At 38.4% G+C, this 243793-nt stretch overlaps 7 protein-coding genes across 8 annotated transcripts; 2 read left to right on the top strand and 5 right to left on the bottom strand.

The window, feature by feature from the left end:
* Positions 1-4563: 4563 nt before the first annotated feature.
* LOC134804809 (proton-coupled amino acid transporter-like protein CG1139) lies at positions 4564-46860 on the bottom strand. Its single transcript, XM_063778061.1, has 9 exons — positions 46757-46860; positions 24775-24853; positions 14968-15087; positions 13422-13572; positions 12786-12995; positions 6455-6727; positions 6108-6286; positions 5365-5534; positions 4564-4832 (listed from the first exon to the last, which is right to left on the bottom strand). Exons 2-9 carry the CDS (start codon positions 24843-24845, stop codon positions 4585-4587), a joined length of 1422 nt encoding a protein of 473 aa, XP_063634131.1. The 5' UTR covers positions 24846-24853; positions 46757-46860; the 3' UTR covers positions 4564-4584.
* Positions 17962-19387, bottom strand: LOC134804558 (uncharacterized). Its single transcript, XM_063777659.1, has 2 exons — positions 19115-19387; positions 17962-19034 (listed from the first exon to the last, which is right to left on the bottom strand). The coding sequence occupies exons 1-2, from the start codon at positions 19115-19117 to the stop codon at positions 18405-18407; spliced, it is 633 nt and encodes a 210-aa protein (XP_063633729.1). The 5' UTR covers positions 19118-19387; the 3' UTR covers positions 17962-18404.
* Positions 46861-48436: 1576 nt separating the features above from the next.
* Positions 48437-54673, bottom strand: LOC134804863 (uncharacterized). The gene is made up of 7 exons (XM_063778163.1): positions 54519-54673; positions 54202-54294; positions 51755-51842; positions 51507-51626; positions 50956-51071; positions 50368-50503; positions 48437-48622 (listed from the first exon to the last, which is right to left on the bottom strand). The coding sequence occupies exons 1-7, from the start codon at positions 54591-54593 to the stop codon at positions 48462-48464; spliced, it is 789 nt and encodes a 262-aa protein (XP_063634233.1). The 5' UTR covers positions 54594-54673; the 3' UTR covers positions 48437-48461.
* Positions 54674-59586: 4913 nt separating this feature from the next.
* Positions 59587-78890, top strand: LOC134804751 (E3 ubiquitin-protein ligase UHRF1-like). Its single transcript, XM_063777961.1, has 16 exons — positions 59587-59814; positions 60407-60569; positions 66700-67084; positions 67407-67547; positions 67665-67867; positions 67986-68086; positions 68319-68523; positions 69252-69340; positions 70554-70638; positions 71239-71365; positions 71741-71890; positions 72135-72273; positions 72814-73018; positions 73754-73923; positions 77939-78037; positions 78514-78890. Exons 1-16 carry the CDS (start codon positions 59665-59667, stop codon positions 78658-78660), a joined length of 2559 nt encoding a protein of 852 aa, XP_063634031.1. The 5' UTR covers positions 59587-59664; the 3' UTR covers positions 78661-78890.
* A 2060-nt stretch (positions 78891-80950) lies between these two features.
* On the bottom strand, positions 80951-135111 carry LOC134804179 (proton-coupled amino acid transporter-like protein CG1139). Its single transcript, XM_063777108.1, has 8 exons — positions 134916-135111; positions 103167-103246; positions 90528-90665; positions 85180-85452; positions 84009-84369; positions 83750-83931; positions 82639-82814; positions 80951-82202 (listed from the first exon to the last, which is right to left on the bottom strand). Exons 1-8 carry the CDS (start codon positions 134982-134984, stop codon positions 81874-81876), a joined length of 1608 nt encoding a protein of 535 aa, XP_063633178.1. The 5' UTR covers positions 134985-135111; the 3' UTR covers positions 80951-81873.
* A 16193-nt stretch (positions 135112-151304) lies between these two features.
* On the bottom strand, positions 151305-242866 carry LOC134805094 (uncharacterized). Its single transcript, XM_063778384.1, has 85 exons — positions 242768-242866; positions 242202-242327; positions 241400-241577; positions 240592-240655; positions 239789-239973; positions 239096-239234; positions 238613-238816; positions 238051-238225; positions 229118-229300; positions 228647-228802; positions 228125-228270; positions 227718-227848; positions 227204-227417; positions 226609-226841; positions 225886-226017; positions 221422-221541; positions 221046-221103; positions 218556-218716; positions 218383-218450; positions 216246-216371; positions 215003-215208; positions 213868-213965; positions 207810-208087; positions 207180-207253; positions 206499-206523; positions 205860-205985; positions 204268-204395; positions 204088-204191; positions 203650-203830; positions 203150-203263; positions 202792-202855; positions 202564-202709; positions 201987-202098; positions 200872-200918; positions 200351-200483; positions 200115-200215; positions 199601-199771; positions 199074-199195; positions 194336-194498; positions 193686-193821; positions 193067-193195; positions 192191-192313; positions 191904-192051; positions 191463-191581; positions 185535-185634; positions 185111-185324; positions 184686-184863; positions 184184-184326; positions 183294-183432; positions 182884-183007; positions 182237-182346; positions 180939-181120; positions 180334-180480; positions 178908-179115; positions 178381-178583; positions 178148-178218; positions 177214-177383; positions 176850-176965; positions 176485-176573; positions 175893-176023; positions 175325-175470; positions 174186-174311; positions 173576-173687; positions 172959-173135; positions 171980-172135; positions 171647-171748; positions 171488-171579; positions 170675-170879; positions 169615-169758; positions 169170-169329; positions 167982-168124; positions 167236-167304; positions 167113-167152; positions 166640-166798; positions 166026-166139; positions 164704-164852; positions 163866-164103; positions 160915-161135; positions 159907-160042; positions 159444-159722; positions 158766-158953; positions 156474-156626; positions 156065-156160; positions 155895-155966; positions 151305-154263 (listed from the first exon to the last, which is right to left on the bottom strand). The coding sequence occupies exons 2-85, from the start codon at positions 242286-242288 to the stop codon at positions 154081-154083; spliced, it is 11793 nt and encodes a 3930-aa protein (XP_063634454.1). The 5' UTR covers positions 242289-242327; positions 242768-242866; the 3' UTR covers positions 151305-154080.
* On the top strand, positions 208492-213544 carry LOC134805096 (uncharacterized). 2 transcript variants are annotated; one of them, XM_063778394.1, is made up of 3 exons: positions 208492-208861; positions 209174-210122; positions 211932-213544. In XM_063778394.1, the coding sequence occupies exons 1-2, from the start codon at positions 208783-208785 to the stop codon at positions 210118-210120; spliced, it is 1026 nt and encodes a 341-aa protein (XP_063634464.1). In that variant the 5' UTR covers positions 208492-208782; the 3' UTR covers positions 210121-210122; positions 211932-213544. The 2 variants fall into 2 exon arrangements, with proteins under 2 accessions (XP_063634464.1, XP_063634463.1); XM_063778393.1 differs by having other exon boundaries at positions 209174-213544.
* Positions 242867-243793: the final 927 nt, after the last annotated feature.

Below are 243793 nucleotides of genomic sequence, written 5' to 3' on the forward strand. Positions count from 1 at the left end.
AGGCTTGCTGCATGTAGGCCCTTGTGTTATTTGACCTATTTGTTGATGAGTCACCAGTGAATTTGCCAGTATTATTTACGAGTATAGGTTGTTAAGATACGTGTAAACGAGAACTCGTTTGATCGCCGCGACACTGGTTACGTGCGTACGTCGTATTAAGAGGCCGTACATAATTTAGGTGCTAATTTGTGTCCTTGTTCCATAAAGTTAAGTAACAAGGGTAGAAAACTAATTGGGGTTATTACCCACGAATTTGATATGTTTTTGTGGCCTAATATTAATTACATTCAAAACTTTGGCTCCAGTGTCCTTTAAGTTTTGGGAAGTGTAAGATAACTTGTTTTATCAGTATTTTTATGACACATGTTCATTAATTTGTGTAATTGTATCCCGGTAATGGAAAATGGGATACAAACTGCGTGATGTTCCGTAACCCATGTTGTTCCTTCGAATCGGTTGCGGGCCGCGATTTTCTTTGCCCTATTGTAGTTTGTATATTTTCATCATGACATCGTATTATCTCACGCAAGAAACGAACAATGAATTAATAAATTGTACATGCAAATAAGAAAACGTTCAATGTTTATGTTTACACCCGCCGTATCGTTGTGGTGTCGCTTTAATATATAGATACCATACTGGGTTATATTATAATTATGATGCAAATCGCAACTACTGTAGTTTACTTCGCAGTGATATCTCGTTATTGTTTAAATAATGCTGTTGTCGAAGGATTGATTATTATTTCGGTGCTGTTCGCTGTTTGTATCGTTTCGCCGAGGTATTGGGCGTTAACGATGGAAGTCGGCGACTCGGCGTCTGACATGCATTAGCAACTATGTTTAACTAAATAACTTTAATACTTATTGTATCTTGTTAACTATAAAATATCTGTCAAACTTAATAAATATTCTGTCTGTGGCCGCGCATTTTTTTTTAAAACACGATTCCTGTCATGTCTAATGTCGCGTGAGTGACTAATAATACGTGAGTTAACTCTTCGTATGCCTTTGTCAAAAAAATCTGGAATTAATAACCTTTGTATAGACTTATGTTTGGATTGTATATGTAGAGTTAGACCAAGAAAAGACTGCAGCGATTTTGATAGGCCACGCAGTGCAAGTGTTATTTATACGTCATAATTTCATAGACGTTTGACGTTTAAAATAACACTTGCACTGCGTGGGCTATCAAAATCGCTGCAGTATTTTCTTGGTCTAACTCTAGGTACAGTCAACAGGTGGTTACAGTCCAAATTGTGTGGTACGTATACGGGATAAGGCATACGAAAGGTTAAACCGTAAAATTAGCCTTAGTACGAGTATATATAGGGTTGCCATAACTATAGGGACGGAAGAAAGTACAAGAACACAAGCCATACCTCAAAAGAATGTTCTATGACTATCACACGGGGACTTATTGGACGGGACACCGAGCTTTTAACTGGGACATGTCCCGGCGTACGGGGACGTATGACAACCCTACCTTAGTATTACTCACGACAGTTTAAATTCGAACATGATTCCAGTCTTTTGTTGGTTTCCCAATACAAGTGGGGCGCACAATAGAATGCGTGTAGCTAAATTTTATTTCCAGGGTTTTATTGTTATGTATTCCATTTTACAAGGATTTAATGGGTTAAAGGTCTTTCAACTACGATTAGGTACATTATCTATCTAGATGTTACAGTACCTACATGCACTACCAGCCTAGCTTACTTTGGGACTATGTCGAGCTGTGTGAGATTAAGCCCAATATTTATAATGCATATTTGTGGGTAATATTATCATTGAAAACACCCGTGTCCGCGCCAAGGTATGCGCTTTTTAACAGCATTATTTAAAAAGAGGCTTAAAATGTAGGTTATATGCATTTATAAACTTTTTCCGCCGATACCCCGGTCCTATCGATCCAGGTGTGTAATCATACAACACGTAATATGTATTATATAGAATTGCTCTTTACTATATTGAAATTACACGAGAATAGGTACTTACCGATTTTCACCATTTTTTTTATTCAGGTAGGTATGTAATAAATTCTTCATAACAATGAATATCTGTATTTCATATTGTGTCATTATTGTTTAGTCAATTGGAAAATTACAGTTATAAACTTGTGACTATGACTAATAATGTTACCCATAATGTCTTAGAAAATAATAAATACAGTTTTCATAATCGATCACATTAGTTTCACTCTCACTGTATCACAGACTTATCGTTACTAAAGCTACATCGTATCAGGTATGATTACAATAAAAAATATATTGAATTATTAATATAGGTACCTATCATTCCATCTAAGTTATAATTATAATGCGGTAAATAAACGAATGATTTGCAATTTTACTCATAGTTACTTCGTAAAGCAATTGGTTCACAAAATACCAAGAAGATTGGCAACAGTGAGGTTTTAAAGTGCCTGTGGCATAGTTACTTATAATACTTATGTAGTACTTACCTAATTAGTGAGGGCTAAATATATTAAAGCACAGTGAAATGTAGCTAAGTAATTAGGTAGGTCAATAATCATGATTAGATAGTGAAATGCCAAAGCGTTGGCTATAGAGGTAAGTACGCTACACGTTTTATCGATAATAGCTATTGCTCTAATCTAATAAATATAAACTCAAAAACTATACAGTGCCTACCTACACTAATTCTTGGTATTAGTTGCCAAGCAGACCCCAGGATCCCACGAGCCGTGGCAATAAGCCGTGACAAACGCTAGGAAAAAGAAGAATAAATCTAAATTTCAGACAATGTTAGAAAAAACAAAGTCAAAACAGACCTTAGAATTTCGATTTGAAACAAATATATCGACTTTGAATAAATATATTCACTGTGCTATTAAAGATAAAATGGCATCCCACATAATTATGTATAATGTATACAGGGTGGAACATTTCTAGAGATTGAGCTGAAAGGATAGTGTTATCTTTTAAGTGATTTATATTGATTTATTATAATCGTAAAGTTGGATTAAATTGTAAAATAAAATCATTAAAATTAAATATTTTTATATCAGTGATAACGCAACAAAGCTATTTACATTATAAATTTAAAATTGACACATGTCATGTCATTTATGGGAGATCCCACTAGTAGTAGTAGTAGTAGTATGGGAGATCCCAAGTAGATACTTGCTAGGATTGAAACATACAGATTTTTGCACTAATGATTAACAAACTGTATCTCAAACACGGTTAGAAATATTTACGTGATTAATAAGTCAAAAGTCCTTCGTTCTGTTCCACCCGATATAGTACCTACGTTTACGTAATCAGGTATATTGGAATTACGATGCTACTTTTACTAAAACACTTTCGTGCTCAAATTATGCCGAGCATTAAATGAATCAATTCCATTGTGTTCACAATCATAATTTCTTAACTTATAATATGACTGAGCAAACGACTATGTGGAAAGTAGAGTTCAGTCGACCATGCAGGGGCAGATGCTCTTGTTAAATTATGCCGCAGACCGAACAGATTTATATTGGAAGATAGGTATATAATATATTATTTTATGTAAGTTTTAACAGAAGTAATACATCTACTATTAATTTCTCTTATTTAGCCTACTATAGAACTATAAAAACCTTTTTTGCAACGTGGACGAATCATCGCTCACTGTTGTAGGTAAATCACTGCGCATGTGTAAGGTGGCATGCACTTGTGCATGCGAGTCCCAGATACAAAGTACCTAGGCATGTTCTTTAGATGCCCGTCGTGACCGGATAGGCGCTTGATGTGTTATTACTTATTATTAAAAATCTGTCTTTTGTATTACATGTTTGCTCTATCACACAGTCTGCTTTAGTACTTTAAATACTATAACATTTTATTTCATTACTCTTACATTAGATATCTGCAATACTATTACTGCAGATGTAGGTAAATAACTACCTATTCTAAATGTACTGAATGTGTATGATGTAGTATTGAAGGAAAGTTACCTATATATATAAACTAAAGGACAGGTAGGATCTATGGAATAATTTAGTTGAACAAACGTTACGTTACGTCACAAACCTCGTTAATTAATTATGTACAGCTACCTATTTTGTCACACAAATATGTATTTGGTTGCTTTTAAAATGTCTGTTTTGATCTACAAAGTTAAGGCCATTGGTGAAACGTTGGGAGTGATTTTGACCGATATACCTAATTCACAACCATAAATTATCAAGCAAACATTCTTACTTTCGGAATAGAAGGTGCAAATTCTGAATTTCTTTGTCTTGCTAATTAAAACTCGTTATAAAAGTAATGAATGACTAATGATTCGACACGACAAAGTTGACTATAACATGTATTATTTAAATAGGTAAGTAATTAAAATTAAATTTGTTGCAGAGTGGCATCTAATGGCAATATATAACATTTTAAAATGTTTGTCATTCCGTAGGCTCGTTTCCGATTGTCAATCTGTTAAAATATACAATTGTCTAATTGATTAGTAAGTATGAAAGTTCGAGCTTGATTAGTGTTATAATCGGTTGTTACGTAACTTAGTTATAATTTACACAGGTAAGCAATAATCTTAAAATCAATTTACAGAAAAGTCATGAGTCCAGTTGTCATTTTGCTACGAAAGCTTTCACAATGGATGATATACTTTCGTAAGTACCAGTAATAAATATAAAGAGTCCAAGTAAAATGATAAATATATCTTTGGCAAGCGTGTGGAATGGTAGTCCTCCTTGCTTCTGCGAGGTCATCACTATCTCTATCAGCGGGGGGAACACGAGCGCCAGGGCCGTGCTGCTGATGGCGCCCACCAGCGAGATGAACAGGCCTAGCTGGGGTATGCTCTCGGCAAGAATGACTGCAAACAAAGAAAGGTTATATAATAATACATATTGTCTTACAGTGTTTCTAGTCTTCGGGCAAACTTTAAATGTAACACTCTACATTACAATAGTTAGGTATACAAAGTATTATATACTATAATTATCACAAATAGTGTTCACGATTTGGAGCCGTACCAACGAGTGCTGCATTTTATATCTTGTCGCTTGTGACATTATTTTTGTCGTATTTTTGAGTATAGTCAATATACCGGCAATACCGGCCTCTTGTAGTTTAATATTTTTACCTTGCTTATCCATTTCGGTAAGAAAATCATATTAAATTCTGAATTAATTCAAGTGTCCATCTACAGATATGTAGATTAGAGAGAATTAATTTACATTTATTAATTCTAATTTAATACGAGATCCACTGAAATTTACTTAGTTTGTAAAAAAGCCCCTTTATATGCGTTTCTAAGATTTCTAAGATATACCTAATACTCACTGATAAATCGTATGTATGAAGATCGGTACACAAGTAAATGGAAATAAAGGAAAGTAAGTTACAGGTAAGTAGCACGAGCCCCGCCCGGAACCCCAGCTCCTTGGCCACTGGCGAGGCGGCGCCCACCTTGCGGCGCAGGCCGGGCCACGCGATGGCCACGGGCACGTAGAACTGCAGCGGGTACGTGAGCAGCATGGCCAGTGCGATCAAGCCTTGCACGACGGTACTCAAGCTAGCGGAAACATCGAAACAATTGCTCATTAATATCAAAACGACTACCTATATGGCAGGTAACGTTTGTAGTGTAGTGTGTCTTACGCACAGTAGCAAAAAATTAATGGCTACGTATAGGTAGTTGCTAATGTTCCTACTCAGAAGTATATCCGGTAAATAAATCCATGTAAATACTTCTTAAAGACGTTATCTCTTTCTTTCACCCTACCAGTATTTCTAAATGTTCAAAACACAAATGTTTTAGATTTTTCATACATTTTATATGAAATTACGTGTGCGATATCACGACGCCGAGAAACAGAGGTAACTATTTTGTCAATGCGATATAATAGCGATAGTGGAAGTTATAATACCTAATAATAATTACCTAAATTAATTAAAGTAGAATTATCCTCTGGTTGTTGTCAATTTTTATTCCCTATATTTTATCAGGCGTACCGCAAATAGATTCATGGACATGGACAAAATATCGATTGATTCTCTGTCTATGGAAACATATGGTGTGAATAGATTAAGGAACGCAGATGCGGCTTTGTGTGTAAAACGAATGAAAAATTCATGCAGTTCTTACATATGACCAGGAGCCATGTTGAGCGTGAGGCTGCCCTGTACTTCGTCGCCCCACTTGAGATAGCCGAGGAAGCCTACGGTCACGAAGATGGCACCCACCACCACCATGCTGACGTTCAGTACGCCCAGGGGCTTCTGGAACAGCTCTGGACGCCGCATCTCGTTCTTTAGCGGGAGTACCTTCAATAATATTTTGAGTTTTAACTTCGTTAGTCGTTCTCATTTACTCTCATCACCCCAGTTGGATTGATCACCCTGGTTACCGCCTCTTTTGTTTAGGGTAGGTGTTAACCATCGACTTGGTCATAATATAAATAACGTAGGTATTTTAGGCTCTTCGTTACTTACCAAACCAATTCCTTCGAAGGCATAGACGGCAGTCCCGAAATAGAGAGGCAGCTGTCGCCACGAGGCGATGTAGTCCCTGGTGCTGACGTCGGGCAGGCCGTGCGCGGCCTCGTAGATGACCGCGCCCACGCCCAGCGCCATCAGCACGTTGGCCACCGTCGAGAACGGCGTCAGATACTTCAGGTTGCGCACCATGCACGACGCCAGCACTGGCACCAGCACGAAGATCATGTGCACCGACAGCTCCATGTGGATACCGTACTGCTCGCAGATCTAAGGACATATTTCTGTAAGTTGCGTAATCAGGCGCCAGGCCAAGGCTAATAAGTAAAAATTAGGCAACGATTGGACTGTGTGTTGCGCATTAAATTAGTAATCGTTATTTATTATTTTCGTTTAATCAATCTGAACATTTCGTGTCTATGTTAATTTATGACAGATGTCTGCTTTCGCAAGTAATTTTAGAAATAAACAGGGTTTTTTTTTTTAATTCCTCTAACTTCGGCATTTAGGTAGGTATAGATAATGGCTTTGTACAGTTGACATCATATATGTAGGTAATCGAAGGGGCTATGGTACTCAAAAATATCTAAACATGCACTTTAACATATTATACGAAACGAATCAGCGTAAGTAGGTATATACCAACCTAGTTAGTGTATTTACAGTAGTATTCTGTATTATTGCAGGTCCTATTTTTCGTACTAAGTATCTACTGCCATATTGTAATTGAGGCCCATCTCATACCCGTGAAACGCATGCCCCTGAACACATAACGAGTTATATAATTGTAAGCGAACGTCCTTTTAGAAATACTGCTATGCACTATGCAGTAGGTATTTCTAACTATAAACTTATCGCATTTATTTTATTTCTGCTAATAGGAAATCTAATTGTATATACCTACTTACTCGTAGTAATGGGTTTCTAATGGTTAACGACGAACCTACTAACAAACATATGTAATATAAAACATAAATCAGATTTAGTGTGTTAAAAAAAGGACTTGTTTTTTTAAACTCCGTTAACTTCGGGGTATGGCTAAGTACATTTAAGGAAAGTGAATGGCATTATTAGCTTTTTTTTCTTTTATACTATTTTTCTTTTTACGGTAAAAGTAATTTTAATAGCGTTGTTGTAACACGGACATTATTATTTAAATTCACCAAACAAATGAAAACTATGACATATCAATGACATTTCGAATATTGATCGTCCGAGATAGTAATTGCGTTTACTATTTTGGTATTAGGAAATGCATAAACTCATACTAAACACTAATCAATATGTAAACAGGCCCTAAGGCCTGAGGTACACGCTCGTAGGGATAAGAATAAATCATTGATTATCTCCAAAATGGAGTTAATTCGAATATCGGTTTCAAGAATGCATCCTTGAAATTAACGGACTTAAAAAAAAACACCGGTATTCAAAGGTTCTTGAAAGTGCTGTTTATAACAACCATCAGTCCACCATGCTTTGCTGGAGCCATGGGTTGTTTAAATTATCAAATCGTATTAATCGATACCTACGTCTCGACCACTAAATATAAGAGTATATTTGTTCATAGAAACAACAGCCTCGATTTTTGAGTTAATAAAGACTGCATCACAGGTCGGCGCGCAGACGATCTGAAATCCATTTTTAGGGTTCCTTACCCAAAGGGTAAAAACGGGACCCTATTACTAAGACTTCACTGCACTGTCCGTCTGTCCGTCCGTCTTCTGTCACCAGGCTGTATCTCATGAACCGTGATAGCTAGATTATTGAATTTTTCACAGATGATGTATTTCTGTTGCCGCTACTAACTTCGTTGCGCGAGTATATACGACTCGCACATGGCCGGTTTTTTTAAAGTAGGGACCACAAGTATTTCTGACTCGAAAATGGATTTTGTAATTGAAGGATAAAGGTTGCCTGTATGAGTCATCTACTTAAATAGAATTGTATTTATATCTATTTAAATATTTTACTATTGGGTCTCCATGGTCCATACTGGCGCATTTTCTTTTGCTCCCATTAAGACGCTGCATGGTTTTTGGGTATTTTAAGACGTGCTCTACATCACATTAATTAGGTAAGCTATATAACTGGTAAGAATTTTGCTTTTAACTAATAGGGCTCCAGTATATAGGTAACACAGCCTGTACTATAATAGTACATATATGTATTTTATCAGACCAAATGGATATGTACTACACGTTTGTAACAAAATATAGCTACGGTTACGTATGATTATATAGTACATAATTTAATTGCAATTTAATCACCTATCAGAGTCATGTCTCGAGGACGTGGTAAATACTGACATTAATCGTGAACAAAGATCATTTTCACCACACCAGCTCGGAAAGGCTTACTTTGCACTTCAAAAACGGATAGCAAAGTTGCACTTTGCTATCAGTAATTCACATGTGAGGCAAAGTAATCAAATGCAAATTTTGAGTTGTTTTCTTATGTTTGCTGGTAGAATTTACTTTTAAATGATGATTTTGGATGATAAATATTTAATAACATTCATTAGAATTTGATTTGGTTTGATTTTGTTTGATATTTTACATTTATTATTTGCTTCGGGTTTGTGTGGTGAAAAATTTTGTGTTTCACTCGGGGGCAAATTCTGTTTAACCCTCGTGCTTTGAAACCCTCGCAACGCTCAATATTCCATTTTTCGAACCACTCGCTACGCTCGTGGTTCAATTTTGGAATCTTTCGCTTGCTCGGGTATCAATTATTAGCACGAGCGGTTAAACAATAACTTTGCCACCTTGTAAAACAAATAACTATTTTAGGGTTCCGTACCCAAATGGTAAAAACGGGACCCTATTACTAAGACCACTGTCCGTCTGTCTGTCTGTCAGTCCGTCTGTCTGTCACCAGGCTGTATCTCATGAACCGTGATAGACAGATGATGTATTTCTGTTGCCGCTATAACAAATACTAAAAAGTACCCTCGGTGGCGAGTCCGACTCGCACTTGTCCGGTTTTGTTCAATGTTTTTTTTATAGACTTGTTGGTCTGCGACCGACTGCTAAATGAAGCGTGCGAAGCAGAACAATCACGCCGTACGCTTGTCATTACAATGTAATGTTTCGCAAACGTTTCAATATTATTATTTATCGCAATCAATATAATGTAACAACTTTCCCATTGCCTAAGTACCTATATCATCACTTAGTATTGTCACTATTGTCATCGACGTGTGTATAGACATATTATCGACATGTATCACTTTTTACAGAGAGAGAAAGACATGGCGTTTCTGATGGTGCTCATCCACCCCGAGCCGTTTTTATTAGTTTCAAATTAAGGCCCCGTAGGTTCAGTTTCTTCTCTTACTTACGCGAGCTTCTTCGCTTCACTGAGCTTAAGCGAGCGCGATGGCTGTGCGTGCCTGGAATCGCGGATATCATATGTACCCTGTATGTACTTATAGGTACCTATATGTTTGTTAATTTTAATTTTTTGTAAGTTTTAACAAATAAAAGTAGGTATTTCACGAGTTCTATCAACCATAACATTGCTCATTTTTAGAAGCAATTTTCATATTTTTAATGTTTGCAAAAAACATTAACGTTGCGTTGTACCTACGTGATTTTTTTTCGATCGAGCGAATAAATCAGGATTCTAATAGATACTTCATGCCTCAAGATTGCAATTTTTTTGGCAACCGTATTGGTTTAAAAATCGGCCAAGAGCATGTCGGGCCACACTCAGTGAAGGGTTCCGTAGTTACTATTCTGCCCGAATAGGTCAACGGGTCTATAAGTAAATAAGTATCAAGCATAAGGTAGGACCTATCTACCTTCGCAGCACTTTGTACGTCTTTTTTACTAAGAAAATAATACTTTTAGCAATAAGTATGTAATTCTAAAATAGCTGGACCGATCATGTTTGCTATAGTTTTCATTGAAAGTACCTATTTAGTAAGATTTTTTCACTATACTTTTCATATTTTTTGAACTCATGGTTCAGCGATTTTTTCCGAAAATATTCACTTTATCAAAAAATGGTTGTTGATGACCCTTAGTCGTTTTGAAAGACCTGTCCAACGATACCCCACACCATTGATGGGTTTAAGTGAACCTACGGCACCTTAATAGTTATTTGTACAACAAGAGATCAAAGTTTGATATTACTTCGAGTGCTTATTTTGAGTCCCGTGCAAGCGAAAGATTCTATAATAGATTCACGAGCGTAGCGAGTGAATCTAATTTAGAATCTTGAGCGTAGTAAGGGACTCATAAGCGCACGAGATGTAAATAACTTTGATCTCGTGTAGTACACAAAATTTTTCACCGGGGCAGTGAGAACATACCAATTAGACAACTTGAAAAATGTAATCCTTCTTCATCACTACCTATGCATCACTAACTCATGTTTTCTTAAGATATACAAACAATTAAGTTTATTTACCGCAATCGAACACAAAAACTAAAAGTAATAATAAATTTCAGTAAAATAATATGGAAATAACGAATATCAACTGACACTTCAATCTACAACTTTTTTTTTGTGAAAAAAAAAACTTTGTAAGATACGGTCCGAATTGCGGATAAGTACTATTTGTCAACTATAGTAGAAATTCTCAAAAGTAAAATAATTAATATTGCGTGATAATCTGTGTATTTTTGAGTTCATTATTTTAATTGTACAATAAAATACCTAAAATATAGTATTTTATCAGTTTTTATCAAATCGTAAACTTTATTTTTATTAATTAATTATTAAGAATTCATACTCGTACGTGGTTTGGAACGATGCGTTCTGACGTTTTTCGGGGGTCTATTATAAACCGTCAATATAACGTTGAATGTCGTTTGAACTTTTTTTGTCTGTTTCTTTTTGCTAACAGTGTGAAAGAGACGGAGATAATAGAACCCAAGTATTTCGAACTTGTATTAGACCCCGCATGTTGAAATGACATTTGACTATAAAGGTCACTTGAATGTCATTTTGTCTCACTCAGTGAGCAAAATCGCATTTTGCTCACTGTTTTTAAGAAGCAAAGTACCCTTGTTCGAGCTGCTGAGGTGAAAATGTATGTAATTAACTTCATTGTTTAAAAATCATAGGTAGGTACCTATAGGTATGTATATCTTTCCCATCACGGAACAATGGTGTTCCGGACCTTTGGGAGGCGTGCGCGGAGCCGAAGCCAACACGTAGAGGCCCTTTTGACACTTTAATGAAATGTAAGGGGTACACCGAGCGGATGCTGCCCTTACCCGTGTCATAGGACGCACGCAGAGGCAGCACCCGCCAGGGTGTATATAAGGGCTATTGAGAGTTGATGGTATCTAAAATGAACTAGGTTATTGGGTGAAAGCGATGGACTAAGTACTGAGCTATGGGGTAAAAAACCGGACGCCTGCCTAATAAAACGGTATGCAATTTTATTTCCGGCAGACGGTGACTCGCCCTCACAAGATGGGCCCCCACAAAAAGCGACATCTAGGATGGCTCAAGGGCAACATCGGTGTGAGCGGCTCAGGGGTGTCGAGAGGTGTGCGCCGCTTTCTACCCAGTGGCTGTTACCAGCCACTGTGCCAACTCGCTTTTTATGCATATTTCACTTCCACCCCTGGAGCTTATAGCTCTAACGACTCCACTCTGGCCGGCCGGCTAAGGCAAGCCAGAGGCAGAGAATCCTGTCCCACCCACCCTCCTTGCGGGTAACAGAACTCCCCAGGAGCACTCGGGTACGTGAGGTCGCTAATCCCCAACAGCTCGCCACAAGCTGCCCTGCGTTGACTGATTGCACTGGTACAACCAGCGGGCAATGGTGTCGTCACATCCCTACGCCTCCATGTATATTATTATTATTCTTTTATTTCGTAGGTATCTACACGCACATAATTAATTCATACATACATACTCACATACATACACATATAACTTCATATAAACACTTTCACTTACTTAGGTATAACTTACTAAGACCTTTTTAGCTGACTTAAGTCATTATTCTTAGTTGGATAGTTACTCAGTCAAATAATAAACATTCTTATTTTTAATGTAGTAGCTTTAATAATAATTATAATATAGTGAGCCTAGTGTGGGGATCACTGTACTGCTATTTTATTGAAATAAATATATATATATATATATATATATATATATTAGGTATGTTCAATTAGATAGGACAAAAACATAAAAGTCAGCTACTTTTTGACTGACACCTAGGGTTGATGATCTCAGAACCCACTAATCAGCTACTGAATCGCTATCACCAATACCAACGTTTATAATTTTTATGTCTTAGCAATATTTGTGAGTACCTAACCATCATTCAAATTAAGGTATACAAGGATAAGTAAGCGTCACTTACAATTTTAACATTATTAGCGATGAAGACGATGTAGACACAGCAGAAGCCGAGCTGCGTGACGCAGAGGAAGGTGTCGACCAGCACCTTCATGGCGGCGGCCAGCGGCCGCAACCGCGGGGGCCCGCTCTCGAACACCAGGGACACTGTTTCCGAAAAGTTTGGCGGTTTCTCCCTTTTTGTTTGGCGATGCATCTCTTCTGAGCAATTGAGCTAAAATAATGTATGTTATCGTAAAGTTGCCACTTGTTGAGGAAGTGAACGAACATACTCAATGTTAGTATTTACAATTCTAATCTACTTCCTCAATCCTCTCAGCATTAAATTAGGACCTATCTATTTATCGGATCTGAAAGTAACTAATAATATTTAATTATCATAATCCAAGACAAAAAATGCTCAAGGTCCATCACTCAGCGTACCTATCTAATGCTGAACTTAAGTTAGGTGTGGTAGGTAGGCAGAGCTCATGAACTCTGTGAAAACATTCGGTAATTGTTTACAAATCCTACTATTTATGTATTAGGTTCCACCCAAAGAGAATTTATTTTATCAAATGAAATCAGCCTGAAACTGTCACCATCTTATCGAATTTAAGAAATTCCACATATGTTAAACATACTACAATAACTGACTTACCAACAGATGTTGGGCGTGGACGCAAATGACGCCTAGGATAGCCGTCATGATGGGTGCGAAGACGATGCCTCCGTTTTTGTAGGCGTCCCCCATGGCCAGCAGGCCCGACCCGATGTTTCCCCGGAAGATGTGCAGCATCGTGTCCAAGTAACTGCACATTCATATACCCGGTGCGGTTAATAGCCGTGCCTACATCATTTGTTATTACTTGATATTAATTAACCATCATCAAAAATGCATTACGTAATCAACACTAGACAAAGCCGAATCGAGGCCTCCGAGCAATCATACGTAGACCCGTTGGTCTGCGTGTTCATCGAGTTAATAAACGTCTTATCTTATTAAATCTTAGGTTGTATGACTGGATCACTTTTAAACTTACAAACAATAAAAATGTGTTAGAAATTATCAGAACACATCTTTATTATAATGTTCAATGACGCATTTATCTAAGCGTTCTTATAGTCCCTATCTCAAAGAAAAATAAACTCAACAGTGTGATTCATAAGACGTGAGTTTGTTTTTACCAGATGGCGTGCTCAGTAGGATATATCTTTGACAACCGGTCTGGCATAGTGGGTAGTGACCCTGCCTATGAAGCCGATGGTCCCGGGTTCGAATCCTGGTAAGAGCATTTATTTGTATGATGATACAGATATTTGTTCCTGAGTCATGGTTGTTTTGTATGTATTTAAGTATTTATATATTATATATATCGTTGTCTGAGTACCCACAACACAAGCCTTCTTGAGCTTACCGTGGGGCTTAGTCAAAATGTGTAAAAATGTCCTATAATATTTATTTATATTTTATATATGTACCTAATTAAAGCCTGACCAAAAATATATGATCACGCGCCATGTTACGGAATTTCACTGGAACATGTTTTTTTATACTAAACTGAACTGTCATGAGGTTAACTATACATTAGAATTTAGATTAACAGCGCCCTCTTGACAATGATCATATATTACTGTCAGGCTTTACCTACCCCCGCTCAAGAACGCTACTTTTGTTTCGAATCATATAGAAAATATTTTTCACCACACCAGCTCGGAATGGCTTACTTTGCACTTCAAAAACTGATAGCAAAGTTGCATTTTATTCACATGTGAGGCAAAGTAATCAAATGCAAATTTTGAGTTGTTTTCTTATGTTTGCTGTTAATTAACTTTTAAATAGTGATTTTGGATGATAAATATTTAATAATATTCATCTGGATTAAATTTGGTTTGATTTCGTTTGATATTTTACATTTAATATTTGCTTCGGATTGGTGTGGTGAAAAATTTTGTGTTTCACTCGGGGGCAAATTTTGTTTAACCCTCGTGCTTTGAAACCCTCGCAACGCTCAAGATTCCATTTTCCATTCCATTTCTCGCTACGCTCGTGGTTCAATTTAGGAATATTTCGCTTGCTCGGGTATCAATATTATTAGCACGAGCGGTTAAACAACAACTTTGCCCCCTTGTAAAACAAATAACTATTTCTCTCTATGAGTGACTCTTGTATTTTCTGTTGTTACTTAGATATAAGTAAAACTTACGACGTGGGATGGGTGACCTGGTGCGGTTCTGACTCTGCATTCTCAAGCTCCAGTTGCGACTTTTCTAGTGGAATGATGGCCTCTCGCGACTGAAATACGCCGTACCCCTCGGACGGAATCCTGTGAGTAAGTCAAATGTTCTAAACTACGGTACAGTCAAGTGTACAAATATGGGTGCATAGAGCTTACTCAAAAATATGTCCCATAATTATTAATTCATACATAAACATATTCTTAAGTAAAATGTTTGCACCTAAGATATCTTTATACTCGTAATTTACTGTACTTTTCAACAAGGGTGTTAACATACATAGGTGCAGTATTACATATTGGAATTCATTAGAGTTAGACCCTTCCCTTACCAAGCTAGGTAGATAGTTAGATACATTACATCGCAACGCAAAAGGAGTCAAATGAGGCGCGGGGATGGACAAGAGTAGATTAGTACCTACTTATATTATGTAGGTATAGTCACTAGGAGTAGGAAGTCATTCTAGGTATTTTTAGTACTTTTTCGGAGAATTCTCGTTATTATTCGTGACCATGAATTATTTACCCATTCTGTTTGTATATACCTACGTAATAAACCAAATTGGTCGCTTTGCATGCTCTTGGTACAGTCAGCTTCAAAAGTAGCGCATAGAACAACGCACCGAAAGTATCTGCCAACCTATAATAGTTGTAGAAATAAAAATTATAAAAAGATATCCTATAGTTAGGGTCGCTTGCACCAAACCGTCTGTCACCGTTAAAGCGTTCGGTAAATTTTATTGTATGGGAAGTTTCATAGATCTCTGCTGCGTGCCGTTGATCAGTCTGTTAACTGTGGTTGGTGCAACTGGCCCTTAATGTTCAAAAGTTCCGATTGTATTCTGGCACATCCTTTTTGTGAAGTCTTTAGAAAATTGTAGATAGACTCTGGGGAAAAGAGAAGAGTCGTGAAGACTCTTCTCTTTCCACACAGACTCTACTTTTGATGGGTAATCTTATCCGCTACTATTGATGCCGACTGTACAACATAAATAACATAATTCGTATAATATATTGTTTTTAATTTTAATTCGCATTGCAATTGTAAACCGCATCTACATACAGTGAAATAGTTGTTGACACAGTTGCTGTTTCAAGTGCACGGAGTTGAAACAACAGTCGAAGATGCAGGTACCTCTACTACTTATAGATTATTATTCACTACTGAGAGAAAGGCTAGGTAATGTGCTAAAATATTTATTTCAATAAAGAATAACTAAACTAAAAAGAACTAACAACTTAAAAGAACTAAGAACTTTAAAGTAAATTTAAATCTATTTAAAGCAAATATGTGATCACGTAAGGTACACTTAACGATTTAATTTTTGTATGTGCCATAATGTAGATTTACTATTGTCATTATTAGCAAAGCACTATATATTTAAATACATAATACTCATACCTAAACGAGCAATATTTCTGTTCACTTACATTATATGTAGGTACTTATACAGGGTGTCCTTTGGCAGATTTCTATTTTCAAAGTCAATTTACAATAAAAAAGTAAACAATTACATTTTGATATTTGATGGCATTAGAAAAACATATTGAGTGTGCAGCGGAGTTTGGACGAAAGTCCACGAATCCCATTTTTTTGAGATTTCCAGAGGTTAGTAGAGAGAGGCAGGTTACTGTCATTAGTGAAGACTCTAGACAAATGATAGTGGATTACTTTTTGCTAAATTCGATAGCACATCCATCAAACTTGTCACACACCTGGTTTCAGGAAGATGGTGCTACGCCCGATACTGCCGGAGTGTCCATGAATGTGCTTCGCGAAAAACTCCCTAGAAAATTGATATGCCGTTTTGGTGATATCACATGGCCACCACGATCGCCCGATTTGACCCCTATGGATTTTTTTCTATAGGGGTACCGCAAAAGCAGAGTTTATAATAACAACCCACGGTCTATAGCTGATTTAAAAGAAAATATCACCAATGAAATCCGCAACATTTCGTCGGCTATGCTGCAGTGCTAAACGCGAGGCTCCGCTTCGAAGAACGCGTACGTGTTCACGGAGCTCATTTAGAGGATATATTTTTTAAGTCACTAAATCCGCATTTGTGCTCTTTTCTAATAGATGTAAATAAACTTTCTACCTTTAGCCGTTGTTTTTTTATTTCATATCAAAAACATAAATCTGCCACCGGATAGCCTGTATATAATTGAATATCAGTTCTCGAAAAAGGCTCTAGGTACCGATCTCGATGATATCAAGCAATAACTTGTTGAAGCGGATTCTGAGTGGAATCGACTCGAGACACTTTATTTGGTTCTTGTTTGTTTACATACTGTTTTTCTTATCTTTTACCTTATTAAATTACCTTAAATGACGCTTGAAGACCCTGTACAATTTCTGAGGGTAATTCATAAACTATTTTTGGGTAGCCTTCTACACCTATAAAACAAGTTATATTTATATGTATAATTATATTTATCTTTTTTTATTTGTATTGTATACTTACTCTTGTATACGAATAACATATCTGAGTAACTATTATGAATGACTTAGGATGATTTAATATTTATATTTTCATGTGTTTATACCAAGGCTAATAAGATAAATGTTTTTATTGTATATAACGGAATATGTTGATTTGTAATTATTACTTTAAATCGTATACATCTATCATCCCTTAATTATGTAATATGACATTTTTAGTATGTTATTTTTACAATTGTAACAATCCATTGTGTAGGTACTTAACTAAGTTAATTGTAAAGTAGGTAATTTAGTAGGTATTGTACAATTTTGTAGATTAACGTAAATATAGATCTGTGTAAGTACGAAACTATTTAGAAAATATTCTGTGTAAATACTGTTTTAATAGTTTAATTTTACGAATTTATAAATTGTTTCTATGTTGTAAATAATATATTTATTAATTTAATATATTTATGAGTTTTACACCTTATCTAAAAAAATCAATTTCAATGTACATACCTATTAATTGTTGTTGTTTTTTTATTATAATAGGTACTTAGGCACTTGACGCGAAAAATCGCTCGTGTAGCCTATTAAAGAAGCTGTTTTATATAGGGACGTACTTACAGACTTGAAAAAAGTTAAGTGAGTAGGTAAGGTGATATAGGTAGTATCCTTTCTTAGTCACGTGGTAAGATAAGAAATTCCTTCATGGATACTTTATATAGGTAAGTTAATTACCTTTATACCTACAACATACCTATGTCGATTTATGCGTCCTTTACACAGCGGTAGGTTCGATCATTCTCATTCCTGTGAGTGCACTTGTAGGTACTTGAGTACTCTCTACTACTGTATTGTAGGTAGGTTAAATCAAAACGATATTTGAACACGATCTAAATAAAGTTTGCTGAATTGTTTTGGATGCACTTCACCTTGGCCTTATTAGAACTAACACTAACACACAAACTAAAATTTTTTAAAACAGTTTATATATTGGTTTTAAAAATTGATTCACTTGTCTGTTAATCTGCTTTTGAGTTTTTCTGGGGCGGTTAATGTAGTCAGCCAGGACATTGCCGAAACCTGAAGCCGCTGCTGATACCACGTTTTGGAGCGGTCGATTTGGCTGTTGAAATGCTCCTGGACCGTAAAAGGGTTGGTTTTGGTCGTGGCCCGAGGCATAATTTCCGATGAACTGTCCCCCTTGATTTTGCCCTCCGAAATGTCCGTGACCGTGGTGGCCTGCGTGATGGCCTCCGTGGTGACCCCCCTGGTGATGCTGCGACTGGCTCACTCCAATCTGCACGGGGTACGGTGCGGCCGCTGGCAGCTGCGGGTAGTGTGCTAATGGTGCTACTGGCACAGGGGCAACTCCACATCCGAAAAAATAGTTCATGACTGGTGCCGATATATACGTATAATCTTGAAAGCCAAAAGTCCTCCCGTATCCGCTCGCACAGGGTCCGGTATTTTGAGGTTTTTTACGCCTACGATGTCGTCTCTCCAAGTCTTCCGGATTATCTAATTCCAAGTCTTTAGTTTGTTCTACCTCTGCGCTTGCTGTAGCCATTGTACAGCACAGAAGTAACAGAATGGTCGCTGGTCTCTACAAAATACAAAAAAAAAAAGAAGTAAGTTCGAGCGCACGAAATTAACACATGTGTCGTGTATCCGAAAAGCTCTTACCATTTTTGCAGAGGAGTGCTATCTGTTGTGGCCGCAAGTCGACTGGCTCGCTGTTGGGCCAAATTCGGGGATTCCAAAGTTAAAAGTGAAAGTGTGTTACAGATCCTCTAAATAACAATGATACCATATCGCAACAGATGCCGAATAAGTAGCTGCTATTCATTGAGATTGCCCATGCATGAGAGTCACTTTATTGGGTAATAACATTGCTTTGTGTTGTGGGTGATCCTGACGTTAATTTGTCTTTTATATAACAATGTTTGAACTTTGCAACTGTGAAAGTTTTATTCATTTTTAATATCTCGTACCAATATTTTTAAATTCGATGGTAAACAGTGCCTTTTCATATGACAACACGTAGATATCTACGTTACCGCTTTAAGCCTGTAGTACCTAAGTTTCTAGCAACATACTTGAAACCTGCAATGTGTAACAAAAATAGTAGGGATCCGTTTAAAGCCATATTAGGTATCGTGTTCTGATAAGGAAAAAGTAGAGGAAAATTTTTTTATACACGTAAAACAAATATTCCTCTACTTTTTTCCTTATCAGAACACGATACCGAATATGCCTTAAACGGATCCCCACTACTTTTGTAACAACCTGTAAGTATATGGGATATGTTATGATAAAATTTATTAAATTTTAGGTAAATGAATATTGAATTTTATGATGGTATTCAAAATCTTCATGAAAGCCATAAAATGAAACCTCTTATGGGTTTAGATCAGAAGTCCTAACGGTAAGCGAATTGTTTTTGCATAGCGCATGTTCTGTCTTCTGTCCCTCACGGGCACACGCATTTGGCAACTCTATAGAATACTCGCTTTCAGGTTTAGAATATTTTAAATATAAAATAATTATGGCGTGGTGGCCGAATGGATATGACGCCCGACTTTCAATCCGGAGGTCGCGGGTTCAAATCCTGGCTCGTACCAATGAGTTTTTCGAAACTTATATACGAAATATAATTTGATATTTACCACTAGCTTTTCGGTGAAGGAAAACATCGTGAGGAAACCTGCATACATCTGCGAAGAAATTCAAAGGTGTATGTGAAGTCCCCAATCCGCATTGGGCTAGCGTGGGGACTATAGCCCGAGCCCTCTCGCGCATGAGAGGAGGCCTGTGCCCAGCAGTGGGACGTATATAGGCTGAATAATAATAAATAATAAAAAATAATTATTATTTACCTGATAGGGCTCACACTTTAAGTTGAACACAGATTGAAGCTTGAATTTCCACTAATAACTTGTAAATTTTTTTTTACCTATTTCGCACTTCTCGCAACAATGGGATAACATTGAAAATGAACGTCAAAAATAAAAAGTAGGTACTTACAAACCCCCTTATTCATAATCGTTATCCTTATCTGTCATTTTTACTGTATTTGTAAGAAAGGGATAAAACATAATTTAACTAAATCAGGCCCGTAAAGTTTTATGAATAAGGGCGTAAGTATTTAGTTTAGCCCTCTGCTCGTCCATTGAAATCGGAGACCCTAGACCCTGGACCCAAGACCATGGACCCTAGACCCTAGAAACAGGATTTTTTTTCCCCATTTTCAATTTAAAAAAAAATACGGACCGATTTTTGAAAATTTACTAAAAAACGTATTTTTGTTTTTAAAAATATAATCGTAAAGCTACACTTATTACGTGTTTGAAAAAATATATACTTTATTATAAAAATCTGTTGATAAATGGGAGATAAAAAATAATACTAAGCGTGGGTAAGAGTGATCTCATATGAAGGTGGGAAGGTTACTTATAATTTGTTCTACAATCGTTTGTTTTTTTTTAGTTTTTCGTAAATAACTTGTTAACGGTAGCTCATAGCAAAAAAATATCTTTTACGTAAATAATCTATTTCAGATTTGTCATAAAATAAGTGCTACTTTTTTTCGCTAGGATCAATATTAAAAAAAGATATTAAAGGAAGAAAATAAATACTAAGGTCCCCTTTTTTAGTCATTCGTAAAGAACTCGTAAAGGATGGCCAATAGCAAAAAATATTTTATACATGAATATTTAGCATAAAATTTCCTACAAAAAAGGTTATTCAAACTTTTTTGCTTGGATCGATATTTAAAAAGGGGACCTTAGAATTTATATTCTCTCTTTAATATCGTTTTTAATATTGATCCTAGCGAAAAAGTTTGAATGACCTTTTTTGTAGGAAATTTTATGTAAATTATTCATGTAATAAAACATTTTTTGCTATTGGCCATCGTTTACGAGTTATTTACGAATGACTAAAAAAGGGGACCTTTGAATTTATTTTCTCCGTTCAATATTTTTTTTAATAGTCTCGTATTGATCCTAGCGAAAAAAGTAGCACTTATATTATAAGAAATCTGAAACAGATTATTTACGTAAGAGGTATTTTTTTGCTATGGGCTACCGTTTACGAGTTATTTACGAAAAACTAAAAAAAATAAACGATTGTAGAACAAATTATAAGTAAACTTCCCACCTTCATATGAGATCACTCTGACCCACGCTTAATATTATTTTTTATCTCCCATTTATCAACAGATTTTTATAATAAACCATATATTTTTTTAAACGTAATAAGTGTAGCTTTATGACTATATTTTTTAATTACAGAATCATGCGAGGGTTAAAAAAAATTGGTAATTAAAAAAATACCTATAATACGTTTTTTAGTCTTTTCTACTTTATGCTTTTTTTTGTTAGAAAGTGCATTATTATTGTTCTAAAAATAGATTCCTCGTCCTTAATTTATCCGAAAATGATATATCACATGCCCTAATAGGTATAGTTTTAGAGAAATGTTGCTCCAAGTGAAGCGCGGCAGCGTCGAACTTCCCCCCTCCACCCCACTAAATGAGAGGTGGCTCTCGATGTCTCCCGGTCTGTATCTGCTCAAGACCAGCTAAGAACCAACTGTGCCAAGTTTCAACGCATAGTCTCAAAGTGCTAGGTCCCCATACAACGGTGTGCACTTACAAATAGGGAGTGCTCCCGGTACTGGTTTTCTATACAAATACAGTACCGGAACCGGGAATTCCCGGTTCTCGCCATACAAACTCAGTACCGGGAGCATTCCCTACTTACAAACCAGCTAACAGTCCGCAGTACCTATACGCTACGCTCCGTGAAGCATTATCAATAACAACGCAAATTGATTAGTTGCCCTTAGTGACTTAGTTGCATATTATAAGTGCACATAGTGAAATTAGTGAATTGAATTTTTCCTACATAATTTTAAGTATTTCATGTTTGTAAGAGTGGAAAATTAATGGCTTGCAAAAATACGCAAGTAAATATAACAGGCACTTTATTGACTATGATCACGTTTTTTAGCGCATTATTCTAGTAATTTAATTAGACTTCCGCAAAGTGACCTTTGATTTAATAAGTTACAAGCTTAATATGTATAAAGCTATTCATTGCATTATGCTTTTATTGTTACACAATACCTAATACCTAACACACACACTTTTATATTTTCCTTTCATTAGTTTACATACTGCATTTGACACGGGGTGCCGTTGATGACCATGCGAGTTTAATAACATGATGTCCGGTCGACAGAAAAAGTAATTATGTATAACATGTATACCTACATTGGTATACAATCAGCACCTGCACTGGGCCGAGATATTTGGTAATCGATGAAGGTCGTGCGCGGGCTTGCCTCACACCGAACAATATGCGTAGGCGAGCATTGCTAAACTATTTTAAAGGTTTTAGTTAACTTCGGGGTATAGCTAAGTATGTAAATTTTAGGAAACTGAATGGCATAGTTAATTTTTAATTTATTTCGTAATGTTGTAACACTGACATTATTTAAATCCACCAAAAAAATGAAAACTATGACATATCAATGACATTTCGAATATCGATCGTCCGAGATAGTAGGTACCTACTGGCGTTTAGTAGCAAATGTATAAACTAAACACTAGTCAATACATAAACAGGCCGGCCTAGTGCTGGTGTACACGCTCGTAGGGGCCTTATCAGATAAATTAATTCATTAATTATCGAGTTAATTAGAATACCGGTGTCTTAGAGAAAGCTACTTAATTTAAGCTCTGAAATGCACCCTTGAAATTAACGGAGTTTGAAAAAACACGGTGTATACGGTTCCGTACCCTGTAATGGTTCCGTAATGGGTAAAAACGGGACCCTATTACTATGACTCCACTGTCCGTCTGTCCGCCTGTCTGTCTGTCACCAGGCTGTATCTCATGAACCGTGATAGCTAGACAGTTAGGCCGGAGCACCACTGCTGCGCACGCTATGTATGTACACGACCCACGTTCCTATACAAAATTTCGTGGGCTTGCCCACGGTTTGTATTAAAACGTGGGCCGTGGATGTAGCGTGCGCAGCAGTGGGGCTCCGGCCTTAAAATGTTCACAGATGATGCGTTTCTGTTGCCGCTATAACAAGATAACAACAAATAGTAAAAAGTTTGGAACCCTTGATGGACGAAGTCGACGACGACGATTAAAATAAAAACCGGATAAGGACTCGCACTTATCCGGTTTTTATTTTAATTCCCCGCTATATTCTATATTCTACGCCTACTTTCATTAGCCCGAGCAACTATTATTTATTCTGTGGGCCGAGACTTCCTATACTATATCGACTTAATAGATTAACTAGGTACCTATTGAATGAAAATATGGTTTTTATTTTTTAAGTTTGTATTTTTTACTGAAACTATTAAGTTTAGCATAAGAAAATATATTTACAGTACATATGGTCTTATTTTCCCGCACTAGTGCGTAAAATAGCACTTTTCGTGCGATGTCAAAAGTTTAAAAGGCCATATGTACTGTAAAACGTTGTACGATACACGTGCGAATAGGTAATTCGCAACTCGTGTCGATTTAAAACACTCCCTTCGGTCGTGTTTTAATTTATCGCCACTCGTTTCGAATTTCCTCTTTTCCGCACTTGTATCGTAAATAACTAAAATAGAGCCAAACAGTGTAACTAAGTATAAATATAACTAGAAAAACAAAATACTATTCAAAAGTCAAATTAGGAAATATAATTTTATTAACCTATTTTAATAACACTAAACTACTAGCTACTTTCTTATAATTACTTACTTAGGTAAATACTTATTTATAATTGGAATTTGAGCATTCTACCATTACCTACTAACCGTATAATGTACTTATATACTTTTAATTACGTACAATCTACATTATGAACCGTCTCCGCTACCCGAGGACGTGGAAGACATTGCTTCTTACCGATGAGCCCGCTCGTTGTCTACCGTTATTTATTGTTTACAGGTTGTTTTCTCACTTTGGTCGATAAGAAAGTGTATTGGGGTTGAATTTAATTAACCGTCATGCATTCAGCAATCGCATAATTTGAGTTTTATTACGATTCCACTTTACGAGTAGGCATCGTCGCCGACGACGACGATGCGTCGGTATTAAACGAACTATCATCATCATCATCATCATCATCTCAGCCATAAGACGTCCACTGCTGAACATAGGCCTCCCCCTTATGGGGGGTGAATGCCATAATAAACGAACTATACATACTTATAATCTGTAACATCGTCTTGTATACCTACTGTATGTTACCATTATGTTTACGGGATGATGGATAGATTTAGTCACAATATATGGGATTAGCATTAAAACAGGCCCCTGTGACTCTTACCTTCCGTCTTGGTTAACTGACACGACACTCCCACTGATGGCGCTTATATTCACTTTTTCTGCATTCTTCATGTTCAACTCTGCAACATAAGAAAGTTTTATTAGTTCTTCATACCATTAAATGCAATTTTAAATATGATTCTATACCACAAACAAGACTGAAGTGAATATAAGAGTTTCGTGAACCGAGTCTGGTTGGTAGGTACGTAGTAGGTAACTCTAATAATTGGCAAAATGAAGTTTTACATAGTAAGTTGCGAACAATATGCCCAAAAAGGTAATGTCTCTCTCTATCACTCTTCCATATAAGTGCGACAAAGAGACATTAGCGTTTCGTTCTCTACGGCGCAAACGAGTGGCATCTTGGCTAGGCCCCCTGATTTATCCAACTTCTGCGGATCGTAACATTTACGGGTTAGTCATTCTCGCTAACTTACAATAAAATAAAACAACAAAGAACCTAACTCATAGGGACGTTCTTATAACGGAGGGTTTAGGAGAAATGGGTACACGGCGGACAGTCTGCAACCTAGACAGCAGAAACCCGCAAGACGACCGGCATTTATGCCTATGACTAGGGAGTGATGGAGAAGCTCTGTAACTGTATCGACCTTGTCCATCACTCCCTATACTGAATATCACGGACTATACTGATAGTCCGTTCGTTTTTCTAAGATCAAGTACGCCATAGTAAAAGTACGGCGTACGGCGAACTTGATCTTAGAAATCGGACAGACTATACTAAGAAAGTATTCTATACAGGGTGTCCCTTAAGTGACACGTCACAGTGACACTGGAGGTAGACCAGGCCAAGAGGACCCAAACTAACTTAACATGACCCCAGTAAAAGTGGCACGGTTTTCGAGTTATTGCCAAATTAAGGTATTTCATGATTTTTGACCGTTTTTATTTAACATTGTTAGTGCCAGTGTGCACTCGGAAAGGTCTCGAAGTTAATTTTTTTTATGTGTACGGCATCATGAATAGTTAATTAAGATAACAGAATTAGGTATTTTATCGATAAATAATGTAAAATGCAAAAAATTACTGACTTAATCTTGAATTAAATTCACAGCGAAACATTAATTTCGACTTTGACCACCTGTCGTAAAAGAAAAATTACTAGAAAAGTAATGAGCAAATAACGTCAAGCTATTGAGCATGATATGCAGATAAAAAAATGGTATGACACATGTAACTTCCTGCAATAAAATAGGAATTATTATCATCTTTCGAAAGCCTCATAAAAAATAAGTTATAACTAGGAAATATGCAATCCGTTGCTACTTAGTAAAAATAACGATTTATGATAAGATATCTAATTCTGGATACATAAATAAAAAAAACGCCTATTCAGTATTTGCCAAATGCCTAAAAGAAAGAGATGGAAAATGGTTATCTCCCTTTTTAAGGATATCATTGATTTGATAAAGGTTTAAAGAAAATAAAATACTGCAGGTTGAAGTTTAATCAATTTATTAAAATATTTTTTTTTTACAATAGGTGCTCGAATTGTTTTACCCCGGCTCGTATGCACGCTTGGCACCGTCTTGTAAAACTTAATGGTAATTTATCAAATCAATGATATCCTTAAAAAGGGAGATAACCATTTTCCATCTCTTTCTTTTAGGCATTCGGCAAAAACTGAATAGGCGTTTTGTTATTTATGTACCCAGAATTAGATATCTTAACATAAATCTTTATTTTTACTAAGTACCAACGGATTGCAGATTTCCTAGTTTTAACTTATTTTTTATGACGCTTTCGAAAGATGATAATAATTCCTATTTTATTGCAGGAAGGTACATGTGTCATACCATTTTTTAATCTGCATAACATGCCTGCTAACAATCTGCTTAATAGCTTGACGTTATTTGCTCATTACTTTACTAGTAATTTTTTTTTTCACGACTGGTGGTCAAAGTCGAAATTAATGTTTCGCTGTGAATTTAATTCAAGGTTAAGCCAGTATTTTTTTGCATTTTACATTGTTTATCGATAAAATACCTAATTCTGTTATCTTAATTAACTATTCATGATGCCGTACACATAAAAAAAATTAACTTCGAGACCTTTCCGAGTCTACTGGCACTAACAATGTTAAAAGCGGTCAAAATTCATGAAAAATCTTAATTTGGCAATAACTCCAAAAAACCGTGCCACTTTTACTGGGATCATGTTAAGTTGGTTAGGGTCCTCTTGGCCTGGTCTACCTCCAGTGTCACTGTGACGTGTCACTTATGGGACACCCTGTATACAAACCGTGTAGTGTGTAGGTACATATAATAGTGTACGACTAGAGGGGCCTACTGATTAACAGTCTGCCGGACGGTATCGGCCTATCAGTTGCTCGGAACTGTCAAAATTTTGTTCTAACCGGCGGACTGTTAATCAGTGGGCTCCTTTAAGGTGTAGGACTCTGGTCATATAAGGATGTTATCCTTTATCAAAAACCGGTTTGTAAGATTGACTGCAGTTGGGGAAGTTTCTATATTAAGGATATCTAACGCACCATAGCGGAAAGAGTCAATGAAAATAATAATTATCACGGATATCAAGTCTGCGGTACCCGAATATTTGCTACAGGCAGGACCAAATCATTGGATTGAGCTCCACAATTCGAAAGTCCGCTTAACGGAACATCGTCACCACAGCAGAAAAAAAAGCGTAAAACAATTGAAATATCAATCGGAATGAAGGACAGGGGATCTCGTCCTCGTGAAATCCAGTGATTAATGTAAGAATTAAAAAACATCCAGTCACAAACCATTGGTTCTCGTGAGAGTTGTGAACGCATAGTGATAACCTTATTGTGAAAGTGAATAAAAAAAAACAATATCAAATACCTACGGGTGGTAAGCAAAACCCGCGAAGAAGATGATCAGAAGCACTACCACCAGTTTTAACATTGACATATTCACTCACGTTTAAGTAACTTACTTTCTATGCATCTCGCTCGTACTCGCATATTAGTGCAAGCGAGATGTATAGAAAGTAATTTACGTAAACGCGAGTTAATCTGTCAATGTCAAAACTGGTGGTAGCCGTACAGGACAAAATACATACTTAATAAAAGTAAGTGCACGCTATACAGCCCCGTGTCACCTTAAATATTTAAGTACTTAATAGTGAAAATCGTGTTAGTTTAAATCGATATATGTACTAACTCATATGTACATTAAGCAGCAAAACTAATGACAAGAGATTAAAGGCCTTGCATAATTAAGACTAAGTACAGAAAACGCCAACAGCATGCAGCTATTAGAGCTGCTGACTGTACCTAACCAAAACAGGCATGGGTGATGAGAGCGACCAGCGGGCACAGCACGGTTCCATTTTTATCGACTATCACTATGCGCGTCCCTTTCGCACTTACATACTTGTTAGAACGTGACAGGCATGGTGACAAGGGATAAAAACGCGACCGTGCTAAGCCGCCAGTTGAGTTGGTACCTACGTAGGTAGGGGTTAAGTAGTTTCCTCGGAATGGATTATCTTGTCATTGTTGCGTCAAACACTGTTCTAGTGTGGTAAAATTGAGGAAACTTCCACTTATCTCAGCCATTTGGAGCACGCGCGTTCCCGCGAGGACTCGACAGCCTAGCAAGAGGAAATAAACCGGCTTAATGAGCCTTAATATTAGTACTTCCGTATTTATTTGTGTCGTGTTCGAGTAAAATAGGTAGTCAAAGGTGACATATTGATAATCCCATGATTCCCATGACGTTAAATTAGTTAGGTATTTAGGATTTTTTTTGTCAAGTACCTACCTACAGTCAGCAACAGAGTAGGTAGTGTAGCGGTGGGCTTAGCTATCTGACAATTGTTCATAGAAAACTCCAAACATAACTTAAAAATATCATCATATCATTAATTTTGGTTCAACTATAGGACGAAATTTAAGGCACATTATTCATCTTCTGGGCAAAGGCTTATGTGGTATGTATTTATTTATTTTTATAAAAATACTGAATAATGATAAGATAGTTCGGAGTCGTTAAATCTCAACTTTTATATCTTGAATCATAAAAAAAAAGTTACTGGAAACGCGTTCTGTTCTAACCTTCTAACATATAGAAAAAAAATCTAAAGGATCCCTTTTTAATGGATTACCACCTTTCGATTTTGTTTTTGTTGCTCATTTGTTCATATTTTGGTGCCACTACCCTACATCGAATATTTTTTGAATATCAAGCTCTATCTGAATTAATCTTTATTGTAAACATGCTCAGAATATATTCCAGTTAAATCATTGATTTATCGTTAAATAAATTAAATAATTACATTTTATAAAAAAATATTACTAATTAATCAAATTTCAAATTTAAATGACGTAAATTGTCCGGGAGCCGGTTACTGCCACTTCAAAGGATAAAGACATAGGTACGAAATATCTTTAACACGAAATATACGCAATTTAACGCTGTTGTAATATTATACTTTTCCTGATACCTACTAAAAAGTAAACCTACTTGAAAGAATACTTACCAAGTTATGTTTATTTAAACGGCCTGAATTATGATAATTAAGTAAGTGGTAAAATAACCACTCGCGCTTTCGGTTACTATCTTCGAATCGATACTGGCAACAGTCAATCGTTTTTGTAGCTAAAATGGCATTTTCCAAGATAGTAAAACTGTTTTATGCATAGGTAGGTAATATCAGTATGGTATGGCCTAAATCATAAATCTTATCAATATATTTTCTTAAGTATTTTTATGGTTATCGGGTGTATGAACTCAATGGAAGTGTGCGCTAACATAATATATATGATGAATACCAGTTGCGCAAACTGTAGATTATACACTGGAAAATTTAAGCAGTCGGTGCGTTAGAAACATAGCTAGGAAGTTAAGTTCGTTTGCAATCCCAAGTAGCATGGAAGTGTCGGCAACATCAATATAGCAGCCAATTAAGAACTTAGAGTGATTTAAGGGACGTATAAGAGTGTCAGAAAAGATTTAAGCTGTATAAAAGGTACTTTACAGACATTATACAGCTCAAGCTGTATAAAATCATTATAAAGGATTCTGCGGAAGCATGGGGTGCTTTATCAGAATATAAAAAATCTACTATAATACTAAAAGTGTTGTGAGAGACTACAAGCTAATTCTATCGTAAAAGCTGTATACAGGCTGTATTGTAGTAACACTTGGCACTTTTAGCTGTACAAAAGTATCTGTCAACTCCGTTTTAAAACATTAAGTGTTATGAAACACTACAAGCTAATTTTATCGTAAAAGCTGTATACATGCTGTATTGTAGTATTACTTGGCACTTGTAGCTGTACAAATGTATCTGTCAACCCCGTTTTAAAGCTATTTCTTATGGCGTAATCTTACTCTCCTATAAGAATAGTAGTTGTATAACTTCTGTCTGTAAGGGTATTATAAAACCAAATGAATAAATGGCAGCTATAGTACAGCTTTTTTCTGTATTACTGATAGAGTCGCTTATAACAATCTTTTGGCGTAATTTTACACTCGTATAAGTATAGTAGTGTAATGATTTCTGAAAATAAGTGTATTATAAAACTAAAGGAATATATGACAGTTACAGTCTTCTTCTTCCTCGCGTTATCCCGGCATTTCGCCACGGCTCATGAGAGCCTGGGGTCCGCTTGACAACTAATCCCATGATTTGACGTAGGCACTAGTTTTAGTTTTTTAGTTTTTACGAATGTTTTTAATGAATGACAGTTACAGTACAGGTTTTTTATTTGTTATACGGATCTCTAAAGAGAATTATAACTTATGTACGGAGAACCGAAATACAGCCAAACGAATACAAATATTCTATTATAAAGCTGTTTTAATTACAAAAGCTGTAAGAGATACTCTATTTATTACACAGCACAGCTACTAAGATTATAATGCTCTCCAACTATCCTGTAGGATGTTTAAAAATTGTCGCCATTTTACAAGAAATAAAAAAACGTATTTGTAAGTATAATTAAAGAAATACTTGCAAATATTTAGCAGACTAACGCCGTGTTATGATTACCAGCTAAAATAAATTGTTTAGCCTTAGAATTAATATTTATAAATATTTTTGATACTCTAACCTTAAAAACAAACAGTAACTTTGCCAATTTTTGATATTTTCCTTATGGTTTCTCTTTGTTATTTTGCTGGCGCGTAAATATTTTGCCAGAAAAGATACACAGGTTCACAATAAATAATAATCCGCACTTACCAATAATGTAAAATTCCATTCAAGTCCTGTATAATATTTACTTTTACTTTTACCATCCACTATAACACTTTATTGTCGCCATTACTATATTACGAATGAACAAGATTAAGACATTTTAGTTTCTTAAATGATTATTATTCTCTTGTAATTCTTTCTTATAACTCATTTAAAACTTATATTCTTATATCGTACTTATAAGAGATTATCTGTAGTGTTAAGGTTTCCTTTTACACCGAAATATAGCTGTAATGCAGCTATTATGCAGCTTATGTATTGCTTATACAGCTACTCTACAGCTCTAATAACGCCAAAGGCTGTATAATTTGGGCCCTTTTTTTACTTATAAGGGCTGTATAAGCGCTTATACAGCCTTTGTACAGCCTAACTGTACAGCTTATAGTATACAAATAAACTTTAATACAGCTTATATACAGCTTGCAATGCTACTTGGGATAGCGCATTGTATTACTCAGGGTACAATAACACAACCTTTGTATACTGGGGCTCTAGTGAAAAGAGGTACAATACCAGACTCGGGCAGCGCAGGTGAAAAAGAGTGTAAGTTTTATAAGTATACACTTCATTCGTACTCGACGAATGAAGATGTTAACCTACACCTACCAGTATCTACTTTTTTATCATACCTAGGTCCTAGGTACATAAAAAATACAAAGAGTTTATTTACAAAAAAAATGTGGATATCCGTCAGAGACCAAACTAGGCCAAGCCTGTCTCTTGGCCTTCTGCGAGGAATGCGAGTGTGGTTAACAAAATGCAATTTTGGGATAGGTGGTTCGATAGTTAACTGTCTAAATCTAAAACATAAATATAACAAAACTAGGAATGACAATGGTTATCGTGCGAGGGAATAGTAGGTATGGGGCTGTCCATAAATTATGTCATCGATTTTTGACGATTTTGGACCCCCCCCCCCCCTATAATCATCCAAAAATCATGCTTCAAATGACCCCATTTCCTCCTACTTCATGCTACCGTCATCCGATGTCCAGACCCCCCCCCCCCTAATTTGAAATGACGTAATTTATGAATAGCCCCTATGTGTGTGTGTGTGTGTTTGTGTGTGAGAGAAAGAGACTAGAAGGAGAGAGTTCCCCTTTTACATAATGCACCTTTACTTTATCTTGAAGCATTTGATGATGTCCTACACTACTACACGCTACCCTGGTGTGTGAGTACCTATGTTTTACTTCTCTAGGGACTGATAGACGTTTGATGTTACGCTTATTACTCGTTAATATCTGGGAGACCGAGCTTTGCTCTCTCGGGAAACATATAAAAACTCAAAAATGCGCGTTTTCCCAGAGATAAGACCTAGCTAGATCAATTTTTCGACCCCGAAAACCCCTTTAAAGCAAATTTCATCGAAATCGTTAAAGCCCTTTCCGAGATCCCCGAAATTTATAAATAAATAAATAAATATACAAGAATAGCTCGTTTAAAGGTATAAGATTACATGGGCATAAGCGGGTGATCTCCCCGCGAGCGCAGATTTGTACGTTCGCCGGCTTAACATGTCAATATGAAGGTTAGAGCCGCCTATGTTACTGTGAGAGATTAACAAAATAAGTGCATGATTGTGCAGTGCAGTACGGCTACCACCAGTTTTGACATTGACAGATTAACTCGCGTCTACGTAAATTACTTTCTATACATCTCGCTTGCACTAATATGCGAGTACGAGCGAGATGCATAGAAAGTAAGTTACTTAAACGTGAGTGAATATGTCAATGTTAAAACTGGTGGTAGTGCTTCAGGTAGTGCATAATTTGGCTGGCTCGGTTAACTAAGTACTTTTGTTGTTGACTATAGGTAATTAATAGCAGTTCAAGAACCGTAAACCGGGGTTACTTTGATTTGCGGGTCGACTTTGATAACGACTTCCCTCCGCTACTAAAGTGCTAGTTTTGACGAGTTGGAAAATACCTTCGCAGTTATTTTTTCTTTATTGGCAACACTGATAGTTGCTTCACCGCCCAGTAACCGGACGCGAGTGTAATATTATTATTTCGTCTTGAAAAAAAATATTAATGGCGGGTACGCATTTCTTCCTGGTTTTATTGCTTGAAAAACTTAAACTGTATTTGTGTCAATAATTAAATACATGTAATTTTATAGTGTCTTAGGTTAATCAGTGTTTATTCGTGAGTTTATAAAAAAATACCTGTATTCAACAACCTACACATGAGCACATAGCTGGGGAATCCATGGGTCGGGGTGTCTTTGATCACTTATACGTGGTGAAATTGATCAAAATATTAAAGTAACACCATGAATTATTTTGGCAACTTATGATTTTTTTAAGTATCTTTTTCAATAATAAATAGGTATCGTTTGAGTCAGTGGAAGAGGTAGAGGTTGTAGAATTATAAGTTTGTATGTAAATGTTGATCTCCGGAACTGCTTATCTGATTTTAAGCATTCTTTTACCCGTTTCTATTGTATGGAATTAACTTTCTGGGTGGAAATTGGCTATATTTAATCCTGCGTCTTTGCTTTAGGGATTTTATTATACGTGCGTAAGGCCACCAGCCCACCACCACCAGGGTATTAATTAATTCTACTATTATTAAATATGCATTTTTTTTTATAAAAACAATGCCAGAGATTACAAAAAAAATATCGGGTAACGAGACTACAAAAAATACCAAGAAGAACAACTCAATGATGCACTCGCACACATAGTGGCGGGCACAAAATGTATTCGTGCCGCATCGAAAGCATACAATTTTTTTTATACAACTTTACACATTAAGTATAAAGGCAACATATCAAAAACCCGGGTGCCCAGACCAAATTTACTGAAACCGTAAAGCTTGCAATTCAAAAATCAGTTGCTAAGTGAGATAATAAGTTATAATCCTACGTTATTTATAGTAGATAATATAATAAGCGCTTAAAGTTATTAATTTGTATCATTTGGTATGTTATCAAAGTAACCCCACACCTTAAAAATATAAATAACTTAAAAAGTACTTAACGGATTTTTATTTTTTAATTTTTTATGGGCTTTTTAGCGGGTCTACTTTAGATTGTCAGCAAAAAAAATAGTGGTTTCAAAGTAACCCCATTCTCAATATAACTTTGATCGCGTTGTTTTTATTTATTTCCGAAAAAAATATAAGTCCTAATTTTTTTTTATTTGGCAGGCGGAAAGAAGAGAAAAAACCGATTATTATATTTTTATTTCATATTTTTACCTATATTAGGAAAGTCAAAAAATGGTGCCAAACTCTAAAATTGATCAAAGTAACCCCGGTTTACGGAACCTCTCATCTCTAGCATGACCTGACAATGACAATCCTGACATAGTCTTGGACTTTTTTTTAACCGACTTCAATTTCATAGAAGGAGGAGGTTCTGTATTCGGTTGTGGCTATTTTTTTTTCTATGTACGTTCACCGATTACCTACTCCGACATCCGTAGTCCGATATGAGTAATTCTTTTTTTGTTTAAAAGGAGCTACCTTCGAGTTGGTCCCATATTAATTTGTTTCTGTTCTGATGATGGGATCCATGAGGAATTGAGGGAACTCCTCAATTTTTAAAGGCACATGCATGGTGATTTGGGTGTTTTCTTAAGCAACTCGAGCATTTTCTCCCGAAAACTACCAATTTGATAAAGTAGACCTGATCATCATCAGGTTGTTTTGATGATAATGATGATGATTTTTTAAATGTAGTATGTTCAGCCATTACTCCGGCACCTGTGATCCGATTTGAGTAATTCTTTTTTTGTTTGGAAGAAGTTACCTCCAAGGTGTTTTCATATTATTTTTGGTTCTGGTCTGATGATAGAATCCATGAGGAATTGAGGGAACTCCTCAATTTTTAAAGGCACGTGTAAAGTTATTTCGGTGTTTTCTAAAGTAACTCGAGCATTTGCTTCCGAAAACCACCAATTTGATGTACTGCAACTGTAGCCTTACCATGAGTTTGACACTACTCCCGATCAGTAGCCTTACCACGAGTTTGACATTGACATATTAGCTAACGTCTTTGTAACTTACTTTTTATGCATCTCGCTCACTCTAATGTTAGTACGAGCGAGATGCATAGAAAGTAAGTTACACACGCTAGCGAATATATCAATGTCAAACTCGTGGTAAGCTGCATGGTAAGGCTACTGTTCGGGGGTTAGGGTTAGGAGTTGAGGGGTCAGGGATTAAGGGGTCGGGGAATAGCGGTTGAAGGGTTGCTGGTTTAGGGTCGAGGGGTTCCTGGATCAGGGGTTGGTGCGCTGTGAGGTTGAGTGATCGGGGGGTTGAGCGATTGCGTCAGTGGCGGGGCGGAGGATGGATTTAGTGTAGTGACATGAATTATAATTTCCCAGACGGACTCGAGAAAATTCCTGATTACATATTTACTAAAGTAATAGGTACACGAATTTAGTGTTAAACATGATCTTGTTTTTCATTCAGTCGTTGTGCTCTTAACAATGCGTTAAAACTAAAAATGGAAAAATAAAAACTTTTTACAAAAAAAAATAAACCGACTTCAAAAAGGATGAAATAAAATATTATCCTTTTTAAGTCTATGCGTTACCAACTGATATGTTTGAAGTCGGTGCTAAGCTAAGTAGTAACAATACCAGTCAAAAATAATCAGCTTTATGGCTATAAATCCCATTAGAACTGTACTAATAACTATTATAAATGTGTAAGTAATTCTGTCTGCCTCTTTGTCGCCTTTTCGTGGCTAAACAACTGAACCGCTTTAGGTGAAATTTGGCAAGAAGGTAAATTCCTTGAATTGTTTTATATTTTGAAATGTAGTACTCTGGATAAGGGATGGAAAATAACTCAGTCCCAATCCCACACTTGCATGCTATAGACTGTTCGAGCATTAGTAAGAAATGCTCTTTAAAAAAATGCATTGGATTTACACTAGGGATGTACCGACTAGTCGCCGACTAGTCGGGAAAGCCAACTATCCTGCCACATCTGTAGTCGGCGATTAGTCGGCACTTTATTAGTGAAAGAAAAACAGAAATAAATAAATCAACAGTCAATATTTACCATATTATGTTTTATGTCTATTTTACTAAAATACCTATTCAGGCTGCAAACGAAAACTTTTGTTCATATAATTGACCGTTTGATCGTTATCGTATGTTGGTGGGCTGGTGATTTCCTCTACAGGTCGAACTCACCTGATTCTCGTGTAATTTCATGGGCAAGTTCGATAGTAAAATAATTTTATTATTATTCCGTTTTTGTTTTTTTTTTTTTATGGTGGAGCCATGGGGAACTATTAATGTTATTGCAAAATTTAGAGACAGACAGGGCATATTGCTCGTAAAGACGCTGACCACAGGGGATAGGTTCTTAACTGGCGACTACGTACCTACGGGAAATATAGCCTTGGAAATACTCCTACAAGCTGTACTGACGGTCTGCTCAGGATCGCAAAAAGACAGAAATTGAAACGAGGATTCTTGTGATAGGTCTTTGAACCCCTTTTAGTCAAGCTAATATGATGAATAGCGCAATCAAAGGAGCAAAACTATTGTTTTTCACCAAAACTTATACGAAACTAATGATCTGGCCGACTAGCCGACTAGTCGGCCGACTAATCGGCCACTCGAGCGCCGATTAGTCGGCTAGTCGGCCAAATCAATAGTCGGTACATCACTAATTTACACTAATGTGCCGACAAACATGATACGGACTGCGCTAAGAAGGTTTGATCGTGTGTTCTTAGGTCCAGTCGACGTCAATGATATGTTTACACTTATGCACCTTACTCCTTTGTAACAAGCCGAAAAGTGTAAACATATTTTTAACGTCGACTGTACCTACAGAAAGTACGTTCATTGTCGTCGTGTAAGGCAATCCAACGTAGGTACCTACATCCTTATCGAATCGCACCAAAATCATGGTATGCTTCAAAATTTGGATTGGCACCGACTTCAAACATATCAGTTGGTAACGCATAGACTTAAAAAAGGATAATATTTTATTTCATCCTTTTTGAAGTCGGTTTAATTTTTTTTGTAAAAAGTTTTTATTTATCTATTCTTTGCAATCAGTATATTTCCAAACGATTTATCTATAAAGGCTATTCTAGATTATATGACTTCTCCGAGAACTTATTATTTTGTATGTATTATCTTTAGTACCTAGGTACCTACCAAGGCCTGTTCACTTCCTAAGAAAGTTATGTCCTCTTATAATTGCGCATTTGTGCGCCTGAAGTTTCTATGTGTGCTTTGGCCTCCTAGAAATAGTTGCCAGTAATAAAATTAAAAACATTTTTCTACAGCAACATTGCTCCCAAGAAAGTTATGTCCTCTTATAATTGCGCATGTGTGCGCCTGAAGTTTCTATGTGTGCTTTGGCCTCCTAGAAAAAGTTGCCAGTAATAAAATTAAAAACATTTTTCTACAGCAACATTGCTCCCAACTCTGATTTAAATTTTCATGATTTTTTTACATTATTAATCATAAAACGGGACTTAAAACACTTAAAACTTAATTACACGCGATTAAGTTTTATAATGAATATTTGCTTCCAACGGTCTTTATCAATGTTCATAAAACATATGGAGGGTAGGTACGTCTACCCACCATAATAAAAAAATATATTTGTCAATGACTCTGTCCAACTGCTGTGGTTAAAGTTCATAACGAAAATTTTATTTAGTAAATCTTTAAATAATAAATACAACGTAGCGGTACTACCACTTAAGACTCTGTAAGTCTGTACCTACATGGATTACAGCAATGCACATAGAAAATGTGCTAAATGCGGAGCAACGGGTGTTGAAGATACATATTTGAGTGAAATTCACAGCTTTATTAGTGGGTTCAGAAGGAACCGCGTCATAACGCACCTGGAAAGCGTATTAATTAACCATGAAGAAATGTATGAATACAAGTTAGAAATCTGTGTAAAATGCCGTGTGTAAAGTGTAGTGTATCTGTGTGTGTAAAGTGTAATAGGTAGGCATGCCTAAAGTTATTTGTATTATACTGAAAACTTTGTGAATGCGCTTTATTAATGTCTATTTTTTTACTAAGTTGTCAGGGTTTAATTTTCAGTGTATATTTCTATATGTAAAATATTTTTTAATAAATAATACAATGTTATAAACATAAATATGCCTTTTATTTAAATCAATTGATAATACCACAAACAAGGGCTTATTTGCATCTTTCATATATTTCGTGATATGAAGATAACAAATATGTTTATCAACAGAATGTTACTACCTACCAATACCCGCCAGGCTTAACCGGTTGTCAACTTTAGTTCCATTGGTACACAACAAGGGCGCCACTAGTATAAACGTATAAACGGAAGGGGACATTTTTTTGTATGAAGTTACCGTTCTTCTCCTAGTGAGTATTATATTCTTTGGTACATACCCTCTTTCAATCGGCAGCACGCGACGCGATTAACAGCTTTAAACGTAGCACTTACCAAAACGCGCGACGACGAGATATAAATATATAAGATGTACCTAGTTAAACTGTTCAATCAAGCTTACAATACAATTATCAATACACCGTTCAATCACTGTAGGGTTAACAAGGGTAACTCAGTAGCTCAAAGCATAACATATCTACTTTGCTGTTCGAAAACAATGAGCAAAGAGCAAAATCGTGTTTGACTTCATTGTGCAATAAGGGCGTTATAGCTATAAATAACTGTAAACGAGTAGGTATAAAAACCCGACACCAAATCGTGGAGATTTATTATGGCTTGAATTAACTATTTTAGTACCTGCCAATTGCTCTGTAAAGACAATTATTCTCATTATACAGGCTGTTTTTTTCACCCTTAGCCATATTTTGCGAGGTGAATACATGTATTTATAGGTACTGACCAACTTATGCAATTCCGAAATCTCTAAAAAAATTGCGAACTCCTAAGAACTCCTTATAACTAAATATAAGTAACAATTAGGTAGGTATGTCAGAAAATTAACTCTCTATCGCTCGAATATGCAAGAGCGATATAGAAAGGTATTTAACGATTTTCGTTTTTCGCGGCCTAGCCCTAATAGTAGGGTTGCCAGATCGAAAGGCGCTATTATCGGGAAACAATATAAATTTTTCGGGAGTTTGGGACATAAGTCGGGAAAAAAAAACATTTAAATTAAAGTAATTGTATTAAAAACAACGATATTTTACATTATTGGCACTACGTCAGATCGCTCGCTCGACGACAGTTCGGAGCTTCAAATTATTGTTTTAAAACGTGAAGTTGTTTTTCGGGACAGTTTACACTTTGTCGGGAATCGGGAACACATGCTAAAAATCGGGAAAATCCCGCCAAATCCCGACCATCTGGCAACCCTACCTAATAGCCTTAGATAGGTATAGGTACCATTATCTACTCGTACTTTCGTTTTATGGTTAACACAAAATTTTCTCGTCAATCACCATTAAAAGTAAGTTGCTCATTTTTATGTTTTTATGATACCTACATTTTGCAGCGTTTTCATTACCTACAGCTTAGTAGTTGATGAGTAGGTACCGTCTATATTTTATTGGTTCAAATAAGTACGCTAGGATACTCTTATGAGCCATAAAAAGTCACTTTGCTTAGAGATTTAAGTGTAGGTAAGTACCTACCTATTATTTTCAACTGAAATTGGTTGCCACTTTGCATCAAACATTCGCAACCTTATTTATCTCTTGAAGCTAATTGTGAAGTTTACGTGACGTTCGTGAAGCTAGTACCTGGCTATTGTTCGTGTTGTGCATGGCTAATGGTGGTCCCTCAAGGTTCGCACGGTCCATGGTCCAGCGAGCACGATCCACTGTGCTAACCAGTGCCCAGGCAACAAAGTAAGTAATGTATGTTTTTTCATCCGTTTTTACAAAACTTCTTAAAGCATCAAGAACAGATGCTTACCAGCTTATTATAGGCCTAAACTAAGTACTTTCACTGGATATCATTTTATAGCCTAGCTACGTAACGATACTAGAATCTATTAATTACGATTAATAGGTGTACCTACTTTGAACAGTTTTGTGACTGTCTGAAAAATAAAGCCTAGCGGCTGTATTCTTTTTCGAAAAAGATCGAGATGTTCAATATAACATTCGCTTTTCTGGTATTAATAATAAATATTAATAAATAATAATATTAATAAATATTATTATTAATTAACTATTATCATGCTAGAAGTCTGCGTCTGACCGAGCAAAATGTACTAATAGTGCCTATCTACATTACGCGATACTAGTGCGAAAAATAGGAAATTCGAAACGCGTGGCGATATACTAAAACACGGCCAAAGGGAGTGTTTTAAATAGACACGAGTTGCGTATTACATATTCGCACATGTATCGTACCTATAACGTTTTACAGTACCTACTTATGGACCTTTTATTATATTTTCGACATATAGTTCGTTTTTTTAGCATTAGAAAGAACTTGAAAGAAGGTAAGCGATCTTGACAAGTCTTTTAATTGAAATCCGCTTTTTAAAAATCAATAACTATTATGTACTTATGAAAGCAGAAGAATATTATGATCGTATTAGATTCATAATTGTTACATATTTGCCGTAACTTATTAAGTAACAACGGGAGTGGTCATTTCTCCATACAAACGTACTCCTCGTTTTCCTTCGTGGTTTTTGAAGCTAGAGCAATGATTTTTTCAACACAGATTAATATTGTCAATATCTGTGTCGGACCGTTTTGCTTTTTTTGATATTTTTGTTTTTTAAGGCGCTAGAGACGTTCAAAAATGGCCAAAATGGCCTAATTGACTATGCCGCAATGAGAGCGTGGCATTCAAAACTGATATCAATTAGCCAAAAAAGCAAAACGGTCCGACACAGATAATTTCATAATCATTTAGATTGCCAAATTTGGTTACGATTGGTTAAGTTTTGGAGGAGGAAACAGAGGAGTACGAAACCTCGATTTTTGAGATTTTTACGCAGGATTTTTCGCCTTGTCCTTATCGCACTACTTTTAGGTGCCGCTTCCGTTAGCGAGACGGGTATATTTACCTAAAATATTTAAAACTCAGCTCCTGTTTAGTCTTAATAAAATGTGTTTTTCAATTAAGACACATCAAGATTGTTTACCTTATTTCTAATGCTAAAAAAACGAACTATAGTTATGTAATGTGCTAATTATCGCACTAGTGCGGTAAAGTAGGACCATAGTAGTAATAAAAATAATTACTGCTTTATGTTGATTTATGGTGTCGGTAGCTATTATAAAATGGGTAATTTGTGGTAGTTACTGTATATACAGTGACGTGGGTAAGTAAATGGTTTAAATGTATTACAAGTATATAGATGTATTGCAAGCCATTAACTACCTAAATAATAGGTATCACGCCAAAGGCACTTAACACTATGCAAGGTGCGCAAGTATTTACCTTGCAACAAATACCAACTTACGTATCGCATGCAATCGAATGTGGTCATTGTCTTGTCTCGTTTTAAATTGTTAAATTGTTGCACCAACGTGACAACGTGACGATTCATTTACGAAGGTCGGTGGGTAGGTACCACGGCTACCTACCTACTGTTGCTAACTTATCACTCTTATCAGACATCCGTACACCAGGCAGCACTAAAGATACAGTTTTTTTTTCAGGTTTAAGGAAGGTAGCAAAGGAATGTAAGAGCTGCGAGTAGACATGCTCTTGGCCGGTTTTTAGGTAACTAACGTCTAATTAAACTGCCCCCACGCCCTTCTTAGCTAAATTGCAACCCTTATTGCTCCCCTTTAGAAGATGAATTCTGGGATAAAAAGTATTCGTTATATATGACAGCGGTGCAGCGGTGTTGTCAATATAGCATATAGCACCCAAACTAAGTTTCATATACCTATCCTACACGTGAGGGTATCACAAATGAAAGCAGATATGTACTGAAGACCAGTGAAAAAAATATTGAAAAGTACGAAATAAGTATTTACTTACTACATGTCAGTAAGGTAAACGTACTAGTGCTCGACATGCTAATGCCCAATAGATGACACCTTGCTGTCACCTCTATTGACAATGACTTAAGTTTCAAGATGACATGTACTGGGATCGCGTCGAGCACCAGTACCTACGTTTACCTTATCTGTGTCATATCAAAATGTCCAGAAAGGTCACAAACACCGATCTTTCTGAACAGGCTTCTTCTAAGCTCTTATCCATTGATAACAGAACTTAAAGTCTATTTCAATAGAACTTGCTAACTATGTAAACAAACAACTTAACTTTGTTGTATCACTGTTTCTCTTTGAATTTTCACACCACCTCATCAAATACCATTGAAACCATACACATATACATACACTATTGAAACGGTCCGTTCCGTAAATACACAAATATATAACTGTATCATGGATATTTCATTAAAAGTTTAAAATGGGTTCATAAGTTAGGTTATTAGGACCAGTTGGAATGACGGTTTTGTTTCTTTTAAATTCTACAATTGTCTATGATGGGTAGTGTTGTAACTAAAGTTTGTGATATAAACCCGCTACACACTACCCAACCCACGCTCTGTACCTACCGCCGCGGTTATAAAATACATCAATACATCATTCTTAAGTACTAATTAGTCTTCTGGTCGTGATTAAACAAATTAAAAATAAGTAACTACTTGTTTTTTACTTTTGGTATTTTATTATTCGATATGGTTTGACATTAGTAAAGTAGTAAGTAGGAGTCTTGCCCAACACTAGTAAATTGATCATTCAGAGACAATTTCAATATGGCGGTTTGTTTACATAGTTAGCAAGTTCTATTGAAATAGACTTTAGGAAATGCCTAGGAAGAAGAAATGTTTCGTGTCCCAAGCTGTTTTAAAATTACTTAGTTTTAAGCGATAAGATGGGTTATTCCTTTTAACGTTAATTTCGTTGTTGCATATTCATTCCCCCCTCTTACTTTTGAACCATGGGTCCAATGTATGTACATGATACTTACTAATAGGCCTCGTTTGGCCTCTTTTGACAGAATGGTAACTACGAAACCCACACTGAGCATAGCTCGACATGCCCTTGGCCGATTATTTATAAACGTATTCTGTAATTTACCAAGTTTAGGACCATTTTTAGGATTCCGCACCTAAAAAAAAACTGAATCCTTATAGGATGACTTTGTTGTCCGTCCGACTGTCCGTCTGTCCGTCCATCCGTCTGTCCGTCCGTCCGTCTGTCTGTCAAGACCCTTTTATCTCGGGAACGCGTGGAGGTATCGACCTAGAACTATGAAATTTGGCAAGTACCTACCTAATATCGTCTTACACTACAAATACAGGGAATAATCTGATAAATGTAATTAAAAATATATATTTTAAATTTGTACGGAACCCTCGGTGGGCGAGTCCGACTCGCACCTGCCCGGTTTTTTTATTTACAGTACATATTATGGAGCTAATTTACCGCCCTAGCGCGGTAACTAGAACTATACGTGCGTATGTCGAAAATTTAAAGGGCTGTATGTACTGTAATAGTTATTTACGATACAATTGCGGAAAAGAGGAAATTGCGAGTTACCTATTCGCACGTGTATCGTACAACGTTTTTGGCCCTTTAATTTAAACTTTTGACATACGCACGAAAAGTGCTATTTTACGCACTAGTGCGGGAAAATAGGACCAAATGTACTGTAAAACATTGTACAGTACACGTGCGAAAAGGTAATTCGCAACTCGTGTCGATTTAAAAATTAATGATTGATGGTGATTGATGTGGTGTTAATTTATCGCCCCTTGGTGCGTATTTCCTACTTTCCGCACTTGTATCGTAATGTACTATTTTGTAAACCACAGTGCACTGTCACAATACTTGAGTACATAGCCCAGGGGCACCTTTAGGTACCTATTTGAGGTAAAACCAGTTTACAATCCAGCGTTGCCTTATTTCCTTGTCGATAGCCTTCGCTTGCAGTATTTCCCTGGCGAACATGCTAAGGTTTGGTACTAAAAATCATATATGGTCTTTATAATAAAAACAAAAGTAAACTCCATTACACTCCAACTTTTTCAGCACGTCTAGTAAAAAATACGAGAATAAAAACATAAACGAATTTTATTTTACATGTAAGTAGGTATCGACTTGAGCAATAGGTATTTGGGTTAAGTATCTCCAAGGAGCTTTTCTCCTCAATAAAACTTACCTAGGACGTAAATGCCACTTGTAAATTAGCACATTGTAGTTACCTTAGGGCATGTTAGGGTACAGGATGGACCAGAAATAAAAAAAATTGAATCGGCCGCTATATTTGTTTGAGTATGAATGGGAAAATGCAGGGTAACTACGTCAAATGAAAGAGTAGAACATTAGGAACTCAATAACGGCTGGACGCTGGTCCGATCATGTTCGCTATACTAGTAAGTAGGTAGTTTGGATTGAAAGTATGTACTAATTAAGCTTTTTTCATGTTTTTTGGATTCATGGTTCTAAAGTTAGAGAGGACACACATTTTTTTTCTTTAATAGCGATTATTTCCAAAAAATATTCATTTTATCAACATTTAAAAACGAATTTAAACGTGATCGATTGAGCGAAATTTGAGATTTTTCTAAGCACTTTCCCGCTCAATAATGCCTAGGACGAGTAGGACGTAAATTAAATGCCAATAAGATATGTTTATGTTTCGTATATAAATGTACGCAACCAACTATACAACCCACCATGATGGGTAGTCCGACATGCACTAAGTGGCCGGATTTTTTATTAATACATACTCGTGCTCGACGCAGTCCCAGTACATGTCAACTTGAAACTTAACTCATTATCAATAGAGGTGACAGCAAGGTGTCATCTATTGGGCATTGCCATGTCGAGCACTAGTACGTTTACCTTATTTGGTAAATTATTTTGTATTTTTATTAGCATTCATATGGATATTGATTGGCGTGGGATTCGGTCCGTGTCATTTCGCTTTCCTTGCCCAGGGGGTAGATTTTCAAACCTGAAGTAGCCCTTGGCTATTGACCCAGAGGCTGTCTAAATTTATCAAAATCAGTTTACTAGTTTAGCCATGAAAAGTTAATTACCTACTGGATTTCCATTTCTGGTTCAGTGACATTTAGGTACTTATAGGGGACCTGTCTCAATTTGCCACCTTAGGGAAATGCTAATTTTGTGGAAGTTAAAACAATAGGTACCTACCTATAGGATGTTTAACTGATGGTGGAGGAATCTTTGTTTATTTATTAACAGTATTTTAGAAGCGCAGGGGGCCGATTTTTGAATTTTGGACCGCTCGATTTCGTTCGAGTTTCGAGTATTTCGTTCAATAATATCTGCAGTACCCGCCGGCATTTAAATTCTACTAATAGAATTGAAAACGATTCCCAATTTCTATCGCTCGTATTTCAAAAATCAGCATTACGCTGTATTCCACCGATTTTCAAGTGACGAAATCGAGCACTCGAAATTCAAAAATCGGCCCCCAGGTTTCGTATCGGTAAAGCGTGCGAGTTTCAAACCGAAATTCGCTAATTCGAACCGTGGTTCGTATCCATGAGTTTCGTAGGCTTGGAGCTGGTATACCATCGCTTTTCGGTGAAATAAAAATATCTCTAGGAAACCTAACCTACTAACTAGCCTAACTAACAGACTCAGGTACCCTTTGAGTTGGATTGGGTCATAATAGCAGTTCCTCTCGTAACTACTAGTGCTTACGCCAATTCTTTGGTTGCGAAAGCAAATCCCGTGATGCTTTAGAATGCAAAATAGGTAGGTATGAAGGAGTTAATATAGAATTTTTAACATTTATATAGCCTTCTTAATCTAGTTAACCAGTCAAATATTAGTTATTAGTTAATCTTAAAACTATCATTAAGGTTAATGTTTTGAATAGATTTCCTTTTATTGCCATTATATATTTATTTACCTTATAGGTAAGTATCGGCATACCTAACTATTTTTAACCGACTTGAATTTTATAGAAGGAGGAGGTTCTGTATTCGGTTTGGTGTTTTTAGGGTTCCGTACCATAAAAGGAGAAAACGGAACCGTCACAGCCTATTTTCTCGGAAACTACTTGACCAATAAAAAGTTGAAATTTGGCACACATGTGTAAATTAGTAATCCAAAGATGGACATGTAACGTAAACAAATGAATTTTAAACATGGGGGCCACTTTTGGGGGGTAAATGAAAAAGTTTAAAAATAAAGTTTATCAAACTATATCGTAATTAAATGAAACAGCTTCACTTGAGAATATCAAATGTAATTTTATTATAATTTTAAAATACCGAGGATCGAAGTTATTTAAGAAAATATCCAAAAAATTACCATCCCCCCCCCCCTTATTTTCCAAACTACTGGTTCTACAATTTTGATAAAAATACACAAAACAGTTCTTTACCTATAGATGACAGGAAAACCTATTAGAAATGTGCAGTCAAGCGTGAGTCGGACTTAATGTACGGGACCCTTGAAACGCGAGTCCAACTCGCACTTGGCCGGTGGTTTTATCTATGTTCACCGATTACTCCGAGACCCGTCTGATTTGAATAATTATTTTTTACTAAGTAAGAAATAATTATCCTACGCGTGTTAAATAGTAGAATACCTATTACCATTAGCAATCAATAATACACATGGGTACTAGTCGGTATATGTTGAGTTAATCAATTGGAGACGATTTAATACAGATAGGTAAGTCATTGTTAAAACACTTGACAATAAACTGGTTTATATTTTTCAAGTGATTACTCTTCAGAGAATAACAGTAATCGCAAAAGCTTGTGGTAGACTCATGTATAACGTACCTACCTAAGTACCTATGTAGTATAAGCATATGATGGTTTTAGTTTTACATATTCGCATAACTGACCTTTTTGTAACGTAGTTTGTGTAGTGGCGCGCGCGCAGATATCGGCGGTGTTGCATGCGCACCCTGGCCGACCGCCGGAGATGGACTGTTCTGTTTGCTCGAGTACGCCAGCACGGCGAGTACGGTGATGCGAGGCGCGTGGCGAGCGAGCGCGAGCGCGAGCGCGCGCGCTGCTTGCAGACTTCGTTACCGCGACGCAGGGTGCACGCTCTTCGCACTGCATACTGGCGAACCGAATCACTAAGTGAGCTCAACAATGACGCTCCTCAGATCAAAGGATCTTGGTTCTGTCAACTATATAGTTTTGTCATGCCCGGTCGGTCCGTCGATACTCTCCTTTGCTTGTATTATCTTATCCATAGTTATTATATACGAGTAGGTACAAAAATAAACACCTTTTAAGTGCGCGTACTCTGACTTAGTCCGACAGGCTCTTTAGTCGGTTTTTAAATGTAGGTACCTTAGATAGAGTAGAATTGTACGGCGTGATTATGGTGTATAGGAATTGTCGAAATATATTGTAGGAATGTCACCACTGCTGTTTGTTATTACCTATTATTACAAAATGCAGCAGCTGGGCAGTTACCTATAGCAGATGTGCACCCCGAGGGTGTACGTAATATTAGAGGTACCTACTTAAATATTAAATCGTGAACTAAGAAGTTTATAGTAATGTTTGTTGCACTATACAATCACAATCTTATTTGCAAAGCCAGAGCAGTTTAGATGTGTGACAAGTGTAACAACCCGCATGGTGCTCTCATGGCCAAGTTTACTACTTAAAAAATATTTAGACAACCTCCCCCTACTCGTAAATAAGAAAAAACCCGACAAGTGCGAGTCGGACTCGCCCACCGAGGCTTCCGTAGACTTTACAGCGGCATCAGAAATAGGTACATCATCTGTGAAAATTTGAACTGTCTAGCTATCAAGGTTCATGAGATACAGCCTGGTGACAGACCGACGGACAGTGGAGTCTTAGTAATTGGGTCCTGTGTTTACCCTTTGGGTACGGAACCCTAAAAAGGGAAATTGTTTTTCGCTTGTCTGAAAACTATTATTTGTTGTACTTAGGTAGTCAAGTACGAGTATCCGCCGCCCCCGCTACCTATGAGCAGGGCTTGCTTGCCAGGATATGTTCATCCTGCGCGACTCACGCGACTCCACAATCAACTATTCTTATCAAAATTATCACCTGCGGAGTACGAATCAATACGTATTTTTGAAGTGAAAACTTCTTTAGCGGCGCTGTGCACTTTTTGAGGTGGGGAAAAAATGTTAAACTCGAGACAGCGTAAGGCGTAAGGCGTAACGCGTAAGGCGTTTGCGTGACGTCATGTGTGACGGACAATGTCATTGTTTTTTTATTTAAATGACATCTAGTGAGTTTCCCTCAAACTGGTATTGATATAACTGTAGTAAGTCAAGTCAAGTAAGTCATACATAGTGCTGCAGATATTTTGCACTAGATGGCGCTGTTATTAATATTTTCAGTTACAATGTCGTTGAGTTTTCACTTCTGCCGGCACTCCCGGAGTGCACCCCGTTGTTTTTTTTAAGGTCCCTCCCTTATTTTCTCGTTCGCTCAGTTAAATTTGACACTAAAACAGCAAAAACTATCAATAATAGTAAAACATAATAGATACACTTAGTTTCAAGAAATTAAAGATAACACAATAGTTACTTATATATCTTTATGATGAAATCATTTGTTACTGGGCCAAAACAATTTGGGATTGATTTCAGGGTCCGGGTCCGGGTAGTACTGCATGAGGTCCGCCACCGGGGCCTCCTGGTCCTCGTAGAAATCGCACGCGAGCAAATATTCTCTCTTGGAATAGTCATCTCCTTTGCAGAACATATCACCTGCAGGAAATTTATTGGCTTATCAAATAACCGTGATGACGATGACTAGGTACTCGTATATTATATGATTTATATGACGTAGGTACTAGACCCACTATTATATTTATTATTTATTCAGAGCCCACTGTGTCTCACTGCTGGGCAAAGGCCTCCCCCCTCTTCTAACCAGTCCCACTCCTAAATAAAAATAATGATCAGCTAAACCAAGTGTTTATAATTTTCTAAAATATCTGTGACACCAACTATGCACTATACATATACACCGTGTTTTTATTGAATTCCGTTAACTTCGGGGTATGGTTAAGTACGTTTAAGAAAACTTATTGGCATAGTTAATTTAAAAAAAAATATATTTTTTTTGCATTTTTTCAAAAAAATATTAAGTTTAAAAAGTAATTAAAGGTAGCATATAGCGTTGTTGTAACATGGGCATTACATTTAACTCAACCAAACAATTGAAATCTGTGACATATGAATGTCATTTCGAACATCGATAGACCGAGATTGTACTTAAGTTTGCAAATGTATGAACTCATTCTAAACACTAATCAATATGTAAACCGGCCCTAAGGCAAGTGTACACGCTTGTAAAGGCGTTATAGGAAAAATTAAATTATTGATTATCTCCGAAACGAAGTTAATTAGAATATCGGTGTCTTTGAGAAAGTTACTTGACTTAAGCTCAGGACTGCACCCTTGAAATTAACGGAAATAAAAAAAAACACGGTGTATAGTCTACTCTAACTCTAAGTAATCAATTGCAAAAGCCGCCAAATATTTATAACAGTAAAAGTCATTAAATACAGAGGTTCCCAAGAATTAGGATAGGTTTAACGGCCTCCTAGCCTAGTCGGCAGTGACCCTGCCTACGAAGCAGGAGGTCCCGGGTTCGAATCCTGGTAAGGGCATTTACTTCTCTTCACCACAAATATTTTTCGAGTTACCTGTGGATGTTTTCTATGTACTTAAATAAGTATTTATATATATGTGTATATTATATATATCTTCGTCTAGTACCCAGAACACAAGCCTTATTGAGCTTACTGTGGGACTATAGGTCGATCTGTGTAAAATTGTCCTATAATATTTATTTATTATTATCCGATTGGGCTATTTGTGCTATAACCTGTAAAATAAATACCTGATTATTGATGCAATGAGAACCTGCAGAACTTACGTCCCACGTAAGTACCTAATTAAACAGGGTTAGTAATGAGTAATTGAATAAGTTGCTCGTAGCAAGTGTTTTGTGGTTTTACGGGATTTAATGTTACTGTGTAGCTACCGTACACAGGTGACTAACTTAAGGTTATACCCAATACCCACGAGTACGCGGGAAACCCTGATTGGTTAGAGGTAGAATAGAGGTATCATGTTGTTTAAGGATGTGCACAGTTCACACCACAGATATAGAGTTTTTCCAGAGCGAATGTCCTGGTCCGAACCCTGTGGGCTGTTAGTACCAGAATTTATATTTGAATGTTCATGTGGGGGCTGTGCAGGAGCTGTGCATCAGGTAGTGTGTCCCAGTACGAGTCCAGGATGTTATTACCTACTGAATGTGCAAGGGCCGTGCGTCTGGGCAGCGGCAGGCGGCAGCCTTAATAATTAAGAGGCCACGGGCGACAAATCTTTGAGACGTCATTTTCTTTAGTGCTACTTAAGTAAAAGAATCTGCGCGGTTCGTTAAGGCAGCGTGTCCAATACGAGCGCGGACTGTTGCACTTGTTTATGTGTAATATTACCTTCCGAGTCGAGGATGTGCACGGGGCTCTGCGCCTCCAGCGCGCCCACGCAGTAGTGCTCCTCGGTCAGGTCAGGGTGCCAGTACATGATGGCGTCCCGGCACGAAGTCCCAGCTATCGGCAGCAGGATTCTGTCCTAAATATTTTTATTTATTGTACATATTAGTATGATATTTGTGTCTCAACTATATCGTCGGGTGACAAGCAAAAGTCACTAACTAACACCATTGAACTTATTGGACAATAAACCGTGTTACAAGTGTAATAAAGTGCATTGTTACTTTATTTTTTTGGTAGTATGTACTTAGTGACTTTTGCTTGTCACCCGACGCGTCGATATGCTGTAGCGTAAACTGGAGTTACTTTGATCCTTGGGGCTACGTTGATATGACCTATTTAGCTCCTTAATGGAACTCGACTTGTACATTCTATTAGTGTTATTAACGCATTCTTGCGATTTTTTAGGGTGTACATTACTAATATTACTATGTATGTATCAACGGGTATTCTACTGAATTATTTACCCGTTCTTAAGCTCCAGAAATAAGTTAAAGTCGTTAACTATTGCACGACACGTAAATAAATTACCTTGCAAATAATTTTGTTGCTGACAATGGGCTCCTTGACCTCGCCGGTGCAAAAGAACTTGCGCTTTTTGCGCATTATCACTGTGCTCACCTCCAGTACCGTCTTGATGGTATTTCCTTCAAAAAATAATAACTTAATTGCGGTAAAATATTATATAATGACTGGTACTAATCGTGAAAATTCCGATTATACCATTAGGTACATATAAAGTCCAAAAAAAATTTTAACTCACGCTACAATTTAATCGGTCCGGGGCGCCTACATTTCACTTTTTTATGAAAGCATCACATGATCAATTGATCACCTATCATCTGTCATAAAAAAAGAAGTGTCGCAAGCAACGTCCCGAGCCCGGATCATTCTAGCGTGAGTCATCCTTTATGCTTACTTTTGTACCTTAAATTTCTAATGGGCCTGGAAAAACTTAATGCTTCTCGTAAGTAAAACTTACTAAAACTATTTCCGTCACTTACACCACAGCACAGGGATCAGTATTATTTTTTTAATGGGAACCAACACGTGAATGAGTAAATAGGAGAGTTGGTAATTGCCTTTTTCGCCGTTTATGGCCTCCAGCTCGCGCATGCCGCGCGCCTGCGTCTCGCGGCTGTTCTGCTGTTTCATGTAATCCGACAGCCGCTGCATGGCCGATACGAACTCGTCGATAGGACCTGCCCAATGCCAATTCATCAAAATATAAGTTAGTAAACCCATTAGGTACTACGAGTATAAGCTTACCCATTAGGTACTACGAGTATATAATGAGCTTCCATTGAAATTAAAACACGTAAAAGTTTACCTATTCCAAAACTGCTGCCATCTAAATAATTGAGGAACTGGAAGAAACGTAATGCTTCATCGGATTCTATTTCGTCCATAACCGGTCTCTGTGGATAAAAGATGGATCAATGTAGACGCATTTTAATACAAGTATATTAATATAAGTATATTATTTGTTTCAATAGTTAAAAAAACCGGTCAAGTGCGAGTCAAACTCGCGTTCCAAGGGTTCCGTACTGCACACATTTTCGAACGAGCGAGCAATTTCTTACAACTTGGAACACACGGCTGGCTAGGGGCACGGCTCCTTTCCATGTTTTTTAACTGATCTATCAGACTAGTTACGCAATAACTTTAGTAGTTCTAAACTAACCTAATTTTTTTAAATTTAGTGCAAGTATTATGTTAAACATAGTGCCTAATTAGGGTTCCGTACCCAAAGGGTAAAACGGGACCCTATTACTAAGACTCCGCTGTCCGTCCGTCCGTCCGTCTGTCTGTCACCAGGCTGTATCTCACGAACCGTGATAGCTAGACAGTTGAAATTTTCACAGATGATGTATTTCTGTTGCCGCTATAACAACAAATACTAAAAACAGAATAAAATTAAGATTTAAGTGGGGCTCCCATACAACAAACGTGATTTTTGACCGAAGTTCAGCAACGTCGGGCGGGGTCAGTACTTGGATGGGTGACCGTTTTTTGTTTTGCCGTTTTTTGCATTATGGTACGGAACCCTTCGTGCGCGAGTCCGACTCGCACTTGCCCGGTTTTTTTTACATTCTTTTTGCGTTGGTTCTGTTATTTCAAGATAACCGATATACGTCTGACACAGCAGTTCAGCATTCTCATTTAGCTACTTAAACCAATTATTTGTTCTATGTTTGAGCACTAACCTCCTACAGCTCATCCTTCGAGCTTGCGTGCAGGCGCACCTCTCTCGGATGCTTCAGGCCTTCGGCCCCACGCAAAGCTTGGCCTTCGACCTTCGCACTAGCTGTCCACTGATGCCCTGATACAGCTTACCCGCAATTTCTATTCTAAAGTCCGCTTCACGCTTGTCTGCAGACTTCTTATAGGTTTTCCAGTAATCTATTGGTAAAGAACTATTTTTCGTGCTTTTTTAAAATTATAAACTAACTAGTTATTTTAAAATTATAAAAACCTTTTTCTCTGGTTTTAGTTTTAACTCAGGATTTACCAAAATTCCCGTTATACATATAGTGATTATGTTCTGTTTCCACCTTAATAATCCTAGAAATTATAACGATTCGTTTCATTATAACTATATTAAATGTCCGATTTCATAGAGCGGGCCCAATCGCTTAACAGAAGATAAATAGATAGAACAAAATCGACGATCTTCTTTGCAGGAAGCATGCACATGGCGGAGGCTCCGGGCCTTCAGGGCCTTCGACCTTCGCATTCAGACACTTGTTCTCTGTTTGAGCACTATATAACCTCCCGCAACTCGGCCTTCGGCCGCGCGTTTCCATGAGCCTCTGCGGGACGCTTCGGGCCTTCGGCCCTACGCGTAGCTCGGCCTTCGGCCTTCGCAATAGCTGTCCACACCACGTTTCACGTAAACCATAACGGCTGTGTCCCTAAAACAGCCCAACCGCGTTTTTTTCTTAAGTCCGACTCACGCTTGACTGTAGTTTTCAAATAGGTTTTCCTGTCATCTAGAGGTGAAGAACTTGTGTATTTTTTTCAAAATTTTAGACCCAGTAGTATCGGAGTTAAGGGGGGGGGGGGGGTGGTCATTTTTTACATATATTCTTAAATAACTTCTAAATTATTTATTATAAAATTAAAAAAATATATATTTGAGATCCTTAAAATAAGCCCTTTCATTTAATATGTAACACAATATGGTTTGCAAAACTTTGTTTTTTAATTTTCTCATTTTGCCCCCAAAAAGTACCCCCTATATTTAAAATTCATTTGTTTTCATTACATGTCCGTCTTTGGGTCACAAACTTGCATATGTGTACGAAATTTCAACTTAATTGCTCCAGTAGTTTTGGAGAAAATAGGCTGTGACAGACGGACAGACAGACGCACGAGTGATCTTATAAGGGTTCCGTTTATACATGATATTTAACATTTCTAACACATATCTGTGAAAGAATAAGGATCAAAGTCAAATGGTGTTCTAAAAGTTTTAAACATCTTTCGAAAGATGGCAGTAAATTCACTGTGACTACATAATTTACTTTGATAATCCGCCTCTATTTCAAATTCTCTTTGACATAGTATCGCCTACCTACTTATAGTGCAACCACGTGCAACTCATCCTTAAAGACGGGTTTCCACCAGTGTGAGTCACAAACAATTTTCTACCGAATATGCTAGTGCCGCACACTGGTGGAATACCGCCTTTAGGCTTACCATATTGCGGACCCTGTACGCAAGAACCCTCCGCCAGAAATCGGCTCCCTTCAAGCGAATTTAATATGAACTTACGAATTTCCCACTCCATGCCCCGACGTCAGAGTAGAGCGAGTTGACCCTGCTCGGCATCCAGTCTGATGAAGCGCGCGCCACCAGGATCGGGTGCTATAAATCAACCTTCATTTTATAGTCTCAAACTATACAAATTTTATGTACAACTTTTTCTAACTTTAATAAGGTGGTGGTTACGGTGCTCGACGCGGTCCCAGTACATGTCATCTTGAAACTTAAGTCATGTCAATAGAGGTGACAGCAGGGTGTCATCTATTGGGCATTAGCATGTCGAGCACGAGTACCACCACCTTAATAGAGTACTAAGTTATATTTACCAGCGATGGCAAACCACTAAACACATTCTGAATCCAAAAAGCAAGGAAAATGAAATAAAATCCCAACGCGTGCATTTCTGCTCTAAGCAAACACGAACAAAAACCAATTGTAAAAAATAATAACGAGAGTAATCAATTTCTCCAATTAGTACCACAGTTTTAGTTTTTTTACGTTTAATTGACGCAGTAGATTACTCACCTATCGCGCTAGATAAAACATATACCTATGCCAACCTACTATACTACTACAAATTATTTAAATAGAAATACCTATTCAAAGTGTTGGTATGTAAATACCCTACTCCTACTATACTTAGTAATAACTTAGTTACTTAATGCGAATGACACTACTTCGTCCCTGGCCTCGATAGGGTCAAATAACAATGCTAGTCAGCAGGCCAAACAAGTTTTTCAGTGAAAAAGGCGCCAATTTCTCAATGGGACGATAACCCTTCGCGCCTACATTTTTTAAATTTGCCGCTTTTTTCTACTGACGGTAAAGGGTTGACAGACTTTATCTAAATCCTTATCGTCTTCTGTAAGTAATAGTGCTTAGGGATCATCCATTAATTACGTCACACGAATTTCTAGGTTTTTTTACCCCTCTCCCCCCTCCTTGTCACACTTGGTCACATTTTGCAAACCCCTCCCCCCCTGGTGTGACGTCACATTTTAGGCAATTTTGTTTTCAACGAAATCGACAATATTAACTCGGCATTATTTTTTTAATAAAAAAATATTTTTGATATATAAATATTAGTAATTTTTATAACACAACGAAAGTTACATCCAAAATCTCATTATTTAACTGTACAGCGAATAAAAAAATATAAATAAATTTTCGGTTACTGATGAAGTTAAAGTGACATCACAATGTTTGGACTCCCCCCTCCCCCATATCACAACATGTCACATTTTCTTGACCCCTCCCTCCCCCTAAACGTGTGACGTAATTAATGGATGACCCCTTAAATAACTTGGTTGAGAGTTTTAATTTTTTAGGTATGTACTGCTAATGAAAGAACAAAGAACAAGGAGAAGCAAACCTCGTAAGTTTACGAGGTTTGCTTCTCCTTGTTCTTTGTTCTTAAGTATGTCCAAACGCCATCGCCAACACTTGGTTCGCGGGGGAGACACGTGATTTACTTTTATAAAATGGCGGTCGGGAGTTGCGAGCATTATACACTCTTTGTTTGCGAGGTTTGTTATGTATTTAAAAACCGTAGGTAAGAGTTATCTTTTTCTAGCTCTCACTTATGGGTGCGGCGCATTTAAAGGTCGCGGTGTGGTACGATGCGGTAGTCTGTTATTACGGCAGGGGTAGGAAACTAGAGAGTTCGGGCCAAGTTCGGGCATTTCGCCTCCGTTCGGCCCAGCAATGCTCTGAGCAATTATTAGGCCCCGTCGCACAGCAGCTTTTTCGACGCGCGTTAAAAAAAGCGTTTGAATGACACAAATGGATAACTATGTATGTATTCACACGAAGGCGGTTTTTAAGCGCGGCGCTTTTTTATCGAGCACTGTTCGATTTTCGGCGTTGAGCGTTGGCCGTTGATTGAATTGATCATACGCATTGACGTATAATATCTAAGGACGGGCTAAAGGGGCACTAAAAATGGTACTAGTTCAGCGGTGTTACTTACGAATTCCCGCCAATCGTGCAGTCTAACGCAACTAGTTGCGACCAATAGCGCGCGTAATGATCTCTTCAACCAATCGCGCGCGTGATGCGAACTCATCAACCAATCGCGTTGTAGCGGTTTCACACCGCTGTACTGGCCCCTGTCATGCCTCATTATTATTGCCCGTAAAGCCAGTCCCTAGATATCTATGTCAATGATCATACGGAACTCCGTGTATCTGTTCTCACAAGTGTTGTAAAAGCGCCGGCGCTGCTGTCAGTTGGCTGTCAAGTGTCAATTTTTGGTATCAATCGTCAAAATTATTATTAGTTTCACCTTAAAAATGTCAACTTATGCTTACTAATTCCTGAAATATTCAAGCTATATTCAAATAATACGTCGTAATAGCAAATAAAGTATGGCTTTGCTGAGATGTGTACGTGGCAGTACGACTCACAAGTGATTTTTAAGCGTTCATATGAACACAAATATTAGAAACGGTAAAAAAGCGCCAACGTCGGGTTTTAACCATGTTTTAACGCAACGCTTTTTAGGGTTGGCACAATTTGACGTCCCTTTGCGTGTACGACCACAGATAAAATAATACTCTCAATTTTGACAACCCTAAATAGCGGACATACATAAGAAAGGGACAGCAACGCTGTCAAACTTCGGTTTTATCAAGGGCCCAACGTTTCTGTTCTCTTTCACGGCGCAGCAACTAGTATCATTTCTCTCTCCTCGCTCTTTTAAAAATGCCGTTTGTCAAAAAAGGACAACCATACTGTTGACAAGATGAACTTCAAATCAAGTGTTGCCTTTCTTGATGCGCCCAGGCTGTATATGTGTGCGTAAAAGCGTATATGTTTGCTCTTTTAGGGATGTGAAAAGTCGATTTTAATCATGTTATATATCGATAAACGCTACACCGCGGAACGAAATAGCGATTAATTGAATCTTCAATATCTTCGTTAAACATAAACATAATTGAAATGCTAATGGATAATGAATATATTATAATATAATAATATAATTCAATTATTGCGGAACGCCTATTTTAGGAGGTATTTATGTATTTTAATTAAATATCCGAACTTTCCCTTGGTTCCCTACTGGGGCGTGACTATAAAATTGTGATCTGATAACCACAATAAAGAATAAAAGCGTTTTTGTTAGGGATGTACCGACTAGTCGGGAAAGCCGACTATCCGGCCACATTTGTAGTCGGCGATTAGTCGGCGACTAGTCGGCATAAATGGCCGATTAGTCGGCACTTTATTAGTGAAAGAATACCATATGTTTTATTTTTATTTTACTAAAATACCTATTCAGGATGCATATGAAAACTTTTGTTCATATAAATAATTGACCGTTTGATCGTTATCGTATGTTGGTGGGCTGGTGTTTTCCTCTACAGGTCGATCTCAACTGGTTCTCGTGTAATTTCATGTGCAAGTTCGATAGTTATTTTTTTTAATTATAATACGGTTTTTTTTTTATGGTAGAGCCATGAGGAACTATTGATGTTATTGCAAAATTTAGAGACAGACAGGGCATGTTGCTCGTAAAGACGCTGACCACAATAGAGGAAATAGAGCCTTGGAAATACCTCCTACAAGCTGTACCTACTGACGGTCTGCTCAGGTTCGTAAAATAAAAGAACTAAAGACAGAAATTGAACGAGGATTCTTGTGATAGGGGTTTGAACCTGTAGAGAACACCTTTTAGCCAAGCTAATATGATGAATAGCGCAACCAAAGGAGCAAAACTATTGTTTTTTCACCTGAACTTATACGAAACTAATGATCTGGCCGACTAGCCGACTAGTCGGCCGACTAATCGGCCATTCGAGCGCCGATTAGTCGGCTAGTCGGCCAAATCAATAGTCGGTACATCACTAGACTTTTTGTTCATTTTAGGTATCGTTAAGCCTTTGAAGTAAAATTAAAATTGCAAGAAATGTCGATAGTTTATCGATATGACTTTATCGACATGGCTACAGCAAGGTGGGCCTCATTGTTAATCGTAAGCCCCCTCCAGACTATGCGCGTGAATCGCAGGCGAAGCCGCGAATGCGAATGTGGAGTCGATTTTCGCAGACAGCGAAATCGACTCCACACTCGCGTTCGCGGCTTCGCCTGCGATTCACGCGCATAGTCTGGAGGGGGCTGTACACTAAACAAAAGTGGCAACAGTGACAGCTCGCTGAGACACCGTCTCTATATATTATAAGTCTATAGCCCCCTCCAGACTATGCGCGTGAATCGCGGGCGAAGCCGCGAACGCGAGTGTGGAGTCGATTTCGCTGTCTGCGAAAATCGACACCTCACTCGCGTTCGCGGCTTCGCGCCACGATTCGCGCACGAGTGTGGAGGGGGCTTATGGGTTTTATAGGAAGTTCTTTTCTTTACGGTAGTACTATTAAGCCCCATTCGCACGACAGCTTAAAAAGCGTTGCGTTAAAACCCGACGTTGGCGCTTTTTTACCGTTTCCAATATTTGTGTTCATATGAACGCTTAAAAATCACTTGTGAGTCGTAATGCCACGTAGGTACGCATCTCAGCAAAGCCATACTTTATTTGCTATTACGACGTATTATTTGAATATAGCTTGAATGTTTCAGGAATTTGTAAGCATAAGTTGACATTTTTAAGGTGAAACTAATAATAATCTTGACGATTGACACCAAAAATTGACACTTGACAGCCAACTGACAGCAGCGCCGGCGCTTTTTTAACGCTTGTGAGAACAGATACACGGAGTTCCGTATGCTCTATTCAATTTGACGCCAACGCTCAACGCCGAAAATCGAACAGTGCTCGATAAAAAAGCGCCGCGCTTAAAAACCGCCTTCGTGTGAATACATACATGGTTATCCATTGGTGTCATTCAAACGCTTTTTAACGCGCGTTGAAAAAGCTGCCGTGCGAACGGGGCCTTACTGGTTTCGGCCAAAGCCTACTACTATTATTTTAATGTGAAATATATAATAGTCGGTCAAACAAGTTTATATAACCCTTCACGCCTACGACGTCACGACGGAAATGGCTTGACATAGTAAATAAAAATACTATATTGATAACGTTTTAGTTAAATTAAACATAGCTGGCAACACTACTATAAAATCCGCGCCTGAGTGCCTACCGCGAACCACGTTCGAAGTCTTGCCTCCCTTTCGCACTTGTAAATTCGTACGTATGTGTGACAAGGAGGCAACACGTCGCACGTGGTTCGCGGTAGGCCCTCTGGACGGCTACCGTGAAAATCGAAAATCGTCAATTACGGGCATTTTTCTCTGTCACTCTAATTACGCCTTCATTGGAGTAAAAGAGAAAGATCCCCGCAATTTGCAAATTTCTGTTTTCGCGGTAGCCCCTCTGAACCGCCAACCAAGATCATTAAAAAAAAGTCATTTGACGTTTGTTGTCGCTGCCGACGAGTCTCGCGACTGCTGTTATTACACACAATTTCGCGCCTTTTCAATGATTACTACTTTTCATTGCAAGTTGGCTTTTTTTTAATAATGCACGTACGCGTAAGAATATTTGGTAAACCCGACACCGTGGTCGCGGTTAACTCGAAACTAACTAAAATTGAACAATTTCGACATATCATAAATGATACGTTTAACGTAGACCCAAAATCTCAACGGCTGTTATACGGCGGCAAATTGGTATGTATTCCTCAAATATTCCTCATCTTGGTTCAATTTTGTTACAAAAATAACATATGTTGTAAGGATATGCATGATATGCTACTCTTTTTTTGTATCTTTTGTTCTTTTCTTTTGAGATAACCATTGAATTGTGTAAAGTCTATTGTTGGCTTGGAGAAATAGAATAAGAAACCTTACACTCATTGATCTGCTATGGCGAAATTAAATTCAATGCCGTCTTTATCAAAATGAACCAGGGCCCATGGCCAACGCCTCTTACACTCCCTGCAACCCAGCCACAAACATTTTGCCCGAAACGTACTTGGGGGGGGGGCGTCTAGTTACTTATTTATGTTGCCCTGGCGAAATTAAAATAAACCTTTAATTAACAGCAACTTACATTACTAATTGGTATCTACAGTAATCATGTTTTCATTAGTTACATTTTGTTATTAGAGCTCTCTGAGTCCCATGGACTCTATATTGAGTCTGAAATGATAAACAAATTCGATTCTGAAATTAAAACCCCCAGGTTGTTATATGGCTGGTAAATTTAAGACCTCGGGACTAAATTAACTATACATATATTAAAAATAAATTAATATTACAGCTGGATGATGGATACACATTCCATGATTACAACATTAAACTTAATGATGTCATACAACTCATGGTGTGCTCACAACCTGAGGCAGCTACCGAGGTCACAAAAGAAGCTGAACCCAAAACTGAATCTAAAGAAGACATCAAGACCAAAAAGATAAATTATATTGGTATGAATCATGTTATTATTATTCTGGAAGACATTCAGTCAGACTTAATAATAGATGAAAACATAAAGATGTTCCTTTACATTGCTGAAAACAGATTATTGTAATAAACTCAGAATACTTGTTCCACATATATGTAGAGACAATATCTCTTTTTGTGAAGCTGTTCCTTTTGCGGCTCGCTGTACATTATGTTGTACTGTATTGAACTGATTAATAATAAATTTCTGTTTTGCTATGGTTCCTCCGAGCCCTTTTTCTGTTTGATTGAATCCTGTATATGATGTTAGATTAGGACTCTTTAGATAATAATTGTGTTTGTGTTTTTTGAAGCATATACAGGGTGATTCATGAGATTTAGACAGCTGCTTTACATCTATATTATCTGAATTATTATTGCGTCGGCTAAATATTAAAAACCGAAAAATATCAAGATGAATAAGCCATGTGAAGCAACGATTCTGCGGATGATAGAACCGTACGAAAATCTTATATATAATGAAGAAGAATGTAGCATTCACTGTATTTCTTGCTCAGTGGATTTAAAGCAGTTGAAAAAATATAATGTCGAAAAACACGTTAACTGTAAACAACACCAAATTAACTGTGGAAACCAAAATGGCACCTTTGCCTATGATTTATGCGTTTTCCTTATAGCATGTAACATCCCATGGAAAAGAGTTAACCATCCAGAATTTAAAAAGTTCTTTGGAAAATACTTAGATAAAGGCATAAAACTTCCCGAAGAAAGTGTTTTGAGAAAATACTATCTTACCAGAATATACAATGCGACCGTCAAGCAAATACGAAATATATTTTTCGATTCCAATTTATGGCTTGCGGTGGATGAGACTCTTGATAATTTCGGTAATTGCGTAGTAAATGTAATTATAAAATCACTTGATGATGCTTTACAAAGGCCATATTTGTTAGCGTGTAAAGTCGTTAGTACTGTAAACGCGAACTCAATTGCAGCGGTGGTTGACGAAAGCTTGAATTTTTTGTGGGAGGATAATTTTACAGATAATATGAACAAGTTTTTAATATTCTGTTCGGATAGCGCAGCGTACATGCTTGCTGCCGGCAAGATTTTGAAGAAAAAGTACACTAAAGTACGCCACGTAACTTGTTTCGCTCATGGACTACACAGAGTCGCGGAGCAGATAAGATCTGAACATAAATTGGTCAATTCTTTAATATCTAATGTCTAGAAGATTTTTTTAAAATCACCACTCCGCGTCCGATTTTTCAGGGACCATGCGCAGAATGTGCCTTTACCGCCGGAACCCATTATCACTCGTTGGGGCACCTGGTTAAATGCAAGTTTTTACTACGATAGATATTTTGACGTGATTAAAAATGTTGTGATGCAATTGAACAGTAAAAAGCTATTGCCATTAGAAAAGCCCAGAAGTTGTTTGAAAATGAACATTTAAAAAACGAGTTAAGCTTTATAAAAAATTGTTACGAAATTATACCTGAATCGATAGAAAAATTAGAATGCACTAAAATTCCGATAGAAGAAAGTTTTCTGGTAATAGATATAGTTAGGAGTATTTTTAGCCTCCAAGGAAGTGAAACCGTGCGAAATAAACTCGAATTGGTTCTAGATAGAAACCCAGATGCTGACGAATTAAAGGCTCCGTCAGACATGAGCGTTTTCAAAGCGCGGCGTGAGCGGGGCGCGATGCGAGCGTGACGCGAGCGCGTCGCGCGCGCGATCTGCGCTTGGACGCAGCGGCCCGCCGGCGCGCCACGCGCGCGACCCGCTTTGATCACGCCCGCGCAGTCACACACAACACAGCGCGTGTTGCGAGCGGTCACTCGATTACTGAACGTTGGACGTTGGAAAGCATGATCATGGACGTTGAATAGTATCACGAGCGTTTTGTAGCCTGCAAGCAGTATATTGCGACAATACCGCCGACTACATTACTGCAGCAAATGTCAAATACGATGATGACCAAATTTTTGATATTTGCCTCAGTAATTCAGTCGGCAGTAGTGCATGCTGTAATACTGCTGCAGTATAGCTGCCGACTGCATTACTGCCAAAAATGACAAAGTTGAGGTATTTTTAACCACCTTCAAAAAAAAGGTTCTCAGTTTGACCCGTATGTATGTTTGTTCGCGATTATCTCGCGTTTGGCTGAACCGACTTTGATGAGGTTTTCAGAAAAGTGTTTGTTACATTCAGGAGAAGGTTTTAGTATACATAAATCTGAGCAAATGCTGAACCCTGGCTCTACCTAGTGGAAGTCAGGTTTCGTGCAACATAGGCCCACGCTATTTTGGTCATCCGTCACATCTTGATGAGCACTTGGGAGAGCAGTACCTGAAATAGAGCTGATGCTGAACCCTGGCTGTACCTAATGGAACTCAGGTTTGGTGCAACATAGGCCCACGCTATTTTGGTTATCCGTCACATCTTGACGAGCACTTGGGAGAGCAGTACCCAAGATAGAGCTGATGCTGAACCCTGGCTGTACCTAGTGGAACTCAGGTTTGGTGCAACATAGGCCCACGCTATTTTGGTCATCCGTCACATCTTGACGAGCACTTGTGAGAGCAGTACCCAAGATAGAGCTGATGCTGAACCCTGGCTGTACCTAGTGGAACTCAGGTTTGGTGCAACATAGGCCCACGCTATTTTGGTCATCCGTCACATCTTGATGAGCACTTGGGAGAGCAGTACCTGAAATAGAGCTGATGCTGAACCCTGGCTGTACCTAATGGAACTCAGGTTTGGTGCAACATAGACCCACGCTATTTTGGTTATCCGTCACATCTTGATGAGCACTTGGGAGAGCAGTACCCAAGACAGAGCTGATGCTGTACCCTGACTGTACCTAGTGGAACTCAGTTTTGGTGCAACATAGGCCCACGCTATTTTGGTCATCCGTCACATCTTGATGAGCACTTGGGAGAGCAGTTCCTTTAGGTACAGCCAGGGTTCAGCATCAGCTCTATTTCAGGTACTGCTCTCCCAAGTGCTCATCAAGATGTGACGGATGACCAAAATAGCGTGAGCCTGTGTTGCACCAAACCTGAGTTCCACTAGGTACAGAACTACAGACAGGGTACAGCATCAGCTCTATCTAGGGTACTGCTCTCCCAAGTGCTCGTCAAGATGTGACGGATGACCAAAATAGCGTGGGCCTATGTTGCACCAAACCTGAGTTCCACTAGGTACAGTCAGGGTACAGCATCAGCTCTATCTTGGGTACTGCTCTCCCAAGTGCTCATCAAGATGTGACGGATAACCAAAATAGCGTGAGCCTGTGTTGCACCAAACCTGAGTTCCACTAGGTACAGAACTACAGACAGGGTACAGCATCAGCTCTATCTAGGGTACTGCTCTCCCAAGTGCTCGTCAAGATGTGACGGATGACCAAAATAGCGTGGGCCTATGTTGCACTGAACCTGAGTTCCACTAGGTACAGCCAGGGTTCAGCATCAGCTCTATCTTGGGTACTGCTCTCCCAAGTGCTCATCAAGATGTGACGGATGACCAAAATAGCGTGAGCCTATGTTGCACCAAACCTGAGTTCCACTAGGTACAGTCAGGGTACAGCACCAGCTCTATCTTGGGTACTGCTCTCCCAAGTGCTCGTCAAGATGTGACGGATGACCAAAATAGCGTGGGCCTATGTTGCACCAAACCTGAGTTCCACTAGGTACAGCCAGGGTTCAGCATCAGCTCTATCTTGGGTACTGCTCTCCCAAGTGCTCATCAAGATGTGACGGATGACCAAAATAGCGTGAGCCTATGTTGCACCAAACCTGAGTTCCACTAGGTACAGTCAGGGTACAGCATCAGCTCTATCTTGGGTACTGCTCTCCCAAGTGCTCGTCAAGATGTGACGGATGACCAAAATAGCGTGGGCCTATGTTGCACCAAACCTGAGTTCCACTAGGTACAGCCAGGGTTCAGCATCAGCTCTATCTTGGGTACTGCTCTCCCAAGTGCTCATCAAGATGTGACGGATAACCAAAATAGCGTGGGCCTATGTTGCACCAAACCTGAGTTCCATTAGGTACAGCCAGGGTTCAGCATTAGCTCTATTTCAGGTACTGCTCTCCCAAGTGCTCATCAAGATGTGACGGATAACCAAAATAGCGTGGGCCTATGTTGTACCAAACCTGACTTCCACTAGGTAGAGCCAGGGTGCAGCATTTGCTCAGATTTATGTATACTAAAACCTTCTCCAGGATGTAACAAACACTTTTTTGAAAACCGCATCAAAATCGGTTCAGCCAAACGCGAGATAATCGCGAAATACATACATACGGGTCAAACTGAGAACCTTTTTTTTTGAAGGCGGTTAAAAATGTTTTTTTTTCTTCTATAAAATGACCTGTTTGATATTTCCTGTAGTAATACAGTAAACTACGTATGAAGGTGTTCGATTAGATTAAAAAAACTATTTTATTAGGCAATAATTGCTTCTTTAGAAAGATAGGTGCGGGCGGGTTGTGAGCGCGGCGCTGTCGGGCCGCGAGCGTGATGTTGGCGCGACGCGCGCGTTCCGCCGGCGTCCGCAGAGCGCGATGCGGGCGGGACGCGAGCGGCCCGCCAGCGCCGCGCGCGCCGCTATCATCGCGCCCCGCTCACGCCACGCTCGCAAAACGCCTATGTCTGACGGAGCCTTAAGGAATATGATTACAATGGAAAATTATAAACAAGTCCTTAAACATGCAACCATGACATCGGTAGATGTAGAGCGATCGTTTTCCACTCATAAATGGATCTTCAATAAATTAAGAAACCGATTCACTCCGAAAAACCAGGAACATGTGGCCATAGTCCAGTCATTTTATAACATGGATACGCACTTAAGTGTAGATTGTGAGGAGGACCTCGAACACATAATTCCAGTCCTCAATTGTAATTGAATGGTCTTGAAAATAATATATCGTTTGGCAGGTATAACTTCTTAGTCTAGTATTTAGTACCTAATGATAATGTTTTGATAAGAAAACATATTATTATGTATTATAGATATTAACAACATATTACATTATATTTGTATGCTCGTAAGATAATTTCTATAAGTTCCTAAAAATTATTATGCAAAATTAATCATTTATTCGTTATTTATTTAATCATAAGAATACTTAGGCGACTCCATACCTTTTGTGTGAAATTTGCCACCGATACTCCGCCCTCTACTGATAATTGATCAATCACCGTTGTATTTAGGTGAAACAGCCAGATTTTTTCCTATTTTTTAACTTTTTGGTGAGGGCAAATTTAATCCTCTACAATCATGGTCACCCTACAAGACCTAATTAATAAGCATAAAACCTCTTTAATTTTTGATTACGAAGAAAATAAACTGTCAAACTTGAGTGAGATACGAGTTTTCAAAAGTAACCAGACCGCGATGACAGTGGTGACATTCAATTTGACACAGAATATCGGTAGTTTAGTATTCTAATTTTAGGGTGACCACGCATGTCGTAAATAAATTAATAACTTTTTTTTTCAACACGACTAGAAAATTAACGTTAACCTCACTAATACTGATACGAAAGTGTTGCTTATAATCTACGAAATGCGCAGTATTAGTCCTGCTCACGTCTCCTGAATCACCCTGTATACTCCACAACAAAATACACTAACTTGATAATTTGAAAAGGCCCTGGCTTGTACAAGTAGTATTTATGTTTAATTTTATCTTTGATATTTTAATATATTTTTGTGTGTAGGGCAGGCACAGTGATATAAAATTGAAATAAGATCTTTGTTGAGCAAGTGTGATGAAAGTTATTTTTATATGCCTTGGCAATCTTTATCTATCTTCAGCTCCAATTAGTATTTTTAGTTAAAGATACTAGAATATTCTATTCATGAAATCAAACATTAGTAGTAATAGACTAATAGTCGCTCTTAAGTAATGTAGGTACAAAGGTGGACTAATCCCTATAAATGGACTCTTCAAGCTAAAAAGTTCACTACATAGTAACTTCAATATTACCTTATTACTTATTATGTACGGTAACAGTAAAGTTTGTCTTTTTAACCCTGCACATAAAGTTGCTATCTAAATATATTTTACTTTGGGCAGAATCTGCCTAAAGAAAGCTGGATTGTACATTTTACGAATGTGATTTTTTTCATTGTTTTAAGATGCTGAAAGCATAATATATCAAATTGGAGATTTAATTGACATGAAGGATCGAGAACAAGGTGCCTGGTTTGAAGGTAAAATAGTGAGGATAGTACACGATCCTGATGCGGCCGTTCTAGCGCCAGCCATTAGCAACACTAGCATCACTACAGCAAGTGCAGGGGAGGAAAGTGATTCAGAGAACAAGCCTCCAAGCGATTCAGAAAACAAGCCACCAAGTGAGACTGCTAATAGTAACTCTGCAAAACCAAAAAAGAAAGGTATTGCTGATTATTTCACAAAAACGCCAAAGAAGAAAGCTATTGAGAAAGTAGCGAAGCCTAAGAGTCCAAAGGATGAACCCACCAGCAGGCACTTGTTGTACAAAGTGCAGCTGGATGATGAGTAAGTATCAAAAAGTACCCCCTGTCCATTACATGTCTTTCAAAATGACTTAAGCAGATGATTCTAATGAGCCCAAACTTGTTGGCAGTAAAGTAGTGTGTTACTGTGATTGGTGAACCAGGGTACAAGTTCCATCCGACTTCCCATGAGACTTATACCTCTTTCACCTGAGCTACAGAAATAATACATTTAAATTGGACAGCATTCAATTATTCATATTTAAAATTCGGAAATTTATTCTACAAGTAGGACATGTTAACTCTGTTATGAAAACAAAAATGTTAATTATAATTTTATTAATAAATTTATCTTTCTATTACAGTGATTCTGACACATTCCACTATTGTAAATTGAAGGAGATAAGACCAAGAGCGAGAACGGCCATAGAAATTAAAGATCTGAAAGTAGGACAAACAGTTATGATTAATCATAACCCAGAGAGCCCATTAGAAAAAGGATATTGGTATGTTATTGATTTTATAAATAACTATGGTGCAATTTTTTTTATCAATGTAGTTGTTTTTTCTTTTTAAATTCAATATTAAATGTATTTTAAGTGACAAAGGCAACTGGTTTGTAGGTATGACTTTAAAGTAGAAGAAATAAAAAAACTGCGTCTTACTCATGAGCTCATAGGCACACTGTACCTGGGCCCCGAGGCAGTACCGCAGAATGATACTAGAGCTCGCGTGCACGACAAAATCTTCGCCATCGAAGACATTGTGCCCCTCGCCGAGAGAACTGAGCAGTACAAACAGATGATGATAACTCAACCTGACAAACGTAAGTAATATTATTAAATTACTGCGAATGTCTAAGTGTGACTTGATTCGACCCAGTGTATTTTAGTCACATTATATGTTAATGTCTTCCTTAGTTTACATAATAACTAAATTTTCAGGTTCAATGCCTCTGAACTGCTTGACGTGCCGCGATAATGAAAATGCGCGTTGTAAGGATTGCGGATGTTACCTGTGTTCAGGAAAAGAATTTCCTGATAAAGTAAGTTTTTATACTAAATATTTATGAAGCAAGTCTTGGGCTCAAATCGTGATGCCAGCAAAACTTTGTGCGATGATCATGAATCATGGATAATTCTTTATATGTATTGATTTATTTGTATACAGTGGTGGGGCGTCCACAGACGCTCACCTGTCAGAGCTGTGCCGCGGTGACGTCATACTCGTACAGACACAATCAGTGTGGTGATATTGTGTTGGTTTCCGCATTGCAGATAGTGCTGTGCGACGAGTGCAACAAGGGATTCCACATGATCTGCCTGGAGCCGCCGCTGACGGAGCTGCCGGAGGACGACTGGTACTGCCCGGGCTGCAAGCGCGACGCCAGCGCGGTGGTGGCGCCCGGCGCCAGCAAGCAGCGCAAGAAGGCGCCCGCCTCCACCACCACCAGGGACTGGGGCCGCGGCATGGCGTGTGTCGGTAGGACACCAGTTTTTTTACTCCTATGACATGCATTTGAATAACTCGAAAGCAAGACAATTTCAAAAACTACAAATATCGACTAAACTAGAAGCACTTGTAGCAAGCAAGATGTCTTGATAAGCATTGCAGTAGCCTAAGTGTTGCTCAAGTATAAATTACTTCTGATTTAGTATATAGTATCGATTTTTTTATTTATTTAAACTTTATTGCACAATAGAAATAAGTACAAATGGCGGACTTAATGCCGACCGCTGCCTTAAGGCATTCTCTACAAGTCAACCATAGGGTGAAACATAGATTCTCGAATGTGGGTTTTCAAAATTACCTCAGTTTGAAGTTCACCCAAGGCACCTTACCGCTGCTCTCCCGTGTATTTTATAAACCTTCCCAGGCGCCTTCTAGAATCTAGACTATTTAGAGTGTAGATAGTCTAGTCTAGATTAATATCTGAATGGCCCATCAACGTAAATATTGCACTACAACTACTAATGGTGTCTCATACTGTAATGGCGAATGTCTTTATTCATTCAAACAAGAACCCTGCCCTGCATTTTAGTGTCAGACTCTGGAAGAACTAATGGAAAAAACCCACTGGTTCTGCCAGTACAAATAACAGTAAAACTGGTAGTTAGGCTGAATATAGGTACCAGCGTTAAATAACCAATTAAATTTTGATCCTGCACTGTTTTTAATGAACTACACCAGTAATGGTTGTTTCGTTTTAGGAAAGACTAAGACTTGCTCCATGCCTGCTAATCACTTTGGACCCATTCCCGGTATTGAAGTCGGCATGTGCTGGCGGTTCCGGATACAGGTATGTCACACTCGATTGTGGTTACGCATCAAAACATTACTTAGTGGTGAGGTGGCCATGGAACTTGTATATTTTTAAACCATTATTTGTGTTGAGGATAATCAAATGGTTTAAAACCATGTGTATTACAAACTATCTGATGAACACCAACGATATTAAATATACTTTTTTTTCGCAAAACATTTTTTTTTTTTACAAGCAGAAACGTCTGCGAACGATGCTATTAAGCTTAGAATAAATTTAAAAGTGGAAAGATTACCGTCTTGAGCGAGACTTGAACTCACGACCCCTGGATCGATACTCCAGTGCCCTGCCATCTGAGCCACCAAGACCTCATCCATAGCCAGCAAATCTTTCCACCATATTATAGGTCAAGGGGACCCTTAGCGACATCTACCGCAAGAGTGTTACACTTCTTAAACGGCTACCGTAGTTCCAAGTCATATTGGAAATTCACCAGTTACGATGTGCTACCCATACTAATTTTAATTTTTAACAAGCAGAAACGTCTGCGAACGATGCAATTAAGCTTAGAATAAATTTAAAAGTGGATTTTTTTTTCTCATTAAGACTTTCAGTAAACATTTAAGAAAGTTGTATAAATAACAAAAAGCGAACAATAAAGACGTATACCTGCCCCTATTAAGGTGCATTAGGCTCAGATAACGGAATTTTTGAAAAGTCGTAGCGTTTTTTCTTTATCACAATAAGGCTGTCAAAGAATTAATTAGCAATCTTGAGGCCTTTCTCTAGGGACTACAGCGATTCAAATCCTAAGTTTTTGACTTTCGCTCGATAGGAAAAAATCACGATCATAGGTCTAAAAAGCACCACAGACAACTAATACTCACCGAGACAATTCTAAAAACCCCAAAGCACAATTAGGTTGCGTTGTTTTATCACAGCGTTCCTATGGCTACCTTCTGTCTTCATCATTAGATCAGCTCGATAGTACCATAATATTGTATTGTCATCATAGGTAAATTGCGAGTTACTAGAATGCTTGTAAAATAAGCAATATTATGCTTGAGGGAACTCGGCGATTACTTTTTTTATTTATTAAAAATATATATATATATATGATACTCATCCGCGGTCCCAAGCACGCACATCCATTTCGCTCACGCTTACGCTCGGCGAGAGAGAGAGAAGAACACGAACTTCCAGTACATTCGTTACAACATTACATGCGGTGATTGTAATCTGGTTTCAGCTGTCGGAGTCGGGCGTGCACCGGCCGCCCGTGTCGGGCATCCACGGCCGCGACGAGGAGGGCGCCTACAGCATCGTGCTCTCAGGTACCGATTCTACCAAACTCCCATACTATGTCTCTGCCATACAAAGCAACAACAACAACTCACACTAACGTGCCTGTGTTCTCACATTTTAGAATAATTCTTGCCATCTAGTAGTTACAAACAAAATATTACTAATATATTTTAGCCAACGTTAAAGTAAATAATAAATAAATAAATAAATATTATAGGACATTAAGCTAGACATTGGTAGATAGTCAGACAACGATATATATAATACTGTATACATAGAACATATCAATTACTCAGCAACAAATATCGGGTGTTGACAGCCCCTTAACATAAAGCCTGGTCCATCTTCACAAATGATCAAACAGCGTCTGATTCACACGCCAGGTTTTGGAAAGAGGCCTTGTCGTGGGTTTAGTGATCTGTCGCGGTAATATCTCTTTTACTCATCACAATCTGCAGCGAGCTATCCTGTTGCAATTCACGCAGTCCTTGATGGTTGCTAATAATACTACGAACAATGAACCTGTCTAATTGCTTTTTTTATAGTCTATACTGCACGACGAGGTACCTAAGAGCAGTATAACTATGCAAATCGACTTAAAATGACAAGAGACGTGTGTGATTGTGCAGGCGGGTACGAGGACGACGTGGACCACGGCGACGAGTTCACGTACACGGGCAGCGGCGGCCGCGACCTGTCCGGCAACAAGCGCACCGCCGGCCAGTCCTGCGACCAAACCCTCACGCGCGAGAACAAGTTAGCCATTTACACTTTCACAACACGAGCGTTCAGTTTGCGTTGGAGGCGGTTTGACGCCCTATTTGCTCAGCATTTACTGCAAAAACTGCCTCGCTTTATCACACTCACACATATTTCCGTCCACTGAAAACCACAAAGACGTTTTCAATTCGTAACATTTTGTTTTTTAGTTTAATGTATGTTCTGTTAATTATTCTCTTGTTTGAGTTTCCATAGTCTGGCTAACAAGTTTTGTCAGTAATTTAAAAGTATGATTTTCTTATGCTCCACTGACAAAAGACTCTGGCCAAACTATACCTATTACATATCATCAAGTAGGCATCTGATGACGGGATGCTGCAGAAATACAGAGTGTTTTTCCGTATTGTGCAGAGCGCTGGCACGCAACTGCGCGGTGGCAAAAGTATCAGAGGAGGGCGGCGACGCGGGCGACGCGTGGCGCGCCGGCAAGCCCGTGCGCGTCGTGCGCTCTTACAAGATGCTCAAGCACTTCCCCAAGTTCGCACCCAAGGAGGGCATCAGGTAGGCCTCAATTGCTTCCATGACAGGAGGAGTTCCAGGGACTTGTACAGAGGGGAGAAAATTAAACATTTTCAAAATAAACTGTGAAACGGTCGGTTCATGGACATCAATGCGGTTTAGGCAATTTTTACAAAGTCCCACCACGCCTTACAAGCAAAGACTGTCGATTTCATACATATTATGTAATAATTCAATATGTACGTCATATAAACACTTCTGCTAGGACTGCACTATTGTGTTTTAGATACGATGGCATCTACAAGGTTGTGAAGTACTACCCGGAGCGAGGACTGGCCGGGTTCCGCGTGTGGAAGTACCTGCTGCGCCGCGACGACCCCGAGCCCGCGCCCTGGGCGCCCGGCGCCAAGAAGTACCCGGCCATCGTTAGTACACTGCACTATTCCTACTAACTGACAACCACTTTTCACTTTCCACTATAGCTTGTATTCATACAAATGTCCCTCAACTATCGAAGCAAAAATACCATAATTCATTCACCTAAGGCTGAAGATCATCTCAATAAATTAACCGACTGTTTGTACACCAAGCTGCAACAGTGCATGGCCAGGTTATGAATGAATTCCAATCATAATATGTCCTAGTAATTTTGCAACTTGCTGTACTATACATCTCGTAACGCTCGCTATAAAAGAGCAACATGTTTGTTTAACCCTTTTAACTCTACGTCTGTTATGTACAACGAATCATCATTAACCTTATCGGAATGTACGAAGGCCAATATTACATACACTAACAGCGCGTTTATGGACGTCTGGCGGTCAAAGGTTTAATTCGTAAGCAAAATAACATAAATGTAACTCTTGTGATGCTCTTCTGTCTTTGTCGACATTAAAAAGAAACTATATTTATAAAAATAAAAGACAATGTTAACCTTAACTAATACATTTACATTTTAATTCTAGTACCCCGAGGGCTACTTAGAGGCTGAAGCATTGAAGCTGGCACTGAAAGCAAAAAATGCTAAGAATGCCAAAGCGCAAAGAGCAGGGAAGAAACGTGCCATCCGCGAGATGTCTAGCTCCTCCGAGGAGGACGAGGCGCCTCCGAAGCGACGCAAGAATAATACTCCGGCTCAAAAGAAAAAGAGCCCAGTTCAAAAGAACAAAAGTAAATAATTGACGCCACTATACCTACTCGTATATTCTTAAGTACAATAGATGATATTATATAAACTGAAATATGTATCATACACTAAAGAAAAAGTGATCAAGTCCACAACAAGTGGTCAAGTCGGTGGACTTGGTCACTTTTTCTTTAGAGTATGTCAATTTCCGTTTATAATTTATATATTTTAGTAGTGTGACTACTTAAAAAAAAAAACAAATTAAAAAATATTTCATAAATAAATTTGAGTTGTTCCTATAGTTCGTTTTTTTAGCATTAAAAAGAACTTGAAAGAAGGTAAGCGATCTTGACATGTCTTTTAATTGAAAAACGGTTTTTAAAAATCATTAACTATTAGTTATGAAAGCAGAAGAATATAAATGATCGTAATAGATTCATATTTGTTACATATTTGCCGTAAGTTATTTTTAAAATATGTTGCTCAATTAAAAGACACATCAAGTTTGTTTACCTTATTTCTAATGCTAAAAAAAACGAACTATAGTTGGGAATGATATTTTATAAAGTCCTTTAGATTTTGTACTAACGTTTTTTTTTCTACAACATTAATAACTTCCATCTCTGTGTAATCTTAAATATTGCTGGTTTAAGACTCCCTTCGTTTACTTTTAATTTAGCGATCGCGATTATTCGCAGCTCTCTATATTTCTCAATACATTTCATTGTTGGTATTCCTTATTTAGATTAGAGCGTAATAAATCTTCCCTTTTATTTCAGTATTAAAATTCACATCTCCGACGAAAAAAGCGGTCGCGAGTGAAGCGAGTCCGCCAGTGAAGACCGAGAGAGGGTTGAGCGACGAGGAGCGGCAGGTGATCGCGGCCGACGAGGTCAACGCCAAGCTGTGGAGCGAGTGCCTGATGGTGGCCGAGACGCGCGGGAAAAAGGCGCGTACCTTGCATACATACATGCCCCGTACCGTTTACACAAGCTTTTGACTATTGACAATGTTTTGTGTGGCAGTTACTGTAATCCCTTCAATATATTTAATGTATCCGTGGTACAACTAAATAAGAACGAATGCGCCCCATTGTAACATTGTCGATAACACATAGCTATAGCCAAGTTTGAATCACTGCCAGGATTTATTACTTTCGTCCGTATTGCACCTAAACACATTGTACGAACATAGCGCAAAGTGAGAGTATTCTTAAAATAAGCGAGAGTGCTCATATGCAACCCTATATTCGGCGGCTCATATTTGTTGGCATTCCCGTTATAACCGTGTATAAGCTACATATCTGCCAAATGTATGTTTTCTGCCGAATTAGAGCTATATTTTAAGCTAAGAATCCCACTTTGTAATTATTAAATCAGCACTAACCTCTGCAGGTTTTTTTTGTGGATCAAATGACTATATCGTCGGGTGACAAGCAAAAGTCACTAACTAACATCATTGAAATTATTGGACAATAAACCGTGTTACAAGTGTAAAAAAGTGCATTGTTACTTACATTTTTTGATAGTACTTAGTGAGTTTTGCTTGTCACCCGACGATATGGGACCTGCCTTAAAGCAATAAAAAAGTCACTAATGATAGTCAAAGTCAAACAATCGCACTTTACTGACGAAGCTCCTAACAAAATGGCAATACATCGTGACGTCACCATGTCATAGAAGCCGTTTCGATGTATAGAAAATAAGGAAATTGCGATTTTGGCGGTGAAATCTTGCGTTTATGTATACAGGGTGATCAATCCAAATGGGTCAGTATGGAGAAGTCGGAAACTATGAGAGATAGCGAAATCTGTTCTTAGGAACCATGGCTTCGATTTTAGATTTAATAATAATGGCATTCAATTTTTTTTTTAATCTATCATACATAACCGGGATTCGAATCTGGTCAATATTCTTGTTGTTTGTTTGTATGGCAACTTTTAAACGGTGCGTGATAGGTGGGGGATGCTCGACCAAATATCATAGAGGGCCCCGAGACAAAACAAACTACATAAAAAAAAATTCAAAATGGCCGACTTTTTTTTAATTTTTTCAAGTTGGTCCGAGCGCGCTGAGATTTGGCATGCGGCGAGCCTGGGGGCCCAAGAATACCATGTCAAAAAAAAAATTTGGAAAAATCCAAAATGGCGGCGGACATGGGCAAAGTCAAATTTCCGAGCCCGAAGGGCGAGCTTCAGGCCGGGAGGCCGAAGGCCGACCCCGGCGGAGGGCCGAAGGCCCGGAGCCTCCACCCCGACTCCCAAAACGCGAGGCCGAGGCCGAGTAAACGAAGGCCGAGCTCCGCGTAGGGCCGAAGGCCCGAAGCGTCACACGAAAGGGGGAAGTTGGAGCTTAAACACGACCCAACACTTTTCCTATTGGGAGTCGCGTTTTGGGAGTCGGGGTGGAGGCTCCGGGCCTTCGGCCCTCCGCCGGGGTCGGTCTTCGGCCTCCCGGCCTGAAACTCGCCCTTCGGGCTCGCTTAACCTACTTGGAAATTTGACTTTGCCCGTGTCCGCCACCATTTTGGATTTTCCCAAATTTTTTTTTGACATGGTAATCTTGGCCCCCCAGGCTCGCCGCATGCCAAATCTCAGCGCGCTCGGACCAACTTGAAAAAATTAAAAAAAAAGTCGGCCATTTTGAATTTTTTTTAATGTAGTTTGTTTTGTCTCGGGGCCCTCTATGATACTTGGTCGAGCACCCCCCACCTATCACGCACCGTTTAAAAGTTGCCATACAAATAAACAACAAGAATATTGACCAGGTTCGAACCCCGGTTATGTATGATAGATTAAAAAAAAAATTGAATGCCATTATTATTCAATCTAAAATCGAAGCCATGGTTCCTAAGAACAGATTTCGCTATCTCTTATAGTTTCTGACTTCTCCATACTGACCCATTTGGATTGATCACCCTGTATAGTAGCCGTAATATTTTTTTAAGGGTTCCGTACCCAAAGGGTAAAACGGGACCCTATTACTAAGACTTCGCTGTCCGTCCGTCCGTCCGTCCGTCCGTCCGTCCGTCCGTCCGTCCGTCCGTCCGTCCGTCTGTCACCAGGCTGTATCTCACGAACCGTGATAGCTAGACAACAAATACTAAAAACAGAATAAAATAAAGATTTAAATGGGGCTCCCATACAACAAACGTGATTTTTGACCAAAGTTAAGCAACGTCGGGAGTGGTCAGTATTTGGATGGGTGACCGTTTTTTTTTGCCATTTTTTTTTTTTTTCGCATTATGGTACGGAACCCTTTGTGCGCGAGTCCGACTCGCACTTGCCCGGTTTTTACGAGATTTAAGGAATCGAATGATACCTACCTTTCGTTTTTCCTTTTTGGATGTTTATTGTGTTTATAAAATAAACTTAAAATGATAAACTTTGAGGTCTTATGGTGGTAAATTGCTCTTTTTCTATCTATTTAGTTCCAAAATTCAACATGTGTCAACAACCCTATAGAGTTAGACCAAGAAAAGTCTGCAGCGATTTTGATAGCCCACGCAATGCAAGTGTTGCAAACATAGATTAATACGAGTATACTTAAAGATTACGTCTAAGCGAGCTGTCACTGTAACCACTTTTGTTTAGTGTACGATTAACAATGTAACTCCATCTTGCTGTAGCCATGTCGATAAAGTCATATCGATAAACTATCGACATTTCTTGCAATTTTAATTTTACTTCAAAGGTTTAACGATACCTAAAATGAACAAAAACGCTTTTATTCTTTATTGTGGTTATCAGATCACAATTTTATCGTCACGCCCCAGTAGGGAACGAAGGGAAAGTTCAGATATTTAATTAAAATACATAAATACCTACTAAAATATGTGTCCCGCAATAATTGAATTATTTTATTATATTCTAATATATTCATTGTCCATTAGCATTTCAATTATGTTTATGTTTAACGAAGATATTGAAGCTTCAATTAATAGCTATTTCGTTCCGCTGTGTAGCGTTTATCGATATACAGTAGAACCCGCTTAAGACGATTCTGAGGGGACCTAGCAAAAACAGCGTCTTAAACGGGAAATCGTATTAAACGTGAAAAAATAACTAGTATTATTTCATGTACAAACACCGCAGCGGCGATAATGAGCGAATGATATCTAAATGTCGGTAGGTATAAGTTCACACGCGGTTATTAATCTAGGAACACTAACGATAGGCTCAACTAGAAAGTCGTGGAGTACCTAACTAATTGCAAATAAAAATCTGGGAGCGATAACTCCGACTCCGTGGTCCATATTCCATTACAGTCAAGCAGATGGCATAGCGTTCTCACGCCGATAAGGACCCGACAAAAAAGATATTAGACAAAACAAAAAACCTAAGGGTAGGTAATAAACACATTAAAAAATGTTGGCTAACGGCGTATTGCATAATAATACGACCGTACGACGGTTATGTCAATAACACAAACGTGCAGATGGTGCGTAACGGGAATTTTAGATGGCGTATTAAGCGGGACGCGAGTCGTATTAACCGTGAAGAAATGTATGAAAACAGGCCTAAAGTTGCAGGGACCAGCGTAAAATGGCGTATTATGCGGGAAATCGTATTAAACGTGATCGTATTAAGCGGGTTCTACTGTATAACATGATTAAAATCGACTTTTCACATCCCTAAAAGAGCACACATACACGTTTTACGCACACAGCCTGGATGCACCAAAAAAGGCAACACTTTGATTTGAAGTTCATCTTGTCAACAGTATGGTTGTCCTTTTTTGACAAATGGCATTTTTAAAAGAGCGAGGAGAGAAAAGTGATACTAGTTGCTGCGCCGTCAAAGTGAACAGACAACGTTGGGGCCTTGGTTGCAAAAATAACACTTGCACTGCGTGGGCTATCAAAATCGCTGCAAACTTTTCTTGGTTTAACTCTAGAATGTTAATGTCCATACGTAGCCGTTTCGCATAGAGTACAGTGATAAGAAGTGGTGTGTTGTGTAACAGGAGTTCGTGGAGTACGTGAGTCAGATGTTCCTGTGCATCATCTGCCAGGAGGTGGCCGCCGCCGTCGTCACCACGCCCTGCCTGCATAACTTCTGCGGGGTCAGTAACACACACTCGCCGTTGTGTATATTCTAATTCATTGTTTGATACATTGAAGGAGAAACTACATAATTATATTAATTACTAAAATATTTCGAAGTATTTTTTGTCTATTCTTAGAAAACTCTGAAAAAGAGTGAAATCTGAAACAAATGAAATTGTGTGTAGTTTGATAGGTTATAATTATTATCAGCTTTCATTACATATCATTGTTAAAGCATAATTGTTCTCCTTCGTATTTTCTCGGAAACGGTCGTATTTGTCATGCTACTTCAGTCAACCTCAGTACTTTTTTGTACCGAGACTGACTGAAATAGCAAGACACGCTCTTACTACATCTGTAAATTTAAAAAGTTATTGAGTGGAGAAGCCTAACATGTGATGTGATTTCGTTTCTTTTCTCGCCAGTGTGGATACACGGCAGTACCAAGCTTAGTTCGGTTCCGATTACAGGAGTCAAATTGTTTTTTTTTCAGGCATGTCTGAAGTTAGCTTTCAAGTCGACGGGAGCGCGCAGTTGCCCGTGCTGCCGCGCGGAGCTGGGCGCGGAGCCGCCGCACAACGCGCAGCTCACGGCCGCGCTGCGCGCCGTCATGCCCGGCTACGACGCCGGAAGGAACTAGCCAGCACCGCCTGCCTACAGGCGACGACTGCCTACCAGGTACACGGACATTTTGCGGAGACCTAACCGATCTCGATTTTAATTACCAGCGATGATTGTTTTACTTATTATTTTATTTTTTAATGTTTATTTTAACTGTTACCGAAAACACAGGACGTAAATTATTACTTAACCTTTATTAAAAAATAACTTGTTCTAATACACTTTATTGGAACATGGTTTTCACAAGTTGATTTATCGGGGACTTCACTCAGCATCAGATAATGCAGAATATTGGGCAACATTATATTTTAATGTGCAAAGCAAATTAAATTTATAACTATTTTTTAATGCTTAACTCGAATCACATGAGACTGATACCAGAATCCATAGTACAAATTTCAATCAAAATGTAACAAATCATAAAACTTACGTACCTACTACGATGTTGGGCGACTAAATTAAACAAATTGAAATGTTCAAAAAAATTATGCACATTCTCAGCAAACATTATAATTAATATCGAATCAACGCCGCACATCGACTACAATAATTAGAGTTGATTATCTCAATTTGTATTAATCAAAATTAACTTCGATCGTATTCATTTCTTCGTAATTAAGCTAAAATGTATGTGATTAAGTGTTAAAGACTGTGTAGTCTAATGTTGATTATTTTACTACCTCTATAGATTTAAGCAGGCATATTGTATTACAGGAAAGCTAAGAAATGATGCTCAAGCAGTGTGGCTTGTTCATATAAGACATATTGCAGCACAAGGTTATAAATATAATGATAATTATATGTTAAGTATTTTAATTGTGTAAGATGGGCAGCCCGAAGAAGCTGAGCTTCTGTTGCTGACGCTGCGCTCGACAAGTTGCCCTTAAAAGTACAAGTCGCAAATTTAAAGCCTTGCAATAGGGTATTTACAGACATCAAACATTTCGTAACTTTATCGGTGCAGCGTAGTTGAATCAAAGGTTAGTAGTTGAATTAAAGGTTACTTATTGCTAAAGACATTTTTTAGAGAGATGATCTATTCCGGTTTGTTTTACTGTTATTCATCATCGCGCCGGCTCATGGAGCCTGGGCTCCTAAGCGCTTGGCGAAACTAGTTCTTATTGGCATGACTGGTTTCCTTGTTACAATGTTTTTGCTATCAATTCTAATTAATGACTTCAACTGGAATCAGTGATCCCTTTAACGCAACAATGCTGCACTGCAATAGATACAAAATTTACGATGCCATTCAATTAAGCTCCATAAAAAAATACTACACCATAGTGTCAGTTTTTTGTTTGGCCATATTCCAATAGACTCAGTAGAGGATAACGCTAGTGGCTGTTTTCTCTGGTATATTATTTTCTGAGCTACTGATATGTGAGAACGGACGGACGGTGTTTGTCGAGCGCAGTGGTTAACCGCAATAAATCTTCATAAGAATTCCACTGTTTTTGTTGACGTTTTTTGTTTTTTATTTCTTGATTTTAGTGGAGATTGCAATGCTTAATTGATCTTTTAAATTATGATACCCAACTGGCAAATGAATATTTTTTTAAATTCAATAGATGAGTCGTTCTTTTTATTAATATAGTATAATTTTATATATTTTATCACGCGACAAAAAAATTCCACCATTCAATTTAATTTTTTAATTTGTAACAGTATGCTAGTTGGGTACATTTTCTAAGTACTATTTAATTTATTTAATAAACTTTTAAACCTTTAATTTTTGGTTGTTTCCTTCATAGCAGATTTATGGATACTTTATCCTGATCCCGTCAAAATGATTGTCATAGTCTTCGCTGTTTTGTAGTTCTAATAGTTGGCATGTGTTGCAGCCATATTGCAGCCTTCTTATAACTTGCCCGAGCATAATAGATTCTAAAAAAAAATGGTGCCTCACGTAATCTAGGTAGGCGATAGCTCTGTGTATACATTCAACTTTTGAGTTCTCGTAATTCGTAATCATTCAGAATCCTGCTCTTACATCATAGTTGCGACCGAAAGTTACTAGACAAAGACGCCTGTGCTGCGACGATCCACTCGCCCATATTATAGCTGCCGATAATGTAGATTACGTTGGTTGCCGCTGAAGCCTAGTCGAACAATGTACTTTCGCAATTGTATCGGATGTATTTATGTGCATTATTACTTTGTAAACGGCTGCCGTCTCGTCATAAACAACTCGGAACACGTCTGTCGCTGGAAAATACCCATCTGCTGAATATACTTATCACATGTTTGTGCTAAGTAAAACTGTTATACTCGTACTAAAGCTCTTAAGCAGGTAATGAAAAGTCACAGGATAATTTGTAAATAAGATAATAGTTTATTTATTGACCATACAACGTCGCTCTGAGCACATTATCATATCACTGACGTGTGAAACACGTCCCATATACAATATCAATAAAATAGTCAACCAAAAATAAATCCTATAAATATTTTATAACTATCACATCACAGATTTCAGTATTATAATTTGTGACCGAATCATGACGACTAAGACGACTTTCTGGTTAATTTTCAACATACAAATTCATAATTAAGAATTTCTTTTTCATGTAAATGTATTTATTTGGAGAAGGACTGGCAACGTACGCCATGCGACTCCGGTCACAGCAGCATTGATTCATTTCAGTAACTATAGTTGCGAGGCCGACCACGGTAGTGCAGTGTCAGGTCGTGCGCCGACTCGACCAGCGATTACAACCATTGGACATTCATCAACAAACATTTTATAATTTAAACGCCATCACTTTTTATTTTGTACTAAAGTACTTAATTTAACCTTAATCTATCGAAATGCCATGCTTCACTTTAAAAGATTCTCACTGTCATAGGATTGTAAGCTTCAACGTTCTAGTAAACTATACTTAATTTAACTGTAACAACCGTAGCGTCTACTATCTACACTATACAAGTTCTAATTTACTCGCGACCCCTCATAGTGGCGCGGCACAGTTGTCTCGAGTTAAAGATTATACCACTACCTTTGTCACAATCTAGGATACATCTGGGAATACTGTCAAACGGTTGCGGCAAATAATTCTATATAATTCTTACAGTAAAAAAATAAAAAATGACAATAATAACCTAACTTCTATCTTAATGGTACCTACCTACGTTTAAAACGCTGCAACAATTGTACTTTAAATTTACAATGTATGCCACGGACGGTTACTAGCATAATGGCACTGTCATTAAAACTACACTTGAACAGAAAAGTCTACTCCGGGAGAGAGGTGGTGTTGAAGGGCGCGAGCGTGGTGCTGGTGAAGTTGGAGGGCGACGGGCTGAGGTCGGAGGGAGGAGAGCCGAACTTCTCCACGATGCGCTCCAGCGACGTCCACGTGCCCACGATGAGCCCCAGCACGCCGAACAGCACCACGATGGCGTTCTTGACGAGCATTCGCAATCGCTCCGACCGCGACACGTAGTACCAGTAGGTGCACGTCTGGATGATGGCGGGGAAGGCCAGCCCCAGCGCCGACAGGCACAGCGCGCCGAACAGCGAAATGAACGCCTCCAGCTCTGGCACCATCGCCGCGATGCCGACTGAAACATCACAATCTCGTTATGGTGAACATTATCCAAGTGAGCTTTGCCGTTTATATTTGTACGTATAGGTACTGTACATAACACCGGAGAAGATATTAAAATGATCTAATTAATGTTGATGTGGTTTATGAATAAGGTTATCCTGGAATCCAGGGCGTTTCTTATTCTATAATCGATTAACGCTGCAAATTAATCATCAATAATATCAGAAATATGTAAACTAAGTAAGGTAGAAGTACTAGTGCTCGACGCTGCACTAGTATTCGACATGGGCACTTTATGCCAAAGTGACAAGGATTAAATTTGAATACAGAAAAATCTTCGCCGTTCAAATTTAACCTATATTACTTTGACATAAAGTGCCCATGTCGAATACCAGTGCAGCGTCGAGCACTAGTACTTCTACCTTAAGTAGTAAATTCGTGTTACTTACATGTAAGAAGGACTATAACAGTTCTGAGTAGATATTCCCAAAAGATCCTAATCTTGCTGTTGGAGAGGCGCACGCCAATGTACTCGTTCCACAGGATGTCGATAGCCACGTAGCAGGCCAGCCCGTGCGTGATGAAGATCGCTACTGCCAGCAGACACTGCACCGTGCACGCCAGCCTGCGCAAATAACTCTGTTAGATATTACCCTAAATTGTGCTTATGCGTACCGCCGGCAGGCCCGGATTTAGACACCTAGTATTAGAATTTGGAAGGGGGGTCTTCTCAATCTCAAAACCATTGCTAGGTTGCCCCTAGGCCCAATTTTTAAACAACGGTAGCTTAAAAGTACATACTAATGGCGATTGCCTTACGGAGCTACCGTGGACAAATGGAAGACCGTATCCATCTCATATTTAAGTGATAAATACAGAATCTTCGAAGTTCCGGGTGGTCCCTCTGGAACGACCGAATATTTAAATAAAATGAACTCATGTCACCCAAGTCAATGCCTATTATTTACCTACCCGATACGCACGCGTAGTTACGGTATGCAAACTTGGCCTTGTGCACTACTAATGAGTTCTTATAGCGAATAGTTTTAGAAGTGATTGCATAAAACCATTGAACCGCGCCAATGAACTGTCGCCCTGTAGGTACTATTATTATTAGACGTATTTTAAGCTAACCACAATTTTATTGACATTGACGAACTTGTTGCTCGAACGATATAAGGTTTAGGTACAGTCGAGTTCTTGACTTGGCCTCACTTGTATCAACTGCGTTTGGGTAGGATTTCATGAGGCATATGCTCTGGTTTCCTAAGCTAGCGGTGCCGTCATACGTTTCCATACAAATACTACGGCATCCATATTTTGCCGTATTATTTAGTATGGAGACGGCCGCTATACGACGGCACCGCTGTCCTAGGAAAACCGATCTTTATGCTCTGGTTTCCTAGGATAGCGGTGCCGTCATATAACGGCCGTCTCCATACAAATACTACTTACGACATCCATATTTAGCCGTATTATTTAGTATGGAGACGAGACGGCCGCTATATGACGGCACCGCTATCCTAGGAAACCGATCTATTGAGAGTGCGTTTATCTTACGTTTCCGTGTCGCCGGGCAGGTTGAGCGTGATGCTGCCCTTGGCGCCCTCGCCGTACTGTAGGTAGCCGAACAGCCCCATGCCCACGTATAGTAATATGATGCTGATCATTGCCCTGTTCAGTACTCCAAACTTCCCTACGAAATCCTTCGGCGTCTTCATCTCGTTCTCCAGTGGTAAAATCTGCAACAAATAGACGTAACTTTAGAGTTTGTTTAATGTGTTATTAATTTTAATTCGAAATTAATGCTGAAACTTACCACACCGATTGCTTCCAGCGCAAATAGCACAGTGCCAAAGAACAGCGGGAAGTTGCTAAGCTTCCCAACGGGCGACTTGCCCTCGAGGGTCAGCGTGTCTCTGAAGATGTAGTACAAAATGATTCCGAAGCTCACTATCGTAATCACGTTGGCTAGGGCTGAGAATGGCGCCAAGTATTTTAGGTCCCGCACGTAGTTGATGAGGATGAGCGGTACGAGGAAGCCGCACATGACTTGGAACACCGTTACTTTTAGGCCCAAGTAGTTGTGTAACACGAACTCGATGTTCTCCGCGACGAACACGACGTACACGCAGCACGTCCCTATTTGGTACACCAGCAAGAACGCGTTTACCACGTGCCTGCAACAAAAAGGTAACGCTTTACTTACCTATACTTACGTTTATGACTAAACGTTATATAGCATATAAACAAGAAAAATGAGAAATAGTAAAGACTGCAAATTTTTAAACAACACTAACCTATCTTATACCTTTAAACGAGCAATTCTTGTATATACTATATATTTATTTATATTTTTATTTCGGGGATCTAAGAAACGGCTCTAACGATTTCGGTTACCAACTTACCATCAGGTGACATTGTGGTCAAATGCATACCTTTTTTTAATAAAAAAATGCACTTAGCTATCCACTAGTACAATATTGTACCTTGGAATCCTTAAAATGATAAAAATGATTGGTATTTACCTAGAATTTAATCCGATTACTAACGCGTGATGCAACGTGGTTTTCCACGGAAAAAATAACACTCAACCTAAATAGTTGTAGTGCCAGCAAACATAAGTCAGGGACATTATATCGATAAACGATAAGCGGAGACATGTTGAAGTGTTTTCATCTATTATATGCTCTTTAAACTGGTTTCCACTGTATAAACATATCACTCATTACTTAAGGCCGGTACAGACGTAGGTACTCTACAACCGTCTGTAACTTTTATGGGAACTGTACGCCGACGTTGCAGGCCGTCTGTATCGGCCCTTAGAAATGTGCCTACTAAATGATTATCAATAGAGTAGGCCAACAGTTACTTATAATTGAGTGTGCAATTCGAATATTTCGACCAACGAAAAACGAAAAAAAACGACGTTATCGGTCGTATATCAGTTGGATATATATATGGGAGTTTAAAAGTAGGGAAATACTTACGCAGCATATGGCGCGCACGCTTTGCACCAATCGGGCCCCTCAGAGAGCGCGGCCTCGGCGGCGGCGGTGTAGGTGAGTGAGGGCTGCTTGCGCCGCTTGCACAGCACGTAGCAGGAGTCGATGAGTACGTGGATGCAGTAGGTGCACAGCACGCCGATCACCACGGTGCCGATGGCGCCCACCACGTACCCAGAGTTGGCAAACGCGCGCGGCATCGCCAGGATGCCCGTGCCCAAGCTACCTTTCATCAGATGGAGGAGCGTTTCGGTATTCCTATGCAACACACAAGTTAGTTAATCGTTAATATAACATTTCCAATAACAAACAGATTGACTTAGTTAGTCGCAACCAAACGGGGTTTGGAACTTGCATTTCAGGTTCTACGAGAAAATATACATAGAACCCACCCATACATAGATTTCTAGATTATAGAGAAAAGACCAATTGTTAACTTAAAACACAATTACCTATATAAGGTACTTATTCTGAGAAAATTATTACAAATGGCCAGGTATCTATCTATTTCTAAAGTTATCATCGAAAGACACCGTACCTAGAGTGTAAGAGGATCAATCTATTAGATGAGTGTTTGGATTTTCTAAGGTTCTCTACCAGTCAACCAATGGGCTAGAAAGATTAAGTAAGATTTGTTATAAAACTTATAAATCACACTATACACGGCCGTTAAACATATTGAACAAGCCCATTTGACTTTAATTACTTTGATAAATTTATTTTTCAGTGCAAGAATGCTGCCGCACCACAATGTTGTAAAGATTTTAGAATATTTTTCCCAGGGAGTTTTTCCGAGACGGGAGGGGCAGCAGTAGGGTTCTTGAGGAAAGGAGTGAACGGATTTAATAAACGGCAATGTATGATCGAATTGCAAGCGTCCAGCGTAAGTAACAGGTATCATATAATGGCCTCTTTTGGCCATTATCGGGCTATGAAAAAGCTAACGTCTTTTAACATGTGGTTTTTACCATTTGTGTATTTGTTGCATAGATAAGTACATATTATCTTTATCCTTATAATTTACATAAAATAAATGACGGTATGTGGAAAAACATGTAACTTAAATCTGCTTAACTTGTTATTCCCCTCACACTGGTTTGCTGAGGCAAATCGCATAATGAAAGGTTTTCCTCAACCATTTGCAAATCACTAAGTTTTGACGAGGCGGCCCTGTGATGATACCACCGAATTAGGGACCTACCTAGTTCCTGATGTCTTGTTATGATTTTATTGTACTCGAATGTATTTTTATTGAGTGGGACCCCTACGCGGACGAACTTCCAACAACACACGAGTTCCCATAACAATTAGCCAGACAATTAGCGATTGGAACTATAATTTTAAAATTGACGATGACCAAGAAATGCTAAAATTGTTTTGTCTGAAGAGCTAATAACTCTGAAATGCATCACCCTCAGGTGTTGTGTTTTAATTTAAGGTGATGCTGATGCATCTCTAATAATTTCTGCAGACACCTGCTTGAAGACACACACTTTCAGAAGATGCTGTCAGTTTACCCAAAAATGTATCTGTCATACCTATACAATACTAATATTTTTTTTCTTTGAAATCCTGTAATAATATTGCGGATACCTATTACCTAGGCTCCATTGAAAAAATGGACCCTCCACAGTCCATTATAATAGACAGTCTAAACAGTCTCTAGCTCGGAGTAAATATCTATGGAGTAGAGACGCGCACTAATTTCTATCTGAAAAATTCTGTCATTTTTGGCGCGGGGGACGAGGTAACGCACACAAATAACGTTAACACTAATGCATTTTTAGCATGCGTCGCTACACACGCACACGACAAAATTATCAAACACTAGCAAAAACTATATTCACACAAGTACAAGAACAAACACAGACAACCCTGTCCGTGAACGAGATGACGTCAGTTCTAAGTAAACTTAGATAGTGCGAGGGACGCGCCGATAATATTGTCGATACTTTATTGACAATGAATTTTAATTTCTGCTTTTATCAATTATAATAATACAATATCAAGTCTTTGTACCAGCATTTTACTAACTTTAAATTTTTGTATTGTTTAGATTTTATTTCTAATAGTTTGTCAATTTGTTTAGGGCGAATCTTGCAAGCTGATATATAATGATATTTTATTGTCAGTTCATTAGTTAATATTTTACATGTTGGTTTACTTCTGAAAGCAATGCAATATACTATCGAGCCTGCAGATCTGATGACAGAGATGGAACGCGGCCATAGGATGTCATTTAAGGGATATTGAGTAGGGGATAATTAGTATATATATCGGCGGTAGATCGTAAAATCGGGCATATCGAGATATTCCTAGGCATATCATGAAACGCCGCCATTTAATAATTTGCCTTTTGCATTTTTTGCCACTGCTAGTGCTGTATTCTATGTGGCATTTGGAGCAGCATGCGTAGGTACTAGGTAGGTACTAAAATCATACGCTACCCAAACACGTACTATAAGTAGGCTGTCAAGCCATTTCAATGGTTATCATTTGCTAAAATTTAGGACATCCTACTTATTCGATATGCCTAAATGTTGAGGTTTGCACGGTATGGCTGGTGGTCACTAGTCAGATCATGAAATGCCGGCGTTTCATGATCTGCTTAGGAATATCACACCTTGAAGTTAGCACGATATGGCTGGTGGTCACTAGGCATCATGACCATCTGTATATTATTCATTATGTTTATATCGATTTTACCGATATTGGTTTTTATGGTGTCCCATCACTAATATTGGTACGGTGATACCAGAGTAATAAATTAAAAGTGCTTATTTATGGAAAGTGACAGCCGTAAATACCTTAAATTAATAAAATATTTGACATGTTAAATAAAAATATATAGCTGGTTAAGCAAATCTTGTCAGTAAAAAAGGCGCGAAATTCAATTTTTTATGGGACGATATCCCTTCCCGCCTACATTTTTCAAATTTGCCGCCTTTTTCTACTGACGAGATCTGCTTGACCAGCTATATGTAGAAAGTAAAGGAAAAATTAATTTTCAAAAAATAGTCTATCGGTAATTTTACGTTATTTAGGGGTTGTGCACAAATCACGCGAGATGTTTTCGACTACTTTTTGATCCCCCGTCCCCCTTTTCTTTATTCTTATAGATCTATTTATTTGATTAAATAGATTAGGTTAGGTTGATATGAAACTAAGGTGTTATATAAAAATAATGTGTTACATAAATTATATAATAAAAAGCAACGCAAATAGGGCGTATTACTGCAATGTTCTGCCGCCAGAGTGTAGCACTAAGCTAGCTAGTAAATTTTCTCTTTTCTCTTTATCGCTCAAATATGCAATAGTGATAGAGAGGTTAGATAACGAAATTTAATATTTCTTGTTCCGCGGCGGACCCCCAGATTGTGATGGATTGTGGTAGTCGCGCCCCCTACGCAGAGTTTCGCATAATATTTCCTATTAGAAATTCTACTCGTACCTAAATAATATTTAGAAAGTCTTCTTTAGAATTACCCTTAATTAGATCTAATACCATATCACTGGTATCACTGTCAGATTGACAATGTTTTTTAGTTATTTGCAAAGTTAATGCACTATTTGATAATATTTAGATGCAACAGTACCTACATATGATAAGAAACGTGTTCTTTTTGTAGACTAGACGTTTTCGATCTCATTTTGAACGAGAAAACGCTGCAATTCGGCATTTTCGGCTCCTATTATTCCGCTTAGACTGACGTTTGCTGAATGGCGTATGACGTGTGGCAACTAGTTTTATATAACCTCCTTGACCGGCGGCCGCGGACTTTTTGCAGAGGGGAACGCCTGTTAATGGCCGCTCCATAGATATTTACTCCGAGGTCTCTAGAATAGGGAAACAAAACGTAATGTTTAATTCATGAGACGTTTAGCACATAAAACTGTGTAACTATGTAATAATATTTATGTACGGAATATTTAGGTACGACTACACTTCCAGGTATGAAAATATCGACAGTTTATATACATATTTATGTAGTATACATATTATGAATACCTAGGTAACTTAATATGTAATTAAGTATGTTAATGTGGTGAAATAAGATTGTACTAGTTATATTATACATACTAGTTATACTCTGTAATTATAATAGGAGCAAATGTGCAGTGATATTATTGTTAACGGTTTGCAACAGTTTTAAATTTTGGTTTTATTAATGACTCGGCATTTAACATAACTACCATTGCGTGTACTCCTTAGAAATATAGGTAGCGTAAATGTAAGAATTTTACTCAAGGTGAAGTGTAGCGAATAGCAGAAAGGTATTGTAGTTCCTAACGAGTGATTTTGAAAGGTATTTGTATTTCCATAACAAAACGCTTGCACTATATTGTGCACGGCCTGACACCATAAGCGGTGAAAACATCCTTACGGTAACGGCGCAGATAATACATGGGCAATACTGAAAGTTTCTATAATGCTACTTAGCGATCACGCAGTGAAAGAAAACCTTAGAATTATTAGAAAATATCACTCTATGTCTATTTTTTGAGGTACAATTTATTTTGTTACGATGTGTATTTTATGAATGCTGGCAGTTAGAAAATAGTATGTCGAGCGGTTATTTTAAGAAATTTTAACCCGAGATATTTTTCATGTTAGAATTTCATACGACTTTCAATATGCCCTCAGTTGACAAAAAAAGATATACTAGGCTTCGAGCATGAACTTATAATAAAGCCAACCCTCGTGCGACACATTGTAATAGGTTTTATGAATTTAGTATATGTCGTATTAATCTTTGGAAGGTACGGGTGATTATCGAGAAGGACAGCAGCGGTCTTTCAACAGCGACACCCTAAACTAAATAAAATCGCAGTTGTGTGCTCAGTGATACGAGTTACATACATAATCACCGCCATACAAAATCACTGAGATCCAAATTTTCATACAAAAAGTGCCCAGGCAAAAATGGGTCGTGTAGGTACTTTTCAAGTTGATCCCATCTTAAAGAAATATTTGTATGCACTTTCAAAACAAAATCTTGCATGTCTACCATAGTTTTTAGGGTTCCGTACCCAAAGGGTAAAAACGGGACCCTATTACTAAGACTCCGCTGTCCGTCCGTCCGTCCGTCCGTCTGTCACCAGGCTGTATCTCATGAACCGTGATAGCTAGGCAGTTGAAATTTTCACAGATGATGTATTTCTGTTGCCGCTACAAATACTAAAAAGTACGGAACCTTCGGTGGGCGAGTGCGACTCGCACTTGTCCGGTTTTTGAGACTATAGGAACTATCAGTTTGATCTCGTACTCGTACCGAGAGTGATAAGGTACATGTTAAGTATGTAGAAAAGAGTAGGTGTAGGTACAAACTCACGTGGTAGGATGGTCGACGACTCTGTTGTCGTAGGGCTCGTACTCCTCCACGTCTTGCATGTTTTTCTCCTTCATGTTGACCAGGAAGATCCCCTTGTCGTTTCCGCGCTTCTTCTTCTCATCCTTGACCGGTGATAAACTGTACATGCAAACAATACATTGATATTAAACAGGTGTCTAAATACCTAAGTGTATAAAAAGCAGTCTGGGAAATTAATATCTTTCAGTTTTTCTAATTACCTACTTACGAAGGTAAAAATCAAAATTAAAACGAATATTATACGAGTAGGCCACAGCACGCAGAGTTTAAAATAAAATATTTATGGGTATCACTTACACAAAAACCTAACTATGATATCGCTACAACATACAACAGGAGGAGTTATCATATTGTGTTTAAAAAAGTATTTTTAACCTATTCTTGTTATAGTATCTTAATATAGCCCAAGTGGGTATTTTTTGGAGTTACTTGAGCGTGTCAGATTAAGTTATGAGTGTTATCTTGCTACCCCAGGCGGCTTAGCACGGTCGCGTTTTTATCCCTTGTCACCATGCCTGTCACGTTCTAACAAGTATGTAAGTGCGAAAGGGACGCGCATAGTGATAGCCGATAAAAATGGAACCGTGCTGAGCCCGCTGGAGATCTACCTTACTACCTAACCACTTAGCCGTCTACATTATTGAGAAAAATAATAAATTGTCCTAAAACCATAGGTATTGCGGTAATTGTGCCTATGACCTCTTAATGTTTTTTTTATTATTTGTGAGAAATTGGGAATATATTATGTACCTACATACATACACCGTTTTAGTCACACAGGTAGGGTAGGTACTTATTTCTTTAAATATGAACTCGTAGAATTAATTTAGAGTCCGTTTAAGCTAACTTATATACTTGAACACAACAAAATGTGAGAGTATCATGTCATTATACACGTCATATGTTATGCAGAGTTAGCTTAGTCCGAATCTAGAATAGTTTTACCTACTTTACAGAAGTTAGACGTAGAGTGCTCGTCACTGTCCCAGTACCTACTTGCCATCTTTACACTTGTCATTGTTAGTACAGGTGACAGCACTAGGACTTTGGATTACATGCATAGCAGCGTACTGTTTAAATTGACCTAAAGCGGATAGTCGGTAATATTTTAATAATGAAGTTGGCAAGCGCTCCTGACGGAACAAAGCACATGGGTAAATCAAGTAACCCTGCGTAACTAGGTAATTTTGTGTATTTATTCTCACAATTGCATGGCAGTTGAGATCTAAAGACAATGAAAGAACTACTTCTGACCTACGTAAGTAACCATAAGTTATACCATAAGTTGGTTCAGGCGGAGTATGTCACTTTCTTAGGACGTCACATTCTGAGGACGTCACATTCTGAGTTCGTCACTTTCTGAGTACGTCACTTTATGAGAACGCCACTTTCTGAGGACGTCACTTTCTGAGTTCGTCACTTTCTGAGTACGTCACTTTCTGAGTACGTCACTTTCTGAGTTCGTCACTTTCTGAGTACGTCACTTTCTGAGAACGCCACTTTCTGAGTACGTCACTTTCTGAGGACGTCACTTTCTGAGAGCGCCACTTTCTGAGGACGTCACTTTCTGAGTACGTCACGTTTTTAGCATAGGTACGATATCATCATCATCATCATATTTCCAAGCAGATGAAGTCGCGGGTCGAAGCTAGCGCAACATATTATCTACAGTCCGTTAACACTCAGAATGACCTTCGTATTTTAGAAAGATACATCGGGTATCGGCGGTAACACGCGAAGGTGATACTGTTGTTCTGCTTTCTTACTCACTCGCAAAAAGTTAGGGATACCTATTGTCTCAATGTAAAACAAGCTCTAATTTAATGACGTTATGCTTAATATTTGGTTGATGACTATATTGCTATTTGACTTTTTGTCATAATCTAAATAAAATAGAATCAGAATTTGAAAGCAGAACGTCACACCGTCATTTACTACTTCTCGCTGAATTTATACAGAGTGGTAATAATAACAGGCATATTTTTTTGTAGGTAAGTATATTTTTTATAGTTTGTGTTTTTTTTATTTAATCTCTAGTTTTAATTAAAATTTACTTTAACATAAAAAAATAAATTAAAACAAAAATTTTAAATTTAATTTGTAAATAATTATACAGTAGGTACTTAAAAGTCACATATTTTAATATGAATCTAAATATTTACCTACTAGTTAAATGGTGGTATTAACTACTCTATACAGGGTGGTACAAACCTCGATGTCCAAAATTTTTAAGTGAAAACTTCTTTAGCGGCGCTGTGCACTTTTTGTGATGGGGAAAAAATGTTAAACTCGCGACAGGTCACGTGACCGTAAGATTCGTAAGACGTAAGACGGACACGTGACCTGATCGAAAAACTGTTACAATGTCATTGAGTTTTCACTTCTGCCGGCACTCCCGGAGTACATCCCGTTGTTTTTTTTTAGATTCTTCACTACGTGGGCTATCAGATAACTAATTTGGGAACTTTCCACCTCGATTCCTTTGACCGGTGACTCTGTCAAATTATGACTATTGTCACTTTTTTTTACCTTTAAAAAAAACTTAGGGCCTAGCAGTTTCTAAAATAAGTCCCGGAGTACATCCCGTTGTTTTTTTTTAGATTCTTCACTACGTGGGCTATCAGATAACTAATTTGGGAACTTTCCACCTCGATTCCTTTGACCGGTGACTCTGTCAAATTATGACTATTGTCACTTTTTTTTACCTTTAAAAAAAACTTAGGGACTAGCAGTTTCTAAAATAACCAAAAGTCGTTGAACTCGCATGTTTTTTTTTAATTAGGTAAAATCTAAACTTGACCTGCTTGAACGTAAAACTTTGACTTTTGTCTTTTTTAGGGTTCCGTACCCAAAGGGTAAAACGGGACCCTATTACTAAGACTTCGCTGCCCGTCCGTCCGTCCGTCCGTCCGTCCGTCCGTCCGTCCGTCCGTCCGTCTGTCACCAGGCTGTATCTCACGAACCGTGATAGCTAGACAGTTGAAATTTTCACAGATGATGTATTTCTGTTGCCGCTATAGGGTGGATTTCAAAATCCTGCGAAAACTTATGGTTCGGTCTTTATAAAAAAGACTAGTAGGTTGTGCGAGTTGCAACTTTTTTATATATTTTTAAGAACTATTATCTTCATGTTCCTTCAATTACCATCTCCAATAACTTAATAGTTTTTTTTATATAAAATGTTTTATGTGTCTAAAGTCATCACCGTCTACCGGAAAAATCTGAACCTTTTTGTTTGCAGTGAAAATTATAGCATACCTATCGTACGATTGCGATTTTTCTTTTACTTATATCTTTTCCATGTTGTTGTTTTGAAAAAATATGCAATAATTCCTTCACCGAGAAAGTACATTTAAAAATATTTAAAATTTTGTCACGAATATTCGTCAACACCGTCATGGTAATGTCAATGTGAGCTTATCTCCGTGTATGAACAACGAAATACCGCTAAAGGTCCTTGCCCTATTTTTCACTTTAATATAGAATGCCAAAAATGATTTCACTATAGAGTCACATGATTGAATCGTGAGAAATATTACAAACAAATTTGTAAAACGTAGTTTGTCACAACAAAGCATCATCACCGTTACGCTTTGGTTTAAAAAAGTTAGAAATGATATATTACAAATAATTATTGAAATGAATGGCAAACTACATGAAGTTTATTGTGTAGCATAGACATTAACTACTATTATTCGTATTCTAGAAATAAAAACAAGAAACTCTCAAATCGTCAACACCATACCCATCATCACCGGGAAAAAATGACGACCGGTGATGATTTCATGTGTATGGTGATGACGATTCTCAGAAACTTTTCTAGTTATTTTGCTATAATTCATTATGAAATTAAGCTGTATGTTTGAAAAACGTTCTCTATGTCTTCTAACACTATATAATGTCTACCTTATAAATGTAGAATAAATGTAGAAGAAGATATGACTATTTCTTTCACACTAGAGGATGGTTAGTTTTTAAATAACATTTTGACTGAAGTAGGCAAAATTTAGGTCACTTAGAACTTAGAACATACAAATGTTTATTTTTTATTATCTAATAATGTAAATCGTGCAACTTAGAGTCTGTAATTGCATGTTAGTCGTGTTAAAACAAAGTATTTAAACAAGCAACATATATTAAGTTTTAAGCGACCATAGGCTACAGTACTGGCTCACTATCGTGATGACCTTATGTTTTTTGATAATATTATATTAATTGATGTATATAATTACAGCAATTAATAATTATACCGTTGGGTAGTCACCGGACTCAATACCTAACATTTTGTAATTTATGACATGCATTACAAGTAGGGGTTTTGCAACTAATAAAACACTGATTATATATTAATGTTTAGCTATTAAACAACATATATATGGATTTAAATCATTATAGCTATTTTTAAAGTTAATTTATAAAACAACAAAAATTTGTAAACTTATGCAATTAATCAAATTATCAAAAAAAAGTAATATATCATAAAAATTAAGCTCACTGGTAAGCCAGCAATTTTATAATATGATATAAATACCAAGTTATGCAGTAGATAAAAGAAGATGCGGGTTTAAACTGATAATAAGAGTACAATATTGTTAATATGATTTAACATTGAAAAAACCCAAAAAAATAAATGAATACATAAATTGCCTATTTCGGAATATAAATTATTTAAAATTATACAATAAAAATACTTGTTATATATTTATTTATATGAATAAAATGTATTTTTTATAATTTTCTAAAAATAATTTATGTAGCTGGTCTTATCTTCAAAAACATGTTATTTGTAATGTTTATTAAAGTTCTAAAGCCTTACAATTCAAAAAAGTTTTTGTTTTTTTAATACGTTTTTAATACATATATAAATTAGTTACCAAATCGTCATTACCGTACATGCAGTGTCATTACCGTCTATAAAAGAGTCCACCACCATGATTGATACCATGATTGTCATCACCATCTTGCGTTTTTATTTTCCGAAAGCGATAACTTCAAATATAAGCCACAAATGATTGTATAAATTCCATAAATATCCTCAATATACAGCCCCCTATTACTTTACCCAGCTAGAATCGTGTTATATTAAACATCAAAAAAAAATATTTTTTTGTATGGTGAAATTTTTTGTGATGAAATCCACCCTATAACAACAAATACTAAAAACAGAATAAAATAAAGATTTAAATGGGGCTCCCATACAACAAACGTGATATTTGACCAAAGTTAAGCAACGTCGGGAGTGGTCAGTACTTGGATGGGTGACCGTTTTTTTTTGCTTTTTTTTTTGTTTTTTTTTTTTTGCATTATGGTACGGAACCCTTCGTGCGCGAGTCCGACTCGCACTTGCCCGGTTTTTTTCCAACTCGCAGCCAAGTGAGGATGCTGATTTTTTTAGCAACTGCGTCGTTTGTAAAGGATTATGTTATAAAAAGAAACGTTCAAAAAAGTTCAATAGTTTTTTTAAATAAATTAATTGGTTCGGCCCGGAATTTCTTAACAAAAGTTAAAAGTTCAAAAATTCATAACTCGAAAACTACGACAAACCGGCTAACATACATATTCTATAATTGAATTGAGGAATCTAAAAAAAAATTTGGACGTTGTGGTATAGACCACCCTGTATAGTTTTGAGTGTTGGATTGCAAGTTGCAACTAAATCAGTACGACGCTGTCATTTTCTATTACGCGAAGACGTCCGATGTTACCCGAAAAACGAAGTTCATTCTGAGAGTTAACGGACTGTAAGTGGTCAAACAAATTTTTTCATTAAATAAGAACAATAAAAACTACACTCATCCTTTTCTTTTGGGTGCTAGTACTAGTGTAAGACAAAGATAGTATGTTTATCTCGGTCTATGTTTGAAATGAGACAGTCCTTTGACAAACTTTATAACCTTTTTGTAGTTTCGGATTTTAAATAGAAAAAAAATCAGCGATGTCAAATCGGCGACATGATAGATTTTTATTGTCAGGCTAAAAGTACAATGTAATATTAATTTAAAAATTCATCGTGTAACCTATATAGGAAGAAAACAAACAAATAAATTACATTAAATATATGCAGAATATGAGAACTATGAGAGTATGGATCACTCCATACGCAGAAGTGATTGATGGCTGAACATATATTCTGAATATGCCGTTGCCGATATGAAGAAAAAATCCTTTGACGCCTATTCTCCACAGGTGACACGAGAAGAAATATTGTCTGAACCAAAACTGCAAGAGCTGATTTTTATACGCAGATACGGCAGATATCCAAAATTTACACTATCATCAGAAAAAAAGACGTGAGTTTATGGAGACATGACAGAAGACGCGGTATGTTGAAGAATATGTTGTCACGAAAGGAGCGGCAGTCCGTTTAAATGTAAATATGTGGGAATGAACTTCTACTGGTGTCAGCGAGCTTGCCATGATACCTTCACCAGCTAATCACAGCGGCGAATGATAAAATCATGGTTCCTACTGTGCGAAACATTTATGTGTATTGAATCGAAGCTGTTGCCGGCCTAACTCCAATCTGTGGCTAAATGTTTTGCTGCTTGTAGTTTCCAAGTATTCTGAATTAAATAATGTTTTATTCATAATTAGATTGTTTTTTTATTATTTATTTCTCTATTTTTCACTTTATTGCACGAAACATAGGACGTTTTGCCAAATGGAATTCTCTACCAGTCAGGCGTAAGGCAAACAGAGATTGGTATTGGTATGTAGGATATAAAAGCGACCGTATGTCGAACAGCTAATCTGGTTGCTGGCAGTATACATTTTTCGTGCAGGTATATTATACTGTTAAATCGTACCTATGCTAAAAAAACGCGACGTACTCAGAAAGTGACGTCCTCAGAAAGTGGCGTTCTCAGAAAGTGACGTCCTCAGAAAGTGACGTACTCAGAAAGTGGCGTTCTCAGAAAGTGACGTACTCAGAAAGTGACGTACTCAGAAAGTGGCGTTCTCGGAAAGTGACGTACTCAGAAAGTGACGAACTCAGAAAGTGACGTCCTCAGAAAGTGGCGTTCTCAGAAAGTGACGTACTCAGAAAGTGACGAACTCAGAATGTGACGAACTCAGAAAGTGACGTCCTCAGAAAGTGGCGTTCTCAGAAAGTGACGTACTCAGAAAGTGACGAACTCAGAATGTGACGTCCTCAGAATGTGACGTCCTAAGAAAGTGACATACTCCGCCTGAACCCATAAGTTAGCGCTTGGCAGCATTCACATTTATTCATTAATACAAGTAGGTACAATAAAAACGAAATATAATGCAGGTAGGTAGGTACCTAAGTAGGTACTTTACTGATTAATTGTAGGCATACCACTCTCACCTGGCCATTGCTTGATAGTAATAAAAATATATTTAAATTTTACATGTCAATCACACCTTCATCTCACTATTTTAATATGTAAGTATTACACTGGATATAGATATTAGTAGAGAACACTGCTATTTGTAAAAAATATACATACTTATTTTAAAATTAAATATTGTAATTATATAACCGATGTTTAACGTGAAAAGGATTGAGTACGCGTGCAGGTAGCATGGTTCGAGTTCGTTTCGCGGAGTTTGTTTGCTAGGAAACGCCGGCCGTTATAGTGCACTGTGTATTGATTTATACGGTTACATCTGTTATTGCGGCTCTCACCTACTCCAGCCCCGTGGCTCAACAATTATTACGCCAGGCTTTAAGTAGGGCCGGTAGAAAACACTGTAAGTGAATTATGTATGTAAAAATACTACCTAATTGTTATGTAATGCTTGTTTAATTGTGAAAGGTACTAAAGTAACACTATTTACCTACATAGAGACATATTTTTGTACCTATCATCTTTTCTTAGTTAGCATACCTACGAGGTAGCACACCTAGGTATGTAGGTAAATACCATCACATTTTTATGTCAAAAATAACTGCATTCCTGTTGCCAGGGAGGGTTTGGGATTATACTGAGCAAGTTTTACCATGGAACCAACCCCAGAATCGCCAAAAAAAAAAAATTATCCTCCCATAGAAAATCGACCAGCCAAAATGCATGAAACAGCCAAAATTTTTTTTCGCGATTTCGGGATTGGTAGAAAAAGTTGCTCAGTATAATCCCAAAACCTCCTTGGCAGTTATTGTGGGAATGCAGTTATTTTTTTGCCGCCCTGTACCTATATGTTCATCGGTCTTAAGATTCTTAAGAGGTTCATGTTCCAAAACGATGGTTCATTGACGCGTGTAAGTAGTTGATTCCGTTTTCGTGACTCAGCGGTAGTGGCAATAATAAAAAATATACAATGGGTTGTTAAAGGTGGCATCGACAGGCGACGGGCATGCATGACCATGGCCAGTTTCTAAAGGTTTTACGCGAAGATCTCGTAGGACCGTAGGAACTCGCATGGTAACGTATTTTATTTTATTTATTGCAATTAATGGCTGCATTCGTCTTTCCAATGATGTATTGTAATATACCTATATAATATTAAACGGTGGCATCCCCTGGCATACCCTATATAATATTGATGCTTAGGCCGGTAGTTATTAACTGTCTTAATTGAACTAGACAGAGCGCTATTACATTTCGGCGTTGAGCGAGTTTAGGTATTTTACGCGCTGCGGCAGGCCGTGCGAGCTCAGTACGCCGATCCCTTCTACCACGCTCGCACTACAATGATGGATTAAACATTCTTGATCCTTCGCGAAGCATATTGAAATCAACCATAACAACACTAACTGTACTTAACTTTTAAAGTTCTAAAACTGTTATTTGGTAAGTACGAAAATACTAAATGCAGTGCAAATGTACATAGGGGCTGTTCATAAATTACGTCATCTATTTTTGACGATTTTTGACCCCCCCCCCCCGCCCCTCAAATCATCCAAAAATCAAGCTTCGGATGAATCTGTTTCCTCCTACGTCATGTTACCATCATCCGATGTCCAGACCCCCCCCCCCACTCCTCCCATTTGAAACGACGTAATTTATGAATAGCCCCATACTTGTATGATATGTACTTATGAAGGTATATTACTCGAAAGAAATTATAGGTACCTACTCGCTTATTTACATGTTTCGTCATTGCATTTGGTACCTATAGGTTGTAAAGTTTGTATCAACGAGGGTTTAAAAACGAACTGGTACTGAGGATCTGATGATGATTAAGGTGGTCACGGATACCAATCAACCATGTAGTAACATGATTAGGCTCGTTTGATTCGTCTCAACAAGATCTTTGACACTGAAGATACACAGGGTCTGATGATGGAGCTGGAAGGTGGCCACGGGTACCAGTCTATCATGTAACTAAACAACTTCGTGTTTGGGCTCGTTTGATTCGTCTCAACAAGATCTTTGACACAAGACAGTACTCAGGCTCTGATGATGGAGCTGGAAGGTACCATTACCAATCAACCATGCAACTAAACCACATCGTGTTTAGGATCGTTTGATTCGTCTCAACAAGATCTTTGACACTAAGTGATACTCAGAGTCTGATGATGGAGCTGGAAGGTGGTCACCGGTACCAATCAACCATGCAACTAAACCACTTCATGTTTAGGCTCGTTTTATTCGTTTCAACAAGATCTTTGACACAAGATAGTACTCAGGGTCTGATGTTGGAGCCGGAAGGTGGTCACCGGTACCAATCAACCATGCAACTAAACCATTTCGTGTTTAGGCACGTTTTATTCATCTTAACAAGATCTTTGACACAAGGTAGTACTCAGGGTCTGATGATGGAGCGCGAAGGTGGCGACGGGTACCTGTCTATCATCATCAGCTCCATCATCAGACCCTGAGTAGTATCTTGTGTCAAACATCTTATTGCGACGAATCAAATGAGCCCAAACACGAAGTGGTTCAGTTACATGGTAGACTGGTACCCGTGGCCACAGTCCAGCTCCATCATCAGACCCTGAGTACTAACTTGTGTCAAAGATCTTGTTGCGACGAATCGAACGAAGCCAAACACGAAGTGGTTTAGTTGCATGGTTGATTGGTACCGGTGACCACCTTCCGGATCCATCATCAGACCCTCAGTACTACCTTGTGTCAAAGATCTTGTTGCGACAAATCAAACGAGCCCAAACACGAAGTGGTTCAGTTACATGGTAGACTGGTACCCGTGGCCACAGTCCAGCTCCATCATCAGACCCTGAGTACTAACTTGTGTCAAAGATCTTGTTGCGACGAATCAAACGAGCCCAAACACGAAGTGGTTTAGTTGCATGGTTGATTGGTACCGGTGACCACCTTCCGGCTCCATCATCAGACCCTGAGTACTATCTTAAGTCAAAGATCTTGTTGAGACGAATAAAACGAGCCCAAACACGAAGTGGTTTAGTTGCATGGTTGATTGGTACCGGTCACCACCTTCCGGATCCATCATCAGACCCTCAGTACTACCTTGTGTCAAAGATCTTGTTGCGACAAATCAAACGAGCCCAAACACGAAGTGGTTCAGTTACATGGTAGACTGGTACCCGTGGCCACCTTCCAGCTCCATCATCAGATCCTGAGTACTATCTTGTGTCCAAGGTCTTGTTGAGACGAATCAAACGAGCCTAAACACGAAGTGGTTTAGTTGCATGGTTGATTGGTACCGGTGACCACCTTCCGGCTCCAACATCAGACCCTGAGTACTATCTTGTGTCAAAGATCTTATAGAAACGAATAAAACGAGCCTAAACACGAAGTGGTTTAGTGGCATGGTTGATTGGTACCGGTGACCACCTGCCGGCTCCATCATCAGACCCTGAGTACTATCTTGTGTCAAAGATCTTGTTGAGACGAATCAAACGAGCCTAAACACGAAGTGGTTTAGTTGCATGGTTGATTGGTACCGGTGACCACCTTCCGGCTCCATCATCAGACCCTGAGTATTATCTTGTGCCAAAGATCTTGTTGAGACGAATCAAACGAGCCCAAACACGAAGTGGTTTAGTTGCATGGGTGATTGGTACCGGTGACCACCTTCCGGCTCCATCATCAGACCCTGAGTACTATCTTAAGTCAAAGATCTTGTTGAGACGAATAAAACGAGCCTAAACACGAAGTGGTTTAGTTGCATTGTTGATTGGTACTGGTGACCACCTTCCGGCTCCATCATCAGACCCTGAGTACTATCTTAAGTCAAAGATCTTGTTGAGCCGAATCAAACGAGCCCAAACACGAAGTGGTTTAGTTGCATGGTTGATTGGTACCGGTGACCACCTTCCGGCTCCATCATCAGACCCTGAGTACTATCTTGTGTCAAAGATCTTGTTGAGATGAATAAAACGAGCCTAAACACAAAGTGGTTTAGTTGCATGGTTGATTGGTACCGGTGCCCACCTTCCGGCTCCATCATCAGACCCTGAGTACTATCTTGAGTCAAATAAATACATATAGAATGTCAGGTCGTTTCAAATATTTTTAATCCTGTCCGGTAGTTTATTAAACTGTACCATTATAAATTATAATACTATAAAAACGGTGCTAGGATCAAAGTCTCTCGTTGCGGTTTACACGCACACAGTATAGCGTTTTACACGGCGCCCGCCGCACACAATGATAAAAAACCTCGTCGTCGCCGTTGAAAATGTGCGGAGCCGACCGACACACGTCCTGCCTCTACAAGCTCTGCCGCGGCACTGAGCTGGCGCAGCGCGCGTCATCGGTAATATAGAGTAGTTTTCAAAAAATTGTCAAAAAATTATAGTAGAATTTCATAAACACTAATGTATACCAACAGTATAAGCAAACGTTGCAGATTGCTTGAGTATGAAAATGACTTCGATATTAAGTAGATTTTCGTAGGAATTGACACTTGTTTCGGAGAGAAAATCGAGTTCGTTTTACTTTGATTTTCTCTTTCTCAAAGGTATGTAGGAAAAATATAGTTTGATATGCCTAAAGTACAGGGTATTAGTAATACAAAATAGCCAGGTTTAGCAGAGTAAAATTCTCAACATTTCCAAATAAGAGCTCGCCATTCAGTGCTTCACGGGGTTTTTCGGAAACGACCATCAGAAAAAAAATCATTACTAATTTAATAAGTCCTTTTTCTAATATTTACAACGACATTTATAAAGATAAGAAGACGCTTTTACTGGAACAAGTACTCATTGTTTCTAATAATGAGCGCAAAGTCCTGAATTTCGTCGACTAGTATCATCAATTTTGCATTATTTCGACTTTTCTTGTAAGAGCGCTCTTAACAACTTGGCGTATTGAAAACAACTGGTTCACTAAGCCAAAGTGATATAACTTAACCGATCATCATAAATTCATCAATGTCCAATTTAACTAAATGACTACGCAACGTTCAGCCATCTGGTTAAACGTTGCGATCAATGACTTGGCTGGGTGTTCTTCAGTCATTTAATTAGATGTCGGCATTTAATAAAAGGGCTAGCCGTATAATTAGCTGACTAAATTAACCAGTTGACTGCGACATATTCACTATGCGGCTAAGTACTATTGGGTTGGGTACTGTTGAGTGCCTATTAATTTATCTAGGTACATTAAAAGCGCGGATGTTTTTTAACTGAATAAGATATCTGTCATAATTTGGTGATTCGTGCCGGTAGTCTGCTACGCTACGTGAGGAAACGATGTAAGTATATAATGTTACCTTTGTGGAAGGAAGTCGTCCGGCTCGAAGGACGGATTGACCATGGGGCCGCTCGACCGCCGCGCCCATTCCTCTGCTTCCTGCAACATACATATAAAACATGAATGCTGTAATTAATGTCTAACAATTTGCAAGTTACTTAGAACATATGTAAATTAGAAAAGAGTAATACCGATTGGACTGCAAACAGGCACTCGTTCACACTCGGAAATCATGCCTTATTGATAAGATAATTTGCCATTTTGATATTCACATACATAGGTACGAGTTTAGGTCTCGCCATTTTAGAGAACGGCGAATGAAATTAATTTATAATAAAAAAAGTAATGAGATAAGAATTCATAATTTTAAATGACGCTGACAGTTTAAGTTTTATAGACGACTGTTGTTGTGTGTGGCCGCTCTCTCGTGTCACTACTAATTCTTACGAATTAAATTAAAGGTGGGGTGCCAACTACTGGAATTAGGATGACAAAAACAGAGATGTTTACCATAATACTTATGTTGTTGTTAGTTCGTAGCATAGATCGTGTCCATCAAAGTTGGTAACGGATATACACAATGACATATAGTTAGGTTACTACTATCACATATATGCATCGTGATCGTGATCCATATAAGAAACTGAATATTACTTAGTTTTGAAGTATACATGAGTACATGACTCATGTTGCCTAAAATGTCGCATTATAAATATAGGTACACTCTGTAATTGTATGAAAGCATGAAGTCAAATATTTCGCATGTTTGCTGTGACTGACTCATCTTGAACCTGCCCCAATTCATTGAAGTGTAGATGGTGTAAGATGCTAATTATGCGTTGCCAATGTGTACATATGTTTTTGCCTTGGCAAAGGCGGGATCTTGTACACCTACCTGCCTATTTACGTGTTACGTACCTATACTATTTAACCGACTTAAAAAAAGGAGGTTATCAATTCGACCGTATTTTTTTGTAAGTATGTTTGTTACCTCAGTCCTTAGTCATTTTAGAACCAATTTGGAAAAAAAATCTTTTTTGATGAAAGTACCTATACTTAGTACCAAGTTGGCCCCATTAAGGATGACCTACGCTAGACCGGACCGTGGCCGAGCCGGAGCTCACAGAGCTTCGTTTTCTATGCAAAGCATCACGTGATCACAGATCAGCCGTCATAGAAAATGTCATGTCGGACGCCTCGGCCCGGCACGCCCTGGGGGCCGATTTTTGTATTTCTACCGCTCGGTTTCGTGTATTTCGTTAAATAATATCTCCACTACTAGGCATTTAAATTCTACTAATAGAACTGAAATCGAGTGGTCAATACCACTAGATTCCAAATTTCGATCGCACGTATTTCAAAAATTAGCATTTCGCCGTTTTCCACCGATTTACGAGTGACGAAATCGAGCAATCGAAATTCAAAAATCGGCCCCCTGGTCTTGCGTGAGTCATCCTTTATTGTCAAATCCAGTTCTGGAGATGGGATCCATGAGGAATTAAGGGAACTCCTCAAATCGTATAGGCATACATACTTATAGCGATATTTGTATTACGTCAACAAATCAAGCATTTGAATTAAAAAAGTATCATTTGGTGAAGTGGGTGTGATGATAGATCAGCACGGAAGTCGGCGATTTGTTTTCTTCTTTAAGTTTGGTTCAAAGAAGCATTTCTGTCCAGGTCCAGTTCTGATGATTAATTGAATGATTCCATGAGGAATTGAGGGAATTACTCAAATCATTACTGTTAGGCCAGAAAGGAGTGAGTCCTGCGGAGTGCTTCGTCACTTATTAACAAAAACTTAAAACGGAATAATAAAGTTACCTAACCTTTAAAAAGAAAGATAAACGACTTCAAAAAGGATAAAATTCTTTGTATCCGCTTCCCTTTTTTAAGGTTTTTGTATTTTAAAAATTTTTATTATGAAAATCTTTGAGGTTTTCGTACTACTTACTACCTCGACCATAATTTTATTTCAAAATAGTATGTTTACAAAATGTACAACCGATATAGCATATGGCCAACTCCCCAGATGGTCACTTAGGCCTGACAAATTCGTACGTGACACTCCCATGGTCCGCGGGCGACACGGGCCCAAAGACAGCCGGGGCAGCATGAAGTAGTGTGCGGGTGACGATGACTGATATATTTTATATTATACTACTACCTTATTTATTACTACCCTATGGGCTCATTTGCAAATTATGCCTAACTAAGTATTAGCGAAATAGGATACGAGTAGGCTTCCGCTTAAGACCTTCCAACTCGCATAGGATATAGTATAGACATGGGGTATGTCTTATTCATAAAACTTTACGGGCCTGATTTAGTTAAATTTTATCCCTATCTTACAAATACATAACTCAAAATGACAGATAAGGACAAACGATTATTAGCTAATTGAGGTTTGTAGCGCGTTTATGAATAAGGGAGATAGAGGGAGGAGATTAAAATGCCTTCATTTCAAATGAATAGGTACAATGTGTTGTTAAGGATACCGTTATTCCACCTACATCGAGGAACCTAAATGTCAATAGTCGAGAACATCATTGTGTTATTAATGTTATAATATTTGGAGCTGGGTAAGTAACTGTTGATTGTTCTCAAATTATGTCAATGCCTTTTAATAACATGGTTACTGTATGTAGGTATTATAATATTACAAATTGACACTCTTCATTTTATGACGTCAGACGGAACATGTCAAACGGAAGAGAAACATCGCTATTGTGGTGGCCCCAATTGTGTTAATAACATTTTTGGGTTATTACGTTATTAGATTGACTCATTTATAGTAAGTAGAAGATAAAGTATTTCAACAGAATGACAATAATGAGATTACATGAAACTAAGATTTTTTTTATTTAGTTCTATACACAATAAACAAATTTACAGCTTTGAAATTTCGCCAACTGCGGAACAGTTTGTTGGCTTACTTACTTAATTACTTCTAAATGTTAGGCTCTTTTAATTAGCTTAACACGTTTTTAGGGTTCCGTACCCAAAGGGTAAAACGGGACCCTATTACTAAGACTCCGCTGTCCGTCCGTCCGTCCGTCCGTCCGTCTGTCTGTCACCAGGCTGTATCTCACGAACCGTGATAGCTAGACAGTTGAAATTTTCACAGATGATGTATTTCTGTTGCCGCTATAACAACAAATAGTAAAAACAGAATAAAATACAGATTTAAGTGGGGCTCCCATACAACAAACGTGATTTTTGACCGAAGTTAAGCAACGTCGGGCGGGGTCAGTACTTGGATGGGTGACCGTTTTATTTTTGCCGTTTTTTGCATTATGGTACGGAACCCTTCGTGCGCGAGTCCGACTCGCACTTGCCCGGTTTTTAGGGTTCCGTGTACCCAAAGGGTAAAAACGGGACCCTATTACTAAGAGTCCATGGTCCGTCTGTTTGTCCGTCTGTCTGTCACCAGGCTGTACCCCATGAACCGCGAGAGCTAGACAGTTGAAATTTTCACAGATGATGTATTTCTGTTTCCGCTACAACAACAAATACTAAAAAGTACGGAACCCTCGGTGGGTGAGTCCGACACGCACTTGTCAGGTTTTTTTTGCTTATACGTTATATTAACTTGACTTTTATAGTGTCATAACGTCACCCGCGTGAACGCTGTAGCAGTAACTGTAGCAGTCGTCATCCGAGTGGAACCTTAAAGGATGATTGTCGTTAGACCGGGCCGTGTACGGGCCGGAGCTTCCGGCGGTTACTTTTCTATGACATGACAGGCGATCACGTGGTGCTTTCCATAGAAAACGATGCGCCGGACTTAACCTCCGGCCCGGACACGGCCCGGTCTAACGTGAGTCATCCTTAAAGGTGACGTTAACTGTGCTGCAGCTACATTTGGATGTAAGTCACAGACATGCGCACTTTGAGTTAACTAATTTAGGGATATGTTAGGTATGTCTTAATTGACCATGAAGATGGGGGAATTGAAAAATGTACGAGGGGCGTTCAATAAAAAGTGAGAATGAGTATGTTATATACAACTTTTATTAAATGTTATTTTATTTTTCAACATAGTCACCTTTTAGCATAATACACTTAGTATATCCTTTTTCTAAACTTATAATTCCATTTCTAAAAAGGTTTCATCTTGAGTACTTAAAAAATCTTGTACTGCAGCAACTACCGCGTCGTCGTCTTCAAATTTCTTGCCTCTTAGGTATTCCTTCAATCTCGGAAATAGGTAGAAATCACTAGGGGCGAGGTCTGATGAATACGAAGGATGCTTAAGGATATCCAACCCAGCATCACGTATTGCAGCCATTGCAACGGCGGACTTGTGTGCCGGTGCATTGTCCTGACCTGACCTGACAACACAATTTTCGAGAGTTTACCTCGCCGTTTTTCACGGATCTCATTGCGCAATGTTGCTATTTGTTTGGCATATAAAGTGCCCGTAATAGTGGCTCCATGCTCGAGATACTCAATCATTACGACCCCTTTACCATCCCAAAAAACAGAGCCCATGACCTTACAGGCAGATGGGCCCACCTTGAATTTCTTCGGAGTTAGAGATGATGGCCTTTTCCATGTCATAGACTGCAGTTTCGTTTCAGGGTCGTAATGATGGAGCCATGTTTCGTCCATTCTTATAAATCTCGCCAAAAAAAGTTCCCGGTCTTGCTGTATCAGGTCCAAAGCTTCTTGACAAATCTCGACTCTAATTTGTTTTTGCGTGTCAGTAAGTATTCTGGGTACCCAACGCGCTGATACCTTTTTCATACCCAAGCGTTCATGTAAAATATTATGCACGCTCCCCGTTGAAATCTTTACATTTTCAGCAATAAAACGAACCGTGACACGACGATCCGCCAAAACTAAGTTTTCGACTTTTTTCACAATTTCTTCAGTTACTGCTGTAGTAGGGCGTCCGGAGCGGGGGTCATCCATGATCGATGTTCTTCCACGTCTAAATTCGGCGCACCAACGTGCGACTGTCGAATACGGAGGAGCATTACACCTTAAAGTGTCCCGTAAATCTAAATTGACTTGGTCCGTAGAAAAATTTTTCAAACACAAGTATTTGATAACGGCGCGCAGTTCAATTTTCTCCATTTTCACTAACGTACTCAATAGCATCGCAAAGAAATCGCCGTATTTCTTTTTTAAACAAAAAACAGTTCGTTTTTTTTTATGGCTATCAGCTAGGTAGATTAGCTTTACCGGCCAGTATTTACTTTCCTAATATTTAAAGAGTTTGCATCTCATTCTCATTATAACGCCCCTCAAATATTGAACGCCCCTCGTACATGTGCAATTTCTATTATGAGTTTCGTAGGCTCTTTTATTACTCAAGCCCATTTTGTTTTCTTCGCGACCTCCAAAAAAAACAAAACATTGATCCTTTTAAGCATTTCTTTTGGCGTGGGTCCGCAATATATGTATAGTATCTATAGTGATTCCTTTTTTTACTTGAATCTCATACACAAAATTTACACAGGTAGTTTTAAAAATTGTATTTTACATGTTATTTTATTGTCTTAATTGGCAAATGACAAATTGTACATAAGTAGGTACCGATAGGATAGGCCGCCGGGCGACGGTGAGAGCCGCATCCCCTTTGATCTAAACTTAGCAAAATAGTCCTCGGCCTCAATTTTCCGGCCGTCTGTAAACGTAACAACCGGCATCCTGCGATGATTTGCGGGATTAGATCCTGTTAAAGGTTAGATGGGGCAGCAAATTATAATAATATACTAGGTACCTATCTAGTTGTATCCGCGACTCCATCTGCGAGGAATTCGGTCCGGTTAATTAAGTTAAAGTTAATATTCGCTCCCGTTACGTTAGAGAACAAATTTCCAAAAAAGGAGTGTATTCCACTCCCAGGGCTAGCTTTCGGGTACATCACATGCCAATATGTCATCAAAATCGGTTCAGTAATTTGGCTGAGAATCACACAGGCAGACAAAGTTTTTTTGGCTGTACCTGTGTTAAATTTTGGAATTAGGTTGCCAAAACGGTCCTCGGGATCCTTTAAGATGCAATCGAGAAAACGCTAAGTTGCGATAAAGAAAATGGGTCATAGATTTTTAATTAATAAATTCCCTTTCCGACGAGATTCAATAGTTCGAGTCAAAATGGGCGCCAATCAACCGTAATAACACTACTTTTCATGTAGAATACGAGGAAATTCAAATACATGTGAATTTTACAAAATATTATTAAGAGAATTATATGTATATTTAGGTACTTGTGCCTGTAGTATTTTTCATGTACCGTAAAATGGGGTGAGTAGGGTTCGCGGGGAGAAATGGGTTATGAATGGGGAGAGAAGGGATGAAAGGGGGTGAGATGGGATTTTAAGGCTATTGCTACAAGAATATTAATGTATTCCAATTTAAAATGGAGCTATAGTAATACTCATAATAAAAAAAATCGATCCAACAATCTTCCAAAATCATCTTTGTATGAAAACCCATCTCACCCCAATTACGAGGGACTACGGGGTGAGGTGGGATTTCCTGTTTATCGTGAAAGTTATGAAAAGGAACTACCCAAAATAAAATAAAAACTAAAATACAAACGTCCGGAACACTTATTATATACACCATTCAGTTTGCATATGTAAATATAAAATGTTATCGAGGTTTGAATGTCAGTTTTGCGCCTACTCACCCCATTTTACGGTACCTGAGGTAAACGTGTCGATATTTATGGAATCAAGAGTTAAGGGTTTATGGAATAAGAATGAAAATTCGTAACACTACAAAAAGGATACAAAATTACAAATTAAATTACAACTAAAGCTTAGTTACAAATAAAAATTAAAACTATAAATGGAAATTATACAACAAATCTATTTAGAACCGATTTGCTTATAGAAAAAAAAAACGTACTTTGAAAGTACAACTCCCTAGGGCCGAAACGTATTAATTTCCAACCTTCGTAGATAAACAATGCTCATGTTTCTTACCGAGCATGAGAAATGAAAAGTTATTTTCGCATTTATTAATGGTAAACTTAGTTTAGCTAATTCCTCAAACTTCTAACTATTAAACGATTACCTATCAATATCACTGTATGCCTATGCTGCGCTTAAACACCGTGACATTTAGAACCATATTAAAACTTTCATCACATCAAGTAACCACGGTATTACCTACTCTTACGGAATATAGTAAATATAATATATTCCAGGTTTTTGTTATTGAATATGACATTTGTTATGCGTGGGGTGAAGTATAGTTAGTTATTTCATGTGTGGCTTCTTTAGTTTATCAACGAATCTATAATGGCAATATTTAAGTTCGCGATTGCGGTAAAGGGTATGCAGATGTCTCAATTATAGCCTATCATCGTATATAAGTGAGTTCACTTTGGCAATTGAGCACAGTGGCTTCGGCTCGTTTCGCGTAGGTCAGCGATCTGAGATTACCTCCGGTCATTCAACATATCCAATATAGGAAATATAAATAACGTCATGCAGAAAGTGCTCATTATTACCGTGAAGTCGGTAACACACATGGCCAGATTGTATTTGTCCTTTTATCTACTTCCTTAGTAGGTATGCGTAAACGAAATGCGATGCGATGTGATGCAGCCAGGTAGGAACCTACCTCGCAAATACAAACCACTACACTTTTATGAATTTAAAATTGCTGATACATTCCTTTACGTTTTGTGCGTACCCACAGAAAGTTTTGTGTTTGACCCTATATAGCCATAATTTGCGAGGCCTGTCCCGGTTATATATAGGCTGGGCATATATAACATATTTTTCTTGTTGTATGTTATTTCGTCCGTCCGCCCGTCCGTCTGTCTGTCCGTCTGTGTGTAAAGACCGTTTCGGGAACGTGCGGAGATATCGAGTTAAAATTAAAATCTACTCAAGTCTACAGTCGCATTGAAGTTATGAAAAAATCAAACTTCTCAGTTAACGTAAAAAAAGATACGGCCGTATACCGTAAAAAACGTATATTTCGACACTCTCGAGAGAATCAAAATTTATAGGGTAGGTACTTCCTGTTGACCTAGCACGGTGAAATTTAGCAAGTAATATCGTCTTACAATACACGGGGAAAACCACCACCATCACCACCTATAAAATTGTAAAAAGAAACTACAAAATAAGTTAAATTTGTACGGAACTCTCGGTGGGCGAATCTGACTCGCACTTGTCCGGTTTTTTTAATGGTAGTTCCTAACAAGCAATTTTTCCTTACATGCCTATTTGGACCCCATATTATACAATCAGGAAAAGCGTCTGACCTTCACAACCAGCTGTATTCTCAATATGGGTACGACAAAGTATAGGTAACAGTTGCATAAATGAGTCATGTATAGTGGCTTATCGTTAACATACCGGTACAATTAGATGCGTGTCTTCTTCGAAATTAACCTCGGCCCGATTCGAACTTTAAGATACGTCAGTTAATAGAACTAGAAACGTTATGGATTAGATATGTCAGTGTCAAATGTGACGTCTCTTCAAAAAACGTCACTTTTGACACTGACACATCTAATCCATATCGTTTCTAGATCTATTAATTGACGTATCTTAAAGTTCGAATCGGGCAGCAAGACTAACAAACGTCGCGGCTGGTCGCGGTCACTGTATTGCAGCGTGCTTGGATCACTAACGTCCATAATTAAAGCTGTCGTTTTCTTGGCACGGATTTATTTACTATTGCGGACACTGGTATAATCACCTATTAGATATTACATTTATTTGCCTTCGCGCCGACGGCACTTGAACTAATGTAGGTACCTACCTTATAATGAAATAGTCTTAAAGTTTTCGTAAAACATTAATTTGTATTCCATCTACCTGACTATCACCAAGCTGTTCTTCGTGAAAAGTGGTTGAAATTTTCACAAACGTTATTTGGGGGTTTTCAGAAAAAAATGTACTTACCATATTACTTTTATCGAAAACCTAATAATTTTTGGGTTATATCGACTCAGAATCAAGAGGACTATTGATTGAAGCAAAATATTGTCCCCAGATTTTCATACAAATTTTGGATGTCAGTTTTGTGAAGGTCGGCCCATGAATAGGTACATAATGTATGGAAAAATACGTCACAAAACTGCCTTCTTTTTCTTCTTTAACTAGATAGTCCTCGTGATCCTGAGTAATAACCCTAAAGTTGATAGTTTTTGGAAAAAAGTAAATGGTACATATAGTTTTCAACTGAAAATGCCCATTTTTATTGCTGAATAGACCCTCAAAAAGAAAAAGGTATACAAACGTATTTACTTTCCAATTTTTTTATCGTAAATAGGTACGTATACTTACTTACTACTTACACTGTTCATTTCGAAATATATTTAATTAGATGCTTCCTACGTACTACGTGCTACACCTGGCTGCACTATCATCTGATTTAAGTACTTCAGTCATATGATGGTCGACCAAAGCGTATAAGGATACGACGGGGAAATCCACTTTAGTGCTAAGCTTTTTGTGCAAACCAGTTTATTCGAGTACGGGTGTCTGGTCAATTGAGGTAAGTACCTATAGTATTTTAGGTTGAAGTTTCTGTAATCCTATGTTGTCGACGTTGTCGTAATTTCGGTATTAGCTATTTTTTTTTTAAATAAGTTCAGTTGTAACTTTATGTATTAATTAGGTCCTTACCTATGAAATTGGCGTTTTTGTTCATAGATATAAGTCTGATCCTAGTTTTTTTTTTTTTACAAAAGTACATACACAATTACAATAAAACTACAGTGCACTCAATAAACAACGATTTTACATACAATTAATTGTTATTTTTTATTGTTAAGTGTTCAGAATTAAGCCTTGAAAATAGGTCTTTTCATGTGCTGTCGGTTCGAGTATTAAAATTACTTATATTTTTCTAATGGTACCAATTTTCAAGAAATGGAGATATTGAAAACATACCTTAAAGGTGTCAAAAATTACTGGGAAAATTTTGTTTGGTTTGAATTAGCCATCAAAAAAATATCCGCAAAATTAATTGTATGGAAATTCGTGTTTCGTTGAAATTCTCCGAACAAAACGCCAATTTCATAGGTAATGACCTAATATTAAGCAGCCGCAATGAGTTTTCTTAGAACGTTTGGAGTTCTGTGTAAATATGGAGCTCTATATTTTATCCCAAACCTATTCAGAGTCATTTAGGTTTCTAGGGCTCAATATTACCAGTAGTAGGTAAATTAGTAAAAGTCCAATTGTGCAAGTTGTAACAGTAAAAGCCCCATCATAAAACCGTTCATGGAAAGACATCAAAATCGTTCTTTTTTTATTACGCGAGTACCTATTGAATATTAAAATTTAAGTTGAAAGGATTTTTTTTGCACTGATAGTTGGCGCAGCGTGGACGGGAATAGGGTATTTTCCTACTAGTCAAATCAGTTACTTTTTTAGAACTGTCAAAACGATTTGCTAATATGGAATTTATATGAAACATTACACCGTGACGTCACGGTCAACTCACCTACTTTTTATATTTCTATCCGATTAATTAAATAGAACTTGTGTTTAAAAATAACTCATATCTGTGTTTTTCTAATAATTATCTGGTGCTTTATTTCATGCATGGTGTAAAATAATTTATTTTAAATACAGTATAATACCCTATTATTCGTAAATACAATAGGGATGTGGACAATTTTTAAGAACTGTATTCATTTTATAGATAAACACGTATATATTACAAAAAAATATATTTTATTCATTAATTTTAAATACAAAATAGAGCTTAATTAGTTAAAAGTTCGAGCCTAAACGCTCCAAGTTCTTACGTGACGTCACGAACACATAAATAAACAAACTGCTGTCAAAATGTCAGTCCTAGCGTAGATCCGGCGGGCTTTCTTCCGTGCGTAGATCAAAAGCTGTAGTATTTAATTTATCTCTCTTTCTAAAAGATAATTATTACGTAACTATATAAGCTAAATTAATGAATAACAAGTTTTACATGTCTTATGCAGTGCCTATTTGTAAAAGAACAACAATCAAGACCCTAGAGTATAATAAAACAAATATTTGTTACATGATACTAGTTTACGTTGCAGTTACGAATTTTGACTTGAATGATTTTGTTAATTGCGCACTATATGTATACATATTACGTTCAGCGATGATAACATTTCAAAAATGAATCACAATAACTGATTTCACACAAAAACACTTACAGTTACAATAGGGTATTATACTGTATTTAAAATAAATTATTTTACACCATGCATGAAATAAAGCACCAAATAATTATTAGAAAAACACAGATAGGAGTTATTTTTAAACACAAGTTCTATTTAATAAATCGGATAGAAATATAAAAAGTAGGTGAGTTGACCGTGACGTCACGATGTAATATTTCATATAAATTCCATATTAGCAAATCGTTTTGACAGTTCTAAAAAAGTAACTGATTTGACTAGTAGGAAAATACCCTATTTAAGATGAATTATTTTGATACAACTAAAATTTTGAGTGCAAATATAGCGGGCGCAGATATAACTTTTTAAATTTTTTTTGTTGTTTCTGACAGCCAACGTGGCAATGATAGTTCCATTCAGCCAAATTATAAAAAAAAATATAGTGAAATATCGTATTATTATATATACTTGGTCAAGCAAATCCTGTCAGTAGAATAAGGCGCGAAATTCAAATTTTCTATGGGACGATATCCCTTCGCGCCAACATTTTTTAAATTTGCCGCCTTTTTCTACTGACAAGATTTGCTTGACCATCTATATAATATTTTATTTATTTAATAACAAATAAATATATACTTTATATCAATAATGATATTTTTTGTACGTAATAAATGTCTAATGTCGAAATAAAAAATACATACTTACAGTCGCAGACTTACAGTTTTTGAACATCCAAACCAAACTCTTTGGTGGTGTCGTATGGATTACGGTCAGGTTTGACGACTTGTCTGTGGTGTTTCTTAGGCCATGACGTCACGAGCTCCGATTGGCGTTTGCAGTCACGTGATACTGGGCATTATTTTAAATACTTTCGATTATTTTTAATTAATTTATTACGCATATTTACACTTGCAAATTATGATTTTCAGCATTATAATATTCCCTGCTATGATAAAAAGTAAAAACATAACATGTTATATATTCGCGATTCATGTCAACAATCAACATACCTATTGGCGAAGTATTCAGATCAGATTAAAATAAATATTGGATTGAGATAGGTAAGTTAAGGGCATTGGCACCTAATATTCATATTAGGTTAAGATTATATGTAAGTACATATATTTAAGGTACCTATGGCTCCTATTCCTGAATCAAATATTCGAGTTTTATGAGTGTGTGAGTAATAAAGGAGGCATTGTACGCTGATAAAGTATGCCTCCGAATTATAATAATCTTTGTGTTTACCTACGGATGGCTAATGCGTATTTAATGAGTTTTACGCATTCACGACGATCGTAAATACCTGGATCGTATTATAATTTTCTGTGATTTTCCAAATAACCGTACCTACGTAACAAATGCGTAGTGACGGCTGTACCTCTTGTAACCGACTGTCCCTGAATAAGGAAGGTGCCTATTTGCCTAAGGTTTTTTTATTGAGTAGGTAATTATGTTGTATAACTTGCGAAAAATGCTTGGTGAAAATTGCATATAGGTACCTTTTACCTAGGTACTTAATTACTTGTGTATTTATCTAAATTATTTATGTGACAGGTACACAATAACTTGATAGTAATCATGTTAGGTCGGAACGCCGTAAACTGAGATATAAAATAGCATAAGTCCTTTATACGTCCTTTAGGTAACTTAACAACCGCTGAATTCATAAATTATTTATTATAATAACAAAAACATAGTGGACAGCTGCCTACAGACAAAACAAAAGTTTAAGCATAGAGAAATATATAAGTAATATTTCTCTATGGTTTAAGTACCTACCTATTTAGGTAGGTCGTAGGCATGGTATAATAATATACTCCGCCTGGTACTCCATTCCCGTCTTTTCTAGGTCACCTAACTGACACGGGCCTACGTCATCATGCGACAGCGCTATATGATAATATGCGATAGCGCTATATATAGCGGCCATGTTGTTGTGACGTAGGCGCGTGTCACTCTGGGAATGGAAGACCATGTTTTATTAGACTATGGTCGTAGGTTTATGTTTGTTGTTTATTAGGGTAGGTAGTTTATTAGTAGGTTTATGTTTGTGATGCCTCCTTGAATGGATTACAATTAGAAGCTTTGTGCTGGGCAGGTGGCATGTGAGCACCTCAATTAATATAGGTAGGTATAGTCGAGACGCCATTAGTACCTAAATTAATCCTTCTTAATACAATTCCAGTATGTCGATTAACTGTGGTAAAGGACTGCTTCACAATAAAAATGCAAGTAAATATGCAATGCAATGACATGCATGAAACAGAGCGCCGATTGATGCACCGCTCGATAATGTTCTCCGTCCACTGATTGAAGCAATTATTGTGCTCGCAGCTCCATAGCCTCTGTTCAAATACCTACAGTTTTGTTTACACTAACTAAGTAACTATTTAAAGGATTTTTCCGCCATCGTGTTTTTTCGTGTGTTGTCACAGAAGGTAAAATAAACGCGGCAAAAGTAGCGCGAGCCGGAGGAGATGTGACTCGCAAATTACCACGTATTAAAGTAAAATAACAAAAATATATTCATATTAAACGTATATATTGGCATGCTATTCATAACAAAAATGAATAACTTGTTTATGTTGCTTGTGTAGTAGTGTCGGTTCGTCCACCGAGTGGCCAGCAGCCGTGCCCGCGACAGCATCAGCCGCCGTTGTGGACGCGTCCTAAGGCCGCAGACGACTGAACCAGATATAACCGGATTCTGCTGAGAATAATGAATGACAGCGGGTTCACTAGTTATTTATTAACTCGTCCCCCACAATTATAGTTTCATATCATAACTCATAATAAATTACATCGAAAATTATGCTAACTGTATAAATATTTAACCGACGACATTTAGGGTAGCTATGTCAAAATTAAAAAGCGTATAATTATAAGTACCTACTTTGATATTTTTCTAGCTAAAAGTTGCTTTGCTGCAAGTGGTGTGGCAGCTCCCCCAGAAAAATACAAACAGGAAAATAAAGAGAGGTAGCACAATTTTTGAAATAATGGAAGAGGATAATGAGGCCTGAACTCGTGACTCCGGTGTACCGCCTACCACCTTTGCCCACTTTGTCTACCACTGAGCAACCTAACCTAGACCTATCCGTCTGCGGTGAATATTTCTAAGTTCCAAGGGTAAAAGTACTCCCTACCTACTCTTACAAAAATAGCAGGCTGAAAAATGTAGTGCAGACCAAACCTAAACTATGTAAGTATAGTTAATCCCACCCCGGCTTCGCACGGCTTAGCAAATTATAGGTACACATAAACCTTTCTCTATCGATAGGTGAAAAACGCACGAAAATCCGTTCAGTAGTTTTCGAGTTTATCGAGAACATACAAACACACAGACGCGGCGCGGGTCTTTGTTTTATAAGTTGTAGTTTTTTTATTTATTTATTATAAAATGCACAAACTGTTCTCGAATTAATTACCCGTATATGTTACCTACATACATATAGATAGATGCAACATAATATAGCTGCCAGCACACACGATTAGGGATTGCAAATATTCGAAACTTTCAGGTATTCGAATATTCGACTTTTTCTGACGACATATTCGAATATTCGAATAATTATTCGAATATTATAAAAAATAAAAAAATGAACGAGAAATCGGTTTATTATCGTTTTATTCAAAAGCTTTTTTCACATATTGCTAAAACTAATGATATTTTGCAGAAATCCACTTAATTAACTTGATTTTATCATCCTACTATGAGATGCCCACATTTATAAAAACAAGTAAAACGCCAAAATAAGACGTATTCAATATTTCTAGATAAAACTTTTATTATAAATGCGTCGTTGCGTGAAATAATATAACTTTAACCATCCAAACACCTAGGTATGTAAGATATTTTTTTTAGTAGGTAATTATTTTCTAATTTAAATTAACTTGTAGTCACTCAGAGGCCTGTAAAAAGGCATGTGCCTAATTCCATTGTATTTTGAATCTTTAGACTTTGTTTGTTTTGGCAAGTTTTTATTACTAAAGGTCGACTTAATTATATAATATTGGAATATTTAAGGGAAAAAATTACTTGAATACTGGGTGGATTATTCGTTAGCTAAAGGTGCATAGTTAGATTACCTAGTTGGGCAGGTTGGGTATGATCAAATTTGAGAATTGTGATAAGTGCGGGTAAGGTTTAGTCTTCAAAAAATCGCTTAACGTACGCTTGCACTGAATAAACAGAATGATCCTTTAACATAAAACTTACGCACTGTAAAAATAACATACTTTTTGATTTCGTTCTTTCTCTTCTTTCAAATTGAGTTAAGTTTCACTGTATTCACCAAGTCTATCGAGAGGAATACAGTAAAAATATTATTTTCTTCGTATTTGGGTACCTACCGTTCCTCATTCACTGTAAATACCCGGAAAACACACAGAAACTGTAACTACAGCGGATGAAATAGATTTTTTATAGTAATGAAAAAATATTCGAATATTCGAAACCTGAGCGGCCGTTGATATTCGGTCGAATATTCGACAAATTCGAATATTCGAATATTCGAATTGCAAGCCCTACACACGATGCAGGCTGGGTCGGGGACCCCGCGCCGCTTGTACCTAATTGCAACAACCTAATTTGACCGGTCCGGAATTACGAAAATAATTTTCCGACGACTGGTTTGAGACAGGCCCAAGCGCACCCAACTCGCGGTCGGTCACTGCGCTTTAAGGTTTCTGCGCGATTGCCAAAATATTTAGATGAAAAGCATAAGAACCAAAATTGAAACCATCATACAGTAAATCAAAATCATAAAACTGTCACTGGCACAGTTAGACCAAGATATATAAGTCGTAACTCAGTGCAAGTGTTATTTTAAACGTCAAACTTCTATGAAATTGTATGACGCGGACGTATAAATAACACTTGCACTGCGTGTGCTATCAAAATTGGTGCAGACTTATCGTGGTCTAACTCTAGTTACGAGCATGATTAAGATAAAGACCCGGTGAGGAGAGTCTAATTTATACCGGGTACCTATTTATGTATAGATTGTGTGTCATTGGTATCGCCGTGGCCTTTATTTCCGTCTGCAACAAGGCCACTTGCGCAATGCACAGGAGAATTCTAATGACCCCACATTTCAAATATGTATACATAAATAGTTCATATAAATATAAATATGGGAATCGTATACTTATTTAGTGATAATGTGGGTATACGCTATTTCATGAAATACACGGTGGCTAAAAAATAACTGCAAAATAGACCAGCCAAAATGTATGAAACAGCCAAATTTTTTTTTTGCGATTCAGGGTTGGACCCAAAGTAAAAGTTGCTCAGTATAATCCCAAAACCTCCCTGGCAACGGGAATGCAGTTATTTTTTAGCCAACCTGTATATATACGGAACAAGTGCAGTAGGTAAGTTAGGTACTTACACACACATCAGACAAGATACGTTTTTGAATATATTAGTATGGTATACAGGGTGGAAAGGCACGACGATCCTTCCCGGAAGTATTAGGTCGTTTAAGTGATACAGAGACTATTGGTAATGGTAAAAATCGTTAATTGAGTAAAAAATAAAAATTGCAAAAATACTACTTTTTAACTGTGGTGATAACCCTATAGCATGTGCACATGACGGCTAGATTAAGGATCTCCGTCGGGAAAGCTCGGGACTTTACACTTTTTTCCGATCGTTGACAGTATCGCAATGATGTATGAATGACGCATAAATGTCAAATAAATCAAATGCATGCAAAAATATTACAAACAATTTTATTACTTTCTTAGATAATTACTTTTTTCCAATATTTAATACTATCTTCTTTTCACATACGGTGTTCAAATGTACCTCCGTGTATTACAACGCCGCCGCAGCCCGTACCCGAGTATGTCGATGCACATGCGATATAGTGTCTTCGTCATTTATCCTCCGCAGAAAGCACCAATTAGCCTTTGTCTCATTTCGTCCGCAGTTTCACATTCCGTTTGGTTTGGTACACCATATCTTTTACACAGCCCCACAAATTTAAATAGCCACGAGCATCTAACATTTTTATTTGAAGAATATGACATTCAATAAGTATAGTTCAATGAAAATTTAATTTCAAACATCAGACGTCTTGTCTATTTCCTACCACGCAAGAAGGTTTGTTAGTTTGGTATTGAAGAAGTATTTATTCTTGATTTATTCTTAGTATTTCATTTTTGCAAGTTCATTAGGTGCAACTAACACAACCTACATGTAATTTTTTATTATTTTAGATAGTTTCCAATTATTCGAAAATAATTTTGTGAAACGTGTTAAGAAACTAAAACCTTTTTATCAGTCAAGGAAACCAGAGATTGCGTACTTTTGAGTGGTTGTCAATGTCACCATTTGAACTGTCGTTGTAAACAATGTTGTGGTTAGTATTATTAATATTAAGGAATAACATAACTATTTCATTCAAGTATTGAACAAGTGGAACCACTAAGAAAGCGAAAATCCTGCAATGATTCTTACCGTGCTGTAAGCAGACCTAAAAATGGTTAGATGGCAACAAATTAGCATAATTTCCTGTCGAATACTGATTGTTTACAAGTAAGTTCATTGACCCTGTCACCTGTTAGGGTTAGAACAAAGTAGTTTTTTGCGTGGATGTTTAAAAGGTCATAATTTAGAAACGGTTGCCCATATTAACATAGTTTCTATGGAGAAAATATAGAGCTTAGGCTAAACTATCTCCCATTTCCGGAAAGGATCGTCGTGCCTTTCCACCCTGTATACTATACTATTTATATGGTATATTTTGAATATATACCCTATTCCCTACCTACTCACTAGCCTCCGCTTGCGACTTGGTCCGCATTTAAAAGTCATAGGGTAATAAAATTTCAAATAAACCCTTTTTAGTGGAGGTACAGTCACCTGCAATAATATATTACTTACCTACTCTTCGAAGGCCACAAAAATATGTACACGCTTTTATGGCTCTACAAATAAGATCCTGTCAGATATTTTATTAGCGGTCTTTGTTGTGTAACATATTATTGCAGGTGACTGTACCAACCATGTTTGAAAAACCACATATGTAATTGAAGACATTTTTAGCTGATATAATATAATTCATAAATATGTATACATTTCGGCACCTTAATCCATTGCGTAGTGAAAAAATGTATAGGTACCTACATATTTATGAACTCGACTATACGCGCTTGTATTCATTTCTATGATCAACTTTTACTTGTTTATATAGTGTTTACCCGTAGATAATTGTGAAACTGACAGAGACGTTGTTTGAGATTGTTTGCAACGCAAAGATAAAACCAACTAGTGTCTGAGGAATTTACAGGTATTCACGTCGGTCTCTATTCGCGTCATCAAAAACAACTTAATATGCGAATGATTAATATTAATATTTAATTGTAAAGGAACTTTTCGCTTCGGATTAACTTATATTAAAATTAAATAACATTTGCAGATACATAAACAAGAATATTCCACTCGTGTATCTCAAACGGGTTCAGTTTAAATAGACGAAAACGCTTAACTTTGACGCACTTTGGTGACATTATGATTCATTAATGTCGTCGACTCTGCATCATTTACCGTACCTTAGATTAGACAGGAAAATAAACTAAATCATCAAACCGACCTTACAATAACAGGAGCTATTTAGTTGACCTATAAAATTAGTAGTAGGAAATACCTAGTCATATTTTTAACATTTAATTGCCCCTAGTTCAAAGTCTAAATTCCATCTGCATTTTCTGAAGTTGGAGATTCTGGGTTTGAATCCCGATAAGGGAATTAATTTATGTTTATCAGAAATACATTAAGTTTGCTATTTTAGCAACAAAAGCAACATAGGTATTTGTATCGACGTCTAGCAACGACAACACAAGCTTTATTAAGTAGTAGGGTTAGTAAGCGCATTGAGTATGTACTTTTGTCTCAGGCAATGCCGTTTGGCACGATTGTTCATTAGGTCAAACAAAGCTGATTTAGCCCGATAGCCACATTGTGAAGCCAAAATTGTAAAAAAAAATACATAACATTTTCATTTATTACTAACATTTTTTTTTGTATGTAAAGGTATAATCATAATTTCAAAAATTAATTCCTCGTCCCTAAATTATACGAAAATGATATACCTATATAATTTGCCCTAGTTGCTAAGAACCGGAAGAAATTTAGCATAGATTGGACCTGGGGAGTTGACCCTTACACCCCCCCTTTTTGGGGGGTATGCACGGTACGATCTCGGGGCTACCGGGCCAAATCAGCTTTGTTTGACCTAAGGAACAATCGTGCCAAGCGGTATCGCCTGAGTCTAAAGTGCATAGGTACTGCTCCATACATTTCTGCTCATTACTAACCCTACTACCTATATTGAGCTTTCTGTTTCACGCCGATTTATTTAAGTTAAGTTACCTTTGGTGGCCCGCCACGTGATCCTGGTATAGATAGGTACATAATCATGCCATCTGAACGTCACCTTTAAGCAGATTCATCTTGCGGCCCGGGACTACAAGGCAAAACCGTCTTTGTGACTCTTCTAAAAAAAAGGTTTAGTATATTTGGTGTAGATTTACAGTCGGACCTGGTAGGAGACGCTCCAATTTAATTAGGAACTAAAATGCTAAATAATGGCGCACGTCGCTTGACGCATCATGCCACCTCTAATTTCAATACAAACCGCTCTGTACTAACTGAATATCTTCACATATGTTAACATACTCAACAATTTTTTTAGAATAAACCCGAAAACAATTCAAAAATAAAGTTATGCAAATAAGTACGTCGTGATTTCCTCATTGCTACGATCATGCTAAAGTTTCAGTGACTGAAAAACAAAACATTTGTACGTGAGTGCGATAGTTACAGATAGTATACCACATGCGCATACTGATACTTGCGGGTACTTGAAGTTAATAGCAAGAGGGATATTTCCGGTTCAGTGTTAAATAGTCTCGTCACGTACTTGGACTTAAACAACGGCGTACTATAAAAACAACATAGTTAATAATATTTTGTAAATAAAGAGGTACGCAAAGAAAATGCAAAAACTGTTGTGTGGGAATGGAGTGCGAGCATACTTATTCGTTTACATCATGGTCTTTCAAACACCTTGAATTTAGAAATATAAGGAAACTGGTGTAGGTAGGTACGCGTGCCATGCATGAGTAATTTTGGGGCATTCCATGGATACAAATGTCAGAGCATTATCTAATGTGCGAATATGAATTCGCTTATTATCATTGGTCCTCTGTTGTTTTTATTTTTATTACGTTCGGCTTCACATGTCATTGATACATATTATGTTGGCAAGTACGTAAATGTACCAATGAAGCGAATTAACTATGATAGTTAAGTACTAACTACTAACTAAGTGTTACTCTGTATCTTTATATAAGGTATCTGTACTATATGGTAAATTCATATTTATAGGTAGGTAGCTCTACGTTCAATAAGCGTTTGCTTGCGCGAATAATGCACGCCGGGCGGCTGTTGATTGTCAATCTTACTTGCGTAAACATAGCAAAAAGTCCCTCCCAACAATGTAACGCCAGAGATGCGGACATGTCGCAGCAGACATTCACTCAAAAAATAACCTTGATCAACAACGAGGTATATTTTTTGTTAGATATTTCGCCGTAAAGATTTCGATTAATCGCTTCATGGTATTAATGTCACAAACAAGTAAACCAATTTTACACACATTGAGTAACACGCAAACATTAATTGAAAATGAAGTAATAATTGGAATCAGAACCCACAGTACCATTGAGTATTAGTGCATCTTTACGTATTTTCATACCATGACTAGCGACCCGTCCAAGGTTCGCACGGGTAAACCTTAATAAAATATTCACCTAAACCTTTCTCAGGAATCACTCTATTGATAAGTGAAAACCGCATGAAAATCCGTTCAGTAGTTTTTGAGTTTATTGCGAACATACATACAGACAGACAGACGCATGGGGGATTTTGTTTTATAAGGTGTAAGATCTAAAATAGAATAATTACACGGCTGAGGTGTCTGATTTTATGGTAGGTATACATATGCATACGTATTAAAATATTAGAGATAAAAAAAATTGTTATGAGAAGCTTCTAGTTAGTGGTAAAAAGTCGAGTTTTCATGTAAGTTTAGAAAATATTCAGTTGAATGCCAATATGGTAGGCGTAGGACGGCGCGGACGCGGGCGCCGCGCCGCAGCCGCCGGCTCAGACGCCAGTGAGTCGCTTGGCACACTTCCTCTACAAATTTCCTATTCAAGTTTAAACGAATTCTAAGCGCACTAGCTAAATCTGGCATCTCAGGCTTGCCAATGATCTCTTTGCAATACATTACGACTGACGTTTTGCGCATATCTCAAATTCAACATAACAGATTTTCATGTCCACTAAGAGCACTCAGGATTGTTAGCAGGAAATTTGAGTACCTATCTGCCTATTAAGTTTGCTCTAATATTTAATTAAGAAAACGTTCTGTATATTTTAGTTTGTAAATATTTATAATATAACATCGATTATTTCACATAAGCATATCTACTGTATTGAGTGCAAAATAGGGAAAGTTGTTTACTCCGTGAGCTCTAGTGCTGAAAAGGACCCACTCAATACAAACGAACAAAACCTCTTGAATGTCCTGATGTAAATAGGTACATTGTAGAAAATAAACATTACAAGTTGTTTTAAATAAGCATTATCTTTGAAAACAAATGGGACGTCATCTCTTTCATCAATCTTTTTACTTTAAAATATAACCTCTTTTTCTTTTGGACCGAATATTTCCTAAAATATTTCACTTTATCAATAAATGGTTTTAAAGTAATGGATCTATCCAACGTCACACCACATCATAGGGTTTGAGAATTTGAATAACTGTCAATAGAGTAGAATTTATAACGGCCATATGCTTTATGGAACAACATGCGGTAAAGGCTTTAAAAATAAAAATAAAGTAGGTAGGTACCTTAATTTTTTTTTTCAATTAATTATTTTACCAATTTGCTGTCATGATTGATTTATGTATCTATGCCAAATTGCAGCTTTCTAGCACTAACGATCACGGAGCAAAGCCGCGGACGGACAGACAGACGGATATGGCGATACTAATATAAATTCCTAGCTCCATTATTTTGTTGTTGTGAAATAATTTATGGTGGTATTACATCTGTCCAAAATACTTATGTATTTTGATTGCCCTTTCACATACTTTCCCAAAGTTTTCAAACGAACACGAGCAGAGAGCAGAGAAGGAAAGTGCGGGTATTTTCCATGCAGCGACCAGTCCGAGGCGCACACGCGCACGCGCTGCTGCCGACCGGTCTGGTGCAGCCGCATCGCGACGCGAGGGCAATATGTACGGGCTATTCATGCAGCTGTCGTGGCCCGGACAGGGTCCATTAGACACGCGCAAGTGACATAGTTTATAGTTCTTTGAGATTATATGCGTCGTTTTAAATGCCGGAAATAAAATTGCATACCGTTTTATTAGACAGGCGTCCGGTTTTTTATCCCATAGCTCAGTACTTAGTCCATCGCTTTCACCCAATAAGCTAGCTCATTTTATATTCCATTAACTCTCAATAGTCCTTATCCTTACACCCTGGCGGGTGCTGCCTGTGCTTGCGTCTCATGACACGAGCCAGGGCACAGCAGGCGCTCGGTGTACGCCTTACATTTCATTAAAGTGTAAAAAGGGCCTCTACGTGTTGACTTCGGCTCCGTGCACGCCTCCCAAAAGTTTTAAATCACCTAAAACTGAAATTATTAAATCCCAATTTTTATTTAATATTTAAAGTTTCTCAGGTTCATGGCTGTATGAGTAATGCCGTTGATATTAACCTGTATGATAAAATCATTAGTTATATGCACACAAGCTGTTAACTATTGCCCACAGGAGTAACCACTTTTGTTTAACAATCTGTTTATGATCCATTTAAATGTTTTCAATAAGTACAGTCAAGTTATTAAATATACATCATCTATTTATGACCATATTGCGATTAAGGTGGTGTGTACATGTTTTTGGCACTTTGTCCGTGTCGATATTTAATACCTTGACTGTACTAGGTACTTTAATTAAATATTATCCAGATAATCTGCCAGTTACCGCAAGGTATCTGCTGGTCTCGTTTGCGTAAAAGAGGAAGCAACACCTACACGAGACGAGTGCTTCCCGGCCCGGCGCGCGGCGACACGACGATCGGGTGTCAGCAGTGTCATGTAGGGTTGCCAACTTTTTTTTGGTGGAATATTAGTATTTTCCAGAATAAGGCATCAAAAATATAGTACATTTCAAAAAAATATAGTACATTTCAAAATAATATAGTGCTTTTAGATAACATACTAAACATGAGTGTAATATACGTTTAATCGGAAATATAGTATTTTAGCGTACTATATATTTTTTCAAAAGTATATAGTACATAGAGCCAAAATATAGTACAATTATATAGTGATATAATATAGTACGGTTGGCAACCCTAGTGTCATGCTATCCCACCTTCCTATTCCAGCATACACCAATTTATTCTAATAAAATACCTTATGCGTGTGTAAGTACCTATATCTTTTTAATCATAAAAAAACCCAGCTAAATGCGATTTGGGCCGTACATACCAATACCATCAGACAACTTTTACAACAATTTTTATTACAAATTTACAAATTTCAGATTTTTCCCTATATCTTTAATATATATAGACGATATTACTTGCCAAATTTCATAGTTCTAGGTCAACGGGAAGTACCTACCCTATCAATTTTGATTCCCTTGAGAGTGTCCAGATATACGTTTTACGCATAAACATAATAAACATATCATTTTTTTACGTTAACTTAGAAGTTTGATTTTTTCACAGCTTCAAGAAACCGTATGGTATAAATTTCAACTCGATACCTCCACGCATTCCCGAGATAAAGGGTCTTGACAGACAGACGGACGGACTGACGGACAACGTAAGCATAGTTAGGGTACCGATTGGCACTCTTCGGGTATGGACCCTAGAAATATTTAATTCTAAAAGAATGTCAGCCAGACAAAGTTAGCCCACGCAGTGCAAGTGTCATTTATATACGTCATAATTTCATAGAAGTTTGACGTTTAAAATAACACGTGCACTGCGTGGGCTATCAAATCCACTGCAGACATTTCATGGACTGACTCTAGTACTTAGTATATGTACCTATATAATCAAAAACTTCTCGGATCTATGGACCTACTGGTAGGCACTCATTATCTGCCCGGTAATTGTATGGAATTAGTAGTACCTAAATATAATGTAGTAGTGAGGAATGTCATTATTGAAATGATAACATTTTAATTCTTGCGCAGTTAAGAAACGATCTCGTGCACGCGGAACAGAAGTGGTTATCCTTCTGCTCCGTACAAACGCATGACTGTCTGTTCTCCTACTACTGCATCATTTTATGTATACGTATTATGTATACGTATCTATTTAGGGCTTGTGCACTAATCACGCGAGGTTCGATAGGGGGAGGGGGGCTCACGAAAAAATCACGATAGATCACGTTGGGGAGGGGGGTATAAGGAAACCTCACGTATATTTTTCTACAGTGAACGAAACTAAGAAAAAAAGACCTACCACATGAGTAGATAGGTACTTTTTCTCGGTTACGTTAAACATAAATCTTTACTTTGCACTTCAAAATAGCGAGTCCATTTAACGAAAATAGAAAAATAAACAAGATTTTCTATATACAATACTACTTATCTTAAAATTAGGTCGAATGAAAAAAATTCAAAAAAATACACGTGGGGTTGTGTGGGGGGAGGGGGACCTCACCAAATATCACCAATCTGGGGGGTCAAAAAGTAGCCGAAAACACCTCGCGTGATTTGTGCACAACCCCTTACCTGCGTTTTAATATTTCCTGCGTTTTTATATGTATAGTGTTTTTTAGCATTTTGATAGTCTGTTTTTTTCAACATATTAGCATGCTGTTTTTTTCAACATATTAGCAAGATCGCGCGAGTGCGTGAAACTAATACGTTTCCAATCTGGTTTCAACACATCATTAGCACATTCGAGGCAAACCACTGCAGTAGCTATTGATACGTCGTTTTATAAAACAATTAGTTCAATACTGACAGTTATATAATCGCATTTAGTAACTTAAACGTAGATATTCTAAATGCGATTGATAATTTAGTGCGATTAGTAGACATCAGGCATATTGGGTAGGTAGGTTAGGTGAGTTAGGTACATTATTTTAGAGCTATGAAAATTTTTGTGTTTCTGCCTAATATTAATTTTATATTTTTTTAGCAAATTAAGATAAACTATCTTGGAATATATGTTTCACGAAATAATAAGCGTTTTAAAAGTAATGTAGCATTCTTTTTAGGTATTGGCTAGGTGTGTAGTTACCTACCTACTAACGCGTGACTTAAATGGCATAAAGATTAACCACCCTTCTCCCGCGTTTCCGTGTGCCAATGTCGAGGGTTTCAGCGGCACACATTTGTGTTAATCGAGCATCAGGACCAGTTCCGCAAGTAAGTCATGCAAGTAGCTGCGCTGCAGCCGGCGCCATTTAACCAAGATCAAGGCCAATATTGCAAGCGACAGAATCGGGAAGGAAACTGCTGCGCTTTGTTGATCAAACTGTTTTTGTTTTTAATAATGTTAAATAGATACGTACCTACATACCTACAATCGTTGGGGCAAAATCAAACACGCACGCTCGGCTTGTCTAACAAATAAATAGATGAGTCAAAACTAATGTTTAATCCAGTTAGGTTTCATTTATTCATTCGTTAGCATATGATTAACTACTGTTGAATTATGTAAACGTTTCCCAAAGGTTTAGATAAAATCTTTTACTTTTTACCAAATGTTTCAGACACAAGTTCTGAAGTTTTGAAGAGACAAATTAAAACTTATAGACTTCACATATTAAGCCTGTGCGGCCGGGGTACTATATTGGTTTTTGGGTTGAACGATGAAAAATGTAACCTACCCAAACCAAACATTTTTAAACAGTTGTGACCAATGCAATAAATATCTACACTAGCATCTGCACAAATAAAATTTTGAGTAAGTTACTTATTCGACTTTATAATTTTTTTTTAATACGCTCTAGGTACTTATAATTGCAATGATATGCGGTCAACAACATTACAGTGTACCGTGTACCTATAACTACCTCAAAATGATTAATCAATTTTCTTTGTGAATAATAACTTTGTGTTCGCCTTGCTAGTTAAAATTCGCTAAATAATGCACAGCACAAACAACATTTCGCATTGCCATTAAATCTAGGTGCTTTACGAGTATCGAGTACTTACCTAAGTAATTCCTCGCTGGCATAATAGCCGCGATTCCCAAGGAAGTTAATAGACTTTTTAAACATGTCACCAAGTCTTGAGAGAGTTGAGAGATCAACCATGGGGGTAATAATAAACCAAATATTTCTTTTAGATAAAACAATGAAAATTTTGTTGAAGATACAATAATATAAGTCTAAAAATTTTTATAAGATATTTTTTAGCGTAATAGCGGTCTTCTTCAATCTTGCCTCGCGCCAAACATTTAAAAAATAGGTAGCGTAAGTAGGTACCAACTTTTAACGTAGGTATAAAATTATAAATGTAATAAACCTTGATTTTGCTTCAAATTTTATCTCTTTTATGGGCTACAAAAGTAGTACAAATACCTCTCCTTCTTCTTTGTGGGGTTCTTTTTGACTCTAATTAAAGATTTTGGCCATATCGCCCTTTTTAAATAACAACGCCGCTTTGTATTTAGTTGGTACCCAGTTGGTAGAATAGATTTCGTGTGTTTTTCTCAATGACTGGCCAAATATTGAAAAAATAAAAACAATAGTAGGTACTTAAAAAACCTGTTTCAATTTAAAATCATTGGATGACTTTATGCTTATGATGACAATCGCGAGGAAAAAATATGGACTAAGTATTGCATATTATGAATGGGCAGATTAAAATAAAATCTGGCTCCAAATCCTTATAAAACCTGGATAAGTGAGACTTCGAGGGACGAGCAGATTTGTCTCACTTAAAGAGGTATTCCACTTATCCAGGCTCTCAGTTAGCCAGGTACAAATAAATTTCTGTCTCATTTATAGAGGGTTCCATTAATAGAGGTGAGAATAGAGTATATTTCAGTTATAGAGGTGGTTAATATGGTATTTCGTAATTATGTTTAAAAATAAATAAGGTAAAATAATCCATGTCCCTAAATATTTTATTAATTCTATTTAAATATTTATTTGAATTTATTTTGAATGATTCTCCAAAGGATAGATATTTTAAAATTAAATTAAATTTGATATGGACTTCATTGCGTCTTAGAAATTTATTAAATGAAAATTTGTTTATTCGTGTTACTTATCAAGATTTCAGCTTTCGTTTCGATAGTTTTAACTACATCATAAAGTAACTAAATCAAACTTGAAGTCGTTTAGACACAATTAAGCAAATTCGGAATTTGTGGATTGCCTAAAGTTAGTAAGAATACGGAAATTGATCAATAAAGTCCAAGTTAGAGAGGTCATAGATTGACGTTATCTCCGATACAGAGGTCAATTCCTATAAAATTCTAAAAAACAATTAGGAAAATGTAATCTTATTAATATAGTCTCAGTAAACGAGGTAAAATACACTCTCTGTCTCAATTATAGAGGTAAATGTGACTATAAAATCACAACAACTAATCCCAGTTATAGAGGTTCGTTTTATCTCACTAACAGAGGTAGTTCAGTGCTAAAGTGTCGGGACCGCACCATGAGTCCCAGCTATAGAGGTTTCTCACTTATCCAGGTCCCACTTAACCAGGTTTCACTGTAGTTAATGACACTGAAAAATCAAATACATAGATACATAATAGGCCTTTTATTAGGTATGCAGGCACGTACCCACCCGACTGCGCAACGGCGGATGTCGGGTTATGTTTCTGATTACACCTCATAGCGTTGATGTTAAGTAGGTACTTAACATTTTGTTAAAGAACTGCAAGGCTGACTCGTTCAGGGCCAAACGTAGTCGAGATTAAACACTAATGAAGCAACATCTCGAAATGTTCCATATTGATTAGCTAAGTGATAAGTAGGTACTTAACTGGAATGTGGTGCAATAAATCTAGGCTTAAGATATAGCGTACTTGTGGTCGTCATACTTAATACTCAATACGATATTTAAAGCTAATTTAGATTGTAAAGCACCCAAGTACCATTTAATAATAAACACCTATGTATCTTCTCTTCTTTGGACTGCAGTCGAGGTTAAGGCCCTGTAGGTTCAGGTTTTTCTCTCACTCTCACTGAGCGTAAGCGATGGCTGAAGGGTGCCCGGGACCGCAATATATAATGTTTTTGCATTGAATTTTTTTAAATCAACAAAAATAAAGTAATCGATGACTTCGATCAAATATTTAAATAATGTCCATTTTTAATTAAAAACAAATTTCATATTATTAGCATATGTGCAAAAAATGTTTCAAACTTTTAAGGTGCGTTTTAGACCTATGTTCGTATTTTTTTTATCGAGCGTGCAATTACTAGAAAAGGCCACAAGATTTTTCTAAATCTCTGTTCTCTGAACATACGGCACCTTAAGTAGTTCTTTTTCTCACATTTGTGTCCAAAAGTTATAACTATCGACATCAAAGCATCAGTAACAAAAACTTGAAATATTAGTTTTATTTGAATATGAGTTTATTTACTATTTTAGAATGATGTAAATTAAGGTAGGTATATATGTATTTTAATGATTACTAACTAACAAAATAAACTAGGTATGTAGCGCTGTTTTAAAATTCGTAATTAGTTGTAGTGTTTGTAGTTGTAGTTTGGTATTTATTTTACATAGGTACATGTTAGGGAATAAACAACACGTGAAAACCATGATTGATTCACCGTGATTGGCCTGCTCGGCTCGGTGTGATGTGTGATGTGGTAGTTAGCGAATCTGAGTGTGCGCGTGTTAGCGCCTCCGCTCCACGCGCTGGTTGATGCAATACCTGCCCGCTAATTGGCAGTTCTAGTAGCTTTCAGATATGTGTCTGACCGTGCCGTGTCGTGTGTTCCTACTGCTGTCTAGCACTGGCATGAACACCGCTTAGGCGAACCAGTGTAGCTATGCCCTAGATACCATAACAACTGCACATAAATACAGGTACCACACACAGCATGCGTAATGTAGCACGGCTCCTAGTACATCACATGCCTTAGGTATGTACTCTTAACCAATAGAGGGGTCCTGTCATGGTAAATTTTGTAGTCACAGTAAATTTACTGCCATCTATCGACACACGACTAAAACTCAAAATGAAAACGTATAAAATTATCAAAAAAATGTATGTACATGGATAAATGATTTTATTATTTTCATATCATTTTGACCCATGTTCATTCACTGATATCTATGTGTTAAAATTGTTAAATATGAGACGGTGTCGTCGCGCCATCTAGCCGAGCATAGGCCAAAGGTGTGTGCGCCATCTATCCGAGATTTCTTGATTTCCGAGGCACGTTTTTTCCTTAGACTTTATTCATCTTATACGAAGTTACATATGTCTTTGTCTTAACAAATGCTTAGGGCACGCAACGCAAGCGATGTAAGTACTATCAGGGAGCCGGAGAGATGCTACATTACGCATATGATATATATGTTATGTGGTTTGGCCTTAAACCACAGACTCCGCTATCTATTTGAATTAAAAAAGGTTATACACATGTATATGTATATATTAAACATACAAGGGATATGTTTAAGTTTATGATTTCATTATAATATATTAATTACCTACCTAGTACCTATTTCGGTTAATAATCGGTTAACCATTTTAAATTACAAAGCGTGCACTGCACCTAACAATCGTCTCTTTTTAGTCCAGTGGTTGACGGGCAGAGAAGGCCTTAAGGCATTAAGTCCACCATTTGTGCAATAAAGTACTTATAAATAAATAAATAACCTAAAGACAAAAAACTTTTAAATAAGGGTATATGTAGGTAATATAAGTTAAACCTGCCTATCTTTGCCTTTCTACATCAATATCCAATACATACCTAGGTATAGTAGGTATGTACCTTCACTTTTGTGCGAAGTTATACCTACATAGTTAGTATGCATATAAATATGATAATTAAGTGCTTAGCATACGAGTATCATTAAGAAGCCCACTGAGTTTTAAAAAGTGTTCGTAATTTATAATGTGTGTAGTGGTCGTCGTCCATGACATGATTAAATATATTTGAAGAGTAGATACAAGCCCCATAGAGTAGATACCTAATGGCATTTATGTTACTAGGAGTATATAAGTAATTACTAGAGCCGATTCATGTGTAGCTAACTAGCTAGTTAACTAGTACCTGATAACAGTGATAACATACAAGAATATAAGTAAATTCTAAACTTGTTGTCTACGAATGTGTTAGTTACCAAGCATGTGTAGCTTTTAATTAGTTATAAATAAATGTGTGTATAAGTGTGAGAAATAGTAGGTAGCTAGGTATATTTATTGCAAAAAATATAAACCTATGAAAATGGGCACTTTAATTGAACCCTTATACCGTTATATTAATGAAACTGATGTTAAAACGTTAAAGTAATTTAATAAATACGGATTTTAGATGCCTACTTGTAGAAGTGGCAGAATCTATCCTATTCTATACGAATTCGGTATATCTAAATACACAATTGGTCCACATAGGCTTGTGCTATAATGTTATAATAAAAATCACTATCAATACTTAAGTAATTAGTAATTACTTAAGTAATTAATTACCTACTTACCTTACTACTTACCTTAATTACCTAGGTAACAAAGTAAATCGGTGCATCAAATGAACTACCGGTTAGATTAGGGAAAAATGTTGGCATTCCACGAGATCTTGTGTTGCTTCGAATTCATTGTAGGTAGGCACATTAACAATATTTATGTATGCTTGGTTTTAAGATTGTTCCGCATAATTAGCCAAGTTTCACGCAGTTTTCTACTACATGAAATACACACTACGGGAAAAGATATTAAGTAACACTAACATTTTGTTTCACAAATATATAGAAAAATTGGCTGCTTTCCAAACTCAAACAGTAGGTACACACTAGGAGCGATTACAGCCGCAATTCGTCTCAAGAAAATCGATTTCGCTGCTGCCGAAACAAAATCGATTTTTTCTATGTATTTATCATAATAAGGGGACACAATTATTTACTTTTTAATATGTATAATTTCAAAAGTTCATGAAATTCAAATGCGGTTTCAGGAAATACGTAATTTTACTATCGTACTAATTAAGTATGCTGCATGTTTTGCAATTGAACTTTTCTTCAGACGAAGCTTTAATAATTTGTACCAACGAGACACTTAAAAAAAAATTAGTTGATGACAAATAAAATTATTAAAGTATATTTTCTAGATAGTTCATATTTAATTAATAAATGAAATGTGTGCGATATTGACATTGCTCTCGGCATGGCTGTGCGGGTAGTGGCTATTTCGGGCTGACCGTGAGCGTCTAGCTAGCCATTCATTCCGCACAAAGTTTATTTTGCCGATCACCTAACTCTGAAAATATCTGTGCCATTTACAAAACGTAACATTCTACGTACGCGACTTTAAGACGACTCGAAGTAATAAATTACATGGCCTATGCCATCTTCCTACCCTAATGCTTAATATATTTTGGTAAATAAACATAACCTTTTTTATTTGCCTCTTACCTTTTTATTCTGGCGTGCTGGAGTAAGGCCCACTTGGGAGCCCATCTCCCCTAATATATTCTTCGGCATTTTGGTCACTAAAGCAGTTTGTACACAGTATAATCAAAGTTCGCGGTCATGCACTAGTATCGTGGTCCAGGCGACGCGAGGCGCGCGTCTTGCGCGCTGTTTAGCGAATGAGAATGGCCGCGCGGCTGCGTCCGTACAAGCTTATAACGTCGTGAGCGCATGTGACGTCACATACGCACCTTTTCGCAGCCTGCACCCTTTTATAAGCCTACATTAGTTTCCATATACATAGTTACGAAAACGGTAACGTTTTTATTGTCGCAGGTACTTACACTTACTTTCTTACACTGAATTTTTTTAAACGTTCATGATACTGAACAAAAGAGGAATATTTTCATTTCATCGCTGCGAGAAAAATTAACCTTTGTGTTACGTGTAAAAAATAAATAAATATTATAGGACAATACACAAATTTACTAAGCCCCACAGTAAGCTCAAGAAGGCCTGTGATGTGGGTAATCAAACAATGAATATAATACCTAATATGCAAATACTTAAATACATAAAAAAAACCCATGAACTCAGGGTCTAATATCTGAGCTCATCACACAAATAAATGCCCTTACCGAGATTCGAACCCAGGATCATCGGCTTCATAGGCAGGGTCACTACCCACACCCAGTAGTCCCAGCACCCACTAGGCCAGACCGGCCGTCAACATTACAATCCTAATCCAAATAACATTTTAAATCAGCGCTTAAAGTATATTCTACCAGCTAGCACGGGAAAACGGAAGTGAAACCTCTCTACCGCCCTCGGTCAGCATCGACGTTGCCCTTAAGCCATCTTAGACATCGTTTTTTGTCGGGGTCCACCTCATGAAAGCGAGTTACCGTCTGCCGGAAATATGTAAAATTGGAAAGGTGTTTTAAAACCATCCAGCTTTTCTTGCATCTAGGGTAGGTATCTACTTTCCGTGGGGATGAAACACCTATTTTTAACCGACTTCAATTTCATAGAAGGAGGAGGTTCTGTATTCGGTTGTGGCTATTTTTTTTTTTTTTTTTCTATTCATTCACCTATTACTCCGACATCCGTAGTTCGATTTCAGTAATTCTTTTTTTGTTTGAAAGGAGCTACCTCCGAGTGGGTCCCATTTTAATTTGGTTCTGTTCTGATGATGGGATCCATGAGGAATTGAGGGAACTCCTCAATTTTTCAAGGCACATGCATAGTGTTTTGGGCGTTTTCTTAAGCAACTCGAGCATTTTCTCCCGAAAACCACCAATTTGATGGAGTAAACCTGATGATGATGATTATTTTGATGATAATGATGATGATTTTTTTTAAATGTAAGTATGTTCAGCGATTACTCCGGCACCTGTGATCCGATTTGAGTAATTCTTTTTTTGTTTTGAAGAAGTTACCTCCAAGGTGTTTCCGTATTATTTTTGGTTCTGGTCTGATGATGGAATCCATGAGGAATTGAGGGAACTCCTCAATTTTTAAAGGCACGTGTTAAGTGATTTCGGGGTTTTCTAAAGTAACTCGAGCATTTGCTTCCGAATACCACCAAATTGATGTACTGCAACTGTAGCCTTACCACGAGTTTAACATTGACATATTTGCTAACGTCTTATGTATCTAAATGTAACTTTTTATGCATCTCGCTCACACTAAGGTTAGTACGAGCGAGATGCATAGGAAGTAAGTTACACACATGCTAGCGAATATATATATCAATGTCAAACTCGTGGTAAGCTGGTAAGGCTACTGATCGGGGGTTAGGGTTATTAGGAGTTAAGGGGTCAGGGATTAAGGGGTCGGGGAATGGCGGTTGAAGGGTTGCTGGTTCAGGATCGTGGGGTTCCTGGATCAGGGGTTGATTTGCTGTGAGGTTGAGTGATCGGGGGGCTGAGGGATTGGGTCAGTGGCGGGGCGGGCAGATGGATTTAGTTGACAGGAATTATAATTTCCCAGACGGACTCGAGAAAATTCCTGATTACATAATTATATACTAAAGTAATAGGTACACGAATTTAGTGTTAAACATGATCATGTTTTTCATTCATGCGTCGCGCTCTTAAAAATGCGTTAAAACTAAAAATGGTAAAATAAAAACTTTTTACAAAAAAAATTAAACCGACTTCAAAAAGGATGAAATAAAATATTATCCTTTTTTATGTCTATGCGTTACCAAGTGATATGTTTGAAGTCGGTGCCAAGCCAAGTAGTAACAATACCAGTCAAAAATAATCAGTTTTATGGCTATAAATCCCATTAGAACTGTACTAATAACTATTATAAATGTGTAAGGAATTCTGTCTGGCTCTTTATCGCCTTTTCATGGCTAAACAACTGAACCGCTTTAGGTGAAATTTGGCAAGAAGGTAAATTCCTTGAATTGTTTTATAATTTGAAATGTGACTTCCTTTGGATAGGGGACGGGAAATAACTCAGTCCCAATCCAACACTTGCGTGCTATAGAATGTTCGAGCATTAGTAAGAAATGCTCTTTAAAAAATCCGACGCAAAAAAATGCATATATATATATTTACACTAATGTGCCGACAAACATGGTACGGACTGCGCCAAGAAGGTTTGATCGTGTGTTCTGAGGTGTGTTCTTAGCTCCAGTCGACGTCAATGGTATGTTTACACTTTTGCACCTTACTCCTTTGTAATAAGGCGAAAAGTGTAAACATATTTTTAACGTCGACTGTACCTACAGAAAGTACGTTCATTGTCGTCGTGTAAGGCAATCCAACGTAGGTAAATCCTTATCGAATCTCACCAAAGTCATGGTATGCTTCAAAATTTGGCTTGGCACCGACTTCAAACATATCACTTGGTAACGCATAGACATAAAAAAGGATAATATTTTATTTCATCCTTTTTGAAGTCGGTTTAATTTTTTTTGTAAAAAGTTTTTATTCGCTGTAACTTTGATCCGTGGGTAAAAATAATATGATTAAAAAACATCAAAGTAAAACTTAATGAAGACTAGGGATTTTAAATATGGTATGCTAAGTCGTTTTTGAGCTTAGCAAAAAGTCATCCCTCTTCTTAGGAAAAGGACGTAGGGTAAGTACTGTGAAAATACTATCTTTTACCATATGGTATCATGTCCTACTGTTTGCTACGAGCGGGCAACTATGGAACCTTACACTGAGCATGTTCTTTTCTATTGTAAGAAATGTCAAGTAAATATTAGGTTTTTAACATCTATCTGGTCGCCGAAAACTTTCTGACAAAAGGGTGTAAGTATGTATTCCCATTTGTAGGCACCCGGCCCACGTGACCGCTGCCATACATGAGGCGGGGGCAAATGAGAATACACCGATAGGAAATGAGAATAAAGGGACTCGGCTCTCTTTGCAACAAGATAACAAAAAGTGGCTGACGAAAGAATAAATTAATATCCCTTTTAGGTAATTACTAAAGTTCGTATAGCTAATAAATGCTAACTAGGTTACAGTGGCGATCTAAAGGACCTACCCATGACAAAAGGAATTATTTTAATACATTGAGGAGACGAAATGAAAACAGATGTGTGTGTCTTCGATTGTCATTTATATTTCAGGATTGCTGGCAAGTTGAAAACTGTATGTCGGGCGTGGCGTAGGTAATTTTTTTTGCGTAATGGTACGGAACACTTCGTGCGCGAGTCCGACTCGCACTTGGCCGGTTTTTTTATGTTACTATTGGACTACATTTAGTAATTCGGGCCACATTGATAAAATTGAAATAATGATCGCGAATAATCTAGTTAGCTTGTTTCTTGTATTTGTATTGTACTTGTATTGTCATAGACACGATTAATGCGAACAAAAAAGCACATATGTATTCATTATGCTGTTTACGAATTAGATGTGTTTTAAGTGTCTATTGTATATTTAAGTATTTAAGTACTGCGGAATGGAGTATCGAGACAAACCATTATGGTTTAACGATGCTTTTGGATCAAAATATTATGTAATTGTGATTTATCTCTAATAAATAAAAATAAATCCGCAAATAGTCTGCATAAAGCAAATGATTGAGTTACCACAAATGAGAGGTTCTGGCCTCGAATGTCCATTTTTCCAAATGCCCAGTGCGTCCAATTCCTTGAACGACCAATCCCCGTATGTCTAATTACCTGAACGACCAATCCCCGTATGTCTAATTACCTGAACGTCCGATCCCTGTATGTCTAATTACCTGAACGTCCAATCCCCGTATGTCCAATTCCTTGAATGCCTCCTCCTCGTACGTCCAATTACCGGAATGTCTAATATCTGATTCCCTGTACGTCCAATCTTTGTATGTCTAATGACCCAATTGACCGTTTCGTCTGTGATGAAACATCAGAACCTGGCTGGACGTCTAGTAGAGTAACAAATAGTCCGTGTGCCTACGAAATTCGCCACATATTGTTGGCCTACTATTCAGGTGACACTAAAAACCGTTTATTTACGAAATTGTAGAAAATTAAGAAATAAAATATTTTTACGAAAATAAAACATGGCTTTTATCTTTATTTTCTGAATTTTGATAATAAGTAGTTGCATTTTTTCAAAGCATTGATATAGAATAAGAGAACAGGATACACAATCAGCCCAAAAAAGTGGGGCCCATCGGAAGCTGCCCGGGCAGCTTACTGTCGCATTATTTTGTGGCATGGCTCAAACTGATATGAAAATATTTGCGGTTTATAAGGGGTTTATTTTAAATTTTTAAAATTTATTTTTTAACGTCGACTGTACTTACAGAAAGTACGTTCATTGTCGTCGTGTAAGGCAATCCAACGTATGTAAATCCTTATCGAATTGCACCAAAGTCATGGTATGCTTCAAAATTTGGCTTGGCACCGACTTCAAACATATCAGTTGGTAACGCATAGACATAAAAAGGATAATATTTTATTTCATCCTTTTTGAAGTCGGTTTCATTTTTTTTATAAAAAGTTTTTATTTTACCATTTTTAGTTTTAACGCATTGTTAAGAGCGCGACGCATGAATGAAAAACAAGATCATGTTTAACACTAAATTCGTGTACCTATTACTTTAGTAAATATGTAATCAGGAATTTTCTCGAGTCCGTCTGGGAAATTATAATTCCTGTCAACTAAATCCATCCGCCCGCCCCGCCACTGACCCAATCCCTCAGCCCCCCGATCACTCAACCTCACAGCACATCAACCCCTGATCCAGGAACCCCTCGATCCTGAACCAGCAACCCTTCAACCGCCATTCCCCGACCCCTTAATCCCTGACCCCTTAACTCCTAACCCTAACCCCCGATCAGTAGCCTTACCAGCTTACCACGAGTTTGACATTGATATATTCGCTAGCATGTGTGTAACTTACTTCCTATGCACCTCGCTCGTACTAACCTTAGTGTGAGCGAGATGCATAAAAAGTTACATTTAGATGCATAAGACGTTAGCGAATATGTCAATGTCAAACTCGTGGTAAGGCTACAGTTGCAGTACATCAAATTGGTGGTTTTCGGAAGCAAATGCTCGAGTTACTTTAGAAAACCCCGAAATCACTTAACACGTGCCTTTAAAAATTGAGGAGTTCCCTCCATTCCTCATGGATTCCATCATCAGACCAGAACCAAAAATAATACGGAAACACCTTGGAGGTAACTTCTTCCAAACAAAAAAAGAATTACTCAAATCGGATCACAGGTACCTAATCACTGAACATACTTGTAACATTTAAAGAAATCATCATCATTATCATCAAAATAATCATCATCATCAGGTCTACTTCATCAAATTGGTGGTTTTCGGGAGAAAATGCTCGAGTTGCTTAAGAAAACGCCCAAAACACTATGCATGTGCCTTTAAAAATTGAAGAGTTCCCTCAATTCCTCATGGATGCCATCATCAGAACAGAACCAAATTAAAATGAGACCAACTCGGAGGTAGCTCCTTTCAAACAAAAAAATAATTACTCAAATCGGACTACGCATGTCGGAGTAATCGGTGAACGTACATAGAAAAAAAAATAGCCAGAACCGAATACAGAACCTCCTCCTTCTATGAAATTGAAGTCGGTTAAAAAGTAAGTTAAATGAGTGGTAAATGTACATTTCCATGAACGCATAAGACCGTGAAGTAAGTAAAATAAAGGTATCAACTAAAAAGGTATCCGTTGGTAATGGTACACAAATGAATAACATTCAATACTAGGTATATTTTTGAAACGGTACCGTTAGAGCAGTTTCCGTCCTACGTCTACGTCCGATCCGACTCCGTGAAACCCAGTACCCGTTGTTGTAGCCGTAGATCTATTTCCATGGTGATATGGACATTCAGGGAATTGGACATTCGATAAACGGACATTCGGGAATTAGACATTCGAAGAAAATGGACATTTAAGGAATTGGACCTTCGAGCAAATGGACATTCCGGGAATTGGACCTTCGAGCAAATGGACATTCCGAGAATTGGACGTTTGAGCAAATGGACATTCCGGGAATTGGACCTTCGAGCAAATGGACATGACATTCGAGGAAAATGGACATTTAATGGACTTCTCTAAAGCAAATGCACCTATAATATTTTAAGGGTTTTCTCGTTTCTATATCATCATCATAATCTTAACATATTAACAGTTGGACTAATTGGAAAGAATATTCTTTAAAAACCGGGCAAGTGCGAGTCGCCCATCCAAGTACTGACCCCGCTCGACGTTGCTTAACTTCGGTCAAAAATCACGTTCGTTGTATGGGAGCCCCACTTAAATCTTTATTTTATTCTGTTTTTAGTATTTGTTGTTATAGCGGCAACAGAAATACATCATCTGTAAAAATTTCAACTGTCTAGCTATCACGCTTCGTGAGATACAGCCTGGTGACAGACGGACGGACAGCGAAGTCTTAGTAATAGGGTCCCGTTTTACCCTTTGGGTACGGAACCCTAAAAAAACAAAAAAAAAACGGTCACCCATCCAAGTACTGACCACTCCCGACGTTGCTTAACTTTGGTCAAAAATCACGTTTGTTGTATGGGAGCCCCATTTAAATCTTTATTTTATTCTGTTTTTAGTATTTGTTGTTATAGCGGCAACAGAAATACATCATCTGTGAAAATTTCAACTGTCTAGCTATCACGGTTCGTGAGATACAGCCTGGTGACAGACGGACGGACGGACGGACGGACGGACGGACGGACGGACAGCGAAGTCTTAGTAATAGGGTGCCGTTTTACCTTTTGGGTACGGAACCCTAAAAAGTATTTTCCATATTGGTCCAGCTGTCTACGAAAACTAGGCCGAAATCCCGACGAATTGAGAACCTCCTCCTTCAAGTAGGTAAAGTTGGTAAAAAGGCGTCTTAGAACAATTAGCATCGCGTGACTATAATTAGTAGGTACTCATCGTGCCACGAAGTTTCAACATATACTTAATCGAATAAATTTTAGGTTCCAAAGACGAAACATAATAGGTATCCGTAGGACAACCCGATTTTGCCTTTTTTTTACGGGAGTGTCTATGCAGAGTTACACCAAGATTAACTCGCTGCAACGATTTTGACAGCACAGACATTGCAAGTGTTATTTAAACGTCATAATTTCATAGAAGTTGACATTTAAAATAACACTTGCACAGTCTGGGCTACCAAAATCGCTGCAGTCGTATCCTGGTCTAACTTTATTGTGTGAGAGATGATATGAAAAGAAAGCAGGTAAATGATGAGATGATCAACGATAGAGAGGTATGGAGGAAAAAGACATGCTGCGCCGACCCCGAGTGATAAAGGGCAATGATTTGATGACAGGAGTGCATATTTGTTACACAATAGGTATTCGAGGTCTAAGGTCTAACGACCTCCCTGGTTAATATCTTGACTGTCATTAATGTCATGGATAAGTATTTAATAGGTAGGACTTATACATACCTACTAGGGAAAATCCAATCCAATTTTACTTAGGGTTTTTATGGTGTTTGTATTGAAGGATTATTGGCTAAGGAATGTTCAGAATATTTAGTAAAATCCATCGACGTAACAAGTTTATTACTCAGTTAGGTACCGATATAATTAGGTAAGTAATCAGTTTTTCACAATACGATGCAGTAGAAGCGCTGGTGGCCCAGCGGTAAGAGCGTGCGACTTTCAATCCGGAGGTGGCGGGTTCAAACCCCGGCTCGTACCAAAAAGTTTTGCGGAACTTATGTACGAAAAATCATTTGATATTTACCAGTTGCTTTTCGGTGAAGGAAAACATCGTGAGGAAACCGGACTAATCTCAATAAGGCCTAGTTTCCCTCTGGGTTGGAAGGTCAGATGGTAGTCGCTTTCGTAAAAACTAGTGCCTACGTCAATTCTTGGGATTAGTTGTCAAGCGGACCCCAGGCTCCCATGAGCCGTGGCAAAATGCCGGGATAACGCGAGGAAGAAGATTACGTATTAGAGATGGGCCGAATATTCGGTTCAGCTCATACCGAACCGAATATTCGGGTGGTCTAAAACTGCCTAAAACGCTGAAAATAAGTTCATTCAGATCCGCGGTCTGCACTCATAATGTGTTTTGACCCTTCCCCTCCCGTCCGACCGGGAATGTTTATGAAAAGAAACGGAAACGTCTCGTACCTGGGGCCCGATTTTCGAATTTCGACCGCTCGATTTCGTGTATTTCGTTCAATAATATCTCCACTACTAGACATTTAAATTCTACTAATAGAATTGAAAACGAGTGGTCAATACCACTCGATTCCTAATTTCGATCGCTAGTATTTCAAAAATTATCATTTTTCTGTTTTCCACTGATTTTCGAGTGCCGAAATTGAGCGATCGGAATTCAACTGATCGCGAAGTGCACCCGCGCAAACTAGCGGACGCCAATAAAAAAAATGGTTTATCTGGTAAATATGCGGCAGTTCGAACCGAACTATTCGGTCGAATACATACATTGAAAAATATGCCGAATACCGAATAATTGCCGAACATTCGGCCCATCTCTTATACGTAGGTATAAGTCCATATCAGTAATTTTCGAGCGAGCCTTAATGAATGTGCTGCCCCGAAAACTTCAGATGAAGAGTGTCGATTGCAACACCTGCCGGTATTCGTCGGCGCGTTAGTTAAGGAAGCTCTGAAAATAACTCGCGGCCAGTATCAACCGGTTGCAAACGAATCGCTCGTCACAGAGGCCAACAGGCCAACGGGATGACAGAAGGCCCACTGTCGGCGGATGGGAATGCGTATAATACTAATATATTAATAATTCCAATAAATGTGTATGAGCTCATACGTGTTGTAAATGTTTTACAAACAAACATTTCAACAAACAGTAGAACAGTAACAGTACAATATTGCAGTATATTTCGATGAATGATTTATCAGTCGATTTGTTTTCGTGAATTGGGTGAGATCATCTACATTTCTATGAAATTTTTGGATGAACGTTAATTATTAATTATCGCTAACAGTAAGACTCTACGTTGGTTAAATTGACTTCAGGTTTTATATGACACACATATATTAGCGATGGTATGGGTAGTCGTGATATTGTCGTTAATTTTTGTACATACAGGCCAAAAAGTATGTATCAACCTAGGTACATAGTTGTGTAGGTATTTATAATGTATAAGTACCTACAAATTAACTGGTAAAAGAAAAGAAATACCTAATCATTGCGTAGGTAATTAAAAATAATAATTAAGCTTACCTAAGGAAATCTAGGTAACGGAAGAAGGTGAAATATACATATATCAGCGGAATGACACTATGACCAGCCACCAAACTTATACAGCACTATTCTTTGAGAGGGATCAATAAGTAGGTTCCTCTAGTATCTATTTGAAGTGTAGCAAGAAGGGACGCCGCTGCCACCGACTGAGATTGATACCAAGGTGACAATCAGGATATAGGTCATCAACAGGAAGATGCCCATCTTTTACTGACGCGAGGGTTAAGAAATTTGCTATTGTACTCGCCGTAAGTATTTGCTGCTATTCTATTTTTACTTACAGCACAGCACAATCGTTGACATCTAACAAACTAATTACATTCTACATATTTACCACTTTTCTCATTTACCCTCTTCTTGACTTGTGTAGTTTAAAACGTGTACTCGTAACCAGCAGATAAGGGGTCATCCATTAATTACATCACACATTTACGACGGAGGGGGTCAAGAAAATGTGACATGTTGTGACAAGGGGAGGGGGGAGTCACAAACTTTGTGACGTCACTTTAACTTCATCAGTAACCGAAAATTTATTTAAGTAAATTATTTTATTCACTATACAGTTAAATAACAAGTTTTTGAAACGATAATCGTTTTTATTCGTTTAATTTTATTTCTTAGTCAGTTTTGGGTTATAAAATTATTAATATTTCTTTTGTCAAAAATATATTGATAAAATATTAAATAAATATTTGCCGATTTCGTTGAAGAAATGTGACGTCACACCAGGGGGGAGGGGTTTGCCAAATGTGACCAAGTGTGACAAGGAGGGGGGGAGGGGTAAAAAAACCTAGAAATTCGTGTGACGTAATTAATGGATGACCCCTAATTGTAGCGTTGTGTTGGGCACCAACCGTTTTACTATTGTCGTAAAATAAACTAAACTATAGATGTAGACAACTACCTATATGAACGGATCATATCCCATATAATTCTTCAGGCAAACGAGCTCAAGATACCGCGATTCAAGCAAAGGCCCATACGAAGACCTCTACAATTGAGCGCAGGCCTGCCGTTTTACCTTTTGCCAGAGGAGTCACTGACAAGATCAGCCACATCTACGTGCTTCTGCTTCTAATAAAACCTATTTCAAGTCACAATTCCTGAGGCCTGTAATATGTAATACCCCTCTACAGAATGCAGGAGTGTACTCCTCTACAATCTGGACTATGAATGTTGTGTTTCATATGAGCGCAGACGAAGCGAAGCATTTCAGAATATTGCGTGAGGATAATGAGATTAAGAAATATCCAAACATTAGTAGGAAAGATGGCTTTTTTCTAACAAGTCTAACACCTGGGGCCCATTGAACGATATTAGACTAATATTATTGGTGTATTGTCATGGCAACCCATACGATTTGACAGTTTGTGGACTAATAATATTAGTCTAATATCGTTCGAGAAATAGGCCCCAGCTTGGGATCCCGTAGTCTATATAATAAAGAAACAAGCAAGACCATAGTGTTGAATGGTGTTACCTAAATAGCTGTAATGTATAACTAGCCTTATGATTATGAGTATTATGACATTTATGACCCTATCCTGCATGTATTACCATTACCAGCCTTAACATTTTGTAGTTTTTGTTTCATTATTTTTGTATGTGGGTAAATTGGCACAATGTATTTTTTTTTATATTTATTGCCATGAGTCTCTCGTTGCCCACAAACGCTGTAAAGGGTTAGAACGTCGGAATGTATTTTAAATTAATTATCAAAGAATATAATACTCACTAGGAGAAGAACGGTAACTCCATACAAAAAAATGTCCCCATAGACTAGACATAAAAATTCAAATTCGCTCTCCTTCTTGATTCGACTGGCAAATCATATTACTTTTTAGCAACCGGGTTTTTTAACCTAATTAGACCCCGCTGAATCCGAATTTGCCGGCTGCTCGATCGAAATCTTGACCGGAAGTGAGATATTTGACATTAACGGGTCCCTTTTTTTAGTTTTTCGTAAATAACCTTTAAACGGTGGCGCATAGCAAAAAATGATCTACTACATAAGTAATCTGCATAAAATTGCCTACAAGAAAAATTTAGTACAATTTTTCGCTAGGATCAATATTCAAAGAGATATTAACGCGGGAAATTTAATTATAATCACTTCTAAGGTCCCTTTTTTTAGTTTTTCGAGAATAACTCATAAACGGTGGCCAATATCAAAAAATGTTGTTAAACGATAATAATCTACACAAAATTTTGAACAAAAAAAGACAGTACACTTTTCGCAGGGATCAATATTTAAAAAGATAATAAAGAGGGAAAGTTCTAGTATAATAAATTCTAAGTTTCCTTGTTTTTATTTATTCGTTAATAATTTGAAAAGTATGACTCAAAGCAAAAAAAAATCTTATACATAAATAATAAACATAAAATTTCCTACAGGAAACATGTAGAACACTTTTCGCTAGGATCAATATTTAAAAAGACAAAGCAGCGGGTAAGTTATAAATAATCAATTTTAAAGTCCCTGTTTAGTTTTTTGTAAATAACTCGTAAACGGTGTCCCATAGCAAAATAGGTTTTTAAGAATAAATTATCTACATAAAATTTCCTCCAAAAATATCTGGAACACTTTTCCCTAGGACCAATATTTAAAGCGATATTAAAGGAAGAAAGTTAATTACAATCAGTTCACATTTCACTTTTTTTTAGTTTTTCGTAAATAACTCGTAAACGGTGGCCCGTTGCATAACAATATTATACACAAACATTAAACATAAAATTGTCCACAAAAAAGGTTCTGTACACTTTTTCGCTACGATCAATATTTAAAGAGGTATTAAAGGGGGTAAGTTAATTGTAATCAATTTCCAGGTCCCTATTTTTAGGTTTTCGTAAATGACTCGTAAAATAAGGCTCATAGCAAAATAAGTTCTTAATGTTTTTGTAAATAAATAATCGATATAAAAAATGCTATTAAAGCGGGAAAGTTAAATAATGTGTAGAATTGATTATAATTAACTTTCCCCCTTTAATACCTCATTAAATATTGATACTAGCGAAAAAGTGTAGATAACCCTTCGGTACACGGCGGGAAGAAGTTGATAACTCGAGATATTTTATTCATAAGGTCATTAAGAACCTATTTTGCTATGGGCCACCATTTACGAGTCATTTGCGGATAACTAAAAATAGGGACCTGGAAATTGTATAATAATTAACTTACCCCCTTTAATACCTCATTAAATATTGATCGTAGCGAAAAAGTGTACAGAACCTTTTTTGTGGACAATTCTATGTTCAATATTTATGTATAAATATTGTTTTGCAACGGGCCACCGTTTAGGAGTTATTTACGAAAAACTAAAAAAAAGTGACCTGTGAACTGATTGTAATTGACATTCTTCCTTTAATATCGCTTTAAATATTGATCCTAGAGAAAAGTGTTCCAGATATTTTTTGGAGGAAATTTTATGAAGATAATTTATTCTTTAAAACCTATTTTGCTATGGGACACCGTTTAAGAGTTATTTACAAAAAACTAAACAGGGACTTTAAAATTGATTATTTATAACTTACCCGCTGCTTTGTCTTTTTAAATATTGATCCTAGCGAAAAGTGTTCTACGTGTTTCTTGTAGGAAATTTTATGTTTATTATTTATGTATAAGATTTTTTTTTGCTATGAGTCATACTTTTCAAATTATTAACGAATAAAATAAAAACAAGGAAACTTAGAATTTATTATACTAGAACTTTCCCTCTTTATTATCTTTTTAAATATTGATCCCTGCGAAAAGTGTACTGAATCTTTTTTGTTCAACATATTGTGTAGATTATTATCGTTTAACAACATTTTTTGATATTGGCCACCGTTTATGAGTTATTTACGAAAAACTAAAAAAAGGGACCTTAGAAGTGATTATAATTAAATTTCCCGCGTTAATATCTCTTTGAATATTGATCCTAGCGAAAAATTGTACTGAATCTTTCTTGTAGGCAATTTTATGCAGATTACTTATGTAGTAGAACATTTTTTGCTATGCGTCTCCGTTTAAGAGTTATTTACGAAAAACTAAAAAAAGGGACCTTTAATGTCAAATATCTCACTTCCGGTCAAGATTTCGATCAAGCAACCGGCAAATTCGGATTCAGCGGGGTCTAGTTAGGTTAAAAAAACCCGGTTGCCTAAAAGTAATATGATTTGCCAGTCGAAACCGATTTTATGAAAAATAAAACCAGTCTACCAACCGTTTATATGTTTATACTAGTGGCGCCGTCGTTGTGTACCAAAAACTAAAGTTGACAACCCATGGTATAATAATATACTCCGCCTGGTACTCCATTCCGAGATTCGCGTATGACCTAACTGACACGCGCCTACGTCATCATGCTGTTTACAGGTTCTCAAACTTTGAAATGTGGGAGAATTTTAACCAACGGTGAAAATTATTTTAACGGCATTAATTTTAAGTTATTCATGTAGAAACATAGTAAAATAAAACAAATCTAATGTATTAAATTAAACTTTATTTATCTATACAAGACAAACGTTTAAAAAACTAATTCACAGTTACACATTAATTACCAAGCTTACGACGTGAAAAGTTTGGAAAACACTGCGACTGCTGACACTGAGCGAGAAGGAAATAACAATTAACACGCGTTCGACAAGGATGACGGTCAGGGCATGAAGTTATCTAGATCCGAATTGTCAAATGTGCACAGCGCTATCCTGTGTTGCCAGTAGTATAAACAGAATTACCCGAAAGTCTGAAATTTCTTTCGTGAATCGGAAGATATTGCTAACGAGTAATTAAAAATGACGTGTTATTGTAAAATTTAAGCTAAAATACATATAAATGAAAATTATAAAATTATAAAGAAATATTTTAACTTATTAACCATAGGTATAATGTACCCATGTAACATGTTATGTTGAAATAAAGTGGCAATGTTATTGTGACGGTAGGCCCGTGTCACTCTGGGAATGGAAGACCATGTTTTATTAGACCATGTTGACAACCGGTTTAGCCTGGCGGGTATTGGTAGGTAGTAATTCTGTTGATAAACATATTTGTTATCTTCATATCACGTAATATATGAAAGATGCAAATATTACGCCTTGTTTGTGGTATTATCAATTGATTTAAATAAAAGGCATATTTATGTTTATAACATGTATAATTTTATTTATTAAAAATGTATTACATATAGAAAAAACTGAAAATGAAAACCTGACAACTTAATAAAAAAATTGACATTAATAAAGCGCATTCACAAAGTTTTCAGTATAATACAAATAACTTTAGGCATGCCTACCTATTACACTTTACACACACAGATACACTACACTTTACACACGGCATTTTACACAGATTTCCAACTTGTATTCATACATTTCTTCACGGTTAATTAATACGCTTTCCAGGTGCGTTATGACTCGGTTCCTTCTGAACCCACTAAAGCTGTGAATTTCACTCAAATATGTATCTTCAACAGCCGTTGCACCGCATTTAGCACATTTTCTATGTGCATTGCTGTAATCCATGTAGGTACAGACTTATACAGAGTCTTAAGTGGTAGTACCGCTACGTTGTATTTATTATTTAAAGATTAAATAAATAAAATTTTCGTTATGAACTTTTACCACAGCAGTTGGACAGAGTCATTGACAAATATATTTTTTTATTATGGTGGGTAGACGTACCTACTCTCCATATATTTTATGAACATTGATAAAGACAGTTGGAAGCAAATATTCATTATAAAACTTAATCGCATGTAAATAAGTTTTAAGTGTTTTAAGTTCCGTTTTATGATTAATAATGTAAATCAATCTTGCAATCTGGCGGTCGCGGGTTCAAACCCCGGCTCGTACCAATGAGTTTTTCGAAACTTATGTACGAAATATCATTTGATATTTACCAGTCGCTTTTCGGTGAAGGAAAACATCGTGAGGAAACCGGACTAATCCCAATAAGGCCTAGTTTTCCCCTCTGGGTTGGAAGGTCAGATGGCAGTCGCTTTCGTAAAAACTAGTGCGGACCCCAGGCTCCCATGGGCCGTGGCAAAATGCCGGGATAACGCGAGGAAGAAGAAGAAGAATGTAAACAATTCGTGAAAATTTAAATCTTAGTTGGGTGCAATGTTGCTGTAGAAAAATGTTTTTATTTTGATTACTGGCAACTTTTTCTAGGAGGCCAAAGCACACATAGAAGCTTCAGGCGCACACATGCGCAATTATAAGGGGACATAACTTTCTTAGGAAGTGAACAGGCCTTGTTCATTATACGCGAATTACGCGATATAATCCGTTTACATGTTATTTCACTTATTTCATGAGTTACTTCCGCGGTAACCAAAGACAATGTTAAACATTGCTTTGACCTCTTCTTTCATCATTGGAGCTAACCTCTTTACTTATTTATATATATTACATATCTTCCTAGGCCTTCACAAAGCGTTGACTTCGGGCCTTACGGGCACTAAAAATGGTACTAGTTCAGGTGTGCCACTCACGAATTCGAGCCAATCGTGCAGTCTAATGCAACTAGTTGCAACCAACCGCGCGCGTGATGCGAACTCATCAACCAATCGCGTTGTTGCGGTGTCGCACCGCTGTACTGGCCCCATTCATGCACCATTCTTAGAAACTGTATGTGAATATCTGAATCAACGGGGAAAATGTGCCTAGTGGTAGTACTTTACATGTAAAGTAAGGTTACAAATACAAAGTCAGGTTAAAATTCATAGTTTTTATTCTTTATTTAGTTATAATTTTGACAAGTTAAAAAATCATTAAAAATTTCAAATATACATAAGTAATATTGCACGGTCTGATTAGACATACCTATTTTTGAGAGAGTTGGATGCAACTCATAGACATTTGATTAAATGGTGCTAATACTTAAATGTATTAATATTAATATGTACAACACCGTGGAATACTATTGGGTATTTGTCTCTTTACTGTCGCTTTCGTCGACTGTACCTAAATAATAACAATGAATTCAATTTTATATTCACTCCTAACACAGTGGTAATATATATTTACAAATGCCGTCAGTCTGGTTTTATTTTAATAGACTAAAGTAGATCCTTTCTCTCTAATATACAGTAACTAGGTAATAGAAGTAAGATATCGCTATCTCTCTCTCTCACTATGTCGTGTGAAAAAGGCCACAAACAAGATAAAGCCAAGGTGTTACACTCATTTGGCACCTACCGATAGTAAGGTAACCTAATCAATATTGTAAATTAGTAAATTCCTTTGTCACAATTCATCCTAGAGTAATGATTAAATCTCGTAAATTAATAACATGTTACCATGTAATCTACCAACTAGCTCGATAGCGTTCCACCTTGACTTCGTAAATGTACAAAATTTACATAATTATATATAGGTACTCTAGCTCTACAACCTTATAGTCCAGTGGCCGGCTGCATGAAACCCACCTGATACAAAAATTTAAATACCTACTCTGTGGGGGTAGCTGACTTTTAGTAGCTTCAACTGCTCTTGGTCGGCCGCGGCTTATTTAATTAGCAAATTTTGTGTAAATAGCAAAAAAGTGGTACAAAAATTAATCAAAAAAAAACCCATCAAAAATAGAATAAAAGAAACGGATTAAAATAAGTACCTAAATTAAACCTGTTGACGTATATCTTGGTCGGCCTCACTTTAGACTGGGAATCCGACCAGAAATAAGTTAGAGTAGGTAGGTATTTTCTATTTTTTTATGAGATGGGTTTCATGCAGCCGGCCATCGGACTATATGTTTATAAACATTCGCGTGTTTTTCATCTTAATTTGATTACGTATACCTAACCTAATACATAGGATGAAGTTAATTTAATTAATGTGGTTGTTTAGAATAGTCTGGAAACTGGAACGCTCAAACATTAGATTCGATTAAGCAAATATATAAATAAATAATACAAGATTTTAATTTTATAATACTGTATACACTTCTAAAAGCGGTTTGACAGAAGGTCAAGTCTAGATGTTAATAAAAGTCATAAGGAGTCTATCTCAAGGAGTTATGTAAAAGGTCAATGCGTACAATGTTATTTAATAATTTTTTGACTAGGACATAGTTCTCAAACGACAGTCCGAGGACCACAGATTTACAATGTGTTTCAAAGTGGTTTCCAAGAGAGTAATACTCGTACATATCATACATGTCAGCAAACAATATTATTAAGCAAAGTAACGTACTTGTCGATAAAATATTCGGAACCACTGGACAAGGGTCATGATAGCATTCTATTTCATTCAAGATAAAAAATAATTTCCGTAAACTACAACAAATGCTTATTATCATTACCTACTCTTAAATTTTAACGTTTTGTGAACTGTAGTTGTTTAAAGGAAAGGCAATTTATATGAATCATATTAAAATTAACGATAGGTATGCCTACGTCATTCGTGCTAAAGAAAATCTTACGATTGTGCGGTCGCGTTGATGACGATTTACTTTGACAGCCTATTTGGGAATGTCACGCAAAATGATTAAATGCAAATTGTTGTTTAATGTCATCATGGATGACGTACATTGACGCAATTTAACCAGGTACTCAGCCAACACTATATATGTACGTACATGTACACAGGATCTACTACGTTAAATTCTTCAAGGAATGTTTTATTGTAAAGGATATAAATAGTATTAATTAGTAATTTGGGATATAATTGTAATATTTCTCAATGATGATCGAATGATCCTTAATGTTCGTGCCCGATAAGCTAGCCTCGGATAAAGACGGCTGGCAGCAGATCAACTTATTCGACATAAAGTCTGTTTTCTCTATATATTTAAATTTAAAGTTGAGTTTACATACACAAAAATGATGTGAAAAAAAAAACAATGGAAATACATAAAATGCGTACACATTTAGGCCGGAACATGCATTATCTTTACCTTATTTGTATTACGAGGCTGCCAAACCATTGCGAGGTTAACCGGAGCATTTTACCTGGGCTATACATTTACATGTTACAAATATACGACTTTCAACATGGTTCATTAACTACCCCATTTAAGTTCACCTTTACACTTATAGGGAAGTCTTGTTTACTTTAAAACCTCAAAGATTTTAGCTATTTTTTTAGTAGAATACCAAGTGTAATGGCAGCCTACGTAAGTGAGTGAATAGAGGGTATTACTGCAACGTTCTGCCGCCAGAGTGCACTACTAGCACTATAGTAATTTATACATACTGTGCCTTAAACAGCTTTTTGACAAGTTTTCACAGATAATAAAATAAAACATTGATATATCAAGGCGGTTTGTTTACAAAGGGCCTACCGGGAAACGTTAAAATCGGAATTTCGTTCTGCCTCTTTATGTATCGAATATGCAAGAGTGATAGAGAGGTTAGATAACGAAATTTCGATTTTCTTGTTTCGTGGTGTACCCTTCGATTGTGTGCCCCCTACGCAGAGTTACGCGTAATATTCCCTATTCTATGTACGTATGTAGGAAGATGTCACATAGCTGGGGTCCGGCGGGCCGGCTAGAGCAGGTGCAGATGGTCGTCGGAGACGGCGTGCAGCGCGGCGGAGAGCGCGGCTCGGAGCGCGGGCGCGAGGCGCGCGGGCGCCTGCAGCGCCAGCACGCGCGCCGCGCTCGGCGCCGGCGCCACGCCCCCGTCCGCGCCCGTGTACCGCGCCACGCGAGCCATGGCTGCGCTGCTTATCTGTGTACAATAATATTGTTCTTTACTACCGTACCTGCTTACTGATCCATTTACCAAAGCTGACATGAACGAAATTACTGAACTCATGATATCTATAATTGTGTAAGAACGCTCTGTCATTAACATTCATACGCAATAATAGTTTTACAGATTTTGACATTTTCAAATAAATACTCTCTTTCACTTATAAGATCAGGCGGTCTAGCATGAGTTGCGTTCTCGCGCGCGGCTCCATAAATCGTAAGTATATCAGTAGTAAAAGCAATCACAACAAAAGCCACGGAGCGACGAAATAATTTTATAGATAAATCATGATCGACTGCCTTTACACACTGAAATCAAAATATTCAATCTTCGTTCCAAAGTTTTGTCTAGTTACTTAATTAGACCAGAATGCTGTAATATTATACCGAGTTATCCTATAACAGGGAAACGCACTAGGTCTTGAGTAAACGATTTAATTTGAACTGGGTACACGACAATGCATAAACCGACGCTGCCATCCTTTTCGCGAGAACCCATATTTAGTATGTTGAGTAAGGAACACAAATGTATGGAACAGCATGTACTTTAGTCTCAGGCGATGCCGCTTGGCGCGATTGTTCCTTAGGTCAAACAAAGTTGATCTGGCCCGGTAGCCGGGAGATCGTACCATGCAGACCCCCCAAAAAGGGGGGGTGAAAGGGTCGGCTCCCCAGGTCCAATCTATGCTATATTCCTTCCTAGTCTTAGCAACTAGGGCAAGTTATATATCATTTTCGTATAATTTAGAGACGGGGAATTCATTTTCGAAATAATTATTATACCTTTCCGTACAAAAAAAAATATTTTTGTACAAAAAATGAAAATGTTATGTAATTTAGGATGTTACAAACACAGTGTGGCGATTTGCACTAAATAAAAAATGGGACGATGTAGCCCATGTATTCTGAAAAATATCACTTTATAGTAGGCATTCATACATTTTTTCGTAATAAAAAAAAAATTATAGCGCGTGGCGGTAACGATTTCCATACAAATGGAACTATGCCCAAAGTCAAAGATTAAAAAAGTTTACTAAAACACTGAATTTGGCATTTTAAAAGTTTAAATATAATGTTTTAATGATTTTTCCATCCATTTTTATTTTTATTCCATACAAACTATCTCCTCCCCCCCCTTTCCCCCCTTAAGGGAAGAAATTTATAAATTTGTTTTTATAACTAACTTATACCTTTTGTAGAAGGCTAGGAAGGAATATAGCATAGACTGGACCTGGGGAGCCGACCCTTTCACCCCCACTTTTTGGGGGATCTGCATGGTACGATCTCCTGGCTACCGGGCCAGATCAACTTTGTTTGACCTAAGGAACAATCGTGCCAAGCGGCATCGCCTGAGACTAAAGTGCATGCTGAATGACCTTACACAACCTACCCGATGACATACGCTGTCAGTTAGGCCACGTTCAAAACCCCGCTAACAATACGTACTGTACGGTACTGTAGAACTGCACTATACTACCAGTTTACACCTAAATCAGTAATCACATGTCGTATACTTGCAGCTCAAACAATAAAAATAAAACATTATCAATAAAATATTAAGAAATTAACATGAATACGGTCTTGTGAAAACCGTTGGTCAACAATTACCTGATATTCATCGTCTTCGTCCACAGATTTAGACTCTACAACATTCTCCTTTTGTCTTCTCGTTACCACCAACTGTGGAAAGTAAAAGGTAAGTATTAGAGAGTGTTCATCATTTCAAATGTAGGTATATTTAGTAGGTACAATTAAATAGTCGCTTTGTTATTCCTTACCTCGACGATAGGTCCTTGGTGGGGCCTTAGCGTGCAGAATCGAAGATCTACCATTTCAACGATTCGCTCTGTATCTGGGTCAGTAATCATGAGGTACTGAAACAATAGAAACCATATACAGAAAACCCGATAAGGTAAGTTGATATGTCGAATTAATTGTATATATTTAAATGTGATCTACTTCGAAATGTTACAACCTTAAAACATGATGATTTTATTTACAGTACCTAGGTATAAATACGTTGACCGTTCGAGATATGTAATTCGTACCTCGGATTAGATTGTCCTGTTGGTCTTGTGCACAAAAAGGTAAGGACCGTCATAAATTTGCTTTGACTTTAGTTCAACTTTAATCTATAGACTAAAAGCTATCCCCGGAAAATGAGCATGGGTTGGTTAGAGCAGGTACCTTGTGCGTGAGCAGCAGACGCAACGGCGCATCGTCTACCAGCACGTCGAAGCCGGCCAGCGCGTGCACCTCGGCCAGCCGGAACGACCAGCGCACGCAGTCGCGCCGCCAGCCGCAGCCGCCGCTCTCCAACCCCGCGCACGAGGAGCGCCGCTACAAACAAACGCATAATATCCTCCTGAGTCCTTGAGGCCTTTATATAGGATTTAATCCAAATCGAATTTTGAATAAAATGGAATACACAAGAAGGTTCTATTTTCAAAACTGCAATAATGACAAGGAGGATATAAACTCCTCTAGGTAGAGGAGCACGCAGGTGCGTGCGTTCATAAAAGGTGACCCATAAACTTGATTTTTTTTATGACCAACTACGGTCTTTGGTCGTCTATAACTGAGCGACCAAGCTGCTTTCAAATATCTGAACATTATTTATGGGCACGTCGTAAAAGTTCATGTTTCGTTATTTTTCTCCACTATAGTTCATTTTTTAGCATTAGAAATAAGGCAAACAATCTTGACGTGTCTTTTAATTGAAAAACACATTTTAAAAATAAGTTACGGCAAATATGTAACAATTATGAATCTAATACGACCATTGATATTCTTCTGCTTTCATAAGTAATAGTTATTGATTTTTAAAAAAGCGTTTTTCAATTAATATGACATGTCAGGATCGCTTACCTTCTTTCAAGTTCTTTCTAATGCAAAAAAAACGAACTATATAACACATCGTTTACTGACTCCACCGTGCAGAACGTTTGCCAATTGTGTTCGTGGTAAATGGCCCCAGTCACCGCCCTTAGCCTAATGCCTCGAGCCGTCTTGTTTGACACTATCAGTCCTTGCTGGTACACCCTAACTGTCCAGAATCATCGTATCCTCCTGGTGTTCCCGCAGGCATCCCGAAATGACCTTCAGGTGTGGCAGATTTAGAGTCCGTATTACTATTATTCCCCATTGTGATGTGATATAAGAAGCTGTCTTATAGGCTGTCAGCCATTCATTGTCAACCACGTCCAAATTGCCTATTTTACATACCACAATAATTAAGTACTGTAGAACTGTCAGTCGTTCCCATACACGGTATAAAACGTGTCATATACATATATCACACAACATTATGATGTCGAGACAGTATGTGTCATCTCCGCTGTTTTAAATATTGTGACAATGGGAAAATTTGTTCAAGGAAAATGGTCTAGTAAATTAAATTTTACCATTATTTCTACTTAGTAATGATAACTTGTTATTTCCCGAACATAATTATAAGATATGTTGTAAATTTCAACATGAGTCAATATCGCAGTTCATATACAATGAATAAATTGAAATAAACCCTTTGTTTTCTTGTAAACAATTGACGTGATCAACCGTAATTTATTATCTTAGGAAATAACATTACAATACTCAGTATCTTCGAGCAACACCGGCTTCCGACACATCGGAAGGGAGGGGCCCAAGCGATATCTCACCGTACAAATATTTCTGCCATTTTTCGCGGGGGGAAAGGTGCACACAGTCGCACTTCTCACACACTTACATACAAAATCCAATCTGTAATGACGACATAAATACATAGAAAATGACACACGTCAACGACAAATCTTGCAAACCTCGATCTCTTTTTGTGTACGGACGAGTGACAAGTGTCACAACACGCACACTAACACATTTTCGTTGAAGTATGTTATTGTATTCTGAGAGATGAGAAGTCGGATTTGTCGCTCGACCGATCCGCAATTTGTACTGAGCGAGCAAAATCGATAAATCCAACAACAACATGAGACTAAAATATAATAATTGTGTTTGAATGTAATTAAACGTATGATATGTAAAAAAAATATTACATGTGAAATGTAACACTTTCTTTTTGTAAATTTGATGTCCCCGACCTCTTTTTATAACAAAAAACCGAGCAAACAGGCATTTTTGTGCAGCAGTGTTCACGCGCGCGTCTGGACTCGGTCTAGTGAAAAATCCAAGTGCAACTAGTTTTATTACCCGCGCTAGATTAGATTGACGCGCAAATCTTGTACCTCGGCAGAGGGGAAATAGTGCGAATGCCGCCTCCCTTCCGTGTTGCTCGAAGCTCAGTATCGATGATTACTTCCTATATTTTTTATTAAAATCTGCTTAGTATAAATAATTTTATGACGTTGAAACTATGAAATATTGTCAATTATCTCATAATCTTTTTGTCAAACTCGGGTGAAAGCACCATATTCAAATTTATTTTCTTTCTTCGTTAGACTGTACTATAACACGAAATACTAGTTGTTAGGGTGGGCATACCTGCGGCACGGGGTCCCAGCCGGTCTGGCGCAGAAGGCCGTGGCCAGCGAAGGCGACCAGGTCGGCGGTGGCGGACAGCGGCTTGGTGAGCGCGCCCAGCAGGCCGCGCCGCAGCGCCGCCGCGCCGCCCTCCACCTCGCCCACCGCCACGCTCACCAGCGGGTGGTGCGCCAGCCCGCCCACTGCGCCTGTACATGATCGTTTCATTTAGCTTAATAATACGTACACAAGGGCCGGTTGTTTAAAATTGTTGGTAAAGGTAACTTGCGTCTGTTAATATTTTCTCATGGTTTTAATCATATGCCTAATTTTATACATGACAGCAGGATTTTATGATACTGAGAGCGATATTTTGACTTTATAATTTGAATCGCATCGCATTTACAAACCCTCTGGTGTTGCGGGTACCGTGTTCATGGGCGTCGGTAATCGCTTACCTTCAGGCAATTCGTCTGATCGTTTGCCTTCTATTATCATTAAATAAAATTAGTGCGAGCGACATGTGTAGCTATGAGTTTAGATTTAGTGTATTTAGTACTAATGACACAACTGCCTGTGCATTTCGCGTGCACACATCAGTTTGAGCAATCGTATCATAACAAGATCATACCACAATCGTGCCGTCAGTATGTCACCATTACCAACCATCATGTCATCAACCATTAAACCGTATATTACCAAGTATGTTGATAGCGAAGTTGGTGATGCCGGCGGCAAGTCCCTGAACAAAGGTGTCGGGGTGGCGTCGGCGCGCGGCAGCGGCGCGGCGCGCATGGTCGTCGTCGCCGGCCAGCAGGTCGAGGTTGCGCGCCAGCGAGCCGGCGCAGGCGCTGAGCGAGCGCAGCAGCGCGGCCGCCGCCGCCGCCGCCACGCCGCGCACGCCACCGCGCGCGCCCCCAACGCGCGCTGCCAATGCGCCCGGCGCACCCAACAGCTCCAAGCCGCCTACGACCCAACCTACCGACACAATATCATGTCATATTTTCACATCTTGGGGTACGGCAGTGCCCCCGCCAAGTAGAGCTTACTTATTTATAATGAGATTAATGAGATAAAATTACAATTCGATTTTTTATTGATCGTGATGACCTTAAATGAAAAATATAGGAGAACAATTAAAACTATAAGGATAAATGTATACCTGCGCCCAATATGGCGGCGGAGAGGTAGTGCACGGTGAGCGCGTGCGTCAGTCGCTCGGCGCACGTCACCATGTCCGTCTGCTGGAACGCGCTCAGGCATAACGGACTCTGGTCCAGCGCAATGTACATACGCACCTGCACATAAATATTCTCTATTAATCCTAGAAAGAATACACACAGGACAAAAAAGTTGGCAGCTATCGAATTGGGTACTTTCCTCTACTTAAAATAAACTATTTCACACGAAATAAAGCACCAGATCATTATTAGAAAAACATAGATTGCAGTTATTTCTAAACACAATTTCTATTTAATAAATCTGATGGAAGTATAAAAAGTAGGTGAGTTGACTGTGACGTCACTACACACGTTTTCATATAAATTCTTTATACCTAAGCAAATCGTTTTGACAGTTCTAAAAAAGAAGCTGATTTGACTATCAGGAAACTAGCCAATTGTATGATATCGTCTTCAATCGATAGAAGCCCTTGAGAAATCATGTGCCATTTTGTTTCCTACGGCCGCTTAGCCTGGAACCTATACTCCAAAACGTAATTCAAGACCAAATAAAGTAAGAAAATGTTGCCACTTTTTACTAGCGCGTCTTGTATTTAAGTAAAATTAAGTAAATAAAAGTACTTTTTTTAAATAGTAGGAGTAAAATTATTAATCAAAAGGAATTTACTATTTTACAAACAAATTATTGCAGTGGCAACACTTTCTTACTTTTTTTGGTCTTCAATTACGTTTTGGAGTATAGATGGTAGCGAGTGAGATCACGTACTCCTTAAAGCACGATACACACGAAGTAGCCAGTAAACATCTAAGCACGACCGTAGCGGACACTATAGCGCGCGTCGGACGCGACGAGAGCTCCGGGCGCGAGTGCCGTGCCGGTCCCGTCGGCCGCGCGGCCCACGCTCACGTACCCTTTCTCCACGTACGGTATACACCTACCTTACGGTATATACTTTAAGGCCTGAGACACATATCAGTAAACATCTTACGGCAGTATGCAGCGTGAGCGTGAGATCCAGCGGGTGCAGGTGCAACGAGCGTAACCGCAGCGGGCACTGCAGTGCGCGTGTCTCTGCCGCGACGATGGCACCGGGAGCGGGCGTAGGCCCCGCCGGCCTCGCGGCGCGCGCCAGCCGCACCAGCGCGCCCACGTACCCGTCCTCCACGTACAGCGCCAGCGGACCCAGCCGCAGCTCCACCTCCGTCAGTTCTGAATAAAGTTCAATTATTTATTAATTTATAGATTAACTATTTTCATATTTAAATCTTGAAATATGGAGAGAGACGAATGATGAATGATTAAAATCACACATATAGGTATAAAAAGTATCGAAAAGTTTATAATTATACTGAAATGGCTACACCTATATTTTACATCACCCATTCTCGTACTCTGTACTTTCTAGGGCCTGGACATCACAGCGGCTCCCACACGATGCTCTCAGTGGATCGCACGCTTGTTTGATCACCACAGCCCGGATTTTCGAGGGCAAAAACGTACCAGTGCTATTGATTAATAAAATACCGACTCAAGTTTTACTTCAGTTTTAGTTTTTAGTTTTATATCGAGTACCTAAACACAAAAATTAGAAAACTCATATACGTATTTAAGAATCTAAGATCTGTGATCGGTCCTGAAACACTGAAAACTGTATATTTTGCTCTAACGCAGTCCTGTTATCTTATTGTGTTTGTGTATGGGGTGGGGCAGGTAAAACCTTACTTTTGAAAATAGAGCGGGCACAACGTGCTGTATTGAAGAGGTTATGACTAAAAAATCCTTTTTATATCCTACTTCTAAACTATATCGGGAATGCAATTTATTAACAGTAAGAGGTTTATTTATTCGACAGGTTATAATAAGGAAACACAAAACCCTTGAATTTAAAGAAGATGGCACTTTAAATAGGCGTCGTACAGACTATGTCTGCGAGGTCCATAGCTTCCGCCTGGCACTAGCAGGACGGCTTTTTCACTACCTGAGCCCAAAAGTATATAATAAAATAAATAGACTACTTGAAATTTATAAATTGACATTTAGAGAATTAAAATTGAAAGTTACAAACTGGCTGGTTACATTGACATATGAAGAAATCGAGGATCTCCTTTCAGCGCATTCATACACACACACACACACACACACACACACGCACGCACGCACGCACGCACGCACGCACGCACGCACGCACGCACGCACACACACACACACACACACACACACACACACACACACACACACACACACACACACACACAGCACTCACATAACAAACATATTATAAACTAAAATAGGCATGTGCACATTACTTTATTTTCTTATATATATTTTTGTAAGCCCTTATCTTTTACTTTTAATGTACCTCATAAATGACCACTGTCACCACTTTAATACTGTAACGTTATCACTGCAACTTGTATTTATTTCCGGGGTGAGGGCCTGGAGATCTGTAATACAGGTCCAACCTAGTTCGGACTCCAGTCCCTCACAAAGGCTATTGTAAAAATAATATAAAACAAAAATTTTGTTTGTTAAATTATCCTTTGTGAGGTGAAATAAAAACATTTTTTTTTCCTTTATTATTATATATTTGCAAACCTCTTATATTTAATCTTTTTGCAACTGTAAAATTCTAACAACTGATATTGACTCTAGTCATTCTGACATAATTATAACCAGTGGCTCTATGAGCTGTAGATCTCGTGATAAGCTTCAAGCTTAAAACATGGAATAATAAAAAATACTTTGTTGAGTCACACTACTGACACTGAAGTCCTTTATGCTAATTTCCACAATTTTTTACATTTTCCAAATAACGAAACGACAGAAATAATATTCTATCTAACTACCAACCCTGCTTACAAAATTTGACGTGAATCGGCTTAGAAATGCGACGGACGCATGTTCTCCTCTGCAAGTGTCTCGTATGTCCATACGAAAGCATTTTTGCCCAAGCTGAAACTGAGACCTTCGCTAACGCTCGGTCATTCGGTATCAACGAATTAATTGTAAAAGCGATATATAAATATTTTATTCTACTCGTCGACTATAATCTGTGTATTACAACTTCATATACAACTCTATAACCTCACTCTTTTTAACGTTGGATAGTCTATGGCACTTCCGACTCAACTAATATAATTGTATCGATACGGTTTAGTCAATTATAAAAATTTTGAAATTAGAACTTCATACATTTCGATAAAATATTGCTTGTGTAAGGAGACTCGACTCAATACAAATTAGCCAACGATGGCGTTTCGGATCTAATACCGTCGCGGCATCTGTCATACTTCCGTCTACTTAAACACGCTGCTGCGTCGTGTCTATTGGTTGGCCAACTCAAACTTTTTTTCACAATGGACGCCCACGAGATTTTCCCTGCATTGAAATTTGAAAACTTGTAAAAGTGTTAAAGTTTTTGTTTTGTGAGTGAAACTGTGAAAAATACTAAATGAAAATGAGTGACAGCGATGAAAATATGTTGCCCACTACTGAGGAAACGTGATTAGATTGAGTGTTGCATTATTCATTATTCAGTAGTAGAACTAAGTATTGCATTGGGTTAATTTTGGTAACACTATATTTTGATTTTTTACCCGTAAGGTAATTACGGGAAAACAATGCACCTTAAAAAATGTACGTAGTAGTTTTTCATATTAACTGTTTTACTATTTCTGTTAACTTGAGTAAAATAAGTCAGATAGTAGAAGTAGAAAGTATGGTATTATTCATTATTTATTTTAGTTATTTTAGTTAACTCGTAGAAAAAGTATTGTATACAATAGTGATATAATCAAGTTATTCAATCTCGTACCTTACTTAGGCAACTCAGCAAGCTTCGTTGCCTAAACACGGTACTCGACTGAAAAACTCTCTATTATATCACGATTGTATAAAATACTAATGAATTACATAACGGACTTTTATAATGTCGCTGACCTCTATAAGCGTCGTCGCCGACAGTCCACGAGTCATAGCACAGGCGAAGCATCAGGCGTGCTTCGTTCTCTCGCATGGAGAACGCGTCGCCGGCGGCGCCGGGCCACAGCGGCGGCCACGCGTCATTCGTCGGCGGCTCGCCGCGCGTCGACGCTACCACCGCGAAGTCGTAGTTCCCGCTCTCGTATTGCAAGTTGTCTACTTGGATGTCAGCGATCGAAACCACTGCTTTAGTGCCCTGTCGAATACAAACAAAACTAACTTTATCACAATTGTCCTTTTCAAAAACCTTTTAGAATAACAGGTACTTGTTATGCAAACAAAGTTACTTTAGGTGAAATTTTGTATATGGTCATTCGCCGAGGATCTGTAGCGTACACCGCCGTAGCACGGAAAACGTCAGAGGATCTGTAGCGTACACCGCCGTAGCACGGAAAGCGTCAACTTTCGGCACGCTGCGCTAAACGAAGTAGTGGCTTTCCGGCTCCATCGAACATAAAAATAGAATACAAACGTCGGGCAGTAAAAAAGAAAGCCTTAGATCACACGTACATGATCATAAGTGTGACAATTACTTACGTGTGATTTAAGACATTTGTTACTTTACTACCCTAGGTATGTATTAGTATATTACGATTCAAGTGCGAAAAATAGGTATTTCGCAACTCGTGTCGATTTAAAACACTCCCTTCGGTCGTGTTTTAATTTATCGCCACCCGTTGCGAATTTCCTATTTTTCGCACTTGTATTGCACAAAGTTTTACAGAACATATGGCCCTTTAAATTTTCGACATACATAGTTACCTACGTGATATGTAAACACTATAATGTTACTTACCGTGCTGTCACATTGCACCGAGAGAGCGGCTCGGTCGATATGCAGAGCGAGCAGCGGACTGACGTCGGGCGTGGCGGCCATTTCAATAGCTATGCCGGCTACCACGCAACGAACTCGCTCCACTGGCGACCATCCCTTGTCACCCCATTCTACAAATAGCAAGCTACGATTTAAGTATAGTACCTAACCAAATCCGGAGATATGTTAATAGTGACGCCGGCTATATGGCTCATGGTCTAATAAAACATGATCTTCCATTCCCAGAGTGACACGGGCCTACGTCACAATAACATTGCCACTTTATTTCAACATAACATGTTACATGGGTACATTATACCTATGGTTAATAAGTTAAAATATTTCTTTGTAATTTTATAATTTTCATTTATATGTATTTTAGCTTAAATTTTACAATAACACGTCATTTTTAATTACTCGTTAGCAATATCTTCCGATTCACGAAAGAAATTTCAGACTTTCGGGTAATTCTGTTTATACTACTGGCAACACAGGATAGCGCTGTGCACATTTGACAATTCGGATCTAGATAACTTCATGCCCTGACCGTCATCCTTGTCGAACGCGTGTTAATTGTTATTTCCTTCTCGCTCAGTGTCAGCAGTCGCAGTGTTTTCCAAACTTTTCACGTCGTAAGCTTGGTAATTAATGTGTAACTGTGAATTAGTTTTTTAAACGTTTGTCTTGTATAGATAAATAAAGTTTAATTTAATACATTAGATTTGTTTTATTTTACTATGTTTCTACATGAATAACTTAAAATTAATGCCGTTAAAATAATTTTCACCGTTGGTTAAAATTCTCCCACATTTCAAAGTTTGAGAACCTGTAAACAGCATGATGACTTAGGCGCGTGTCAGTTAGGTCATACGCGAATCTCGGAATGGAGTACCAGGCGGAGTATATTATTATACCATGATATGGCTAAGATGAACATTGCGAGCATGTATGGAAATATTAAGTTGGGAAGAATGTAGGTAATCACATATACACAATTAAATTTCTTATTCAAAAAACAATATCAATATATGAAAGTAGGCATAGTATTATTAATATCTGGGAGACCGAGTTTTGACCGGAAAACATATAAAAAATGCGCGTTTTCCCAGAGATAAGACCTAGCTAGATCGATTTTTCACCCCTGCAAACTCGTATATAGCAAACTTCATCGAAATCCTTAGAGCTGATTCCGAGATCCCCGAAATAGACCAACATTTACCTATATACATTATATACAATTACAACCAAGATACACATGTTTTATAATTGTTACTGTATGCATTGTTTATACGCTGTGTTTATACCTGACTCGGAGATACCTCGCAGAGCGTCGGCGGATTCTTGGTAAGACCTTACGTTAGCGATTGTCACCATACTGTTCTCACTGCGGTATGTTAGTTCCGTTTTCAGCATATCTCCTGAAAAAGCTGCTTTCATTAATTTATAATACAAAGTTTCACTCTTTCAGCGTTTCTCATCTGTGGTAGTATTTTAGCACAGAATAAATAATAGTACTACCGTACAGAAAGGACACTTCCTACAAACCCGAAGTTTGACAGCGATTCAGGGTCGAATCATGCTATCCGTTTCTAATATATGGCACTATTCTTTCGGCTATTTAGGGTTGTCAAAATTCAAGTGATTATCTTATCTGTGGTCGTGCACGCACAAGGAAGTCAAGTGGTGCCAACCCTAATAATTGCTCGGAGCAATGTTGAGCCGAACGGAGCCGAGTTCGACCGAAGTCAGGAGTGTCTCCCCACTGATATTAGTGACATAAATAATATGACAGTGTAATAATTACAGCATTAAACAGCATTTATTATCTGAGAATATAATCTGAAAACTTGAATAACGATTCTCATCGTTGAGACACATCCTAAGCATATTTTTATGTAACAAATATGAAAATACAAACCTAAATCCTCCTTTTCAACATCTAGCAATTTGATTGTTTCATTAATTTTCTCTAATTGACAAGTTGACTCGTCATCCTCTTGTACGGGGGCATAGTCCGGCGCGCTCGAGATGTCCGTGCTTACAACAGGTACTCTAGTAAGTTTAGTTTGGGTGGGAGCTGTAAAAAACATCATTACAATTATTGTCATTGTTATGTATTGTGTTAATACATACAAGTTAAAATACTCATGCTTCATGCAATATGAAAAATTTAAATTTATTACAATCATTCATCATTGATGCCTATTCAAAGACTAGTATATGAAACTATATAGCATGGCAACCATATTCAGCTAAGGTTCATAGCAAAATAAGTAGATCAATGTCTACTCGTTGTTTGACGGCTACGAACACCACATTATATTTGGTAACAACCTAAAGAAATAATTCCGTCACCATACAAATACACTGTAGATTCTTATTTATACTTACACATCAATTGACTAGAGGCTACCGATCTGTTTATATTGACCTAGAACGAAAAATATAATTGTAATTTAGTTCTTTTTAGCATAAGAAATATGTTTAGAACATTGTGGGCTCCTCGGCACGCACCTCTTTTCCTGTATCGGCACAGAAGGATCCTTCCAGCCGACGCCTTATTACACTCGCTGATATGTCGTTCTGTAATAGGTACAATGTTAGCAAAATTTTATTATAGTATAGTATAGTATCATTTATTGCAAACCATGGTATAATACAATAGATGTCACAATGGAAATGGGTCGCATGGCACCCTGGTAGGGTATGGCAATTATCCTTATAACTAAATACATTAACTAAATATAATATTTAGTACAGAAAAATCCCAATGGTGTAAAACATCAAGTTAACAATACGAGCATATAAGCTTGACTATACGTACAGCTACTGTTCACTTATATGCTGGTTTGATAAATAACTATGCACAGATAAATGATAATAACCAATTTCCTAAATGACTTAGGTTTGAAAAATCCCGTTCAAAATGTAAACTTGTAAAGTTTATTTGTATTTATTTATATGCTATTAATGATTGCTTGAAATCATATTATACACGGTGTTTTTTTTTAACTCCGTTAACTTTGGCTAAGTACATTTGAGGAAACTGAATGGCATTGTTAATTTTTTTTTGTAACTTTTTTACCTTTACCTTACTTTAAACACGGTACTCGACTGAAAAGCTCTCTATTATATCACGATTGTATAAAATACTATTACGTATCTCTAAAATTCACACAGAAATCTACCAATCCCGAATTTCAATGTCATAGTCCCGAAAAATGAGAATTCGGGTCAGGTAAGAGGAGTGTATGACGCACCTCGTCGACGTCCTTCAACTCGAGCAGCGAGGAGTGCGGATGGGGCCGCACGCGCAGCTTGACGGTGTCGCTGTCGGGCAACTGCACTAGTTGCTCGCCGCCCGCTGCCGCCACCCCCTCGCTCCACTCCGGATCTTGGTGCTCTGTCACATCACCACAAACTATATTATATAGTGTATAACTAAAAAGTAATTTCAGTGTACATGTACAAGAATTACATATACCAGTACCTACTTACTATCCGCGATCAATGTTATGTAGCTCATGACGACCAGAGGGCTTACCGCGAACCACGTTCTACGTGTTGCCTCTCTGTCGCACTTGTACATCGTACGTAAGTGTGACAGGGAGCCAACACGTCGAACGTGGTTCGCGGTAGGACCTCACTTTCCGTCCTTCCGAGAGCATTATCTTTTATGATATATGAGGCAATCGAGCAGACGAATCGCCTGATGGTAAGCAGTTACCGTCACTCATGGCTCATGGAGCGCCAACACCAGAGGGGTCACAAGTACGTCGACGGCATTTAAGATGGGAGTACGCACTCCTATCCTCCTCCTACACTACATTTACCAATCTGCGGTCCCCGCTCAACTGAAGACGCATCACCAGTTATGTGTTCAGCGGACAGGTCAGCGTGACCTCCACTTTGTACTTATCTCAATTGTGAAATATACTCGTATCAATAGTTATTTGTACAACAAGAGATCAAAGTTTGATATTTCTTCGAGTGCTTATTTTGAGTCCCGTGCAAGCGAAAGATTCTATAATAGATTCACGAGCGTAGCGAGTGAATCTAATTTAGAATCTTGAGCGTAGTAAGGGATTCAAAAGCGCACGAGATGTAAATAACTTTGATCTCGTGTAGTACACAAAATTTTTCACCCTAAGCAGTGAGAACATACCTAGAGGGACAGAGATAATAGAACCCAAGTATATCGAACTTGTATTAGACCCCGCATGTTGAAATGACTATAAAGGTCACTTGAATGTCATTTTGTCTCACTCAGTGAGCAAAATCGCATTTTGCTCACTGAGTGAGACACAATCAGTGAGAAAAATGCGATTTTGCTCACTGAGTGAGACAAAATGACTCAGTGAGCAAAATCGCATTTTGCTCACTGTTTTTAAGAAGCAAAGTACCCTTGTTCGAGCTCCTGAGGTGAAAATATAATTGAGTGTCCGTACCGTTGAGTTTGCTGATAGTGAGGAAAGGAATGAGGTCCGCGTTGGGAGCGGCGTGGGGCGGCGGCGGGAACCGAGCGCTGTGCGCCGGCGTCGAGTAGTGCACCACGGCCCCCGCCTCCACCGCGCAGTGCCACCGCGTGCCCGGACATTCAGCTATCGTCTGATAATGAAACCACCAGTTTACACATGTACTTGAACCCAATAGACCGAAAGAGCGCGAAGCGTCTCCGTTTCAGCTTAGCAAAGCTTTCAAATGCCCGACTGTTCACCACTACCGGTTGCATTTCTCAACAGATTCTCGTGAAATTTTGAGAGCTGGTTCGATAATTATAGGGTTTATGGTGTAGACTCATTTTAATGAATTTTTACAAAATGGCGGATTCATGGGGGCTTCTACAGCTCACAGAGCCAATAGCATCCTATAGGCTAAGTATGTGAACATTACCTTCACTGGGCCGAACAGGTCTGACTGCGCTATGACGAGCGCGTGGCTCGAGCGGTTGTGCACCACGAACTGCGGGCACGGGTCCGGCGCCACCGTCACCACCCACCGGCCTTCATGTTTCTGCTGCACTATCACAGCTGGTATCTGTGAACATTATATAGAAACTCTTGTGTTCTAAACTCGTTACAAAGGGTTGCTAGGTCAAATTTGTCGAAGTGGAAACTATGAATGACCAGCTTTAATAAACGCCAAAGTGACAGGATTTTTTTCCAGATAATTTGACAGATTCACCGTGCAAGGGGACTAAATATGCGAAATCGTGAGCCCATAGTTTCAGTTAACTTGAATTTTCACAACAGATATGCGATGTTTCTAAACGAAATCATGTATGTGAGTATACATACAATAAGTAATAACGCAATGTCTCTTGATAGTAAACGAAGTAGTTTACTCTATGTCACATTGACAATTAATATGAAAACCGCTCGGGATCTGGTATCATTGTCGCTGTAACATGGTACTAAGGTGTCCAGAAATCATACCTGACATTGAAATGAATAACCTTGTGGTATATTCCAACGACTAGATATTCTCGACGTGTAATAGTAGATTGTATAACAAGGGCATAAAGTGACCCATTTTTACCCGAGGCAATTTTTTGGTCTGAGCGAAGCGAAGACCAAAATAGTAGACGAGGGTAAAAATGGACATTTATGCCCTTGTTGTACACTCTGCTTTTCACTTCGATTGCGAGGAAAATATACAAAAAATCAAATATTTTAGGTTATTTTAACGTATTTATTCAAGACTAAAGAAAATTGTTCTTGGGCCGGTCGGAGGCGCGGGGCACGCCGATCGGGAGAGCGCCGGTCGGGGGCGCGCCGGCAGGGCTGGCAGTTTGTATGGCAGAATTTGGACTTTATTGCTAAGCCAATAAGGGTCGTAATAGATGATTTTACTTTATGCTCTAGAGCATAAAATGCGATTTTATGTCGTCTACGCACGACATAAAGGTGCACTTTTTGAGCATGAGAAGTGAAAATACTGTATTACACCTCACCGATTTGCCCGTATGATCTCGCAGCGCGACGGCGCGGCGCACGGGCGCGGCGGCCAGCAGCACGGGCACGTGCGCGGGCGCGGGCTCCGCGGCGTCCGCCCCCCGCGCCGGCAGCGCCAGGCACAAGTATGTACGCAACTCGCTCGGGTCGCCGCCGCGCCACCGCTCCAGCACCCAGAAACGACTCAGCGCTTCTCCGTCGAGACTGAATAAAACATGTTCCTTTATTTTCATTTGCACATCGTTACCCTGCATACCATTGTAAATGACATAGCCGAAGGTCCTGACGAGCAAAGTTTGAATACATATTTTCAGAGTAATTGAGATAAAAGGTAAAAATCGGAACGATGACTATATTTTTTGTCGCAATTTCGCGCATCTCGTCCAATTTCTTTCTAATTTCCTAATTTTACGCCTTTTCTTAATTGCTGCACGCGCAAAAAATAGTTGACTGGCAAACCCAATGTCTGGGTACAGTGGTTACCCTAATATTGTTTTATCGCTTTTACCCATGCTGTGCTCATTCATGTAGGTGTATCCTCCTAAGGCCCAGCCATACAAATGAAAAATGCAAAATTTGCGACAGAAATTCAAAAACTGAACGAAACAAAGCAAAAGCCACTCTGTTCCAATCGAATATGATTTAAATTTCATTGAACTGTATAAGTACTATAGGTAGGACCTAGGGTAAATTATACACAAGGTAATGCGAAGTAATAATAATAAAATGCAAGTAGTAGGTATGACAGCGCCATTGATTAAATTTACGTGTACCTACGATGTGCTTTATTTAATACGACACTATGAACCCACCTTCCTTCTTTGGTCGGACTGACAACTTTGTACTTTTTGGGCTGCAAATTCACATCATCCGAGTTGATAACAGGAACGGCTATACCTGAAACCTGGCACAAACAATCAGTTTACAGGTAAATCATTGAAATAATGAAATAAACAAGTTACCAAACTTACCAATAGATTAGTTTCCAGTCTATTTATAAGTAGGAAAGTCGAGGTCACTCCCAAAACGTTAATCTCTTCTTTTATTTCGTAGTGCAGCGTCAGGAACGCCACCTTAAGTTGTCATAAACGTAAACTGTTAAATGTCTGTTGCATATAGAATGTAAAAAGGTTTGGTTGCGAATTAACATAATTCATTTTCAAATAGTAGTTACAGTCACTTTGGGTACGAAATCCTAAGGCGGATCAAGGTCAAGCTACATACTGCTACATTATGTTGTTTTACAGCGTGCAGTGTGCAAACAGAGGTAATAAAAATTGGTTGTAAATTCGTTGAAGTGATACCTTCTGCTTGCAGTGTATGAGGAAGGGCGCGGGGTGGTCGAGCGCGACGCAGCCTTGCGGCGGCGAGCCGTAGCGGCCCGGCTCCTCGGCCCACACCTGCAGCTGCCCGCTCACGAACGTCTCCCGCCCCATCTCCACCGACATGAAGAATGGTTTCTGTTAACACGAAATAACCGCTATTGATTTACGAGTAGATGAAGTATTTAACCTTTTGGAGGCCAAGAACGCCATGTGTTCGGAGTACGTAAGTCTGGCACACGCTGTCAATTTTACCTTCAAATTGACTCGTTTGTGTCCTTAATCTTAGCATATTATGAATGATATTTTTGTATATGACGGTCGGCGATCAAATACATTCTTGACAAGAAAATTAAATATCCCACTTTAGGTTTTGGACCAGTGTGCGGCGGTTCGTTGCACACTCATATGGGTAGATACTATCTAAATTCTAAGGTATGACAACAACATGTACAGCGCCAATTTGACTGCAAGCACGACGGATAAGGACCTGCAGAAGTGTGCTCTGGTCGCGCCGGAATCGAGCCGCCAGAGCGGCGCGGCGTAGTGCGCGCGCAGTGTGAGCACGACGTGCGCCGCGTTGCACAGCAGATATAGTGCTAGCGGTTGGCCTAATTGAATACAAGTGACTGAAATGTAATAATGTCATATATTTTTAGAACTGGCTCCGAATGCCCTTTCATTTAATACCACACACGATTGGTTACTAAACAAAAATTTTTTTTTTTCCATACAAAAAAAAAAGATGACGTCATAACTCCTTTCCGTTTTTTTTATTTTTTGGTGCTACGGGTCAAATTGATTCAAATGGCCTAAATATTGATCGTGCCGATTTTCATACCTTTAACACCATTTGCAGCTAATTCCCGAATTTCAGGCTGTACCGCTATCACTAATATCAATCTGCCGCGAGCTGCCGCAGCCACCCTATTCAGCTAGCATGTCGGGTACGGATACGGACCTGCAGAAGGGCGCTCGGTGCGGAAACCGCGGCGCCGGGTTCTAGCCGGCACAGCGGCGCGGCGTCGTGCGCGCGCAGCGTGAGCGGCACGCGCGCCGCGTTGCACAGCAGCGCCACCGGCCGCAGCGAGATCTGCAGCGAGCAGCCGCCGCCCGCGCGCACTGCGTCGTACCGCACCTGAATAACACACAAAAATTCCAAATAAGAATGTATTGGAAAGTATGGCGGTATCAACTGTTAGATATATACAGCACGGTAACAGACAGCCGATGGGCAGCGATCGAAGCCTTGGCTGTAGGGTTATTTTTATCATCCATCGGGTACAGAAAAAGTAAAGAGTGACATGTTATAAAATAGATATGAGGATAATACATAATAGACAAAGGGGCTGCAATCGTTTAGGTTTAAGCTTCCGGTAGTGTTCCACGAGCTATTTAATAAAGATAAATATCAATCTCTTGACTTATATTTTATTTATTTATTTAGTAATAATATATATGAATATGGCGGCAAATGATTGAAGCTAGAAGATACACTTCATACTTTTGATATTCCATCGCAAAATGCAGTTGACACATATACATGATCTAGGGGGTTTAACCTCGTTAGAAACTAACCGTGACATCGCAGCGTGGTTGCAATTTCGCCGGGCTCCATGGCCCCGACCAATGGGACGCGACTATGGAATAAGGCCAGTCGGTCGTCGCTCGTCTCGCCGACCGTTCAAACCTACGCCAAAAATAGACACATGTACAGGTCGATTCACAACTGGAGTGGGATGAATGTATAAAGAACCCAAAATATATCAACGTCTCACTAAAGTACACTCAACACATTGAAATATTTAAAACTCGTTACTCACGTAATTTACTTGGAATATCGCTGGCCATGTTCCGATCTGTTTATTACCGACAGGAGCAACACTTGCTGCTACAGTTCAACGTACAAGGCGTAACGAATCAAAACATATTGATCGACATACGACCTAAATTACGTGAGTGACCGCGTTTACAATATTTCGAAAAATGTCGTAAATCAACAATATGAAAACTACACAACGGGACTTAATCGCGTATTTAAGTTTTAAGATTTACCTCCTCCGAGGTAAATCTTAAAACTTAAATACGCGATTAAGTCCCGTTGTGTAGTTTTGATAATGTTTAATAATCGTGAAAGTTTAAATCAGTGATCAACAATATGCTTATTTGTACAATTCAACTGTCTTACCATTCACGAATCTCTTCAACGATTTCATTGATGTTGTTCGCCGGCGCCCGTTTGTCGAACACGGAGGTGTCGGTCACGCCGTAGTGCAGAGGAATCGCCTCGCGGGTGACGGGGTGCTCCACGTCTCTGTAAGCAATACGAATTTTGGTCATTGTTCATAATTATACTTTCAAACTGCTAGTAATCAGGAGAACTTTTTTTTTCTCCAGAAAACTTAAGAGAATAAACGACTAAACGTCATATCGTTGTCAAATGTCAGGATCAGGATAATTTAGGAAAAGACGACTCAGAACAGACCACATCTAGAGCACCTGATCAAGGGGACCAGACCCTGAGTAAAGCTTTACTAGGACATGATACACAAGCTAATATCACAATCGATAAATGGCCCTACATACGGCGCAAGATAACAAGTTGATTTTTATTCATAAATATAGCCGGTCTAGCAAGTTTGTCAGTAGAAAAAGGCGAAATTCTAAATTTCTTCCGGCCGACATTTTTTTAAATTTGCAGCTCTTTTCTACTGGCGGAAATGCTTGAGAGAGTATATACAGAAACAAAACATTAACTTACACAGCTCGAGCAATGCTGAAATTTCCAGTTGAATGTAAGTATTGAACACAAGGTATACATTTGAACGTATTACTATAGCTTGAATCGAATTTGAAAATCGGCTAGCACACCTCAGTGAGCTTGTGCGAATCTGCTTGTGAATGAAACGTAATCCAGGTGGCCGATTTTTTCATTTCGACCGCTCGATTTCTTGTATTTCTTTTAATAATATCTCCACTACGAGGCATTTAAATTCTACTAATAGAATTGAATACGAGTGGTCAATACCACTAAATTCCCAATTTCTATCGCTCGTATTTCAAAAATTAGCATTTCGCTGTTTTCCACCGATTTTCGAGTGACGAAATCGAGCGATCGAAATTCAAAAATCGCCCCCCAGTAGGTGAAATTGGGATAGGGTCATGATCATGTTCCTAGTGTTCCTGGGTTTTAACCATGGCTAAAGCTAAGACATCCTGGGGCTCGCTTGGCAGCGGCTCGGTTTTCTCAAGATTTTCCCTTCACCGAAAAGTAACTGGTGAGCGTGTCTGCGTCGGTGTTGTATAGAAATATATGTGATAGATTACTTGTACTGGAAGGACAGCTGGTGGCGCGCCGCGGTTGTGCCGGGCGCCAATAAGTGCGTGCAGGCGCCGCGGCCCGGCGCCGTCTGCACCAGAGGGGACGGTCGCGACGCGGGCTCTGAACTCTCTTTCTGCGTCGACACTAACACCTGAACAAAACGCCTGCCATGAATGGAATCGTATTCCACAAACCTTCACCACCTACATAGCATTGAGTCAAGAAAAATACAAAAGCTCTTTAAAAGTTTAACTAAACTATAACATTTTACAAATACTCATTATAGTTAATTTGTTATTTCTCGTCATTTTAACATTTGGAAGAAGACAACAGCTAATTATAATTAACAGAGGGGTTCTAAGCTTTACAAACAAAGACATAAAACGCTACTCTCGTCTTGTGCACATTAGGGAGCCGAAGTTGGCGCGCGTTCTAGCTGCAACTAGAAACCGCATCGGAACCGCCAAATGCGAAATTAGCGCGCCACGAAAAGAGTTGCGACTTCTTGGAATTCTATGACGCATATTAGAAACAGAAATGCGGCCACAGAACTCTACTGTGCCTAATACTAACGTCAGTGTCGAGCGGCAGGTGCGAGCACAGCACGTAGAGCGGCCAGATGGCGGCCAGCACGCGGCCGTCGGAGCGCGCACGCACCACGCGGCACCACACTGACACGTACGCCGTCTCGCCCTCGCTCGGCACTGCAACGTAAAGCAAATATTCAGGCATAGGCATAGACTAGGAATCCTCTAGACCGAGTTTAGAACAATTATTTCATGCAACCGATGATGCCAAAAAAGCGGGGGTGCGCGGGACGAGGTGAGCGAAATTCCGTGCCGTGATTGGTCCGTTCAAAGACACGGACGTCACACAAAAAGACACTTTCGACTCGAACATGGAGTAAAATTATCGTATGCGTGGCAGAGGGGATAGCGCGACTATGCTAAGTGTGGAGGATGTTTTGTCTGTGGGCATAGGTCACGAAACGCACGCTCCGAGCGTGCACATTTTATAAACATGTATGGCGGTCGGAGTCAGCGTCGAGCGGGCGTTCCGTGGCACTCGGGTCAACCAATTATATAGGTAGGTAGTAAAAAATAAATGAGCCACGCCCACTATACGCCGTGCTTACACGTGAATTAATGTAGTAGTTTTATCTTACCTTTAACTAACCACGGCACGTTTTCTTTTGGACATTCCTTAAGCGGTATGTCACCTGACCAACCGGTGTCTTGCGTTGTAAACTTAATTCTGAAAATTGTTACAATGTCAACCTATAACTGTACAGAAAACATGTAAAGACTTCGTATACGATATTTTGAGGCGTATTTATTCTAAAATTTGTTCCAAGGAGAGGTGCGTTAAGGCCGAGAAGTCAACTTCCGAACGCAATTTGTCTGACGTAGACCGTAAAATGTGTACATAACAATATACCCGATTCTTAAAGTGGAGCAAAGGTGGCACTCCGTGTAATATAGGTATCTTAACAGGTATGTACTGCTGGATTTAAGATGTTGGGTAACTTACTTAAGCACCATTTCGCAGTCAACGCCGCACAGGACGCTCCGGCCCACGGTCTCGGCGTTCAACTCCCCAGAACACACTGAACACCACGCTTTCGAACCTGCATTCTTCGCTCGCACCTTTGAATGAAGCGATCACCATGTACATTTAAAAGTATAGTATAGTTTAGCGCTCAGTATACGAAAGTTAAGAAAATACGATTGAATAAATTAATTAAACAATAATTAAGAGTAAGACACCCACCTGCTTGAGAACAGGTGACAACCAAAACTTAAATACTAATATGTTCGCAATAAGAAAGATTTGTTCACGGCTTTGTATGATTTGCTGTAGTAGGGCTTTGTATGTAGGAAATACTGAGACTTACCTTGTAATGCAGCGGCCGGCGCAGCGCGTTGGCCAGCACGAGGCGGCCGGAGAGGTGCAGCGTGCGGCGCGCGCCCGCCACGTCGCCGCGCACGTGCACGTACACGCCGCCCGCCGCCGCCTCGGCGTCAGGCAGCCGCACGCGGCTCTCGCCAGAAGAGAACGGTATACCTGCACGACAAAAATTACGACGGCGTTTTTCATAAACATTTGGTAATATAAAATGTCATCATATTTTATTTGTTATGAACAGAGCCCGGAATTTTCGCGGCAAAACAAAAACTGTCGCAATCTTTCTAGAGTTAGAAATATTTTTTGGTCGATATCGATAGTTGTGTAGGTGTGTTGTCTAGAATAGAAGAAAAAACGGTCCACCTAATAAAACAAATATTTAGTAAGAAAATTTACGTGAGGTTTGTCTAAAAGTATATAGAAACAGATACAATATCTTCTTCGAAATACACATCAGTACACACAGCAGCACATGACATTTTATTTGGTTTGTGATATTAATAGGAGTAGATAATAATTCATTTCTCAACATGCTCTGGGAGTAAAGTTTCGTTTATTAAGCCATTTATTTATACTATTGCATTATGTATACTAATTGTATCTGTCTCTACATAATTTTAGACATCCTCACGTAAATTTTCTTATTAAATTTATTGTTTATTCGGTGGACCGTTTTTTCTTCTATTAGACAATACACCTACACAACTATCGATATCTACCAAAAAATGTTTCTAACTCTAGCAAGATTGCGACAGTCTTTTGTTTTGCCGCGAAAATTTCGGGCTCTGGTTATGAAAAGAACAAAAATAATGAAGTTTTCTACAAAACCAGTTACTCGCTATATACGCTTTTCCGTGGCTCAATCCTTGAATATATTTAACTATCAAATCACTGCTTGTGTTTATACAATACGTAATACTTACTAGAGGACCATTCTGTAGACGGTCCCGCTAGGGCAAATCGAATTTTGAACGGTGCATTTGGAGACGGCCATCTGAAACGATGTAGAATTTGATTAGAAGCAAATTACAAGACGTTTTAATTACATTTAACGCCTTGAGCCGGGCTAACGGAGCCTATTGGCGCAGCGCGCTGGAGCAGCTGTTGTAGCCACCGCGACACGCGCCGTCCAGCTGTAGTACAGTACGTGTGTTACCGGTAGGCGAGCCTCACGCCGGGCCCAAGCGGTGCGATCTCCTCGCAGCCCTCCTGGCCCACCCGCAGCGCGATGCAGCAACTGTTATGGACCCACAGCGACACGCGGCCCTCTAGTTCCAACACTTCAGACATGTCCGCTTCGGAATCATTACAACTGTCCAAATGTTTCTCTTCTTTCTCCATGGATACGTCTCCATTGCACTGAAATTACAAATTAGTTTTACTACTTAAAGAATTTAAAATAGTAAAGTTGGATGATATATTTCAGTCGAGTAGTTCTCAAACGATGGATTACGGACCACTGGTGTTCCCGGTAACACTTGAAGTGGTCCTATAATTTATAAATATAATCAACGTTTATTAAATATATTCGTTATAGGTTTTTACATCTAAGCTGTCATTCCTGTCCATAGCAAAATAAAAAAAAATCAAATGGTCCCTTATCACCTAGATTGAGGACCTCTAATTTAGTCCGATCGCGCGCAGTGGATGACACGACAATCTCTTAAGTTTGCAAGTAAATACCTGTCGTAAAACTGGCCCCCAGTCGTCGGCGAGCGCCCGCAGCGTGCTGAGGCGCGGCACGTGCAGCGCTACACGCACGCACTCGGAGCACGCGCGCACTCGAGCCTGCGATACAACGACGTTGCTCGGTACGGAAGCACTCGCTTGCACGCGGGTCGATCCCACCATCTGCTCGAGCGTGCCCGTCGAGCAGTCTAGGACGTCGCATCTGTATGATACAATATGTTTCAACACACAAGACCATACTTATACAACATTAATTCACCCACCCATTATCGCGTAAACGCGGAGAATAATCATTTAGTAATTGTCATAATTACCCGAGAAACCATTGGTCGAAACACAATAGGTCGAATGTTCATTTGGCATTAATATTGAATGTTCGTTTTTTTAGCATTAGAAAAAAGGTAAACAATCTTGACGTGTCTTTTAATTAAAAAAAACTCTTTTTAAAAATAAGTCATGGTAAATAAATAAACATTCACGAATCTAATACGATCATTTATATTCTTCTGCTTTCATAAGTAATACTTAGTTACTGATTTTTAAAAAGCGTTTTTCAATTAAAAGACATGTCAACGTCGCTTACCTTCTTTCTAATGCTAAAAAAAATTATAATGATGATGATTTTTTTAAAGTAGTATGTTTAGAGATTACTCCAGCACCCATAGTCCGATTTGAGTTATTCTTTATTTGTTTGAAAAAAGTTACCTGCGAGGTATTCCCATAATAATTTTGGTTCTGATCTGATGTTGTAATCCATGAGGAATTGACGGAACCCTTCAATTTTTAAAGGCATGTGTATTATGATTTCGGTATTTTCTAAATTACTCAAGCATTTCCTCCTGAAATCCACCAATTTCATGATGTGCAACTGTAGCCTTACCTTTGACACTATATATTCGCTAACTTCTTCGTAACTTTATATACATATACTTAACGCATTTACTTAAAATTAATATTTTATTTCTTTATTTTGTTTCGAAAATAACGACTTATATGTAAAATGTGAAACGTTATTCGACTAAACATTGCTTAAACGAAACGATTACTCTGCGAAATGGAAATCGTCCAATAATAGTTCTGCGAATTTACACAGAAGCGAACTGAACGGTATGTGAACCAAGAGACTACGTAACGTTAGTCGACCAGAAGTTACATTGACAAATAAATGACTCTGCGAAACGATGTTCGGCGAATCGTTGTCAGCGAATCGATGATCTGCTAAAAGTTTATCGGAGAATCATTATAGGTACCCATTCACGAGAGCTTGATATCGAGTAGTAGCACGCAACAGGCGCGCGAGCCGAGCAGCGCGTACACGACGGTGTCTGCCGTGCTCACACACATCATGCGGTGGCTACGCAACAGCGGCCGAGACACATAGTGCCTTCCAGCGACCGTAAGAAGAGCACACTATACTCACGAGAGTTTGGTGTCGAGCAGCAGTACGCGTCCAGCGCGCGAGCCGAGCAGCGCCTGCGCGACGGTGTCCGCCGCGCTCACGCACAGCACGCGGTGGCTGCGCATCAGCGGCCGCGAGACGTAGTAGCCCTCCAAGGAACGCGCTTTTCTGCAACCGACAATCTTACGTCACCGCCGAGTATCAAGTAGACTTAAAAAAAACGTAGAGTTGTTATCAACAACAAAATTTAATACCGTCAACCGAGGTGAATAGGGATGGCGGGCTGAATAGCGATAAAAATTGGGAATGACATTTACCTGATAATTAAAAACTACTTACACAAACTGTAGCATGCAAAATATACTAATATTTTGGGTATTCTACCGTTCAGGTAACGGCCGACTCTAGTTTAAATCTGAATTTAAGAAATTTTACCGACATTTAACATTCAGTTTATGTTTTAGTTGTATAAAATTAGTTTGTTTCATTACATATTTATAAACTAACTATCGCACTTCTTTCGTGTAAAATGAGCAATCAAGATATTTCTAAGACGCCGTCTGATATATTATATAAAGCTGCTAAATCGAGCTATTTTTATTTAAAGTTAGAGGCGACGCCTTTACCTGGACAGAGAGGGGAGCGAGTTGTGCGCATGCAGTTCGAGCTCTGTGCAGCGCAGCGCGACGCGAACACGCGCCACGGAGCGCGGCGAGAAGTACGAGTCCACGCGCAGCGCGCTGGAAAGTTGCTCGGCGCTGACGAGGCCCGCGCGCGCCTCCGCTGGCGGCTCGTCGCGCCCAGGTGCCTGCACGGGAAAATACTCCGTGAACCCTGGTATTTTCATCTAATTACTACGATTCCTGGAACATGTATTCCGGGTCAAATCAAAGGAAAATTTAGGGCAAGTTGGATCAACAGAGTTAAGGGTTGGCCCAAAAAAACGTTGTCATTTTTTATGTGCATATTGATGATAATTTAACCAAAGCCTTGCGTTTATGTATCAAAGTACTACATTTTGAAAAAAAGATTTTATTTCAATTGTGAATGATTATAGTTTTGATTTTTAATGAGATTTTGTAAAAGACGTGTAAGTAATAAAATTATTAAAAAAAAAAGTTGACACCGTATATTTGGGCCAACCAGTATACCGGAGAAGTAGGCGTTAAAACAGACGCTAGCCGCTTAAATATAGAACAATCAAACTTCTTTGCAACCGATTATATGGATGTTCAATAGAGATGTGCCGAATATGTATTAGTTTGCCGAATTCGGTTCAGATCTTATACCGAACCGAATTGGCCGAATTGTACGGCTCAACTGTATCATTCTAATAAACCATTTGAAAACGCTTCAATTAAATTAAGCTAAAGATGAATCGCTTCCTAGGCAGCTAGGCAACTAAGAAATAGAATAGGCATTGACTCGCAAACAAATGACACACTGTCCAAATAATCAAAACATCCTACGGATTTTACATCTCATGATGTGTTAACGACAACGGGAAAACGTAACCTGATAAAAGAGAGTACTTGAAAACTTCTGGAGGAGCCTTCATTTTACAGTGTTGCAACAAAACAAACATGATGAAAAATATTTACCGAATAAGTACCTATTCGGCAATTCAACCGAATAATTCGGCCGAATACGAACATTTGAAAATGTGCTGAATACAACATTTTAAACTGTCGCATTTTGTACACATATTTAATTACACAAACGGGTCTACCACAACTCAGCTGAAACGTCGGAATTTAAGGTAAAAACAATGAAATTATATCGCGGTAGACCCGTTTGTGTAATTAAATATGTGCTGAATATGCCGAATATCGAATAATTACCGAATATTCGGCCCACTTCTAATGTTCAATGCATGATGACGATTGACTTTCAATATTTACACGCGAAATAAACAAAATCTCACCAGGGGGTCGACTCTGGGCATAAACTTGGTGATGTCGAACTCGAAGGTACGTTTTTGAGGCTTGGTTTGAGAATCCGCGCAAAATCGCCACAATGTTGCAAAAACCGCATCTGAATAGGATAGAAATAGGGCAGTGGTTCTATTTATAATAAAATAAAACCAGACAACTCAGACAAGTGCGAGTCGGACTCGCTCACCGAGGGTTCCGTACTTTTTAGTATTTTCTGTTATAGCGGCAACAAAAATTCATCATCCGTGAAAATTTCAACTGTCGAACTATCACGATTCATGAGATACAGCCTGGTGACAGACAGACGGACAGACAGACAGCTAGACGGACGGTGGATTCTTAGTAATAGGGTCCCGTTTTTACCCTTTGGGTACGGAACCCTAAAAAACATGGTATTAGGTAGATGTTATTACTGATGTGCCGACGAAAAGTTTTGGATCTTGATATGGACATAGAATACTTTCGGAAATATCTCACATTTTTGTATGAAACCCGTAAATTTTCCATTTTCGTAATGGAAACTTTATTGTTATTGAAATTTTCCTGAATTTTCGGAGAAGTTTTCCAGCTTATTGGAAACATTCTACACTTTGCACGACTATTGTTGCTAATTGAAACAAAAAATAGAATTACAAACCTGGTGGTTCTGCATATAATTTCATTTCGTTGGGTTCTGATACAGGCAGAGTAACATACGTATGCGGCTCCCATCTTTTCAATAACGGATCGTAGAACTCCAACTTGCATTTCACTTCTTCGTCCTATCATTAAAAATACAACAATTCAATGATTTTAATAACGGAAGTTTATTATTTATAGCCATTGTTTTAAAAGCCAATACTAATGGTCCAAATCCCTTCATGAAACGTCTAGAACAACAAAAAAAATATTTTCACAATACGCAATTATCGAGGTGCAAATACATTATTTAAATACAGCGTCGGAATAGTTCGTTGTTTGAATAACTATTTCATAAGTATAACGTAATTATGACAACGAAAACACACGAAGAGGTTAGTCAAGAAAAGCTACATTGATAACACTCACAATGCCAGGTATGGGGAACACCGTGATCCTAGAGACGTTCCGCGGGTGCGGGTAACGCCAGGACATGGCGTCGCCGTGCAGCGTCACCTGGTAAGCCATCGGGAACTGGCCCCCGGTTACTATTTTAAAAGCTCCACTTCTGTAAGGATAGATAACTGTTATTGACGTTACATTGTCTGGGTAGCCGTTAGTGTCAAAACAAAGCAGAAAAGATTACTGTGAACTTCTGCGCCAAAGGAAGATTCCCCTTATGTTTCTCCGAGGTCACATTACGGTTGTCAACTACACACGTCAGCAGTACCGTCTTTACCGGCACACGGGGCTCGTGCCCAGGGCCCCCATCCTCAGGGGGCCCCGAGATCAGATAGTAACAGTATATTTGATTACCCATAATAAATAGGTCATAGTAGAAAAATAGTTCAATTTTGCTTTCTTTACTTTCCAAAAGGGCCCCAAATTATTATGTGCCCAAGGGCCGCAGCATAGTTTAAGACGGCACTGCACCAGATGACCACTCTATCTGCTGGGTTTATCATCATTATACAAGAGTATAAAAATTTATTCCCATTCTCTGAACATACAACAGTTTGTGGATTATTTGCAAATGTATGCAAAATAAGATAATTCACTCACGTGCAAAATATAAATTCAATTCCATATAAAGAGTCACACATACTGAGCACTTCGGGTAACTATAAAGCGTCAAATAAACAGAGGAGAAAAGAGGAGATATATTATGGCATTTTAAACTTTATTTTAAACTGATATTGTTCAAATTTGCGTAATTTTTACGTGCATATTTTCTACTAACTAGATATTTAAGGGGTGGCTAAAAAGCCAATAATTTATTTTTTATGATATTTATTATAAGAAAATGTTGTGTAATATACTTGAGGTCGTCCTTGTAATGCTGGTCGAAGGCCTCGACAGACTCCATGCCGGGTAAGGCTCGCTCCGACATGCTCCGCTTACAGTAAGACCTCAAATAATCGCTGCTTTCTTCCTGCGGCTCTAGGAACTCCTTTTCGTCCTCCTTGACACACAATAATAATTAAACAAAACATTTCTACATCGACACAAATATACCTCTAAAACGCAATTGCGGGTGATCAAATTAATCAGTCATGGATCCCGCTTTACTTTGTAATACAGGCAAGCTCTTCTATTTACGCCATGCATAAACAACTAACGAGAATTTAGGTCAGTGTGGAGAAAACCGGTATATACAATTTTTGGTTGGGAAGACCATCATATGGCAAAACCTCTATCTACGTCGCTCAGATACAGTCAGAAAGGAAGAGCTTCGCTCCTGCTCTCGCTTCGTTTTAGAAGCGACGAAAGAGATTGTAGACGGTCTTACCTGATAGACGGTCTTCTCCACGTTGACCTTACCTGTTTATCAGCCGACGTGTCCATTGCTAGTTGTATCCTGCGGAGGGCGGCGAGGTCTTCCGGCCGCACGTCCAGCGTGACGCGGTCCAGGTCTACGGTCACGCGCACTGAGGGCTCGCGCGCCGACACGCCGTCCTCAGCCCTTCGCCACGCTTCCCAGCTGCACTCCAATTCCATACTGACCAAAAGAAATTTTAGAATTCATCGCATTGAAATCATTATACGAAGAGACGTCTAGTTGCAGTGAATTCTAGAAATTAGACAAAATAATTTATAACTATTCTGAGTCATTTCAGTATTAGAGACCTTATTGAGTCAGACTATACTAATTCTGCATGGCAATCGCAATGACCAAGTGTGCCAATGTCAACATTAATGTAAATTTTCGATGAAAATATGAGCTGACACATGCAGAACGTAGTTACCCTAGCATCATCGGTTGCAGGAGGACATGGCGCTGGTCGCCGGGCGGGCCGGCGGCTACCAGCAGCGCAGACACTAGAGCGCGCGCGACCAGCCGCTCCGGCCGCGCCGCGGCACCTATCTGAAGCGATGCGCTGTCCCACCCTATTGTGCCTTCGTTGCCCGTCACCCCGAGCTGACTCATTTGGATTACGATATCCTCCAAGTTGTGGCTAGCTGTAAAAAAAATGAAGGAGCTATAGACGATCCATTTATAATTAAACTGCCCCCGACTGAATATCAACCAGCCAGACCAGACCAGAGTAGACCCAGTAGTGTCAGAACGCAAAGTAGCAATTTGATTTCAAATGCAATGGGAAAAATCGGAAAACAAGTAGTTGGCGGACAAATTCATATCATTCACTTTCATAAGTAAAAAAGGCTCACCCATGAATTTACGCAATTTTAGGAACGGAGGTGTATGAAGATCGCCGTTGCTCAAGGTAATATTTCCTTTCTTACTATTTTTCTGCAGTTTTTTTTGTACCTATAAAACAAATTTAATATTAGCATCTAATCTGTACAATTAAAAAGTACCTAAATACAGAAATATATTTTGCTGTTTGCTACTCGTATGTAAAAATATAAAAATTTTACCTTCCAATAAAATTGGTATTATGTTTCCTTCCACGTCGGATATCTTCATTCATTGAGAGAGCAACGGGATCGTTGACCGATAGATGCCGCTAGCGTCTATGTAGTCGCTCCGCCCCACGCCGTGACGTAGTTCCGCTTCCTCCCTGCCAACCATTGCTCGCTTCACGCTGCTCGCCGCCACCATGTCATTGTTGAGGAGAAGTACCGTCGGCATAAAAGTAGCCTAGTAGCCTGCCAGGAAGGCATTACTCAGATATCCGACGTGGAAGGAAACATAATACCAATTTTATTGGAAGGTAAAATTTTTATATTATGTGTTCCGTTCCACGTCGGATATCTTCATTGAGACCTGTTTATTATCTCCTGGTGGCGAGTCAGCGGGCGCGCAAGCGTTAGGGCTACACCTACTGTCATAGAACTCAGAGAAAGAATAAATATATACGCCATATTGCAACCCATGAAATCACAGTGACTCGTTATAATGATGCATTACAGGAAATTGAGAATTTAAATTGTAATCCCAGGTTCGAATCTGACGTTAAACTGGTTTGAGAGATTTCTCATTCGAAATCGCATCCGAACCGCAGAATCTCGGCGAGTCATGATCCCAATTAACTTAAGCCAAAATATCGCTAAGTGGATAGTTTTCCAGCCAATATAGTTATTGAGTACATCGTGGATCGAAAGCAATCGTAGGCGAGGCCGGCTTAGATGAGACTGTGGCTGAAATAAATAAGCGCAGTGTCCCCTAACATTTGTATAATTCTCGCAAGCTGACGTACCCAGACTACCTACTTACTGGGTCTATACATTATTCCGGAGCTTCTAAGTGTCAAGTCGGTAAGACACGTTATCTGGTTTAGAGCCGAATTTCGGACACAAAATAATAGCGTGAAAATTAACTATGCAATTACCCGGGCTACAGTGTAGTAGACTAAGGTCATTGACCCTGCGGTCTGATGCCAACAGCAAATGTGCGGCAGCTCTTCTATCGTACTTCTTCTAACGTACCTAACGTTGTAGGGCTATTCAAATTAGGGCAAGTAGATTTCTCGCGTCCCAAGCTGGTGGTTTGGGTGGCGCTGGTTTCGCTATTAATGGCGTTGGAAGAAGGCATAGTGTCCGATAGTGGTTCACATACAGCACTTGTTACAGGCTTATGAACAAGTATCATTCTGAAAGCTAACATGGACAATAGAAATAGATGTCTGAGATAGCTAGCTACTTCACTGGGTATTAGAGGTACCTGGCAGTCGATCTTATTTTTGATGCACCATGAAGACCATTTCTACATTGTGGGTGTACAGGCGGCCTAGAGAAGGGGACGATCTAGGGAGTGCTCCCGTTACTGGTTTTCAATACAAACATAGTACCGGAACCGGGAATACCAGGTTCCTCCATATTAGTGAGACAGTGACAGTTGCGTCTCGTTCGCTACGTAGCGTTAGCCCTTGGCATGTTGCATTCATGCGCCAGTCACGCCAGTAGGTACATCACAGCGGACGTCACTCCTGATCTCGCCAGCTCGGTGTTGGAGCGTCCTATCTGACAGGAGCTACGCCTCATTCTTAAGGTCGTTGACTCGTAAGAGAGGGCGGTCTGATGCTGTGTTCACAGGACCGCCAGTAAATTGCAAGCTTACCACAGCTGCGTGAAGGCTCTCCTTATCACGCCGTCACAGTAAACAGATTAGGCTGGGAGGTGGAGACATCCATACCAAGTCGTATCACCGGCAGCTGCCAGACGCGACGTGGTAGCAGTTCAGAGTATGTTAAGAAATACCGTGACATAGTGCGAAGACTCTCGAAAGCGGAGGCTGGCCAACAAGGCGCCTATCAGGCGAAGATAGTCTCGGCGGCTTCTGGGCGTAGCTGCCACTCGGGCGCGTAGTGACTTCTTGATAAACCGTCGCCCTCGGGGGTTGTACCGACCTGGTAAGTAGTAAGGAACCAGCGCGACCTGTAGACGATCTGCTGGCATCAGCAGTTTTTGCGACAGCCGTGGTAACGGAGGGGATGTAGTGTCGCCGTCGTTTTATGTATACTGTAGTGGTGCGGTTGTATGTTTACACTTCTGTCGTCAGCGCTGCAGATGTGGCCCGTTAACGGTTACTCTTCACTGAAAGGGTCTTACCTCGTACATTGTCTACCAATATTGGAGATTGTAACGGACTGCTTGCATAAGATGAGGGAGGAAGTGGCGCGAGGCTTCGTGTTGCTGAGGACTGCGAAGGTGTCACCTTCCTCCATGAACTAAAGTTTGCGAGTTTGAGACTGAACAGGAGGCGTTGAGTCTCATTTCTGCGAGAAACTCGGCAGCAAGGCAGGCCTGTATGTCGCGAAAAAAAAAAACTTTCAATCGGGGTGTTGTGTCGCGTGTCCCACGTGATGTCTAGGAGCGTGATAGTTTAATTCGCTTTATCCGAAAAAACACCCTATATCGAGCTAGTATAGGGGTATGGTCGCATGCTTTTAAGGAAATCGAACTAATGAAATCAAGTCTAAAATCGATTTTGGCGCTTGCGTAACAAAACTGTTTCGATAAAGTCGAAGACAGACAGATGTAAACTGTTGGAGTCCTCCTGGCCCCTTAGCACCGGAAACTCAAGCTTGTTCAGGCGCAGCGGGTTTATTTATCCCATTTTGTTTATTATGGGCTTGGCGCACGAGAAAGACTTTGTAAGACGGAACTTAAGCTGGAGAGCGCGGGCAAGCAAAGATAATTTTGTGAAGTCTGCAGACCTTTTCGATGCCTTTCACCTCGGTTTTGAGCGGTCGCACAGGGACTTGTCGCTAGATGTTCTCCGGTTGGATCACTCCATGGCCTCGAGAAGTCGTAGGAACCTCGAAGCGGCACGGCTCCTCGTCGATCAGCACCTTTATGAAGCCCGGGAACGCGACGTATTTTCCTCTGAGTATCGACATATCTTACCGCTTTCAACTCCGGGCAGTCGAGCCACGCAGGACGAAGCTCCTTACGACCTTTTCTGCAGTCGCCGGAGGATTCCTTAACCGAAAACAAGAGCTTAGCGGTCTGTTCGTGCTGTGGCACCATAGCTATAGGCGCCTGCGTACCTCAATGGGACCATGTGGACAGGACAAAACTGATCGGCGGCAGGTAAGTTCGCGGTGGTATTCTTGCGAACAGAACATGGGCGCCATTGCAAGGGACGATCGTCGTGGTTGCAGCATCGGTGGACAGCATCGACGTGATTGTCGGTGCCATCATGGCAACCGCCGCCGCTCAGGAGGCGCCGGTGCGTGAAGCTAGAGGCGCCATCGTGGCGGCCGGCTCGGGAGGCACCGGTGCGTGAGGCCGGGCGGCGCTATCATGGCGGCCGCCACTGGTTCGGGAGGCGCTGGTGCGTGAGGCGAGGACCCGTCGTGGCGGCCCGCTCTAGAGGCGCTGTAGCGTAAGGCGGGCGGCTCCATCGTGGCGGCCCCCGCCGCCGGTTCGGGAGACGCCGGTGCGTGAGGCGAGACGCGCCATCGTGGCGGCCAGCTCGGGAGGCACCGGTGCGTGAGGCGGCCGCCGCCTGGCTCGGGAGGCACTGGTGTGAGGCGAGAGGCGCCATCGTGGCGGCCAGATCGAGGCGCAAGTGCGCAAGGCGGTGGTGCCATCGTGGCGGGCGGCGCCGTTGTGGCGGCCGCCGCCGCCGGCTTGGAAGGCGTCGGTGCGTGATGCGAGAGGCGCCATTGTGGCGGCCAGCTCGGGAGGCACTGGTGCGTCGGCCACCGTAGCCAGGCTCAGGTGCGTGAGGCGAGAGGCGCCGTCGTGGCGGCCAGCTCGATAGGCGCCGGGCCGATGGCTGGCTCGTAGCACTTATCATCACGGCGACACTGCTGCCCTCGGCGGCGCCATCGTGGTGGCCACCACCGGCGCGTAGGTCACCAGCGACGTCATGACGGACGGCAGCCAACGCGGCGATGCGTTTCTGCTTCCACGTAACTTACCTTCCTTCCACTCGAGCAGTCGGGACGCAGAAGCGCAGCAACAGGAGCGGGCGTGTGACGTCTCTCGGAGTCCCGCGGACTGGAAGCGCCCGCAGCCACAGGAGCGGGCGTGTGACGTCTCTCGGAGTCCCGCGGACTGGAAGCGCCCGCAGCCACAGGAGCGGGCGTGTGACGTCTCTCGGAGTCCCGCGGACTGGAAGCGCCCGCAGCCACAGGAGCGGGCGTGTGACGTCTCTCGGAGTCCCGCGGACTAGCGTCCGCACCGCGACTGCAGCAACAGGAGCGGGCGTGCTCTCGCGGACTGGAAGCGTTCGCACCGCGACTGCAGCAACAGGAGCGGGCGCGGACTGGAAGCGTCCGCACCGCGACTGCTCTCGCGGACTGGAAGCATTCGCACCGCGACTGCTCTCGCAGACTGGAAGCGTCCGCAACAGGAGTGGGCGTCCCGCGGACCCCGCACCGCGACACCTCGGGCTCCGGCCCGCAGCGTCGCGGCGTCTCGGGGTCACCTTGGACGACAGCAGAAGAAAGTCGACGGCGCCGGCGCGCGGTGGCCGACCTCCCCTGAGCCCCTGTCGCGTCGCAACTAACGACACGAGGTACTCCCAGGTTAATACGACCTGCCCGAGAACCGTCTTTTAGTGTCGAAGTAACTTCTGAACGCCAATAAAACTAGAATATCACTAAACCGGCTCACCGGATGGTTCAAGACAATCCAAACCTCCTTATCGGCGAAGCGCGGCACCCGACAGCGGCGCGCGCAGGCTTTCCGCCTCCGCGCCGCCCGGGCGCCGCCCCCGCCGCCGCCGGCACGATGACCGCACGTTCCCTCTCCGATGCGGAGCGACTTGCGTTACCACTTGTTAACGAAAACCACTGACGCACTTCCTACTTCGATCTCGAAAATGCGAGTTAACGGTAACGATTTTAGCAGCATGGAATGTGAAAATTAATTTAGCAAGAAAAAAGTGGGTAGAATCGAAAAGCACCGTTCGATGACTTCGATCGCGAGACCGCCAAAAGACTAATAGTAGCGATCTCTGCTATATCTCACTATTTAATCGACCGAGCCTTGGATCGGAAATGTTAAAGCACCATGCTGCAAAAATATACGCAAAAAAAAAAAAATTGCGGACCATCGGTCAGACGGTCGACGAAACAATGACATGGTGGCGGCGAGCAGCGTGAAGCGAGCAATGGTTGGCAGGGAGGAAGCGGAACTACGTTACGGCGTGGGGCGGAGCGACTACATAGACGCTAGCGGCATCTATCGGTCAACGATCGCGTTGCTCTCTCAATGAATGAAGATATCCGACGTGGAACGGAACACATAATATATATTGTTAGGTAGTCATTGAAATATTGATTGTGTAAGTTGATCCAACTTAAGTAATTAGTTTTAGTATTTAATACATAATGTTGCCAACATATTATTGCATGTGCCCATGTAACATTGTGCGTACTATTTAACTTAATGTTAAATATTAACATGTTGCTATATGTGAGATCCTATCATTGGCTCTGTGTCACTATTGATGTTGTTATTAGCATAGTTATAGCTGTTGGTTCTCCATGTAAATAAAATAAATAAAAATAAATATCTGGTACCCAATCGGGCCAATCGTTTGTGCTTTTAATGCAAAGCCAAGCTTAGATGGGCAAACTTTTTGGTTTCCCGTTTTTAGTTCTAGTTTATAAAAACGCGACCACAGCATTTAAAGCTCCAACGACAAATTTACCCTTTAACCAGTCGTAGTAGAATTACCAGTTGATTGATGAGTGTTAGCCGGCGCAGAGTATCCGCAGAGAGTCCCAGCAGCACCGGCCGCTCCACGTCCACGGTCGCGGATCCTTTGACGCCGCTGTAGTTGCTTGGCCCGCTGCCTGTCAAACAAACCACCTATTCATATTTATATGCAGGAAGGGGTGAGATATATTACCAAGTACGAGTATTACACATAATGCCCAGCGCTCTCAGACTAATCGATGAATTAAAATGCGACACCCAACGTCGTATTTTATATAACTTCGATTATACCACCAGTCGGCATGACAGTCTTGACAGTGACGAGCACCAGCGATATGTCGTATGTTGGTGGTTTCCTTCGCCGTGGATAATAGCGGCCGACTGGCATCCTTCTCCTCTGCACAGCACAATTCACGCGTTAAGAAGTAACACCTAAGTCATATAGAACATAGACTGTACCACCAGTCGGCATAACAATCTTGACAGTGGCGAGCGCCGGCGGTATGTCGGTCACCGGGTCCGGCGTCCCTTTCGCCGTGGATAATAGCGGCTGACTGCCATCCTTTTCGCCCGCTCCCAGCCCAATCCACGCGTTAAACAGTGACACCTATAACGTGTTTAAGTAACAGTAAATTTATAGACAACTGAGAGATGTCATGCGATGGCATGTTTGATCAATTTCATCCATTCAAGGTATCAAAACAAAGCAAGCCAATATTCAATAATAACATCATTGTTATTCGCACCTGTACATTTTTCCGTGTTTTCTTCCTCCAGTAGTACAAATTGGGCTGGTGTAAAGAAATGTGCAGCAGTGGCAACTTGCCGGAAGTCAGCCTAGCACGGGGCAGGTGCAACGCCTGCTGAGCCTGCACACAACGTGTCCGGATTACAAATATGCTCATACCTGAAAAATCATTAGCATAACAACCGTATGAGCATTAAGGAAACTTATTTCATTGTGTACCATGTTTTTGTGCGATAAAATCCACATCCATAATAGTTTTAATATACACTTACGGTTGTGCTAAGCATAAGGATAAAACGAAGTGTGAAGACATCTACCTAATGGCCGACAGGCCCGTTATCATTATCACCATGAATAGATCATTATTTGAGTGTAAGTTTCATTCGTATACCTCATTGCAATAGAAAAGGTTTGCGGCCAGGTTTTTTTTTCCTTTTTCAATCACCGTCACGTAGCAATACCGTATTTGTTTAAATATCATAATTATCTGATCTGTTACATTACATCAGTAAACATGACAGCGTCCCTCGGCATTAGCCACAAGTGAAGTACTGCGATACTCGTATATTCAGTCTGCTTGATAGCAATGGAAACTATTGTTTTAAATGAAACGTAATTAATAAGAAGAAAATATTAAGGCGACAGTCAGAGTTTTCCAACCTTTTTAGCAACAAGCTACGCTAAACAATAAAAAAAATACTTACATACCCCTTTTTCGTCAAAAAAAATCACATAGGTATATTTTCTGACTTTAAACGTCCCTTTGCAAAACAGGGGTATAAGTGGGTGAGCATTCCTGTCATACGTGACGCTATCAAAACATAATATCAAGAAATAAGTTAAAATAATAAATAATATTAAACAAAGACATTACGTGCATGTCAAGTTTTGTGTCCAAAAGCCTAACCCCGTGGGTAATACTCATTTGGCTAGCCGTCGACTTTAGTTCAGATGCTGAAGTTCCCTCCAGTTGGTCGGCGTCTTTTTCTGAATCGGCCGTGTCCTAAATAGATAGAAGTACGCATTGTGATAACAAAAAATAACAATAAATGTTAGTAGTAATGACAACTTACTGACTGAAAGGGCGTGATGTGAATGTATTGGCGATCTAAATCTTAAGCAAATATGATTATTCAACTGTATTTTCATATAAATTGCGAACACTATTAAAACTGATAGTATGTAGTTAATTAATAAAAACTGGCGTGGGGTTTGAACAAATCTACCGAGACTTTCACTGACATTCAGTGCCAGCTTTAGTGAGTTTATCGGTATATATTAGGTAACAAAACAATCATGATAATTAAAAAAGCAATCCATTTATGAAAGGACCAAAAAATTCCTCTTTTCAGTTATACGCCTTAGGGGATTCTCATTTGATATTTTTCGTGTGTTATTATAGTTAATAATGTGATCTAGAATAGAAGACGCGTGTACCCGTATAGTATATAGCTAGGATAAATAAAAGTTTTGCTTAAAGTGTTATTCGTTACCTCTTCCGTATTTTGCTCAGGTTTGGGAGGCGGCCTCAAATCAATTGCAGCGGGGCTATTGTCATCTTCCATATAAAGCGATATTTCGATCTCGCCCATTGTCACAAACACCTCCAGATATTCTGACACATCAATTCTGAAAAAATATCGGTTCAATTGTCAAGTAAAATGTTGGGCATTTACGTACGACAGTAGCGTCGCTGGTGCCTTTCGAAACACTAATTACTTCTCGTCGGAGTTATTTAAATTTATGCCACAGCGCGCACTATTATATCAACGACTAATCTAGCCCCATTAAGCATTTCACGCGAAGCTAATATTAGTTTCCCATGGTATATGGAAAAGCTTTCCCATGTAAAAAATACTTTCAGTAACAAAGTTTTTTTTCGCTAGACCTGTCCTGCACTCAGCAAAAAAAAAGTGTTTAAGCGGCCGATTTGTTCAAAATTGCACACAATCAAATACTTTTAGCAATTATGTTGTATTCACATCATTTTGAAATTCGTAATCTTCCTCAGCTGACTGTACATACAAAGGTATATTTAGGGCTAGTTGCACCAACCACATTGCATTACAACCGCACAGTAAAAAGTTACAGTAAAATGTTAGTGACAGACTGGTGCAAGCGACCCTTAGGAATGATGTCTTACATTTCCTCGGCAAAGGCGACGCTGAGGTTTTTCTTTGAAGGCGGCCTGTCTAGCTTCAGTCTTGACATTGATGTGGCCACGTCTATACCTGAATCGGTTGTAAACCCTCGATCGGATTTACCGGTGTTGCTTGACTCGTCGATCAATTGCATTTCAGCAACACCTAGTTAAGAGATATCACACATATACATACATATTTTTGTTTAAAGTTACATCTTTAATCTTTACGAGGAGTTATAGTTAACTGAATATAAATCCATGGATATTCTTAAATATAAATATACTAGCTTTTGCCCGCGACTTCGTCTGCGTGGAATTAGTGACAGCAGCTAAAGTAGTTATAAATCAGGGACCGTTACTAGTATTGAAGACTACCGGTTTTAATAGAGGTATAACCGGTTAAAATTGAATTTTGGTATTTATTTCGCTAAAGCTCCGAATAGAGGTATAAAAATACCGGTATTCAAGAATATTATTGGTTTAGCCAGTTGACAACGAATACCTCTATTTGATATTTTATTCCTAAAGCCATTACCGGTAATACCTGTCACTGTCAGTGTCAACATACTCGAGTGTTTATTTCTGCAAAAATGTGTGGTGTTTAGCCGTATCGTTTAAATGTAATAATATTTTGCACTTTGAAAGATTAGGTAATTTGATATAAAGCGACAAAGAGGTTATTTATTCGGTTGTAATTTTTCTATGAAGGCCGGTGCGTTTTTTTATACAGGACGTTAATAGAGTTAGACCAAGACAAGTCTGCAACGATTTTGATAGCACACGCAGTTAGTTTGTTATTTACGATACAAGTGCCAAAAAGTAGAAAATTCGCAACGAGTGGCGATAAATTAAAACACGACCGAATGGATTGTACAATTTTTACAGTACATATGGCCCTTTAAATTTTCGACAAACGCACGTACACAATACGTACGTTTGTCGAAAATTGAACCTACCATATACCATACCATATGCCATATGTACCTACTGAAAAACGTTGCACAATACACGTGCGAAAAGATAATTCGCAACTGGTGTCGAATAAATTTTCGATTAAATCTCGATTGAAAATTGACAGGGGTTCATTTTTGTACGAAAAAGAAGGAAGTGCCGGTTTCGAAAATGATGAACATTTTGGAATCCAAGATGTCTGCCGTGCACTTAGTCATAAGGGTGGATTTCAAAATCCTGCGAAAACTTATGGTTCGGTCTTTATAAAAAAAACTAGTAGGTTGTGCGAGTTGCAAATTTTTTATATGTTTTTAAGAACTATTATCTTCATGTTCCTTCAATTACCATCTCCAATAACTTAATAGTTTTTTTTATATAAAATGTTTTATGTGTCTAAAGTCATCACCGTCTACCGGAAAAATCTGAACCTTTTTGTTTGCAGTGCAAATTATAGCATACCTATCGTACGATTGCGATTTTTCTTTTACTTATATCTTTTCCATGTTGTTGTTAAACACATGAAAAAATATGCAATAATTCCTTCACCGAGAAAGTACATTTAAAAATATTTAAAATTTTGTCACGAATATTCGTCAACACCGTCATGGTAATGTCAATGTGAGCTTATCTCCGTGTATGAACAACGAAATACCGCTAAAGGTCCTTGCCCTATTTTTCACTTTAATATAGAATGCCAAAAATGATTTCACTATAAAGTCACATCATTGAATCGTGAGAAATATTACGAACAAATTTGTAAAACGTAGTTTGTCACAACAGAGCATCATCACCGTTATGCTTTGGTTTAAAAAAGTTACAAATGATATATTAGAAATAATTATTGAAATGAATGGCAAACTACATGAAGTTTATTGTGTAGCATAGACATTAACTACTATTATTCGTATTCTAGAAATAAAAACAAGAAACTCTCAAATCGTCAACACCATACCCATCATCACCGGGAAAAAATGACGACCGGTGATGATTTCATGTGTATGGTGATGACGGTTCTCAGAAACTTTTCTAGTTATTTTGCTATAATTCATTATGAAATTAAGCTGTATGTTTGAAAAACGTTCTCTATGTCTTCTAACACTATATAATGTCTACCTTATAAATGTAGAATAAATGTAGAAGAAGATATGACAATTTTTTTCAGACTAGAGGATGGTTAGTTTTAAATAACATTTTGACTGAAGTAGGCAAAATTTAGGTCACTTAGAACTTAGAACATACAAATGTTTATTTTTATTATCTAATAATGTAAATCGTGCAACTTAGAGTCTGTAATTGCATGTTAGTCGTGTTAAAACAAAGTATTTAAACAAGCAACATATATTAAGTTTTAAGCGACCATAGGCTACGGTACTGGCTCACTATCGTAATGGCCTTATGTTTTTTGATAATATTATATTAATTGATGTATATAATTACAGCAATTAATAATTATACCATTGGGTAGTCACCGGACCCGATACCTAACATTTTGTAACTTATGACATGCATTACAAGTAGGGGTCTTGCACACTGATTATATATTAATGTTTAGCTATTAAACGATATATATATGGATTTAAATCATTATAGCTATTTTTAAAGTTAATTTATAAAACAACAAAAATACAAACTTATGCAATGAATCAAATTATCAAAAAAAAAGTAATATATCATAAAAATTAAGCTCACTGATAAGCCAGCAATTTTATAATATGATATAAATACCAAGTTATGCAGTAGATAAAAGAAGATGCGGGTTTAAACTGATAATAAGAGTACAATATTGTTAATATGATTTAACATTGAAAAAACCCAAAAAAATTAATGAATACATAAATTGCCTATTTTGGAATATAAATTATTTAAAATTATACAATATAAATACTTGTGATATATTTATTTATATGAATAAAATGTATTTTTTATAATTTTCTAAAAATAATTTATGTAGCTAGTCTTATGTTCAAAAACATGTTATTTGTAATGTTAATTAAAGTTCTAAAGCCTTACAATTAAAAAAAGATTTTGTTTTTTAATACGTTTTTCATCATCATTCTCTTGCCCTTGTCCCATTCACTTGGGGTCGGCGCAGCATGTCTTTCTCTTCCACACCTCTCTGTCGCCCGTCATTTCATCATTCACTTGCGTTCGTTTCATATCATCTCTCACACAGTCCATCCACCTTTTCCTCGGTTTTCCTTTCCTCGTACTTCCCTCCACATAGGATATCGATTTATAGGTTTTAGACATCTTGGATTCCAAAATGGTCATCATTTACGAAATCTGCACTCCCTAAAACCTATAAATTGACATCCGTGACGACTTTTAAGATAAAGTGCACGGCCGACATCTTGGATTCCAAAATGGTCATCATTTTCGAAATCGGCACTCCCTAAAACCTATAAAAGGACATCCGTGACGACTTTTATGACAAAGTGCACGGCAGACATCTTGGATTCCAAAATGGTCATCATTTTCGAATTCTTCATTCCCTAAAACCTATAAATGGACATCCATATCGACTTTTATGACAAAGTGCGTGGCCGCCATCTGGGATTCCAAAATGGTCATCATTTTCGAATTCTGTACTCCCTAAAACCTATAAATCGACATCCGTGACGACTTTTATGACAATGTGCACGGCAGACATCGTGGATTCCAAAATGGTCATCACAGTAGAATCTAAGTAGCGAATGTTCTTTAACACATTCAACACCAAGAACCCGACTGTCGGGTACACTGTTCGTAGCGACTACGCGCTACATACGACGAAACCGTGGCTACGCGCTACGTGCGTAACCCGTAGCACTTAGTGGTATTGAATGTGTTAATATTCCAGATAAACATAAAGAATAATGACAAAAGACTATGAACTCTAAGTACTAGAAATAAAATTGAATTGTACTAACGTACATATGTATGTATTTTGATTGATTCTATTTGAATTTGACAGAAGCCCTACCGTATTTAAGGTTAATAAGGTCTACTGTCCTTAAAATTGGGTATGAAATTACAAGCAAATATCAGCCATAACGAATTAAGCCCATGACATGCTAAAGACAGCCCAATCACTGGTATTGAATACTGGTATTTCATTATGTAAATAGTGTGCACATAGGGATAAAGACAAAAGCGGAATGACAACAATACCTCTAATTCGAATAGAGGTATTACATTTTAACCACTATTCGTTTGACACTTTTTTACAGGTATTTATTAAAACCGGTTGTATGGTCCCTGGTATAAATAGCGATTGGATAATGGTAATAGCAATAATTCAATTCGCGCATTGCTTACTTCAATTATTAGGCAATTAATTAACTCTTTCAATTCCACCCCCGTTTGCACTCTCTTCAGGGATGATTTCCGACATAAAAACTATCCTATGTCCTTCCCCGGGACTCAAACTATCTCTATACCAAATATCAACTAAATCAGTTCAGCGGATTAAGCGCGAATGGGTAACAGACAGACAGACACACTTTCGCCTTTATAATATTTTTTTAGTATTATGAATGGGCTTACTCATGGCCACGGACTAGCCGAGGCGTAGACGTGGCCTACGATGGAGTGAGCTCGCCCAGAAGGTGCCTGTTCACTCTTGATTTGAAGGTTGCCGGGTTATAAGAGCACGGAAATATAGACGCTGGCAAGGAATTCCATTCCTTGGCAGTGCGCATAAGGAAAGAAGAAGCAAAGCGCTTCGTGTGAATTAATATGGATTTAATATGATAAAAGGGTTCCGGAAACCAATTGATATTATTATAAAGAAGTAAATATATAATACCTTTAAAGAATGTCGCGTTACTATATTGTATCGTAGTCTCAGGCGTTTGCTTCGGGTTCAAAAATAAAGCCGCATATGGACACACGGCGACTGTGGAGACCATTGAAGGAATAGAATCCTCACTAAAAATAAATTAAAATTATTTTACTCCGTATATCTTTGCAATAAGATTTACGAATTGTCAGTTAATATCGTGGACGATGATATTGTGTATAGAAGTTGAACTTAGTGTTAATGACCTTTACTTAATAAGCGTCACTGGCACTGTAACGGGACTGAATCGCATGCATGCCGCTACAAAAAGCCGTAGCGGCCTAATTCACTCTGTATTGGTTTATCCTCTAGCTAGCCCACAGCTAGCCGCCCATAAATAAAAAATTGTCAAGACAAGAGCAATTTTGATGTGTCAAAATAAAGATTCAATTTACAATGGAATAGAAAGCATTTTTACAGGCCACTGGGCGGCTAGATGCTATAGTAGTAAGTAATTAAATATCACGTGATGTAACAGAGAGTATGGAATGTACCTAGAGCTCGTGGAAGAGCTGGCCTCAGAGAGCAAGCACTGCACGAGCTTCAGCTGCTCCAGGCTGATCTCGAATGCGCAGTCGGAGGCCAGGTTAAGCTCCACCGCCGGCCCGCACGACAGTGTGCCGTTCACGAACAGCGCCGGCGCCAGAATGCAGCTTATGTCCACACTGGAATATTTGTTGGAATACTATACACATAGCCTTATCTATCATCATACACTAAATCCTTCTATACTCATAAGCATGTAAATTAGATGGAAAGAGAGCAAGGTGGCGTAATATTTACTAAAATATAGGAGTTTCATTTTCTTTCCTTAGTTTTGAAAAACAATAGAGATTCAGAGCCGAATTTACATTAACAGCAATGTGAATATGCGTCATAACATGTAACTTAAATCCCGGTTCAAGGGCGCCATCGATCATAAACTGGTTTAATTTGTAACTGATAGGAACAGCACTGTTCGTGTAAAACATCTGAAGAGACTTTACTTTTGTATAAAATAAAACTTACTGATGGAGAATAGCTGTCACGACGGGCGAAACAGGCGGTTGAGACCACTTCACAGCCGGGTTCTCACTACCGGTGCCTTTGTTGTAGATTTCTCTTGCCTCCTGCGCACAAACATGATTGTTTAAACCTTTGTCAGATGTAGAAAGTAGTTAGTAAATGTATATTTCAATAATAATAACGCCTCCGCCACGAAACGTGAGTTAAGTGGCCGTCTGGTAAGGGTAATAAATACTGACTTCTTGTTTGATAATCTGCTGGAGCTGTGCGGACTGTATGGCGACGTGTTTGACGTTGACCTCGTACTGCCGGCCTTCCGGGCTGCCTCCGGTAGAGTTCCAAGAGCCATCCAATCCAGTGGTAACGGATTGTCTAAAAACACATTTTATCTGATTATGCAACCAAACAAATACCCGTAAAAAGTATATTCATATAAACAAAAAAAAAATATATTTTTAAGATGTAATAAACCAATTTATCTCTATATCTATGGTATTACTTAAAAATAAGTAAGATTGTTATTTAGTTCATGATCAATAATGGGCGGACGACGGATGCAATATACGTCAAAATCATGTCAAACGATATACGTAATGCTTCGTAATAAGACGTATATTGCATCCGTCGTCCGCCCATTAATGATCAATAAATAAACACATTGAATTTTTGAGCTTATTTGCAATAAGTACACATTTGTTTAGCTTTTTGCAAGTTATATATTGTTTAAAATTAATAATCAAATGTTAAAAATAATTCTTACCGACAAATAGGATTTTCCGGGTGCGGATTGATAGATACTTTGCCGACCTGAAAGCACAAGTTTGTGTACTTTAATAAAATAAAATTCATATATACAAAACAAGCAAGAATTTAAAATCGCTGGGAACAATAGGCCTGATGACAAATTTTGAAATCCCTTTTATTATTGTCGGTACACTTGTATTGGTTCCGAAAAACACAATATTTCAGCTATACTCATAAGATTTAACATAAATAATTGCATTTTATTATAGCTAGTTTAAACCTCGCGCGAAAACGCCTCGCACGCCATTTGTGACGTCATCAATTAGTTAGTGGCAGGGTGGTAGACATTGTTTACATACTTACAGTTACGAATTTCCCTTGAATCCGAATGATATTGTTAATTCAGCACCATATATTACGATTAGAGATGATAAATACATTACAAAAATTTATCACAATAACTCATTTTACACAAAAACTCTCACACGGTTGCAATTTAAGATGAATTATTTAGATATATGTACATTTTGAGTGAAATCACCGAGCGCCGGTTTTACTTTTTAATCTTTCATTTTTTCTAGCTGCGACAGCCAACATGGCAATGATAGTTCCATTCAGCCAAATAATTATAAAAGTTTGTTGGTGAAATATCGTATTACTTAGCATTTTATTTAGATAATAACAAATAGATATCTACTTTATATCGTGTAATAATATTTTTTGGACGTAATAAATGTTTAGTGGCGAAATAATATTTTTTTGCACCTTCGAACTCTTTGGTGAGGACGTATGGATTTCGGTCAATGAGGTTGTCTATGTTGCTCTAAGAAATATGTTATGGATTGATGACGTCACTGCTTAGAACGCTTCTGATTGGCGTTTCAGTAATAATGGCCGATTGGAGTATTTTGCATTTTTATTTTATTGAATATATTAATAATCCTTCTGTTTATACTGAGATTGGGCCATATTTTAGAATCATATTAACATATATGTTTCTTTGAAACCTTTATTTCCATGATTCTTTGTTACTTGCAACAGGCCTATTAAACACATAAGAGAGTTACTTGGGCCATTGGGGCATAGCATAATGTAAAACAAAAAAGAAGTATTACAATCCATAATACGAACCAGTAAGAGAAATGTGTCGTCATTTTCCGGGTCCTGGAGATCGGTACTGACCAGCAGCCGCAGCCCGCCCGCAGTGACGTAACAGAACGGCCACTGCCAAGCGCTGCCGTCACTGTCAACAAAACAACATTCAAACCTTTTTCGATTCGAAATGCCTTTGACTAAATGTGACGTTCTCAATCAAAAGGTTCTTTACCTATAGATGACAGAAAAACCTATTAGAAATGCGCAGTCAAGAGTGAGTCGGACTTAATTACTTAGTTTGTGATCCGACCCCTACCGGGGTTTTTAAAGAAATTTCATTCACGTTCCACATAAAAAAAAACATTGTTAAAAATTGGGTCCGGAACCCTTGGAACGCGAGTCCGACTCACACTTGACCGGTTTTTTTTATTTGTACTCCCCCATACAGGGGCCCATTTCTCGAACGATATTAGTCTAATATTATTAGCTTGACAGTTCGTGGACTAATAATATTAGTCTAATACCGTTCGAGAAATGCCCAGTTTACGCACACGTCATATTAGTTATGTACAACATTTATGTGTGCCTGTATATATAATACTAATGACTGTACCTTGGTTCGTCTTCGGATTGCAGAGGGCAAAAAGACGGTGGGGCCATCTTACGGACTAGAGACATAATGTTTTCAATGAGAGAAGGCTGCAGCACCGCTTCTAAAGGCGCGAGTGTAGCGTATATTTCCCACATACTGTCTCCGGACTGAAAATACACATCAATGGTTATTATAAAATACTGGGTAATATACTTCTTATTTTATTCAATCATAATGAAACACTCTTACCCCTTTTTGCTGTAACAGCTTGGGGTGTAGCTCTTCTTTCCAACTAGCGGGCAAATTAGATATTCTGTAAGAGTACATGATAACGCGTGAATATTTACCTATTATCACATAAAGGCGAGGTGAGCTCAGGCCAGTTAGTGAATTTGAGATTTAGTATCAAGTGAACTTAATGAACTGGTATACACATTTAGCAACGGCAAATTCTCACACTTGCGCTAAACTGTTGTTTGATTACGAGTATGATTATATAAAGTTAGCTTGATAGATAATATTTAAAAAAAATACTTATTGGCCTTAAAGAATAAAAATATGAAGCAATATTTATTAAGATAACGTGAGCGGATAGACGTAGACTTACTGCGCCTGCGTGATAGTGACAGCGAGGAAATGGTCCTCCTCCTTAGAGTCGATGGGCTCGCGAGCCTCCAGCACCCGCCCGCCCAGCACGCCGGCTTCCCAGTCCTCGTGGCTCCTGGACCAAACATTTCAATATTTGACACTCAGCTATCTCAGCGGCGCAGACCGTAAAACCAGTAGAGAAGAATGAATATTTTCTATGCGATCAAGTAAATCCCTGAGAAATAGCACTTGTCGGAATTATCAACAACTAATAGGTATGGCATCTTACGCGTAAGTTTGTCGCACGGGAAAATAGTTGTTTTAATTACTCTTATCCATTTTTTTGTAAAAGTGATAAAGCGGCAGATACTCATATTAAGTACCTACGAAAGTAAGTATCAATATACTATTTCGTTTGTGAATAGCATCCATGTGCAGTATAGTAGGTACTATTATGTATCGTACGATTTACAGAATACATTCTGCAATTTGCAGATGATTATTTTTATTTTTACCAACCTTTTGTGATGTCGAACTGATGCAGAAGCGACTTTCACTTTGAGTTGATTGTAATGTTCCTGAATGTCTACTGTAGATATGATGTCGTCAATTTCCATAGCCAGCTTCGATTGGTGCGTGGCCACGACCAGCGTCGCTCGGCCCACGACCCATTGGAACCAAAAGAAGGTTTTCAGCTTCACTGAAGGTCACAAACAAATAGTTCCACAAATAATGTATTAAATTTGAGTAAAACAACAAATAAAGTCACTTTCATTAATGTATGTAAGGTAAACGTCCCCTGTGCTCGGTTCGATATGCTAATGCCCAATAGCAATAGTTGATACCCCTGCTGTTAGCTCTTTTGCTAAAGATGTAACTTTAAACATGACATGTATTGAGACAGTGACGAGCACTCAAACGTCTATCTTTATAGAAAAAAACAATAACATGACAAACCTTCGGGAATTGCTCGACATTCAAATATGGGAATAAGTTCAGAATAATTTTCACTCAAATTCTCATCAGACGGGGTATCCTGCTCGTTTAATTCAGACACTGATCTGAAATATTATTGTACAATTATTAATGCAATTTAATCAATTAATTATTACAAACGACTTATTAACATTACATTACCTTACTATAGACCTGTGATCATGAGAGCCAGGCAATGACGTGTATGACCGAGATACAGCGACCGACGTCCGGCTCATTACCATGTGCAGGTGTTTCAAACAATGTACCGCTGCAGCGACGATGTTCACCTGTCATTTTGTAAAGTTTTGATAATAATGCCTCAAAAACATTTACTTAATTACACAAACGGGTCTACCGCGATATAATTTCATTGTTTTCACCTTAAATTCCGACGTTTGAGCCGAGCTGAGTGAGTAAGTTGTATCATGGTATAATAATATACTCCGCCTGGTACTCTATTCCGAGATTCGCGTATGACCTAACTGACACGGGCCTACGTCATCATGCTGTTTACAGGTTCTCAAACTTTAAAATGTGGGAGAATTTTAACCAACGGTGAAAATTATTTTAACGGCATTAATTTTAAGTTATTCATGTAGAAACATAGTAAAATAAAACAAATCTAATGTATTAAATTAAACTTTATTTATCTATAGAAGACAAACGTTTGAAAAACTAATTCACAGTTAGACATTCATTACCAAGCTTACGACGTGAAAAGTTTGGAAAACACTGCGACTGCTGACACTGAGCGAGAAGGAAATAACAATTAACACGCATTCGACAAGGATGACGGTCAGGGCATGAAGTTATCTAGATCCGAATTGTCAAATGTGACAGCGCTAACCTGTGTTGCCAGTAATGTAAACAAAATTACCCGAACGTCTGAAATTTCTTTCGTCAATCGGAAGATATTGCTAACGAATAATTAAAAAAGACGTGTTATTGTAAAATTTAAGATAAAATACATATAAATGAAAATTATAAAATTATAAAGAAATATTTTAACTTATTAACCATAGGTATAATGTACCCATGTAACATGTTATGTTGAAATAAAGTGGCAATGTTATTGTGACGTAGACCCGTGTCACTCTGGGAAGAGAAGACCATGTTTTATTAGACCATGAGTTGTATAATTAAATATGTGTACGCGAGAGTTTAAAGTGTCATAAATACATTATTGATACATTTACATAACTCATATTTTTTTCGTACACACATGTTACATTTGATGTATTATACACATTGTAATAAGTACAACTTTCAAAAGGCACCAATTAATTCTGATGTCGATATGTTAGCCGGTGGAGCTACTCTTATAGTCTCGGCTGCCTTTAGAAACGACTTAGGGTTTTGTTTGATAAGGCAATATTAAACTCTAAGAAAAAAACGTGCCCCCTAGATTGACAGCCGTAACAGTTAGCGCGGTACTGCGTACAAACGTCAACTTTTGTCAATCAAAGTTTATAAATCTCGTTTAACTGTCAAATTGAAAGCATGAAATTGTCCCAGACTGTACACATCTTACACAATCAATAAAATTTGGATTAAGTAAGGACCATCTTTACTAAATTTTTAGTCATATAGTAAATCGCGGCTTGCGGTTGGGTCCTTTGTTAGGCTCCTGGGTTAGGAGAACATGTACCATCAGGTTCAATTTTGCATGGACTATTTATGAATGATTTCATTCATAACATGTCCATGCACTTTTGAACCCTACTGTACAATAAAGATATGAAGGTGTTGACCTGGTCGTGGTCGAGCCGGACGGTGACGGGCGGCGTGTCCGCGTGCAGGTGCACGCCCATCGACACCACCGGCCCTTGCGTGGTCTTCTCTTTTGGATCCCGGTCTCGAGGGTTGCTCTGCTTGCGCTAAGAAATAGCTTACTTTACTATATGTATATTTAATTGTTTAACAGCATGAAATAAGTTTTACGAAAATAATAAAGTCAAGCATATTTTTGTGCTTTTATATTATTTAACAAGTAAACCATCATACGGGTACATGTATATAAAAGAGTGTGGAGTCATCACAATTTATAATTATTGTTGTGTCGTCACTCTAACTGCGTAGAAAAATCTGTGTGACGTTTCATAAAGGAACCAATTTGATTTGGTAGTAAAATAATATATTTAGATACATCTTGCATAATAAAAGTACTTTAAGTAGTTTTATAACTACTTTTTTTTGATTTATTGAGAAATCAACAGTCATTCATTAACATTAATCAATAGATTGAGCAGCAGTAAATAGACCTATAGTTTCCATAATTAACATATCAAAAATACGTAGCCAATGCACCTTTAAATACAACAAGAAAAAAAAGAAAAATCAACAAGAAAAACTAAAACGAATACAAAAACATAAACAATTTAAGTTCTCACCTCTGGACTTTTATTTCTTTGGAGTCTGAAATGAAATTGACTTTCATTAATGAAGACTGCAAGTAATTGATAAAATAGCACATTTATTAATAGGGAATATTACGCGAAACTCTGCGTAGGTAGCGCCACTACCACTATCTGTCACAATCTGGGGGTCTACCGCTGGTCTACCGTGAGATGCGAGGGTCGAAGTTTCGTTGTCTAGCCTCTTTATCACTCTTGCATATTAGAGCGATAAAGAGGCAGATTTCTGAGTTTCGATTTTCGCGTGTACCGGTAGGCCCTTGTTAACAAACCGCCTTGATGCATCAATGTCATATTTTATTGTCTGTGAAAACTTGTCAAAAAATAGTTTAAGGCACAGTATGTATAAGTTAGTCTATGAATTTACTGGAGTCGGTAGTGCTGCACTCTGGCGGCAGAACATTGCAGTAATATCCCCTATTTTTAGACAAAACGTAATAAAGAATGAGCATTTCCGCGATCGAGATTTTCACTAGATGGCAGCACCGTGACGAGAGGTCTTTTTAACAGCTGCTGTCAAAATCCACCAATATAAAAAACATGGTTAAACATGATTGGTGGATTATGACAACTAGACCTCTCGCCACGGTGCTGTCATCTAGTGAAAAACTCGATCGCGGAAACCCTTATTAGGGCAAAAATCACAAATTTATATACCTGGATGGACCTCGAACGAACTCCTTTAATGTTGATGGTTTGAAATCAATTCCTGATTTAAAATATTTTACCCTCTGGAAAAAATAAAAGTCGTTAAAAATGTTAAGTTTTATTTAGATCATCTTCCTCGCTTTGTTCCGGCCTTTAGCCACGGCTCATTGGAGCCTGGGGTCCGCTTGGCAACTAATCCCGAGAATATTGAAAAATAAATATGTCAACGTTGTTGGTTGTTAATTCTTTTAAATCACACATCAAAGTTCAACTGAAATGTAAATGGAAAAATACCCAAGTTGTATTACGTCCTCTTGATCACTGAAAATTCTAACTTCTACATAATTTTATTCAAAACTATGTTACGGGGTCAAAATGATTTTGCCCGTCTTAGTGATGTGAGCAATGCCGTTCCCTACATCAAGATTAACCCTCTTATTCATAAATCATTAATAAGCCTTAATTGGTTTACGTTTTATCCCTTTCTTGCATTTGTATGACAGATTACGACAATCTATTAGCTAATTGTAGCTTGTAGCGCGTCAATGAATAACGCCATTAGTCTCAAACTAATCTAAATTTTATACGAAACCACTGCACAAGTTCGTCAATAACCGTGGTAAGGTGTAGTATAATTACCAATTCATCTGGGGTCGGCTCCGACCGCTCAGTGGATTTCTGTTGGTCCGGCGACACCTTCCACGAGCGTATCTGCATGTACTTGGTAACGACGGAGAGGGTGACGGTGGTGGTGACGGCCTCCAGCACCAGGCGCGTGGAGATGGGCGAGGACTTGAGCGTGGAGCGCAGCACGCTGCCCTGCACGCGCCCGGCGTCAGTGTACTGACGAAGCTCTAGGGTGTAGCACGTCACGTCGGCTAGACGCAACTTCCAGGGGAACGACTCCATGGGTTCCTCTGCAAATATACCGTTTTTACAGGCTTTTTTTAACTTACAATGTTTATTTGTAGTATCTACTATGTTTGTTCAGGTCAAAGCTTGCAAGCTAAATTAGACTCAATTACCATTATCCGATTGAGCTGAAGCTTTACATACATATGTAAGCTGGGTAACAATGCAATATTATGGTACCAGCGAGCTAATCTGATGATGAACACAGGAGGTGGCCATAGGAACTCTGTGATAAAACAACACAACCTAGATGTGTTGTTAGAATTGTCATGATGACTTGATGAGTATTGGTTGTCGATAGAAAGAAAAGTAAAGTCAGAGATAATAGCTTGTATCAAAAATGAAATTTTTGACAATTTCTTTTTCAATATACAGTGTTTATCACGTTTGTTATTTATTATACTACGCGTCTCGTTCTCGATGATAGATAACATGTAGTACTGTTAAGTATGCTTAAACTTCACAACGTTTAGAGATTTAAATTTGAAAAATATTCCCGCGCCCGACGCTATCACGTCGCGCGCGCCCGTGCCGGACGCCATATTGTTTTTGTTGTGCAAAGCTTCTGACGTTCGAGAAACTAAATTAATTAATTATTATCGTTTATTGTGTTTCAACCACGTTTCAACAATGCCAAAGAGGTCACGTTCGCGATCTAAAGACCGGGAAGATCGAAAAACTTGTAAAAAAACTCAAGTTAATGCAGGAACAAATTGATAACCTAACAAAATGTATGACGGAGTTTATCCAAAGCCAAAAAAAGGATAACAATACTCCAGGTAAGGAATATAAAGGTGTTTTGTATGTCAAAGCTACTAAATATGAACGTTCTATGCGAACATCATATATTGAACAGCTCCACACGAGCTTGTTCAGTTCTATACGAACATGAGTTTATTATTTTTTCCATTCGAAATACAAGCATATTTTCTTTAAAATACGGCAATTATTGCTGTAATCGGACGAAGTTCAACAAGAACTTGTTCGCTTTTTGTACAAAAAGTACTCACTTTTAAAAGAATTTGCGTCACTACAAGTGCAATATCGTAATACGTCATATATATGTATTATACATATATTTTCATTTGCAGATGTTGTGGAGGCTAATAAAGAAAATATACCAGAGATATCTAATACAGACTCTGACAAATCTGCTAATAATTGTAACTTACAACTCTCCACTTCTTCCGATGTTGATATTATTACACCCGAGGATAATATTCAAGAATCAACTGAGGCTCCACAAGACTGGAACCAGGAGTTCCTAGAAATGATGGGAGAGGAATTACCTTGCTCTAATGCAACCACAAATATTGATGAGACTATACAGAAACAGTGGACTCATTGGATCGCAAAGGGTCTAACAGAGGAGACTCGAAAGGGTCTTATCAAAAAATATTCTAGAGAAGGACCTCTTCGCACCGAAGCACCCAAAATAAATATGGAGATAGTGAGCCACTTAACAGAAATTGCTAAAAAGAGAGATCAGCACTTTGCCGACACCCAAAATTGTGTGGGTACCGGACTGATTTCACTCGGGGCAGCTATATCAATGTTAATGGAAAACCCTGAAGAAGGAGTGGACCACATGCAACTTATGAAATATCTTTGGGACACTGGAAAAATTATGTCAGATATTTTTCATCAACACTCAGTTGCAAGAAAATCTTTCATTACACCAAATCTTGATAAGGACATTAAATCTACCCTAGAAGCGACAGATTCTGACGAATGGCTTTATGGTATCAAACTAAATGAGCAAGTAAAGGATGCCAAAAATATTAAGAAGGCTTCAGCTTCACTTAAGGCACCAGAAAAACCACCAGCTAAGAAGCCATACCAACAGCCCTATTACTCCTATCAGCCCTACCAGGTAAACTGGAGAGGCCCACCTGCGAGACCCAGACAGGTGGGCTATTATCCACGGAGGCAATTCACCAATGTGAGATACAAACCGAAGCCCTTCCAGACGAAGTCTTCACAGAATGCAGGACGCTCCACAACACAAAAACAAAACCGTCCAGCATCGAAGAAGTAGAGGTAAATTATACTGCAGGTCGCCTGCAACATTTTGTGGATATATGGAAAACCATTACAACTGATGACTTCATTATAAATTGTATCAGAGGTTATGGTATAACTTTCAAAAACAAACCTTTTTCAATTCCGAGAGCCAACTCTCAGCTGGCCTCCGGGTGAATTTAAAAAGATAGAACTAGAAATTTCCACACTTCTATCTAAAGGGGCTATTGAAGTATGTTCAGATTGCGAGGGACAATTTGTGTCATCCTACTTCCTAGTTGAAAAACCAGATGGTTCTTATAGATTTATTATTAATTTGCAAAAATTAAATGAGTTCATAGAAACTTCTCATTTTAAAATGGAGGATCTTAGAGCAGCCAGAGACTTAATTTCCCCTAATATGTATATGGCAACATTAGACTTAAAAGATGCCTATTTTTTAGTCCCAATGTGTAAAAATAGCAGAAAATATTTAAGGTTTAGATTTAATGGTATTTTATATCAGTTCACATGTCTCCCATTTGGGTTATCCACTAGTCCTTATATTTTTACCAAAATCATGAAACCCGTTATGAATAATATACGCTTAAATGGCTGGTTATCCTTAGTTTACTTAGATGATTTACTGTGCATTAGTGATACATATGAATCCTGTAAAAATAATATAAAAAGTATTATTGCATTTCTAGAAAAACTAGGATTTATTATAAATTATAAGAAAAGCCATACAAATCCAAGTAAAAGATGCAAATACCTCGGTTTCTTTTTAGACTCAGAAAAATACTCAGTTGATTTACCAGATGATAAGAAAAATCAAATTATAAATTTCATAAGCAATTTTAAAGTAGGAAATCAGTACAAGATCCGCCTTTTCGCGCAACTGCTAGGAGTTTTAGTTGCAGCATCACATGCAGTTCAATATAGTAAAATATATTGTAAGAGACTAGAGAGAGCTAAATGGCTAGCGTTAACTGTAAATAATGATGATTTTGAAGGCTATATGAAAATTACTGATTATGTCAAAGAAGATCTTACTTGGTGGCACTTAAATGTATTGACTGGTTCTAACCCCATACGCACAAAGAAATACAGAATAATTATTTCCTCAGATGCATCTAGATCAGGCTGGGGCGCAGAATCCAATTCAATAACTACCCGTGGATTCTGGAACCAGGATGATAAAAAATTTCACATAAATTATCTTGAGCTCCTAGCTGCCTTTTTCGGATTAAAGTGTTTTGCCTCTAAACTAAGTAACTGTGAAATTCTAATGCGAATAGATAATACTACAGCTATTTCTTACATTAATAAGGCCGGAGGTGTCAAATTTCCCCACTTGAGTGAATTAGCCCGTAAAATATGGCAGTGGTGTGAAAGCAGAAAAATATGGATAGTAGCTTCTTACATTGCGTCAAAAGAAAACGTCGACGCAGACGCTGCTTCCCGCGATACGAACTTAGACACCGAATGGGAGCTAGCGGGCAAATATTTTAAGCATATTGTAAAAAAATTTGGTACTTGTAGTATTGATCTGTTCGCATCCAGAATTAATACCAAATGCAAAACATTTTGCTCCCGTTACCCTGATCCAGAAGCATCAGTAGTAGATGCGTTTACGATTTCATGGGAAAAAGAACATTTCTACGCCTTTCCCCCTTTTGCTGTAATATTACCAGTATTGAGGAAAATAATTAATGATAAAGCAACAGGGATAGTAGTTGTACCAAATTGGCCCACGCAAGCGTGGTACCCGATGTTTACATCACTTTTGTGTGAATCTCCTATAATATTGGAACCTTCAACTGACCTACTCCTTTCTCCTTGCAGGAGCAGAATACATCCTCTATCACACAAACTTTCTCTAGTGGTAGGGAAATTATCAGGGAGGCGTACCTGAAAAAAGGAGTTCCAGAGATGTCGGTTGATTTTATTATAGACTCAATAGCACAATCCACTCTTAAGCAATATGAAGGATGTCTCAAAAAATGGATACATTTTGCTACAAGTAATAAATATGACATATTTGATCCCACCAGTGCTAATGTTATAGAGTTTTTGACAATGAGATTCAACGAAAATGCAAGTTATGGTACATTAAATTCTACAAGATCAGCAATTTCTCTCATAGCAAAAAGAGACATATCCAATGATGTCATTATATCCAGATTTTTTAAGGGCATTTTCAGAAGACGTCCTTCTGCACCTAAATACTCAGAAACATGGAATATCGAGCAAGTTTTAGAATATATTGAAAGCCAAGGTAATTTAGAGAATCTAAACCTAAAAATAATATCAGAGATTGCGACTACACTATTAGTTCTCGTTACAGCCCATAGGTTACAAACTATAGCCTTGATTAATATAGATGAGATAAATATAAGTTCATCAGGGCTCCAAATAAAAATTCCTGATAGGATAAAGACATCAAAACTTGGAAAAAATCAACCCCTACTCATGATTCCTTTCTTCAGAGAACGACCAAAAGTTTGTGTAGCCACCATAATCCTTCATTATTTAAAAATAACAGAAACAATTAGAGGAGGAAATAAAAAACTATTTCTGTCATCGGTGAAACCTCACAATCCAATCAGTCCTCAGACAATTGGTCATTGGATCAAATCCTTACTCGGTAAGGCTGGCATTGATACTGAAAAATTTAGTGCATATAGTGCAAAACATGCCTCTGTGTCTACTGCTTATAGGAGAGGTATAGACATTGATACAATTAGAAGAACTGCGGGTTGGACAGAGGGGTCAACAACATTCGCACGTTTCTATAACAAACCTATTATAGAAACAAATAATAAGTTCGCTATTAGTATTCTAACTAAAGATAAATAAGGCTGTGCTAATTATATGCATGTCATAAATATTGTAATTGTTATTTTCTTGTTGATTATGAATAATTAATAAAGACTGTGCCGAAGTTATAAAATATTTGTATCATTTAATTTAAATGTTATACTTAAAGAGTACAAATATTTTTAAACATAGCTCTATCACAGACTCTAAAAATCTACATGTTATCTATCATCGAGAACGAGACGCGTAGTATAATTGCTCGATCAAACGAGCCCGCCGAAGGCGGGCGAAGTTCGATCGAAATTATACGAAGCGTCTCGTTCGAAGATGATCACTTCCCACCCATAAAAAAGAAGTGATATTTCAAATGAATACCGTAAAAAGTGAAACCCATCCCTGTAATCATCTTACACGAAACTGTGATATCGCATAGTTACTCTAAAATATATGGCGTCCGGCACGGGCGCGCGCGACGTGATAGCGTCGGGCGCGGGAATATTTTTCAAATTTAAATCTCTAAACGTTGTGAAGTTTAAGCATACTTAACAGTACTACATGTTATCTATCATCTTCGAACGAGACGCTTCGTATAATTTCGATCGAACTTCGCCCGCCTTCGGCGGGCTCGTTTGATCGAGCAATAAGTATCTGGCATTTCTTTACAACCAAAGTTGACTTTTCATTTATGTTTTTCAATGCATTTTTAAATCAGAATGCTGATTTAATTACTAATTGGGTAAAAAGCACTTATTGTAGGTACAGTCACCTGCAATAATATGTTACTCTCCGAAGGCCGCAAAAATATGTGACACGCTCTTATGGTTCTACAAATACGATCGTGTCAGATATTTTTGCGGCCGTCGTTTTGTAACATATTATTGCAGGTGACTATACATTAATTAATTTATTCCTTGGGTATGATTTTACTTTTTTGAATAAGAATAATTCTTTTTTCGATTACCTGTAGTTGGCTTTGTTATAAACGTAGGGCCGTCATGGCGGACGGCATCCCAAAGATGGTTCATCATAGAGTTTGAGCTGACTGTTAAGCGCCCCATACTGAAATTAAACATTACTTACATGTAAATTGAATTTAGCGCGGAGCAAGTACCAGGGCCTCATGAGTTACGAGAAGGTGTCGTTGACCAACGCGGCGGCCGGGTCGCGTACCAGTATGAAGGTATCGCGGCTGCTCGCGTATCTAAGCTGTATAATTTTGGTTTGGTTTGTTTGTATGATTCTACTACGAGCCCCGATGCAAATTATTTCGTCTATTTCCACGCAACAATTTTGTTTATTCTAATAAATTTTACACATGAACATAAAATGACCCAGTAATGGGAACCATAATAGTAATGTTTAATGTAGTTTATTTTGATCGTATAATAAAATTGCATGAGACTTTTATTGCAGAAAAAACGTACTTTCCAAAAACGTTGTCCAAATCGTATTGTCCTCTCCTACAGCACTGCTGCATGCATGGGCTCGAAACAAAATTGTCAGTACATTGGCAGAGCGGTGTTGCTTTCCCTAGTAATAGCCCTTTTCACATATGTTGCAATCCTACCCGTCAATAAAAAACAAAAAAAATCGTTATTTTTTTTCTTTCAGTACAAACGGTATTTCTTGTATTTGGATTTAGTTATTGCAGAGTGTTACCATATAAAATTAAATTACATTAGTATAAGCATTAAATATTAGTAATTTTAAAACTACAACATTATTTTTGAACAAACGCGAGAACCTCAAAAAATGGTCTCACTAGACGAAAACATGTGCATCGGGGCTCGTAGTTTAAAGTATTATTTTTTTTTGACTCGTAGAAAAAGTATTGTATACAATAGTGATATAATCAATCTTCGGTCGTAACGCTTCGTTATATCACGATTGTATAAAATACTAACTACTAATGTACTATGCAGGGGATAGTGTCATAAATTTTATATATAAAATACGGAGAACTTTCTAAGCATTAGTCTATAAGACCATTATATCAGCCGACAAACATACAGTGTAATAAATAACGATCTCTGAATCTCAACAAGAACTGGCGAGCGCTGCCCTCATTGAACAGTTTTGTTTTAAGCACACGTTACCTGAGCACTAGCACCTGCTGCTTGGGCAAGCCGGCGGCGAGCCGCTCGACGGCGTCGCGCATGGCGGCGCAGCCCTCGGCCGACGCCGTGCCCGTCGTGAAGTACACCATCGCCGTTCCCAACTCCACGCAGACCAACAGCTTCTGCAGGCGCGCGTGCAGCTTCAGTAGGCGATCGGGGTTCAGGAACGTCTCCGGGGTTTTAGCCTGCATAAAGAAACTGTTTACAGACAATGTAGAAATGTTAAAAACTACCTGTACCGTACACCGTACGACTGTGACCCGCTACTGACTACACCACGTTACCGGCGGAGGCGGCGCGGGCCGGCGCTTTTCGCCGTGGTCGCTGCTGGAGCTGAGGCTGCGCAGCCGCGCCGCGTGCACCAGCTCCGACCCCGAGGCTGTGCGGCTGTGACCCGCTACTGACTACACCACGTTACCGGCGGAGGCGGCGCGGGCCGGCGCGTTTCGCCGTGGTCGCTGATGGAGCTGAGGCTGCGCAGCCGCGCCGCGTGCACCAGTTCCGACCCCGAGGCTGTGCGGCTGTGACCCGCTACTGACTACACCACGTTACCGGCGGAGGCGGCGCGGGCCGGCGCGTTTCGCCGTGGTCGCTGCTGGAGCTGAGGCTGCGCAGCCGCGCCGCGTGCACCAGCTCCGACCCCGAGGCTGTGCGGCTGTGACCCGCTACTGACTACACCACGTTACCGGCGGAGGCGGCGCGGGCCGGCGCTTTTCGCCGTGGTCGCTGCTGGAGCTGAGGCTGCGCAGCCGCGCCGCGTGCACCAGCTCCGACCCCGAGGCTGTGCGGCTGTGACCCGCTACTGACTACACCACGTTACCGGCGGAGGCGGCGCGGGCCGGCGCGTTTCGCCGTGGTCGCTGATGGAGCTGAGGCTGCGCAGCCGCGCCGCGTGCACCAGCTCCGACCCCGAGGCTGTGCGGCTGTGACCCGCTACTGACTACACCACGTTACCGGCGGAGGCGGCGCGGGCCGGCGCGTTTCGCCGTGGTCGCTGCTGGAGCTGAGGCTGCGCAGCCGCGCCGCGTGCACCAGCTCCGACCCCGAGGCTGTGCGGCTGTGACCCGCTACTGACTACACCACGTTACCGGCGGAGGCGGCGCGGGCCGGCGCGTTTCGCCGTGGTCGCTGCTGGAGCTGAGGCTGCGCAGCCGCGCCGCGTGCACCAGCTCCGACCCCGAGGCTGTGCGGCTGTGACCCGCTACTGACTACACCACGTTACCGGCGGAGGCGGCGCGGGCCGGCGCGTTTCGCCGTGGTCGCTGCTGGAGCTGAGGCTGCGCAGCCGCGCCGCGTGCACCAGCTCCGACCCCGAGGCTGTGCGGCTGGCGCCACGCCCGCTCGACGACTGTTCAACAGATTGAAATTTATAGAATTAGTATGCGTATGCCATAGTAGCAAATATCGGGAAATAATAAATATTTTATTTTATTTTATTTTATTCGGGATGCTTACTGCCTAATATACATAGGTTAATAGACTTATCTACTATATGCAAATTACAAGCTTCCACATATATAATGCTAGATAACATAAATATAAAGGTCTCAAATTAGCAGAATATTACACTATATAGGAATATTCCTGATAAACTATGAACGCAAACTTAAGTCAGGTAACGTTAACTATCTATTGAAAATAATATTTATAACATTATTAATCTTGCTGTGAAACAAATCTACATCGGGCATATCATTAAGTTCATTAAATAACCTAATTGTACGAGGGAAGAAACATTTTTTACGAATGTTATTGCGAGAAAGAGGGATGCGAAGCAAGGGTCTTCTGCGCAGTTGCGAGGCAGGTATATAAAATTGTACTTTGCTCACAAGATCCGGGGAATCGACTATACCTTGGGCAATTTTCATTAATAAACTTACGTCATTTGCCAATCGTCTCTTAAATAAAGGGACAAGATGGAATTTTTTGCATGACATAGAATAGTTGTCCATAGATAGCTTAAATTTAAAGGAGAGGAATCTAACAAACTTCTTCTGAATTTTTTCAATATTTTCTGCATACACCTTATAGAACGGGTTCCATATTTGAGAAGCATATTCGAGTTGAGATCTTACATAGGCACAGTATATGATTTTAATTGTTTTCATTTTTTTAAAGTCACTAGCAGAACGAATCAGAAAGCCAAGAGCTTTATAAGCTTTGTCAGTAATACTTTCTACATGCTCATTAAAAGTAAGTTTATCATCATAAATGACACCTAGATCCCGGCAGGACTTTTTAGTTATAAGGTTTTGTGATTTAATTTTGTACACACTTTTATAAACATTTCTTTTCCTAGTAAAACTCATACTAAAGCATTTTGAAACATTTAAATCTAAATTGTTGTTTTTACAATACAAATCCAGTCTATCTAAATCGTCTTGCAATAATTTTGCCTCAAATTCACTATTAACTATTTTGAAGATTTTCATATCGTCCGCATAAAGCAGAAACATACTATTAATAAAAATTGAACCAATATCGTTGATAAAGATCACAAATAAAAGTGGCCCTAAAAATTATCCCTGGGTAACTCCGGAGGGTACCCTTATCCAGGACGACTTGAAGCCATTAAGAACAACAGCCTGAGTTCTATTTAATACGTAGGCCGAGAACCACCTGAAAAGATCACCACGGATACCCAGAGTCTGTAATTTGAATAATAATATGTTATGATCTATTCGATCAAAACATTTGCTATAATCGGTATATATCACATCAATTTGGTTACCTTTCCCCATATTGTATGAAACAAAATGTTAAAAGACACTAAATTCGTGACGGTAGATTTTCCACCGACAAAGCCGTGTTGCTGCGGAATGATTTTAGACTTGATATCGACATAAACTTGATTATAAACAATACGCTCGAAAACTTTAGCCAAGATACATAATTTGGAAACGGGTCTATAGTTTTCTATATTATTTTTTGAGCCTGATTTGTGAATTGGTGTAACATATGCCGATTTCCATATAACTGGAATTGCCCCGTCAGAAAGGGAACGACCGAAGATGATTGATACTGGGGTTGAAAGTTCACACGCACAGTTAATAAGGAATGAAGCCGGGATTGTGTCAGGTCCTGCCGATTTGTTAGGGTCAAGTGACTTTAGTAATTTATAAACTTGGTTGCTATCTACATCAATAGAAGAAATGTCACAGGGAGTGGGTAAACAACTATCTGGGACATTACCTGGCATGCTGGAACAGCTCTAAAATATATACATATGTACTTATTACATTGTAGCTTATTACTTATTATTAACTTATTACCACGTTAATTAGCAATTTCAAGCCATAAAAAGTTATAGTGTATGTTTAGAACTAAAATAAAAAATAACAATTAATTTCTGAACTTACAGGTGGCGTGACGCGGCGTCGTAAATAAGAGTGTGACGATGACGAGGCTCTTGACAACGGCGCTGTTTCTGTAAATTAGCATGATATAAGCCAGTATTCATCATTATCACATTTTACCATATAAAAAGATGCGCATATATTAAAAAAAAGGTATGTACTATGAGTTTGCTTACCTAATATTGTTGTGGGTGATTTGTTAAGCGGTTTGTAGGCGAGCCACGCTATGAAGAGAGGGTCGGCGCAGAAAGCCAGCGGCTCAGTCCACACGCCCAGGTAGTCTACCGTGTCCTGCGACTGCTCGGCGCACCACTGCAGCGCCACGCGGACGAACCCTCTAATACAGACAAACTCGTATTGTACACTCAGTATACAACTATACCATAGCAACACTAGCAAATAGAACAACCAAGTTCAAAAGTATCTGCCCGATTGACTGAGCCGTTTGTAGGCGAGCCACGCTATGAAGAGCGGTTCAGAAGGCTCCATTCACACGCCCAGGAAGTCTACCGTGTAAAGCTCTAATTATAAACAAACTCATGCACATACAACTCCAACATATGATTGTACAATGTTGAGTAATATTGTACAATCAGCATCAAAAGTAACTGATGGATGAACAACGGACCAAAAAGACCTGCCACTGTAAAATAGTGAAAAGTAAATACTAATATATAAATTTACATAAATCTATAGTTCGCGTTCAAAAGTATCTGCCGCACTCTAATGAGGTTGGCAGCTTTCAAAGTTTTTTAAATGGTTCCAGCTTAGGTTTCTCCTGTTTCTGATTTCGTTCTATGGGATTTAAAGGGGTAGGACCAAAAATATAAGAATTTGACACTATTGGTAGGACTGACAGGAGAGTCTATACTGGCGCCATCTGTTAAAAACTTCTGCTGGCATACCCCATTGTTTTATTTTACATATATAATATATATATATACAGGGTGTCCCTAGCCATTGGACAAATCCGAAAAGTACGCATGCATTAGGGTATTTAGAACCAGTATACAAAGTATCATAACAATCGGTGTAGCGGTTACGAAGAAATTAACAAATTACGATTTTTTTTACTTTGGAGCAACCTGTATGTTTAAGTAGCTCCTGAGGTAATAAATAGTATGAAACCTTCTTCAGTCGTTTTGATTATCTTTTTTATTTATGACATTAATAAGATTCTGACTTTTGACAAATGTCATCATTGCCGCACATTTTCAAACAAATTGTCAAAAGCACTGCCAATGATTAATACAGTATGTTTATTTTTGTTGTCGATTATTGGAAATAACTTTTGTTTGATAATTTATTTTTTTATCTTTTGTTCTAATTAAAAAAATATTACCGTTAGAGCATTTCTTAGAAGTAACCCTACGTGGGATTTCAGGGTTTGTTCAATGGCTAAGGTCACGCAGGTGTCGGAACCTGTCACCAGAAAGACGTATTGCAGCGTTATAGTTCATTATTTTAGACGCCTGTACAAAATCGATTAGCAATGTTGAGCTACGTATTATTTGGTTGTAACGAAATAAATAAAGTTGCGTAGAGAGTAACGTCGTCTATTGGCGCATTGTTGAAATAAAGTTGCGTAGAGAGTAACGCCTACTATTGGCGTGTTGTTGAACTAAAATGACAGGTAGAAGGCTTTGGAAAGTCAAGAGGTTTCTCTTGGGTGAGCATAAGCACGAGTTGGCGTTTTTGTCGGTATGTTGGTAGACTGACAAAACGCGAGAGTTTAAAGTGTTATGTTGGTAGACTGGTCGAGCAGGTTTGCCAACTTGACTGAGGCGGGAGCGGAGAGGCTCCGCCGCTGGTAGTTCTTCTTGATCGGGCCGCGCTAGAGATCGGACGTACTCGTTAGCCAACCTCGTGCCTAACTCGCCACGTTCCTGAAGGCTTATACCTGAAGGATTATTCTGATAGCTTATAGACTCCCGCGTTGTTTAACCATTTAGCTAAGTGTTTCATTTCAAGTGTTATTTTGATTTCTTATGTTTCATTACAAGCTTACTTTTGTGAAATAAAGAAAGGATGTGTTATGTGTTGTTTTGAAAAGATTTGTCCCTCTGAGTTTGTTGCCGGTCCCATATAGGGCTAAATCTTCTCATGTTAGAGGCGTAGGGCTGGAGCCGGAAAGCTTGACTTGAATAAAGATTTGAACGGTTTCATGTGATCTTTTCATTCTCAATTTAACCAGCCAACATTCTAATAGCAATTAGTTCTTTTCATCATTTAGTTCTGAAATATAGTAGGCACTAGTATGGTTAACGAGTCCTAAGGTTTATTTCATGCACTGGTAGCATGGTAGCATACTGGTTTAGCTGTGAAGTAATACATCTAGGTACTACCCCCACGCGCCCACCGCTTTTAGGACCATCGGTATTCGACATTATATATATATATATATACATACCCCATTTTAGTTTGTGATTGACAGATGCACTTAATACATTGCATTGTATACATACTAACACGCTTGTGTTAAGAAAAAGTCTACTGTATCACCGCCCAACCATATGATGGTACAATACTGTCAGGGCAAAAGGGTGCGACGATTCCAGAGCGGTGTGGTTACATAACTCACATTTTAATAAACATTAACTTAAGTACTAAGTGAAACTAAAAGTGTCAGTCTTAAATAGTTATAAATAAGTCGAGAATTTACTTACGTGGTAGTCTGCGAGTCAGGAGCGGAGAATATCCATGCCTGTTTAACATTCCCTTCATCTAGGTCCAAACAAAAATATTATCAAAATTGAGATTGCCATTTTGCATGCTCAAAAACTTCATTGGTACAGAGTCTGACCAAACTAACTCTGAATGCCATTGCAAAATTAGCTTAGCCGGACTCTACAAGTTAGTAAATATGAACAACGATGTTAAGGGGCCCACTGATTAACAGTCCGCCGGACGGTATCGGCCTGTCAGTTAGAACAAAATTTTGACAGTTCCGAACAACTGACAGGCCGATACCGTCCGGCGGACTGTTAATCAGTGGGCCCCTTTAGACGAAAAAAAAGTGAAAACATGTAAAGGACAACTTACTCGGCGAGTAAAGTGCCATGACGCGCGCGGCCTGCACCATGGCGATGTGCGTGTTCACCGTCCTCGTGATGAATCCGCGCAACGAGACGTCCTCCATCGTCGCGTCGATCGCCACCGACTCTGTGCCAAACACATATCGTTGTATCCCTACTAAGCAGCTTAAAATTATAAATGCGGCAGAAACTCTGTTTAGTTTATGTCCCGGGGTACATAAGAATCATTTTATTACAGAAGTCGAGGGTAAAGGCATACACAAGTCGTAAATGCGAAAATCTTATGTTAGTACTATGCCTTATGGGAAACGGTCGAAGAGATAGTTCAGATCCGGAAACCGCTACCAATTTTTAGTATGTTGTTGGGCATGGAATTGGGTCTCCAAAACTGCCGGGAGACAGCGGCGCCGGCCATCTACTTCAGCGGAATGACGTCATCAAAATGACTCCCGCCTCGTTGCGAATATTGCATATTGTACCCAAACTATGCATGGCACATAATCGTGTGGGGTATTGAATGAAAGCCAATTAAATATGCTCTATATCATTTATACAGTGTGTACAAAAATATACAGTAGTTTGGAGCCATTTACAAAAGAATCAAAAAGATGTAAAAAAAAAATACGATTATTTGGGTTTTACAACCGAACCAAAAGTCGGACGTAAAGCAATGTACTACAAAATTCAAGACGACGTCTGAAGCCATACACTGACATTAATAAAATCAAAATTGGACCAAATATGTGGAAATTATGGATCAAAATGCCAGTACAAATGCATTAAAGTTATAAAAATCCAAATTGGTAATTTTCAGGATAATCCGCGTAAGCTTCTAGTATGTTATTAGCAATATGACCTGGGTTCTAAAACTGCCGGGAGACCATCTCTATTGTCCCCCAGTGACTAATAATTACGTCATACAAATAATTACTACCGAATTTCGTAAAATGTAAATTATAGCTATACTATGAGTCACACATACATGTGTGTTACATGTAATGAAAGATTATTAAATTTATTATGATTCACCTAAACATTGTATTATTGTAAAAAAAATTATGGTTTAAGAGCTAGAAACAAAGAAATGCCACTTTTTATGGAAAAAGTAGATGTATATCAATTTTATAGCTAAACTAAAATCGTCAATAAAATGATGCGTATAATATTTAAAAAACCAGTTATTCAACTATGTATAAGTACATCACAATTTAAATTTTAAATTTCCGATAAAAACTGTGGAAGTTGTGGAAAAAAAACTAAAGCACGCCAACAATTCTACCTTAATGCGCTCATATTATGCAAAGAATAGTTCTAATTATCGAGTATTAAATGAATGAACATTACATAAAATACATGAAAACGACATTTTCGAATGGAACCTTAATTAAAAAAAAAATTTCCTTGATTAGTAAGCAAAATACTGTTTCTTTAAGTACCTAATCTCCTTTGAAAGTCGGTTAAAAGTCGGCCCGCTAGGCCTGCTAACATCTACGGCCTGAGGGTTTCAACGTTAGATGCCAAGCCACGCCGGGCCATAATAGTAAAGGTCTAATTATTGAATTTTAATTATTTGCCCGACTATGGCAGAATTTGCTATCTATGCGTGCATGTGTAGGTACTGTTTGCATGAAACTACTGAACTGATTTTGATAAATGAGGTGTACATTTATTTGTCTTTGTAGCCCAGCGGGCTCAGCACGGTTCCATTTTTATCGACTATCACTATGCGCGTCCCTTTCGCACTTACATACTTGTTAGAACGTGACAGGCATGGTGACAAGGGATAAAAACGCGACCGTGCTAAGCCGCCAGGTCACAAAAGCCACATTTTAACCGACTTTCAAAGGAGGAGATTAGGTACTTAAAGAAACAGTATTTTGCTTACTTATCAAGCAAATTCATATTTTTTAAATTAAGGTTCCATTCGAAAATGTCGTTTTCATGTATTTTATGTAATGTTCATTCATTTAATACTCGATAATTAGAACTATTCTTGGCATAATATGAGCACATTAAGGAAGAATTGTTGGCGCGCTTTAGTTTTTTTTTCCACAACTTCCACAGTTTTTATCGGAAATTTAAAATTTAAATTGTGATGTATATTCGAATAACTGGTTTTTTAAATATTAAACGCAACATTTTATTGACGATTTTAGTTTAGCTATAAAATTGATATACATCTACTTTTTCCATAAAAAGTAGTATTTCTTTGTTTCTAGCTCTTAAACCATACATTTTTTTACAAACAATGTTTAGGTGAATGATAATAAATTTAATAACCTTTCATTACACACATGTATGTGTGACTCATAGTATAGCTATAATTTACATTTTACGAAATTCGGCAGTGATTATTTGTATGACGTCATTATTCGTCACTGGGGGACAATAGAGATGGTCTCCCGGCAGTTTTAGAACCCAGGTCATATTACTAATAACATACTAGAAGCTTACGCGGATTATCCTGAAAATGCCGAATTTTTTTTTTTTACTTTAATGCATTTGTACTGGCAAATACCTACATTGTGATGCACAATTTCCACATATTTGGTCCAATTTTGATTTTATTGATATCAGTGTATGGCTTCAGATGTTGTCTTTAATTTTGTAGTACATTGCTTTAACGTTCGACTTTTGGTTTGGTTGTAAAACCCAAGTAATCGATTATTTTTTTACATCATTTTGATTCTTTTGTAAATGGCTCCAAACTACTGTATATTTTTGTACACACTGTATAAATGAAATATAGCATATTTAACTGGCTTTCATTCAATACCCCACACGATTATGTACCATGCATAGTTTGGGTACAATATGCAATATTCGCAACGAGGCGGGAGTCATATTGATGACGTCATTCCGCTGAAGTAGATGGCCGGCGCCGCTGTCTCCCGGCAGTTTTGGTGACCCAATACGAGGGCTGCCTTTTAAGTTCTGTCGTTTGGTAAAACTAAAGACAATATAAGTGTTAATTGGTATTTATTGTCTTTCAAAGTAATCACCGTGATACGTAATACACTTTTTCATTCGATCGAACCAGTTTTCGAAACACTTATTAAAGTCCGAAGTCGGGGTCTCCAAAATGGCCGTTTTGTATGCCTCAACCGCTTCTTCAGGCGTTCGGTACCGTTGACCACGAAGTCGTTGCTTAATTTTTGGAAAAGTGAAGAAGTCATTCGGGCTTAAGTCTGGACTGTACGGCGGGTGTTCCAGATTTTCGACGTTTTGCTCTTTTAAAAACTCAATTGTCTGCCTAGCGGTGTGCGAGCTCGCATTATCGTGGTGCAGTACTATACTACGTCGGGGGTTGTTTTTTCGGAACTCGCTGATAACTTCTGGTAAACAAACATTGGTATACCAGTCAGCATTGACCGTTTTACGATCCTCTAGCACGGTGGTGGCAACGTGGCCACTTTTCGCTACAAACGTGGCGACCATTTTTTCGAAGTGCTCCGTGAGCGTATTACTTTGGTCGGTTTTGGCTCATCTTGGAATACCCAAACAGTCGACTGCTGTTTAGAATCCGGATCGTAGGCATATATCCAAGACTCGTCACCACTGATAATGTCGTAAACGTGTTTAGAGTTTCCTCGGTTGTATTTTCGTAGAGTTTTGCGACACCATCTAACGCGAGCCGTTTTTTGGTCTTCACTAAGTAAATGTGGTATCCAGCGTGAGATCAATTTTTTTACGCCTAAGTGGTCATGCAAAATATTTTGAACACTGGTCCCTGAAATACCCAATGAAGCTTCTATCTCACGGTATGTCGCATGGCGATCTTCGACGATCAGTTGCCGTACAGCATCAATGTTCTCCTGAGTCACGGCTGTTTTTGGTCGACCTTCACGATGCCTATCACTAAAACTAGAGCAACCACGTTGAAATTCTAAATACCAACGTTCCACAGTGCGGAGGCATGGTGCTTCATTATTAAAAACAGTAGTCAACTCTTCAAAGCACTGAAGACGCGTTAAACCTCTTTTGAAGTTGTAAAAAATGATCGCACGTAAATTTTCCTTCGTAATTTCCATTTTCACAACTGACTTGTCAACTTTGAACCGACGCTGTTCTGAAACGATTCGGCCGATCTCGAGTCATTCTTTTGTTTTCGAGTTCTAAATTCAAATATTTTACGATGATACTAGTTTTTTTTTTATAAAATCGCGGGAGGTTTGCAAACGACAGAACTTAAAAGGCAGCCCTCGTACCATGCCCAACAACATACTAAAAGTTGGTAGCGGTTTCCGAATCTGAACTATATTCCCATAAGGCAGTGCACTATGTGAAGGGAAGTTGCTTCTACATGGTGGCTAAATAACAGGTATACACTTTAATTTTTGTAATTTTATTCTATGAAATTAGCGTTTCTTTTATTTTTTGCCATTTTTATACCAAGCTACCCTCGCTCGGTTAGGCGACAATATTGTGAACCTAAGACTTACGATTATATTTAAAAAAAATCGGTACCTACCTTCGTCGCTGAGTGCGTCTCTGACTAGCAAAGTGTGTCGCAGCACATGAGAAGGCCGCTGCTCGATGAGCGACTGCAGCACGTGCCAGGCCGCCTGCAGCCGCGCCGCAGATCCGCATGTGTTCATTTCATCTTCAATGTTAAATTATATGCTACCAGGAACTTCCATTTCACACAAAATTATAATAACAAATAAAACACATGGAATACTATTTTCAATAAATAATTTGTATAATTGATAAACAAAATTACTCAAACATAATAATAAGCATTGATTGAGCCAAGTGCATCCATAATAGATTGTATGTAGTAATATGTACGCTTGTTAAACATAGTCTGTGCGGAAAGAGAAGAGTCATAGAATGTGGTTCTCACACATTCCACGACTCTTGCCTTTCCGCGCAGACTCTACAAACCTAAAGTTAGATTCCACATTTTGAATTGAAATGAATTAACAACATGCTAGTATTTATGATTTCATACATCTCTCGTAAGTCTTAGAACGCACTGCGCCACGGTTTCAGAGCCGCAAAAAGTGTAACGTGTGGCATGGCTTTATAAGCGCACGCACTTGCAAGACTTCAGTCTTCCATAACCACAAGAAATTAATATCAGTGCGTTCTAAGCATAAGACCTTATATTTCCTGTCTCGTATTAGATTCATTCACTCCAGTTTTAGAACCGACCTGAAAAAGGGTTACGAGGATTATGCAAAAAACATACGTATATTGATATTGTAGCTGGTGTGGACAGTCTCCTTCTTAGCGAACATCTCGGGATGCAGCAGTAGGTGCAGCACTAGGCGCAGGTCGGCGCGCGCCACGGGCCGTGACTGCCCGTCCGAGAGCCGGCACAGGCGCGCCTCGACGGCGGCGACCGTGGCGGTCACGTGCAGCCGCGCGCCTTGCCAGAGCGGACCCTCTTCTTTGGGCATTTGGCAGGCCGCGGAACACACTCTAATACACACATGAAAATAATAGTATGTTAGTTAAAGTTAACGAGTAACATCGGTAATTGTATTTCATTATATTTGCGTTTATGATTAAATATGATAACTAGATTCTGTTCTTCAAATATTCTGTATAAAATATGTTTAATAATTTCCCAGGCATACAATACAATATGCCATACAGCAATACAATGATAAAAATGTTTTTTGTAAATAACCTTATTTTAAGACACACAGCCTACGCCACTATCGAGATGGTCGGCGACTGTCCATTCGTAACAGCCTGTTTTAGTAACGATAACCTTTGCAAAAAATGACAAAAAATATTACCGTCACTAACAAAAATTATAAACACGTATATAATATTACCTATGTGGATAAAGTGGTCCCGACACAATCAGCTTCACTTCTGGCGATTCAACATCTAACACTAGCGATGGTGAGGTCTGTTTTTCCGACAGAGAATGATCCCAAGGAAGGACTCGTAGGCGGCACCCCCGTATCACTAAGAAGGTCCTACGCTGAGGTATATTGGCGTCCAACGCCTCACATTCTTCTACTGTAAGTGTTCTCATAGGCACATCTGTGAGGACAACACAAGGGTATCACATTGTATTACAATTGTTATAGTCACATCCACTCCCATAGCGACATACGCGCTACGAGACGATATCACGTTTTTTTCCCGTTTGTAGCAAAAAACGCTTACTACCAGAGAACCCGACTCGTTAGTCGGGTCACTGGCACTGAGTGTGTTAATGTATGATAATATCAATGACGCGTCAGAGACAAAATGAGTAGTGTAGATTTTATTGATATCAGAATTAATGGACATTTTAGCAAGTTAATTTTTTGTCGTTATTGATTATGATTACTTTTTTACCTGTAACTGGGATTGACGGAAGATCTTGAAAAATTTGTTGAATAGCTGATATCCGATGAAGAAGACCCATTCCAAGATAAATGTCCATTGGCTCCAGAATTATTCTCAACTTGTTCTCCTCTTGCCAATCGCTGAAACCAGAATGAATCGCTGAAAGTGAATCAAAGCGACACAAACGCCAGAGTTATGTTTTCCTTTTTATAAATTGTTGATTTAGCGGCACAAACGATATTTGAAAGATTGGCCTTAAAGAAAACTAACGGTAACTTTGAACTTACATAAGGTAAAGGAGACGGCATTCGTACCATTTCCCCTAAGCATAGGGACAACTGTACCAATGGCGATGCGTGTAGTGACTCATCTATGCTGCTCGGTGTGACGGAGACGGGATATCCTCTGTAACCTACCTGTACTGGAAGTCTACAGGCGGGCTCTCGTACGGGTTGGTGTCGTCGGGCGGCGAGCGCGTGTGCGAGTACCGCAGCAGGATCACGGGCGACAGCGCCCGCCACAGCTCGTCCTCTTCTATGCTGCTCAATTTCAGCTCAGCAGACTGGTGGAAAATAACAAGTATTTCTTTTGTACTTTGTAACAATAAGTCATTGTAAAGTTGGGATTTTGTATGTCATATAAACATATCGACTGACACTTCATTTTTCAAATTCGGCTCCGTACTTTCCAGTCTACAGTGAAACATGCATAATAAGAATACAATAAAATATCACAAAACACAAAAATCATAATATATCCTTTGTCGGCTACAAAACTACAATTACAAATTATGGCTGAGCTGTTTTATACTTTAAAGCAAAATTTCGCATATTTTGAACGCAAGATTTTGAAGAAGTAGCATATTTTGAACATATGTATTTCCAAACCGGTTTTTTTCCATTCGATTTCTAATACACAACCCTGGACAAGATACTCACTTCTGTTGGGTCGGATGTTTCACTGTAAACCTCCTCCGCCGCTTCCGCAGTCTCAACCTTACAATCCAAGGTCTCAAAATTGTCAGGCCAACTCCAAGGCACTTTGTCGTCTTCAGAACTTCTCCTCTCCAAATATATTGTAGGCTCGTCATTAATCTAGAGAAAGAAATATCGACTAAATTAATTGTACTAAACATATTTTTTACAAAAACCTTTGGAATCGGTTATGAATAAACGCTCCGCTATTTGTTCTTCTTTTACAGATGTGTCGTGGTCGATACGGTCAGCATTGGACAATAAATAGCGCTTGAGGCGTTTTTTTTTATATATTTTCGGAATACAACTCTTTGGTGGTTTTCACATTGGATGTGGATCCGCACGCCGCCCCGGTATGCCGGCGCGGCGGGAGATCGCTATATATGCGCGTAGCGCTGTAATATCCGCGTTTTAACGCAAGTAAAATGAACTAACTGTGTTAAGATTCTGGTGTCCGCAAATGCACCTGCCGCGTGACAATAAGCGCAGCTGGCGCACGCCAACGCGCACGCGCAACGTGGTCGGCGCGCACAGCGCCGCGCGCGCCGCCGCATGATACGCGCTAAGCTCCATCACGCCGCGGGCACGTTTGCGCGCGCTGCCCTCCGCCTCCATCACCTGAAGAGAACAGTAATCCTTATTCCCATAAACATTCTCAACGCGATTAGACTCCGACTACGCTAAGTTGTCTTGCAAGTACTACGACAAGTATAATACGATCAATATAACCATGTATAGTGACTGCCAAGTCGGTGCATTGTGATTGTTATAAGACAAAATACAGTGAAACTTGGATAAGTGAGACTTCAAGGGACGAGCAGATTTGTCTCACTTAAAGAGGTATTCCACTTACCCAGACTCTCAGTTAGCCAGGTACAATAGTTATTTGTACAACAAGAGATCAAAGTTTGATATTTCTTCGAGTGCTTATTTTGAGTCCCGTGCAAGCGAAAGATTTTATAATATAATTTAGAATCTTGAGCGTAGTAAGGGACTCAAAAGCGCACGAGATGTAAATAACTTTGATCTCGTGTAGTACACAAAATTTTTCATCTTAGCAGTGAGAACATACCTATCAGACAACTTGAAAAATGTAATCCTTCTTCGTCACTTAATACACTCATGTTTTCTTAAGATATACAAACAATTAAGTTTAATTACCGCAATCGAACACAAAACAAAACTTAATAATAAATTTCAGTAAAATAATATGGAAATAACGAACATCAACTGACACTTCAATCTTTTTTTTTTATTGTAAAAAAAAAATTTGTAAGATACGGTCCGAATTGCGGATACGTACTATTCGTCAACTATAGTAGAAATTCTTAAAAGTAAAATATTTAATTTTGCGTGATAATCTGTGTATTTTTTGAGTTCATTATTTTAATTGTACAATAAAATACCTAAAATATAGTATTATTGTTTAGTTTGTTTATTAACCATAATGTAACATGATCATTACATGGTAAGTCAGCATTTCACAATATTATACTTAAAGAGTATGAATTTACAAAGTAAATACGCTTAGTAATAATAAAAATCTATTTACAATTTGCGTCAATTAAAATATTTTTTAATAATAAATATTCAGTAATCGAATAGAAGGCATGGTTTTGGAAAAAAGTCTTGACTGTATTTTTGAATAAATTAAAAGGTAAATCCGTGACATTTGTGGGCAGTTTATTAAATAGCTTTATTTTTATGAAAATTCCCTGTTTTTGACACTTTTTTAATCTTAGTGATGGAAGTATTAGTTTGCTATTGTTTCTCGTATTATAATTGTGGCAATCCGAACGCTTAAGTAGAGTACTTGCTTTCTTGTGAATTTCTAACACAGAGTTGTATATAAACAATGATATGACCGTCATTACTTCAAGCTTCACAAAGTAGGACCTCGCAGATGTGCGCCAATTTACTCCGCATATTATTCTAATCGAGCGTTTTTGTAGAATCAATACCCGGTATATATCTACTGCATTTCCCCAGATAGTAATCGCATAAGTTAGTACACTTTGAACATAAGCATAGTATACAGTTTTTAAAGTTTTTAGGTTAACTAGGGGCTTTAGTTTCAACAATGCGTAATTAGCCGATGCTAATCTATTACAAACTTTGTCAATATGCGTGCTATGTGTTAGTTGACTGTCAATTTCATAGCCTAAGAAACATGTATTGTGAGTGTACTCAAAGGTGGTTGTTTCATTGGTTTTTCTTGAAAGTGTCTTGTAGCTTACAAATGTACTTTTATTTTTATTTAAAACAATGCCGTTACATTCAAACCATTTGTGTAATAAGTCTGTGATGCATCTTAGGTGTCTTTCCATTGATGGTTGATCTTTGTGTCTGACTCCAATATGTGTGTCATCTGCAAAAAGGCTGATCTGCGCCCATTCTGGTATATTTGAAGGCAAGTCATTGACATAAATCAAGAATAATACTGGGCCCAGAATTGATCCCTGCGGTACGCCTATTTTACACATTTCAGGGGATGACACATTTTTTCTAACTTCAACCACTTGCATTCGATTCTGCATGTAACTGACCATCATTTTTAAAGCTATGCCGTCGAAACCATAGTGGTGTAGTTTGTGAATGAGAATATCATGCCGTATACAGTCGAAAGCTTTAGATAGGTCGCAAAACATGCTTGCGCATTTCTGCGACCCATCCATAGACTCTAATGCAAAATCGACGACTCTTCTTATAACCATGGCTGTGGATTTCCCTGTTCTGAAGCCGTATTGGTGGTGTGAGAAGAGATCGTGGTGTTCAAAAAATTTCATTATTCTGGTTTTTAGCACCGCTTCTAAGACCTTTGAGAAGACAGGTAGTACACACACTGGTCTGTAGTTGCTTGGGTCATTTGATTTACCTTTCTTAAAGATAGGTACGACTCTGCCGGTTTTCAGTATTTCTGGGAATGTCCCTTCCTCCATGCAACTATTTAAGACAGTCAGCAGTAATTCCATGATGTTATCATTATATCTTATGATCTTCAATATTCTGGTATCCATGGCTTGTATGTCTTTCGATGTTTTGTTTTTTATTTTGTTTATTGTCATGTGAAGTTCTTTTAGTGTTATAAGTCCGAAATGTATCTTGTTGTTTGGCTTCATAACAGAATTTAGATAATTTTTGGATTCCTCTACACTAACTTTTAAGTTACATGTTATTTTTTCTGCTATTGTAGTATAAAAATCGTTAAATATTTGTGCCATCTTAGAAGGATCTTTTGTGCTGTTTCCATTATTATCTAATACCTCTTCAATTTCATTCAAGTTCCCTGTAGTACACCGGTTTATCTGTTCGTTCACAACCTTCCATGTTTCTTTGACTATATTATTAGAGTTCTGTATTCGTCCAGAGATTCCCAGCCTCTTAGAGCAAATCATTACTTTTTTCAGTACCTTTTTGTACACTTTAATCCGGTTTTTCCTATGATCATCAGGAAAGTGTGCTTGTAGTATCTCCATTTTATTTAGATTCTCTCTTGAGGTTGCAATACCCTTTGTGATCCAGGTATCATTTCTGGGCTTTACAGTGACACGTTTTTCGGGAAAAGCTATATTATAATAGTAATTAATGGCTGAAACAAGTGTATCCATTCTTTCGTTTGCATTTTCTAAACTCAATATTGTGTTTCTTAGTGTGACATCGCTATTAAACAGGAAGTGAAAGTAATTACAGCCATCATCATTAAAAACTCTAGTTTTTATTTTATTGTCTAACCTTTTATTGCACTTTGCTGAATCTGAAAATGTATATTTTAATTCTATGAAATTGTGATCTGATATTTTATCTTCCAAAACTTTGCCTTCTACTGACTTTTTAACAAAATTTGCTACTATAAAATTATCAATACAAGTTTTACTATCTTCAGTGATACGGGTTGGCTTATCGATTAATGCTTTACATTTGTAGTTTCTTAGTAATGTTTTAAAATTTACCGTATCTTTCGAGTGTTTTAGGAAATCCAAATTAAAATCACCCGCTAAAACTATTGATTTATTTTCATGACATAATTTCGTCAGCACTTTGGACATAATGTCTTCAAAAACTTTATAGTCGTATTGTGCGCGATATACAGCTACGATGACAATTTTAGGTGTCTTAATTTCGATTGCCGCCAACTCACAATTTAGTTCTGATGATAGCTTACTGATGTCGTTACGTTTTCGATATTTTAAACCTTTTTTTATTAATATTGCCACTCCGCCATGTTTACGTTTTGTTCTACAGAAAGAAGCGCCAATTTCATAATTTTCTACATTAAACATATTCAACTGTTGATCTGTAAGCCACGTTTCGGAAAGACAAATGACATCACTGTTAGTTTTTGAAGCGACTAATTCTAAATCTTCTAATTTATTTCTAACACTTTGAACGTTTGAATGAGTAATAGTTAATACACTTTCGTTTGTTGATTTGTTGGACGTACACAATAGTTTTCTGTCAGGCTGCTTTTGGCTGTGGCTGGTAGCATGTACTAATACTAAAGTCCTCTCTCTGTTCGGATCATTAGATGAAAATCCAAGTCTAGTTCGTGTTTATCATCGTAAGATTCAAAATCTGTTTTTATAAAGGTAAGTGTTGACGTTCCCTCAAAATTCATGAAAGCCGCCGATATTGTTCTAGCAATCGTTTTTTTACTTAAGTAACCTGTCGGTTCGCTTTGCTCAGTGTTATCCTGATTGAGATGGTTGATGTCTAAATATTTTACGTTTCTATTTGAATTTGCGATGTGGAGCAGCCATTGATTTAGATTGAGAATTTCTTGATTGTTGTTGCCATCGTATTGGACAGCACAGATTAGCAGTTTGTATTGCTGTTGATTTTGCTTGTAAATAATATCTCCAATGCGTTTCAGGTACTCAGTAAGGGATTCTTTGACGGTGTTGTAATCACTCAGAAGTAACACTGCAACATCATTTGCACCTAGGTTCTCAGTCTGGCTTTCATAACTTTTTAGGATATGTGAATGAGGTGCATGTGGATGGCAGTTATTTGTCGCAGTTATATCCGCGTTCTCGTTTGCTAGATGTGATCCAAGCTTGCGACCAGTTTTATCCGAAAAAATAACAACCTTCACTCCTTTGCGCTGCTTCTCATTTGAAGTGGTCTTAGCTTGGGGTGGTAAATTCGGAACAGTTTCTAAGTTAACCAATTTTTTGTTTAAGAGATCGTTGTCGGCTGCAGTTGCTCTTAAAATTTTTCCAATGCTTTTTATTTTTCTTTGTTGTTTTCGGATTTTTCTAAACAAAGTGCGATTTCTATATATTCTACTTCCTTTGGCATTGCTTGGTATCGTGCAAGACATCTTTTCTGAACTCTTTGTAACAGTACTTTCCTCTACCAATTTTAAGAATCTTCCCTGCAGTTCGTTGTATTCATTTTGAACATGGGACAGTTGATGCTTCAGTGGTAAAATTACAGAATTATTGACGTTTCCAATTTCTTCGTGCTCATCAATTAAGGTTTGATTGTCTTCTGTTATATTGAATATGTCATTTTGTAGATCGATATTTTTTGCCATCGCGTCGGCGAGTTGTTTTTTAAGCACTTGATTGTCTTTGCACATAGATTCAAATTGAATAGCATTTTGGTCGTGTTCTTCTGAGAGAGTTTTTATAAGAGCTTCTTTTTCATTAACTTTTGCTTTTAGGATGCAGATTTGGATTTCGTAGGTTTTTAAACCATTGTCTTTTTCCTTGATTTGTCTTTCATATTCGCTTATTATATCATTAAGATTTTTTCTTGTCGTTGTTCGGTTTTGAGTAACTGGTTTTTGAATTTTTTTCATTTTGAAAAATAGATGATGTTCATGCAGTCAGGAGAAAATAAAGTAAAGTAATTCCTCAAATTGGTAAACTGGCAGTTCCAATATGCTAGTTCTAATTATCACTTGTAAGTTGTCGCAAAAAAAAAATATATATTCAATTAAAAAAATAAAAATAAACAACAAAAAAAAAGCAAAAAGTTTGTCACTATTAAAAAAAAACACAAAAAGTATATCTCAATGTCAGTCTCAAGATTCGAACTACGGCCACCGTAGCGTGCTAGTATATTAAGCAAGGTATTGAACCACTGGGCCACGGTGTCATTCAAAGTCTTTGGCGAAAATGTCTATCTGAATGTTTGTAGTGTGCAGACTATGTTGCATGGGATTGCCGGTTATTACACTTATTATGAATACCCACACACAGAAAAAAAACAGTACTAATGTTTTCACTTTTACTTATCTTTGCAGTTATTTATCACTGTATGCACGTAATACAGGGTTTTATTTGCACGAAAGGTATATCATTTGGTCTATGCGTAATTGTCCAGTTCAGTCACAACACTACACTCTAGTTTATTTTGACGTTATTGTATCAAGTTTTAGTTGCAATTGTTTCACTATTTTTTTTTTGTTAATACTTTGTTATGCGCGTTGATAACACTTGTACACGATATTTTGAACTTAAGTCACTTATTTTATCTACTTTCAATATTGTTCTACATGTTTATGTATTTTTAATTTACAATATAAATAGGCCGTACGACTTTGGTATGTTCTCGGGCGGAGGTGGCGCCCTCTCTCAGTTATTATTGTCAGTTATTATCAAATTTTAAACTTTATTTCAATAGGGGATATTACTGCAATGTTCTGCCGCCAGAGTGCAGCACTACCGACGCAGTAAATTCATAGACTAACTTATACATACTGTGCCTTAAACTGTTTTTTGACAAGTTTTCACAGACAATAAAATATGACATTGATGCATCAAGGCGGTTTGTTAACAAGGGCCTACCGGTAAACGCGAAAATCGAATTTTAGCTATCTGCCTCTTCATCGCTCGAATATGCAAGAGTGATAAAGAGATTAGATAACGAAATTTCGATTTTCTTGTTTCGCGGTAGGCCATGTGTCAATGTGGTTTGTTTACTGTATGTGCCACAAAGGTGCCACCTACGCAGAGCTTTGCCTAATATTCCCTATTAAATAATTATTGAGAATTCATACTCGTACGGAGCTCGTACGTGGTTTGGAACGATGCGTTCTGAAGTTTTTCGGGGGTCTATTATAAACAGTCAGTATACCGTTGAATGTCGTTTGAACTTTTTTTCGTCTGTTTCTTTTTGCTAACAGTGAATTTTAGGAAAAATTGTGAAATTCATAATATTAATACTAGAAATAAACATAAGCTCGCAGTGCCCTTCACTCGGCTCCATAAAATTAAAAAATCATTCATGGGTAATTGTGTAAGATTTTATAATAAACTTCCAAACCATATTACTGAATTATCTATTAATAAATTTAAGAATTATGTAAAGCGTAAACTTATTTCTAAAGCTTATTATACCACACAAGACTACATGAATGATATTACAACGTGGGATTAATTGTTATTCGAAATGATTATTTATTTATTAGGTATATTTGATTATTGATGAGGAAATGGATATTCCGATGTAATACTATCTACTTCTTTTGTTACTTATGCTTTTTTTTTGACATTTAGATTTTATTCTAGAAATTCTAGACTAGTATTTTTTTATACAATCTTTTTAATGTTTGACGATCCTTTTGTGAAATTCTTAGTGTTAAATTTGATATGTATAATAATCCAATTTTATTATGGAATAATATTAACATCAATAAATTGCTCTGATAATTAGATTAAGATTAATTACGATTCATGAGAGCTTGTTGCTAGGCCTACATGAATAAAGTATATTTTTGATTTTTGATTGATTTGATTGAAAGGGACAGAGATAATAGAACCCAAGTATTTCGAACTTGTATTAGACCCCGCATGTTGAAATGACATTTGACTATAAAGGTCACTTGAATGTCATTTTGTCTCACTCAGTGAGCAAAATCCCATTTTGCTCACTGTTTTTAAGAAGCAAAGTACCCTTGTTCGAGCTGCTGAGGTGAAAATAAATTTCTGTCTCATTTACAGAGGGTTACAGTTATAGAGGTGGTTAATAAGGTATTTTGTAATTATCTTTAAAAATTAGTAAGATAAAGTAATCTTTGCCCCTAAATATTTTTTAAGTCTGTTTAAATATTTCTTTGAATTTATTTTGAATGATTCTCCAAAGGATAGATATTTTAAAATTAAATTAAATTTGGTATGGACTTCATTGCGTTTTAGAAATTTATTAAATGAAAATTTGTTTATTCGTGTTATTTATCAAGATTTCAGCTTTGGGGTCATCCATTAATTACGTCACACGAATTTCTAGGTTTTTTTACCCCTCCCCCCCTCCTTGTCACACTTGGTCACATTTGGCAAACCCCTCCCCCCTGGTGTGACGTTACATTTCTTCAACGAAATCGGCAAATATTTATTTAATATTTTAGCAAAATATTTTTGACAAAAGCAATATTAGTAATTTAATAACCCAAAACTGATTAAGAAATAAAATTTTACGAATAAAAACGATTATCGTTTCAAAACCTTGTTATTTAAATGATAATTAGCATATAAAATAATTTTAATACATTTTCGGTTACTGATGAAGTTAAAGTGACGTCACAAAGTTTATGACTCCCCCTCCCCCTTGTCACAACATGTCACATTTTCTTGACCCCCTCCCTCCCCCTAAACGTGTGATGTAATTAATGGATGACCCCTTCGTTTCGATAGTCTTAACTACATAAAGTAACTAAATCAAACTTGAAGTCGTTATAGACACAATTAAGCAAATGCGGAATTTGTGGATAGACTAAGAGTTTGTAAGAATACGGAAATTGATCAATAAAGTCCAAGTTAGAGAGGTCATAGATTGACGTTATCTCAGATATAGAGGTCAATTCCTATAAAAATCTGAAAAATAATTAGGAAAATGTAATCTTATAAATATAGTCTCAGTAAAAGAGGTAAAATACACTCTCTGTCTCAATTATAGAGGTAAATGTGACTATAAAATCACAACAACTATTAATCCCAGTTATAGAGGTTCGTTTTATCTCACTAACAGAGGTAATTTAGTGCTAAAGTGTCGGGACCGCACCATGAGTCCCAGCTATAGAAGTTTCTCACTTATCCAGGTCCCACTTAACCAAGTTTCACTGTATATATTTTTCAAGGACAATAATAATAACAATATCTCCCTAATTAACTTGAATTTCCGATACTATTACATAACAAAATAGATTTTACCTACATTAATTTACGGTTTCACTAACTCGCGCATGTTTCGAAGAGCCTAGATCTCTATTTTCAAGCACTAACAGTGCACGAGTAGCGGTCACGGTAGCCGCGCACCGCATACTGCGGCTCACCGTGCAGCGCGTTGGGCACGCGATGAGATAACCGGTTGGGGGTGGTCTTAGAATGACTCACGATAGTTTAAATACGATTAGATTGACTTGCCTTAAACACTAAAGACACGTGGTCTAAGTAGGCACTGAACAGGACCGGGATGGGCGTCGGAGGCATCGTGGCCTCTTCCACGCCGCCCTCCTTGTCCATCCACGTGGGCAGCCACGACCATGCCCACTCCGACCAGCTCTCGGTCCGGATCGGCTCCGCCACGTTACACGTTGAACTGCCTGCACGGATACAGTAAACAAAGAATTGAATTCATTATTCTAATCACGTTTTACATAAGTATTAGGTATATATCATTCGTCAGATATTGATTTAAATAACGCTCCGGTCAATAAATGTTCTGCAAATGAGTTTAAGTCACTGTGTTAGTAAGGATAACAATCACATTTTACCTAACTATAATGGAGATTGAAACAAAGCCTTTTAAATTTATGTACACGTACGTAGAATACTTTTAAGACAATTTCATACTTGTCAGAGGAAACTACTATTCCTCGTTTATTATATACATTATAGTCAGCCAATGTCAATCAACTCGGACAAACGTTGATTGAACCTCAAACAGCCAAGTTGACAATCCAGCTACAACATGTAAAACGATTACATACCCTGTGGTGCGACTGAATTCATCGCATTCTGTTTGGGCGGCGGCGGAGAGGTGTTAACATGGTTCTGGCGCTCTCGCAGCAGCCGCAGCAGCAGCGTGAGTTGTTCGCTGGTCACTCCCCACGCCAGCTTGGACGACCGCAGCTGGACGGTGAGGCAGGACGCTCGTCGGGTGTTGGCGGAAACCAGTCGGGTGAGAATTCTGGACAATAGAAGTACCGTATTTATTATTGCCTTTGCTTTTGCTCATAAAATTATATAGCATGGTAGTGACCATAACAGTGTTGAAATATTCAGGGTGTGCATTTTTATTCCCGTAAGTCGTCCCGTATAATAAATAAAAACATAATTAAATAAAGAACTTAAGCAAGTCCAGTCCATGTCTTTTGGATATTGTATTTCCAGTTGTACGGAACCCTCTGGTTGTCGTGCTATAAATATCACGTCGATATTAAGCCTAATATTAGGTTCTTGAGTATACCTAAAGTCCAGCTGGCAGCGGTATAGCAAAGGTTCTTGGTAGAACCGTATTTTGCCATCGGAATCCGCCCGGTCCAGGCAGAGCGTTAAGTCGTCCAGCCGCATTAACCGCCTCACCACTGGCTCACTCTGATCGATGTCTGAAATACAATCAAATTGTAAAAAAGGTAGAGTAGTTTTTAGCCTTCAATAATAAGTATTAGCGATTAGACAAAGTAGGAACAGCCAAGGTAGTACCAAATAGCATTAAAACTACAAAATAGTTTGTCTGTTATTGTGCTATACTTGGCACCCTTTCATCACTTTTTGTGCCTCAAACTTGGTTTTGGTGGAATAAGTACTACAACTATAAAGAGAGCATTTCACTATTTTCTCTAGTGTCGCTCACTTTACTCGCTTATGAGCTTACTATTTAAATAATTCTGAGAATGCTAGGGAACTGATTTTTTTGATGTGTTGATATTCTATGCTGTGGTTATAATTAGGTATATTACAGTGTGAAACCAAGACTCATGCACTCATCACTCAGTGAATTCTCAGAAATCAATAACTTCGTGAACGATCGGAAGAAGCGCTGTATTAAACTTTATATTTTCATACAAATTGGACATTTATGGTGACATTTTCACACTTAGTCACAATGTTTGTGTGCAGAGTTAGCTTGGTGCGACTGTAGGTGTTTGTAGATGCGTACCAGCAAAAGCAGGCGCCCAGTCGGCGCCGGCGCTCTCGACGCACAGATGCTTCACGTTGAGCGACAGCACGATGTCGTCCTGCACGTACTTGACGATCAGGTGGTGAACGCGCAGCGAGATGTTGCTCACGATGCGCCGCACCAGCGCCTGCATGTAGCCCGGCGGGGCTTCCACCACCGTCGACCTGCCAAACTTGTTTTGCTCATTCTGTTCATTTCATAGTACAGACTGTATAGTGATTCTACTCTGATCTAAAATCTAAAGTATTGATACGGATAAAGGGACAATACACCCTTACGTCTAGCTAGGCAATATACTACGAGTAGTCAATATACTTTTGTCTATTGACCTTATGATCGAGTGTAAGCATATATCCGATCAAAAACATTACATATAAAAAGATGCAAGTCTCGCATCGCAATTCTTCTACTTCAAAAAAGTTTTGAGATGTAATGTTAAACCAAGTCGGTTATTTTATTCTGTGCCAGGGGGTGTGAAAACCGTATCAATATTAGATATTTTGAATTTTTAATACATATAATGACTTGGCAATCGCACATAATGCTTTAGAGCTGTTTCCCACTGACGTCCAGTTTTTTGCGGGTACGGTTTTTTACAGGATCCAGTTTGATGTAGTATGCATGCAGGACCCGCAAACAGAATCCTCGTGTGAAAGTTACTATATTAGCACCTACACTACTAAAACGGGATCCTGCAATAAACTCATACCGTACTCGTAAATTACCTACATCATACAACATACATTTATTGTACTAACCATTATGGTATAGTTTTATTTTACCTGGGGGACTCTGTAGGAAGTGTTTCTTCAGACGCTGCCGGCGGATGAAGACTTAGAACACATTCTAAAAAACGAAAATGTCATGAAACCAGACACAATAGGAAAACAATGTTATGCATTGACTGATCAAATTATATGTCTATTGTTAAACTGAGGCCGTAGGTAAGAACTTATATGGACTGGTTGAAGACTTGTCTTAAATTTCAAAACTAAACTTTCTTCTAATAGAAAGGTAATTTAGATAATAAACTGGCTATTGATAATTGTATTGTACTATTTGTATATTCCAGCTATGTATTTATGTGTGGTTTATAAGAAAATCTTAACTTAGGTTGTCATAACCAGGGATGTTGCGCACATCCGCATCCGTAACCGCGGAACTTCCGCATTATTTTCAACATCCGCATCCGCATAAAATCGATGCGGAGCTTATGCGGATACGGATCTCGAACAAGTCATTACAGGAACGTCTTAGCGGCAGCGTAAGTGCTAGGTAATTTCGTCATTACCTATAACGAAATCGTCTAGATCTAGAAAAGTCGGCCAAGTTACTGTTTATTAAATATAACGCACCTATATTCTTGCTCAAATACTATCGTTTATTTAAAAAAAAAATACTAAAAAATTTTTGTCAAAAAATCTGCATTCGCAACATCCCTGGTCATAACATAATAGTCATGCATGCATAAAATTGATATATGTATGTTTTTTTGAATGGTACAAATAGTTCAAAACAATTATCAATAGCCAGCTAAAAATTTAAATACAAAAAATAAAAAGCAAAACTACTATAAGCAAAATAATTCACCTATAGTATCTATTGTCACCACAATAGGCTCCGACATTATCTTAGTCCAGGGAACTTGTATAAGTAGTTCATGAATCCGTCCTGATACCAGTGTGAATGGCAATGCAACCTCATTTTGCAAAACATCTGCTTTGAGCACCAAGTTGTGGAGGGCCACACCACCACCCCATAGGGATACCTGTCAGCCAGAAATATACAATACCTACAATATCTATTAAGTACTTTATAAGGCAATACTGACTCTGTGAGTGAGTGAGTGATCTAAACTTATAACTAATGGGCAGATGACGGATGCAATATACGTCTTATTACGAAGCATTATGTATATCGTTTGACATGATTTTGACGTATATTGCATCTGTCGTCCGCCCATTACTTATAACAAATACTACAATAACTATCACCACACCTTATGAAACAAAGTCTGTCTGTCTGTATGTCCATATGTTTGCGAAAAACTCTAAAACTTCTTAATGAATTTTCATTCGGATCTCACCTATCAATATAGTGATTCTTGAGGAAGGTTTAACTGTATAATTTGTTAAGGTTTTGTTTAATCCGTGCAAAGCGGGGTGGGGTTGCTAGTAATGTATTTATAACAAATTACAATAATTTTTGTTATAATTTCTTCTCTTCCACAAATTCAGTTATGTTATAAAATATGCTTTAATTACTTTTTTTTAATAAATGCTGCGTTTTGTATTTCAAATATATTGTTGTTTTCTTCTGATTTGAAGAAACTGGATATACTGGTATGAATTATGTATAATATTTACGTAAAAATATATATTATTACACTTACTTGTGCATCAGCTGGCTTGAAGTCTCGTACATATTTGTCAACATAGCTTAACAGGATTGGTGTCACATATGACTCAATTTTAAACATTTTGCATGTTACGGCGGCAACATTTCAGGATCACAGTGGCTATTACATAAAATAATTTTATTTTGCATAGAATAAAACTCACTAACATAAAGAAGTAATGAAGATCAAAATATGATATAATATTGCCAATAAGTATAGTCTATAACTAATTTATGAAAAAAGGTAAATCTATGATTGGGCATTTAAAATGTATTTTGAACCTAATTTGACATTCTTACAAAATTGATATAAATACATAGAGTAACTTTATCGTATTACTAAAATAAGAAAAGAATATACAGGATATTCTGTGTATTTCAATATTAATTTTTAACTCAAATGAATCAGAGATTGGTGATTTATCAAACATAACTCAGCCTGCCGCAAAGTTTAACAACAATACAAAATATACAATTTGCCTCACATGCAAATAATATGCTCCTTATAATATCTAGCACGAGCAACAATAATCTTGTGTTTTATTTGAGAATAATACCTACATAAGAACTAAAATTTAAGGGCTCCAATTGAAACACCAAAATAAATACACCACAAGAAATCAAGCGCCAGCTGGACTTCTGCGATTCGTTTGACGTTTATAATCACAATCACCGAATGTTCCGAATTGGATGAGTCAAATTTTACGGATAAAATAATAGGGCTCTACAGACGTCCAAACAAACATCCACATCCTAATGATTTATCAAGTTACATTATATTAAACTAAAAATAGTATCTTCTTAGTAGTTTGTGAACTAAACTTAAACTTAAAGGAACTTCACAGTCAGCTTCACTTTTTCTTTCTTCAGAATATGGAATATGTAGGTATGTATTAAAGAGTAGTATAATATATTTACTTATTATATATTTTTTTTATTATTTATTATTTTATATTTAAGACTGCAGGCAGATGCTGGATGCGGCAAGCTGAGGACAGGGCGCTATGGCGCTCTTTAGGGGAGGGCTATGTCCAGCAGTGGACTACTATAGCCTATATATATAGTGGACTACTATACTATAGTGGACTACTATATACTATAGGGGTGTATTGGGGTAGTTAGCAGTAGTACCTTTACAGGACTGCCGGTCGGCCTGATTGCAGGTGGCAGTTGCTGCCTGGTCTGCAACTCTCCATAATATCTCCACTAGTGGCTCCAAGTAGCTGTTATGTGTGCAGCGGCCACACCCTGGTAAACCACGTCGACCCGTGGGCGAAACCTAGTGGAGGGTGTTATGAACGCCTTTGGCGGACATAGCTTTAAGTCGGGTGATCCCCCGCATTAGCACATGAAGACCTCGTCGGTGTAGGAGGCGGGCAACGTCGATAGGCAAACGCAACCGGCAACTACAGCGGTCAGGCAAGGTACTCGTGGTGTGCCTTTAGCGGGCGTACGTCAGGATACTATTAGTGACATACGGCCGACCACTGCACCTTACATCCCTAGTCAGTCGTATCGGTCACCCGATCCATTGGCAGCAGGGGGTCAAAGGCGAGAGAGTGGATCTGCACCAGCGCAACTGCTCGT

Source organism: Cydia splendana, chromosome Z, assembly GCF_910591565.1.
Source record: "Cydia splendana chromosome Z, ilCydSple1.2, whole genome shotgun sequence".
NCBI lineage: Eukaryota > Metazoa > Arthropoda > Insecta > Lepidoptera > Tortricidae > Cydia > Cydia splendana.

Excerpts from the sequence above, each read along its gene's own strand:
- LOC134805096 (XM_063778393.1), top strand. The coding sequence starts at position 208,783 with ATGCAGGAACAAATTGATAACCTAACAAAATGTATGACGGAGTTTATC. Across the intron at positions 208,862-209,173 it reads AAAGGATAACAATACTCCAG|ATGTTGTGGAGGCTAATAAA; the intron begins GTAAGGAATATA and ends TTTCATTTGCAG.
- LOC134804809 (XM_063778061.1), bottom strand. The coding sequence starts at position 24,845 with ATGAAGAATGCAGAAAAAGTGAATATAAGCGCCATCAGTGGGAGTGTC. Across the intron at positions 13,573-14,967 it reads CAGGTCACCCATCCCACGTC|TTACTTGGACACGATGCTGC; the intron begins GTAAGTTTTACT and ends ATGAATGTGCAG. Across the intron at positions 12,996-13,421 it reads TCCACGCCCAACATCTGTTG|CTCAATTGCTCAGAAGAGAT; the intron begins GTAAGTCAGTTA and ends ACATTATTTTAG.
- LOC134804863 (XM_063778163.1), bottom strand. The coding sequence starts at position 54,593 with ATGCACGCGTTGGGATTTTATTTCATTTTCCTTGCTTTTTGGATTCAG. Across the intron at positions 51,843-54,201 it reads GGGCATGGAGTGGGAAATTC|AGACCGGTTATGGACGAAAT; the intron begins GTAAGTTCATAT and ends TTTTATCCACAG. Across the intron at positions 51,072-51,506 it reads GGCCATAAACGGCGAAAAAG|GAAATACCATCAAGACGGTA; the intron begins GCAATTACCAAC and ends TATTTTTTGAAG.
- LOC134804179 (XM_063777108.1), bottom strand. The coding sequence starts at position 134,984 with ATGCCGAAGAATATATTAGGGGAGATGGGCTCCCAAGTGGGCCTTACT. Across the intron at positions 103,247-134,915 it reads CAGCACGCCAGAATAAAAAG|GAAGCAGAGGAATGGGCGCG; the intron begins GTAAGAGGCAAA and ends TGTATGTTGCAG. Across the intron at positions 82,203-82,638 it reads TGTTATAGTCCTTCTTACAT|TCGGCATCGCGGCGATGGTG; the intron begins GTAAGTAACACG and ends GTGATGTTTCAG.
- LOC134805094 (XM_063778384.1), bottom strand. The coding sequence starts at position 242,288 with ATGTTTAAAATTGAGTCATATGTGACACCAATCCTGTTAAGCTATGTT. Across the intron at positions 202,856-203,149 it reads GTCACTATCACGCAGGCGCA|AATATCTAATTTGCCCGCTA; the intron begins GTAAGTCTACGT and ends GTACTCTTACAG. Across the intron at positions 192,052-192,190 it reads AAACACGGAAAAATGTACAG|GTGTCACTGTTTAACGCGTG; the intron begins GTGCGAATAACA and ends AACACGTTATAG.
- LOC134804751 (XM_063777961.1), top strand. The coding sequence starts at position 59,665 with ATGCACGTACGCGTAAGAATATTTGGTAAACCCGACACCGTGGTCGCG. Across the intron at positions 67,085-67,406 it reads AAAGTGCAGCTGGATGATGA|TGATTCTGACACATTCCACT; the intron begins GTAAGTATCAAA and ends TTTCTATTACAG. Across the intron at positions 67,868-67,985 it reads GATAACTCAACCTGACAAAC|GTTCAATGCCTCTGAACTGC; the intron begins GTAAGTAATATT and ends CTAAATTTTCAG.